Source organism: Halichoerus grypus, chromosome 12 (genome assembly GCF_964656455.1).
Source record: "Halichoerus grypus chromosome 12, mHalGry1.hap1.1, whole genome shotgun sequence".
Taxonomy (NCBI): Eukaryota; Metazoa; Chordata; class Mammalia; order Carnivora; family Phocidae; genus Halichoerus; species Halichoerus grypus.
Window position 1 is genome coordinate 656,555 of NC_135723.1, and position 276,451 is coordinate 933,005.

Genomic DNA, 276,451 nt, shown 5'->3' on the forward strand with positions numbered 1-276,451 from the left:
GAGGCCGTGTGAAAACACCAGACCCCCCCAGCATCCCGCAATCTGGGCGATCTGGGCTCCACTCAGCAGACGCCCCGTCCCCACCTGCGCCCCCAAATGCGGATGTCTGGAGGCTGAGGCAGCCGCTGGAGGTCCTCCCCCAGCCCGCGCGGGGTGGGGTCCTCCCTGTGCCGCTTTCCCGGCTCAGAACGCCCAGTCCCTTGTCTGCTGCCAGTCCATCTCCCCGAAGCACCCCTCTCGCCTTCCTTGTCACCAGCGGAATGCGGGGGGCTCGGTGGCGGTGCGCCCACACCCAAATATCCAGTTTCCTGGATTCTTGCACCGAGGACGGCAGCCGCTGGGCGGCTCCGGGGGAGCTGAGAACAGCACTGACAGGCGGCGTCACTCCCAGCCTGCGGTCCTCTTCCTTCTCTCCCCTTCCCTGGTCTTCCGGCAGCCGGATGAACTCGAACCTGAACTTGGGGGATACGGAGTGTGGGAGAGGCGCCATCTGGAGCCCCCAGCTGACCAGCCTGGGGACGGAGGAGCCAAGTCCCCGGGGGCCCCTGTCATGGCCGTGTGGGCCCTGTGGCTTCTCATGTAGGAAAGCTACTCGCATTACTTCATTTTTAACAGCTGATATTGAATTTATTAAAGTTATCTTTTTAAAAACACAATTCTTTAGCTTACAAACCATCCTCGTCTCTGTGAGTATGGCAGATTTGAACTTGTCCAAATACACCTTCAAATATTTCAACTGCCTTCCTAAATGTAATCTATCTGGTTTCCTTTTAAAGTCCTTATTTGGCCAAAAATAACAAAGAAAACCTCCCTGAGCATTAAATAGCTCTGATGAACTTCTAAATATGTTGAACCTAAAGTTGTCTTAAATGTTAAAACACAATACATAAACTTCGCAAGATTTCAACGGGCAAGTCTAAACTGTAAATCTCAATCAAGTTTAAAATGCAGTTTGGGGGCGGGAGACAGGGAATTCCTAAAAACGGGCACAAGGTCCTTTTTGGGGTGAGGAAGCTGTTCTAAAATTAGATTGTGGTGTGTTCAGCACAGCTCTGATTTCTAGAAATCACTGGACTGTGTGTTTTAAAATGAGTGAATTTCATGGTAGGTAAAACAAGATCTCCGTGAGGCTATCCGAAAGGGAAATGCATACATACGTCAGAGCGAGGCAAGCAGCTGCATATTTTACCTGACTGAGGTCAGCACGGGCGGGACAGCCATTCGGCCACCCCTGTGTGCCTGGCCCAGGGACCCGTCCTTGCCCGCACCCTTGCGCTCATGGGCAGGGGGACATGGAGTATGTATTCTCACTATTCTCTTCCTCTAAACATCCTTAACCATGGGGGCGCCTGGTCGCTCAGTGGGTGAAGCGTCTGCCTTCGGCTCAGGTCGTGAATCAGGGTCCTGGGATCGAGCCCCGCATCGGGCTCCCTGCTCAGCGGGGAGCCTGCTTCTCCCTCGCTCTCTGCAGCTCCCCCTGCTTGTGCTCGCTGTCAATTAAATAAATAAAATTTTTTTTTTAAATAAATAAAATCTTTAAAAAATAAAAATAAAATAAACATCCTTAATCGTGACACCGTCCTCACGTTCATAAATATCTCCTCGGTACCTGGTGGCGTCCGCGCCCGCCGGGCAGCTGGAGAACCTCCGCATCCTTCCCGGGCCCACCAGCCCGGCGTGGGGGGAGGAGGGGGACAGGGTACCTGCTGGGACGGCGTTCCCCACACAGCCCCCCTGACCCGGGACTTCCCGGTCAGCTCGCTCCCCTGAGAGCACACGGGAGCTGGGCTCTGCCCTAGACCCTCAGTGCCTAGACAACTTCCCGTCGGAGCCGGTGTTGTGGGCTTCCCCTGCTTGCTGCTGGCCTGCTCTGAACGGCACGGTGGGCTGGTGGGCTGGTCCCTGCGGCTCAGAGCGGACGACCCTGCCTCATCCATGGGGCCCAATGCCAGCCACCACAAGGCACGTGAGTCCGGGGGCCTGGGAAGGAGCAGCTTGGAGGGGAGAGCGAGGCGGAAGTCTGGGAGTCCAGAGCGAGGAGAAGGGGAGCAGTGGGTTGGGAGGAGGCAGGCCACACATGCAGGACGGGCCTGGACAGACAGCGGCCAGGAGAGGACAGACGGGTCAGGGAAGGAAGCAGGGTGCTGGCAGCTCTCAGCAGCCCGTCGAGGAGGGTGGGAGCGGAAGCGAGCCGCCCATCACCGGGCCACGTCCACGGGCGGGCTGACTGTCCCGAGCTGGGAGAGGCCGCTGACGCCCGAGCGGGGTGCAGGCCCAGGCCGGGGCGGTGTGGGGACACTGACAAGCCCACCGAGGAGACACACCCAGAACCAGCTTTTGGGGGCCTTTCATTCAGCACACGGAGCTGCAGCAGGCCTCATTTAGGCAGTAATTCAACACACCTTCACCGAGCTTTGATTCTGGGCGGTGTTCTCAGGCACCCAAGTCCGGGAGAGCGCAGGAAGGCGTCCCAGAAAGGACCAAGCACAGGGGTGAGCTCTGCAGGTGGAGAGCAGGGAGCCACTGTGTAGGCAGAGGGTGAGTCCTGCAAAGGCAGGGGCGGTGCAGAGCGGCTCAGCGTGGCAAGAGGACCTTCCGCCTACAGAACTAGAACGCAAGCCGGCTGAGATGGGGCCGTGAAGGGGCTGCTTCCGTCTGTCCTGTGGGCAACCAAGAACCTGGAGAAGTAGTTTAGCACAGGAGTTAAAATTTCAGATGATTTTGAGAAGGATCATTCTGGAAGTCCCCGGAAAAACTGGGGCCCAGTAATTAGGCAGGAGGCTGTTGCAGAAGGCCAAGCCGGAGCTGGAGCTGTGGGAAGGCCTGCGGAGGGAGGAGGAGGCTTAGGAAGGGAGGAGGAGGAAGAGGTTTGGGGAGGGAGGGAGGGAGGAGGAGGTTTGGGGAGGGAGGTGGCAGAGCTGTCTGACTGGTTCATCCATGAGGAGGAGCGGGTGAGCAGGGAGGATCCATGGCAGCTCTGGAGGGAGCTGTGGGCTCTGGGGCTGGCCTAGAAGTCTCCCGAAGATCTGAGCCTCGGGAATGGGTGAGGCTGACCGGGGTGGGTGTGTAGGGAGCACCACCGGGTGTAACGTGTAACTGTGACTCAGGAGCAATTTGCAGGAGTTCAGGGGGGAAGGCAGAGCTGGAGACACGGGGGGAGAAGAGCCAAGGCCTCAGGGAGGCAGTAGGGGCTTCGGGGACATGGTTGATGAAGGGGCAGTGTCACGGAAGGCCGGCCCGGGACTGTGGACTCTGAAGTCACCGCTGGTCCCAGCAGCAGCAAGAAGATGGGACGGTCCACGCCAGTCCCCGGGCAAGAGGCGCACAGGAGACGAGTTACCCTCTTCCAAAGTGGTCTGTTTTCTTAATGTTTTCAATAACCTCGTTTTTCCTCTTATTACGTTCTCTGTGGCTCAGAGACATTCTGAGAGAAGCATTTGTGCAGAACGCTCTATAGGACCGAGGTTACAGAGCCGTGCTGGCGGGTTCAGAACACCCCCAGCTAGCCCTATCAGGGCGCCGCTGATGCAGTTGGGTCTGCTTTGAGTGTGATTCATCCAAACAAGGCAGGACAGCCCCACATTCCTGAGGTTCTGGGCCTGCTGATATTCTACTCAGGAAGTCAGGTTCAACTGATAAAGCTAATTCAGGATTCCCTACCACACTGGCTGCCCCAGCGTGCTCACTTTCTTGCGGGCACACACTGCGCGCTGCTGCGGATGCAGGGAGCAGCCCCAGGGCCTTGCTGACCCCGTGATGTTACAAGGCAGGACTTTATGCGGCACGAGTGCCAGTGAAGTCACTTCTGCATTCACGCAGTCCTTCTTTCTTAGGACGGGTCCCTAAGTGCTGCAGGGCTCAGCGTGGAGAACAGAGAGCAGTGCAGGGAGCTTGCGGCTGAGGGCCCGGGGCACTTTGCTTGGATCAGAAGGGAACACGTAGCTTCCTCAAGGTCACCAAGCACCAGGTGATGTGGGAGAGGAAAAAAAAAAAAAAGCAGTTTCCAGGTCCGGCTTTGGGAACTCGCAGGCTGGTGACTGAGCAGCTACTCACGGGGAGGAGCCTCAGTTTCCAGCGGTGACAGCGGGGCCGTGCGGCGGCCGGGGCTGGGAAGCGGGGTCTGGAAGCCCAGCACACGTGGGCTCCGGATGCGGGGCGCATCCTACGGCGGGGAAGCCGCGCAGGTGGACGCACCGGCTTTGACATACGAACCTGACCCCGGGAACGCTGCAACTGAGTGGCCGACGAGGACCTGACGACCCCGCTCCCAGACTGCACGGGGGTCGGGGTCACCGCCCGCGTCCGAGCCCGGGGCTGGGGGCGCGGCTCCCGCTCCTGCTCCCCAAGTCGAAAGAGGGCACGAGAGCGCGCCGCGACTCCGCAGGTACGAGCCTGCCAGGCTCTCGTGTCAACGTCCTCCTCCTGGAGAAAAGTCAAGCAGACTGTGCGAGATATTTTCGGAAAGTAGGGCATTTTGGAAGCATTTCGTAACCTCCGAGACGGGGGCGGCGGCGCCTCCCGTGCGCTGATGCCCGGGGCCACCCGGCGCCCCCAGCCGCGCGCGGAGTCGCGGAGTCGCGGGCCTAGTGGAGCGCGGGCGACCTTGGCGGGCCGCGCGACCTTGAGGCCTCCGTTCGCCTCAGTTGCCCCCTCTGTGCAATGGGGACACGCCCTGGCCGCCGGGCTGCGTAAGCCCGCCAGCGCCGGAGCCTCCGTCCCCCTCCCGCCCGGCGCCCCCTCGGGCTCCGCCGCCCCGCCGGGCCTGGGTCCCAACGCCCGCACCCCGTCCCAGACCCGGTCCCCACGCCGCAGCGCCGCGACGGAGCCCGCGGGCGGGAACCTGCCTGCGCCGCTAGCGCGCACGCGCGCCCCCGTCCCGCCCCTCCGGCGCCGTCTCCTCTCATAAGCCAGCCGCGCCGTCACTCCGAAGGGCCCGCGCTCGCGATTGGCCAGGGTCCGGGCGCGCGACCGGCCGTGGGCGGGGCCCGGCTGGCTATAAAAGGGGCCGCGGCGGAGCTCGTGCCGCCTTGCAGACGCCACCGCCTGGGAGCCGCCCTCGCCGCTCAGCCATGGTCAACCCCACCGTGTTCTTCGACATCGCCGTGGACGGCGAGCCCTTGGGCCGCGTCTCCTTCGAGGTGGGTGGGCGGGCGGGCGGGGCGCGCCGGCCGGGCGCGGGCGGTCGGGCGCGGGCGGCCGGGGGGTGGCGGCGAGCGGGGGCGCGGGCGGCCGGGCGGCCCCGGCCCGAGGAGCGCGGGCGGCGCGGCGCCATTTCCTGACGAGGGGCCATTTTGGGCGGCCGGGGGCGGCGGGGGAGGGGCGGCGGCGGACAAAGGCGGGGCGGCGGGGGAGGGGCGGCGCGCACGTGCTCGGGCCGCGCGCCCGTGGTGGGCAACGCCCGCGGGCGGGGCGGCGGGGGCCTGGGGGCCGGCGGGGGGGGGTGCTGCGGAAGCGGCCCGGCCCCGCCCGGCGGAAGCGTGCGGCGCCCCCGCCTTGCGCCGACGACGCCGGCCCCGCCCGCCCAACGGTCCCCCGGCGGCTCTGCGGGCCGAGCGGGCGGCGCACGCGGACAAGCCCGGCCGCCTCCCGCACGTGGCGCGGCCTCGGCCCCTCCCGGGCTCAGCTGCCGGGGGAGCTGGGGGATCCCGCGTGGGGGCCTCCGGGGGCGGCTCCCGCCCCCCGCCCTCCCCGCCCCCGCCCCGCGGGCACGCGGCGTTGGTTCCGTGCGCAGTGGGCTCCGCGTCCGGGCGCCCCGCGCGTGCTGGGGGCTGGGGGCGGCGGCTGCAGGCGGGGCGGGGGGCCTGCGGGGAGGCCTGGCGTCTGGGTCCCGTGCTGCCTGCCCGGCCCCGCAGGGTGTGTGGGATGCGCGATCATTACTGAAGAAGCGTTTTCGTCCCGTGAGGAAAGGGACTTAGGCTTCGGGAGCCTGAGGCCGTGGCTGCCGGGCGGCTGGATCCGCCCGCAGGCGGTCATGACGCTCGTTCTCTCTCGCAGCTGTTCGCGGACAAGGTCCCGAAGACAGCAGGTTAGTTCCCTGTTCGTTTTTCTAACTTCCTGAGCGGCACCGACTTAAATCTCGGGGGTGCGCGTGCGTATGTACACGGGTCTGGGTTTGCTTTTCTCTTTCGGACAGAGAACTTCCGTGCCCTGAGCACTGGGGAGAAAGGATTTGGTTACAAAGGTTCCTGCTTCCACAGGATCATTCCGGGATTTATGTGCCAGGTAGGAGGTTGGTCCTGAGGCGGCTGGCTCGCCCAGTTGAGGGGGAGCTAGAGTGTTTCAGCGCGGGTGTGCGTGAGTGTTCTCTCCCATTCGGGCCTCCCTTAAGCTCCATACTCAGAGTACACTTGTGTTTTAAGGTTGGCCCATTGCCCGTGGTGTGTTTTCGGGTCACACTGCCAGGAGTGACAGCCTTTGCTCTTGCTCGCAGGGGGGGGACTTCACACGCCATAACGGCACTGGAGGCAAGTCCATCTACGGGGAGAAGTTTGATGATGAGAATTTCATCCTGAAGCACACGGGTCCTGGCATCCTGTCCATGGCCAACGCCGGACCCAACACGAATGGCTCCCAGTTCTTCATCTGCACTGCCAAGACCGAGTGGTAAGGGCAGGCACGGCACAGGCGGCCCGGGAGCCCTGAGTCCGCGCTTCTCCCCTTCCCTGTGTTCCATCTACAGTAGCGGGAGGACACGAGAAAGCCTCAAATTTAGGTCCTGTGGGACAGAAAGCAAGATCCTGGACTAGCACGGGCGCTTAGCTGAGTAGTTCAGTGGGGTGCTACTTTTGGGGCACCTGGATGGCTCAGTTTCAGGAGCGTGGAACGCTTGGTCTCAGGGTCGTAAGTTCAAGCCCCATGTTGGGTGTAGAGGTTACTCACAAAAACTTGAAAAAGTAAACGCAAACAAGAGTGGTAACTTTTATTTGATTATCATGTGGTTATTTATGAGAGAGCACACGTGCGGGGGTGGGTGTGTGGAGCTGCTGAGGGAGAAGCAGACTCCCCCCGCCGAGCAGGGAGCCTGACGCAGGACTCGATCCCAGGACCCTGAGAGCATGACCTGAGCTGAAGGCAGACACTTAACCTGCTGAGCCGCCCAGGCGCCCCTAGGGCTCCATTCTAAGTGTAGGCTTTTTGACAGCAGTTGGAGAATATTACATCACCTTTTGAGACTGATTCCTAGTCGTCCGAGGTGTTGCCGTTGGTTTAGCTAGAAGCATGAAATGTTTAATGTTGAGTCAACATGAGCTGGTACTAAAGGCCGAGTACAACCCCCTTTTGATGTTCTCTGGGGTGTGCTGTGTTGGGGTGTGGGGCCCCGGTCCCCTTCCTGCACAGTGTGAGCGGCTTCTCGGTCCCTGGCCCCAGCGGTGATGCTGGCTTTCGCGTTTGCAGGTTGGATGGCAAGCACGTGGTGTTCGGCAGGGTCAAAGAAGGCATGAACATCGTGGAGGCCATGGAGCGCTTTGGGTCCAGGAACGGCAAGACCAGCAAGAAGATCACCATTGCTGACTGTGGACAGATCTAATAAATCTGACTTGTGTTTTATCTTAACTACCAGACCATTCCTTCTGTAGCTCAGGAGAGCATCCCTCCGCCCCCACCTGCTCGAAATACCCCAGAATCTCTGTGCTCTCGCTGCAGTTCTGCGGGCTCCATGGTTCCTTATCCCCAGGTCTAGCTGGATTGCAGAGTTCAGTTTATGATGATGAAATAAAACCTAAACCACAGTTGTCTGTCCTTGTTTTGGGAGGGCGTGTCTGTACAGCTTGGATTCGCAGCAGCAGGTTTGCTCCCCTGACCCAAGAAATAACCGGTGCAGGGTGTCCCTAAAAGTGTGTGGGTGAGGGGTACGTGGGCCGGGACTTGCACAGGTGGTGACCAGGCTGGGCCAGAGCTCTGTGGAGGGGGACGGTGACTGCTGTAGGAAGCGGAGTCCTCACTCCTGTAACCCTTCATTTGGACATAAGTCTGGCACTCCTAACTGGGGTGCTGGGTTTCCTCCATTCCCGCATCAACTCCCGATTTTCTTTAAGATTTTGAGAAAACAAGCAGCGGGAGAGGGAGAAGCAGGCTCCCTGAGTAGGGAGCTGGATGCCCAGGAAAGGCATGCAGGGAGCCCAGTACCGTGCCTGCCCCATGACAGGAGTCCCTGTCTGTCCGGAGCCTGCACTGTCCTGGTCCTGCAGTCCTGCCATCGTGGGAACTTGATCATCCTGAGGCACGAGGTCCAGTTGAGGCGCGCCCTCCCCCCGGGGAGCTGGGCTGGAGACCAAGTGTGCAAGTGTGCAAATGAGCAGCGAGCAGCTTGTGCGGGGTGTAGGGTCTAGAAGTAGGAGCTAGGTACACTCTGCTCCCCGCAGCACCCCTGCCTGCTGGCGGTCTTGACCCAGGAGCCATTTCTGTCCCATTGCGGTCCGAATGTTTGCAGTAGGGCTGCTGGCAGGTTCGCTCTGCACGAAGTGCTGGTGCGTCTGCCGCTGTGTCATTTTCTCCTGTCCTCTGCGGGGACGGGCTGTACGTGCGCGGCTCGTGTCCAGGTGGGGATAGACCACCTTTCCTCGTCCCGGCCTGCCTTGTTCCTGTAGCTGAGAGGTTAGTCCTCAGTCATCCACACCCGCTCAGCTGTTGTGTCCACTCAGCTAATCAATCCTGGACAGTGATGCCAACGGGCGGTGCCAGGTGCCAGAGATGCGGGGACCTAAGTAGCTTCCTGTGTTAGCTGGTACGGTCCTGTTCGCGCCTGGACTGAGATCCCGCCTGGTCCCCACTGGCTTTCCCGGAGAGCTGACCAGGTGACGGGAGAACTCATCCTCTCCGTTCCTGTGCGTCAGGAGTCTGAGCACCGCGCAGCTGGGGCCTCTCCGGGCCCGGGGTGGGGGTTCCCGAGGCCGGCGGCGTCCAGGGGTGGAAGTCAGTCGTCACAGGACATCCCGTCACGGTTGCTGTGTTCCGTTGGGTCCGGCGCACACTCAGGAGGGGACCACCCAAGGGCACGTAGAACCGGCGTAGAACCGGGGAGTGGGGATCGCCGGGGGCCACCTTCAGAAGTTCCCCACCATCAGTGCCTCAAGCAGGCCGGAAAGGAGAGCAGCAGCCCGTCTGGCTTGCCCGTGCTCCGCCGCCTGCTCCTGGTTCCCTCGCCGCAGGCAGCCATGGTTCTGGTCTTCGTGCCGGGCCATGTCCTGCACCCATGTGTCTCCCCGAAAACATACTGAGCTTAGTTCTCAAAAAGAGAGAAGCAAGCTCAGACCTATGCAAAGTAAGGGTAAATCGGCACTCAGTGAGGAAGGCCCCCAGGAGAAGGCCCGTCGGGCAGGGTCTGGATTACAGTGTGGCCTCAGCGTCCCCACGCCCAGGGGAGTTGGCCAGCCGTGCTCCCTGGAAGGCAGGGCTCACCCGATGCCTTTCGCACCTCTGAAAAAGGGGCAGAATCCATAGAATCTGCGGTATCTGGTCCATATTCAGGTTTTCCCCATTGGCCTTGGAACGGGTTTGTCACGGTGTGATTCCCCTACAATTGGAATGCCTTCCATAACGCCCTTCTCCGCCCAGCCGGGACCCAGCCCAGGCCTCACATCTGGTTCTTCTGTGTCTGGTCTTAAATCCACAACTGTCCTTCCACCTTTTTTGCATACTGTAATTTCTATTAACTTAAGAACTTTATTGAGATTATAATTGTACACCATAAAATTCACCCTTTTTTTTTTTTTTAAGATTTTATTTACTTATTCATGAGAGACAGAGGCAGAGGGAGAAGCAGGCTCCCCGTGGAGCAGAGAGCCCGATGCGGAACTCGATCCCAGGACCCTGGGACCATGACCTGAGCCGAAGGCAGACACTTAACCGACTGAGCCACCCAGGCGTCCCAAAATTCACCCTTCTTAATAATTGTCAGTGAACTTACTGAGTTGGGCAATCGTCACCCTAATCCATCACCCCAGGAAGACCCCATCCTTGGGCCCATGTGCTGTCACGCCCACTTCCATGGGGGGAGAGCGGGGCAATCCCAGGACCCCGGGATCATGACCTGAGTCAAAGGCAGATGCTTAACCAACTGAGCCACCCAGGTGCCCCCGCCTGCACTTTTCTTCATGTCATTGGCTCCTTAAGTCGCTTGAGACGTTGACTTAGTGGAACGTTCTCAATTCTGGAGCTTCCCGATGTCACTTGTCCGTGTTACTTACTTGCTTGTTCCTCTGGCTCTTGGATTTTCTGTAAACTGTAAGTGAAGCTGAGAATGTTAGTCTCAAGCTGACCTTTTTTTTTTTTTTTTTAAAGATTTTATTTATTTGACAGAGAGAGACACAGCGAGAGCAGGAACACAAGCAGGGGGAGTGGGAGAGGGAGAAGCAGGCTTCCCGCGGAGCAGGGAGCCCGATGCGGGGCTCGATCCCAGGACGCTGGGACCATGACCTGAGCGAAGGCAGACGCTTAACCAACTGAGCCCCCCAGGCGCCCCTCAAACTGACCATTTTTAGCAGGAAGACTTTGTGGGTGATGCTCTGTGCCCTCGATCCTGCCTCTTGTGGGGTGCGTGTGACCTCAGGCCGACTCCGCAGTGAGGTGGCGCTGCCCGCCGGTCGGCCCCACTGGAAGGGACTCTGCCCTCTTCCCACCGAGCAGGTGATGCGTGGGCGACACTTTGCTTCGGTGTGAAGACCCTGTTCCCAGACCTTCTGCCTGATTGCTCTGCTTTACCATCAGTTAATGACCTTGGCCTGAATCAATTACTCTGTAGCTGTAAAAATAGAGTAAATTTCGAATCTCTCCCTCTTCTGCTTACTAAGGACTCACGGATTTTTACTCAACCTGCTACAAACAATACCATTTTTGACGCTCACACCATCCCCAGTGTGACAGCACGAGCCCTCTCAGCTGACGTCTGTGTGGCTTTGACCTGGTGCCTGTCGTCACTGAGCCCTCCCTGGCCTGCTCCCACTGCCGCAGGTACAACAGGGTCTGTGGAGAGAAGAAGTAGACACATGCATCCAAAAGTCACCATCTAGGGGCGCCTGGGGGCTCAGCCGGTGAAGCGTCTGCCTTCGGCTCAGGTCATGGTCCTGGCGTCCTGGGATCGAGTCCTGCGTCGGGCTCCCTGCTCACGGGAAGTCTGCTTCTCCCTCTGCCCCTGCCCCTCCCCCTGCTCATGCGCTCTCTGTCTCTCTCTTTCAAATAAATAAAATTAAAAAAACAAAAGTCACAACCTAACCTCGGGTGGATATATTCCTCTTTTCCACACCCGCACAGTTGGTCTGTGCTCCCACTCTGGGCTCACTCAACAGTGAGTGCTCACCGAGGCGCATGCGCCGCGCGGGCCCTGGAGGACCCAGTGTGCACGTGTGTGTTTGCTCTCCTCCCTCCTCCTCCCCGTCCTCCAACTGGACTGTTTCGAAGCAAGTTCCAGACACGTGCACGAACGTCTTAGTACATACTGTGTCTCCAAAAGATGTGAATTTCCATTTTTAACATAACCAAGAATACTGCTATTTGCACCTAAAATAATGATTCCTTAATATCATCAACTATCCAATCACTTTCCTGTGTTTTCAACTGTCTCCTAAGTGTTTTTTATTCCCGGTTGGAATAGTTTATCCCTCTTTATTAGAATGTGGATCCAAATAAGATCCATGGAGCTTGCATTTTGAAAGGATCGCTTTGTGCACTGAGTGTAGACTGTGGGAGGTGGCTGGGCTCCAGGGGCCACTGAGTCATCCGGGCGAGTGGTGTGCTGGGACCAGTGCGAGGTGGTCACCGGTGAAAATTAAGTACACTTACTTTCATGGCAGGCATGCCTTTTATTGATTGATTTTATCAACAAAAGCTGAGTTTATTCAGGAATAAAAGAGATTTGCAGGGGCACCTGGGTGGCTCAGTCGGTTGAGCGTCTGACTCTTGATTTTGGCTCAGGTCTTGATCTCGGGGTGATGGGATGGAGTCCTGCATCGGGCTTCAGGCTCAGTGGGGAGTCTGCTTGAGACGTCTCTCTCCCTCTGCTCCTCCCCCACTTGCGCGCACACACTCTCTCAAATAAATCTTCTTTTAAAGATATTATTTATTTATTTATTTACTTGAGAGAGCAAGTGAGCACAAGTGGGGGTGGAGAGGGGCAGAGGGAGAAGCAGGCTCCCCACGGAGCTGGGAGCCTGACTTGGAACTCGAACCCAGGACCCTGGGATCACGACCTGAGCTGAAGGCAGACGCTTCACCACCTGAGCCACCCAGTAGCCCCATAAATAAATATTTTTTAAAAAATAATTTGCAATCTGGGAAAAACAAGCTGTGGCCAAACCCAAGGCAAGTCCTGCCAAGATTACTTTTTTTTTTTAAATGGGCTCCACACCCAGCATGGGGCTTGAACTCACAACCCGAGATCAAAAGCTGGAAACTGTGTAAATATCCATCACAGGGGACTAGTTACATGAATGACAGTAATTGGTTAATTTATAGTAGCCTTTCTGATCATATTCCTTTGTTATCCTGAACTCATAATTTTCTTACCTACACAATTTTGCAAAATCACGCGTCCTGAGTGAGCACGACGGGACAAGGGAGGGAAGTCACTGATGGGGATGTCATGCATTGAGTCCAGGCAGCGGTCACTCCCAGGTGCAGTGGGAGGTTTGGGTGCACCCCATTCATGCGCACAAGCACAGGGGTGCACGCTGGGTGTCCCCAGTCCCGTGGGCGACATCACACGGCTGGCGGCAACGGTGATCGCGCTTCCTTCTGGGGGCCCTGTGGTGGTCAGCCTGGGAAACGCCAGGATGCTAGCATTTTCAACCACCAAGAGTGTGCGCAATGTTCACATGTAAAAGGGATTTTTAGACTCGGGTTATCATATATGAGTTTCTCATGTGCACGGACATCTGGTGGATGGTTGAGCGCCAGTGGGGTGGTCTCATGCATTTCGAGGGGTCCAGCCCTGCCCCGTCCACCTTTGGGGGCACACGTTTCCCAGGAGCCCCCTCACTAAACGTCACTGACAGTCATAGGATGTAGCTGTTAAAAAAAAAAAAAAACAAGGTAAGGGGCGCCTGGGTGGCTCAGTCGTTAAGCGTCTGCCTTCGGCTCAGGTCATGGTCCCAGGGTCCTGGGATCGAGCCCCGCATCGGGCTCCCTGCTCAGCGGGAAGCCTGCTTCTCCCTCTCCCACTCCCCCTGCTTGTGTTCCCTCTCTCGCTGTCTCTCTCTGTCAAATAAATAAAAAATAAAAAAAAACACAAAAAAACAAAAAAACAACAAAAAAAACAAGGTAGAACATCTCCAAAATAGCCTCCAGTAGACTTTAGATGAAGAAAATCAAAGTAAAGAGCAGGAAGATGCCATATAACATATGGTACAGTTTCTGCAAAAACCAGAGTGGGATGTATTTTGGGTGGTCTGTGCCTAGAATACCCTTGGGAGCGTCCAGAAGAGCAGGGTCCCCGTAGGCGCCGCCGTGCACCCATTTTACCTGTGTTCACTGTGAGAGTCTCAAACACACACGTTCTAAGATGAATCCGCAGCATTTGGCTCACTTCAAAATGCTTCATGTAGCCAAAGCTATTGCTTAAAAAATTCCATTTTGTTCATTATCCCTTAATTAGGCAGTTTTCAAAAATGAAACCTAGAAATCACCTAGACTGTGCACTGACAGCGAGACACACGTCTTCGTGAGCGTCCCCAGGCCTGCAGGCGGCATCTTGCTCAGTCCGCGGAGGGACCGGCCTCGGCCACGTGGCTGACTCTCCCACCGTCGGGCTCCAAGGGTGAACTGGAAAGTGTTGGTTAGAAACTCCCAACTCGTAGAAACGCCTTAAACATGGGATTTTTAAAAAAAGATTTTTATTTATTTATTTGAGAGAGGGAGAGCACAAGCAGGGGGGAGCGGCAGGCCCAGGGAGAGGGAGAAGCTGACTCCCCGCCGAGCAGGGAGCCCGATGCGGGGCTCGATCCCAGGACCCTGAGATCATGACCTGAGCCGAAGTCAGACGCTTCACCGACTGAGCCACCCAGGCGCCCCGAACATAGGATTTTTACTCCAAACAGACTCGCAGGTGCGGGGCCCGCCACTGGGGTGCCTGCACCACCTTTCGTGAGGCGCGACCCTTGCAAACCCCGGATCTTTCCCAGCTGCCTCAGGCCACTCATTTCTCAAATAGGAGTTTGTGTTCATGGGTTCTTTCCAAACCTACTGGTCATAGAAGTTACGGCTTATTTCATAATGGATTTACGTAATTGTTAACTCAGTTGCATACTTAAAATAGTTACGACTCACTCGCATAAGCAGATCTGGGAAAAAATCGAATGGATTCTTGGTAAACCCAGAGAGGAGACAATAGCTTTTGACCCGTGAGCCCGTTGTATACGCGGCCAGGTGCACCTGTCACGCCGCTGACAACAGACAACGAGGCGATGCCCGCGCTGCGATCTGCCCGTTCTGCCTCTTACCAAAAGTGCTGGTAGCGCCCGGGACCCCGTTCCTCTCCCGCCGCGGGCACCATGCTCCGGTGCATGGCGCTTCCCCCCGATGAGACATTCTGGCCAGGGTTCTGCGCCCCTGAAATCACGCGCAGGCCAGGATGACGACGCGGGTGGGGGACGTCGTTAAACTCAGCTTACATCCAGGTTTGCCACCCATTTCCCCTTAAGATCTGTCACGTCCTTGGCCTGATCTGGTGTTCAGAGTTCCCCCTTCCAGGGAGCGGGAAGAGTTCTTGAGGACCCAGACCTTTTCTGAAGCCCCCTCCCCGTCCCTGAGGACTCGCTGGGGGGTGCGGGGCTGCTGAGAGGGGCCAGGAGGGCCGTCAGGACCCCGTGCTGAGGGCCCTGGGGTGCGGGCTCACCCCCAGCGCCCTCTCCTAGGCCGCGGAGTGGAAGCCAGCCCCAGGGCCGGGCCCAGATGCCCAGCGGCGGGGCGCCCGCCTCAGCGGCTGGGGTCCCTTGGCTTCAGTGCGCGGGTCCAGAGTGCGTGGGGTCCTGTTCACCGGTCACACGGCCAAGCCCCGTATCTGCACGTGCATTCCCCAAATCCATCCCTTTACGTTCCAGATCGGAGCTTTTCAAAGGAAGGGCCACTGCTCCCCACCCCTGCGGAGGGCTGGCCGGGTCTGCCCTCTCGGTGCGCTGGTTCAAGACGATCCGTATGGGGACATGGGCCGGCAGCAAAGGCCGCAGCAGAGTGCGGGGAGCAGGGCTGCGGGGCGCGGCGAGCCGGGAGCTGCCCGGGTCGGACTGAGGCGGAAGGCTTGCGTGAAGGACCCAGCGAGTCATCTCTCAACACTTGCGCACCTGAATTTTTATTTGTTAAAAATAAAAAAACGAGCGGGAACGTCGGCTGGGCTCTCTGATCCACGTCGTGCGGACGGGACGAAGGTAGAAGCCTGGACGGGACTAGGGCTTCTCTCAAGACGCCGAGTGAATTTGAAACCGCTCCCTTTGCCCTCGGGCAGCAGGGGCCTGGGCCGCGGGCTCGTGCGAAGCGCAGCCTGGTTCGGGAAAAGCCCTAACGCCCCTGCCTGCGAGGGGCTCTTCCGCCGCCCTTTGCCCCCGGCTGCGCTGGGCGGGCCTCGCGCTTCCCTGCGTAGAATACGCGGCGTCTACGCGGACACACCCACAGCGCCTCAACCCCCGGCTATTCGCTATCCGCACGTTCAGATGGCCTGTCTTAAGCCCTCCCCGCTTCACCTCGTCCTCTCCGAGCGCAGCAGCCTCGTCCTTGGGCTCTCAGACCGCAGCCTCCCCGTCGGGGTCACTGTGTGGACGCGGGAGCAGCACGGAGGCGGAAAGCCGAGGAGCAGCGCTCACACAGCACCATCCCCTTCGGAGACATTCCCACCTCCCCTTCCTGCGGACCGTGCCCTGCGGGCATCCTCCCGGGGCCCCTGGTCCTGTCCCCGCTGCTGGCAAGGCCCTGTCACTGGCCCAAACTTTCTGGGGTCTCCAACCCCTCAGCTGAGCTCTCTTCATCTGAGCTCGCAGGTGTTCCTATTTGGACCCTTTTGAACATTTCAGAACATTTTTTAAAAATTTTAAACACTTTGAACACATCTAGAAGGTTAAGTTACCTGATAAAGCAGTCCGTGGACAGGGAGGGACCGCACCAGTGCGGGGGCCTGTCGGAGGCAGCAGGTGGCCTGGCGCGCCCGTCCTCGAGTGCGGCCACCAGGGAGCCACGGGCGGCCTCCACACGGAGCGCGGCTGCCTCGCAGGGCAGCGCCGAGCCAGGCGGAAGGAGCGGAAGCCGCAGCGGAGGCCCGGCCGGGGAAGGGCTTCCCCGTGTGCGCTGACCCGGCCCGGGAGCTGGCTGTCATACCCTCAAGGGACGCATCTGGGGGCCGTGAATCTGGCAGTGATGCGTCGCACGGGTTGAGACAGGGAGGCTGGGCAGGAGGCGAGCGCGGCGGCCCGGGTGGTGAGCGGGGAAGGGTCCACCTTGGGGCATGAGCGGGAAGAACCGTAAGCATCCGAGATCAGGATGCACGCTCTAGAAAGTATGACTTCAAACCGGACCCCGTGAAACGTGTGGAAGCATGGAGGCTGTGCTCACCGGCGGGCAGAGGACAGGGGGGCAGGGGAGGAGGACATGGGATGGGAATCGAGCGAGAACTGAGGCCCCTGATGGAACCGGGAGATAAAGGGCAGCTTGTCTGGGGGCTGGGAGGGACTCGCGGGGCCGGCGAGGCTGTGTGCAGGGAGGGTCCTCTGAGTCCTGCCCCCCGGCCTCGCCGTCCGGAGGCGCTGCTTCTGTGCGCGGAGGCTCCCGAGCATCCCACAGGTGCACGTTCCAGACGCCTCGGAACCCCCCAGACAAACAGGCACAAGTCATCTTGGGCTCTCCGTGCCAGGTGTTAGACTGAGCTATTTCACGTGATGTCCAGACCTGTGTCAATCGCCCCTCGCGTGCCGTCGTGCCCTTCGCGCCACCAGGGCCTGGAACCCGCAGCCAGACTGGCCTGAGTTCAAACTCCAGCTCTGCGGCCGGCCGGAGCCAGCGAGCGGAAGTCCGTGGATCCGGATTTCCTCGCTTTCTCGGACTGATTTAGGGGGTTAGAGACAAATCCACGGAAGGCGTGTGGGGAGTTTTCGAAGAAAACGTGTAGTGACCTTCCCTATCTACAGAAAAGAATTCTAAGCTCGGAGTCTCACCCGATCACAAATTAACTCCCTATTTGTACGTTAAGAAAAGCTGGCCGACTAACTGGTCAATTGTGGCAAAGCCTGTTTTTGCCGGGATGGGGGTGGTCTTCAACTTTGACACATTTCAGGCTGACTCCTTCCCTTGGGACTCCTCTATGAACCCCAAATGGAGAAATGGATGCCAATGATACCACTTCCACCCCCAGGGCCTCCCCCTTCCCAGCGCCCGCAGGCCCTCAAACTCCGACCTCCGCTGGGATGGCCGCATGGACGGAGAGTGGGCCAATGCGCATTACCTGGAGGCCAGACAGAACATGCACAAAAAAGTGCTTTGAAATTACTTTCAGTTGAAGCTCCTCATAAGCGGATAACAAATCTTGCTCAGAATCTGATTCATGTATCTGAGAAGCAAATGTCCTTAAACTCATTCAGCCCTTGGCTGAACTTGGCACATATCCCAGGAGAATCTTGTTTCCCCAGATCCTCAAAACCTGTCAGTCATCTGATATAACAACATGATCCAGTCGAAGAACACCTTCCCTTCTCTAACAAGAAAGACCAGGACAAATAAAGCATAAAAACATCAGGCAAATGAGGGCCATCCCATAGATGAATAATTACGTGATAAAATAGAGTAAAATATTAATTGTAGACTCTAAGAGGTAGGTATAAGATTTATTGACTGCAGGGACGCCTGGGTGGTTCAGTCGGTGAAGCGTCTGCCTTCGGCTCAGGTCATGATCCCGGGGTCCTGGGATCGAGCCCCGCATCGGGCTCCCTGCTCAGTGGGGAGTCTGCTTCTCCCTCTGCCCCTCACCCCACTCATGCCCTCTCTCACGCACACGCTCGCTCTAATAAATAAAATCTTTTTTTTTTCCTTCTTAAGATTTATTCACCTGACAGAGAGCACAAGCGGGGGAGAGGAGTGGGAGAGGGAGAAGCAGGCTTCCCGCGGAGCAGGGAGCCCCATGCGGGGCTCGATCCCAGGACCCTGGGATCATGACCCGAGCTGAAGGCAGACGCTTAACCATCTGAGCCACCCAGGCGCCCCTAAATAAAATCTTAAGAAAAAAAAAATTCTAGGAAAAGACACTATTCTCTGTTGATGACTTTTGCGTTCTTTTCTGTTGCTACTTTGGCTTCTGAAAAGGACTAAGACTTCACACAGGCGTAACTGTGGGCCCTCTCAATATACAAACTTCTTCAAAATACGTGCTGAGATGATCTAATCAGAATTTGATGTTTTCTTAGCCCGCCTTGTAAATCAAAGAGCAAAAGCTCTGGGCAGAATTCCGGACGCAGAAGGAACGCGCGAGGACCCCCCACCCCAGCGGAAGCCCGCGTCTGGCCCGGGACGGTTCACGGGCGCCAGGACTGCCCGGCAGGGCCGCGCACGAGACACACAGGCAGGGGTTAGGTGCCCCCTGACGTGGTCCAACAGGAAGTTCACAGTGTTACCTCGGAATTATTTTTGTAAAAAAGCAAAACGGAACACAAACCGACCCGTCTGGATCTGTCAGTGCACAGGAAATCCAGGGGACAGAAAAACATCTTAAATACCATTAGGATGCAGTCAGGAAAATCCACAGAGACAATTCTGTAGAGAAAACACAGTTTCTTCAAAAAATAAATTGTAAGAAAAACGAAGAGGGAAGAGAAACCTATAGATTGAAAAAGAACAAGGGGCATCAGGGAAACGTTAGGATACGGAATGTGCGGGGGTGCCCGGCTGGCTGTCGCAGGAGCGGGGGACTCGGTCTCGGGGCTGTTCGAGCGCCACAGCGGGCGCAGAGGTGACTCAAGATACAGAACGTCTGCACCCTGATTCAGATAAACCAACCGTAAAGCGCTGAGAGGAAAATCTGGACACTGAAGAGATCTGATACCGTAAAATGCTGTCTTAAGATTGTGATTATGGTCCCCAAAGTGCCCCACCTCTAGAGACTCAGTGGGTGCGCAGACACGAAAACGGGAGTCAAACCAACCCAGGGGGAGGAGGGCTCCGGGGGGCGCACAGGTAAAACAGAGCTGACCACGGGGCGGCAGCTAGGAGCTGGAGGAGGAGTACACCGGGGTTCATTATACTATTCTCTTTATTTTTCGGTATTTTTGAAAATTTCCATAATAAAATAAGTATTTTAAAACGAGTTTTGTTTTGATAGTGCTACATTAGCAAACATTTAAAAATTTTCTTTTTGAATGAAGACTTCCCAGAAGAAAAATAGAACTTTCTGATGGACCATTAATTGGTACATTAATTAAATCTTCCAAGTTACCTAGAAACTGACAAAGTAAGATATTTTCTAAAAATATGGCACAAATTGCTGAATGTTATACTTTATCCATGAAAGACCACTAAAAGCTGGAAGTTTAAGTAAAAACAGAGAACTCTGACAAATTTTAACTCTAATTCCAGGTAAGAGTGTGGGCTCTGGAGTCAGCCAAATCGAGGCTTGTATTCCAGTTCGGCCGTTTTCTGTCTACAAGATAAATGTCTTCTGGCTAATGGGAACTTCTGTGAGCCTCGGTTTCCAGATCTTTAAAAGTGGGTGTAACAGAATTTCTTGATCACTAAAGCACTTAGTTCAGGGCCTGCCACATAGTAAGTGCTCAGTAAATAAATCAGAACAATTCCACTATCCTATTTCATCAATTCTGAATGTACGTTTTCATCCTCGAGTCCCTCTGGGAATCAGGATGCCTCTCCTAACTGCCGGCATGCCAGGGTTTAACTGGCAGTTTTTCTTTCCTTCATCGGGTGTAAAATAATGGTGTGTAGTGCAAACGGAGAGCACCTAAGATTCGATATAAGGATATGGTATTAATCCTGGGAAATCCGTATTCCCAACTTCTGTTTAAAAATTATTACGAACATAGGATGACCAATTTGAAATTTAAAAAATTTCAAAGTAGGAGCAAAATAGTTCCAACACATCATGAACAGAACAGTTTTGAGACAAATTATTTTTGTAAAAAATGGTTTATCAATTCCATTTTTGTATAAAACACACGGGAGGACCCTAGCCAATCAACACACAAGTGCTGCCACATGGAAAGGTACTTTATCAAACTTTGAGCCTAAGAACGTACAAATGTCTCTTAGCGTGTCTACAGTAATTGTCTATGCTTTTCCATCCGCCTCTTTTAAAAATTCCACATATCCCCATTATTTCTTCTGTCCCAGTTACAGTACAATGACGGGGAGGAAGGGGGTTGGTTAAAACGATGCTCTAAGCGGTTTTCTGCTGTCCCTTCTTTCCAATCAGAGACTTGTGGATGTGCGGGATCACACCTGGAAGGAAACGCACAGACAGAGATGAACACCTCAGGGCCTCGACGAAGAGCGACCACACAGAAACGCCAGTCACTGAGGCCTTTCCCACGCTGACCCTGTGACAGTACCCACGGCAAGGGCTCCCACTCTCGGGGTCCAGGAACCCCACTAAAACTATGCAAAACAAAGAGCACCCACAGCCTTCAGGAGCTTCTCTGAAGGTGATCCCGCGAGGACTGAGAACCACGGCTCACATCTCACCCGCACTCACCCCGACGCATGCCCCGATCTCAGCCCTGACTTCCAAGGGCAGTACCCTGAGCAGTTTCTCAAGATCATCTCTAAGACACAGTTACAGGGTATGGGAAATATTTTAAACACTAGTTTCAAATATCATGTATGAGCTTTAGACAGGGAGCTAGCTATAATAAAAGCAGCACTGTATTTGGCTACAAGAAGAAATATGTATTCAGATCAGGATGAACAGAAGCAGCCTTCATTGTAATGGACCCAACACTGAGGGACTTCGTGTGTGTGTGTGTGTGTGTGTGTGTGTGTGTGTGTTTTCTAGCTGACTTCACAAGCACTGGCGACCGCTGATCTCACATATGTCACCTTACAAAGGCCGGTGACGGGCGAGGCTGAAGAGGTAATCCTACGTACCACCCCCAGCGATGGTCGCCTTGATGAGAGAATCCAACTCCTCATCACCACGGATCGCAAGCTGCAAGTGGCGCGGGGTGATCCGCTTTACCTTGAGGTCCTTGGAGGCGTTGCCCGCCAGCTCCAGCACCTGCGAAGCACCGAGAGCGCCGGTCAGAGGGGGAGGGTCTGAGATCGGCGGAGACGCGCAGTTAGAGCGACAAGGCCCCTGCAGCATCTACGCGACAGGTACATGAACCCACCACACGGGTCTTCCATGCTTCGGATGCTTTTAGAGGATCTCCTTACTTCACTGGGCCCTGTTATATCCACCTGCTGGAGGAACGCTCGACACTTGAGCAAGAAACCTGCTGCTGCAGAAAGAAGGGCGAGGGAGAACACTATCCGTTCGCCAAGATTCTCAATGTGAACATCTAGGAAGATCATTCTTTCCCTATGTCCCTGTAGTCTAGTTTCGCCCAGCCCTTAACGGCTGGGATGTATTTCTTAGTACTCGTAGAAGTTTAAAAACATAATGAAAGTAATTTCTCACTCAGAGTTTTTAACATCTCTGGGCCCTATAATCTGCAGGCAGCATGCTTTCTTCTAGAATGGGAATTTTCAACTAAAAGAATTTCCAAGTCCCAGCTGGCTGTAAAACTGCATCTGTAATTTTTTTTTTGCCTCCCCAGACTACACCGGCGTTATACAAGTCCTGACGGAAGTCCGACAGAAGTAACTCCCCGGGGCCATGTGGAGACGGAGCGGCGGGAGCCCTGGCGCGCACCGGAAGCCACAGGCGCACTTTACAAGCCGCCGGGACCCTACTCCGTTATCCCCTGAGACTCCGGCTGGTCTGGGGGGCAGCCTGGTACCAGCATCTTTCGAAAGCTCCCCAAGTGATCCTAGTGCAAAGCCAAGGCTGAAAAGTGACTATCCCTGACCTTAGATTCCAGTATATTCTTTACTTCTACTAATAACTAAACCCCCAAACTTAAGTATCTGGAACATTCTGAGCCAGAAGACTATGCCTCCACACGAGTGAAAGAAGTGTGCCCCTCTTCAAAGTCTGCCGCGAAGCACACGCACACTGGTGTGAGCTGCAGGAGAAAGCGGGGCAGAGGCTCCCCGCTGCCAACACTAAATCCCTGGCTCAGGACCTTACAGAGACGAGACTGTCTGTAGGTCAAGGACTCAGGGAGGTTAACGGAATGGCAGCGGTGACAATACACACATCAAACTTCCATCTTTCAGCCTCGGTGCCAACCACAGCCCTCCTGAGGAAGAACCTTCCTGTTTCCACCAGGCTGGCTATCACCACCACCTGACTTGCCTGCTACTCTAGTTACTTCCCTGGCTTGGGATGTGACTGAAGGAGTTTCGGAGCCTGAGAAGGGGCCGGAATGGAGGCACTGCTGATCCATCACCCAACTATTAAGGATTAATTAACTTATCTTCTGAAATGTCAAACTGACCGGATACAGCATTTTATGCATACGACCCCACAGAGAACCAAGAGGATCCATTAGGTCTTTTACCAAATTCCTTATCACCATCACGTATCTGTGATTTTAAAAAATGTATCATCACACTGGCAAACCTTTACCCCACCCCAAATCTTCACGCACAAGGAGTTTCCGGTCTAACCTCACAAGATCACAGAGCAGTGATACGTACAGTCATGGCTCCCTGTGTTACTAGTATGGTATTGAAAGTATGTGATGCTCCTTTGTCACATCGCTTAACAATATGGATTGCTGACCCTCGTCTGAACAAGAGTACATCAAAGTGCCTTCTGACCCTGGTACTGGGTAACAAGCCAGTAAGATGCATCCAAAAGTGCGTATGTCTTTTTGTTTCGAGCCTGACTCCATCGGTTCCGGCCCTTCAGAGTGCAGGCCCTGACCCCACACACAACACACCCCCCAGCAGACCTCCGCAGTGAGGTACTCCAGGATCGCAGCACTGTAGACAGCAGCCGTGGCACCGACCCTTCCGTGGCTCGTGGTGCGAGTCTTCAAATGTCTGTGGATGCGGCCCACGGGAAACTGAAAGACAGACCATCAGGATGGGAAGCACCTGAGAGTCTTATCCTCATACCACCGCGTGTGACCGAAGGCTGAGTAACGGGGGTAACGCAGGAGAGAAGGTCAATTTGGTTGTGCCTATCAGAAGTCAGACCTATCTAGCAACGAACAGTTCCTAGGACCTGTGCATGTCCTAGTAAGGAGCCCCAAACCTTCATGCCACTTACCCTCTGGAGGAGAGAAGAAAAGGTGGAACACCACGAACCAGGAATTCAACCCCAATATGGAGCGTCCTAGCCACGGGCAGAGAAACCACGCGGTGCAGCGCCCACTGCACGTCCCACGGGGCCTCGTGTCGTGTCAGGATCATTAATCCCTTCACGGAACAGCCTCATGGGACTTCCTCTCCCACCACCTTCCTCGGGCCCCAGCGCCACCCTTCCTTGCTGTTTCAAGAGGTGATCTGACAGCTAAGAAAACTAACACCATTTTCTCACCGGGACTCTGAGAGGAGGAACTTTCTCAGCTCATAGGGGTCCTTGTGCCGCACCCCTGCGCCCCTGACCGCCCCCACCCCACCCCCACACTGCTCCCCAGCACCGCGGCAGCTCTACCACCTTCCCACTCGCTCCTTTCATCTGCACCTCACTCAAAACAACTCCACGTCTGTGGCAACGGCTCCAGTCTGTCTACATATCTCCTTTCCAAAGGCAAGACTGACTGATTTATGTTTAAGTAGGCGTCACGCCCAGCATGGAGCCCGACTCGGGGCTTGAACTCACCACCTCGAGCTCAAGAGTCGGACACCTAACCAACTGAGCCACCCAGGCGCCTCTCCAAAGGCAAAATTTAAAAGGAAATCCTGAAACCCTAACTTTCCTGTCACCTGTTTTATTCCAATCCAAACCTGGCTTTTGCCAAACATCATTCTTTTTTTTCCCCCGCTTCATTCTTCCCCTCCTGCTATCTTTTTTTTTTTTAACATATATTGCATTATGTTTCAGAGGTACAGATCTGAGATTCAACAGTCTTGCACAATTCACAGCGCTTACCAGAATACATACCCTCCCCAGTGTCCATCACCGAGTCACCCCATCCCTCCCACCCCACCCCCCACTCCAGCAAACCTCAGTTTGTTTCCTGAGATTAAGAATTCCTCATATCAGTGAGGTCATATGATACATGTCTTTCTCTGATTGACTTATTTCGCTCAGCATAATACCCTCCAGTTCCATCCACGTGGTTGCAAATGGCAAGATCTCATTCCTTTTGATGGCTGCATAATATTCCATTGTATAGATATACTACATCTTCTTTATCCATTCATCTGTTGATGGACATCTTGGCTCTTTCCACAGGCCAAACATCATTCTTGAAGGTCAGTGGTAACACTTGAACTGCCAAATCTAGTGGCCATTTCTAAATCAAATTCTTAAGGAGGAAAGGCATGGTATTCTGTTTGTTTACACTCCTTCACTAAGTAATCCTGAGCTCCCCCAGAGCAGGCATATTAGGACCTGCAACCCCATTTCTTCGTCAGCTGCAGAGATTACAGAGTTCTAATGGTCTTCCAGTTCAGGCTGGTCTTCAGGCCTTTCTTTCTCTGACTCAAATACCATGTGTTTCTGAGGGTCCTACCCGGGTCCTCGTGTTCCTTTCTCATGCTCTACATAGCAAACATCCATAGCATCAACTACCAACTTTACATACGTGATCTTAAACTTGTCATTCTTTCGATCACTCCCTCTTGGAAAGGGGGCTCAGATCTATGACTTTTCGATGTCTTTGTGTGTGTTTTGCTGGAACTTCAAATTACTCACCTGAAATTATGTCATAACCTGTTTCTGCTACAAGACAAACTCCTCTGACCCTCAGATTCCGAGCCTTAGGGAAACCTTTCTCCCCTTGCCTCTCAACCCTACGCCTCCCCTTCCCCTCGTGGAGGACACACACATGCCTCCCATTCCTTCCGCCCCGCTCTGGCTCAGGTCTGTGTAACCTGACGCCTAAAAGCCCCGAAACAGCCTCCGCTGTCTTCCTGCTGTCACCTGACATTTTCAGGTTTACACGATGCTCTAAAATACAGAATTTACCATCAAGAGTAACTTCACCCCCCTTCCTTCAGTACCCCTGGATCATGTCATCCTCTTGCTCCAAAACTTTCAGTGGCTCACCACAGCCAAGAGGATAAAAGCCCCAACCTTACAGTCTGGCCTTCACACTTTCCTTTTAAAAGGGTCTCCTATATGCAGGGAGTAATTCTCACTCATCCAGAAAATTTTGAGTTTGGGGATTAAAGTTGCAACAACTGAAATATAAGAAGTTTGAAAATATTTAGTGTTTTGAGTACATCACTCCAGTCTACAACTGAAGCTACTGGGGAAATATTCAAAGGACAAATGAATAGCCCATTATTCTACCCAAAAGTCTATCTCATCCTCAGAGTTACCTCTATCCATCCTCAGAGTTACCAAACCACTGCAGATACCTTCTCCAAAAGAAAAATCGAAGCAGACCTACTTTAATGTGATACAATTTATAAAAGAGCCAGGAACATACTTACAATCTAGAAGTAACAGATTTTAAGAGCGCTAAATCACAGAGTTCATTTAAGGTCATTTCACGACTTGTTTTCATTTAGAAGAATACAAAGTAAAAGACTGTTGTTTTAGGATTTAGACCAAATAATCTCATTAAAAGGCCAGCAATACAAGTACATTTTCATAGTTAATGAAACATCTATGGGTCCTGAATCACAACAGTAAAACTAATGTAACAGTGAATTACGAGAGCATCATTTACCTGCAGCCCGGCTCTCTGGGAGCGAGACACTGCCTTAGCCTTGGCCTTCCCACTGTCCTTTCCGGCTTTGCCTCCAGCCTAAGTGAAGAAAAGCTCCAGATGAAGAGTTGGAAATGCTATTTCAAAAATATTTGGTAAACAATTTCTTCCAGTTTTACCTCAGGTAGTTTAAAAAACTCTCGGTGATCTCCTTCCTCAATTTCAGATATACATGTGTTATATCACCATTTATTAATTCATATAATCATGACGTCAAACCTCAAATATTTATTTAAAATGAGGTTCCTAAAAGTTAATTTAGGTTAAATTTAACCCTGAAGAATCTTCATCAAGTCAATATAACTTTTACGCTGCAAATATTTCATAATGAAATATTTTAAAGACATTAAAAAAAGTTAACATGTATCATTTCCACAGCAATAGTCAGAAGTTAGCTATTTGGGGAGAGAGGGAAAAAAGCACCTTAAAAAAACCAAACCCTCAAAAACTTACCCTTGGAAACAGCACGTGACCCAGCAATCCCAGCCCGGGTCTCCACCCCCAGGACCACCCCCAGGACCGACAGCAGGGGCTCCGACGCGCACGCCCAGGCAGAAAGGGCCGTGTCCCGGAGGTAGGGAGTGCTCAGCGGTAACGAGGCCGTTCTGGCACCTGCTCGGACACGGACCGACCCTGAAGACACGGCCCTAAGGGACAAACACTGTTGATGCACCTTACAGGAGGCCCCTGGTCCCAACGCAGAGGCTGGAGAGGAGCGGGAGCAGAGGGTTGGTGCGTAGCGGGTGCGGAGGTCCACGGGGGGAGAAGGCAGAGCTCTGGCGGGGACCGGCGGTGCCCGCTGCCTAACGACCTGAATGGACTTCATGCCCCTGACTGCACACTAAAGAGTGGCTAAAATGGCAACTTCTGTTACGTATGTTTGCTTCCAGCTTACACGAAAAGGGTTAAACAAACCCTGCTATCCACAGATAGCAAAAGAAATATTCAAAACATCCTCCCGCTCACACACGCCGTGTACGGAGACGCAAGGGGAACGTATGCAGCCGTTGCAACAAGCGAGGTGCGGTGTGTGCGGTGCGGAACCCGCACACGTGTTTCTTCGAGAAAAAGGCCGAGCGTGTCCCGGGCAGCGGGCCGCGTGCACGTGCACTTCCGGAGCAGCACGTCGGACGGGCCGGGGCCCTGGGGCGGGAACCGCCAGAGCCTGAGCTCACGGGGAAAGCCAGGCTCTCTGGACTCTCACCGGCCCGAGCCGATACGGCTTCGGTTTAAAAAAAAAGCTGGTTAAAATGTAAAATCCGCCTACAAGATCGGCGGCTGTTTCGGGGAGCGGAGGCGACGCTGTGGCCCCGCAGATCCTTCGCACTGCGCACTTCCTAGAAGAATCCGGGAGCTACGAAATCAACTGCACACGCTCCGCCCCGGCGCCCATCTCAGCGGCTGGGTGGTTTGTTTTCCTCCCAGTTGGTTTAATGTTTAGCTCCCGAAACGCTGTTGGGTCCTAGTCCACAAACGGGCTCCTTCCTTGCGGCCGGGCCGCAGCGAGGGAGGAGGCTGCAGCGCCCCCGCACCGCGGTCCCTCCGACCCACGGCCACACGGCAGGAGCCTGCGGAAGTTCCGGCTGCGGCCGACAGTCCTCACTCGCTCGCCCGACACAGAGCGTCTCAGCCCCGGAGTCAGAAGTCCCCGGCCGAGTCAGGAAGTGGGAGCGAGCTCCCCACCCCGAGCCGCCACCTGCCAGAGCCCGAAGGGACGCCCGTCGCGCGGTGCCAGCCTCGGACCCGCGGTGCGCGCCGTCCCACTCGCTCGGACAGGCAGCGGGCACCAAGCCGCGGGCTTCCCGAGCCTGAGACGCAGCGGCCCGCGGAGGTCCGCGCCGGGGTCGGAGGGGCTCCGCCGGCCCGACACCTGCCCGCCGGGCCCCGGGGACCGCGGCTCAGCAGCAAGCCGACAACTCGCGGCCGCCGGTATTTTTAGCTCCCGAGACCGGCCCGTGCGTTTAGCCGCTGGCGGAGGGACGCAGGTGTGCGGCGCTGCCCGGGGGACACCGCGGAGAGGCTGCCGCCCGCCCGGGACACAGGCCGGCCTCACGGCCCGCTCCCCTCTCTGCGCGCCGGCGCCACGGCGGGCGGGGCGGCGACGCCTCAACAGGTAGCGGCGCCGCCCGCCGCCGCCGCACGGCCGCCACCCTCACCATGGTCTCGGCCGCTCCCGCCCTCGCTCCCGCCGAGCCGCCGCCGAGCCGCCGCCCCGGAGCACCGACCGCCGCCGCCGCCGCTGCCGCCGCCGGAGCCCGGACAATAACCGGGGCCCGCTTCGCACCGCCCCGGCCAATCCCCGCTCGCCTTGCTGGTTTGAACCCCGGCGGCCGCCCAATCGTGCGACCTCTTCTAACCAGGCCCCGCCCCCGGCACCTCCTCCCTAACGGCTGTTTGTTTTTGCACACGGCACACGGGGGCGGGGCCTCCAGCCCCAACACCGACGCGCCTGTGTGCGAGCGGGGGCGGGGCCACGCGCGGCTCTCGGCCTGTCTCCACGGCTCCAGCCCGACGAACGGAGGGGCGGGCCAATGAGGGCGGACGGCTGTCGGTAATCAGCCAATGAGAACATCGCCCGCGAGCAGGGAGGCGGGCCGCCGTGAAGGACGGCGGGGTTAGCCAATGGGTGGGGCGAGCGGAGGTGGCGGTGGCTTTCCCGCGCGTTCTCTGCGCCCGCTCTGCCGCCGATGAGGAGCTCTTGGGACGCCAGCGACGGGGGCCCTAGCTTGGGCGTGCTGCTTCCCGCAGGCCGAGGCCCTCGGTGGCGGGCGTTCGGCTCCCGGCGGCGCCCGAGCGCGGACAGAACGCGGACACCGGAGTGCGGCCGGCCTCCCCAGGACCGGCCCCGCCGTTGTCTCCTCGCGCGCGGCGCCCCGCGTCGGCCTTTGTCCCTGCTACCGCCTGCCGCGCTCCTCCGGCGTCCGCGCGGGGGTTGGCTCCTGCGCCTGCGGGCCGGGCACGGAGGGGGGCGTCCGCGCCGCCGGCGGGACCCCGGGGGTTTCGGTGGGGGCGGGGTGGGGGCGCAGCATCCCCGAGGCCGGCCCCGGGGCAGGTGCCCTCGGTGTCCCCGGCCCGGCTCCCCGCCCCCCGCGCACCTGCAGACTCCGCCCCCGGACGCCTGGCCTGTCGCCGTCGCTCCCTGGGTGTGCGCTCCGCACGGGCACCTCGTTCTCCCACGGCCGCCCCACGGCGCGGGGTTTGGGTGAGGCCAAGTGCGCAGCCCGGGCCGCACGGACCTCTGCCCGCCGCCTGCTTCGCTGCCGGGTTGTGCCGACGGGGGGCCCCGCGGGGACACCCGGACCGGCGGGGAGAGGGACGCGTCCGTCCGCTCGGAGCGTCACCCGAGCAACGCTCTGCTCCTTCCACGGCCGCAGCCGAATCTGCTCTCCCAACACCCGCACAACCGCACTGGCGCGCCCTCCCGCGCAGCAGCCCCGCCAGCCCTGCGCTCAGGCGCGAGCTCCCGCCCGCGGGTCCTTGCCCGGGGCTCTGAGGGCCTCCTTTTCGTTCTTCAGGGTCCCTAGCTGCAGTTGTCGACGGCTGAGTTCACCCAGCACCAGGTAGCAGCTCTGTGCCGCGTTAGCAGTCCTTCACATCCTCCCTGTTCAGACAGCGTGCTGTTTTCTGGGAACCGACGGACCCTGACTGATAGGCACAGGATAGGCATGTTTGTAATACTTCATTCCGAAAAGTTGTAAATGGGGACACCTGGGTGGCTCGGCAACTGAGCGTCTGCCTTCGGCTCAGGTCATGGTCCCGGGGTCCTGGGATCCAGCCCCGCATCGGGCTCCCTGCTCCGCGGGAAGTCTGCTTCTCCCTCTGTGTGCTGCTCCTCCTGCTTGTGTTCCCTCTCTGACAAATAAAATCCTTAAAAAAATAAGTTTGTTTAAAAAGAAAAAAAAGTTTTAAACGTATGCAAAGGTCAAGTGAATAGTACAATGATGTTGAAGTACTGGTCACACAACTAGTGACCATGGACTCCTGGCCACTTTATTTTAGATTCACATTTACATCTGCCCCACCTCTAGCTGGGTTACCTTGAAGCAAATCCAAAAGGAAAGCAAAGGAGCAACAAATGTTTCTGCAGGAAAATAGTTTCCTTACAAAAACCCCCAGTCACCTTGAATTTGTGCAATGCGCATGCATTGTTTCCTTGCACAATAAAACACAAAAGAAGAGCTAACTAAAAGCAAGCAGAAGGAAGAACATGATACAGATTTGAGAGGAAGTGGAGAATAAGAAAAACAACAGAACGAGATCAATGACGCTAAAAGTTGGTTCTTGGTAAAGATCAACAAAATTGATAAACGTTCGGCTAGACTAAACAAGAAAAAGAAAAGAGGATCCAGATTAGTGATATCAGAAGTGAGAGAGGGAAGATCACTACCAACCTTACAGAAACAAGAAGGACTATCGGGAATGTTTTTTGGACAACTGTGTGCCCTTAACCTACATGAAATGGGCAGAGTCCTGGGAAGATGTAAACTCCCAAACCAGACTCTAGAAAACTGTTTTCTACCGTAAAACAGTAGAGAAATTGAATTAGTAATTTAAGATCTTCCTACAAAGAAAAACCTAGTCTTCACTGTTGAATTCCATCAGAAGAATTAATACCAATCCACCACAAACTCCTCCAAAAAATAGGAGGGGACACTTTCCAATTCATTATTGGAAAGTCCCAGTATTACCCTGGGACTAAAGTAGGACAGAGACCCTATGAGAAAAAAAAAAAATCTCACACACCAATCTCCCTTACAAATATAGAGACAAATTCCTCAACTTGTGAAAACAGACTCAGCCACATGTAAAAAGGCTTATATCCCGGGAATGCAAGGTTGGTTTGACATAGGAAAATCAATGCAATATGCCATATTAGTAGAATTAAGGACAAAAACCACATGATCATCTCAATAGAGGCAGAAAAAGCATTTGACAAAATCCAACACCTTTCATCATAAAAACACCCAGCAACGAAGATTAGAGGGGAACTTCTTCAACCTGACAGAGGCCATCTATGGAAAAACCATTGCTAGTACCATACTTAGTGGGAGTGACTGATGCAAAACCCACACTTCTTGATTTTAAAACTTACCATGGGGCGCCTGGGTGGCTCCGTTAAGCGTTCGGCTCAGGTCATGATTCAAGGGTCCTGGGATCAAGTCCTAAGTTGGGCTCCCTCCTCGGTGGGGAGTCGCTTCTCCCTCTGCCCCTCCCCCACTTGTGCTCTCGCTCACTCTCTCTCAAGTGAATAAATAAAAATATTTTAAAATAAATAAAAAATAAAACTTACCACAAAGGTGCAGTGATCGAGATGGTTCAGTGCCGACACAGGGTAAACAGATCAGTGGTATCGACCAGAGTCCGTCTCTGGTCACTTGGTATTTGACAAGGGCTTCGAGATGATTCAATGTGCAAAGCACAGTTTTTCAAGAAACGTTATTGGAAGCTGCCTGAAGAGAATTTGTTTTCTTTTTCTCATTCAGTCATTCACATAGAAATGCATTGCCAGGAAATGAATGAACATTCAACAATGAATTATTTAGGGTGAGCTGTGGGTTGGCTTTTTGAATATTTTTGAATATTCTTTGGTATTTTCTAAATTGTGTTCCTTGGCTATGTGTCAGCTTTATAAGTGCCTTTATAAAAAATGCATTTAAAAATCCTTCAATTTTACATGGGGGAGAAGTAAAATAAAAAATTAATGTGATAATAGAACAAACGACTACATTTTTCAAGAGTTAAAACTCACGCAGCCTTAAAATTTCAGGGCCTGCTCTGTGCTAGACACCATCCTAAGTGGTAAGTACCTTCTATACATGCTTTTTAATCCTTATAATAAAAAGCAAAGTACAATCTGGGATCCTCATTTTATATGCGAGAAAGATCCAGAAAGGCCATGTGAGTTGTGTCAAGTCATCTGTAAGTGGTCTCTGATTCTTTTGACTGTTTACCAAATTTTGATGCTACAACACGGGAGACCCTCTCGATTTCAGTCTGTTGCAGGACAGAATATACATTTAAATTTAAACTAGGAATTCCACTAATGAGTCTGTCCACCAGCTGAGATATTCTAGAATGCTCTGCCAATATTTAATTTGTTCACCACATTCACTGTTTTCCTGTTTCCCAGTGTGACTTCCCAATAATTGCAACTAAGAGTTTCAAAAGCTGAAGTTTCTTTCCTTTTTTTTTTTTTTACCAGCTAAAATGGATTTCTTTGGAAATAGCGGAGAATGACGATTCAGGACATAACAAAAGCTGAAGTTTATTACCAATTCATGCATCAAATGCTTGAATGAATGGTTTCCAACTGATTTTGGACAAAATACCACCAAAATTTAGAGGTCTCGTTTACAAGAAAAAAATGTCAATTCAGTATACATTGATTTTCAACGGCTCAAGGCTCAAACTTTTTTTTTTAAGATTTTATTTATTTACTTGTCACAGAGAGAGAGACAGCTAGAGAGGGAACAGGAGCAGGGGGAGTGGGAGAGGGAGAAGCAGGATTCCCGCTGAGCAGGGAGCCTGATGCGGGGCTCGATCCCAGGACCCTGAGATCATGACCTGAGCCGAAGGCAGACGCTTCACCGACTGAGCCTCCCAGGTGCCCCTCAAACATTTCTAAAATAGGATGTTGAACAACAAAGAGAGAACACCCACACTGCTGTGCTCAAGGGCTTGTTAGGTTCAACATTCACTGTTTCACAACAATTTTGTAGTTTAGCTGCTCTGAAACCTGTTAAAAGTTGGAGACTATTCTGTACTTTTTTTTTTTGTAAGACTTTATTTATTTATTTGTCAGAGAGAGTGAGCAGCACAAGCAGGGGGAGCAGCAGAGAGAGAGGGAGAAGCAGGCTCCCCACTGAACAGGGAGCCCGATGTGGGGCTCAATCCCAGGACCCTGGGATCAGGACCTGAAGGCAGACGCTTAACTGACTGAGCCACGCAGGTGTTCCTATGGCGTAGGTTTGAGTCAGGAGGCTATCACAGCTCGCTTAGACACCTTATGAGTTATGTGCGTGCCACGTCCAATTCCGAGTGCACTTATGCTCCATAGGTTTCTTCATTTTGCAAGCACATTTTTGCACCCCTAGGCTCCAGCCAGCTGTGCATTCCTATTACCACAAGAACAATTTCATCTTAGTTGTTGGACTCTTTTCTTTTTTTTTAATTTTTTTTTTAATTTTTAAGATTTTATTTATTTATTTGACACAGAGAGAGATAGCTAGAGCAGGAACACAAGCAGGGGGAGTGGGAGAGGGAGAGGCAGGCTTCCCGCCGATCAGGGAGCCCGATGTGGGACTCGATCCCAGGACCCCGGGATCATGACCTGAGCCGAAGGCAGACGCTTAACGACTGAGCCACCCAGGCGCCCTCTTTTTTTTTTTTAAAGCTAAGCTTTTTGCCCAGTGTGGGGCTCGAACTCATGACCCTGAGATCAAGAGTCCCATGGTCTGCCCAGGAGCCAGGCAGACGCCCCAGTTGTTGAACTTTTAAACTGATTTCACAGTAACATTCAAACGATATCAGATGATTTCACCGTCAGCATTGATCATAAGGACTGAGTGAAAATTTGAACCTTAGGAGAACTGATAAAGTTGCTGATTCTATTTGAGCCAGGTCAAGACACTGGTTGACCGGGCATCACGTGGCTGGATATGGTTCTGCTGAAGTCGTCTACGTATTAACAGCTATCCTTGTCGCTGGGCAAAGTTTATTTAAAGCAACCGCTAATTTTTGAAGTTGAGGCTGCAGATTCATGTCTCCTGGTTTTCCAGCCATTGAACTTGCTAGGACGCTAAGGTCAACAAAACTTCTCTACAAGTTACATGTGGAAATGGACACTCAGTATTCACTCAGTTTTCGTTAGATACACACTTTTTTTTTAAAGTTTACTTAAGCCATTTCTACGCCCAGTGTGGGGCTTGAACTCATGACCCTGAGATCAAGAGCCACATGCTCTACCGAATGAGCCAGCTGGGTGCACCATTAGATACATACTTTTTATTTTTTTTATAGAATTTATTTATTTATCAGAGACAGAGAGAGAGAGAGAGAGAGAAAGCACAAGCAAGGGGAGGGGCAGAAGGAGAGGGAGAAGCAGATTCCCGCGGAGCAGGGAGCCCGATGCAGGACTTGATCCCAGGACCCCGGGATCAGGATCATGAGCTGAGCCAAAGGCAGACGCTTAACCGACTGAGCCACCCAGGCGCTCCAGATACATACTTTTTAAAGCTCACTCTTGCTGAAAGTTTATCGTGAAATAGAAAAGTATTATAAAAAATGGTTAGTTACAGATTTCCACCACACCCTAACTGATAAAGCCACCGTAGCAAGAGCATTTGGGGTTCCCTCTGTTCGCAGCTCAAACACCCACCACCTAGGATTTCCTGCTGACCCCAGACGGCAGGCTCCGCACCGCCTCCCGCCACCGGACAGAGCAGCACCTGTTCGCTACCACCCAGGGCGAACGCCCTCCCCACGGCTTGACGGGGACGTGCTCTGTTGGGTTTGGAAAGGGTCAGGCACAGAGAAGGTCACTGCTGGTCTCTTCTCAACTTTAACACTGTGGTCAAGCGCGCACTGTGTCCGATGCACTCAGTACCAAATCGGGACAAGCTAGGGGTCCCCTGAGCTCATGTCTTCTCACTCTAATAAAAGTGGAAATAGTATCCCGTAACACATGACAACTGCTGGGCAACGTGGGGGGGGCGCTGAGGTGACAGGCAGGACGGGACGGTCCAGTCCAGGGCAAGTGTCACCACGGGAGGATGGGGACGGATGGGGACAGAAGGGAGCAAGACTTCAATCTGCTTTTTGTATTATTTTGAAACGTGTTATCTATTTGAAAAGGTAGACTCAAAAAAGGAAAAAGCAAGACATTAGGGGCGCCTGGGTGGCTCAGTCGTTAAGCGTCTGCCTTCAGCTCAGGTCATGATCCCGGGATCCTGGGATCGAGCCCCGCATCGGGCTCCCTGCTCGACGGGAAGCCTGCTTCTCCCTCTGCCTGGCCCTCCCCCAGCTTGTGCTCTCTCTCTCTCTCTCTGACAAAGAAATAAAATCTTAAAAAAAAAAAAAAAAGCCAGACGTTAAACTGAATCAAATGCCAAACATCTGTTCATGTAAAAAGAAAACCCGCTGGCCTATAATTTCTTTTTAAAACAATCAAAAATCTGAGGCTCCTCAAATTTGACTTGTAGTCAGTGAAAAGACCAAAAAAAAAAAAAAAAAAAAAGGAAATTGTTTTATTATTCCAAATAAAATCTTTTCCACCTTGCCGTAAAGGAAAAGGTTAGGAATACGGTTCAACAGAGACATTTGGCCACAAATGAGCGGTGAACGTAAATGTTAGGACCATAAATTCACCTGTCAGACCTCCCTGTGGAGAGCACAGTGACCAAGGGGCCCAGTGGCCGTGCAGTTACCACAACTGTGGCCAGGATGCCTTTGGGGTAGAGTCCTAGAATCGGGATTGCTGGGCCAAAGGCCAAGTTCACAGGTGATGGGGCTCGATCTCGCCAGACCCTTCCCGGGGGGTCGTGCGCTCCCACAGTGATACCCACAGAATCACCAGTGCAGTTTGTTGTCAGACCGTCGCTGAGAAACAGCATCTCAGTTAGTTTTACTTTGCATTTCTCTTATTAGGAGGGAGATTACTTTCATAGAATTATGGACCCCTGGTGGCACTTTTTTCTCTGAATTGTCTGTACCTATTTCTTATTTGTGTGTGATTTGCTTTTACCTTTATGCATCCAGAATCCCCAGGCCCCAAATAGAGTCCGGAAAACGGCCGTGGCAGAACAGTGCTGTTCTTAACCGTGGCTGCCCTTGGGCCATACCCAAGTCTAGAAGGCCCCGAAACGGTCCTAGCTCAGGGCGCTGAAGCACGACTCGTTCGGAGAGCCGCTCAGCTCTTCTTCTGGGAGCCTGGCTCAGTCTGGCGGGCTGTAACCGGAACGTGTCCTTTGGCAATCATCTTTCATATGCATTGAGATTTAACAGTGGGGGAGTACCTTCTTCTGCGCGAAGGGGAAACGTGCTCCTTGCTGCAAAGTGAAAACATGTCAAGTCCTGCTCGCTGAGTCCTGGGAGGACCCGGTTTGTGGGCTTGGCAGGTGCTCGGCCAGGCCGACTGTGGGCTTAATGCCCCTGCCTGTGTCCCCAGCCCTGCTCTAGAATGTGCCCTTGTCACCAGCTCAGGCCTGGCCCTTGGAGGGTGGGTGAGAGCAGCTTCTCGGGGAAACCGAAGGGCTGGCTCCCTCCAAGTGTGGGCTTTGAAGGCGAATGGCAGGGACAGCGTAGAAACCCGCAGTGAAAAGCCCTGGCGTCCCCCCAGACTTGTTTTATCCCAAGTCCCGTCCACAGAACAGAAAACCGTCAGCTGGGGCGCCTGGGTGGCTCAGCCGTTAAGCATCTGCCTTCGGCTCAGGTCATGATCCCAGGGTCCTGGGATAGAGCCCTGCATTGGGCTCCCTGCTCAGCGGGAAGCCTGCTTCTCCCTCTCCCACTACCCCTGCTTGTGTTCCTGCTCTCGCTAACTCTCCCTCTATCAAATAAATAAATAAAATCTTTAAAAAAAAAAAAAGAAAAGAAAACCGTCAGCTGCCAGGGTCTGGAAGAGGTCAGCAGGTGTATCCAAAGCAAGCTTGCAGCCTCCCCAGGAAAGGCGTGGTGTCAGCTGAGCCGACAAATGAGACCCCCCTGTCTCGATGAGTCACTTGCCTGAGTGACATCCCCAGCTGGGTTTTCACAGCCAGGAAACAGCAGCTGCTGCCCTAGAACATTCCACACTGCTAACAGCAGGTCTCCTGCTCCCCACACACTGTTTTCTGCCATTCTTCCTGAGAACCGAACATGCTTTCTCTTTTTGCATTATTTACACTTGAGGCCGCCTTCATGTTCTGAACTAGGCATTACTGGGGACACGATGTGCATACTCATAAAGGCTCTCTCTGAATTCTAAGCCAAAGCTTCAAGGTCAGAAGCAGCTAGACGTAAGTACGGTCGGGAAACACTCACTGTAGGTCACAGAATAAAGAAAAAGAAAAAGAAAAGAAGGAACAAATCTTCTTGTTCCTAAACTGCACAGTAGTCTCATGACACGAAGCGCAGGGCCGCCGGATGCCTGCATGCAGGTGAGCATCGCTCCATTTCACAACTTTCTCGTGAATGCCAGTTGTTCGCCTGAAATACACACAAAGTCGATCGGAAACGCAACCAGCAAACAATTGCTCCATTCCTCAGGGCTCACGAAATAAAGACACTTTTCTCTCAACTCCAGGGGCTCAAAAGTTTTTGTTTTGCCACTAGGGAAGACAGACGTGCCCACGCCTGACTCAACGGAACCTAAAATCATGAGAAAATAGGTTGCTTTTCAATTCAATTTCTGCATCAGAGGTCGCTTTGTGACCCAGAGTAACACACAAGGGATGGCCATTAATGTACCTACTGAGGTTCTGCGTCGTTTCACCTGGTGAACTAATACCACATGTTTTCAATATGCGCCTGGGTGGCTCAGTCGGTGAAGCGTCTGCCTTCGGCTCAGGTCATGATCTCAGGGTCCTGGGATCGAGCCCCACATCGAGCTCCCTGCTCTGTGGGAGGCCTGCTTCTCCGTCTCCCACTCCCCCTGCTTGTGCGCTCTCTCTCCAATAAATAAATAAATAGTCTAAAAAAAAAAAACCATACATAAATGTGATGGGCACTTACCACTGCCGAGATTTTAAGAAATTATCAACATTTTTCAAAAGGACACATGCTGAATTGTTTACCAATAGTTACCTTTAAGGAGTGGGTTTGGAGAAAGAGAGAACATTCATTTTTGTTTCTTTATTTTATTTATTTATTTATTTATTTATTTATTTATTTATTTATTTATTATTTTTTAAGAGCACAAGCAGGGGGAGAGGCAGAGGGAGAAGGAGAAGCAGACTCCCCACTGAGCAGGGAGCCCGATGCAGGACTCTATCCCAGGACCCCGGGATCATGACCTGAGCCGAAGGCAGACGCTTCACCGACTGAGCCACCCAGGCGCCCCTGGAGATTTTAATTGCCAAAAAGATGCCCACCGGTTATGAGGGTGCTGAATAAATGAGCAAAGGACAGGACGATTTTGCGGGTGGGCCAGTCTAGGAGGGCTTCCCGGCAGAGCCTGGGGAGGGAGAAGTCGGGGAAGCCCGAGCAAGGCTGTGTCTGAGCCAGGCCCCCCTGCGGCTTCAGCCCGCACCCCCAGCTTCTGGCCTGGGTCCGGCCCTGGGAAGCCTGCCGTGCCCTCGAGTAAGGGATCACTGCCTGTTCTTATCTGTTCACTTGGCTGTTTCCTGGTTTGACACCCAGGATGGGAAAAAAGATAAAATAGCATAAAAGGGGCCATTTTCAGGTCCACTTGCTCTTCCCACTGGCTTCCTATGAAGGCTCCAATCCACTCCTGCAATGTGACTTTGGAACCATTTGTGTTCTGGGAGGGAAACCATGACTTTAAGGTCTAGAGCGAGCTGGTGGTGCCCACAGTTGAGTTGGGCTCCCCCTGATAAAGACTGTAGCATTTTCTTTCTGGGTCACTGAAACGGATGAACCCAATCAGCACAGTTTTCTTTTTAACTTTGGGGACCTGTTTTAATTTTGTTCTCACACACCATACCCTGAGGACGTTGATGAGTGCGACCCACAGTTTCTGGTCGGCTGCTTCCCTGTAGGAACCCTAGGAGGTCCTGCAGACCTTTGTGGGGCCCTCAGGGCTCCCAGCATGGGAATGGGGCAGCAGCGCAGGGAACTGGCTTAGATGTGTGCTCACTCCCCGCCACTAATGAGCTGGGAGGCCTGAACCGGGGCCCGGAGTCTGCACCGAGCGCCGCGGTGGCGGGCGCGAAGTCACCTGCGGCGTGGGGATTACCTTCTAGCTTCAGTGCTGCTGTCTCCTGCAGGGAGTGAAGGCCCGGGCCCATCTCGATGGCTGGCTGATGTCTGCTTCCCAGCTGCGGGGACTGGATCGGTCGGGCCCCAGGGGAGCCCGTCCGTCGCCTCTCTCCGTGGCGGGCAGAGCGCGGGGCGGAGAGCAGAGGCACCTGGCGCATCACGTGGAGTCCCACCCCCCACCCCCCGCAGGTGCGCTGCAGCACCTCCCAGGGCCCAGGGAGCGGCTCCCCCTGCTTCCCGCCTCTGCCGCCCATGCTGGGCCCCCGGCCCCCACCGGGGTCTGCCGAGGGGCGTCCGGGAATCTGAGACCGCGCACAGGCTGTCCCTAAGGAGGGAGATGCGCTGGCTGCAGCCGGTCCTGCCCTCCAGGGACCCGGGAGCGGGACTGGGCTTCCCTCCCCCCCTCGTTCTCCCCAAAAGCTCCCCACTGTTCTCACTGCGCCCCGGACCTCGTCTTCTGCAGCCGGGGCCGCGCCTGCACGTGGGGGCTCGCGACCACCAGTGAGTGGCCACAGTCCGCTGCAGATTCCAGGAGCGGCCACCAGGTGGCTGCTCTGGACACCAGGCCGGCGGGGACCCCGAGGTTTTTTGTGTCGGATACTCGCCCAGAGCCACACTGCTGGCTGTGAGGAGCCAGGGACAGAAGCGAGCTCATGGCACCCGAAGGCCCACTGTTCTCCCTGCTGGTCACAGCGCGGTCCCGTCCCTGCACCTGCCGCTGCCCTTGGGAGCTCGCCAGGGGTGCAGCGCCCCAGGCCCCAGGCGGGAGCGAGCAGGAGCCCCGGCCTCCCCGGGGAGGGCTGCCCCCTGCAAACCCTCCCGAGGAGCTGTCGTTCCCGGGTGGGTGGACGTGCGGGCAGTTGAGGCAGAGCGGTCACGGGGTACAGCCGGTCCGGGGGCTGCTGTGCCACCCCGAGTTTCTTTAGTTTTCCTGCAGCAGAGATTCCTAGCCCTCTTTCTCTTGGTTCCCTGAGATCCCGCAGGCCGCCGGTTCGCATCCCCGACTCAGGAGGACCACCGGGGAGCTGAAAAAGGTAGAGAACAAAGCGCACAGGACACCCTATGTCTGTGTCCCAAAGACTCGGGTGCGGGAGGCCTGGGGCTCCCCAAGGGGGTCTGCAGTGAGGGCCAGCGCCAGGAACACGAGTCCCAGGGACACCATAGGGTGGGCGCGGAGGGGGTATTCCATAGCAAGAGCCTCTAACTCCGCCGGAGAACGCCAGGGCGCCGGGGGGGGACAGCGGCGCTAGTCTCCACCCCATCCCCCACCTCCAGCAAGAGGGCCACGGGGGTCCCTGAGTCAGGACCACTCCCAGGCCACAGCCGTGCTTGCCCCTCACCTCCTTCTCACCAGCTCGCCTTCTCCAGAGGCTCCATGGCTGGTAGCCCACAGGGTGCGTACTTTTGTCTTAAAATTAAATGTCTAATATGCTAGGTATCAGTTGGTACTGGCCTGGGCGGGGCTGACTTAGGTAGGTGTAAAGGGGTTTCTGAGGCCAAAGGGTTTGGGAACCCCGACTGGGATCTAGGATGTAAGTTTTTCCTTCAAGGCCGGGGAGCACTGGCCTAACCCACTCCCCGGGCGGTCAGCTGTGACAGTCGAGGGGGGACCCGGGGAAGCAGGTTCTCACCACCACTGGGAAGGTCGGGGCCTAACAGCCAGAAGGCCAGGAACAGAAGTGACAAGCGGCCTGTCTGGGACATGGACCGAAGCAGCAAACTAACGTGCAACCCCGACTTCCTCCAGGTGCTTACGAACCGCGAAGGGTCTTGCACCCCCAAGGGCTCTGGGACTCGCAGGCTATCGTCCCCGTCTTCCCCATGAGAGCCAAGGTGGCTTCCCGGTCCTTCCAGGAGGGAACTCGCCCCGTTCCAGACCCACCCGTGAGCCCAGCGTGCTGAGTGGTCCTTCCCTCCCCGCCACCACCTGGTTCCTGAAATCAGAGACGCCAGCACACGGTTGTCATTCACTTTTCCGCATACTTTATTTGTTACAAACGTACAATTTTTAAATATAGACTGTAAAACTCCATTTGCAAAATCTGCTATTGTAAGGAGTGCACACCGGCAGTAAGGATTCTTCAACTTTTGTCTCTGTGTTTCTGTCAGTTTTGCTAGTTAGTGGTCAACACGGGACGCGCCTGTCACAGGCCTGTCGGAAGCTTCGGGCGGTGCCCGCGTGGCAGCCTTGCTCGAGTCCACGCCGACTGGCGCCCGAGCTCCCACCTCCAGGCCGTGAGCACAACAGCCCGTCTACACTCTGCTTCTGAACGGTTTCCAGGAAGTGTGATTTCTGAACGGCACTGCACCTCACGGGCTCGTTTGAATCGCCCATGCAGCTGTTAAAGTGCATTCTTCTTTTAAAAAATAAGAGGAATAATCTTTACTCTTTAACCAAGGTACTTAAAAAAATGAACTTTTTGGTCTCTCAGCAGATATTCCCAAGTTGATCCTATCGCTACAAATTTTAGTGTTCTATTTACAAATATTTATAGGGTTACAGGTGGAGGGGACCTTATAAAATTAAAGGTGCAGCTTCTCTTGAAGCAGAAACCAGTTCTACAAATTCATACACAGGAATACACACTTGGTTTACAATGCACAAGCATGTGGGTATTTACACAGAGACTGAAGACACCCCCAAACCCCTTAAGTACCTAGTTGTCCCTCTAGATCAGGAAGCTCGGTCTCCTGCCATCAAGATTTGGTTTAAAATCATTTTAAACGACTTCTGCCGAGTCTCCACGGGCAGGACATCAGTCCCAGCTTTGGAGTGAACTGTCTAGTCTAAGGAAGCCCCTGCTGATTATGACCAGCAGCGAGGGTTCCCACAGGATGGAAGGTGTGCTGTCTGGAAACGTATCAGAAGACAAATGGACTCTGAGAAACGATCCCGGGAAAACATCTGCGTGAAGGAGCAAAAGGAAGAATAAATCCCCACTAATTGTTCCAATACACCGATAATCTTAGTTATCATTCAAATATTGATGGTCATGGAGAAAGACCCCCCATACACTCTCCTGCTACCACAACAGGTGAAACTAGGCTCTAGAAGTATGCCCTGTGCTTGGAGTTCTGCTCCATCTGTGAACTTCTAGGAATCCAGAGAGCTTTCGTGTGCGGAGGGGGCCTGCAGGTCTAGGCCTCGCATCGGAGCAATGAGCAATGGAAGCCCCCAGTCCCTACAATACAAACGTGCTCTGTGAGAGGATCCTGTCCTGAGATGTTCTTGGGCCTCCCCCTGCAGTTTATCTCCCTGAGAAGGGGATTTAAAAAGGGAAGGACTATCCTCCTGGCCATTCTGTTTCCAACCAGGTTTTTCTGAACAAGCCTGGACCGCGGGTAAGACCCGGGATGAAAAGTCTGCTGCTGGACTTACTGGCAGCGTGACGGGATCTACTGCTATCCCTCAGCAGGACGGCCCCACAGGTCACCGCCCTACAGACACAACCGACCCTCTCTTATCTGGTTGGGGGACATCTCACACACAGGGCACTCGCGACTTGCTCCTAGACACACGACCCCACGCCAGTCAGAAGTATGGTCACGCTCCTTCATCAGAGCGTCTGTTAGAATCACGTGTGGGGGAAACCAACCTCTTGGCTTCAAACAAAGCTGTGCCCTCCTGTGATGAGGGGCCCCCTCGGAGCAGGGAAACTACCCACACGGTGTCTGCGCTGCTTTCCCGGGACCGGGCCGCACGTCTAACTCGAGAGGCAGGAGTCAGATTTGCAAACGAAATGGAGAAGATGGAGAACAAGGGTGATCACACTGGTGGCGTATTCCCTGTTTCCTTGGGGAATACAGAATACATTCATCAAAGTCTCACTTGGATCAAGGGGAACAGGTATCACCTGGAACTTGCCAGAGTAGTAAGTCTTCATGATATACCTTTATAATTTTTTCATTTTCCAAATCGGATTTTCATCCTGACACAACTGGACCATTTATTGAAAGAAGGGTCTATTGAATCCATCAGTAATGAAACTACGGTTTAGGACCAAGAGCTGGGAATAGTGACTTTAACTCGGGAACTGGGATAAACGAACTCACCGTCCCTGAGTGTGAGCTCTTGAAACTTTGGTGGGGGGGGGGGGATTTGAAAATCAAGGACTTTGCTGTCCTAGATTTAGAAACTGGGCAAACGACGTTCTAGTTTGCCATTTCCGCCCTATCTGCAATTTCAAAAACGGGGCGCCGACATGCACTTTTTAATTTTGTGTCTGTATTTTTCTTAAGGTAAATGTGGTTTTCTTTCTTTTCTCTTTCCTACAAGCTATCCCCCCAGCCCACCCACGCGCCCACTATCCAGTTAATTCAAGGGGGATAGTAACTGTTTAGGAAGACAGCTCATGGATTTACAGTACTCTAAAACCAACCCTGAAAACTGATAATCTCATTCACTTACTCTAACTTCAGTGCTGTTGTTGACAGGAAAAAAAAAAAGTTACCTTAAGGCTTAAGGGAAAGTAACTTATTAAATTGTGAATGCAGCATTGTTTACTCTCCCATCGATTGGAAGCTAGCAAAATGCATTCTGGATCAATAATACAAACTTCCTAACATTAGCAAAGATTTTCACTCTTCTTACACAGAACAGTATTTGTAAGCAGATTATCTAAGGGTGCCTGAGAAACCATGATCCACATCACACGAAGATCCCATGAATTTCATTATCAAAAAGTGCTTTATCTTTGAGAAATATGTCGGGGTTCAAATGGAAATATACAATGTAAGATCACTCGACACTTTCTCAAGTGAAGTACAAAGTGGAAAAGGAGCAAAACGATGGGAGGCTCTGCTCTCTGAACAGGCCTCGTGCATGTGACTTTTAGGGTGTATTACATTAAAATTGTTTTAAGAGTTAACAGTGGGATTTTACACCACTCTCTCTATTCTAAAACCTGAGATTGGACACCAAAGCAGTCAACTTTGTTACTTATCAGAGCAATTCTGATCCTTCCTAAAAACAGAAGACAACTCAATTGAATTGGTAACTCCAGGGTCAAAACCATGAACTTTCCCCAGGCGGAAAGGAGCGAGGCCACACGCGCACTGGACACAAAGAGTGGCGCGCGCAAGGCCTCTCGGTGAGTCACCTTCGCACCCGCGAGGTCACTTCCCTCCTTCCCTCTCACTGATCAAGGCCACGCTATTTGCAAATGAATATCTACTGAGAGATCAGTTGTGCATTGGACAAAGTACCGTAACTGGGTTAAAAATGAAAACAAAATTTACAGTGAAGAATACTTATGTGCATGGCTTACACACTCAAGCTTCTCCCTAAGGCCATCCGCCTCCAGAGCAAGGCGGACGCCAAGCAATAGTTACGTCTCGATACCTTGTGCAGGACGCTCTACCCTCCAGTAGAGCCGGTCAAGGTCACACGGAACAAAGCATCCTCAGCAACTACGCGCCTGAAGTGTGCAGCCGTTTTCAGACCACTCAATATGAGGGCATTATTATAACCAGCCTCTTCTGCCCACAACCCTGCATTTTTCAGATAAGACAGGATAACTGTTTTGTTTTGAGAAAATTGAAGCTTGCGTCTCTTGAAAAGACCTGCAATTTACTGCCAGGCGAGGGAGGGGCCGGAGGGAGCAGGAGGGGCCGGGCTGCCCGCCCCCCCCCACACAGCCCCCTCAGCCTCCCCACCGGCCGGCAGCAAACCGTTGTGGAAAGTGACCTGACAAGTGACCGTGTGTGCGCCACGGCCACAGCCCTTCTGACCGACTCCACGCCTCCCACGGCAGCTCAGGGTGTCTGCGTTTCCCATTGGGTTTCCACTTTGAGTTTTGGGCGCCATATCGACTCACGTGGCGCTGTGTGCAGCATCTGCACTGAAGCCTTTCTCCGCGGCCTCGAACTGCCCCGCGACTCGAACCACAGCGGGGACAACAGAAACCACGAGGCAACGGCGGGATCTCGCCACAGAGTTTCGCTCTTTTGATTCCGTTCCTGCGACCGGACTTCTCGTGTCCAGAACGGCACTGGCTTGAGAAACACTCTAGCAATGGTCGCAACAGGAATTTGCGTTCCCCACTTCTTAGAAATTGGACTGTTCTGAACATGTGATTAGCTGGGATGTCTGCCAAGGTGAAAGGACAAGCCCTGAATCACTGTTCGTAGTAGAGGATGAAAACCAGAACAGAAAAAATCTGGTTGTTTCCCAGAGTCTGTAATGCCATTTTCTGACTGGAATTAACAGATTTTCTTTGCTAAGCGCGGTTTCTGAACGAGTTCTGAAATCCGGCCTCGGTAACAGGCCACACATCAAAAGAGCAGTCTCTGTGCTCCGCGGATTTCTACTGCCCCCGAACAGTGAGTGGAATGAGGGTCAGTGAAATGCTACAACTAATCCACACCCTTCTGTAATCTTCCTGCAGTGAGAAGAGAGACTGTGAACCACCCCCTGCAGGAGAAACAAACCTTTGAGATTGGTTAAGACTTAAAAACCCACCACTATGACGTTTACCACTTAATCTTACATAGGCAGGTCAAAATTTTAATATAAATTACTTTTTCCAACACATAGCTTATGCATTCTTTGCTCCTTTTTTTGGAGGATTCTCAAATTGATATCTAAAGATTTACATATGATATATTACTGTTATATGGTCTAATGACTAAGAAAATTTCTCTGGTAACCAAAGCTGATGCCATATATGGTAGTGTTCTTGGCATATACTCCACATGCCTCCGACCACTTCCACATTCTTTCTATTCAGCTAATTATAGCTTAGTAGCCACTGGTGAAGGATTGTGAAGACCCTGTCATTTCTACAGAATAGAAAGGCAAGGCTAGTTACTGCAATTTAGCCAAACAAAAAGAAAAGAAAAAATACACCAGCCCCTTCCAAAGGGGAGGTACTGCACCTCTGCGAAGTCGAACTGGTTCACTGCAGCTGAGCAACAGAACGGTTCCACCGCTGAAGCAAGAAAACAAGTTGGTCTAAACAGGAATTGTACACGGTACGAAAATGAACAAGTCACAGCAGTTAACTGAGAGCTGCAACCTGAATTTTCATTGCTGCCTCAAAGTTGGAAACTGAAAGTTTCTGCAAACCTAACACTAGCTTCACGGCGCCCTTACTAAAACGGTGTAGGGATTTGTTCTCCGCAGCAAAGAAATCAACACTCAAAACACATAGATCAATACAGCAGGACATTATTGAAAACAGCTGCCTTGTGGTACAAAATACAGTACGAGTATATACGGATGTCATTAAAACATCAAAAATACTATTGCTCCCATACAATTTAGGAAACATTCTTTGCGACGGAGAAAGTTTTTTAAAAAAAGGAAAAGCTTTAAAAAAAATCTGTTTAAAAAGTCTACTGTGGAGGATGAGAGTAGAGAAATAGTCTGAAAAGGGCACCAGTTTGTGGCTCTTCCACTTTTTTTTTTTTTAAAAAAAACTTAAGATCAACAGTATTCTGAATCATAGTCTAATTTTTTTAAAAAAGCCTAATTTTATGTACAGTTCTTTCCCTCCCTCTCGGCCACGATGCATGAAGATGACCTTTTTGTAGATTACTTATTTCCCAATAAATACAAAAAGATTGTATAGATTGAATAATACCAAACTCAGATAATAAAAGGGTATGCAATAAATTAAATGGCAGCTCAGATAAAGGGCAGGCATGCAGTTAAAAAAAAAAAAAAACAAAAACACAAAACTAAGATTGTGGAGGTGGGGTTACTTGCCTCCTGGTTGAGAAGGTGTCGCACAAAGAATACCTACAAACTTTGGAAAGAACGTTAGCTCCCGTTCAATTCAAAGTCACCTAGGTCTGTGACACTTCTAGGAATACCTTGGTGATGGGGTGGGATTAACTTGATTAGTAAAAATCATTTCTACTGAAAATCCATTTAAAATATAGAAGAGGCGATCCTTGAAAACCCCAACTTTTATTCTTGAAAAACAGCTGGATAAACTGGCGAAAGCCAGTTTGTTGAAATTTCAAGATGGTATAAAAATGCTTCCAGGACATAGTCAGCATTTGTACGTTCCCTTCATCTCCATCCCGATGGATTTCACCTTCTAAAGGGCGTGCTGCTCCAATCACTCAACCATCATTTGCCAACTTTGATCGGGAGGTACTGAAACAATGGATCGAGTTCTTAAAAATTTACTTTAAAAGAATAGATGATGCTGGAATTCTGGACCTGAGGATCTTTAGTATGTGAACAAATCCACAGACGGAACTGAAGGTAGGTGAAGACTTCAGTTTTGGTTATTTCCAACTTTTCTGTGAGGACGTATATTCCATTAAAGCTCAGGCTTGTAGCCACAGTTCCTTTTGTAGGTATCTTCAAGTTTAACGGTTGAAAATCCAGCCAACCAGTGGCCCAAAGAGCCGAATTAGCCAGCTCAGGCGGAACAGCCACAGGGACCTGGCTCTCATTCACCCCTAAGCCATCTCTTGGTAATGACCTCTGTGTCTAGAGACCGGGGGAAGGACTTTAGTGAGCAGCAACTAATCCACTCAAACAGTCCTCCTTGTGCTTGATGCCGGATTTCTTCCCGTGCCTACCTCAGCAACCCCCAATGTAAAACGGCTCTTAGCTCTGAAAAAAACTTGGCCAACTTCCAAAATCCTTTACTAACAGCTTCTAGTTGAAGGATTGACATCTGAATCCGTTTGCATCCAGGAAAACAATGCCACAAAGAGACACGGACACTGGTCCAAGTTCCACGCAAAACCATTTTAGACAAAATGGACCCAATTTGTTTCTATATTCCCCGGTGGCTTCCTGAATTCTTACTCTGCCCTGTCCATGATTATGTTAAAGTCGCACTCCTTTTCAGGAAACCTGTACCCTCAGAACAGGGCAAAGGCCAAGGCCTCTCTCTTGTCAAGAATTCCACCAAGACCTAGATCCCAATATGCTGATTTCAATGGAGGCGAAGAGATCGACCCCACAACGGTGAGGTCGGGAGAGATCGTCAGGCCAGGACACCCAGGTAGAACACAAATGCAGCTGTCATGGATGCGTCTGGGGGACTCGAGTGTTCCCCGGCCCCCGGGCACGCAAGCATCTGCCCCCCTGCAGGGCTACCCCGGAGGGGTCACAAACCCCAGCTGGGAACTATGGAAACAGACGATTTTGCTCAGGTCGTCTCCTCTTTGCAGGCTGCTGTCAGTTCCTTGGAACTCTGCTGCTTTTCTCGAATTGTCTGCGACTGTTCTTTTGTGGTTACTTCTCTTAATGGACTGTATTATCTTTTAACGGTGCGTTCTCCCGCCGGGGCCTCCATGCTCCGCCTCCACTAGCTCCCTGGGGACGAGCAGGAAGGGGCTCTCCAGCCCAGGGGGCGGTGGCGGGGCGGGGGGGCCATCGGGGAACCGGCGCGCTTCAATCCTCGTCCACCTCCTCGCCCTCCGACTCGTCCCCGCCGCGCCGCTCGTACAGCTTGTCCCTCTGCCGCTCCTGAATCTCTTTCATCTCGTCCGCGTACCGGCAAAAGGCGCCCCCGAACTTGCCCCAGGCTTTGAAGGGGACGGTGATGGCGTTGCGGTAGGACGGCTTCACCTCACTGACGCGCAGAAACACGCCGTACTTGTTGCAGCCCACGTCGAAGAAGAAGCGCTTGGAGTCCACGGTGATGGAGGTGCCTTCCGGGAGCTCGCCGTACAGGCCGCCGCCCGCGCCCCCCGCGCCGCCGCCCGGGCCGCCCGCCAGCTCGTCGTCGTCGCCGCCGTAGTCGTCGATGAGCTTGGCCAGCGCGTCCCGGAACTCGATGAGGCCCTGCGCGGGCAGCGCGATGGTCTGGCCGCTCTGCAGGCCGCCGGGCCCGGGGCCGCCCCCGCCGCGGTTGACCGTCTGGCGGATGCGCAGGAAGCGGCCGCGCTGGTTCTCCTTGAGGTCCAGGTAGTACTTGCGGTTCTCGCGCACCAGGAACTCGCTCTTGAGCGCGCGCCGCGGCCCGCCGCCGTCCTCGGCGCCCGCCGCCGCCGCCACCTGCTCGGGGCTGCTGGGGCCCAGCTGCGCGTAGTGCTCGATGAAGTCGCCCAGGTAGTCGCGGAACTCGGCGGCCACCGCCATGGACAGCGTCAGGCGGCTCTTGGAGCCCCCCGCGCCCACCTCGGCGATCTTCAGGAAGCGGCCCTTGGCGTTCTGCTTCACGTCCAGGTAGAAGCGCTTGTTCTGGATGTCCAGCCGCTTCGAGGCCAGCTCCTGCGTCTCCTGCTCGCCGCCGCGGACCGCGGGCTGGAAGCCGCCGGGCCCGCCGCCGCCGCGCTCGCTGCCGCTGTCGCCGTCCGCCATCTTCTCGGCCGCCGCCGCCGCCGCCGCCGCGCTTCGGCCGCCGCCGCCGCCGCCCGCCGCGCTCGCGCCCGCCCTCCGCCCTGCGGCTCGCTCTCCGGGGCCCCCAGCCTCGCCCGCCGGCCGCTCACGCGCTCCCGCCGCTCATCGCCGGCCTCCGCCGCCGCCGCCCCCCATCGCCCCGCGCTCCGCCCCGCCACTTCCGCCCGGCTCCCGCCAGCTTCCGGCGCGCGCCCCCTGACGCCACCCGCTCCGCCCACACGTCCTGGCGGCCGGAAGCGCCGCGCGCCGCGGCGGCGACCGCGCGTAGGACAGTGACGTCGCGGCGCGCGGCGCTCTGGGAAGGGGAGAGCGTCTCGGGACGGGAAGGGCGCGGGGGGGCCAGGGGCGGAGACGGTGCGTCCCGTTCGCGGTCGCGTGTCTCCTGGGTGTCACACTCGTCGAGATAAGTGCACTTCCTTGTAGGAACAGCGGTTACGACCGTGGTTACTTCTAAATGGAGAGGCATTAAAGGAGGGAGGATGCCGGGGTAATCCGCGCTCAGAACAGAGCCGATCCGGTAGCGTTGCTGGGCAACGGCCCGCGAGAGGCGGGCGCGCCGCGTCACGTGGGTGCGGTGACGTCATCACCGCGGGCCGGAGGGGAGGAGGAGTGCGGGGTGCGGGATGGGAACGGGGGCGGCGCGGCTTCCGTCCGCCAATCTCGGAGCGCGGGCCGGTGCGGCCCGGCGGAAAGCATCGGCCCGGGCAGGACGTGGGCCTCTCCGGGCGCCGCACCCCGTTTGGCCTTCGTGAAAGGTGCCCCCGCGGCTCCTCCCTGAGGTCCCGCCGGCCGCCCCGCCCCGCGGCCCGGCTCAGCTCGGGAAGAGCTCGCCGTCCCTCTGCTCCTTGCTCCTCAGCCTGGTTCTGACCAGCCCGGTTCTGCCTGATGAGTCGGATCTCGGGCTTTGGTTTTGAGCCTAGGGTCTTCTCCCCTTTCATATATTTGATGATCACATATTTTTCAGACTTTTTAGTTTGTTTTCTTAAACATATGTGATTACATGATGTTTTACGTTTAATTCTCGTTTGTAAGATATTTTGGTGCATACTGTGAAGCAGAGAATCTAAAAAATTTCCTTCAAATGGCCAATTGTGCCGGTACTATTTTTGAACAAACACAGATCTTGACAGGTGGAGATGGATGTAGATTATTTTGGGCAGAGGGAACATATGTTCCCAGATGGCAAGAAGTCTGGTTTGGCTGGAGCCCAGGGTCTGCGAGGAGAGGGTGATGAACATCACAGCGAGAGGGCCCTGACCTCTAGGCAGGGGCTCGGACTTGGGGGTGGGCAGAGCTGTGTGAGCAGGAGTGTGACATGTCTGCTCTGTAGTTGGAGGAGGTGACTCATGGCCCAGGACAGCCTGGCGGGCTCCATTCGGGGGCAACAGCTGTGTTGCAGACCCAAGCAAGCAGGGACTGGATGTGGCTGGTGGAGAGGGAGGGAGCTGTGGGGCCTTTGGGGCAAGAGAAGCATCAAGATTTAAAAACCGGATGTTGGGGCGCCTGGGTGGCTCAGTCATTAAACGTCTGCCTTCGGCTCAGGTCATGATCCCAGGGTCCTGGGATCGAGCCCCGCATCGGGCTCCCTGCTCGGCGGGAAGCCTGCTTCTCCGTCTCCCACTCCCCCTGCTTGTGTTCCCTCTCTCGCTGTGTCTCTCTCTGTCAAATAAATAAAATCTTAAAAAAAAAAAAAAAAAAAAAACGGATGTGGGGGCAGGCAGGAGAAGTCCACGTTAATGTTAGAGTGCCCAAGGCTGCTGGGGAGGACCAGCTCTGGAGATGACAGGGAGCACTGAGCAGAGACTTCCCAGGTCCCAGTCTGCCGATGTTCGGTGCTCCTCCCCCATGCAACTCACAGAGAATGGTGCACAATGGGTCGAGCTTTGGTGCATTTTTGGAATATCACATTCTTTTCCCAGAAGTTTATTTCTTCTCAGCGGCCTTAAGCACCTGCTGTGACTGCCTTTTAGCAAATCCAGCACAGATGAGAGCGGGTCCAAGTGGGGCGGTGTGTTAAATTTGAGGAGCTGGCTGGCTGCCCAAGGGGAGACATGTAGGCAGCTGTGGGACCCAGACAAGCTAAGTCGAGGAGAGGGGCAGCAGGGTTGGGAACCACAGGCAGACAGGGTGGATCTGACCTTAGTTCCCAGGAGGCAGTGTAGAGAGATGAGGGACAGGCAGACAAGATGGGGGGACAAAGACTGAGGAGTTGGTGTTACAGTTCATACTGAGCCTGCATGTCCACTGCCCGCAAGTCCTGAGCATGGGCAAAAATCACACAGCTCTAAGAGGTTGAGCAGAGATCCCTGCTCACTCGCGGATCTAAATTCTCTCTTTTACGCTGCCATTTGGGGGGAGTGTGGAAGCCAGATGTCCCAGTGCTACGGAGTGAATGTGGGTGGGGAAGGACGGCACCCGGCAAAGGGAGGTGTCTGCCTGCCTTCCAGAGGCCTGAGCCAGCTCCGAGGCTGGGGAGCAGGGAGGGGAGTGGTCATTCAGTGAGGGCCTGCAGTGGCCAGGAGATGGGCAAAGAAGGAAGGGCACGGCCCTGGCAGGTGAGCAGGGAGAGTGGATGAGAGACGGGAGCTTCTGGTGGGGAGGAGAGAAGATGGGGCTTTCCACCAAAGGCTGCATCTGCTCCAGGGCCCGAGTGAGGCCGCCTGTTGCGGAGGAGGCTTGGGCGCGACTAGAATCCCCCTGAGCAGCTGGTCCGGCCGAGGCTGGGGCAGAAGCACGCTGCTTCCTGCAGCCACTGACCAGCTGGTGCTGGGCAGGAGGCGCAGATGGCGGCGGGCCTTGCCAGGGCTGGGAAGCACGTGAGGGCCTGGGGTCCGTGGCCTCAGATGACCAGCCCTTCTCCCAGCTCCTGGACCGGCCCCCGCCCGATATTGTTCCTATTAAGCTTGAAATTGAAACAGAACTGTTCAAGAGTAGCACTCTTGACCCACATCCCCCAAATGTCAATATTTTAGCACATTTCTTCTCTCTCTCTCCTTTTTCTTCCCGCAGAACCATTTGAGAATGGGCTGCAGACATGATGCCCTGGTGTTGAGGGGTGCCCCCATTGCGGGCGCTGGCGCCCAGACTCCCGGCCGGCACCCCGTGTGCAGATGCATCTCAGCGTGACGCTCTGGTCACGATTTCCAGCTGGCGTGCGTCGGAACCTCCAGTGACATCTTCTTGGTTTGTTGTTGGTGCACAAGCTACGGAGATGGCCTCGTCCGGGCCTGGCGGAAGGCCCACACCTGCTGTCATTCCGGGGAGTTTTGTCTCCTGTGAGGTGGAAGATCAGTCCTCGCTCGGGGGTTGAGTTCCAGGCACAGTGTCTAGTGTTGGGGCTTATCAATCAATGCACTAGCTCTCCAGGACTTGTAGCTGCTCTTGGCCTTAAAATGCAGCTCTGGGGCACCCCCAGGGGCTGGGACGCCGCTGTATGCACACTCGTCAGGCCCCACGGATCCTGTGCTCACCAGCGCTGCCTCGCGGCCTCGGGAGCCCAGGGGGGGTGTGTGTCCCTCCCGGGAACACTCCAGCCTCACTGCCCAGCACTTGGTGACGGTGAGCGGCTTCACTCCAGCTTCGCGGCCGCCAGTGTGCAGACCGCGAGCTCCAGAGCGGCCTTCCCTCCCTTGCCGGTGTTAGTCCTGGTTGTGTGCGGATGTTTCCCGCAGGCTCCCTGTTGTGTAAAGACGCGGTGTTGAATTGAGAGCACACGCGCATCAAACCCAGAAATACTTTTGTCTTTGGGGGAAATTATGTTTGTTGGACGAGAGAGATGAAACCCTCAACAGAGCAACCTTAAGAGGAACAGGATCCCAGGGCACCTGGCTGTCTTGGTCAAGCATGTGACTCTAGGTCTCAGAGTTGTGAGTTCAAGCCCCACACACGTTGGCCCTGGAGCCTACTTAAAAAAATAAAATAAGAATTGGGGCGCCTGGTGGCTCAGTGGGTTAAGCATCCGACTCTTGATTTCAGCTCAGGTCTTGATCTCAGGGTCGTGAGTTCAAGCCCTGCATTGGGCTCCACGCTGGTCGTAGAGCCTACTTAAAAAATTAAATGATGGGGCACCTGAGTGGCTCAGACAGTTAAGCGTCTGCCTTCGGCTCGGGTCGTGATCCCAGGGGCATGGGATCAAGTCCCACATCGGGCTCCTGGCTCAGCGGGGAGCCTGCTTCTCCCTCTCCCTCTGCCTCTCTCCCTGCTCATGCTCTCTCTCTCTCTCTCTCTCTCTCTCTCTGTATCTCTGTGTCTCAAATGAATAAATAAAAAATCTTTTAAAAAAATTAAATGAAATTAAAAATAAGTCCTTAAAAAAAAAGGGAACAGGATCCCTAGAAATAGAACAGTCAGAATTGTATTAGCTGGTTATTCATAAGCAGGTCTGAGGAGGCCATAACTAGGGTCGCTCGTGCCTTGAACGGAGGGCGGCCTCTCCTGGGGGACAGCACGGTGTGAGGAGCCCCCTCCCAGCTGCTTGGGGACACGTTTGCCCTTTCCCAGCGACCCTGCGTCACTTGAGGTCTTTCCACAGAGCCGGACAGCAGCCCTCTTCCTGGCTGCTCATTCCATCCAGGCAATCTTAGGGTTTTGCTCTCACCCCAGAGCTTCCTGGGGATTTTGCCTCTGCCTCCCTTGCACCTTCCAGAAGACCTTCTGGCTCAGCACGGGGCCCCTGCCTGGTGAGTCCGTCTGCCCTTCGCTCAGCCAGACGAGGGCCCCCCTCAGGCTGCTGATGTCCAAGCCTCTGCTGCACACAGGGCCAGGCCGCGTGATCGAGGGACAACGGGGTGGGGACTGAGACAAGCCCTGTGACCCTGGCTTACAGGCCGAGATACCCGTTCGAGCTCAGGGCTTCATTGCACAAGTGAGCCCGTGCACTCGCACGCTCATGCAGACAGATGCAGAAGCACGCGCACGCGGACACGCAGATGTGAGCGTGTGTGTCACGCGGGTTTCCTAGAAGCAGCAGCGGGCACACTCAGCACCACATCTTGGTTTCTCAGTTCCGTCCTCTGTTGCTCCGAGAAACGCCTGGCTCCAGGACGGGGGAGAGTGGGCGAGTGTCTGTATCGGCAAGTGCTCAGAACGCGAGGGGGACACGGCAAACGGTCACTCGTGCTGGCTGGGCCTGGGACAACGTAAGCACCAGATAATGGCAGCAACAGAGCGTGAGCCATTCACTAGGGTCAGAATCCCGCATGTACCTCCCGAGGCGAATAAACGAATGGGAGAAAGGAAAGCCTCCCGTGCAGTAGGAAGGCCAGTAATAAGGAAGAAAAGACGAAACGTGAGAAACATTTAGTGGCCGGCATAGTGACGATGGAGTAAAAAAATCCCCGGTGGATGTCGACACCAGCGGGTGAGAGTTTGCTGAGCGAAGCGAATGTTTGCCTCGTCCCAGCGCAGGTCCCCGCGGGACACCCCTCGCAGCCCTGCCGCGGCCCCGGCGCCGCCCGCCCTGGTGCCCTTGCAGGATCCCCCCCAAGAATGCCCATCAGATAACTGAACTGTGTAAGTTTCTTGACTTTGGCCGTTGAACTGTGGCTGTAGCAGAGACCGTCCTTGTTTTGAGGAAATTGACACTGGAAGGTACAAAGAGTGTCGCGGCTGCAGTTTGGGCTCCGACCCTGATGCGGAAACACGTGCCCGTGGGCAGAGTGACGAGCAGCGGGGACAATGTCAGCGCGGGACAGTGGGCCGGGCACATGTAGGGCCCCTTTGCTAGAGCTCTGCAGTTCTATCCGAATAAAGAGTAAAAAAAAGTTCAAGTTGTCAACATGTTTTAAGATTTTTTTTATTTGAGAGAGAGCACAAGCAGGGGAAGCAACAGAGGGAGAGGGAGAAGCAGACTCCCTGTGGAGCAGGGAGCCCTACTCGGGGTTCGATCCCAGGACCCTGGGATCATGACCTGAGCTAAAGGCAGACGCTTCACCCACTGAGCCACCCAGGTGCCCCGGGTTTTATTACAATAGTATTAACGAACAAACGAATGATTAAAAGAGCCTGGTGCATGAACTAATGTTAAGAATACGCGATAAACCAAAGATCTTGATCAATCTAATTCTGTGCATAAAACAAAAGTGCTACACATCAGTAGGTAGAGAATAATCTTCGTTTACAACAGGAATCTATGTGCACACACACAGAGGTGTGTGAATTTGCATGTTAAAATTTGTGTAGGTGGGACACCCGGGCAGCTCAGTTGGTTAAGCATCTGACTTCGGCTCAGGTCATGATCCCAGGGTCCTGGGATTGAGCCCCGCATCGGGCTCCCTGCTCTGCGGGAAGCCTGCTTCTCCCTCTCCCACTCCCCCTGCTTGTGTTCCCTCTCTCACTGTGTCTCTGTCAAATAAATAAAATCTTTAAAAAATAAATAAAACATCCTTTGTTGCTGAAGTAAGCTAATTATCATCTGAGCTTTCAGTGAATCCTCATCACTGACCAGAGATCACCATAATGGATAAAATAGTAATGACAGCATGAAATCTTAGGCGAATCACCAAAATGGGATGCAGACATGAAATGAGCAAATGCTGCTGGAAAAAATGATGCCCATAGACGTGCTCGACCCAGGTTTGCCATAAATCTAAAATTTGTTAAAAAAAAAAAGACAACATCTGTGAAATGCAATAAAATCGTGCCTATGCGTGTGTGTATATATATATATATATATATATATATATATATATATATATACAGAACATGAGAGAGCAAGGGAGACAGATTTATTTTAAGGAGTTTCTCATACTGTTGTGGGCACGGGCGGCAGCTGGAGACCCAGGGAGGAGCTGATGTTGCGTCTGGAGTCTGACAGCCGCCTGGAGGCAGAATCCCCCCTCCCCTGGGAGGACCTCAGTCTTTTTCTCTTAAGGCCTTCAACTGATTGGACGAGGCCCACCCACATTATCGAGGGCGATCTGCTTTAATCACAGCCCACTGCTATAAATGTTGATCTCACCTAAACCAGACCCTCACCCTGACATCTGGATTGGTGTGTGGCCAAATATCTGGGTGCCGGGGCCCAGCCAAGCTTTCGACTCCCCATCACGGTGTGAAGACACACACCCTTTGTCTAGCCAGAGTGAATTGTGTTCACTGCTGTATGATACACTGGGGGGAAATGCCACCAGCCCGCGGTGTCAGGGTCATGGTTGCTGTCACCAACAGGCCAGGGGACTCTGGAACTTGTTTCGCGGGGCACATGCGTGGGGCTTGGCTTAGGTGAACACCCAGGAGCCGTTTCCCGAGCTGTTGGGCCCGTGAGTGACCCTGTTCATGCTTGCTGTTGGGGAACAGCCTGTTGGCGGCTCTCACCCGCGTTTCGGGGAGACGGGGAGCTCTGTGCGTGTCCTCAATGAAACCACACTGGTGGCACCCGTCCGCGTCTGCAGCTCGTCGTTCCCTTTCTTCAGGGCGTTCTTGTGTGCTGATTCACCAGCCTGCAGTGTGCCCCCGGCTGTCAGCCCGACCCCACGCCCCAGGCCAGCAGCCGTCGTGTTCTGACGGCATCGGTCCAGGGTGAGGGCCCCCCATGGATTCTAACCGAGGGGGCCACTCGCGGGTGTCTGGAGGCTGCTGGGTTTGAGTGGGGAGTAAGGAAAGCACGAGTTTATCAGACAGCAGGAGGTAGTCCTAGCAGGGCGGACAGGGCAGGAGCAGAGGATGGGCCGGGGAAGCTTCCAGCCTTCCAAACACACTGCGCTGGGAGCTGAGGGCCGCCCCGCGCGGGAAAGTGGGCCCGGGGCCCCCTCTGTGTGCGCAGCGCCTCGGCGTCTGGCCACCCTTGCCGTGGCCCCCTGGACAGCTCGCGGGCCGGTGGCTGCCTCGGTTCCAACTGCGCCGTCCCCACAGCCCAGCCTGTGCTGTCACCTCCCCGGCCGCCCCCGGGGGTCCCGGTGGCCCCTCACACCAGCCCGCGGGCATTGACGGCTCTCTGAGCTCAAACCGCTTTGCCCCGGGCTGGTCCTTCTGTCACATTCGGATGCCCTCACGTGCTCTGTGGCTCTAGCTGGCCATCCTGCCTCCGTCTCAGACTCCATGTGGCTGAGACCAGCCCCCAGCTCCCCCCAGGCCCAGCCCTGCTGTCCCCACTGTCGGAGGCTGGGCCACGCCATCTGCTCCCGAGGCACCTGCCATGGCTGAATTTACCCCAAAATGGAAGCCGACACCGAGGGTCAGAGCCGTGTTCCAGAGCCTTGGATGTGGCCTCATTGCCAAAGCCTGGCCCTCTTCTGTCTTCAGCACAAAAAGGTAAACTCCCCCGGGGCCAGGGACCGTACTTTCTCTCTCGCTCTTTCCAATCAATTCGTATTTTCTCTCCTGCCTGCTGGGGGAAGCAGCTAGATGCCACCCTCGTGCCCCCCCCCGCCCCCCCAGGGGAGCTGCTTCTTTGTTTGAGCCACAAGTTTCAATTCAGGAGAGAAAGACAGTCTTTTTCAAGCATCATTGATTAAAACCCCACTAAAATATTGAAGGAAATTTAAAAATGAACAAATTTTGCACATAACCCTACTGCCCCTGTGCACTGATTTTCAGCATTTTCCTTTTTCAGATTCCCTTCTAGTCCTGGCAAATCTTTCGTTTGGTTGTAATTAGCGTGTGGTTATATATAGCACACGGAGAACAAAACCGTTTCCTCCTGTCCCCCTGCTTCACCCTATTGCTGAACACGTCACCGTATTCTTATACCGTCCTCGTGATTAGGGACTTCAGCGAGCTCATGTAGCGCTCGTGTCCTGCGGTTGGAGATTTGGGTTGTTTGCGGTTGTGGGTTTCGTACTCGGGACATCCGCGGGGCTGGGTCACCGGGGTCAAAGACAGCAGGCGGACATCCCCCTTCCCAAACTAACCCCCACGTGTGCGGTTTGTCTCTGAACCGGCTTCCCCGAAACTTGAGATCTTCGTTTTCCTCTAAATATGGATTTTGAGAGGTTGGAAACTATAACGTTAAGGGGGGAACACCGGATGGAGGCTCTCCAGTGCCCGTGTCCCTGCCCCGCATCCTCCCAGATGGGGCTCCAGGCCCCTCCTCCTGCGTCTTGGGGGTCCACACGCTGGGCTCAGTCCCGCCCGTGTCTGGAGGTTTAGCACCAGCCAGGGCCCCCAGGAGCTCCTGGGGAAGAGCCAGTGGCTCTGGGGCGTGGGGACAGTGGCTGGGGCTGCCCAGAGCCAGAGGGAGGGCCGGCCTCCCACACGGTGCTGGAAGTGACCTTGGTCCGAAGGGCAGGATGCGTGGCCTCCCTCATCCTCTGGGAGTGAGGCCGAGGAAGAGGCGCGTCCACGAATACATCCTGGGGAGGGCGGAGGCTGCAGAGACAGAGGGGAGGCTGTGCATCAGTCCGCGCAGGCCGCCGACAAGAACACCCCAGACCAGGGCGGGGGCGGGGGCAGGGCTTAAACAATGGGAATTTACTCCTCATATCCTGGAGGCTGGAGGTGTGGCAGGGCCGGTCCCTCCCGAGGCCTCTCCTGGGCGTGCAGACGGCCCTCTCCTCCCTGGGTCTTCACGTGGTCATCCCTCCATGCCTCCCTCCGTGTCTCTGTCCTGATGTCCTCTTCTGATAAGGATGCCAGTCCTATGGGATTAGGGCCACCCTAGTGACCTCATTTTACCTCAATCACCTCCTTAAAGACCCCATCTCCAAACACAGTCCTATTCTGGGGTCCTGGGGGTAAGGGCTTCAACGTGTGGATTTAGGGGACACGGCTCATCACTGGCTGTAACTCTGGGAACTCGGTGCAGTTCTGAGCCCACATCTGCTGGGGCAGGAGCTCCACTGTGTGCAGAACCCACTCAGCAGCCTCCCACTGGTCTGGAGCCACGGTCCCCACAGTGCAGAGCGTCAGAGCAGACTGAGGAAGACAAGACCCTGCACACAAAACAGAAAATAGATCAGTTGCACGTCTTTAAAATTAACAACTTTTATGCACCAAAGGGCACTGTCCAGGGAAGGAAAAGACAGCTCACAGAATGAGAGAAAATATTTGCAAATCATGTGTCAGATATGGTATTAATATCCAGAGCATGTAAACAACTAAAATTCAACACCAGAGAAACAGCCAACCCGATTCAAAAATGGGCAGAGGACTGGAACAGACATTTCTCCAAAGAAGACTGCAAATGGCCAATGAGCGCATGAAAAGATGCTCGACATCACTGCTCATCAGGGAAAGCAGATCAAAACCTCACGGAGATGCCCCTTCACACCCGTCAGGATGGTCATTATAACAGGAAAACAGGTGTCGGCGAGGACGCGGGGAAACTGGAACCATCCCGCACTGCTGGTGGGCACGCGCACTGGTGCGGCCGCCGTGGACAAGTGGCTGGGTCCACAAAGAGTGACCATGTGACCCAGCAATTCCACTCCGAGGTGCGTACTCCAAAACACTGAGGTATTTGCACACCCACCTTCATATCATCATTAGGCACAACAGCCCAAGGGCGGAAGCAGCCCAGTGTCCATTGATGGATGAGTGGCTAAGTGCCAGTGGTCCATCCACTCTGTGGCCCCACTGCAGGGCCCACCCCACCGGAGAAAAGCCTCTGCCCACCACCGGCCCCTTCCCCTGGATGAGAGGGCCCGTGGCCCCTTCCGGCGCTGACATCAGCTGCGCTGGATTCCCTCGGTGACCGCAGGGCCTTGGCACCTCCCAGCAGGGGGCTCCAAGTCTGAGGGTGGCCTCAGGGAAGAGTCTCATCTCCTTTCCTGTCTCCCTAGGGTCTCAGGCAGAAAGAGGCTGTTTCCCCCAGTTGAAAAATGAGGGTCACCTTGACGCTAGTTTTGAGGAGCCGGTGAGCTGTGTTGAACACAGCAAGCTCCCCATGGAGCCCCCCGGGCTGAGCCCCAGGCCAGCACTCCGGGACCCACTACCAGCCCTAACCTCAGTTTCGCCCCCTGAAATGGACTCTGCCCTGGGCCTGCCTCGTCAGCGCTAGGTGCTCGTCTGCGGGTAGACCCCTTCCATTCCCCGGAAGGAGCGCCACCTGGCCGGAAGCGATGTGCTCCTTGCTAACAATTTCCTTCTTTCTGCCCCCGCTCAGCCCCTGAATGCCTTCCCTTTCGTACAGCTGCTTGGAGCTCCTCCATAGTTGCAGGGCGGGAAGCTGCCTGGTTCACGAATCATTAAACGACGTCGATTACATCTTCAAGCCCCCTTGACTGAGTTTTTGTTAATTAACAGGAGTGCCTCAAACAGCTCTGAAAATATCCGGGATAATTTCTCAGTCTGCACTTGGGGTCCAGTCCTCCGACAGGGCCCAGGGTGGCGGGCGTGGGAGGAGCGGCACAGGCTCACTTCTTCCCTCCCGCGGTGCCTTCAGCGAGGCCGCATTAGGCCATCAACGTGTACCAACAACCTGCTAAGTGTGGTTCGGGAAAGGTCCATGCATTTAGCAGGGGAGCTCGGGGCGGGAGTGGGGGGCTGCCGCCAGGAGTCTGGGCTGGACCGCCGGCCCCCCCAGGGCTGGGCTGTCGGGAGGTGCGGCCAGCAGCGTGTGCGGGTTGAGGAGGAAACCGGGAAGCTTGAGGGGGGAGCAGTCAGCAGGGCATCCCGCCCGCCCCCTGGTGGCCTCGCGCGGCGCCGGTCCTCCCAGACGGGATCCGAGGCCAGGCCCCGGGGGGCTCCGGGTTCATGCACGCGTCCCTCCCGAGTTCTGTGCTGGGTGCCCGCGGCCTCCCCGACCAGCCACACGGCGCTGGGCGTCCAGACTGAGATGTGTGCTAAGTGGAAAACACACGGTGGGTGTCAAAGACAGCACCCAAACCAGTAAAGTGGGGTGTTAACCGTGTTCACGCTGGTCACCTGTTGAAATGATAGTATTTTGGATAAATTGTGTTGAATAAAACATGATTAGAATCCACTCCACCTGTTTCTCTTCACCCCCTCTTTTTTTTTGAAGACGCGGGGCTCCATCTCACGACCCTGAGATCACGACCTGAGCCGAAATCAAGAGTCGGACGCTGAGCCGACTGCGCCCCCCCAGGCGCCCCTCTCTTCACCCTTCTAACGTGGCTGCTGGAAGGCTTAAAATGCCCCCCGTGGGTGGAATCCTGTCGCTGTCGGTCGCCGCTGTCCTGGACCATCGGCTCCAGGCTTTGGGGTTCCCAGGACAAGCAGGGTCCCCCAAATCTGACTACCAGCCCTCCGCTTTGCTGAGTGAGCACCATTCCACTGAGGATGGGTGTAACTCCAGAGAGACGGAGGCCATCGCCAGAACAGAGAGCCGAGAACCACTCCCGGCTGCCTGTGGATTCACTTCCTCGCTGACCCGTGGGCGCTGACCGGGCCCAGGGCAGGGCGGGCTCTCGGAGGAGCCTCTCTTGTGAATGCCCCCACGTCTGGCCTCTCTTCCCGCTGCCCCCTTGCCCTTATGCCCTGCAGCCGTACTTGCAGGCGCCCTGCCAGGAGCCATGGTCCCCGGGCAGGTGCAGAGCAGAGCGGACACCCACGCGGCTTGAATCCATGCCTGGCACAAAGGACAGGCTCAGTCCCCAGGCCTGGGCCAGGGAGTCCGGTCACTGACCCCGGACCCCTGCAGCACAGGTGTTTCCAGACCCACAGCCAGAGGCTCCCTCACCAAGTTCCAGTCAAGGGTATGGTGCGGGCACACGAGGACTTTTCCTTGTGGCAACACAAACCCCACTCAGAGCACCCACCTGACACGGGACAGAGGTGAGTAAAAGCAGCCAAACACCAGCCGTCATGTCATCCAAAAGGCAGCTCCGTGGGGAGTCTGGGGCCTCAGTCAGCTAAGGGGTGAAGCGTCTGCCTTTGGCTCAGGTCATGATGTCAGGGTCCTGGGATTGAGCCCCGCATCGGGCTCCCTGCTCAGTGGGGAGCCTACTTCTCCCTCTGCCCTCCCCCTGCTCATGCTCTCTCTCTCTCTCACTCTCTCCCTCTCAAATATATAAATAAAATCTTAAAAAAACACCAAAACTCGAAAGGCGGTCTCTCTCCCCCGTTTCCCTCCTCGCACGTCTATGTGCTTTCCAAAACTGTACTGAAACTCTAATAGTTCTAGAACTACTTATTTCGTGTTGCTCAGGGGAGCATCTTCCAGCATCATTACATTGATTTGAACGGTGGTAAAGGCGGCTTCGTGTCCCTTGTCTGATCGCCTGTGGTATCCTGAACTCATGTTGGAACATTCTGAAGTTTTCCAAGGTTTTTTTTTTTTTTTTAGATATTATTTATTTATTTGAGAGAGAGAGAGATTGAGAGAGAGAGAGTGCACGAGAGGGGGGAGGGTCAGAGGGAGAAGCAGACTCCCCACTGAGCCAGGAGCCTGATGCGGGACTTGCTCCGGGATCATGACCTGAGGCTAAGGCAGATGTTTAACCGACTGAGCCACCCAGGCGCCCCCGTAATGCTTTTAGAAGTTGACATAGGACAGTGCTTTTTATGAGTTGAGGGCAGGAAGATTTTCTTAGGTCACAGAAACAACCATAAAAGAAAAACCGATATGTCAGAGTCCACCCAAATTTAACATGTCTCCTCATCGAACCACAGTCTGGGAGAAAACACTTGCAGAACACACGTCTGGCAGAGGCCTGGGACCCGGGACCTCTAAAGAGTCCTACCTCTTAATAATAAAAAGGCTAGCAGGCCAGCTGAAAAATGGACAAAAGATGTGATGGAATGCATCAGAAAAAGCCAAACAACACATGAATAAGAGAGATTAGGGTGGCCAGCTCATGCATGTGCGACCACTGGAGACCACTTTGGGGAAGAGTCTGTCTTTTTTATTTTTTAATTTTATTTACTTATTTGAGAGAGAGCGCACAAGCAGGGGGAGCGGCAGGCAGAGGGAGAAGCAGGCTCCCTGCTAAGCAAGGAGCCCGACGCAGGACTCGATCCCGGGACCCTGAGATCACAACCTAAGTCGAAGGGAGACACGTAACCGACTGAGCCACCCTGGTGCACCTTTTCTGCTGCTTCTTATCAAAGGACATGAACCTGCCGCTCTTCTCCTAGACACTCACCTGAGAAAAGCAAAGACCCATTGACACAAATACTTGACCATGGCAGCTTTATTCACAGTAGCCAAAACAGCCCAAATGTGGGTGGACAGGTGAACCTTGGTCCGTGCACACGGGGATGGCTTTGGGCACGCGGGGAGCAAACACAGATTTGCAACAACAGGGCCGAGTCTGCTGTGTGAGCCTGCTTACCTGGTGTTCCCGAGCCAGCCAGACTCAGCTATGGTGGGAGAGTGGGTGCCCGGCTGCAGGTGCACGTGGCAGGAGCTTGAGGGATCGTCCAGATGAATGGTGAATGGATGGTGACGGTGACGTCCACGATCTCGGTAGGATGGAGGGTTGGAGGATGTTATCTCCATAAAGAAGAAAGTCTGAAACCATAAGAGACTCTTAACTCCAGGGAACAAACTGAGGGTTGCTGGAGGGGAGGGGGTGGAGGGATGGGGTAACTGGGTGGTGGGCATGAAGGAGGGCTCGTGCTGTAATGAGCACCGGGTGTTCTATGCAACTGATGAATCACTGAACTCTACCTCTGAAACTAGTAATACACTCTATGTTAATTAATTGAATTTAAATTAAATTAAATTAAATTAAAGGGACACCTGGGTGGCTCAGTTGTTAAGCGTTTGCCTTCGGCTCTGGTCATGATCCCGGGGTCCTGGGATCGAGCCCCGCATCGGGCTCCCTGCTCCGCGGGAAGCCTGCTTCTCCCTCTCCCACTCCCCCTGCTTGTGTTCTTGCTCTCGCTATCTCTCTCTCTGTCAAATAAATAAAATCTTTAAATATATATATATATATAAATTAAATTAAATTTCAAAAAAAAAAGAGGAAGAAAGTCTGTGAACGGATCCCAAGCTCAGTCAACGATGTGGGCGTGCGGCTACTGGGGAAAGTGCCCCTAGAGCAGTAAGTGAGGCGGGCTTTCCGCTGGGGGGATCCAGCAGGGCTGGTGCCCTCCAGGCGCGATTCAAAGGCGTCCACGTGAAATCCTGTGGGCTTTGCTGTAGGGTTGAGCATTTTCCCAGGGTGAGGGGCAGTGGGAGACCCACTGGGTTCTAATGACAAACAAGTGAACATGACGGGATCCTGAGCCGCCCATGGCAGGAGGCCAGGACCTCACTGCCCGTTGGAAGGGGGACGCCCCCAGGGGGTTGGTCACCAGTATGAGCAGGTGAGTGCCTCCCCGGCTCCCTCCGGGCCTGTGCCCACCCAGTAAGTGTGCCCAGTAATCTGCTCATTCCTGCTCAGGGCATCCTGCGTGTGCTACACGCAGGGATGCAGGTGAGTTATGGAAATGTGACATCCTCCCCGAGGGGAGTCTTTAGAAGTGGATGCTTCCAGTGGGCTGGCTTCCCTATGTCCTTGGAAGTCTAGCTGTGGGCTCCGTGCTAGGCAGGTTTGATGTTGCTGTGGGAGCCCCTGCAGGGACAGCCCGGGGCCCTCAGCCTCCACGCTCAGGGCTGGGGGTCTGCTGATGCCCTTGCACCCTTGCAGACTGGGCGTCGTGGCCGGACCAGGGCCTGGCGGTGACTGGGGTGAGGGGACTGTGGGGAACCACGAGGAGATGCAAGCAGCCTCTGGTTTCAACTCAGCTCAGTGCTGGGCAGAAGCGGGCAGCGGCCGCTTAGGAGCCCCGAGGCCACCTGCTGCCCCCCACCCCACCCCTCATCGGAGAGAGGGTCTAACACGGGGGTTCTACTGCAAATTATTACTATCATCATTATTACTATTACTATTTGCAGGTTCCCAGAGGTGGAACCGGCCCGAGGTTGTTCGGGGATTGGATATTTGTTGTGTCTCTCGGCTGGGCGCTGCACTGCGAATTATAGTTTAATGTTTTATTACAGCGAAGCACTCATTGATTTTACTGAAATCTGTCATAGTTTAAAAGTTTTACAAGCATCATGTCTTGGCAGGCAACTGCCCTTGCAGTTGAAAATAGATTACTGTAAAAAATAAATTCCTGGATTGAGTCTAGGAATAACCAAGAAAACTTCATGATCTTGCTATAAAATATGCGACAGAATGGCTGGGATTCTGAATGCGGATGCCCTGCGGCAGCCTCCCCAGGAGCTCGGTGTGGCCCGGTCCACGGAGGCCACGGTGACGGCCCAGGGCAGCAAGCATCCGTGTGCTGATGGAGCTTTTCAGTACCCCGGTGACGGATGCGTGGACTTACGCGGAAGACAAATTGTCAAGAGCCACACACAGACACGTACATACATGTGCACGTACACACACACAAACACACGTGTGCACACGTCCACACTCTGCCACCAGGCATCTGTGTCTCTGAGCTGTCTCTCGGTGCCCCAGGGGTGTCTCTGTGAGATGTCTCTCCTCCTTGGCTGACGTTCTGCGCCGTCCCCCCCGCAGCTGGCCTGGGGTCACGGTCAGGGTGGGCGTGCGGATCAGCCCTGCTTTGGGGAGGAACAGAGCCTGGCTGACAGGGGAGGACGGGCGGGGAGCTGTATGGTTTCTGTCCTCCCTTGTTCGCTTGGACATGTGCTGACTGCTTGGCGGCCCGTCTCTCCTTCTGGGGACAGAGGAAAGGATGGTGCGTGGGAGCTGCTGCTGTGGCCACTGAGCCGGCCGCTCTGTGCCCGGGACCCTGAACTTCCTGCCGATTCTCCGACCCAATGACTGTTCTCCAGTTGCTCAGCTCAGGGAAGATGTAAACAGAACGGATGGTCATGCTCACTCAGATGTGGTTTCTGGATTATTCTGCCCTTTTGTAGCCTATGAAGGTGTTTTCCTGGGCGAGAGTAAAAGCCCGGCCTGCTGTCCATGCTCGCCAAGGCCAGAGCTGACCTGTGAGATGCTGGGCACCTGCTAGGCCCTCTGTCCCCACCCCCGAGCCCCTGGGGGCATCCCTGCTGAGGACAGTGGTGACGATGTTGGCCCCGTGGTCTCACGGCAGCTCGCTCAGAGCCCTGCACTGGCCCTGCTCCATCTTACATGCCCAAGGCCTTGTCTGGGCTCCTGGGAGGGAAGGGGAGGCATGGCGCCCGGTGGCTCAAGGGCCCCGTAGGGGTGGGATGCAGGGCGCCTCCCCTGTGACCAAGACAGAGCTTCTAGAAGGTACCCCTGCGTTCTCCAGGAGGGGCAGGGAGTGCTTCCTGGTGTCGGTCCCTGCAGGGGCCCGGGATCCGTGACATCTGTGCCCACCTCCAGGGCCCAAGACCCGTTGTCTGGCCGGAGCACTGGCCGTCCCCCCCACGCTGCTGGGGAACGTTCTCCGTGAACAGGAGCTGGACCCCGCTGCTCTGGCTGGCAGGAGCACCTCGGTGACCGCCTGAGAAGGGCCCACGGCCCGCATACACTGTGGATACCTCTTGAGAAAAATGGTGCTCACACACGTCCACCTCCCCTCCTAGCAGACTCACGGGGCTGAACACCAGTTCACAGGCCACGGGGGAGCCCCAGGTCAGGCTCTCTCACCTAGAATCGGGTGCCAACTTTGGGCTGACAAGTGATGTCACCTAGTGTTTCAGACACACATTGAGGAGCCGCCCCCGATATTCAGTACAACTCTGGTTTTTAGCCTGTGCACAAGATAAAAAAAATAAACCTTTGGGACGCCTGGGTGGCTCAGTCATTAAGCATCTGCTTTCAGCTCAGGTCATGATCCCAGGGTCCTGGGATCAAGTCCGGAGTAGGGCTCCCTGCTCAGCGGGAAGCCTGCTTTTCCTTCTCTCTCTGCTGCGCCCCCCCGCCCCCCCTCCACTCGTGTTCTCTCTCAAACAAACAAGCAAATAAATAAATAAAGCTTTATTTTTTTACTTATAAAAAAGTGGCAGAGCATCCAGAATATATAAAGAACTCCTACAACTCAATAACAAAAAGAACCAATTTAAAAGTGGGCAAAAACCTGGAGTCAACCTTTCTCCAAAGAGGATGTACATGTGGTCAATAAGCTCATGAAAAGTTGCCCAACATAGGTCATCAGGGAAACGAAAATCAGAACCTCAGCGAGCTATCACTGCACACTTTTTTTTTTTTAAGATTTTTATTTATTTATTTGAGGGCGAGAGAGCTGAGCTTGCACAGCAGAGGGAAAAGCAGACTCCCTGCTGAGCGGGGAACCTGATCCGGACTCGATCCCAGGACTCCTTCCCCAGGACCCCGGGATCATGACCTGAGACTAGGGCAGGCGCCCACCACCGCACACTTTCTAGCATGGCTATTAAGACAAAGTGGACAGTGGCACACCTGAGTGGCTCAGGCAGTTGAGCATCTGACTCTTGGTTTCGGCTCAGGTCCTGATCTCAGGGGTATGAGATCGAGCCCCACCTCAGGCTCTGTGCTCCGCGTGAAGTCTGCTTAAGATTCTCTCTCCCTCTTCTCCTCCCTCCACTTGCATGCAAGCTCTCTCTCTCTCTCTGAAATGAATAAATAAATCCTTAAAAAAAAAAAAAAAGAATGAAGTCGCGACACGTGCTCTGATATGGTTGAAGTCTGAGTGAAGGAAGGCAGACAAAGGAGCTCATGGTTCCCTTTACGTGAAATGTCCAGAACAGGCCAAGCTACGGAGACAGAAAGTAGACTAGTGGTTGCCAGGGACTGGGGAAGGGGAGTGGGGGTGCTGCTAATGGGGACAAGCTTCTTTTGGGGCCATGGAAAGTTCTAATATTAGATGACGCTGTTGGCCAATAGACGCAAACCACCGAATATACTAATGATACTAAAAAACACTGGATTGCAAGTTAAAATGGTGAATTTTGTGGTGTGTGGATTATACTGCAAGAAGAAACAGAAAACAGGCCAGCCGTGCGGTTCTGTTTCCTCATCTGCTCCGTGGACACAGCCTTGCCCGTGCCGGAGTTGCGGTGGCAGGGACAGCGAGGGGAGCCACCACCCGGGCCGCGTGTGGGGAGGTCTCCTCTCCCCGCGTCCAGGATGAGGGCCACCCCTGTGTGCTGGACACCTCCCTTTAGCCCCTGTGGTCCCCGAGCTTCTGGAGGCTCATTCTGGGTTTTTTTAAAAGATTTTATTTGTTTGACAGAGAGAGACACAGTGAGAGGGAACACAAGCAGGGGGAGTGGGAGAGGGAGAAGCAGGTTTCCCGTGGAGCAGAGAGCCTGATGTGGGGCTCGATCCCAGGACCCTGGAATCATGACCTGAGCCGAAGGCAGATGCTTAACGACTGAGCCACCCAGGCGCCCCTCGTTCTGTTGATAGGAAGCAGAGAGGAGGCTGGTGTCTGGGCTCATGGTTCTAGTGGGGAGAGCTGGGCTCTGAGTCCCGGCCGTGGAGGTGGGGGTGGCTGCCTCGGGCCCTTGCCTCACCTCCTGGCAGGGAATGGCCACGTCAGACCTGCCTGGAACTGGCAGGTTTGTTTTGTGGGTGCATTTTGTGGCCTTTCTGTGGGGAGTGTATGCTGTAGGTATGGAAACTTCACCTGAACACTTCCCACCCTCAGGAGGTCAGGACACAGGACCGCGAAGCTGGCCCCTTTCTGAGCAGAGGAGGGGTCTTCACCCAGCTCCTGGGCTCCTGGGCACTGGGCCCCTCCTGCCAACCCCTCTCCATGGGCCAAACCCCTCCTTTGTACACTTGGCATCTGTGATTATTCTGAGCTTGTTCTGAGAACTTCGCAGGACGCGGAGACGTCAGAACCCATGCAGGACCCTCGGTTGGACACAGATTGAGACAGAGATGTGGATTTTGTTTGGATAATGATTCCTACAAACCAACTGTAAAAGGGCATTTGGGGAAAACTGAGTATTGGCCACGTGTTAGGTGACATAAGGGAATTATTATGCGTTTTGTTTGATCATGACATTCAGCCCGGTAAGAAACGTTTCATTTTTCAGCGTATGTATTGATATGTTTAGGGATGAAATGGCATGGTATGTATAATTAACCTTCAAAAATTTTAGGAAAAATTGAACCAAATGTGCCAAAATGTTCATCGTTCATAGTTTTGGATATACGGTTACTGTATTATTCTTAATAAATAAATACATAATAACTTTTTTTTTAAAGTTATCATTTGGGGGGCGCCTGGATGGCTCAGTCGTTAAGCGTCTGCCTTCAGCTTGGGTCATGATCCCAGAGTCCTGGGATCGAGCCCCGCATCGGGCTCCCTGCTCAGTGGGAGCCTGCTTCTCCCTCTGCTTCTCCCCCTCCTTGTGCGCTCTCGCTCGCTCGCTCTCTCTAGCTTGCTCTCTCCCAAATAAATAAAATCTTAAAAAAAAAAGTTATCACTTACAAGAGCACCAAAACCTGATGGTCCTCGGAATTAAACTGATAAAGACGTGCAGGACTATTATAGAGAAGATCATGAAACTTATGACAGCTCATTGGTTAGGCTTTGGGACACGGAGAGACGCACAGACATGGGTCAGAATGCTTAATCTTTGCTTTAATTATCTGTCTTTGTGTAAAAAAAATCACGACTAAACCTAGTGGCTTAAAACAACCACCATTTTTTCTTTTTATTCGAGATTCTACTCAAAACCTGCTGGTCCGGCTGGTGGGCTCCCCCCCATCCCCTCCAACTCTCCATCTCTCTGTGTGTCTGTGTCTCCCCCTCTCCCCCGCGTGGCCTTCTTCCCACGACTCTCCCCCACTCTGCCTTCTTAAGGCTTGGGCCCAGAAGTGCCTCACCCCTTCTGATCAAAGCCACTCCCAGGGCCAGCCCAGACTCCGGGGAAGCCTGCCCGGGGCAAAGGCATCCGCCAGAGGCCAGAGGGGGCTCATGAGCAGAGCTGGACCCGGACTGAGGCAGCAAGCGTTGAGGACATGGTCCCCTTCTAAAAGCCGGTGCCTCTGTTGGTGTGGGGCCTGCGAGCCTGAATCTGCCCACCCAGCACACGAATGGCCCCAGGCAACTGACACAGCCTGTCTCCCCACCTGTCACAGTGCGGGATAAAGCTAACACTGACCCGGCAGGAAGGGGGCTGAGGTGTAATTTGCAAAGCGATTAATATATGACAAATACAAGGATTTGTAGAGTGATGTATAATGTTTGTGAAGAGACTGATGTGAGGTGAGGGTTGAATAAGAGGGTTCTAGCTCCTTCCTCTTCCTGGCCTCTCACTCAACCCCTCTGACGGGATCTCAGGATCCTACAGCCCCAGGAACCTGCCTGGCAGCCATGACAGTTCTCTCTGGACGTTGGAGAAACCCTGCTTGGCTCTGGGCCTTCAGCATGGAGTGTCCCCCAGCAGGGCAGGACCCCCAGATGTTGCCCGGTGAGGCTCCTCCCTCTGGGCTCCACGAAGCCCTGCCCTCAGCCAGGCAGCCAGGCAGCCGTGGAGAATCTGGAAGGGAGGCAGGCCATGTGACAGCCTCTGGCAAGCCACCTACCGCAGAGGGAACTGACAGTGGGCCAGGGGCACCTGCTGTCTAGGGCAGCTTAGCATCCCCGGATCCGAGCGGACCTGAGCACCCTCTTCAAGAGAATGGCTGGCTTGTCCTGAGGCCCCCAGTGCCGGAGACAGACACTGGAGCGGGCTATGTGGGGGCATCCAGGGGCCTCCAGGCTGGGCTCTGCGCAGGAGGACGTGACTCCACCAAACCCCCTGGAGAGGGAAGTTGACAGTGACCAGGGGAAGCCTCGGGAGCTGTGAGCCCTTCAAGGGGTGGACACCTGCCAAGCTCCCTCCACATCAACAGGGCACAACCAGGCAAGGATGCCACCCAAATTTAGTGTGCCCCAGGAGGGAGGGCGCAGCTTTGAAAGCCAAGGGCCACCTATGGAGTGAGGAGAGTGAGTGGGGGTGCTAGGATGGGGCAGCGGGCAGGGCTGGGGCATTGCGAGGCAGAGGGTCTGGGGAGGGACGCTGCTGGTGAGAGGGAGTGGAGCTGTGTCCACTCTGGCCTTCCTTTGGTTGGCTTCTGAGACCCCCCAGACACAAGGTCCTGTCCCAGACTGTGGGAGGTCCTGGCTCAGGAGTCCCAGAAGTAGGGTTCCTGGGGCCTGGGATGCCCACCCCCAGCAAGGACATAGCCAGCAGCTGGGACAGCGTCTGCCTCAGTGTGTGCTCAGCCAGAGCCCTGCCCGAGGGTGGCCCTGGGACCCCCAAGCTTCCCCAGTGGCCATTCCCCTCCCCTAAGGCAAGGCAAGGAGCCTTAGGGGAGGGAAATGGGCGGTGGGGGGAGACCTCAGCGTGGGAGGAACAGCCTGGGACATAAAGGGCACCGTTTCCTCTCGGGCCGTGGACTCCACAGCCAGCTGGGCCATAGACTGGGGCCCCGGGGGAATGCGGTCTTGCTGCCCCACCAGACTGGGCCCCCAGGCCTCCTCCTCGTCCGGTTCGGGTGACCCCACAGGGGTCAGCGGAGGACGCGGGGGTGACACTTGCCAGGTTGCTGGCCGCTGTGCGGATGTCCACCCACAGACACAAGTCTCGCAGGACACAGACACAACGTTTTATTGCACAGCGCACCGCTGTCCGGCGCGGGGCTGGCGTGGAGGGAGGCCCGGGCGCGGCGGGACAGGTCAGCGGCTCGGCCAGAGGAGCGTGAAGGCACGGCGGCTGCAGCGGAAGTCCGGCTCTGGCTGCTCGGGCTTGGGCTCCACGGAGACGAGGCGCCGGGCCCCGCGCTGGCTCAGGGGGATGCAGTCCGAGACGCGGACCTCCAGGGCCCTTCCCTGCCTGAAGCGGGGGCGGGAGGGCGGTCAGGGGGCGGGGCCGGGGCCGGCAGGGAGGCAGGGCGGGGGGCGGGGCGGGGCGTCGGGGGCGGGGCAGAAGGACGGTCAGGGGGCGGGGCCGGGAGGGAGGCAGGTCAGGGGGCGGGGCCGGGGCCGGGAGGGAGGCAGGTCGGGGGCGGGGCAGGAGGGTCAGGGGGCGGGGCGGGGCGTCGGGGGCGGGGCAGAAGGACGGTCAGGGGGCGGGGCCGGGAGGGAGGCAGGTCGGGGGCGGGGCAGGAGGGTCAGGGGGCGGGGTGGGGCGTCGGGGGCGGGGCAGAAGGACGGTCAGGGGGCGGGGCGAGGCGGGGCCGGTGAGGCAGCGAGGGCGGGCGGGCGGGGACAGCCGGCGGCCCTCTGCGCGCCCCGACTCACCCCTGGCAGTACGCGGCCAGCACGCCCACCAGCTCCCCCACGCGGTTGTCCAGAGGCGGCCGGGAGCGGTGCAGACACACCACCAGGTCGTCCTGGCCCCGCGCGTGCAGCACCACCAGCTGGTCCCGCCCGCTGGTCACACTCAGCCCGGTCACCTGCGCGGCCGGGGCCGGGGTCAGGGGAGCGGCAGGCCCTCCTCCCCGCCCCCAAGATCCCCGGGCCGCGGCCCGCCCCCAACAGCCTCCCGGAGCCCCCAGCCCGCCCCCTCCGGGTCCCCTTTCCCCCTCTCTAGCTCCGCCCGCAAAAGGGAGGGTTGGCCGATACGCCGCTTGGGAGAACTTGCTCCAGGACGGGACGGAATGTTCTCGATCGACGCCTCTAATCCGGCGCCACCCTCCCCTGTGGCTCTCGAGTTCCTCTTGAGTGTGCTGGTGCGGCCGGGGCGCTGAGCCGTCTGGTTTCCCTCCGTTACATCTAAGCGGCCACCCGGCGTGGCCGGCGCACCAGATGGGCCCCCCACTCGGTTACAGGGACCCCAGGACGAGGGCGCTGCGCACTGCAACCGGTCCCGCGGTCGGGCCGGACACCCCCAGGCCGCCATGTATGTGGGGAAGAGGGGCCCGGGGCTCGGCCCCCTGCCCCCCCTGAGCAACAGAAAGGCCCCACCATCCTGAGCTGATGCTGAGTTCTGGAAAGCTCGGGCCTTCCCAGGTAGGCGCGAGTGCAGGGGCCCTGCAGACGTCCCCACCTCCCCCGCCCCCCCGGGGCTCACCGCTTCCAGGGGCAGGGCCCGCATCACCCGGTACTGCCGGCCGGGGTCCAGCTTGTAGACATGCCGGTCAGTGAGCAGGAGCGCCCGGTCCCGGCTCTTGTTGAAGCGATTCACCTGCGGGACAGGCGATTTCGGGGTCACCTGTCTGGCCCCAGGGCCTCCTCTCCCTGGACCCCTTTTCTCACGGACTGAGTTGGATCTGACCACTTCTGAAACCTCTGCCCCAGGCTGTCGATTCTCCCCTGGTCCCACACCTCACCTTCCGGACGTGACTGGAGAACAGCACGGTCCCAAAGCTGTCCTTCTCCCGGAGTGCCTTCAGGCGCTCAGCAAACAGGCCCGAGGCTGTGGGGTTGTCCATGGCCTGAGGACAGATGGAGGCTGCTTGACCACGCTGGACCAACAGCGAGTCTGGTGAATGGGCACCCCGTCCCTCACCTCGCGAGCCAAGCCGACTCAGGCCTTGAGCCAGCCTCCCCTGGGTTGTCTGAGGGCCCCGCGCCCAGACCCCTGCAGCCCTGGGTTCTGGTCATCCCTGAGCCCTCCATAGCTGCCCACTGTCCCAGAAGCTGAGAAGGCAGGGTCCCGGGGGCCAGGGAAAACCTTGAGCCCCTGAACCTTCGTCCACTGTAGAATGGGGCCAGGGGCATAGCTCACCGTGCCCGTGCGAGGGCCAGGGTGCAGGTGGGGAGGGGGGCAGAAGAGAAGGTGCTCAGTAAAGCCCAGAGGCCAGGGGCAAGGGCAGAGGGGCATGGCCCACAGGCCGGACAGACAGCAGGCCCTGGGAGAGGACATGTGGGGTGGACACCGGCAAGCTCTCAGCTCTGAGCCCCTCCTTGGTGCCCAGTTTTCATGGCCCCGACACTCACAGAGGACAAGTAGTCCCTGACCCAGGCCCGCCGGCAGCCCCAGTCCTGCCGTAGCTCCTGCAGGACCCCCATGGCCGCCACTTTGGCCTTGATCTGGGCCATGTCTGAAGGTGGGATGTTCTTCACCAGCTGCCGGGCCCGCCACCTAGAGGGAACCGGGTGGTCAGATGGACCCCATGCAGCCCTCACCTTCCCCACCCCGGTCCTACCCCCTCACATCCATGCCCTCTTCTCGCTCCCTTTTCCCCACGGGAGAAGGCCAAGCCTCTCAGCCTGGCACCGGCCATCCTGATTTCGGCCTCCCTGGTCTCTGCAGTGGCCCCTCCCACTCTGAGGACAGTGCGGCCTCCTGGAGAACTCCTACTCAGCCTTCAAAGCTCTGCCCAAACGCATCGTTCCCCCCTATTCCCTGTCGCAGCCAGCCACGCTCCCCTCCAGGCCTCCAGCAAGGAGATATCAGGGCTCTCCAATGACGGCGGGGTGTGGGGACCCAGTTACTAGGCACAGCCTCTTGTTTTCCTGCTTATGAAATGGGGCTTGTGGGGTGCAGATGGCTGGTGCAGGTGTTCAGTGGGCGCTAGCCGAACGGGGAAAGTCGAAGGGGCGGTGGCCGCGGGCTCGCACCTGCAGAACAGCGCCTGGCAGGTGTCCTGGAACGGCTGCAGCACCGCAGGGGGCGGCGGCCAGACGAGGTCTCGGCCGTAGTGGGGGGGCTGCCTCGCCGCCTGGAACCGCCGCTGCAGCTCCGCCAGGTGAGCGCGCACCTTGTGCCTCCGGAACCAGCGCATGATGGTGTAGACGGCCCGCAGCCGCCGGCAGCGCCGCCTGGCCAGTGTGCCGCGCCAGGCCTGGGGGGCAGCCGGGCTTCCGTCAGTCCGGCCAGGCCCCGCCTCCCTGCTTGTCTCCCTCCCCGCCCCCGCGGCCCGCCCGCCTCCTCCACCCTCAGCCCGGCGCTGCGCCGGGGACCTGCCCACGACTCCTGGGGGCCGCCTCCGCCTGGCTGCAGGTTGCTTCCCAGGTGGGCACAGGGCCCCGCTGCAGCCTCTGCCTGACTCGGGAGAGCTGCCCTCCCCACTCCATGTCCTTCCACCTGGCACCTGCAGGTGGGGGTGCTTTCCCCTCCGCCAGGGGTGGCTGCCAACTGTCACCTGGAACCCGAGCTGGCCCAGGTCTGACCTCCAACTCGTAGACGCCCTGACATGGAAGAGTACCCCAAGAATGCAACCATTGAAACCCAGACCGGGAGCCCTGCACGGCAGGCAGCCCAGGGGACCCGCAGATGAAAGTACACTTAAGGAACCTGACTCAGACCAAGGAGAGGACAGCAGTGTGGACAGTCCTGGAGATGGTGGGGCCGCGAGGACCCAGTGTGAGCGTCCCAAGTCCCATCTCTGTGACCACGGCATGGTGTCACGTTCCTAAAACCAACCCCTCCATGTTAGGGGAGTAGCAAAGCTCACAGCTAAATGCAGCGTGTCGCCATGGGTAATAGTGGGATACTTGTGGGAATTCGAATACAGGCGGCATATTATTCAGATACGTAGATTATGTCTTGTCGGTGTTAGGTTTCTCGTCTGCTGACCTCAGCGTGTTCAGAAAAGGGAACGTACTTGTCCTTGAGACATGTGTGCTGAAATATTGAGGGGGGCCGTTACTTTAGAAAATCATATAAACATAGGTGTATGTGGGTGTGGGGACAGACACACACACAGAGATGGGGTGGGGAGAGCACACGATTGTAGCAATTCAGGTGGATGGTAAATCATCATAGGCATCTTTTGACTTTTCAGTAGGTTTGAAACGTTAAAAATAAAAAGTTAGGGGGAGAGATGGAGGAATTCCGGTCCTTTGGGAATACTTACTAAAATGACTCTAAACAAAATGATTTGATCGGGTGCCCGCAGGGCTCAGTCAGTTAAGTGTCCGACTCTTGATTTCGGCTCAGGTCATGATCTCAGGGCCATGAGAGTGAGCCCAAGTCAGTGCTCAGCGGAGAGTCCGCTTGGTATTCTCTCTCCCTCCCCCTCAGCCCATCCCCAGCTCACATGCTCACGGTCTCTCTCCAAAATGAATAAATCTTTTAAAAAATGATTTGCTTAAAAATAACTGGGATGGGCTGCAGGTGTCTGCACAAAACCACACACTGGTCACGGGGTGGCACAGCTGATGCTGGGGAGTAGGAGGGGGAATTTTCTCTAGGTCTGATATCTTTCAGAGTCAAGAGAAGAAAAGAAGGGAAAAGATAAGGAAGGGGGATGCCTGGGGGGCTCAGTTGGTTAAGCGTCTGCCTTTGGCTAAGGTTATGATCTCGGGGTCCTGGGATAGAGCCGCAAATCAGGCTCCCTGCTCAGCGGGGAGCCTGCTTCTCCCTCTCCCTCTGCCACTCCCCCCGCGTGTGTTCTCTCAAATAAACAAAAAAGAAAGAAAGAAAGAAAGAAAGAAAAAAAGAAAGAAAAAGAAAGAAAAGAAAGAAAGAAAGAAAGAAAGAAAAGGAAAAAGAAGAAAGAAAAGAAGGAAAAGGAAGGAAGCCAGATTCCTGAAATTCATATTTTGAGCACCTGGATCCACCTGGGCCTGAAGCTGATGACCACGGACTGAGGTAAACTAACCACACCCACACCTTTTGCTTAAGTCAATTTCAGTCCTGGTCCGTCTCCTGTCAGAGGAGATTCCTGTGGTGTCTGGAGGGGTGCCTGCGGGCCCGTTGGTGCATGCACAGCCCCCACTCCAGGGGGTGCACGCCCCTCCCCCCTCCCCCCATGGGTGCACCCCTCCCCCTCCCCCTCCGCGGTAGGTAGGCACCCAGCCAGGCCCCACCTTCTGCAGCAGCAGCACGATGATGGGGATGAGGCGTGCGCGGCTCTGCTCCAGCGTGACCAGAGTCTGGGGCGAGCGGATGAAGAGCTTGGTGTGGCCGAAGGCCACGTCCCCTTGCAGCCCATGCTGCTCCAGGAGGGCACTCACGGCTGCCCTGTCAGAGCCCAGCAGGTGATTGGGCCACGTGTACTCACAGGTCATCTTGTACCTGTCACCGCAGGACAGGGCGGTGGGCGCTGAGCTCTGGATTCCACACGCCCAGCACCTGCCCACCCCGTCCCCTGGGTCACACAGCGTCCTCGCTGTCCGTGCTGCGCGTGTCTGCATCCGAGAAGCACTGGCCGGGTTTGGGACCCTCTGCCCACCCGTCCGACTCCTCACAGGATCCTGGGCCATGGGGGACAGACAGGCGGGGAGATGGAGCTCTGGGGTGGCAGGGCGCAGTACCTGAGCAGGAATCGAGGGTAGGGCTGGCGGGAAGCGAAGCCAGCCCTCCGGACCCGCACATTCTCCAGCAGCCCCAGGTACACGACCTGGTGGCGACAGTGGTCCTCGTCCAGCCTGGCAGCCACCTTGTCCTCATTGGGCTTGATGCAGCGGACATAGAAGGGCTCCTACCACAACAGAGGACACGCAGGGACACCACCATAAGCCTCTGTGGCCGCAGGGCAGGTGTGGAGCTGTCCCTCCCTGCCGGCTGCCCAGGGAAGAGGCTCTTGCAGGGGGGAGGGGAGGCCGAGCGGCTGGGTCAGGAGGTGGTAGGGCAGCCGGGAGCCCTGCCGGCCTGCAGAGGCCAGGCTGAGTCTCCAGGTGCTCTGTGCTTAAGCGGGCTCTGGTGTCCCCCTGCTGCCCCCCCCCCGCCTTTGGGCCCCAAGCTCCGCAAGCAGCTAGCGCCGCCTTCCTGCCCTGTGAGCCCCGCCCAGCCCCTTCCTGCCCAAGAGGCCGGGAGGACAGGGGAAGGCTGTTCAAATCTCACATTTACTCAAGCCTCAGCCTGACCCAGGACCTCTTAACTTGCACGGCGGTGGGTTCCTCCTGGCTGGGGTGGGGGTGGGGATGCAGCTCACAGCAGGCGGGAAATGAACACCACCTTGCCCGTGATGTGCAGAGGCGGTGGGGGCCCAGTTTGCCGGCCAGGCACAGACAGGAGGACCTGGAAAGATCCAGGGCGGGGGCGGGGGCGGGGGGAGTACCTTGGAGGCCAGGTTTTCTACCAGAGCCACCATGGAGTTCTTGAAGAGCGTGCCAGCCGTCAGGGGGCGCTTGGTCACTTCCGTGATGTCCTGCTGCCCGTCCGGCCACATAGCCCGCAGGGTGGGGTCCGAGCTGTAGACACAGACCACATAGCTAGCCGCCCTGGAGGGCAGCCCTCGCCCCAGCTCTGCCACTGGAAAGCTCTGTGGCCTTGGTGTCAAACCTCAGGCTGTCAGCCCATCAGACAGGTGTCAGACCCGAGTGTACGAAGGCCCCCCCGGCCTCGGGCCCCCACGCACCTGTTGTACATCAGCCGCTTGAAGTCCTGGAAGAGGTGGTCTCTGTTCTTGTCGATGAAGCCCTCCACTGAGTACCTGTGGGGCCAGGGCTGGTGAGGGGCAAGGGGCCTCTGACAGGCCCAGGAAGCCCCTCACCCCCCTCTCCTGCCTCTGTTCTCTTAGGCTAGCCTCCCTGCCTCCGCTCCCACACCCGCTCTCTTTCGCAGCACGTAAGACTCCTTCCCTCACAGGTGTCTCTCCAGGAGGATGGGTCGGTGCTCATGCCCACCGCACTGGCCCCTGGCTCTAGCGCACTCGTGCTGGGTGGCCTGGGACCAGGGACTTCACCTGTCTGTGCCCCAGTATACATGCCAGGCCCAGCTCAGTGCCTACTGCTTCCGTCAGTGTCGGCGGTGGTAGTTATACCCAGGAGCTCCCGAGGCAGTGCTCTGCTCTGATTCTGTAGCACTGACAACCTCGGATTCCTCGTCTGGCCCTTCGATGACAAAAGGCTAGGAGGCCCAGTTCCAAAATCTCCCTGCACCTGCCGCTCCCGTGCAGACTCAGGGCAAGGGGTCTGACCTCTGGCGGCACTGTCCTCCCCACGTGTCCTTGTGAAGGACACATTAGACACGTGTGCCTCCGTGAGTCACCTCAAGTCCCACTCAGGACGAAGGGAGCACAGGTAAGTTAATAGTAACGTCACGGAGATTTCTGAAGGATTCCTGAGGTTGGTCCTGAGGGTGCGCCCCCAGGATGGGCACCGTGCGCCTGGGGCTTGCTGGAAATGTGGACTGTGGCCTGTCTGCCCCTCAGCTAACCGCACCTCCATCATAGCGTGCCCCTCCCCCAGGCACTGCCCAAAGTGGAGCCTGGATACGGGCATTTTTTAAAGCTTCCAGAGGCTTCTACAGCAGCCAGGGCCGAGGGCTCTGATCTTAAAAGCCCCGTTTCATGCTTTCCACTCCTGAATCTGGTGCCAGGCGCGTCTTCCGCGTGCTAAGAAGGGGAGGGGTCCTTACGTGACGTCCCCCGCATAGTGCTTGATCCGGAAGTCTCGGCCAAACTCCATGGTCTTGTCTGTAGGGCAGAGCTGGGGAATGGGGTGGCGCGCCAGGGTCACGGCACAGGGCGGAGGTCTGTGCAGGGGACAGTGCTGCAGAGGCCGCGCCGAGAGCGGCAGCACCGTGCCTGGCAGGGGTGGGGGTGCCGCCCCGGGACCAGCTGGGGGCGGGGCTTGGGGCGCCGGGGGCAGCGGAGCACCTGGCGGCTGGTGTAGTGGGGGTGGTGGCGGTGGTGCGTGTCCAGGCTCTGCAGGAAGATGCGGTCGGTGATGGTGCCCGCGGCGCTGCAGGCCTCGTCCAGCACGGCCAGCACGCCGCGGTGGGGCCGCTCCACCAGCTCCACGATGGTGGCGTTGTTGAAGTAGTCCACCTGGGCGGGGCGTGCGGGGCGGCTCCCAGTCTGCCCGCCGGCCACCCCGCTTGCCCCCCGCTTGCCCCCCGCGGCCCTCGCAGCCCCGCCCGCGAGGCCCAGGCCGGCACTCACGCTCTGCCAGGCGATGCCCTCCCGCTCGTACTCCTCCTGCTCCTGCTTCAGGATGAGCTGGATGAAGAGCTGCTGCAGCTTCTCGTTGCAGTAGTTAATGCAGAACTGCTCGAAGCTGCGGCGGGCGCAGGGGCCGCACGGTCACGCCCTGCCTGCCGGCCTGGGGGCTCAGGCTCCGTGCGGAGCGCGGGCGTCGGGGGCAGCCCCCTCCCCCCGGAGCCCGACGGCAGGGGCGGTTCTCCCCCTCCAGTCCCACCGCGGGCACGCATGCTCCCCAGGGGATTTGGGGGTCGTGGCCATGGGACGCGAGCCCCCAGTTTTGCCTTCGTGGGCACCGCTGGACGGGTGGCACAGCTGAGGCAGGCTCGGGGGCCTGAGCCCGGGGCCAGGGACTGGCCGGGACAGACGCCGGACATCCGGCTCCCCAGGCCAGCGGAGCTCCGCGGGACCAAGGAGGCCCTGGGGGCTGGGGTCAGAGCCGGGGACGTGGTGGTCGGGCTCCCCACCTGTTGACAGGGAACACCTCAAAGCCATAGATGTCCAGCACACCGATGACCGTGTCCTTGCCGTCTCGCCGGGGGTCCCGGCCCCGGGTTTCCATGACACCGTTGATCCGGTTCACCACCCACTCAAACAGCCGCTGGTACACTGCCTGGGGAGAGGCCAGGATCCAGCTACTTCCGGCTGCCTCCATCGTCGCCTCCTCCAGGAAGGCCCCCTGGGTGTCCCCGCCTCGCTCCCCACGGCCTGCCCCCAGAGGACCTTGGCACAGGCGTCCCGGGCATAGCTGGCCTCCGCCGCAGTGTGGCCCTTCTCAATGAGTTCCCTGCCTCCCGAGGCCACCGTACGAGACAGCAGGCAGCGCAGCACCGAGTCCCGGGGCGTGGCCGTCAGCTCGGCCACATGGTCCACCAGCAGCTCCTCAGCCACGGCCAGGTGCCCCTGCTCCCGCCCGGCCGCCTCCGTCTCCACAAACTCGATGTTTCCCTGGGGACGGGGAGCCAGGACAGTCAGGCTCCGCGTCCCAGTGGGGCTTGCCTGCACACCTCTGCCCAGGGAGAAGGAAGGAAAGACCGGGCTGGGGGTGTGGCAGGGCCTGGCTCCGGCCACCGACGCAGCCCTGGATGCGGGAACGGCCCCTGGAGCGCAGCAGAGCCTTCTCCAAGGCTTCCTGCCCAGAACATCAGGTCCGTGGTCCCCCGCCGTCGCCTGCGGCTGCGATGCACCCCCTGCTCCTCAGGCCGCCTCGCAGGGAATGGAGGCCCGGACGTGCTGTGTCCAAAGCCAGCCAGACCGCATCTGCACAATGTCAGCGCTACCGAGCCTGCACTTCGGGCCTGCTCAGGGCGGGCTCATCCGCTAGACAGACCCGGCGTGTTGCAGGCCTGACCCGCCCGTCTGGGCGCACAGAGCCCCCAGCTCCGGGCCCGGCCTCCGGGAGCCGTGCACTGAGCCCCATGGAGGGCAGGATGGGCCCGCTACGTGGCTGGGCCGTCCGAGGTCAGTCTCCTTCTCCAGGGGCGGTGGCCCCGCAGCCCCCGGCCAGGCTCACCAGGTGCAGTATGGCCGCCAGGATCCGGTGCACACAGCCCAGCTCCTCAGCACGGAAGCCGATCACCCGCATGGCTTCCATCACTGCCAGGTAGTGGTCCCTCTCGTCGCTCTCCAAGGCCTGCAGGACGAGGGGCTCAGCACCCCGGGGCCACGCAGAGCCCCCGGGGTCCTCCCAGGGAGTGCCTGTTACATTGGGGCGCCAGCAGTCCTGCTGAGCGCCCGCACCCAGGACCCCGGAAGGCGGAGCCCTGCCCCCACTCACACTGAGCCCTGCGCCCTGCCGGGTGAAGTTGTACATGGCCGGGTTCCTCTGCAGGTGCAGGTTCCGCAGCTCTGCGTCCTCACAGCCCCGCAGCACCTGGGGGCCCGCAGATCCCTGGCTCAGGCCCTCAGAACTGCAAAGACCCCCCAAAACATGCCGGAGGACCGACACAGGGGAGCTCAGTGCTGGTGTGGACACCGCCTGAGTCCAGGCAGACGCCATCTCACCCAGTGTAGACACCACCCTGCTGGTGTCCCGGGAGATCCCCCTCCAGTGAGGGCGGGGGACTGGGGGGGTCACGGCAGGGAGGGGGGAAAGGGACTGAGGGCGGGGCCATCGGAAGGGCTTCCTGGGCGCCCCCACACTCCTGCTTTGGTTCACCTGGTAGAAGGCATGGAAGTTCCGTTCGCCCACGTGCTGCTTGAGGACTCGAGACTGTGGAGGGAGGGGCAGATGGGCCCTTGCCTGGGTTGCAGCACCACCCAGGGGACCCCACCCAGGGGACCCACCCAGAGCCCCTTGGGCGGTGCAGGCAGAGCCTGGGACCTCAGAGGAAGTGTGTCCCCGCCCCCTCCCCGGGGCCCCAGGCCTGGGAGGGTCAGCAGGAGGCCTGTGGCCTCAGGACCCACCTTCTCCAGCAGGTAGCTGTGAATGTGACCCCCGATGGGGTCCCCTTTAAAGTCGAAGTTGATGTCCATGTACTTGCCGAAGCGGCTGGAGTTGTGGTTGCGGTTGGTGCGCGCGTTCCCGAAGGCCTCCAGCACGCACGTGGACTTGAGCAACACGTCCTTGACCCTGTGCGGGGCAGAGGGGCCGGGCTGTAGGGCACAGACCTCGTCCAGGGACTGTGCCTGCCCAGCACCCCTGCCCGAGGCCTCCCATGGCGCAGGCTGGGGACCGGCTGGGAAGGCCCCCTGCCCGGTGCTGTGCCCGGTGTGGCGAGAAGGGCAGCTCCTCACCTGGGCGTGCTGCCGCCTGCCGAGAGGAGCTGGAGCTGCACACTGCTCTCCACCTCCCGTGGCAGGGTGGGCAGCGGCCAGCCGCCGGTGCCCCCCGCCCCTGGAACCCCACCTTGCCCCTCCCGACAGGAAGAGCTGGGGCGCTCACACAGGAAGCTGCTCCACGAGGCCCCACTGGTAACAGCCGGTGAGCAGCTGGTGAGGAGGCGGACAGGCGGGCCCTGATCCAGGTCCAGGCCCTTCCTGACCATCTGCCCAGCTTCTCCCTTCCGTGGGGTCTCCTGTGAGGGGCCCAGCCCCCGTCTGTTGGCTCCGTGCACCTTGCCTCTTCCCTCTTCCTAGTGGCGCCCCCTCCCCCCCCCCCTGCCCCGTGGCACGGGGCCCTCCCTCTGCTGGGTGGACGGGTTCTGGGCGGGTCACCTGGAGCCCTCCTGCAGAGGAACCCTCTGAACTTGGCCTGAGCCAGGCTGACTTCCCTCTTTCCCTCCAGGCCTGAGGCCCAGGGCCGCCCCTGCGCCAGTCCGGCCTGCTCTCACCTGTCCACCTCGGCCCTCTGGCTGGGGTTGGTGACGGCGGCGATGTACTGCATGATGTGCTTGCTGGCTTCCGTCTTCCCTGCCCCACTCTCCCCTGCCAGGCACACGGTGCTCAAACAGAAAGAGTGGCCACTCCCCTTGACCAGCCCCCCGGGCGCCCCCTCCAGTGGGGTCTGTGGAGGCTGCCCGGGCCCCAGCAGGCAGGAGGAGCAGAAGACACCCAGGCCATGTCGGGCAGGTACCTGAGATGACAATGCAGGTGTCCCTGGAGCGGCGCTTCATTGCCCCGTAGGCGGCATTGGCCACAGCGTAGAGGTGTGGTGGCCGCTCATAGAGCTCGCGGCCCTGGTACTTGGCGATGGCCTCAGGCCCATACAGGGGCAGCTCCTGGTAGGGGTTCACGGACACCAGCACCTCGCCGATGTAGGTGTAGATGCGGCCCTTCTCGAACCTGGCACAGGCGGGGCCAGGCCTCAGTGCTCAGGGCTGTGGGGACGCACACCCAGGTGCTGGGGCATTGGGCCCACGTGGGGAGCCTCGGGGGCCCTGGCCCACCCCAGGGCTGAGAGTAGGAAGGAGTGCGGGTTGACCTGACCCTTCCCAGTGCCATCTTGCTGGAATCCCACCCCCACTGCAGGGTAGTGCTGGGGCCGATGCTGTTCCCTGGGGGGGCCGGGGGGGGGATCCTGACAGCACAGAAATCTCCACCACCAGATTTATGAAGGGATAGGTAGAGCCAAGGGGTGGAGGTGGAGAGGAGAAAGGGGCTGGAGGCTGAGGGAGGGGCCTCGGGCTGTTTCCTGTCTTGAGGCCTGGGTGGGGACCCAGAGGCAGCAGGGGACCCCGCCCAGCCCCACCCAGATGGCTGGGACTAGGAGGGGCTCAGTGAGGGGGCCTGGGGATGCAGGGGCCGTCCTCCCCCCGCACATCCTCCTACTTCTCAACCCTTCCTTTTGGGAACTCAGGCTCCTGGACCTCTGTCTGCCCCTCTCTTGAGCTTTCGGCCAGCCAGCTCAGCTCCCGCTTTGTCTGGGACCCGCCCTTCCCTGGCAGCTTGTGGTCTGTCCCCCGTCAGTCAGGGGTTCCTCTTCCTCTGCTGCCACTTCAGACGAGGGAGTTCCCCCGGCGTGCTCCCTCCACACCCTCTCTCATCTGCCCCCCGCCTGCCCCCCTGCACCCTGTGTGGCCTGGGCTCAGGGCTTCACTGTTAAAACGGACACGGTCATGCCTGTCTCACAGGCTAGTGTAGAAGAACGACATGAAATTATGCTTAGCTTTGTGCCCCATACAAAATAGCCCATTTCCTGTCCTCTAATCTCAACAGTGTGCTCAGGGGGCCCCATCCCCTAACTCTGCACAGCAGCCGCCCTGTCCTCCCGCTGGCTGTCCAGGATGAAGCCATCCAGCTGTCCAGCTCCTGGGGGCCACCCCATCTCACCATTCCCTGGCTCCTCCAGGGCAATCAGACCCCATGTCACTTCTACCGGCCACGCCCTGTGGCACCCATGCACCTCCCCCCCCAGTGTCATTTCAGCTTGTCCACCTGCACCCCGGGACAGCGCTTGCCCCCTTCTCTGAGAGCCCCAGGGCCCAGCATGACCCCCAGCGGCAGAGGGACAGTGCACCCAGTCAGGGGGACGGGAACCTGCCTGTCCCTGCTGGGCAGGAGGAGCAGAAGACACCCAGGCCATGTGGGAGGCAGGGGTCTGGGAAGCCCTGTCCAGCACTGGCTGGCCGCCCTGGCCTTGGGAGGACTGTCCTCTCGGCCCCCCGCCAGGACCCCCTGCCGTCACCCATACAGTGGTGCGGTGGTCCAGGTGGGTGTGTGTGCAACCCCACTCCCGCCCCTACCCTGGGCTGATGGAGACCAGTGAGCCTGGGGGCCCGGGAGAGGACGTCAGAGCCCTGTGTCTACCTGAGCTTGAGGTTCTCCATGAAGTCCTCCATGGTCACTTGGTCCAAAAGCACAAAGTCGGGTTTGCCGCACTCCGGCCCTTCCTCGTCCATCCTGCTATCGGGAGGCACCCAGGCCAGGTTACCCCGGCCTTCCTGTGCAGAAGGGTGGAGGGGAGGGTGCTCCGAGCAGGCTCAGCCCTCCGGGCCGCCTCCGAGCGGTGCGGTGAAGTAGGAAGTGGGTTCTGGTCCCAGGGAGGGGCTGCCCTCCCCACTTGCTGCTCCCTCCCGAGGGGCTCTGACCCCGGCTTCCTGGTTCCCGCACCCAGAGGGCGGGCACGCCTGACAGTGAGCCGGGTGCTCCGGAGGGTTCCTGCTGGCTTCCTCAGTAAGCTCTGACGCTCTGTGGTCTCCGCACCTACCCCTCACCCCAAGCAGGGGCGTCACCTGTGTGGCTTGAGGCCGTCACGGCTATCAAACCTCTGTTAACAGCCAGAGCTCCACACTAGGTGCATCTTCCACTAGGTACGCTGTATCTTGATTAAAAAGTGGGAAATGCTGGTGCCCAGGCCTTTGGGGCGGGGCCTCGGGTAACAGTCTTCAAAATGTGCAAGACCACAGCAGGATGTAAATGACAAAACCAGCTTCACGTCACACTGCACTGCAGGGCTGGCGGTCTGGTTCCTCAGACTGGGATTCGGAGTCGGGCGGCAGGCTCAGACCTCTGCATGTTACCCAGAAGGCTGTCCCTGAGGTCCCCGCCTGTCCCACCTGCTTCCTCACAGCACCGTTAGAAGCCGCAGACTGGCTGGCTCAGGTTTGTCTCCAGACAGCCTCCTGGACCCCATGGCACCCTCCAGGCGGGCAGTTCTCTCTCAACTCCCCCCCTCCCCGCCCCCCAGCCGGGGAGGCCAGAGTATTTGCCAAAAGTGAGTCATCCACACGCTGCCTGGGGGATTCTGTACTCGAGAGGCTCTTGTAGTAATTGCCTTTCAACAAGCTCACTTTTTAAACTGAAAAAATTGACACGCAAGTTAAGGTTTTTTTTTTACCCTTTCAAATTCATTAGGATGAATACACACCCAGTAAGATTGGGAAGTGCTTATTCAAAAGCCTCATAATCCAGACCTGCGCCCTTGTGCACCATCCCAAGGGGCTGTTGGCCTGACCGTTCCCTCAGGATTCATTCATCCTCCCGGCTCTGGGGATCCCCTCTGCAACCCCCTCTGGGGCTGGTGCTTTTGAAGGGCTTTTCCACACCAACGCTCCGGAGAATCTGGTCCCGGGGTTTTACTTCCTCAACCTCTCAACCCATGGGTTCCTCTAGCCCAGGGTTTAAATTGAAAGGAACAACTCAGCCCGTGCTCTGAAACCGCAACTTGATATGATTCTCACGTCACTGGATAGTTTTGGGTTTTTCCTGGTAGAAATGTCAAGACCGTTCTGAGGTTGGGGATTTGGCCCCTGGGCGGACCTTGCTGTTGGGCTTTAGACCCTGCCACCGTGACCTTGAGCCTAACTGCGGGGTCTGCACCTAGGACTTACGGCCCATGCCTCCTTTGTCCCAAGGCTGGGAGAACATGGCATGTCTTTTCCCTGCCTGGTCTGTCTCCCCTCCTCTTGGGTGGGACAAACCCCTTGGAGGATTTCAGTTGGGGCACCAAGCAGGAGGGCAGGGGGCTGCTGGGGACCCCACCCTGGCCCCTGCTGATGCCAAGCCCCCTCCAGTTCCCCTGCTCACTGAAGACTCAGGTCCAGCTCATCTCAGGACATGCAGAACTGCGGGTTGCTGCAGGGAAGGGCCCCACCAGGGCACCTCGGAGGCCACCTCCCGCTCTTCCCATCAGGGTGTGTGTATGTGTGTTGGGGGTGCAGCTGCCATGACATCAGGAACAAACCGAATGTGAAAGTGTCCGGCTGTGCCTGGATGTGTTACTTTTCAAATGAAGCCAACTGGGCATGTGCATCACTCCTACATGGACACACTTCTGTGTGCCCACGTGTGAAGGTGAGCCTCGCTCCCAAGTCTGACCTGCACTAGGGAGGAGGACAAGAGGCAGACGAGCCTGTCAGGCAGCAGAACCCATCCAGGATCCCCAGGGCAAGCTCCCGATGGCAGGTGTTGGTAGCCCATCACCTACTCGGCACTCTGCAAACACCCGGGCGTCAAGCAAGGAGACACCTCGGGGCTGAAGGACTTTGGCCGCCACTCCCTTCACGGCCAGGGATCCCGCTCCTTGTATCTAGCACACGGAAAGGAGACACAAGCCGATCGCAGCACACGCTGAAAAGACTGTTTATTAACCACCCCTCGTTTCCCGCACAGAAGGTCAGAGGGGCCTGGGCCCCGACGCACAGCAAGAATCCTCGTTTCCGGAGCAGTGTGGCACCCAAACCTGGGGGCAGAGAAACGTCAGTCAGATGTGCACACCAGGCCCTGAGCTGCCCACTCCCCAGCCTGGGCCCGCACCGGAAACCCCCTCTCCTCCCTGAACGGGAGCCGGCGAGGACGCACACCTGCTTAGACAGAAGGGGGCACGAGAGCCGCTCAAACCCAGCTGCACCCTCACGGGGCATGTCCGGGTGCAGGCCACACCCCAGGGCCCGCTTCCTCAGGCAGGAGGAGGCACGTGGAACAGCTCGGAGGCTGGCTGTGAAATCAAGTGACGTGAGCACACAGCCAGGGACTAAACGCTGCTTGCCACAGAGAGACAGAAAGGAACTAAAAGGAACTGAACCCGGATGCCCCTCCTGACCCCACGGTGGGCTGAGGTCTCTGTGACGGGACGTGGCAGCAGCCTGACTTCCCAGGCCAACACACCACTGACCCAGCAGGGTCCTGGGGAAAAGGCTGCAGGTGAAATCCAAAACCACAGAGTCCACCAACGCTGGGCCACAGAATCGGGGCCCCAGGAGTCCAGGTACTAGACCACTGCTGTGCAAAAACAGTCTCATGAGCTTGAAGGCAATGAGCCTCCGGGACTCAATCGCCTGACTTGAGATGGAAAGGCCAGAGCAAGTCGAGGGTTTTGAAATTCTTCTGGGGGCGGGGGCTCACGGAAATGAACAGGAGACAGGCCTCTGCAGCATACTTACCGCTGCAGACCCCAGATCAGCCCCGCAGACACGGACCAGGCCACCTCTCGGCGCTCTCCAGGCTCTGGCCCCTGGGGACTCCTGCTGCTGGAACAGCGGGGGAGGGCAGACACCACGTGTCCTGTGCTGGGGCAGGGACCCAGAGCAGAGCCTGCTGGGGTGGGGCGTGCCGGTCAGAAACGGACAAGGGTCTGATGTATACCCTGCCCCCCCGACAAGGTAGCCCCCCAGTTTCAGGGATGCTGGTAGGACATGTGAGGCTCTCCGATTAGAGACAAAGACAGTTGATTCTTCCCACAGGGTGACACAGGGGAGCCAGGGGGCACCCAGCACATGCGGTGGCCGCGCGGTCCAGGAAAGCCAGACCTCTCCCAGCAGAGAGCAGGCCTGCTCTGGAGGGAGGCACTACCTCGTCCATCCGCGGCTGTCTGCTACTCCAACATCCTTGAAAAGATGGGCCGAAGTTCAGCCAACGCCTTGCTCCCAGGACTGCAGACACGGGAGCCTCAGGGAGCGTCTCCCGCGCGCAGCTCACAGGCCGGTGTGTTCAGCGTCTGCACCTGGACTGAAGAGGCAGACCCCAAGTTTGCCAGAAGCCTCGAGCGCGACGGAGATGTGGCGTGACCGGCCACCCAGAGGAGCCAAGAGCTACGCGGCCCTGCCATGAGCATCCTGGCCCACCCCTGACCACACCCAGCGGCGCGCAAACCCAGGCAGGGACCCAGGGGCACCCCCTCCCACCTACGCTTCCCACCCGCTTCCAGATTCCACTGCTCCGTGCAGGTCAGGAATCCGGAAAGGAGCACACGGTGGGCCTGCAGGGGCCTGGCATTCCATCGCGACCTGCGATTTTCTGGCTGGGCGACCCTGGGCCCCTGTTCTGTACTGGACCGAGACCACCTCACGGTGGTGCTCAAAGACTGAGCTGGGCGAAGAATTAAGGTTTAGGAGGTGGGACACAAGCAGGAGTGTCTTCCCCTGCCGAGCCCTCCCCCCGCGGCAGCCCTGCTTAGAACCTCCCAGCACCTGCCATGCGGGTACTGAGAGTAAGAAACCGAACTCCAACGCCTATGAGCTTCATCCAACAGCAGTGGCACGTGGCCACCGAACCAGACACGGACACCTGTCTGAAATTTCTATAACCTTGCTCTGGACGGAGCAGGGCAAGGCCTCAAACCGTTTCAGGATGCTCTCGCAAGCACTGCAGGAATGCACAGGGTCACCCCAGACCCGAGCACGCTGGAGGCTTGCAGCCCACATGCCCCGGGCACACAGCGGACACTCGGTACCGGGGGCAGATCGGGGCTCCAGGTCGGGCAGCCCTAGCGAGCGCGCCGGACGGCAGCAGCGCCCTGCGCGGTGCCCCCCGCGGCCCCGACACCCCGGAGCAGAAGCCGAGTCGCAAGCCCACGGGGTACCCGTACGCCCAGCCATTACCCAGAGCGGCCTCTCCCTGCAGTCTTCCTGGCACGGAGGCCGCCGCTCCGCTCATACTCCGCAGCCGCGGGCCGGGCGGGTTCCGCGGGGGCTTCCCGCGACAGCCGGGGGCCGGGCACCGCCGCGAGCGGGGACAGGCGGTCAGCGCACGCCGCGGTCGGCCGACCCCGGGTCCCCGCCCCGGCGGCAGCCGCGACCCCATCCCTCGGAAGCTCGGCCGGCGCCCCGCACCCCGGCCGGAGCTCACCCGGCGGTAGACGCCGCCTGGAACCCCGACGACCTCGGATGGCATCGGATGCCCGCGCCGCCCCGAAGCTGCCTGCGGCCGGAGACACATGGAGCCCCACGCACAGCCGCGCGCTGCGTCATCACGCAGCCCCCCGGAAGCCGGCCGCAGTGACGTCACGCGGGCGCCGGGCGCGCATGCGACCGCAGGGAGGACGCGGGCGGAAGTCCCCTAACGGCAGAGGGGGGCGGTCGGAGAGCCGGCTGCCGCGTTCACATCGGGGCGCACGCCGCCGGGGCCGCCGCTGCACTGCCGTCTGCGGACTGGTGCGCGTCCCTGGCGGCCCCCTGGCGCCCCGTGTCCCGGCTGGTTAGGGGCCCCCGCCCTCCGCGGGGCTGGGTTCGTCGAGCGCGGTCGGACAGCGAGGTTGCGCTCTGCCCTCGCATCCCTTTAGCGGGTTGCCCGGGATGCGCATCACTCTCTGGTTTAATAAAAGTATCTTCTTTTCTGCCTTTGTGGAGAGGTCGTCTGGGCCGGGAGGAGATTTGGGTTTTAATTCGATCCCCCCACCCCCACCGGCGGAGGAACCCACAAGGGAAGGTATTGAAGCTGGAAAGGTGCAGCGTGTTGGAGATACAGTGAAGCGTTGTAGGGTGGCAGGGTGTTCTCCGACAGGAGAGGTGGGCAAGGACTGCACGCTCAAGGGTCTTGAGTATCAGGCTAGGAAGGCGAGAACGTGTTCTGTAGGTAAAGAAGCCGAGCAGTACTTGAAACTCATTTTGCACCTGCTAAATTCATTCAAGCATTTTAGAGTATACAGATCCAATTACATATTTTATTAAATCTCTTGAGACCGGGCAGGAATATTACTTCCAGATTGATGACATGGAGAATAACATTCAGCCAAAGAGGTTAACAAGGCTAGGGCTCGGTGCACGTTGTTCCAGCTGACTTCAGTGCTGTTTGTCGCCCGACACTCTGCCATGAGATAAAGAGAACCAGGAAGGCACATGGTTATGGATTATGGAGGGCCAGGGTATGGCTGGGAGGGTGTATATTTGTGACCCAAAAAGTTGGGCTCCCCCAGGACTGAAAGAGAAGAGCTTTTTTCTTTTTCAAAGATATTCATTTATTTGACAAAGAGAGACATAGTGAGAGAGGGAACACAAGCAGGGGGAGTGGGAGAGGGAGAAGCAGGCTTCCCGCTGAGCAGGGAGCCCGATGCGGGGCTCGATCCCAGGACCCTGGGACCATGACCTGAGCCGAAGGCAGACGCTTCACGACTGAGCCACCCAGGCGCCCCTCTGAGTTGTTTTTTGACACACGCCATGCAGCACTTCATACCATGCTGGGTCCGTGATAAATCCAACGGGTTGACTTGCTTAATGAAGAAAAGAGTTTCTTCAAACACTTCGAGTGAATTCTCAATGAATTTGTAACTTCTAGTTTCCAGGCCTGTACACGATGAAGGACCAAACCAGCTCTAGATTATAACGCCTCCTCAGAAGCACGGCCATGCTGTGTGGCCTCCCGTGGGAGACCCTGCGGGCTGTACTTTGGTGTTTCCTTGGCTGTAACTATGTATTCTTCCAGAGCCAAATTGCTAATATTCTTTTCAGGCATATATCCCAGTTGGCTTGGAAGAATAATGGAGTTATTCTTTTGAGATGTGGATTTGGAGAAAGTTCTTTCCGATAGTCTGATAGTTAAGAACTGCTGAGAGGTCTGTCTCTGTGTCCGTCTCATGCAGCCTCCCTGACAATGCAACTGAGCTTTGATTATGTGGTTTTTAATATTTTGGCACCCTTTCTTATTACTTGGAAAAAAACTTCCATGGAGCATCTTCCCATCTCTAATGAATTTTATTATCATTTTAGAAAAAAGCTCTTCTGGGGCGCCTGGGTGGCTCAGTCATTAAGCATCTGCCTTCCGCTTGGTCATGATCTCAGGGTCCTGGGATCGAGTCCCACATCTGGCTCCCTGCTTGGTGGGAAGCCTGCTTCTTCCTCTCCTCCCTGCTTATGCTCTCTCTTGCTCTCTCTCTCGCTACCTCGGTCACTATCTGTCTCTCTCTCTCAAATAAATAAATAAAATCTTAAAAAAAAACAACAACTCAGAGACATCTAGTTAGTTATTTGCTAGCTATTTTGTTCTCATGAGGGAGATAGTGGATGGGCGAGAGGGACAAGAAAGAAAACACTAAAGACTTCCCAGCCTTGGAAACAGGGAAAAGATTCACTAAAAACAAACAAACAACAACAACAACAAACCCCACACCAATTAGTTGGAATCTAGTCAAGATGTGAGTTGGGGAAAACTATCTTTGAGCAGGCCAATTGAGGATAAATCTTCAGTTGTTCAGGGCTTTCTTGAAAACTCGAGTCTAGTGGGAAGGCATCTGTGTGAGACCCCGTCTAGGTAACCTCAGTGCCCTCCCATCTTAGTCTGGTCAGGTGTGGGTCATTTGTCTCACTAGGACTTCTTGGATACAAAGAGGAATCCCACACAGTCTCTAAAGGACCTTACAGTCTAGTAGAGAAAATGTCCTGACATGGTTAACTCTAGCATCAGGACATGCAAAGAAAGTGCTCTGGGGCTGGAGGAGGGAAAAATTGCATCCAAAGATTTAGTGGAAGAGGTGATACTTGAGCTGGGTGAAAAAAACCAACAGCTAGGTCCACCAGGGACAAACCAGGCATCCAACAAAGTTTGGTTTATTAATCTGCTGCAAAGAGGGAACCCTAGAGAAATCTGGGGTGTGTCTCATCACGAGAGTAGATAGGGAATTTTGTAAGACTTGGGATTGCACTGAATAATTCTTTTTTTTTTTTAAAGATTATTTTTAAAAAAGATTTTATTTATTTGTCAGAGAGAGAGAGAGCGCGCACACAAGCGGGGCGGAGCAGCAGGCAGAGGGAAAAGCAGGCTCCCCACTGAGCAGGGAGCCCAATGCGGACTTGATCCCAGGACCCTGAGATCATGACCTGAACCGAAGGCAGACACTTAACGACTGAGCCACCCAGGCGCCCCTGCACTGAATAATTCTGAGGAGGAGAAGTGAGGGTCAGCTTTAGATCCTTGCTGTCATGAAGTGCAGACAACTTAGTAATTGGGTCTCAGTCTTTCTTGGGGGGAGGGGCAGAGGGAGAGACACTCTCAGGCAGACTCCCCGCTGAGCTTGGAGCCTGTTGCAGGGCTCGATCTCATGACCCTGAGATCATGATGCGAGCTGAAACCAAGAGTCAGATGATCAGCCGACTGAGCCACCGAGGCACCCCGGGCCCAGTCACTTTTGTTCATGAGCTGGGGCCACAGAGGGGGCTCTGGCAAGAAGAAGGAGGCCCTCAGGACACAGCTGAGGTGCGACCTTGGGAGAAATGCTGTTTTCCGTTAACCCTGCAGCTGCCTCATCAGTGTTGATTCTGAGAAACTGAATATACACCTAGACAGTGGCCAGACCGTTTATAGAAATAGGCCCATGACCTGCTGTGGCTTGCCCAGAAACCAAACCCACCTCCACAGAAGCCTGCCCAGGAAGCCGACTGCTGGAATTCAGACTGCTGTGTCTAGTGACGACCAGGAAGCCACACAACGCCCCATCACAATCCACATAAGCCAGATGTACCAGCACTCGGTCAACAATTGACATCTTACCTACTTTTGTTCCCTGTTCCAACTCAGAGAACAATAAACACATGGGATGCCCCACGTCTACTTAGCTTACCTCTAGCTCCCTCAGGCCCACAGCCCCCATCAGGGCACCCCTGAGTCCCCCTTTTTCTGCCATGAATCTCTCCCCATCCCTGCCTGCCTTTCGGCCTCTGCCAAACCAAGGGAGGCAGGGACTCCCTCATTATAGCAGGCTCTGGACAAATAGCCTTTGCTTGTTTTCATTGGTTGGTGCTCGTTATTTCCCCAATAGTATGGGGGTGCAAAGAGCTCCTGGGTTGGTGAGCACGTGGAGGTACTGGTAGAATAGCGTACCCCGAGGGGCATGGAAGCTCCATGTGCCCTTCCCTACACTTTGCCCTCGGTATCTCTTCCATCAGGATGTTTCCCTGTACCCTTTATCATGTCCTTTTATAATAAATCGATAAACAATAAACTCTTCTCCCGAGTTCTGTGAGCCGCTCTAGCAGGTTCATTGACCCAAGGGAGGATCATGGGAACCCCGATTCATAGCCAATTAGTCCGAAGCACAGGTAACAACTTGGACTTGCTGTAGGCATCTGAAGTGTGTGTGGGGGGGTTCTTGTGGGACTGAGCCCTCAACCTGTGGGATCCAATGCCATCTCTGGGTAGATGGTGCCAGAGTGAGTTAAAGTGTGGGACACCCAGCTGATGTCACAGAATTGCTTGGTGTGGGGAAAACCCTCACACATCTGGTGTCGGAAGTGTTGAGGGAGTGCTAGCCATGTAAGAGGAAAGGAGATGCAGGAGGAGAGTGGGTTTTTCCTAAAACACAGGCTAAGAGGAGTTAGTAGTGTTCTTGGCTGCGTTGCCGAGTGAGAAGTATGTACATGAGTGGGAGACCCGGACTATCAGGGCTTCGTGCTGTGGTGGGAGACTAAAGACCAGATGCGCCGCCTCGTCTGTGTGCGGGGATGTTGCTGCTAAATGAGTGCAGACCGTAGAGTGAAAGATAATTTCCCCCACCTCTGCTTGATGTGCCGAAGGGGCTGGAATACCTTTGGGGGTGCTTGAGACTATCAAATAGGGTCCAATCAGAAGACAGAAACAGGGCACAGGAAAGGCTGACTATAAAGAATTGTTAAGTATAATAGGGGGGTGGGGTAACAAGGGATTGGCTAGTAAAAGGAAAGAAAACTCTGAAGAATACAGATTCTGCAGGTGCCTGCCAAGGGAACTCCCTGGAGCCAGGCAGCAAAGCCCTCTCCTCCTGCACCGCCTCCCAGCGGTTCCTTTTGCACAGCTCTGGGACCCCGGGCCACCTGGCGAGGGAGGGATGCTCAGAGGGCCTGGCTCCATCCGGCCGCGCAGGAAATGAGTACGCACGGGAGCTGGAGATAATACACTCACCACCGGCACAGGAGCCAACACTCTAAAACCTAAGTCGAGACGAGCACCCGTTCACATGCCAGCTACGCTGCAAGGTTCTTACTGGCAGCTTGGCTTGGTGGCAAAACCGTGCCCGGCTGCTGCTGACTCCAACCCGCCGGACTGTCTGGCCTCGGCTGTGAAAGGCGGGGCCGCTATCCCGGTCACTGTGAAGGTGCTACTTTTGTTCAGACAGAGCCCAGGCGTTGCTTGTCACGGCCTTTCCGCCTTCCTCAGAGTTTGAGTAACACAGGCGTTGGAGAGGAGGAAGTCTCAGAAAGGGGCTTCATTGAGACCCCGGGAATGAAGGGGCAAATTGAGAAAGAGAAAGGGAAGTGGCTTCGCCCCGCAGGCCCCGCCCCACCCACTGGCCACGCCCCAGAGCCCCTCTTCCATCGGCCCTGCCCACCAGTATGCAGGCCCCGCCCCCACCTTCCTGCCGGCCCCGCCCCCATCCTCATCCGGTCCTCACCTTCCCGGGGTCCCGTTCCACCCGGTCGGGCCCTCTTCTCCTCACTGGCCCCTCCCCATCTCACAGGCCCCGCCCTCACCTTCCTGCCGGCCCCGCCCTCACCTTCCTGCCGGCCCCGTCCCACCCCGCCGGGCCCTCCTCTCCTCACTGGCCCCGCCCCATAACACAGGCCCCGCCCCCACATTCCTGCCGGCCCCGCCCTCACCTTCCTGCCGGCCCCGTCCCACCCCGCCGGGCCCTCTTCTCCTCACTGGCCCCGCCCCATCTCAAAGGCTCCGCCCTCCCCTTCCTGCCAGCCCTGCCCCCTTCCCTTTCCCGTCCCCCACTTTCCTCCCGTCCCCACTTTCCTGCCCTTCCCCACAGACCCGCCCTCACCTTCCTGCCTGCCCGCCCTCCCCTACCCACCGGCCCCGCCCCTTCCCGATAGTCCCGTTCCTCCCACCAGCCCGGCCTCTTCTCCCTTCCTGTCCTCTACCTTGCTGCCGGCCCCGCCCTTCCCCCCTGCTAGTCCCGCCCCTTCCCGCAGGCCCCGCCTTCCAGCCCTCCCCTCCCCACCAGCCACGCCCTCACCATACCCACAGCCCTTCCCGCGAGTCCCGCCCCTCCCACTGGCCCCCTCCCCTCCTACGGGCCACGCCCCTCACCTTCTGGCTGGCCCCTCCCCCCGTTTCCTACCGCCCTGAGCGTGGCCCTCCCGAGCGCGAGGAGGCCGGGAAGTTGGCTGCCCTAAAGATGGCGGCAGAATTGAAAAGTTGGAGCCGCTCCTGTGGCCCTGAGGGGCAGGGGACGGCACGGGGGCGGGGCAGGCGCGCTCTCGCCGTCCCTGAAGGGCGTGGGGCGGGATTGGGGCGCAACAGGCGCGCTCCCGCGGCCGTGAGGGGGCGGGGCAGAGCGGGCGCGTTCCCGGCGGCCCTGAGGGGTGGGGGCGGGGCGCAGGGCGGGGCGCGGGGCGGGGCCGCGCCTCGGCCCGGAAGTGCGGGGTGCGGGGTGCGGGGCGCGGACGTCCCCTGGCGGCCGCGGACGGAGAGTGCGGCCGCGCGGGCGGGAGGCGCAGGAGCGGCGGCGGCGGCGGTGGCGGCCGCGGGGCCGGGCGAGCATGTAGCGGCCACGGGCGGCGCGGGGCTCCCGGGGCGGGCCGGGCCGCGGGGGCCGCTCGCGGCGACATGGAGGAGGAGGGCAAGAAGGGCAAGAAGGTGAGCGTGCGCGGGCGCGTGCTCCCGAGGGCCGGGCGGGGGCCGGGCGGGGGGCGGGCTGGACCCCGGAGCGGGGCGGAGGGGCGGGCGCCGGGGGTGGACTGGGAGGGTCCCTCGGGGCCGCCCTCGGCCAGCCGGCGTGGGGCGCGGGGCGGTCGCACGGACGGAGGTCTGATTTGAGGTCAGGCGTGGAGAGGTCGGGGGGCGCACACTGTTGGGGGAGAGCGTGGCCGGCAGGCCGGGGCTCCCCGGTGCACGGCGCGCGGTCGGGCCCGGCACTGGGCCGCGGGCGTCCGTCTCCGCGGGTGGGGTGGGAGACCAGCCCCTGGACAATGGGGTTAGGTGGTCCTCCGCCGGCCCGCGCGGCGGGGGAGGAAGGGCCACGCCTTTCCGCCCCTTCCGGCCAGTGAGTCCCCCAAACCCCGGCTTTGCACATGGCCGTGCCCGCGGGTCGGGGAGCAGGGCTGCAGAGGCGCCGGCCCGCCGAGGGGCCAGAAAGTTTTCCAGGGCCGGCGTCCTGGAGACAATGGGGAGGCAGCTCCCCGCAGGAACACTGGCTGCTGAGTTGACTTCGGTTTCGTGACACCGAGTGAAAACAAGAGCGTGCCTCGCGGGGCAGCCCGTTCGCGGGCGCAGGTCCGCGCTACCTCGTTCTCGCTGAGCGGATTCAGTGACGCTACGTTTGGCAGTTGGATTTCGGACAGAGTTCGAGAGGCTCCTTAGTTCATGTAGTTCTAAGAATGTGGCTTTAATTATGGGCTAGAGCAGTTGGTAAAGAAGCTCATTTTCAGGAGACTCTAATAGCTAAGCTGCCATTGAAATGGAAACGGGTTTCAATGAAATTTCTCTTTTTCGGGTAGAGGACTTTTAATGTGCTGGATTTCGTTAGTGTGCACTTTTGTGTGCAAGTTTCAGACAGACTTCGGTCCTCTGATCGTAGAGCCTGTGCCGGCTGAGCCAGCGGTGCCCTTCACTTGACTCATCCCCTTGTTTCACAAGGTGCCCCATTTTTGAGAGGTTGTATTTGAAATCCGGTGTGGCCCGGTGGTCCTCAGGGGATCGTGTGGTGCTTTTTCTCTCGCTTTCTTTCCTCCTTGTTGTGTTATGTCGGGAACGTGCGTCTAATTAAAGTGGTACCAGTTGCAGTTACCTAAGTCTGGAAAACAGCCCGAGAAAGTGATTCAGCCTGCAAGCGCTAGACTGCAGAGGGATGCTGCCCACCCTAAAGGGGGAGAGCTGAGTTTAATGTTTCTGCCACAGCCGGTGGAAGGCTCCGGAAGAAAGTCAGTCCACTGCATCCTTCCCTGTTACAGGCAGGCAGGCAGGGGGGCCAGGACCCGCACAGGAGCGTCTGTCCCAGCGCTCTTGGCTGCCAGTGTTAGTCCTGGCCCAGCAGATCACCAGTCTTGGCCTCGAAGCATCTTCCACACTCAGGCCAGATGGTGCTGGCTGAGGAGGGTCACTCCCTTTGAATGGACGCTAACCTGTCTGTGATGGGGAAGCATGGGATAGACTGACTTCTTTCAGAGCCCTTTACGAGGTTTGGTAGAAACATCAGAATATTCAGCAGTGCTGGGAGAGACAAAGAATCAGTGAGACATTCCTGAAATAGAAGTGAGAAGCTAGTAAAACTCAAGAATTTTTTTGTTGGGGGCAGTGTTAAGACTTAGGCCTAGAGGGGCGCCTGGGGGGCTCAGTCGTTAAGCGTCTGCCTTCGGCTCAGGTCATGGTCCCAGGGTCCTGGGATCGAGCCCCGCATCAGGCTCCCTGCTCGGCGGGAAGCCTGCTTCTCCCTCTCCCACTCCCCCTGCTTGTGTTCCCTCTCTTGCTGTGTCTCTCTCTGTCAAATAAATAAATAAATAAATAATCTTAAAAAAAAAAAAAAAGATTTAGGCCTAGAGAAGGTTAATGATGAATTTCATTGTGTCTGTTAGAGAAGATAATCACTTGTTACATAGTAGCCTAAGCCAGGAGCTCTGTGTTTTCTCTGTATTCTGCCCCTGCCCTAGCTCATTTTCCCACAGGCAGGCCAGCCGACAGCTCTGGAGTGTGAATTCCTATCCAGGCCACAACTTAGCACACTTTCCCTCTTGCTCTCTGCCAATCTCAAGCAGGCAGAGCCTGTCTGCTCTGCTTCTCCATTCCATGTGAGGTCACCTCCAACTCATGAAATTTGGTGCTTACATTGTTCTCTTTATGGTCAATTAACCAGATTAATCTATTTTAAAAGTTATATCCAAATTCAAGCTAAAATAGCAGAAGTAATGACCTAATAGTTTTATGAAAGTACAGTTTGGGGGCACCTGGGTGACTCAGTTGGTTAAGCGACTGTCTTTGGCTGAGGTCATGATCCCGGGGTCCTGGGATCCAGCCCCGCATCTTGCTCCCTGCTCAGCGAGGAGCCTGCTTCTCCCTCTGTGTGCTGTTCCCCCTGCTTGTGCTCTTTCTCTGTCAAATAAATAAAATCTTTTTTTTTTTTTTTAAGATTTTATTTATTTATTTGACTGAGAGAGACATAGCGAGAGAGGGCGCACAAGCAGGGTGAGTGGGAGAGGGAGAAGCAGGCTTCCCGCAGAGCAGGGAGCCCGATGCAGGGCTCGATCCCAGGACCCTGGGACCATGACCTGAGCCGAAGGCAGACGCTTAATGACTGAGCCACCCAGGCGCCCCTCAAATAAATAAAATCTTAAAAAAAAGAAAGAAAGTACAGTTTGGACATTTAAATTATCTCTTCAAGTTAGCTCTCTCAAAATTGCAGATTTAACCTTTATTTTTAATTTTAATTTTAATTTTTTTTTTAAGTAAGCTCTAGGCCCATCATGCGGCTTGAACTCATGACCCTGAGATCAAGAGTCGCATGCTGTACCGACCGAGCCAGCCAGGTGCCCCCAGATTTAACCTTTAAAAATGTGGATTGGGAGGCTTTTTCAGGTCTTCAGACACTTGTCCTGGTGTTTTGTCAAGCAGTTATTCAGGTTTGTTCTAATGTGGCCTATTTATTTCCTTAGCATAGGAGTCAGTGAGCTGCCAGAGAATAAGTAGAACAGAGTGGGTTTCATATAAAGTGGCCCCAGGTACAGCGCTGCCTTTTCTCTTTCTTTCTTTCTTTCTTTCTTTCTTTCTTTCTTTCTTTCTTTCTTTCTTCCTTCCTTCCTTCCTTCCTTCCTTCCTTTCCTTTCCTTTCCTTTCCTTTCCTTTCCTTTCCTTTCCTTTCCTTTCTCCTTTCTTTCTTTCTTTTTTGGGTGGGGTGGGGTGGGGAGAAGAGAAGAGAGGGAGAGAGAATCTTAAGCAGACTCCATGCCCAGCTCAGAGCCCGATACGGGGCTCGATCTCATCACCCTGAGATCATGACCTGAGCTGAAATCAGGAGTCGGATGCTTAGCCGACTGAGCCACCCAGGCGCCCTCAGCCCTGTCCTTTCCTAGGCTACCCTAGCACATAGGATGAGGGTGACCTGAGCCCTTCTAATGTCCCTTGGAAAGTCCTGGCTGATGGGGATGTGGGAGGAGCCGGTCAGGAAATGAACAGGTCCTGGTACATCTGGGGGATTCGTGTGTGGACCAAGAAGTCCATAGGCTGCTAGGGGCATGGGGCCTGGGGAGTAGGAATGACCACTGGGGGTCACTCTCCCACCCACATGTCCCCAGAGTGACTGATATCTTTCAGACCACAAGTCCTGATTTGGGGTTTGGAGAATAAGGCTGCCTCCTTATAAAATGGACCCGAGTTGCATGAGTTCTGACACTGTTCCGTCAGGATGTAATTTTTTTTTGTGAGAAACTTAGGTGTATGCATGAGTTGGATTGTATGCTTGATCGGACGAGGACCCCAGCCTGTGGGAGGTCACCACCAGGCCTCTATGCTGTTCGGGTCCCGGCTTCTGCTGCTGGTCGCACCTCTGGCTGCCACGCTTTCAACCTGAATGGCTAGATATTTTTACGTTAGGTTACTTTATTGTGCATTCCGTAAATGGAAAAAAAGAAAGGTTATAAGGTACCCTGGAAATGTAGGCCTGGATGTTAAGTAATAGCAGGGAGTTATTATTAATTTTGTTAGGTACAATGTCTGTATTCCGTTTGGTCGAGTTCTGAGCTGATCGACGTACACGCTGAGCTATTTATAGGTAAAATCGTGGGATTCCTGAGATTGGCTTTACTCAGACTGGAAACACAACAGAGAGGAGATAGCTGAATGCTGTGGTCATGAGTGTTCCCCATCCATTATTCTGTTTACTTGTGTGAATTTTTGAGTTTTCATATAAAAAGTGGGGAGAAAGCGGTCCACCAGGTTATGGGCCCTGAATCATCAGCTCCTGTAGCTGCTGGACCATCCTCCCGGCAGTGTCCGTGAGGAACTGGGGGCTTGGCTGGACCCGTGTCTTTATACCCTTGTGTCTCCAGCTGTCAGCCAGCGCGTGTGTGTGTGTGTGTGTGTGTGTGTGTGTGTGTGTAGCTGAAATGGGAATTTAAAGAAATGGTACTTCATATAAGCAGTGCACTATGAGTTTTTTACTCTGTTCTTTTCTGGTTTTCCCATTAAACAAGTGCCAGTCACGATGTGTCGCAGCCGTAACATGGGTTAACACAGGGACTTTGGGGTCTGTGCCTTGTTTTATCTTTCCTCTTGGGGAGGTTTCACAGTGACTCTTGGGTGACCATGTGGTGGCCCCGAGCTGGGAGGCGGGCAGACGGGGACAAGAGGTGCCTGGCAGAGACCATAGGGCCGGTGGAGGCCAGCAAGGCTCGTTTCGCTCTGATTTGGGGAGTCACCACTTATATAGTACCTGGTATTTATCCATTTTCAACGTAAGGAACCGTAGGGTTGCTGCCGCCTTCAGACCCCATGACCCACTGGCCGTGGTAGTGGCTCGAACCTCACGGGGCTTCTCTGTTCCTGCTCAGAGCATCGTTTGGGAGGAGCACCCTGGAGAGGAACGCATTTCTTGCAGCGATGGTGCCGCCGAGGGGGCCGCTCTGAAGCGAGAGGGGCTGTCAGCAGTGTGCCCGTGAGGTCGGGGACAAGCGCCTTCCATGGCGATGGGCTCGGTGACTGTGGTCACTGTGGGTCTTCCGTGTCTTCCTTTCTGTCAGCAGCAGCAGTAGCGCGGCTCATCCCCGCTCTCTGGTGAGAGTCAACAGCCAAGTCCTGCGGATCTGACAGCACGACATCCTCCTGTGCCTTTATCCGAGCTCCTGGGACATGCTTTGCGCCTTTCAGAGCAGGGCTGAGGCCGCTGCGTCCTGTTTGGAGAGCAAGTGCCCACACAGCGTGGGAGAAGGGGACGCGGTGGGCGTCAGCGCATCCTGCACAGGGCCCGTGTGCATGACGTTCAGAAGTGGGAGAGGTGCTGGGGGGGCCCTGGGCCCGGTGGGGGTGGGGGTTGGTCCTGGGTGCCGCGGAAGCTGCTGGGGATGTTTGTCTCTCCTTCTGACAGCGCCAGGACCAGATGCCGGGGACACAGACGAGCTCTGTGGTCACAGAGCTGGAAGTGGGCCTCAGAGGACCCGTGAGAGTGGACCTTTAGAGAAAGCGCGCTTTGATGAGAGCGAATCAGAAACCCTTTTTGTTAGGAAGGCATGAAGTACAAGCGTAGAGAAGGCCCTGTAATAAAGCTCCTGTGCTCCCACCTCAGACATCATCAGTGCGCCAACAGCTTGGTTCTCATCCACCCCTGCTCCCCAGGTGCTCTGGGCTGAACCATTTTCCCCTCAAATCCACGGGGTGGAGTCCTGACCTCAGGACGGGACTGTATTTGGAGAGAGGTCTTCAAGAGGTGATTGAGGTAAAACAAGGTCACCAGGGTGGGCTCTACTCCAGTGTGACTGGGGTCCTCATCAGAAGAGGACATCAGGACGCAGACGCACGGAGGGACGACCACGAGAGGACCCGGGGAGGAGACGCCCAGGAGAGGCCTCGGGAGGGACCGGCCCTGCCACGCCTGGATCTGGGGCGTCCAGGACTGAGAGAGAGTAGATGTGTGAGCCACCCAGTCCGTGCTTTGTTAAAGCAGACTAAGGCAGGTTATTTGGAAGCAAACCCTGGAGATCAGGCAGATGTGGCAGGAGTCCGGTGCGAGGACCATGTTGGGGAGCATTGGTCTCAGTCTAACCCAGAGGTTCTGAGCACCCGGTCTCTACGGTCACCTGACACACAGACAGGCTACTCAGTTGCAGGATGACCTGTGCGGTGCTCTGTGTCCTGACCCGTGGTCCATGCGGGCCCCTCCCGCTGCCGAGCTCTCTCGCTCTCCTCCCGCAGCCCAAGAAGAGCAGCTGCTTTTCATGGTTATGCAGGGAGTTTAGGTTTGGATTTGTCAAGTTAGAAATAGGAAGGAAATTTTCCCCTTAGCTCTGGCCCAGTGCCAGAAATGTTACTCTTTTTCCTCGGAAGTGTGCCTGAATGAATAGTAGCCGTGTTTTTGCCGAGCTTGTGCCAAGAATTAGGGCATTTGATTGTGGGCATTGGATGCGTGCAGTGGAAATAATCCCCTTCACTAAGTGCAGCAGGATGTTGGGATTTAGGCTTTTGTCCGAGGCTTAGGATGGTGGGTATCTTGTAACCTGGGAGGTGGGAAGGATCGTTGAACTCTGAAAGCGAGCATGGTCAGCGTGGCCGTGCCGAGCTCTGTCCTTACAGTGCAGCAGCCCCCTCATGCGGGACCCGCTGATTCACCTGCTGCCTCTCGTGACTCGGGGAAGAAAGACACACACTTCTTTGACTCGTCACAGTTCCCCACACTGTTGGACCCACAACCCACTATGTCTCCTGCGCGTCCTCACCACTAACTCTGCAGTCCTGTGTGCTCTAGAACATTCCACGTTCTCTTGCTGTCCACCTGGCGCCGACGCAGCTTATGGGTCTAATGCTTGGACAGACCTGCGTGTCAGGTCTGTCATCCAGCGGGTCCCATGTCAGCGAATGTCCCAGGTCTAATTGCCAGGAGACATGTCCCTGTCAGTGGCTGTCACCGGTGTACATTCTGCGGTGTAACAGTAGCCGAAGCCGATGTGCCCTTCATACGTGGAGGTCAGACCCACGTCAGGCCCTGTTAGGCCTCCTCTCAGGGACGCCTGGGGGGCTCAGTCAGCGAAGCGTCTGACTTCCGCTCAGGTCATGATCCCAGGGTCCTGGGATCGAGCCCCGCATCGGGCTCCCTGCTCAGTGGGGAGCCTGCTTCTCCCTCTGCCTCTGCCTCTCCCCCTGCTTGTGCTCTCTCTCTGTCAAATAAAGAAATAAAATCTATATATAAAAAAAGAAGGCTCCTCTCCCCCCAGGATTGAATCTTCTGCCCCCTCCTTGGAAGAAGAGTGTGCAGTCCACCCCCCAGCATTTGATTATGAACGTCCTTGGATCCAGCAGAGTTGAAAGGATTTTACAGCAAATCCCTGTCCACCCACCACCTAGATTCTACCATAAACGTTCGCTGTGCACACCTACCCGTCTATCTCTGAACGCACCCGAAAACTCGCCCTGCCTCTCTGATGCATTTCAGGGTAAATTATAGACACCATTCCACTGCAATCTGGATATTTCAGCATGCCTATCCGTAGCTGGAGTGCAATATCGTTCACAGTTTCTTTTGCTGTAAAATTTATATACACTGAAACATATGCATCTTAAAAGTACATTAGCTAAACTCTGACAGATGCGTACGCCTGTGCAACCGAAAGCCCTGCCAAGAACTAGACCATTGTCATGATCCCAGGGTCCCGGGATCGAGCCCCACGTCGGGCTCCCTGCTCGGCGGAGAGCCTGCTTCTCCCTCTCCCTCTCCCTGCTGTTCTGCCTACTTGTGCTCTCTCTCTCTCTGTCAAATAAATAAATAAAATATTAGGAAAAAAAAAAGCACTAGACCATTGCCTCACTCAGAAAGTCCCTCATGCCTCCTAGGACGCCTCTCCCTCCCCTGAGGCAGCCGCTGCTTCGATGGTGGGCACTCTAGACGGGCCTGTCGGGATTGGTTTCTGCTCGAGAACATCACACACGTGGAATGAGGCAGTACATATTCTTTTCTTTTTTTAAGATCTTATTTATTTATTTGAGAGAGTGAGCACGAGCAGGGCAGAGGGAGAGGGAGAAGCAGACTCCCTTGCTGAGCAGGGAGCCCAGTGCGGGGCTCGATCCCAGGACCCCGAGATCATCACCTGAGCCGAAACCAAGTGTGGGACGCTCAGTTGACTGAGCCACCCAGGTGCCCCTTGTTCTACCTTTTTATTTTTATTTATTTTATTTATTTTTTAAAGATTTTATTTATTTATTTGAGAGAGAGCACATGAGAGGGGGGAGGGTCAGAGGGAGAAGCAGACTCCCTGCCGAGCAGGGAGCCTGATGCGGGACTCCATCCAGGGACTCCAGGATCATGACCTGAGCCGAAGGCAGTCGCTTAACCAACTGAGCCACCCAGGCGCCCCTTGTTCTACCTTTTTAATCTAGTCTGGCACCTGGTACCTTCTGCCTTCACATTTAATGTAATTATTGATAGGCTTGTGTTTGCCACTTCCCTGTTTGTTTTCTGCTTCTCTTTTGTGCTTTGTTCGTCCCTCATCTGTGTTCTTTTGGGTCGAGTGCTTGTAGGGGTCTGTCGTGTTGCTCACCACTGTGTGGGTTGCAGGACGCACCCGTAACTTGTCCCAGACTGCCATGAGTCACTGTCATGCTCTTTCTCGTCTGCTGCGAGAGCCCGTCAGCAGTAGTGGTCCACGGACGCTGCCTCCTGTCTTTGCAGAACTTTTGACATTTTATTCCTGTACATGTAATAAAGCCAACATTAGTATTTTTGCTGTAGACTATTGAATTTTTACCTTTTTATATTGAAATAATTTTAAGTTTACAAAGAAGTTGGATAAATAGTACACAGAGTACCCAGTTACCTTTCACCCAGATCCCCCGATTGTTAACATTTCTAAGCTATTTAAGAAGCAATTGCATGGGGCGCCTGGGTGGCTCAGTCGGTGAAGCGTCTGCCTTCAGCTCAGGTCATGATCCCGGGGTCCTAGGATCGAGCCCCGAGTCAGGCTCTCTGCTCAGCGGGGAGTCTGCTTCTCCCTCTCCCTCCCCCTGCTAGTGCTCTCTCTCTCTCTCTCTTTCAAATAAATAAAAATCTTAAAAAAAAAAAGAAAAGAAGCAATGCAGACATGATGCCCCATGACCCTTCATCCTTCAGTGTGTGTTTTCTCGGTACAAGGACCATCCCACCTCGGTCTAGAAACCATCCCCATCCAATCAGGAAAATCACATCAATCCTTTATTGCCATCTGATTCACGGACCCCATGCAGACTTGCTGACTGATGTCGATTTGCTCCATTTCTGGTGATGCTGACTCATCACTTACCAGGTTTCTGCATTTTTAAAAAAAGATTTATTATTTATTTGAGAGAGAGAACACACACAGAGACAGAGAGAACGAGCATGCAGGGTGGAGGGGCAGAGGGAGAGAGTCTCAAGCCGACTCCATGCTGGGCACAGAGCCCGACCTGGGGCTTGATCCCATGACCCCGAGATCATGACCTGAGCCGAAATCAAGAGTCAGATGCTCAACCAGCTGTGCCACCCAGGTGCCCCAACCAGGTTTCTGCATTATTTCTTTTATTTAATTAATTTATTTATTTGAGAGAGAGAGAGAGAAAGAGAGAGAGAGAATGAGTGGGGGAAGGGGCAGAGGGAGAGGGAGAAACAGACTCCCCGCTGAGCAGAGATCCCAATGCGGGGCTCGATCCCAGGACCCTGAGATCATGACCTGAGTTGAAGGCAGATGCTTAACCATCTGAGCCACCCAGGCACCACTAGGTTTTTGCATTTTAAAGTTCTTTGACTATAATTTTTTACTATTATTATTAACTTTGAAGCTCAAATTGTCCCAAACTCAACCAATAGGAGCCACTGTAGGCTGGCTCTGATGTCTTTTTATTTTTAATTCTGGTCAAAAACCCATAACCTACCATTTACCATCTTAACCACTTTTAAGTGTGCAGTTCAGCCATGTTAAGTGTATTCACGTTGGTGTGTGGCCGGTGACTTTTGACTAGTCCCTGGTATTCTTTGAGCTCTTGCTTACGTTTGCTACAAGATGTTCTAGGCTATTCTGCTACTTTCCTGCCCCAGCCCACTGGAACCAGACATTTATCTGAGGATCCTGGTTGCTTTCAGTGGAAATGGTATCTAGAAACCAAGATCTGACTGTAGATGTGCTCATTGCTGTGGGGGTGTTACTTCTATTAGGGGACTAGGGACCTCTTTGGGGTTGTTTCTTCTTGATGTTTTTTTTTTGAGATCTTGCACTATACATATGTAGTTTCTTTATTCCTCATTGGGGCTCAGTGGCATTTTCCCTTATGGATTAATGCAATTCATTTCAACAATAGTCTGTTTATAGAATTTTACGTTGCCATTTTGCTCTAACACAAAATGCAGACATGAGCCATCTACTAACCTTTCACATGTGTGTACGTGTATCTGTAGGATTAAGTCCTGAAAATGCAATTGTTAGGAAGCTTTATGTACATTTGTAATTTTAGTACATACTGATAAATTGTTCCCCATAGTAGTACCAGTTTTTATTCTTAACATCAACCTTTCAGAATGCGTGTTTTCAAATATCCTTGCTCACATAACACATCACCAGACTGTTGAATACTTGCCAAGCCGATAGATGAAAATAGTATTTGCTAATAATTTTGGGTTTTACTTTCCAAAATGAACTTAAAATTTTTTCTTACTAAAAAATACATTTACAGCTCAGAAAAATAGCAAAATATATTCAAGAAAAAAGGAAAAAAAAAATCCTGTCCGCTAGGAACAACTATTAGAGCTTTTCAGATCCCTTTCCTAGGTGTGTCTACTTTTCTGTGCACGTACACAGTTTTACTTCCTTGGCTTCATTTATTTGACACTTGTTTAATGCCCAGTGGGTACAGTGCTTTCTGGGGAGTTGTTGCTGCCTTCCTGAAACTCCTTCACCATCTCTGGGGGGGCTCTTAGTGCCACAAGGTAAGAAAGACCTGAGTGCTGTAAGAAGGAGCACAGGGTGGTGGGTCAGGATGTGCACTGTGCAGAGTGAGTGGATTCTCTGAAGGGCCCACCCCCTTGTCGCTGGAACTCTGTCCTGTGGTTCTGTTGCTGGAGAAGTAGGCCCTCCCTGGCTCCCCCTGCTGGGCTGCTCCTGTTGGCACAGATTTCTGTAGCTGCCTCTGGCACGTGGAGAGACAAAGTGAGCACACCTTTGAGGTAAGTATCAGGAACAGAGTTATTTATCCTGGAAGGAGGTCGAAGAGTCAGGGTAACTGGTATGGACATCCCTTAAGAAGATTCTGCTGGGTTTCAGTGCCTGTTACATAGAGACGTCTGTGGCCCCTATTTCTGGGGTGACCCTGGTGTGTCTACATAGAGTGCTCTTGTGAGTTTATTCCTCGAGCTGGAACTCTGCTGTAATTCCCAGGGGCAGAGAGCCCTGTCACTGGTACCTTACCACCTGGTATGCGCAGAGAAGACATGCCACATCCACGCATCTCCCAGCGTTCCCTGCTTGGGAACCCTCATTTCCAGAGCTCTTTGCACATGTTGGGGTCCTGCCTGCCATAAGAAACGTGTGCTTGGCTCCCAGTGCCACAGCATTTCGGGAGAGGCACGACGTGACCTTTTTTCGGGGTCCTGGACGACCGGCCTGCCTTGTCTCCCCGGTCAGTGGTGGCACATCGTGGCCTCCCCTCCCTCTCCCTCCGTGGCTGGGTCTTGGCCACAGGAGGAGGGCACCTCTGATTGGTCTTCTGTGTGTTTTTTTCCCATCTACTTCACTGCTCCTTTCCTCTGATCCCCAGGCCCCAGTTCTTGCACACCTGGCCTTCACTGGCACACGTCCTAACCTGTATAATGCGGGTCCTTCTGTTTGTGGTCTTGTAAAACGTGTGTTGTTTTCATGCCTCCCTTTTTTTTTTTTACACTAAAGTTTGCAAGAGTAGCAGAAGGAGCTCCCGTGTACCCCCGGCGGAATTAATGCGGGCGGCATGCGCTGCAGAGGCAGGGTGCCGTGTGGGCCGCCCGCCCCTTGCCCGTGGCAGCTGCTCGGGCGTCTGTGCGAGGCTCCCGTGTGGCTTCTGTCACACTCCTCACTGCCCGCTCACCGGCGTGCGGCAGGTTTTCAGAGGCTTTCCTGTTGGGCTCCCCCTGGTCGCCCGTCACCGCGGGGTCATCCTGACCCCGGTGCTGATGCTCTTGGCCTCGCCAGCGGGCGCTTCCTGTGTGGGCGCGGGTGCGGGCTGCGTGGACGCGGTCGGGTCCTGCGGGGAGGAGCCTGCGTGGCCTCCAGGGATGGCGCGGACGCGGACAGGATCGCGGTGGTCAGGGGGCGTGGTGTGGGGACGGGGGTAGAGGGGCCGTCCGCTGTGTCCAGCCCTGCCCGGCTCCTGCTTCGGGAAGCCCTGGCCTTGTCCGTCGGTGAAGGGGCCCCTTCCCTCCCCTGCTGGGCGTGGCTGCGGTGGGTTTCACCTACAGGCATGAGGTTGGGGGCCTCGTCAGAACTGGGGTAAAGCGGGCCCTGCTTTTTATTCTGTGCACGCTCCTCTCGCTCACCCCGTTCCCTCTGTGGGCTCTCTGCTCACTGCATTCCCTGCGTATGCACGCCTCCCCCTCATCCCGTTCCCTCTGTGGGTGCTCCTTCCCCTCAGCTTGCTCCCCCTGTTGGTTTCTGCGTGTTTGGCTCGAAGCGGCGGGGGACGCTAGTGGGGCAAGCTCTGGGGTCAGAAGGTTGGAAGGGGGTAGGTGCTGGGCAGGCCTGGGCTGCAGGGCTGGCGTTAGAGCTCCTGGCAGCTGTGAGGCTGGTCACAGGCACCCGGCGTAGCGGGGGCTCGGCCTCACTGCTGCCCGACGTGCTTCTGTAGAGGTGTCTGCAGGCGTCTGGCCGCCCTGGGAGGAGGTAGCCGAACGCCCAGCCGTGGACACAGCGTACCCCGAGAGGTTGTGAGGTGTGGGCGTCCTCTCCTGTCGGTGGCTGTGGGGCGTGCATGTGCTGGGCTCTCCGTGGTGCTGTCCCGATGGCTCCCAGCGGGCTTTAGACTCTGCCCTGTCCCACTTGCCCTGCGCAGGTGTGCAGAAAGGACAGGTGACCCTTGCAGGTGCTTCTCTGGGAGCCATCAGTCTGCCACGACTCCCACCAGCAGGGAGGCCACCATGGCTCGGCACGTGCTGGCTTTGTGTGGCCGATGGAGTTCAGACGGGGCACCGTGGCTGGGTGCAGGCCAGCTGATTTCCGGCTTCTCCTCCAAGGGCACAGCTTCCTTCAGGAGGCCTGGCGGTGTCCGAGGCGGCGGACCGTGCCAGGCGCCGTGGGGCCAGCAGCCCTCCTGTTCCAGACTCCGTGCACCAGTGGCCTCTGGCCGGGTGGGACCTCGGGCCCAGACCTGGGCTCAGTCGTGCATCTGGGCCCCTTTAGGGTGCCAGCCACTCTCAGCCGTGCACTCGATGCCCTGGCGCTTCTCTTCCCGTTACTTGTGCTGATGGAAACAGCAAGTCCAGACGCACCACAGCCTGCGTTCTTGTCTGGATAGGAACACGCAGGGTGGGGGTAGCATGGGGGCCGCCCCCACCCCTCAGTTCCTGCACCCCAGGCTGGGCTCTGGCTCGGCTGCCATGTCCCCTGCCCACCTGTCAGCAGCCCCTCCAGCCAGCTTTGCTTGTCCCTCTGTCCCGTGGAGCTCTGGCCTATCACAGAAGAGAAGGTCCTGGTCCCAAGGGTAAGTGCATGCTCTAGGGCTAGAGTTAGCAGAAACGCCTGAAACGTCTGTGAGACAAACTCCTGAAACACAGAAACACGGGCTAGAAGAGGTGGAGAGACATCTTGTGTTTGGATGGGATTGGTGGCCTCATGACTGTGTCCGTCCCCGCCCCCCCCCGAGTTAATTTATGATCCCAAGGAAAAGGTCACCGGGCTCTTCTCTGGAGCCAGACTACTTGAGTGGAAGCTCACCTGAGTTATGAGCAAGCAAGAATGGCCAGAAAACTTCTGTGAAAAAGAAGAGCGACGCGAGAAGCAGCCTAGAATGGGTGGGGGGGGCCGCGCCCCTGTTGTCCTGTGATGAGCTGCGGGAACAGAGGGGAAAAGTCAGAAATAGGCCCTGCTCTGCAAGGAGCTGAGTGTGCAGGAGAGCGGAGAGATCTGATTCTTAGCGAGTGGCGTGGAGTAACAGGGTCACCATACAAAAAAGGATAAAATAGGTACCCCAGGATGAGCAACAAATGGGCTCCGAAATTTAAATAAAATAATTAAGCCATAAAAGAAAAGACCAAAAGACCTGACCACATAAACATAAGCAAAGTAAAAAGACAAATCAAGAAAACATTATTTGCACCTTAAAAAACAGAAGGTAAATGTCTCCTAAATAAGGTGCTTCTAAAAAAAATGGAAAACAACAGCCAGGGGCTGAGGGGAAAAACAGGCGAGTGATGGGAACACAGGGTTTGCAGAAAGAGAAACACAAATGGCTTTTAAAAACATGTGAAAAGGCAAGTCAGACTCTTGAATAAAAGAGAAATGCAAATTCAGATCACTTGGGGCCACCTGTTCACCCCCCCACTTCCCCCAGGCCAGCAGAAACCCCAGAGTTGGTCAGGCGTGAGGGAAGGGGCCTGCACAACCCCGGACAGGGCATAAGGGCAATGCCTGACTTGCCTGGTGTGTTGACTGACCCAGCATCCCGCTTCTCGCCTGGTGTGTTGACTGACCCAGCATCCCGCTTCTCGCCTGGTGCGTTGACTGACCCAGCATCCCACTTCCAAAGACCTACCCCAAGGACACACTGGCAAGAACAAGACATGGTTTGTGCATTGTGGCCCTACTTCGTGTACAGGCGGCAGGTTCTCCAAGCCGTGCCGCACCCACACGGTGGGTTTTGGGCAGCGCAGCTGGAGAGAGGGGTCCCCGAGCCCTTTGAGTGGGCTCCAGGACATGCATGTGCAGGTACTCACTCTGATAGTTTTTAAACGGTTACCTGGCGGCCAGGAGGGTGTGACCTCTGAGCATAGGCCTCATGGCTGTGCAACCATCTCATGTTCTATAATATTACAAGTTGAATTAAAGCTTTTTTTTTCTTTGTAATTTTTATTTATTTGACACAGAGAGAGACAGCAAGAGAGGGAGCACAAGCAGGGGGAGTGGGAGAGGGAGAAGCAGGCTTCCCGCCGAGCAGGGAGCCCAATGCGGGGCTCGATCCCAGGACCCTGGGATCATGACCTGAGCCGAAGGCAGACGCTTAACGACTGAGCCACCCAGGCGCCCCTGAATAAAAGCTTCTTAAAACGTCACTTAAAAATATGTATTAAAAATGGTATAAAGCCACAAAAAGGCATAACCCCTTAGAGGAGAGTTATTTCAAGTTATGAAATCATAGACATGTGACAGCACACCCCCTGTGGGATACTGGGGGAGGACAAGAGGTACAAAAAGCCCCAAATTGTTTTCAGTAACCATATTGGTACTAAGACTGGTATTGTCATTCTGCGACTGTCCCGTATGTTGTAGGATGCAGGGGCAGTGAGTTAGGTTAGCATCCTTACACACGGACTCCCAGCATGGGACTCAGGGCAGAGCACACCGAAGGGGGTAATCCGTAACCTTGTAATCCCAAATTTGAATTGGAAATGTCACTCTGAGCTCCTAAGGTCTTTTCAACACAGAAAGCTTATGTCCTTACTCTCTGGTTGAAGAGAGTAAGTGATAGAAGCACCAGTGAGCACCCTCGGCGCCTGCAGGACTGGAAACAGCATTTTCCTCCAGAAGCAGCTCCTCCCCCGCCTGAGCTGTCCCCCCGCCCCCCAAGCTGTTCCCTGCCTGAGCTGTTCCTCATCTGAGCTGTCCCTGGTCTGAGCTGTCCCCTGCCTGAGCTGTCCCTGATCTGAGCTGTCCCCGGTCTGAGTTGTCCCCTGCCTAAGCTATCCCCATTCTGAGCTGTCCCTCACCTGAGCTGTCCCCGGTCTGAGCTGTTCCCGGTCTGAGCTGTCCCCGGTCTGAGCTGTCCCCTGCCTGAGCTATCCTTGGTCTGAGCTGTCCCCTGCCTGAGCTGTCTCTGGTGTGAGCTGTCCCCGGTCTGAGCTGTCCCCTGCCTGAGCTGTCCCCGGTCTGAGCTGTCCCCTGCCTGAGCTGTCCCCGGTCTGAGCTGTCCCCCACCTGAGCTGTCCCCGGTCTGAGCTGTCCCTGGTCTGAGCTGTCCCCTGCCTGAGCTATCCTTGGTCTGAGCTGTCCCCTGCCTGAGCTGTCTCTGGTGTGAGCTGTCCCCTGCCTGAGCTGTCCCCGGTCTGAGCTGTTCCCTTCCTGAGCTGTCCCTCACCTGAGCTGTCCCTGGTCTGAGCTGTCCCCGGTCTGAGCTGTTCCCTCCCTGAGCTGTCCCCCACTGCTGGCCAGAGGAGGGGCCTTCTGAGCATCCACAAGGCGATGGCTGTGGTTCGTTCCTGTTCACCTTCGGCGACTGTTAAGGCACAGCGTTACTTTGACAGCTGTGACCAGAGAGAAAGGAGGCAGCATTTAACTTGGCTATTCTGACTGAACTGAGGATGTGTGGTGGGTGAGGGATGACACAGGGGTTCCAAGTGAAACACTCAACCTGTTTCTTGTAGGTTTGCGCTGAGCTTATTTTATTTGGGGAGTTGGGGTGCTGGGTCTTTGGCAATGTCGTGAGCTGTGGAGAACTAAGACTGCTGGTCAGAACTCATGTCCACCTTCATCCTCCCACTTGCTCTTCATTTTCTTCTTTTTCTTTTTAATCTTTTGTCAGTTTTGTTAGTTAATTTTCTTTTTTTTTTTTAAGATTTTATTTATTTATTTGACAGAGAGAGAGCGCAGAAGCAGGGGGAGCAGCAGAGGGAGAGGGAGAAGCAGACTCCCCGCAGAGCAGGGAGCCCGATGCGGGGCTCGATCCCAGGACCCCGAGATCATGACCTGAGCCGAAGGCAGACGCTTAACGACTGAGCCACCCAGGCGCCCCTGCTGTTCTATTTTAATTTGGACCCATTGCTGTGTTGGCTCAGTGCGTGACTCACCCTGTGATTAGGTCATCGTGTGTCTGGGTCACTTGCACCGTCCCCTGGAGTCCACATCTTTTTCTCTCCTGGACACTTTTGCTGGTAGTACATCCTCTAGTATGTTTTTCAAAACGAGGTTTTAGGTGTAAACATTCCAAGGCACTTCAAATATGAACGTAACATTATTTTGCTTGAACTTGATGGACAGTTTGACTTCATATTAACTTCTAGGTTCAAAATAATTTCCCCTCAGAGCTTTACAGGGATGCTGCTCTGATCTTGTTCCGGTTCCCTCTTGGAGCCCTGCAGTCTTAGGAGGCTGGGTCTGTGTGTCTGGAGTCCATCTGTCCCCGTTGGCCTTGGTACGAGGGCTTTTCCGTCTGTAGAGCCCGTCCTTCATCGCTGTCTTCAGGGCTTGTGTCCCTTCTGGTCCCCTCCCAGGTCACCAACAGACTTTATGGGTCCAGCCTCTGTGACCTGTAGTATTTGTCATATCTTCCTATTTTCCATGTTTTGCTTTGTGTTCTAGGATGGGATGAGCCAACTTTTCACGTGAAAAGGGCCACGTGGTGACTGTGTTAGGTCTCCTGGGCCCAGAGGTGAAATCAGGGATGTTGGTAGGTATTCTTCAAGCAGAGAGGAAACACATTTCCACAACAATTTTTTTTTTAAAGATTTTATTTATTTATTTATTTGAGAGAGAGCGCAAGTGAGCGAGAGAGAGCACGAGAGCAGGGTGAGGGGCAGAGAGAGAAGCAGACTCCCCGCAGAGCAGGGAGCCCGATGCGGGACTCGATCCCAGGACCCCGGGAGCTTGACCTGAGCGGAAGGCAGACCTTTCACCGACTGAGCCACCCGGGCGCCCTCCACAACGTTTTCACTGGCGAAGAGCACAGTGTGATCACCGTCGAGGACAGTTTGCTTGTGATATGGCCCTACCGAGACTGGGGGATGGAATTGTCTTGGGGGCTGGTGCGTTGTTTGAGTGGGGTTCAGAGTGAGCGCTGTTGGCACACTGGCTGGAATGTCCGTTTGTAGGGGGTCTCGGCTGTGGGCTGCATCCCGGTCACTGGTTTCAGCCGTGGTCGCGGCTGCTCTCTGCTGGCCTCTGCATCTCGACACCCTTGCTTGCTGGGTGTCACCGCTGCGTTTGGGGGCAGCCCTCCCGAGACGCCTGCAAGGGGCCGTGCGTCCGTCCCTGTGTCTGGTCTGCGGTGTCTGCCTGTGCGCTCGCTGGCCTTGCTCTTTCTCGCCCAGCGGGCAGCCGTGGCATCTGTGAAAGCAGGCCACCTGGCTGGGGCGCCACCGGGGTGTCTGGTAGTTGTGCCCATCCTGGCGGCCGCTCTGCACCGGCCCTCACCGGTCCTGCTGCACCGGGGTATCTTGGAGAAAGAAGGAGATGTTCGCACCCAGGGCACGTGCCGCCCCAAGTCCCTCAGGAGATAAAGGGACAGTCTGGTCGATGCCGGGCTTTATTTGAGCACATCTGGTTGGGGCCACCTCCCCGTCCTGCGGTGCCTTCTGTGTCTGTGACGCGCGTGCTCGTCCTTGGGGCGATTGGGGTGATTGCTTCGGAGCCCTCGGTCTTCTCAGTCCAGAAGTACTGAACTTCAGTACAGTTTAAGTGGAACCATGTGAAAAGGCCATTTTTATGGGCAAAAATCTGTTGAAATGCCAGCACTTTGGTTTGGTTCATCCTAATAACAGGCTTGTGTTGTGCTTGTTAAGTCTGTTGATCTGTGAGCACACATGGTCACTCTGATGAACCAGACGCTCACTTACGTAGCCTTTCCTGTTGACAGGCTGTTCTGGAATATTCCACGTCAGGCCTCCCCATCAGCACACCAGCTTCTGCTTTCTAGATGGGGAGGTTTGACCCTACAGACGTTGAAAGGAACTTGCTCGGAAACATGCTCTTCTGTGTCACGTGGGGAACTCAAACTCGGGAGTCCCGGGGGGCACAGAGGCTGTTGCAGGCTGAGGGCTCCGCGGGCGCGCTCTGCCCCAGCCCTGAGCTGGGCGCGTGGGGCAGAGGTGACCACACACGGGTGGGGTCCGGGTTTGCCTGGTCACTCCTGTTAGCAGTGGAGTTGCAGAGTGGTTGGACTTCCAGAATAACGTCCTTCAGCGGACCACACAGCGCTGGCTAGAAATGCGGGGAGGCCGCCGTGGGCACGAGAGCTCCTGACCACCTCCAGCACACGGCGCTTTACTCGGATCTTTTTGTGCTCGCGGCCGTTGGATTTGGCCAGCAGTGGGAGGTGCGGCCTGTTTTTTACCCTTTTTAACAAACGGTAAACAGCTTCAGTGGGGTTTGCAGAAGGAAGCTGTGGTTTCTGGTCTTCCTGTTCATTCACATATTTTTTTCAGAGGGAGGGCTAACATCTGACCATATTTTTCAACAAGATCAGAAGTGAACAGAGGAGAATGCACAGTAACTTTCGGCAGAGGGGGAGGAACCAGAGCTCCTCCTCAGACTTTCCAGCGGGTGCCCCATGGAGAACGAGGTAGGTGCAAGTCCAGCGGGGAAGGAGCCGGCCAGAACGAGCGTGTGGGCCCGTCGGGGGTGTGTTCATGAGCCAGGGTAGCCCAGGCCCACGATCCCCGCTTTGGGAAGAGGGGAGGAGGGTTCCCTCTGGCTTCCGGGTCTGAGAAGCGGTGGCTGGTGGCGGTCGGTGAACAGATGAGGAGGGCCCACCCGTCTTAACCCAAGGAGTAGGAGGCCTAGGTGTCCCATCTGCGGGGGAAGAGCAGGTTTCACGTGGATTTGTGGTTAGGACGCAGGATCTGAGTAGGAATGTGATTTAGGGAAAGGGTGAAGACAAAGAGCCCACCGCACTGGTAGACACACACCCAGGATGTTGTCTGTGCCAGGACCCCACAGAAGGCGCCGTGCGCGTGCCCCCCACACAAGCCGTCGGGGGCCCTGAGGTGGGGGCCTTGCAATCTGTGGAAGGCTGGAGGGCGCGGGCTGTGTCCTGCTCCTCCTGGGCATCTAGCCCCTCAAACAGGTTCTTTTCCCGTTGGTGGCACTTCGTACCGAAGATTTCTTTAAAAGCGCATCTGTTGACCCGCGTAGCCGAGAATGCTGGTAGTTAGTTGATATTAAGATGAGCCCTGGGGGTGAGTCTGGGGGCGCCTGGCTGCTCCGTTGGAGGAGCCTGCGACTCGTGATGTCGGGGTTGTGAGTTCGAGCCCCGCACGGGGTGTAGCGAACACTTAAAAGTCTTAAAAACAAGAAAAGGTCGGCAGTGTTGCCGCACGGGCGTGACACGAAGGTGCTCTGTGGCTAGAAGCTCGAGGGAGAGGATGTGCCACGGTGCCGAGTGCGCCCGCTGGCTGCCCGGCCTCGGGTTTCTGCCGCAACGGGCCTGCGAGCTGTTTGCCCGACCGCCGCTCTGGCCTCGGTGCCTCCCCCGGGCTTGACCGCAGCCCTGCGCGGCCCTGACCGCTGCGTGCAGCTGCCCGTCCGCCGGGCCCCGGGGAGGGACGGAGGCTCCCTCACGTTGCAGCCTCAGGGTCGGGCATCTGCCACGCACTTGTTAGACATTTGCTGAATGCTGGACTTAAGGACACCCGCGGCCTTGCACTTGGAAAGTGTTTGTTTGGGGGCAGTTTTGTATTAACTAAAGGATCGGTAAGATAGTCCTCGAGGACGTGTGGACCTGCACCAAGGCGCTCAGGGTGCTCTGCGCAGTCCCTCGCCTCCTGGCTGCTGGGGACTCGTGCAGGGCCCGCCGAGCCTAGCGCTGTGCACATGCAGCCAGCTGGTGTGTCCCCTCATGATTAACTCTGGTCTCAGGTGGAGACCACAGCCCCATGAGTGGTTGTGCTGGTTCTTTCAGAGATGCATTGCTCGTTGTCAGTTAGATGCTCCGGCAGAGACGTTAGCCTCCGAGAATTTACGTAGGAGACACACTTGCTCAGAGCCCAGACGCCCCAGGTGAGCAGAGAAGCCGAGCTTCAGCCCTGCAAAGTCAGGGCCTCCTCTGGGAAATGCTCAGCAGCCAGAACTGAGTGTTTAAGAGCGACCTTCTAGGTCCCCAACTTCAAAGGTGGTTTCAGCACGGAATGGAAGATATTGTAAGACTAGGTAAGGATCTAGGGCTCGTTTCCAAGCCAGTCCAGAAAGTTCCCCTCGGTTACAGAAACGGCAGGTGTTCTGTATGCCACACAAGCCTCGCATCCCTGCCCCCGCCCCGGACCTGGACCCTCAGGGTCCCTTCTCTTCACAGCAGATTTAGGCTTAGGTGGACCCCAGGCCACACCCAGTGCCGGGCTCCATTCTTGAAGGGAAATTGTACTCAGCATCGTGCTCCTTCTGGGGGCTGAGTTCATCCTTTGCCTTCTGGGGTCAGGGATCATGAGATCCTTTTGGTGATAACGATGAACATCAGCGCTCAGTAAAAATTCCTGTTGAGCGAAGAAGGGGCGCTGGCACTACTAGAAACGCTTTTAAAACTCGACGTCTTGAACTGCAGAATATTCCAGAAATTAAAGGATCTGTGATCGTGTTCGGGAACTGCTTCTGGGTCAGAATATTCTGAATTGTCTCTCCATGTGTTTTCTTAGCCAGAACCTCACTTTACATTTTCACGTTGAAGAGCGACGTCCGTTCCCAAAGCCGGGTGCCCTCTTGGTCGCGGCGTGTCTGGAGAGGCGGAGGGCCCCGCGTCCTGCGGCCGGCAGGGAACTCGCCGCTGACCCGAGCTCGGGTGGCAGTGGGAAGGGGCAGCTTTGCCGCGATCCGTTCCTCTACCAGTGGTTTCAGTGTTCCACTTTCTGGGAAAGCTCGTGCACCACTCAGGTAAAAGCCGGTGGCGTGGGCATTCAGGGCTCCGCACGGAGGCTGTCCCCACCGGGCCGTGTACGGAAGGCGGGGGTCAGGAATGGGCCTGCTGACCGGGGTGCGGGCCAGAGAGGCAGCCCCAGTCCCGCGTGGCCTGCCTGCCTGGGGTAGGGCTGGTGAAACGTGGTGTTCGCTTTACCACATTTCCAGGGTCATTTTCAACTTAAAATGTCCTGTAGGTGTTTGGCCGATTGCAGGTGACCGTTTCCCACCATTCCCCACATGTGCCGCACATAGCGCCCACCTGCTCTGAGGCCCCAGGCTTTCACGCAGAGCACCCCCCACTCTTGGCCACGCCCCTAAATTGTGCAGGCCTGAAACTCCCAGGGGTTGAAGAGAACGGAGCCTGGACAGACCCCAGGGGCGGGCAGGCTCCCCGGAGACGCTCCCTTCCTTCTGCAGTGCGTCCGTGTGCCTCTGAGGCCCTGGGCATCTTGTCTCAGCTGAAGCGTGAGCACCTGTAGGCAGGAGGGGCTCTCATCCTTACGTAAAGAACTTGCTGAGGTGGAAACTGGAAATATAAAGAGTAGAGAGATAAGTAAATGAAGCTCCGTGGAGACATCATCCAGCTTCGGTGGCAGCCTTAGCCCACTCACCCTGGAGGGGCTCCATGGAGGGGTGTGGGAGTGGGAACCAGGAGGTGCTCCGGGGTGTGTGGGTGGGGTGCTGCTCCAGGGAGGGGAGGGGTGCTCTAAGTCAGGGAGGGGTGCTCCCAGGCGGGGGAGCTGCTTAAGGGCAGAGTGTGCTGGTGGGTGCAGGTGGGAGAGACCCCGAGGCCTTGGCTGCCTTTGTGGGGGGTCAGTGCACCTGTTTACCCACCGCCTGCGAGGCTGATGGGTTGGTGAGGAGCCTCACGGCTTCAAAGGTCACGGCACTGGTTTGTGCGGGACTCGGCCTACGGCTGAACTCCCCCCATGCGCAGGAGAAACTCGTAAGGACCGTTCGGTGACAGAGGTACGTAGCTCGTCTCTGTTGTTCCTGTGAGCGTGGGTCCGAGCCGAGCCTGTGGGTCCTGGCTACGGTCGGGCGCCGGGCCGTCGGGGCAGGTGGGCTGCCTCCTTGGTCTGAGGGGGACTTTGGGTCCCTGTGTGGTAGTTCCCTGCCCAGGCCGTGCGTTGGCATCTCGTTTTCTCTGGTTTGGATTCCTTTGGGGTGGCTGGAAGCAGTGAGCCTGCACCTGTCCGCGAGCAGGTGTGCGGTGACCACGGCGGGTGAGGGGCTCCCTGGCAGGGTCCCAGGGAAGGGGCACCAGGCCCGCTCCTGGGCCCCCTGGCTCACGCTCTGTAGGTTTGCTTTGCTGGGAGGATTAGCCTCCCTCGTGCGCGTCGCCCAGTGTGGTCAGCCCCCGGGGCAGGGAGGCCCTGGCGGCGGGAAGGGCACGCGGCGCGCAGGCGTGGACACAGGGAGCAGCTGGGCTCTCGGCTGCTGAGCTGCATCCTCTGTTGGGGCCGCGGTGCCTGCCCCGGGCTCCTGGAGCGAGGGGACCTGCTGGAGCCAGGGGCTGGGCTGGCGCTACGTTGCTGTCTTCTGGGGGGATTCTCCCCCGTCCTGCCCTCCCCTGAGCCGCGAGATTACTCGCCCGGAGAGCGCGCCCTTGCCCTTCGGAGCGGCCCCCCACTCCACGGCCCCGAGGCGGCACCGGCCCCTCCCCCAGCCCCAGCGGCATTCTCGGTACCGTCCTCCCCGGGCCGCACGCGCAGCCCCTTTGCATGGGGACCGTGGTGGTGGCTCGGCCACTTTGGCTTGTGCGCCGTGGGGGCCCCCGGAGCCTTCGTGAATAACGACCTCCAACCCTTGCCGTTTCTGCCTGCAGCCTGGAATTGTGTCGCCGTTTAAACGAGTATTCCTAAAAGGTGAAAAGAGTAGAGATAAGAAAGCGCATGAGAAGGTGACAGAGCGGCGCCCTCTGCACACTGTGGCGCTGTCCCTGCCCGAGCGCGTGGAGCCCGACAGACTGCTGAGCGACTACATCGAGAAGGAGGTGAAGGTAAGTCCGGCCGCTCGATGCGCCGCCCGCCCACATGCCGGCGCTGCTGGGGCGGGTGACCGCTCACGCTCCGCGCTCCTGTCTGCTGGCCCCATTTCCAGCTCTTTCTATGGGAGCAGCCGCCTCCTTTCTCTCGAGGGCGGGCGTGTGTTTGTGTTCCGCGTTTGTGGTCACGGCCGAGGGCGCGGGTCTCCCAAACCCTGTCCAGTCCTGTGCGCAGGCACCTGCGGGTAAGCGTGGCGCACGCGGCCCCCAAACACGCTGGGTGAAAATGAGCCAGGGCGAGGGGCTGCGGCCTCGAGGTCGGGGGGGGTCCGTCAGGAGCGTGGTGCCTGCACTTGGAGGGGGCGCCGGGGAAGGTGGGGGAGCGGAGTTCACGGAGCCAGCCGGGACCGAGGGCTCTCAGAGGATGCAGTGGTCCAGCCCGACCCCCGGCCGGGGAGGGTGTGGGGTGGTTGGTGTCCTTGGAGGGGTTTCTGCTCTCGCCTGGCCATCAGGTGACAGGGGAGGTGGGTGGTGTCCCTGGCAGAGACGGGGGACTGGGGAGGCTCAGGCGTGGGGACACTTGGCACAGAGGAGGGTTGGAGCGACCCCAAGTGAAGACCACATGAAGCCCGTGTACGGAGTGGAGAGTCCCCCGCCCCTCTCCCTGCCGAGCTTCCAGAACGCCTGCCCGCACGCGGGTCCCCAGGGTGCCTTCAGGGGGAAGCCGGGGTTACTGCCCACCAGCCTGAGCGCAGCTGCGGCCGGTGACCCTGCCCGTGCGCGTGGCTTCTGTCAGGGGCAGCGCGGATTCATACACGTCCAAGGACATAGAGCCCACGGCAAACACGAGAGGCAAGTGTGAATGTGGCCGCAGCCACGCAGGAAACGGGGGGTGTGTGAATGTAACGTCCTTGGAGAGGTAAGAGCAAACACCGTGAACTCTGAGGTGACAGGCTCCACTTCTAAATAAAGAGCTGCAGACGGGGCTTTTGGAACGAGAGGTACGTCCGTGTGTGTCTTAAAGCGTTCGTTACAGGGGTTGAACAAAAGTCAGGAAAGGCACCCAGAAAGAATGACCGGAAGGTGAAGAGAGAGGGAATTAGCGGGAGACAGAAAGAGCAAAAGGAGATTGTAGGGTCGACCCCGGAGGCCCCGCAGGGGTGGAGGAGGAGAGGCGGCCTCCGGGCGGTGATGCGGGACCTGTTGCAGAGCGTGACCTCGCAGGATGAAGGGGTCCCGCCACGGTGACCAGGCCGACCCTGTTCTGAGGGAGCCACCGGAGGACATGCTGCCTCACAGCATGGGACACACCACGAAGGCGGACACGTGGGTCCAGGGCCAGGGTTCCACCCAGAAAGGAGCCAGGAGGATTCCGGGCACGGCGGAAGAGCCCAGGCCCTGGCGAGACTCAGGACTGGGCCCGAGTGCCTGTGGGAGAGGGGACAGGATGTTTTTTATGTGTTTGGGTAGGGGCTGGGGAAGAACCGGGGAGAGTCAGAGCCGTGCCTGAGGACAGGGCAGGTGCGGGAGAAGGTGGCCCCTATTAAGCCCCGAAAGGTAAAAGTTGGGGATTTCTGCTTCCAGAAGGTGGGGTGCACGTACGTGCCTCTCCCTGGGCCTCTTTCTTGGCACAGCTGCAATCCTGGATGTTGCGCATGCAGCGACCTCGAGCTCCTCTGCAATGCAGACCCACAGGGACCTGGGGGCCCAGGTGAGGCCCCAGCTGAGGCCCCCAGCTTCCCTTTGTCCTCATGTATCCCAGGCGTGGAGTCGAAGAGGCCGGCAACACAGAAGCACAGACAGGCGTGGACAGACCCCAGTGAAAGCCACTCCGTCTGGACGAAAGACCAGCAAAGGGGTGCCAGCCAAGGCCGAGCGGCGGCCAGCGCCCACCCCGGAGGAGGCCAGGCCGGGAGCAGGGACTTTCTCCCCTGATGAACCCGGGTGGGACTGGGGTGTCCGTGGGGTCCCAGGGGAGCCAGAATGCCTGCCATGACCCGCGGGACAGAGGAGCCCCCTTGGCGGCAGCCATGGGACCAGAGAGCGCTTTCCAGCGCTTGCGTCGTCGGAGTCCTGGCCGGAGGGGCCGAGAAACTGTTCCAGGGAGTCGTGTCCGAGATGTCACTCATTTGGCAAAAGACAAACGTAGCGATTTAAGAAGTGGAGTGTACCGCAAGCAGGGCGAACCCGGAGCAGTCCACACCGATGTGTCACCGTGAAACTTGTCAAGAACAGGGCCGGAAGGTCTGGAGAACGGTGAGGAGAGCGCTTCATCCACAGGCAGAAGGGGGTGCCGGCCTCCGTAGGGCCAGCTAGCACGCGCACCAGCTCCCCCGGAGTCCCCCCCGCCCCATCATGTCCGGAGGGCTGGCACGGCTGGCTTGGATCGCTCTGTGACTACTGAGGACACTCCGGCTCTCGTCTGGATCTCCAGGCCCGCCTGCTCTCCCTGGAGGATTCCCTCCCGTGTCCAGGGAATGGATGCCAGGGCTACAGTCTCTCCTGGAAAGAGAAGGGGCGACTTACTCTGAAGGGGCGTGGGGCTGGCTCGGGATCCCAAGAGGGAGCCATCGCATCGACAGGCCGAGGTAGAAATCTCAAGGGGTCCTATCAGTTGATGCAGAAAAAACAAACAACACCCATTCATGATGGAAAAACTCAGGAAGACAGGATGTGTGTATGAGCCACGATACGCGTCCAAAGTGGGCACCAAAATTAAAAATGAAATACCATTTACAGTTACTTCAGAAACAGAAAGACAGGTACAAATGGAACCAGACGTGTATGGGATTTCCCGAGCACATAGTAGGGGCGCAGGGAAGCACAGATCTGCATGTTGGGGACCTGCCGCATTGGCGGGTGGGGGACTCAACCAGGTCAGTGTGTCACGTATCCCCAGGCCCACGCGCCGCTCGATGCAATCCTTATCAAAATCCCAGCGAGTTTCTTGTAGATCCGAAGATGACTCTAAAATGTATATGGAAAGGGAGAAGAAGCAGAATCGCCGAAGAGGAAACGAGAGGAGCCAGGCCGTCTGCTCCCACGCGGTATCGGCAGACGACCCACACTGACATGCCCCGCTGGATTCTGACGAAGGTGCAGACGCAGCGTTGACGGGAAGGACGGTCTCAGCACGGTGCCGGAGCTGCTGGGCACCGCAGAGGAAACGTGACCCTCAGCCCACGCTCCACACCCGTATGTGCAAAGATTCACTTGGGATGGACTGGAGCTGGCCGAGACGCTGCGGGCGGGACAGGCGAACCCCTTCCTGGAGTATGCATCCGTCCTCACCAGGAAAGAGCGGGGCTGACCGGCCACCCAGAGCCTGGTTGGCCCCCTCGAGGGACGGCGCCTTTTGGGGACCGCAGAGTCTGCCCCTGGGACAGGGACTGTGTGCATTGGCCTGTTCCCAGCTAGGTGAGCCCAGCTTGGCCTCCGCCTTCCATCAGCTGCGCATAGGCTGAGCCAACGGGGGGGTCCCGCGGCTCTGGGGTAGGACCGTGACTGTGCTTTGCTCCATCCCGGATGGTGGATGGGAGTGGCTCCTGGCGGCTTTGGAGAGGAATGTGTTTGTCCCATGAGCTCACCTTCTCTCACAAAGAATCTGTCTAGCTCCCTCACGCAGGCCACGGCCCCGGCCCACCAGTTCTGCAGAGCCAGGCTGGGCATGAGGTGGAGCCCGCTGTCCCCGCGCCACATGAGTGTTGGAGGGCAGCTCGCATCTCTGCTGTGGCCACTGGCAGTGACGCTGTTCCTGCTTCGGAACCGTGGCCAGGGGCAGCAGCGGGATGAGTTTCAGGGGCTGCCACGTGGCCTTGCGTACGGCAGTAGGTCCCGCATTCTGGAGGCTGCTAAGCACGCCTGCTCCTGTTACATGGGGGACGTGGGTCTGGCTGCCGAGGACGCGCCGTGCGCACATCTGGGCCTGGCCCCTACGCCCCCGCCCCGGCAGGACCTCGTGGGCCGTCCAGGTCCCAGGGTGCTGGCACCGTCTCCAAGCCTCCCTCCAGGGGCCCTGGGGGCATCTCTGCAGCGTGTCTGCCCGGGGAACTGCAGGTGCCTTCTCCTGGGGCTCCGTCTCTCCTTCAGCCACATTTCTGCGGCTGGGACCCGTGTCAGGGATCGATCCTTTATGCCCGAGCCGTGCGCTGGGCGGCGTCCTCGTGTGTGCAGTAGGTGGCTCCCGTGGGCTCCGTGGCCCCCGCAGGCCACACCCCACTGCCCCTCCGCGGCCACTCCTGCGGCTCCTGCCAACTGCCTGGCGCTGCTCCCCGGGTCCTGTTGTCCGCTCGCTCCCAGTTCTGTGAGCGTCTCCTGCCGTCAGCTGCACCTTCTCGGAGCTGCTTGTCCTCCAGAGCAGGGTGTCTTCCCGGCCCTCCCAGGGAGCAGGGGGAGCCGCGGCGTGGGGTTCCCCGTCTTACACGGGTGGGCCCACCTCTGAGCCTTTCCAAGCCTTCTCCCACAGTTTGCCACGGTGTGTGTGTGTGTGTGTGTGTGTGTGTGTGTGTGTGGTCTGTCGCCCAGCAAGTGGGGCTGGGCCACTTGGGCAGGCCTGGCGTGTTGAGAAGTCGTGCACCCGCCCTGGTGTCCCCGACCCCGTGTGAAAATCCTGCCCTTCCTTCCGTCAGGCCCCGCTCTGCTGCGGGGATCTTGCCGACCGAGGCCAGTGTGGGTGGACGTTGTCGGGGGGCCACCTTGGGCTCAGTATAAAAACGGACTTCCGTTGTGTCCCGTCAGCAGTGGTTTTTGGAAGCACTTCCTGTGTCCGGAGCTGGAGCGTGAGCTCGCCAGCGGCCTGGGCGCCGGCTGTGGTCCCCGGAGGGCGGCGGGAGGGCAGCGGGGTGGGTGGTGCCTGAGACGGTCTGGCGGCCTCATCTCCCACCTCGCCGATGCCGGGGCGTTGACAGGTGTGACTGCTGGTCACGCGCCCCTCGGGGCCTCTCACGCTCCGTCACGTTCTCCCCTGTAGCCGTGCCCTTGACGGGCTGGGATCCGCTGCTCGGCCCGGCGCCCCGCGCCTTGTCCCCCGCGCTGGGTGTGGGCCAGCCGCTGACCTCGAAGGGGACCTTGCAGGACGATGGGACAGGAATGGTAAGCCCTGTCCAGCAGGCACACCTTGTCCCATCTGGATTTGGAACGAGGATGACAGCTGCAGTGAAAATGTTGTTTTACCGAGAATTATGTTACTGTGAAGCAAATCTCAAATGAATGGCGGCTCGCCTTCCTATGAAGGAAGTAGGATCCTCTCCGGAGATGTGCCAGCTGGGTTTGCAGCCCGGTGGCGCTAAGAGATAAGGAGGAGACGGGTGACGGGTGACATCACCCCCCCAGGCCACGCGGCGGGGGCAGTCCCCGGGCAGTCCTGCGCATGCGCACCGGGGCAGTCCTGCGCATGCGCACCGGGGCACTGTCGTTGCCGCCAAGCACCGTTCACAGACAGGAGCGTGCTGCCTAGGATTCAAAAAGTTGTGAGCAAATGAAATTATTGAGGAAAGCTAATAAGATACTTTTTTATTGCGGCAAAATATACACGACAGGGGCGCCTCGGTGGCTTCAGCTCAGGTCATGACCTGCATCGGGCTCCCTGGCCGGCGGGGAGTCTGCTTCTCCCTCTGCCTCTGCCGCTCCCCCTGCTCGTCTGCTGTCACTCTGTCAAATGAATAAATAAAATATTAAAAAAAAAAAAAAAATATATATATATACACATGACAAAATTTGTCATTTTAACCCATTTTGACCACGTTTAAGTGTGCGGTTCCGTGGCATTAAGCACACTCACGTTGTTGTGCGGCCTCCACCGTCCGTGTCTAGGACGTTCTCATCTCCCCGAACGGAAGCTCTGTCCCCTTGAAACCCCAGCCCCCGCCGTCCCCCGCCGCCCACTCTGGTCTCTCTGTGGATCTGACCGCTCTGGGGACCTCGTGCACGCGGAGTCACGCGGAGTGTCCCTCTGTGACCGGCTCCTTGCACTCAGCTTCGCGTCCCCCTGGTGTGGCCGTGTTGCAGCAGGTGCTGGAACTTTCTTTTTAACACTGAGCACGACTCTGGTGTATACACACCCCCGTTTCACTGACCCGTTCGTCCATCACTGACGTGGCGCTGGTTCCGTAGTTTTTGACTGTTGTGAACACGCTCCTGTGACTGTGGGGGCACGAGTGTCCGTTCAGTCTCTGCTTTAGCTTTACTGTCGTCGTCAGGTAGGTCCACGCCCAGCGTGGAGCCCAGCCTGGGGCTTGAACTCGTGACCCTGAGATCAAGACCTGAGCTGAGATCGAGTCGGAGGCTCAGCCACCTGAGCCAGCCAGGCGCCCCTCGCTTCCTTGTGACAATACATGGAACAAGGTTTCCCATCTTCACCGTCTTGAAGTGCACAGTCTGGAGCATTAAGTACATTCGTGCTGTTGGGTAGGCGTCACCACCATCCGCCTGCGTCTCTAAGTCTCTTCCCCTCGTAAACCCAAAGCTCTCCCAACGCAAAAACTCCCCCTCCCACAGCCCCTGCCAGCCGCCGCTCTAGCAGGAGTCTGAGCACTCTGAAATTACATAGGAAAAAGACAAAATATTTTTGTCAAGGGATAAGATAGCCCGCTGAAAACTTATTCACAATGCCACTGTAAACATTAGTAAACATTAAAATATTCGCATAATTATGTGCTCAAAAATCCTATAAAAAGTGGAAGACTTATTACAGCTGTAGTTTTCAGTCAACTACACTTCCTTTCACAATTTATTTTGTCCCATTTACACCTTTAAACCTGGGCACGCTGCTGAACATATACTTTGGCAGTTCTAAAAAGCAAGTGCTTCCACAAAAATAAAACAACAACAACAATAAAAAAAAACAACAACATAAACCCCCGACTCACCTCGTATAAGTGGAACCACACAGTATTTGTCTTTTTGCGACAGGCTCATTTCACTTGTGTAATGTCCTCAAGGTCCATCCGTGCCGTGGCACACTGCAGGGTTCCCTTCCCGTTTGAAGGCTGAGTCACGTTCCACTGTGTGGATGGACCACAGTTGGTGTTGCCCCTCATCCGTCGATGGACACCGGGTTGCTTCCGTGTTCTGGTTATTAGGAATGACACTGCTGTGAGTGTGGGTGATTTCTTTGAGATGCTGCTTTCAGTTTTTTTAGATGTCTACCCGGAAGTGGAATTGCTGGGTCATACAGTGATTCTATTTTTCAGTTGTTGTTTTTTTTTTTTAAGATTATTTATTTATTTATTTGGGAGAGAGAGATACAGTGAGAGAGGGAACACAAGCAGGGGGAGTGGGAGAGGGAGAAGCAGGCTTCCTGTGGAGCAGGGAGCTCGATGCGGGGCTCGATCCCAGGACCCTGGGACCATGACCTGAGCCGAAGGCAGACGCCCAACGACTGAGCCACCCAGGCGCCCCTATTTTTCAGTTTTTGAGGAATTAACACACTGTTTTCCCAGCAGCCACACCATTTCACGCTCCCACCAGCAGTGCGCCAGGCTTCCCTTTCTTCCATGTCCTCGCCAGCACATTATTATTATTATTATTATTATTTTTTAAAGATTTATTTATTTATTTGACAGAGAGACACAGCGAGAGAGGGAACACAAGCAGGGAGAGTGGGAGAGGGAGAAGCAGGCTTCCCGCTGAGCAGGGAGCCCGATGCGGGGCTCGATCCCAGGACCCCGGGATCATGACCTGAGCCGAAGGCAGACGCTTAACGACTGAGCCACCCAGGCGCCCCTTATTTTCTGTTTTGATGGGAGCCATCGGAATGGGTGTGTGAAGTAGTCTCTCATTGTGGCTTTGATTTGCATCTCCCTAATGACTAGTGATGTTGAGCATCTTTTCATGTGCTTATTGGCCATCTATATATTTTCTTCAGAAAAATGTCTGTTTTAAGTCCTTTGCCTATTTTTTAAACAGGTTGTGTAGTTTTTTGGTTATTGAGTTATAGGAGTTCTTTATATATTCTGGATATTAACTGCTTATCAGACGTAAGGTTGCAAATACCGGCTCCCATTGGTTGGTTGTCATCCCACTTTATTGATTATGGTCTTTGATGCACAAATGTTTTTAATTTTGGTGAGGTCCAATTTATCTGTTTTCTTTTATTGCCTGTGCTTTTGGTGTCATAACCAAGAAATCATTGCCAAATCCACTGTCATGAAGTTGTTTCTCTGTTTTCTTCTAAGACTCTTAGAGCTTTAGGTCTTACATTTAGGTGTTTGATCCATTTGAATTAATTTTTGTATGTGGTGTGAGGTAAGAGACCAACTTCATTCTTCTCTGTGTGGAACTCTAGTTTTCCCAGCACCATTTGTTGAAAAGACTGTCCTTTCCCTATTGATGGTCTTTGCTGCCTTGTCAAAAATCAACTGACCATGTATGTGAGGGTTTCTTTCTGGACTGTGTTCTATTCCATCAGTCTGTATGTTTTTCCTTATACCAGTACCATATTGTTTGGTTATTATGGCTTTGTAGTAAGTTTTGAAATCAGGAAATGTGAGAATAGATGAAATTTAATATTGATCAATGTAAAGAGGCATTTGCATTTGGTTTACACATGCGCATAGGAAGCAGATGGAAAGGCACTGGCCAGCTGCCACTCTGTGGAAACGTTCTGGAATGTTTATTGGTGAGAAGCTAAGTATGAGCCAGTGCTTACGTGTGCTGCTTATTTATTCTCAAACTGCTCTTTCAGAGGGAGATTCCCAGCCCTAGAGAGGGTGGGGAAACCAATGCACAGTTTAGCTTTATTCCTTCTGCCCAGCCCCCAACTTAGAGAAGATGAAATAGAAAACTTTTCAGAATGAGTGTATGTCTCCTGCAGGGCTGCCCAGCCCACACGGACAGTTGCTGAAAGCAGCTTTCCTGAAGTTTCAGCTGCTTGACTTGTACCTGCCGCCGTGTTCTGGATGCACGTCCGCCGGCTCCTCTTCTGTGTGAGCGGGCGATTGATTGCCTGGCACGGCCCTGGGCGGACCAACTTGGGCCACTGTGTGTACCTTCCCTGCACCTGGTAATCCCCAGAGTGACCTGCCTGTTTGGTTTCTCAGTCGGAGAGAGCGTCTGCAAACAAACACGGCTTGATTTCTTCCTTTCCAATCCGTACCTTTTTTTTTCTTGTCTCATTGCATTAGCTCGGACTTCCGATACAGTGTTGAAAAGCAGTGGTGAGAGAGGACATCCTTGTATTACTCCTGATCTTAAGCAATCTTCAGGCATCTCACTTGTTAATTAGGATGTTAGCTGTAGGTATTTTTACATGTTCTGTATCAATTTGAGGAAGTTTCTTTCTATTCCTCGTTTGATGAGAGTTTTTGTCATGAATGGGTGTTGGATGTTGTCAGATGCTTTTTCTGCGTCTGTTGATCTGATCATATGATTTTTCTTCTTTAGAGTGTTGATGTGTGATGGATTACATTAGTTTATTTCTGAATTTTGAATCAGCCTTGCCTACCTGGGATAAATGCAACTTGGCCATCATGTATATTTATTATCTTTATATAATTTATATAAATATCTTTATGCCTTGTTGGATTTGATTTGCTAATATTTTGTTGAGGATTTTTACATTTATGTTTATGAGAAATATTGATCTGTAGTTTTTCCTTTCTTGTAGTATCTTTGATTTTGATACTAGGGTCATGCTACCTCATAGAATGGGTTAGGATATTTTCTCTGTTTTTATTTTCTGGAAGAGATTATAGACACTTGGTATCATTTCTTCCTTTAGTGTGTGGTAGAATTTACCTGTGAACCTGTCTAGGCCTGGTGCTTTCTGTTTTAGAAGGTTATCAATTCAATTTCTTTAATAGATCATATACCTACTCAGATTATCCATTTTTTTATGTGTGTTTTGATAGTTGTATCTTTCTTTTTCTTTCTTTCTTTCTTTCTTTCTTTCTTTCTTTCTTTCTTTCTTTCTTTCTTTCTTTCTTTTTCTTTCTTTCTTTCTTTCTTTCTTTCTTTCTTTCTTTCTTTCTTTCTTCTTTCTTTCTTTCTTTTTCTTTCTTTTTCTTTCTGACTTTATACTCATGAAAGCAATCTTCTGATAATGGATTTTTAAAAAAATTTTATTTATCTTTTCAGGCTCCCCGTTGAGCAGGGAGCCCAACATGGGGCTCGATCCCAGGACCCTGGGATCATGACCCAAGCTGAAGGCAGATGTCCAAGTGACTGAGCCACCCAGGCGCCCCTAAAGGTTTTATTTATTTATTTGGCAGAGAGAGCAAGAGAGCACAAACAGGAGGAACAGTAGAGGGAGAGGGAGAAGCAGGCTCCCCGCCGAGCAGGGAGTCCGATGAGGGGCTCTACCCCAAGACCCTGGGATCACGACCTGAGCCGAAGGCAGACGCTCAACCATCTGAGCCACCCAGGCGCCCCTATTCTTGTGTCTTTCAAAGAATCCACTGTGATTTGAGAACACACTGTGTATGGTTTCTAGTCTTTTAAATCTGTTAAGGTGTGTTTTATGGCCCAGAATGTGCAGTTTCTTGGTGAATGTTCATGTGAGCTTAAGAAGAATGTCTATTCTGCAGCTATTGGATGAAGTAGTCTATAGATATCAATTATATCCTGTTGGTTGAGGGTGTTGAGTTCACCTGTGTCCTCACTGATTTTCTGCCGGCTGGGTTTGTCCATTTCTGATAGAGAGGGGTGTCTTGAAGTCTCCAGTTGCAATTGTGGATTCATTTATTTCTCCTTGCAGTTTTATCAGTCTTTGCCTTGTGTATTTTGATGCTCTGTTGTTCGGTACATACATGTGAAGGATTGTCACATCTTCTCAGAGAACTCTTTTCATGAAGTAAGGTCCTTCTTTAAAGTGGGTTTCCTGTGGGCAACATGTAGTTGGGTCTTGAATTAAAAAAAAAATTTTTTTAGGGGCACCTAGCTGGCTCAGTTGGTAGAATGTATGACTCTTGATCTCAGGGTCATGAGTTTGAGCCCCACGTGGGGTGTAGAGGTGACTTAAATAAAACTTAAAAAAATGTTTTTAAATTAAAAAAATTAAAAAACATTTTTGGTAAGCTCTGTGCCCAACATGGGGCTCGAACTCACAACCCTGAGATCAAGAGTGTGTGTGCATGCTCTCTCGCTCTCAAATAAATAAATATAAATAAATCTTAAAATCCCTCAAATTTTGTTTGCGGGAGAAAGTTTTTATTTCTCCTTTGCTTGAAGGACTGGTTCACTGGATACAGAATTGCAGGTTGGTGGGTTTCTCTCAATGCTTGAGTGTTTCATTCCTCTCATGCTTACATAACTTCTGAAGAAAAGTCCAATATCATTCTTTTTCTTTTTAAAGTATTTTTATTTATTTTTGTGAGAGAGAAAGAGAATGAGGGGGGGTGGGGAGGGGCAGAGAGAGAAGCAGACTCCCCGCTGAGCAGGGAGCCCGATGCAGGACTCCATCCCAGGACCCTGGGATCATGATCTGAGCTGAAGGCAGACACTTAACTGACTGAGCCACCAGGCATCCTCATTCTTTCTTTTTTTTTTTTTTTTTAAGATTTATTTATTTACTTTTAGAGAGAGAGCGAGAGAGTGAGCTTGGGAGAGCTGGCTGGGGGGGGGGAGGGCAGAGGGAGAGGGAAAGAGAATCTTAAGCAGGCTCCACACTGCATGTGGAGCCTGATGTGGGACTCGATCGTACGACCCTCAGATCATGACCTGAGCCGAAACCAAGAGCCGGCCGCTCAACTGCCTGAGCCTCCCAGGAGCCCCAGTCTGATTATCATTCTTATCCTTGTTCTTCTGTGGGTATGGTGCTTTTGTCTTGTGGCTTACCTGAAGGTTTTCTCTGTGATTGTTTACAGTTTGACTATGAAATGCTAGGTGTCGGGCTTCTGTCTTTATTCCGTTTTCTCTTTTCTCCCTGTGTGTCCTGCCTGGTGCTCTCTCAGTCCCGGATCTGTGGTCTGGAGCCTGTCGTTAGTGCTTCTCCTGGTCATCCCACCACATGCCTGGCACAACTTTTGGAATTTCCTGGTCGTTTTTGGATATCCTGTTCCATCTTTTTCATGCTTTTCCCTCTTTGCTTTCCAGTTTGGGAAGTTTCTGTTGATGCATCTTGACGTATTTGCACGCCTGCTGACCCTTCCCTTGGCTGTGTCCAGCCTACAGGTGCATCCAGCAGCCGCATCCGTCCCTCTTTGTTTCTGTTATGGGGTTTTGATCGTTGGCATTTCCCGTCGATCTGTGTTTAGCATTTCTATCTCTGTGCATACATTACCCATGAAGCACAATGTCCACTTTTTCTTTTGGAGCCTGTAACACATTAATCCCACTGCTTTATTTATAAACTTTATTTTATTTTTTGAAGATTTTATGCATTTATTTGACAGAGAAAGAGAGCAAGAGCACAAGCAGGGGAGATGGGCAGAGGCAGAGGGAGAAGCAGACCCCCGCTGAGCAGGGCACCTGATGGGGGACTCGATCCCAGGACCCCGAGATCATGACCTGAGCCGAAGGCAGACGCCTAACCGACTGAGCTCTCCAGGCGTCCCCAATCGCACTGCTTTAAACTTTGGGTCCGGTGGCCCCTGAGAACAGCCCTGCCATGTCTGTGTCTGGTTCTGGTGCTTGCCCTGCCTGTTCAGACGGCGTTTTCAGCTTTCGGCATGCCTTGTCGTCAGCTGGACGTGACGTATGGGGTAACAGGAATGGCGGTGGATGGGCCTTCCGCGTGAGGCCGTGTGCTTACCTGGCTGGAGGATGACTGTGGGGAGGGGTGTGCTCGGCCGTCCTGTGGTCAGTGTGTCTCGGTCCTCCAGGGAGCCGGTGCCCCTGGACTGTGACGGCCACACGTGCTTCTCGCTGTTTCCCCCTTTAGGCAGGAGCTGGGTATTTCTGTCCCTGGCAGAACTAGTTCGCTTGAGGAAGGGCCCCTGTTACGGGTAACAGTCCTCACAGTGCGGTACATTGGCAGGTGTGGGAGCGTCTCCTGAGCCGGGAGAGACTGCTCTAAGAATTCAGAGCACACTTCCTAGCGGAGGGCCCCCCCGCACCCCCCGCCCCCCACCCCGAGCCAGGCCAGCAGGCCTGGTGGTGGAAGGCAGAAGCCAAGCCGTGTTCTCTGTGTGTCCACGATGGTCTGGGCTGATCTTCCCTTTCTCATGGCAGCTTCTCTCCTCACTTTCTTGCAGTACTTAGGTCAGTTAACGTCCATACCAGGATACCTGAATCCCTCCAGTAGGACCGAAATCCTGCATTTCATAGACAATGCAAAGGTAACCCCATCCTTCTGACCCTGACCTGTGACCCCTGGCCTGTGAACCTCCTAACCCCAACCTCTGACCCTCAGTCTGCTCCAGCTCCTAACTCTGACCTCTGACCCTCGTACTCTGACGCCGGCTCTTGGTCCTCTGCCACTGGACCTTCACGGCTGGGAGGGAGGACCTCATATTGTAGGTGTGCTTGGCTCTCGGGCCATAAAGACTGAACCTGTCTGAACGTGAACTTTATTCTCCAGGCTTTGCTCCTTGTGGTTTTGGGCTGTTTTCAGAATTCACATTTTCCAGACATGTAAAGCACACACCACAGGTCTGAATCAGAGCAGCTCTAGAAGCAACAGAGCTCCCGGAGCAGGCGTGGCGGGGCGTAGGGAGAGTTCTGGCCTGTGCGTGGTGCAGGGCTCCCGGGGGCCGTGGCAGGCCTGCACTTCTGATGCGCTGCGTCCCTTCCAGAGAGCCCACCAGCTCCCCGGACACTTGACCCAGGAGCACGACGCTGTGATCAGCCTGTCTGCCTACAACGTCAAGCTGGCCTGGCGGGACGGGGAGGACACCATCCTCAGGGTCCCCATCCACGACATCGCTGCTGTGTCCTACGTGCGGGATGACGCCTCGCACCTGGTGGTCCTGAAGACAGGTATGCACCCGGGGGGTCGGGGTCGGGGTCCTTGGCAGGAACAGCCCACATCTTTGTTCTCAGGAGTGAGTCTGGGAATTTAGTGGAGCTCTGGACACAGTTTCTCCAGCATTGGGTCAGCTGCCACCTGAGAGGGGGCCTTCGCTCAGCCCCGCCAACATGTGGGCCCTGCCTTTGGCCACAGGCTTCCCAAAGCTGGGTACAGAGGAGACCAGACCATCGTGGAGCTCCCGGTCCGAGACGTCCTGAGCATGTCCTTGTAAGAGAGTCAGGAGGAACCTTAAACCAGGCCCTGGCCCCCAGCCCCCTGCCTCCGGTCCCCCCCCCGGGGTTGGGAGCCCAGTGTCACCTCCCGGGCTCTCCACATGAGCTGCCCCCCCACCAGCGCCACAGCCCCTGCCTGGTACCAAGTCCCTGAGACACGAGGAGCGACGTCACGCCCCTCGGGTGGGGTTCGGAGGTCGGCGCTGCAGTACCGAGCTCGTCGCGGCTCCTTTGGGTGTTCTGGAGCCGGACAGGGTCCCAAAGCCATTTCCAAAGGGCCCGTGGCGGGGGCCGAGGCGGCTCAGGCAGTGCAGAGGGAACTGTTTTTCCGCCTGAGGTTGGCAGTTCATGGCAGATCCGAGAGATTTGCTTAAGAGCCAGGCCCTGGTGAGCCTGCTCGCATGACCCCTGGAGCGTGGGGGCCTCTCACGGCACAGAGCCGGTAGGGGTGCTGCGGGCCCACCACACCCCTCTGCGCTCTGCTTACCCCTCATTTCCCTTCGGTACATCTACTGTTGAATGATGGGCGTTACTTTAGTTTGAACAACACGAAGCTGCCCATATGCAACAGTTTTAATGTAAAAACACGGCTCAAACTAGCAGAAAGCCTGGGACACGGATTACCTGGTGTAACCTCCCGCTCAGCGGTGAGGAGGACCGTGTTCTCCCACTTCACAAACGGAGTAGCGGAGCACAGAGGTTGAGTGACCGGCGGGGGCCCAGCGGGGTGTGGCGGGGCCGGCCGGCCTGCGAAGTGGCTTCATCGGGGCTCCTGCCGCTGCCTACCTGGGCGCGGACGGTCCCGCCGGAGGCCCGAGGTCTGGGGCATCCTGAGGGACAAAAAGCAACAGGAAGACTGACCTCTGACCGGCGCCTGCAGGCGTGGAAGCTGGTGGGTGGGGAGCTGGGCCCCCTGGTGGGTTGTGTGGGGGGACACGTGTCAGCGTTAATCATTAGAGCAGATTGCTAAGAAAGGGCGAACAGATTTTTCGCGAGGGAGAGAATGAGCTCTGTAGGAGATGCTTTGCAAAATGAGACGAAACCGGGACCCAGAGCTTTGAGAGCTTTTGAGTTAAAGGAAGAGAAGGAATCCCCGTGTCCTGGGCATCTTCCTCATTTTAGCAGACGGTCCTGAGACCATGAGCCTGCGCGTCCCAGTGGCCCCAGCGTGCTGGGCATGGGACCCCGCACGTAGGGTCCTCCGTGTGCTGGCCGTGTTTAGTAAGTGCCACCGGCGCAGCCCACGTGTGCACGTCTGCGGGCCGGGCCACGCCGGGGCCTGGGGCAGCGTGGGGGGCACGTGGGGGTGTGGGGTCTGGGATGGCTGCAGGGGCTCCGTGCGGCGGGCGCTGCTTGGAGGGCAGGTGACCCGATGTCCGGGCGCAGCGGGGCGGGGCAGACCGTGCAGACGCGGACGGCAGATGGGGGATGTGAAGCCGGAGCTGTGAGGACGGCCTGCGGGGCTACGACCCGGAGTGCTCACGTCAGGCGACGCTGGGGGCCACAGAGCTGCTTAAAACGTTCTAGTAGCCACAGTAAAGGAAGTAAAGGGAAGCAGGTGAAACCAGAGTTAATAATGTATTTTATTCAGCCCTTCGTATCCGTGCACACCAGTTGGCGCCCATGCATAACCAGTATGACCATTATTAACAAGATGTCCCCGTCTTCTTTGTACTTCCCCTGAGACCCTGTGTGTAGTCTGCACTCCGCACACGGCACCGTGTGCACTTGCCACCTTGCACGTGCTCAGGGCCTGTGGCCCGTGGCCGCCGTGGGGCGGAGCGGTCCTGGGGTCTGACGGCGGCGTTCGTGGGGCTCACGGGGTGCCAGGCCCCGGGCTCTGCGGGCACACCCGCCCCGAGTGTGGCTTCTGCCTGGTTCCCGGCTCCCAGCCACGTCTGAGCTTCGGGTGTCCTCCGTGCTGGGGTGGGCCTGTCCGGAGACACCCCAGCATCGGGGGGAACGTGAGCTTCACTTCCAGCTCCTGCTCCCCGGTCCGATGTGCTCGTATTTCCCGGGGCGGGGGCCTCCCTCCCTGCTGTGGGCAGGCCGGGAGCTGCCCCGTGCGTCCGTGCCCCGGGACCTTTGTCTGACGAGGTGGTGGCGGAGTGTTAGAAACGTGGGCCGGGGTCCGCATCCCCTCCTGGACTCTGCCCCTCTCACGCCCTTGGGCCCCACACCTCAGTGTCCCCATCTGTCAGGATCGTGTTCATGCCCATGGTTCCTGTGAGCGGAACCCTGGGAATACCATCTTGTGTGTAGACTAAAAGCAGCTAAATATTGGCCATTTCACGTCTCAGCCCAAGATACTAGCATCATCCGTGGCAGGGATGCTAGAGGGCCCTGTAGGATGGCAGCTCTCAGTGAGCAGTGGCCAGAGCAGCCGCCGCGGAGTGAGGATGGGGGCAGCCTAGCTGAGAAGGTGGGGCAGGGGGCACGCCTGTCCCTTACCTGAGCCAGGTGGGGCCTGCCTAGAGCCTGCTGTTAAGCTCCCAACCCGCTCTAACCTGCTGCGCTGTTGACTTCTCAGCCCAGGACCCTGGCATCTCCCCCAGCCAGAGTCTGTGTGCAGAAAGTTCCAGAGGCCTCACCGCAGTCTCCCTGTCAGAGAGCGGAGTGGGGCCTGTGGAGGCCTGCTGCCTGGTAATCCTAGCCACAGAGAGCAAGGTGAGTAGAGGGTGGGACCTGGGACTCAGGCCCGCCGATACCCGGCGCCTGTCCTGCCCACAACCTGTCCAGGCCCCGCCCACCTCCCCGACGCAGGCCCCGCCCACCTCCCCGACCCAGGCCCCGCCCACCTCCCCGACCCAGGCCCCTCCCACACCCCCGACCCAGGCTCTTCCCACAACCTGACCCAGGCTCCTCCCACAACCTGATCCAGGCTCCTCCTATCCCGACCTAGGCCCCTCCCACCCCAGGCCCCTCCCCCACCCCACCCAGGCTCCTCCCACACCCTCACCCAGGCTCCTCTCATATCCCTACCTAGGCCCCTCCCACCCAGGTCCCTTCCACCCCCTGACACAGGCCCCTCCCACACCCTGACCCAGGCTCCTCCCACACCCTCACCCAGGCTCCTCTCATATCCCTACCTAGGCCCCTCCCACCCAGGTCCCTTCCACCCCCTGACACAGGCCCCTCCCACACCCTGACCCAGGCTCCTCCCACACCCTGACCCAGGCTCCTCTCATATCCCTACCTAGGCCCCTCCCACCTAGGTCCCTTCCACCCCCTGACACAGGCCCCTCCCACACCCTGACCCGGGCTCCTCCCACAACCTGACCCAGGCTCCTCTCATATCCCTACCTAGGCCCCTCCCACCCAGGTCCCTCCCACACCGTGACTCAGGCCCCTCCCATAGCCCCCCAACCCTGGCCCCTCCCACCTCCCCCCAGACCCCGCCCACAACATGCTCAGGCCCTGCTTAGGCCCCTGTCCTGCTCACTGAGTCTGGTGCCTTCAGGCTGTGTTCCTTCTCTTCCAGGGGCCTCACCCTTTCCCCAGCGCTGATGGGGGTGGTGGTCTCTGCACCCCAAGCTGTGCCCTGGGAGTGGCAAGTTAGGGCTTGGGGCCCCCTCAGCTACCCAAGGGCTGCCAGCCTCCAGGAGCTCCTTGGTCGCCTTGTTTCTAGTTTCTGTGTCTGTAAGACTGCAGTGGGGACCCCCTGCCTTGGGGACCCTTTGATCAGTGCCCTCCTTGGCTCTGCCCACCTTCTAGCCAGTTCTTCCTCATGGGGCTGCCTCCCTGGCCTGTCCCCACTGCAGGCCCCTCTGGTCACTCCCCGTGTCCAGGGGCAGAACCGCCCCGGAGGGGACCCTGCCCTAACAGCACGCGTGTGAAGCCGTGTCCCGTGCTGGGAGTGCTGTCCCCGAGCCTGGGGCAGCAGCCTGGGCAGGGTGTTGGTGGGCCAGGTGGGGGGAGCAGGGGGGCTGGCAGCTGACTGGCACAGCTGGCCCCCTCGGGTCCGGAGAGCTGCCTGGACGGGAGCTGGTCCCCATGTGGCCCCGTCGGGCAGTGGGAGGCCAAGGGCCCTTGGTCCTGGTGCTGGCTGGGCATCTGAGGACCAAGGTGGCCGGCCCGCTGCCCAGGAAGGTCCGGCTCTGTCCCCACGGCAGGTCGCCGCGGAGGAGCTGTGCTCTCTGCTGGGGCAGGTGTTCCAGATTGTGTACACGGAGTCCACGATCGACTTTCTGGACAGAGCCATATTCGACGGGGCCTCGACACCCACCCACCACCTGTCCCTTCACAGCGGTACGTGGGCGTGGGCGGGCAGTGGCGCTGCTGTCCCCGTCCCTGTGGCTCTGGGCCAGTGCGTCGTGCCCAGACTCCACTGCCCATGTGCACCTGCAGGCAGACACGGCCCCGCCCCGGGAGCCTGGCGGCTTCCTGCGCCACGTCGGGGGGCAGGGAACGCCTTCTCAGCTGAAGTCCCTTCGGCTGCCTCAGAACAGAGGGCCGGGGGCTGGGGGCGGTGTGTGTGGGGACGAACCCCAGACCGCACAGCTCTGGGGCTGGGGCGGGGGCAGCACGTGGAGGCCCCCCCCCGTCTGCGGAGCGTCTTCGGCAGGCGGCTCACTCAGCCCGGCGTTCAGGCGCCAGGAGCGCCCCCTGCTCCTCGCAGCGCCCCCCGACTCCATTCTCAGCCGCCTCTCCGGGCTCAGCATGGTGCAGAACGGTGTCCGTGTCCCTCGCGGCCTGGGTCACGCGGACCTTAGGTCACCCGCCCAGTGTTTCCTGAGTAGCTGCGGTGCCCCGGGGGCTCAGGCATGCCGGGGGTGGCGCCTCCGGGTCCAGGCTGGGGGCCAGCCCTGCCTCCGACCGCGGCTCCTGCCCTCGGCCAGCCCCGTGCGGTGGGGCAGGTTGTCCGGCCTCTGGGGTCCCAGTCCTCGTCTAAAGCGGCGGAGGAGACAAAGTAACCCGGGCCCCCGAGTCCCGCCTGCGCTGTCCTCGGCCCTCGGGGAGCGCTCTTCAGCCCCCCGTTTGGGGCGTCCTGCGAACGCGGAGCATCGCGCTCAGGCCCACACCTGCGACGGGTGGTGCGGGTCGGGACGCCCCCAGGAGGAGCCGGTGTGGGTGCTCGCCCCCGGGGCCTGTGGCTCTGCGCGGGAAGGCGTGCAGGGGCCCCCGCCAGGGCCCACGTGTCGCGGGGTGCTGGGCGCCGGGACCCGGAGCCCCCGCCCACGTGACCGGAAGCCCTGTGTCCGCACCCCGCACAGACGACTCTTCCGCCAAGGTGGACGTGAAGGAGCCGTACGAGCCGGAGGCCGGCACCTTGTGAGTACCCCGCCCCCGCAGCCCCTGGCCGCCCCTGGCCGGGAGTGCGCGTGCGCAGGGGGGCGGGGGCGGGGCCCGGGAGCCGCGTGCCCACGGCCGCTGTCCTTGCAGTCCCTTCCCCGAGTGTGCGCGCGCGGGCGGCGTGTCGCCCTTGTCCTTCTGTGCGCACACGGCGCCCCACGCCAAGACGGTCAGCGAGAGCGAGCTGAGCGCCACGGCCACCGAGCTGCTGCAGGACTACATGCTGACGGTGCGCCCCGGGCGGCCGGGCTGCGGCGGCTCCTGGGGGGGACCGGGGGGGCGGGCTGCCCAGGGGACCGTCACGGGGTCCCGTCCGCGCGCGTGCCCCCGGGCTCCTTGCGGGCGCGCTCCCTGGGGGCGCTGCGGGTGAGGTGAGGGGCGGCGGCGCCGCTCACCGCCGCACCCCTGCCCCGCCGTGGGCAGCTGCGCACCAAGCTGTCGTCCCAGGAGATCCAGCAGTTCGCCGCGCTGCTGCACGACTACCGCGACGGGGCGTCCGTGCACGAGTTCTGCATCAACCTGCGGCAGCTGTACGGGGACAGCCGCAAGTTCCTGCTGCTCGGTGAGCCCCGCCGCCCAGGGCCCTTGCCAGCGACCGGCGGGACCTGCCCGTGGCAGCCAGACAGGGGAGGCCGGGAGCTGCTCGCCGGGAGCGGGGCAGGGTGGGGCTCCTCAGGGGCTTGGCGCTCGGGTGGGTTTCGGTGGGTGACGAGGAGTTTGCGCTCGGGGGAGTGGACCCCGTTTCCGGGTAGGAGGACCGGCCTTGGCCCTGAGAGCTGGGTGGGCAGGGTGGTCGCGCCCTCAGGGAGGACGGTGCTGACCCTAGAGACCCCGGCTGGTTGATGGGGCCGGTGGAGCTCCCGGGCTCTGCCCCCACCATCCAGGGGGCCTGGGTTGTACCCTTGTCAGCAGCCACTGAGGGGCTCTCCGCTCACGGGGGATGTAGGGCCGGAGGCCTGGCCTGCTGCGTGCGGTCGGAGCTCTTGCCGACCCTGTGGCCTCCCCGCCGGGGTCAGCCATGCAGCCAGGGCTCGGGTCCGAGGCCCCAGCCCCCAGCTCCGTGTTCCTTTCCGGCTGGTTCTTACAGAAGTGGGTGGTACCCCTCAGAGGTCAGCCTGCCTCCCCCCCCCCCCCGCCCCGTTCTGCACCCGGAGGCCCGTGGGTGCGGTTCCACCAGGCCCGAGGGAGGGAGATGGGGCCAGCCCCGCGCTGCAGACGCGGGACCTGCGCGGGCGTGTGGTGCCCGTCGGACGGGGCTGGCCGCGGGGCGGGCGGGGCGGGCAGGCTCGTTCTCCCCGCAGGAGGCCTGCGTCAGGCGCACCGTGTGTCCACAGGTCTGCGGCCCTTCATCCCGGAGAAGGACAGCCAGCACTTCGAGAACTTCCTGGAGACCATCGGGGTGAAGGACGGCCGAGGTATCATCACCGACAGTTTCGGCAGGTACCGGCGGGCCCTGAGCTCCGCGTCCACCTCCACCTGCGCCGGGAACAGGGCCACGGGCAGCTCCGACGACCAGTCCGCGCCCTCGGAAGGGGACGAGTGGGACCGCATGATTTCGGACATCAGCAACGACATCGAGGCTCTGGGCTGCAGCATGGACCGGGACTCGGCCTGACGGCGCCGGGAGGGGCCCACCGGTGCGCCCTCTACTGTGAAGGACCGGCCTCGGGGCGCCGGTGCCCAGGAGGGGTCCTGGGGGTCCTTTCAGTTTTGCACACGACATTCTTGTCGAAACTCTCAGAGACCTTCAAAGAAGTTTACTGCGATGTGAATAATTCATTTCTGGTCCCAGCGTGCTTCTGGTCTCGCGGGGTGGGAGCCGGGCCTGCACGACGGGCTGGGCGCTGTGGCGTGGGGGCCGGCTGCCCGTCGGTGCTCGTCGCAGCAAACCGGGAGCACGGGATTGGGGCTTTCGCTTCATGGACGTGGGGTTGGGGCAGCAGGGGGCCTGGGCGCTGGTGCGAGTGCAGGTCCTCGCTGTTGGGAGCGGGCTCCGGGTTCCCAAGTGTGGCGCCTGCCCTCCTTCCCCTCACCCCCCCACCCCGAGAGCCCGTCATCTTGGAGCCCAGGGTCCCGGTCTCCAGGGGGCTTACGGGGGGCACTGTGTTCTAGGTCTTCCCTGGGCTGGGCCCCTCCCCTGCCCTTGGCACATGGGGAGGCAGTGGGGGTGGCCCTGGCGACGCCCTCCTCACCTAGAAGGTGCCTCTGCCCTGGGAGACCCCCGACAACACGTGTGGGAAGCCCCAGGCCGAGCAGGGTGGGTGCTGGGGTCCCGGAGAGGGAGCACAGAGCCCTGGGCCCACAGTGAGGCCGTGTGGGGGCCAGGCGGGGGTCTGCGTCCTGGCCAGCGGCAGGTCGGGATGGGAGGAGGGCTCTCAGACTTGGTCCTGGCCTGCGCTGTCCGGGAGCTGGTAGTCGGCCCAGACCCGCAGAGCTAAGGGGATATGGGGTAGGTCTCCAGACAGGAGTGCAAATCAACCTGCTCTGGAAGCATCTGGAACAGCTGAAGTCATCCAGGCAGGGCCAGCCCATCCTGGGTGTGAGTGGCCCCAGCGAGCGGTCGGGGGTGGGGTGGCCACACTGTGGAACCAGGTCTAAGTGTCCTGTGTGGACGGCAGGAGCCGCTCCCTCCTCTCCAGGGGCTCCTCTCACATGCAGCCCCCCTCCGCGGGTCCCTGGGCTTTGGAGAAGAGGGAACATGGAGGGGATGGGCGGCCCCTCCAGAGCTGGGCACCAGGAGGGGCTAGGAACTTTGGGGGCCAGTCGCTGCCCCCCCCCCCCAGCAAACACCTTTTCAACGGCTAAACCTCCAGAGCCCCCGAGTCTGGGGAGTTCCTTCCCAAAACCAGTCCCCAGGCCCACGCCTTGGGCCACAGCCAGGTGACTGCCTACTGTCTGGGCAGGTTGGGTACTGTGGACACGGGCTGGGGGGAAGATGGACCCCCACCTGCTGGAGTCACGGGACGGATCCCACCCTCTGGGGACAAGTGGGGACAGAACCCCACCCTCGGGACAGAGAGGACTCCCACTCTGAGGATATGGGACAGACCCCGTCCTCTGGGACACGGAGAGATCACCTGCCCTCTAGGGCCATGGGAACGCCACCACCTCTGGGGCATGAGCGGGTAGGACCACCAGCCTTTGAGAACATGGGGGACAGATCCCCACCCTCTGGGACACAGGAGGGAGGACCCCCCTCCTCCTGGGGCTCCGCACGGACCCAGGAAGTGTCTCCACCCATTCACAAACCCCGTTGGGCCGCAGCGCGCCCGGGCAGGTAGGAGCCAGAGCAGAGGCCGTGAGGAGACACCCGTTTATTGAGCAGCAGAGCCGGGGGCAGGGGCGGAGCTGTGCGGTCAGGTGGCGGTCCGCGGCTACATGGTGAGCTCCTGCGGGAAACGCAGAGAGAGAGGGCAGGCTGGGGAGGGGCGCAGCAGGGCCAGCAGCAGGGGGCCCAGAAGGGGCCAGCCACTCACCATGATGGCGTTGACGATGTCGCTCTGGTTGTCCCTCAGGGCCCGCACCGCCCGGGCCCGCGACACGTTGGCCTGCGCCATCACCAGCTCGATGTCCCGGAGCTCCAGCCCTGCCTCATCCACCTGGGGGGGGGCAAGCAGGCAGGTCTGGGGCTGCCCCGCCCCCAGGAAAAGCCATTGAGGACCCCCCAACCCCCGTGTCCCTGCGCCTCACCTCCTCCTCCTCCTCTTCCTCCTCCTCCTCGCACTCGGGCCTCACCAGCGGCCCGGGCGCGGACTCGGGGACCAGGGCGGAAGGCTCCGTGGGCACTTTGAACTTCTCGGCAGCAGCTCTGTGCACTTGCTGGGACAGGTCCTCGATCTGCAGGGGCGCAGCGGTCAGCCCAGCCCGCACCCCGGGCCCCCGCCCCCGCCCGCGGCCTGCCAGACCTTGGCCTCGCCGAAGACCACGTAGGTGTCTGAGGCTGGGCTCTTGAAGACGTCGGGCTTGGCGATGACAAACAGGATGTTCTTGGACTTCTGGATGGTGATCCGGGTGACCCCTTGGATTTGCCGCAGGCCCAGCTTGGACATAGCCTGGGGGCACAGGGCGGGGGGCTCAGACCTGGGCATCAACCCCAGGGGTCCCAGGCTGGGGTGGGGAGGAGCGGGTGGGCCCAGGGGGAGAGAGCACACTGATGGGGGGAACGAGGGTTCTGCCGCCAACCCTGGGGGACCCTCTGTGGTCTCTGGGCAGAGCCTGTGGGAACACCAGCCCCCCGGGCGTTCAGTGGGTGCCAGACCCCAGCTGGGGGCACATTCTCGATGGACGCTCTGGCCCCAGCAGTTTCACGACCCGACGGCCACTGGGTGTGAAGGGTCCCCTTATGCAGCAGGCCCCGCCCTCGCGGAGTGGCCCCGGCGGGACCCCCACCCACCTTTCGGGCTTTCTTCTCACTACGACTCTGCTTGGCTTTGGCCACGGTCTCCTCGCTGCTGCCACCTGCCGGGGCCTGGGGAGGATGGGGTTTGAGCATCTGAGGGGAGGGTGGGGTGGAGCCCTCCCAGGGGTGCAGCCTCCCCCCTCCCGGGCCGGGCACCTGGGCCGGACACTGTGCCGTCTGCGCTCCTGAGAGGTCCTGCTCCTCCAGCTCTGCAGACGACTCGCCGTGGCTGTCCGAGTGCTGGCCGGATCCTGGAGCCCTCGGCGGCGAGTCTGGGCATGGGGTAGGGGTGTGTGTGCGTTGAGGATGGCTTCCCACCCACCTGCCACCTCTGGTCCCCGGCTCAGGACAGCACTCCAGCCCCGGCCCCTCTCACCTTCCTCCAGGCTGTCCTGGTCATCTTGCTGCTCGACGGCCGGGAGCCCTCGAGGGCCAGGAGGCACTTGGCAGGGGGGCGAGATCTGCCAGGCCTGGTCTTTGGCATGGGTGTCCCCCGTGGGGGCCATCTTGGGGCTGAGGATCGGGGAGTGGGGTGGGAGGCCGACCCGATGCCCGGCCCCAGGAGGTTTCGTGGTTCCTGAGAAGGCAGCCACTGCCCGTTGGGCTCCTGCCTGTGGCGGCTGGAGGCCCAGAGGGCCCGGGGACTCCTTGCCCTCATCTGAGTCTTCCCTGGGGCCCTGGCAAGGGCAGGGGGCGAGGGGTGCCATGGGGCATGGGGCTGCCTCTGTGGGAGCAGAGGGCTCTGGGACGAGGAGCCTGTCTTGGGGCACACTGGGCAGGCCCCTGGCAGGGCTTTTGGGGCCTTGTGCTGGGGACGAGCTGGGGCTTCCGGGTGCTACTTGTGCCCACTCTCCACTGCCTGGGCCCAGCACGGGCTCCGGCTGCCGAGAGGGTGCTGGAGAGGTGGGGGCAGGCTCTTTGGGGCAGCCCCTGCCAGGCCTGGGCAGGAACCTCGGTGGAAACTCGGAGCAGGAGCCCAGCCCAGCTTCTGAGGCCACAGCAACGGGGGACCTGGGCTCAGGGTTGGCTCTTCCCTCCTCCACTGGGCTCTGGGGCCATGTGTGGCCAAACTCGGGGCGAGCAGCAGGATGTACCTCTGGGCCACTATCCCCAGGAGCCTTCCTAGCACCCTGGGGTGCTGACTCGAGGCCTCCAGCCCCTTGATTCTCACCCCCTGGGGCCTCCTTCAGGGGCAAGTGGGGCTCGGCTCCATCACCAGCACGCACACAGGCACTGGGACCGGTTCCCTGCTCAGGCGCCAACAGGCCCTCAGCTACTTCCTCTCCAATGGAGGCAGGCTTGGGTGGGTCTATGGCCTCCATGGCAGGCCTAGGGGGGCCTGTGGCAGGCTCTGGGCATTCTGGAGCTTTTGTGGCAGGCTTGGGGCATTTCGGGGCCTCCGTGGCAGGCTCTGGGCATTCCGGGGCCTTTGTGGCAGGCTCAGAATGTTCTGGGGCCCCCGTGGCAGGCTCTGGGCATTCTGCGACCCCCGTGGCAGGCTCTGGGCATTCCGGAGCCTCCGTGGCAGGCTCTGGGTGTTCCGGGGCCCCCGTGGCAGGTTCTGGGCATTCCGGGGCCCCCGTGGCAGGCTCTGGGCGTTCCGGGGCCCCCGTGGCAGGCTCTGGGCGTTCCGGGGCCTCCGTGGCAGGCTCTGGGCATTCTGGGGCTCCTGTGGCAGGCTCAGAATGTTCTGAGGCCCCCATGGCAGGCTCTGGGTATTCTGGGGCCTCCGTGGCAGGCTCTGGGCGTTCCGGAGCCTCCGTGGCAGGCTCTGGGCATTCTGGGGCTCCTGTGGCAGGCTCAGAATGTTCTGAGGCCCCCGTGGCAGACCCTGGGCATTCTGGGGCCTCCGTGGCAGGCTCTGGGCATTCTGGGGCCTCTGTGGCAGGCTCAGAATGTTCTGGGCCCCCCGTGGCAGGCTCTGGGCATTCTGGGGCCTCCGTGGCAGATTCTGGGTGTTCTGGGGCCCCCATGGCAGGCTCTGGGCATTCTGGGGCCTCTGTGGCAGGTTCTGGGCATTCTGGGGCCTCCGTGGCAGGCTCTGGGTATTCTGGGGCCTCCGTGGCAGGCTCTGGGCATTCCGGGGCTTCTGTGGCAGGCTCTGGGTGTTCTGGGGCCTCCGTGGCAGGCTCTGGGCATTCCGGGGCCTCTGTGACAGGCTCAGAATATTCTGGGGCTTCTGTGGCAGGCTCTGGGCATTCCAGAGCCTCCGTGGCAGGCTCAGAATACTCCGGGACCCCTGTGGCAGGCTCTGGGCATTCCAGGGCCTTTGTGGTAGGCTCTGGGCATTCTGGGACCCCCATGGCAGGCTCTGGGCATTCCGGGGCCTTTGTGGCAGGCTCTGGGTGTTCAGGGGCCTCCGTGACAGGCTCTGGGCATTCCGGGGCTTCCGTGGCAGGCTCTGGGCATTCCAGGGCCTCTGTGGCAGGTTCAGAATGTTCCGGGGCCTCCGTGGTAGGCTCTGGGCATTCCGGGGCCTCTGTGACAGGCTCAGAATATTCTGGGGCTTCTGTGGCAGGCTCTGGGTGTTCTGGGGCCTCCGTGGCAGGCTCTGGGCATTCCGGGGCCTCTGTGACAGGCTCAGAATATTCTGGGGCTTCTGTGGCAGGCTCTGGGCATTCCAGGGCCTTTGTGGTAGGCTCTGGGCATTCTGGGACCCCTGTGGCAGGCTCTGGGCATTCCGGGGCTTCCGTGGCAGGCTCTGGGCATTCCAGGGCCTCTGTGGCAGGTTCAGAATGTTCCGGGGCCTCCGTGGTAGGCTCTGGGCATTCCGGGGCCTCCGTGGCAGGCTCACAATGTTCCGGGGCCTCTGTGGCAGGCTCAGAATGTTCCGGGCCCTCCGTGGCAGGCTCACAATGTTCCGGGGCCTCTGTGGCAGGCTCAGAATGTTCCGGGCCCTCCGTGGCAGGCTCTGGGCATTCTGGGGCCTCCGTGGCAGGCTCACAATATTCTGGGGCCTCTGTGGCAGGCTCTGGGCATTCCGGGGCCTCCGTGGCAGGCTCACAATATTCCGGGGCCTCTGTGGCAGGCTCTGGGCATTCCGGGGCCTCTGTGGCAGCCTCACAATGTTCCGGGGCCTCCGTGGCAGGTTCTGGATGTTCTGGGGCCTCCGTGGCAGGCTCTGGGCATTTCAGGGCCTCTGTGGCAGGCTCAGAATGTTCCGGGGCCTCCATGGCAGGCTCTGGGCATTCTGGGGCCTCCGTGGCAGGCTCACAATGTTCCGGGGCCTCCGTGGCAGGCTCTGGGCATTTCAGGGCCTCTGTGGCAGGCTCAGGATGTTCCGGGGCCTCCGTGGCAGGCTCTGGGTGTTCCGGGGCCTCTGTGGCAGACTCAGGGTATTCCAGGACCTCTGCGGCAGACTCCAGGCATTCTACAGCCTCCGTGGCAGGTTCTGGGTGTTCTGGGGCTTCCATGACAGGCTTGGGGCAATTTGTGGCCCCTGTGTCAGGTCCAGGGCGTTCCACAGCCTCTGTGGCAGGCTTGGGGGAATCTAGGGCCTCCATGTCAGGCTTGGAGGCGCCTGCAGTTCCCCACGAGGCCCAGGGTGTCCCAGCATCTGCAGCTGGCTCCGGGCCATCCAGCTGGGCCTGCTCCCAGGCTGGAGGCTCCGGGCCTCCAGTGCAGCTCGTGTCCCTCGCCTCAGGGGCTGGCCCCAGTTCCAAGGTCACTCGTCCTTCGTGCTGGGCTGCAGTGACCACAGGCTCGATCCCTGGCAGGCAGCCTGCATCCTTCTGCAGGGTCTCAAGTCTGGCTCCAGCGGGGGTCCCCTGGTCTGAGGGGAGGCCCGCGTCCTGCAGGGACAGAGGTGTGGCCACAGAGTCAGGGTCCTGGGGTAAGGTCCTGTCTGTTTCTCCCAGCTGGGGCACGGGGCTGACCACAGAAGCGGGCGCCTGGCCTGAGGGGAGGCCTGCGTCCTGCAGGGGCAGGGGTGTGGCCACAGAGTCAGGGTCCTGGCCTGCTTCTTTCTCCAGCTTCTGCAGAGAATCTGGGCTTGGCATGAGGGCTCCCTCTTCCGGGGCGGTCCAAGGCCCCGGGCCCAAGACCGCGCTGTCATCCTCCCGTAAGGGCTGAGCTCTGCCCGCGGCAGCAGGTGCTGGACCCGACAGGGAGCCTGCCTCCTCCCCCCAGGCCTGGGGGCTCCCCCCGGGGAGGCCTGGGGCTTCCCGCGGGGTGTGAGGGGCTGCGGCGGCGGCGGCGGCAGCGGAGGCCTGGCCCGCCCCGGGGACCTGGGCGCCCGGCTCCTGGGGCTCGGTGGCTCGGCCGGCCCCCCGCTCGGGGGCGGCGGGAGCGGGCTCGCCAGGGCTGTCCTGGCGCAGGGCAGCGGGCCGCGCGTGGGGCTCCTCGCTGTACAGCCTCTCGTCGTCTGCCCCCGCGTAGGAGGCCGAGTCGGGGTCGGAAGAGGCTGCCGAGGTGTCGTCCCGGAAGGCGAAGGCCTCGTCCATGCCCTCGGTGATGGAGAGGTCGGACAGGGACTGCAGGGAGGACGCGAACGTGCTGTCGTCCTCGCCCTCCCCGGCTGGGTCCCCTCCAGGGACAGGGACCTCCTCCTCCTGCTCTTCCTCGTCCTCGGGGGCCCTCGGCGTCACCTCCATGGCCTCCACCTGGACGATGAGGCTGCCTCGGAAGGGCAGGAGGGCGGCGGGGATCATGGGGTCATTAGCCAGGAAGTCCAGCTCGAAGAAGTGGCCCTCCTGGCCCCAGGAGGAGCTGCTGTCGGCCGAGACGCTGGACTCTGGGGACGGGGGGCCGGGGGGCCCCGTGGGAGACAACTCCTGCTCGTCGGCCACAGAGCCCGCTGGGGAGAAGCCCCAGCCTGAGGGGACGTCCAGCCCTTCGGCCGGGGCCAGCAGGCTCAGGGAACAGGACGGGGACGAGGCCCAGCTGTCCCCATCTGCCGTGATGTAGGAGCCCGAGGGTGAGGCGGGCGGCGAGTCCCCTGGCTCGGCCGGGGCGTCCCGGGCCTCCCTGCGGGGCCCGGGGCCAAGGAGCAGGGCAGAGGCGCTCTCGGTGGGGGTGGAGGGCGGTGTGAAGTAGGAGTCAGGGTCTGGGGCAGGGCAAGGCACAGGAGGGTCACCCTGAGAACACAACTCGGGGGGTGGGTCCAGGCTGGGGTGCCCACCCTCCCGGTCCCTGAGCTCTGGCAGGGTTGCCCTGGATGGCGGGGGCGCCCGGCGGGTCTCCTCACCCATCACGATCCGGGGCTCCAGGGTGGCTGGGGGAGGACCCCCGGCGGGCTGGGCCTCGGGGGAGCCCGGGCTGGGGCTGCCTTCTGCGGGCACCGCCCATGCCGAGGGGGTGCCGCCCGGCCCTGCATCCCAGCTGGCTCCCTCCGGCGGGGGCCGGGCGCCCGGCTTGCTGGGCAGAAACTCCAGGGCCAGGGCGCTGGGTCCGGGGGTCAGGGCACAGTGCTCCAGCCGGTCCCCTCTCGGGGTGGTGGCCGCGGCCACATCACAGGACGACTCTGTGGAAAGAGGGGGGGCATGAGGAGGGCAGACACCCTCTGGGAGCTGGAGCTGCTGCGTCTGGGGGAGAATTTCAGCGAGTTCCGACCCCGGGGGCACAGCCTGGGGCCAGGGGGTGGGGGGTGGGCGGCGTGGCTCCCGTCTGAGGCTCGGCGAGGCTGGACTAGCACCTGTGTCCGCGGACGCTGGCTGGCTGGGCCCCTGCCCTCAATCTGTGCTGGGCCTGGTGGGCGACCTCTCCTGACCTCTTGCGTCAGAGGCCCCCAGGGGCAGGGGACCTGCACCCCGCTGGCCCTGGGACGCTCTAGGTCTCCCACCTCCTGTGCGTGGGGGTCTCGCCTCTCTGCCTCGTCTCTCTCCTTGCTGCCCACACCTGAGGCCAGCCTCTGGAGGTGCCCTCCGGCTCTGCCCTCGCTCTTGCTCCCAGAGCTGGTGCACGGAGGAGGGAAGCGGGGCCGCTGTGTGTGCGTCCTCAGGTTGCGCGTCCCACGGACGCCGAGCTGGAGCATGGGGGTGAGAAGGGTTCCCTCCGCCAGGAATATGCCAGCCGGCCCCAGGGCAGTATTACGGGGGCTGCTTGGGCCCCGACCACGTTCTCAGGGGGGGTTCCTGCTCTATCACCCATGATCACCCCACAAGTACCTCCGTGCCTCAGCTGTCTGCAAAGTCGAGTATCTCCCAGGATTAGAGGTGAAGCTTTTACGAAGGGGTAGTGCCCTCCCCAGCCTGTCCATCGGCCTGCAGCAATGGGGGGCAGTCCCTCGGGGCCCTTGGGCCGCACTACTGGGATTCTGAGGTGGCCAGGGGATCCCAAGAAGGGGGTCCTTTGGGTCCACTGCCGTGTGACAGACACCCAACGCCTGGAGGTGGGTGTGGTGGGTGGGGACGGGTGGAGACCGGCTCCTGGCACCAAGCCTGGGGTGCCCTTGCCCACCTGCCCTGGGGCAGGGAGAGGGCAGAGGTGGGCCAAGGAGGGGGGATGAGGAAGGGAGGCCAAAGGCCAAAGGTTTTTGTAAGCATTCAAGGTCATCAAGCAGCCTGAGACCCTGGGTCTGGGGAGTCCTAGCCTCCACCTGCTTTACTGGACCCCAGAGGGAGGCCAGGCCCCTGGACCCAGCCCTGGTGACATTCCCAGGTGACTTATCCACAGCAAGGTGCCCTTGGCCCTCCAGGGGTCACTCATGGCTGACCTCCTGCTGGGCCACCCTGGCTGGTCCGTCCAGACCCAGGCAGACCCCCTCAGCCTCCACCCACACTTGCTGACCTAGCCTCTCCAAGGATGTAGGCCTGCACCCCGGGGCACTGCCCCCCAGACCTTGCTCCCCCAGGGCATCCGACCTCCCACCCTCACAGCCTGACCCCCTGGCTTCCCCAGGCTCCAGCTCCGTCCGGCTCCACCTGGCCAGGCCAGACCAGTCACCGGCCCTGAGGCGGCTTCAGGCATCTAGGGGGCGAGTGCCCCTGGTGGTGGGGGTGCAGTTGAGAACCCCCCACCTCTGGTCCAGAGCCTGGGGCCAGGGCCCGCAGCTCCTCACAGACAATGGGGCAGCGGTGGCCCAGAGGGCGGGACGCGGGCCGGGAGCCACGGAGCCCTGGGATGCTCACAGGCCCTCGCGTCGCTTCTGGCTCCTGGAGGCCATCCCGTTTCCGCCCGCCCGCCCTTCCCCGCAGTCCTGAGCTGGGACGTGCGGGGCTGGGGGGGTGGGGGGCGGTCAGGATTCAGGTGCCCGAAAGGGCAGGGCGCCAAAAAGACCGGAGAGGGGACGGGGGGGGGTGGTGATTGGAGAAGGGAGAAGGACAGAGGGGACAGGCAGGGAGAGGGACCGGAGAGGGGACGGGCAGGGACCGGGCGGCCGAGACGCGCGAGGCCTCACCTGTGCGGGGCCCGGGCCCGCCCGCCTCCGGCAGCAGCGGCTCGGCACGGGCAGCCTCCCCGGGCATGGCCTGACCGTGCGCCCTTCCCTCGGTGCCCGGTCTGTCCGCGCGTCCGTCCGGCGGAGCCTGCGCGGCCACCGCCCCTCGGCCAGGGGGTAGGGGGTGGGTGGGTCATCGGATGACGTCAGCACCGCCCCGCCCGCCCGGCGCCCCGAGTGAGCGTGCGCGTGCGCCCCAAGCACTGCGGAGCGCCGTGGCGGGGGGCGGCCTCCCTCCTTCCCCCGACCGGGGCTGCGCCCTCCTTCCGCGCTGCGCGGCCCCGCCTTTCCCGCAGCATTCCCCCCTGAATGCGAGGGGGCTCGGGGACCAGTCGGAAGCTGGCCGGACCCCAGGGAACATCACCCCTAAGCCGGGCCTGGAAGAGGCGGGGCTGGGGAGGGTCGCCGGCACGCGGGGCACGGGGGCCTCGGCGCCCTGGGGGAGGTGGCGGCGCCGTCCTGGTGCCCGGCCTCCTGCGTCCCCCTTGCCTCCATCCAGGAGGCGAGCTGGAGCCGCAGCTCCACGCTGATTGGCTGGCCGTCGCACGTTGGTCTCCGTGGCAACCGCCTCCCGGCTCCATGGAAACCGGAGACCGGAGCCGGCGCGGCGGGAACGGCAGCCCCGGGGGAGCTGGGCGGACCGGTCCCGTGCGCCCCGCAGCTCGGCTCCCGGACACCGGGGCGGGAGGAGGAGGAGAACCACGCTTTCCTCCGCCTGGGCGGCCGCCCCCGCCACACCTCAGGGCTGCAAGCCCTCCCGAGCCGCCTTGAGCCGTGCCCTTGCTTCCACCCGGGCCCTCCCGCGCTCGCACCCGCCCAGTGCCAGGCTCCGGCTCCGGGAGACAGATGGCCATTGTCGCCATCCCAGAGCTGGGCGGGGGCAGGGAATCAGAGCGGTCATTGTCGTTGGGGGGGGGCGGGGAGTCTCCCCAACCCTGTCTCCTGCGGGCGCTGCTCCGGACGCACCGCAGAGCTGGCTCCCTGCCTGCGCTGGGCACCAGCCCCGCCACGCCCAGCCTGAGCCCTGCATCCTGCACCCCTCTCAGTCGCTGGAAATGCTGGAGATCCGTCCATCTATCCCTCTGTTGGGGACCCTCCTCTTCCTCCCCTTCCCCCACGCCTTCATCCTCACCTCCCAGGCTCTTCTAAGTTGCCTCCTCCCATGGCCCTTCGCCCGTGGCCGTAGCAGAGTCCTTCATGGTTCCCACTGCTCTGCCGACCCCCTACCATCTGGCCTGCACACACTTTCCAGAAACCAAAAGCCCTTCAGCATGCCCTGAGGGGCTTCTAGTCTGGACGAGGTGGCTGGCCTAGGCTTGTCTCTTTGCTTTTCCCGACTACCAATAAACGCAGGAAATCAGAGACAACCAAAACAGAACTCTCACACATGAAAAGAGTGAGGTGACGTGGTGAGGGTCCCCAGGCTGGAGGAACAGAGCACACCGACATAAGGGGGTCCGAGACCACGTTTCCTGACCCCCAGCCTGCTACCAGGAAGAGGACCAGGTAGACGTATTCATCCTCATGTGGGGCTGGAGCTAGCGTTGGTGGTATAGTGGTGAGCATAGCTGCCTTCCATGTGGGGCTGGAGTCCCACTGACGACTCTGGGTGGGGGGGTCTGCTAGAACTGGCAGGAGGATCAAGGAGAGGCCCACTCCTTCCCCACCCGGCTCACCGGCCCCCCTGCCCCACCGAGAGGCCCCAAGGGTGTGGGGGGGAAGTACTCCTCCTAGGGGCCAGATACCCCACCCCCACCCAGAGGCCCAGGATGGCCCAGCAGGGACCTCTGCACGGTCCACTGTCACTGAAACCACAGGCCACTAGAGTAGCCCAGGACCTGCCTGCTGAGTCCAAACAGGATGACCACCTGCTAAAATACAAAATGTGAACATAATAGCCTGACTGTTCAGGAGACAATAAAAAAATCACCTGTCATACCAGGAAACTCAAGGAAGAACCCAAGACTCAGGAAAGTCACAACTAGAATAAGAAAGAGTAATCAACTGATGCCCAAACTGAGGTGGAGATGCTGGAATTATCTGACAAGGATTTTAAATCAGTCATAATTGAAGAGGTTCCATAAGGAATAACAGTTTATCTTGTAGCAAATGGAAAATGTCAGCAAAGAAACAGACATAATACAGAAGCAAACCAAAATCACAATATGATACAGAATCACTGAAAGGAAACACTTGCTGAGCGGCTTATCCGTGGCCAGAAATGACAGAGGATGTCCCAGTGAGGCTGAAGATGGGTCCACAGAAAGTACTCAACTTATTAACAACAACGAGAACAAAAACATTGGGGAAAAACATTGAACAGAGGCTCAGGAACCTGTGGGATAACAACACAAGATCCACTGTTCACATAACCAGAGTCCCAGAAGAAGAGTGGCAGGGGCGAGCAGTTGAAAAGAGTATTCAAAGAAATGATGGCTGAAACTCCCCAAATTAGGCAAAAGAGAGAGACTTAGATTCAAGGACCTGAGCAAACCTCAAATACAATACATCCAAGGAAATCCACGTCCGGCCACTTGAGCTGTAACTTCTGAGCACCAAGGACGCAATCAAGGAAGCAGCCAGAGAGACGAGCACGAGACCCACAGGGAACGCTGAGGACAACCACAGTGCACTTGCGATCCAGAGCCAGCGGCCGGAAGGAAGCGGCGCCATGTTTTCCAAGTGTTGAAAGCGAGCATCATTCGAGAAGGAAGACACTCGCTTCAGCCAAGCGCCCGTGCACACACACAAGAACGAAGGAGAAATGCACTCTGAGCCAGGGGACACTGAAGGCTCCAGCCCCGGCAGACCGCCCCGCAAGCCCAGGTATAGCGCGTCTCTCCACAAGGACGGACATGATAAGGACGGCCTCTTGGGCATTGGGAGGGAACAAGGAGCGTGGGAAGGGCAGAGAGACAGGTGCAACAGTGGGCACTCTTTCTCCTGAGTGCCTGGTGGCACGTGTGATGAGAGAAACAAATGTTAACACCAGCTGACACTCGAGAGGATACTTAAAAGCACGGATGGCAAAGCAACCAACATGGAAGCAGTGTGCACACGTAACCTGAAGTGCACACACTGCTGGCAGCTGACTGTGAGGACCTGCACGTGAGTGTGTTTCCATACCCAGAACAAACTCTAAGAAGACCATTCAAGGGGCGCCTGGGTGGCTCAGTTGGTTGGGTGGCTGCCTCTGGCTCAGGTCATGGTCCCAGAGTCCTGGGATTGAGTCCTGCATCAGGCTCCCTGCTCAGGGGGAAGCCTGCTTCTCCCTCTTCCTCTGCAGCTCCCCCTGCTTGTGCTTGCTCTCTCCCTCTCTTTCTCTCTGGGTCAAATAAATAAATAAAACCTAAAAAAAAAAAAAAAAAAGACTATACAAGATGACACACCCCAAACCACTCTATATAAGTCAAGATAGAGTCCTTTAAAATGTTCAGAGTCCACAGGTGGGGTGTCTGGATGGCTCAGTCGGTTAAGCATCTGCCTTCAGCTCAGGTCATGATCTCAGGGTCCTGGGACTGAGTCCCATGTCGGCCTGCTCTGCGGGGAGCCTGCTCATGTTCTCTCTCAAATAAATAAATAAAATTTTGTAAAAAAATGTTCAGAGTCCACAGGAAAGCAAGATGAGAGAAACAAAAGAACAAGAAACAGAGGCAAACGAGAAGACAAATAACAAAATGGCAGACTTTTGGCCTTAACACACATAAACGTAAATAGGCTAAATACAAATTACATTAAATACGTTAAAACGTATACTCACAGATTAGGAGGCAAAGACTGGCAGAGTGGACAAAAAAGGCAGACTGAACTATATGCTGTTTATAAGAAAGTCACTTCAAATTCAGTGACGTAGGTGCACTGGGAGAAAGTAAGAGAAGAAGATACACAATATGAATAGTAATCAAACACAAAACAACAACAAAATGAAGAAGCAGGAGTGGCCGGGTTAATATCTGAGAAAGTAGACTTTTGAGCAAAGGAATTAAGTGGCGACAGACTGACATTCTGTGATGACACATTAGAGGTAATGATCGGTCCACCAGGAAGACATAACAATCCTAAATGTGCACACACCAACTATTAGAGCCTCAAAATACACGAGGCTGAAGCTGGCAGAGCTGAGGAGAGACTGGCATACCTGCAAGTATGGTTGAGGACTTCACTTTGTCCCCTCGACAACCCACAGGACCACTAGACAGAAAACCAGCCCAGACCCATGCCATCCGCCCGCCCACAGCATCCCGCAGGGTAGTCCACCCAGCAATAAAGAGTGCTCCTATGTTCAAAGTGGGGAACCTTCCCAAGAGAGATCAAACCTCGGGCCATAAAACAAACGTCAACACATCTAAAATAACTGAAATCACAGTGTTTGTATTCAGACCACAATGGACTCCAACAAAATCAATCACAGCAAGACAACAGGAAAATCTCCAAACACTGGGAAGAAAACCACACTCTTGTAAATGATCCATGGGTCAAAGGGGAAGTACCTCGGGGCGTTTTTTTAAAAACACAGAACTGAACCAAATAAAAATAATACAAAACATCAAAGTATGTGGTCTACAGCTAAAGCAGTGGTGAGAGGGATATTTATAGCACATCAGAAAGAGGCAAGACCTCAAAATCATTGAAATTCCTTGTTTTTCTGACAGGAAAAGAAGAGCAAAATAAAATCAAAACAAGCAGAAAGAAGGAAATAATAAAGTCAAGAGCAGAAATCAATGAAATTGAAAATAGGAAATCAATGAAACAAACAAAATGGTTCTGAGAAGAATTAATAAGATTGACAAACCCCTAGCAAGACTGACAACCTTAAGAGGAGAGAAGACACAAATGCCCAGTATCAGAAGTGCCCTGGCGGCTGGATGCTTAATTCTGTGTCAGCCTGACTGGGCCACAGGATGCCCGGACGGCTGGTAAGATTCTGTTTCTGGGAGTGCCAGAGTGATGTTTGAAATCCCTGGAGGCAAGAAGAAAATTAAAATCTACCAAATTCGAGCAAGCAAAATGAAGTAGATAATCTGAACAGTCCTGGAACCATGAAAGAAATTGAATTTTTCATTTAAAAACTTCCCCAAAGAAATGTTCAGGCCCAGATGATTTCACTGAAGAATTCTACCAAGCATGTAAAGTAGAATTAACATCAATTTTAAGCAATTTCTTCTAGAAAACAGAATATGAAGGAACACATCCTAACTCATTTCCTGAGACAAATTTAAATACTACCCAAACCAAAGATAGAACCAGAAACAAACAAAAAACAAGAAACTACAGACAATATCTCCCATGAACTTAGGCACAAAAAATCTCAATAAAATATTGGCATATCAAATCTGACATTGTATAAAAAGAATTATACAACCATGACCAGATGGAATTTATTCCAGGTGTGCATGGACGGTTCAACATTTGAAAAGCATTTGGTATAATCCACCATACCAACAAGCTAAAGAAGAAAAATTATGTGATCGTATTGAGTGACACATAACCCATCTGACATAATCCAACAGCCATTCAGATTGCTAAAAACTTCTCAGCAAGTTGAAATGAACTTGATTAAGATCATATGCAAAAGCCTTACAGCCAACACCGTGCTTGATGGTGAAAGACTGAATGCTCTCTAGGGCTGAGGCAAGAAAAGGGCATCGGCTCCTGCCCCTGTTTTCAACACAGGGCTGCGGGTTTTAACCCCACAGTGAGGCAAGAAAAGAATTAAGGGCAGCCAGACTTCTAGAATGAAAGCACGAGGCGCTCCACTGGCCAGCTTCCCAGCGAAACTGGTAGAAATAATACAACAAACAGTTAAAGCTCTTGGAAATGGTCTGATGGGCAAACAAATGAAGAAAGAGCTATTGAAGAAAATGGGTGCCAAGTTATTTATTTTTTTAAAGATTTATTTATTTGAGAGAGAGAGGGAGAGAGAGCACATGTGTATGGGAGGAGGGGCAGAGGGAGAGAACCTCAAGCAGACTCTGCACAGAGTGCAGAGCCTGATGTGGGGCTTGATCTCATGACCTGAGCTGAAACCAAGAGTTGGATGCGACTGAGCCACCCAGGTGCCCTGTTCAAAGTTCAAAAAAAAGCAGAGTCAGTGATTTATGAGCCAAGCTGCTCCTTCCCTCCCCTCTCCCCGCTCACCAAGCTAGAGAACCTACCCAACTGCTGGGGCCAAGAACATAGGCCCCCAGTCACTTAGCATTTCCTATCCTGTCCTGACACCTGCTGCTGAGGCTGAGTCCCAGGCAAGTGTGACCGACGTGGGGCTCCCTTTCTCTGTTTAGCCCCCGCTTGTGGTAGGGAGACTCTACCTTGGGCCTGACATGCTGAATATGCCGATCCAGTGGCCCCTCTCCCAGCTCAAGGCCGTGGTTCCAATCCAGAAGAGGCTGCTGTCCCCCCTCCACTGAGTGCTCAGCGCCCAGATTGGGGGTGTCTCTCACAAGCTTGCTTTGAGCCCTGGCTGAGATTTTGCCAGGCTATGAAGTGGATAGCTCCCAATCTCTTCCCATAGGAGCTGACTTCCCTTGCAATAGAGCATGGGGAAGTTTCAACCCAAGGGTGCCCTCGGGACAGTGGAGGTTGTGGTCAAAGGCATCTGGGAGGAGATTCACAGAGCCAATGAAGCCACAGCCTAGAGAGCAGGCCAGGGTGACTGTGGACATACCTATGTACCTCCCAGAGGAAAAGCACCAGAGGCTGAGCACTGCAGGGGAAAAGGAGCAGACTTCACCAAAATAGTCTAGCCAGTCCCCAGGCAAACAAGCAAATAACAGTAAGAAGCCCCGGAGGAGAGGGGATGTTGGCCTTGGATCCAGAATTGTTACAGTATTTTATTAAAAATGCCCAATTTCCAACAAAAAATAACGAGGCACACAAAGAGAGGAAAGTATGACCCAGATACTGGGAAGAAAGCAGGCAACAGGAACTGCCTATGAGAGTGACTAGATGACATATCTCACAAGGACTTCAAGGTAGCCATTATAAATATGTTCACGACTAAAGGAAAGCATGACTAAAGAAGTAAAGGAAGGCTTAATGATAAGGCCACATCAAGTAGAGAACATCCATAAAGCACAGAAATGAGGAAATTCACTTCAGGGGCTGACCAGAAGATTTGAACTGGCAGGAGAATTGGTGAACTTGAAGACAGATCACAGGATATTATGCTAGCTGAAGAATAGAGGGGAAAAAAAAAAAAAAAAAAGAACAGAGCCTCCAAGAAATATGGAACACATTAACTGCCCCCAACATACACATAATGGGAATACCAGGAGGAGAGAGAACTTTCAAAAAAAAGGCATGGCTGCAAACTTCCTAGGTTGAAAACAAAAACCTCCTACACATTCAGGAAGCTCGATGGACTCCAACTAGGATATATACAGACAGAGCCGCAAACAGACATATACAAAAATGCTAAAAGTCAAAGACAGAATCCTAAAGGCAGCAAAAATAATTAGGACTGGTACATTAGTTCATCAAGGTTGGAGGACTCAAGATCAGTATATAAAAATCAATTGTTGATCCCAAATAGCCAAAGCAATCTTGAGAAAGAACAAAACTTAGAGGTATCACACTCCCACATTTTAAACTATACTACAAAGCAAGTAAGGAATCAAAGTAATCAACACGGTATGGTACTGGCAGGAAATAGACACACAGATCGATGGAACTGAATAGAGAGACCAGAAATAAACCCACATTTATGGGGTCAATGAATCTATAACATAGAAGGCAAGAATATCCAATGGGGGAAAAGACAGTCTCTTCAACAGATGGTGTTGGGAAAATTGGACAGCCACATGCAGGAGAATGAGACTGGACCACTTTCTTACACCATCCACAAAAATAAATGCAAAATGGATGAAAGACCTAAATGTTGAGACCCGAAGCCATAAAACTCCCAGAGGAGAGCACAGGCAGTAAGTTCTCTGACCTAGGTCTCAGCAGTATTTTTTGGACCAGTCTCCTCAGGCAAGGGCAACACAAGCTAGAATGAGGCTGCATCAAGCTAAAAGCTTGTGCACAGGGAGGAACTATCAACAAAACATGAAGGCAGCAGCCTACTGAAAGGGAGAAGATATCTGCGAATCACACAACCAAATAAGGGGTTAATATCCAACATATATAAAGAACATGTACAATAAAAAAAAAACCCAAAAACCCAAGAGGGCGCCTGTGTGGCTCAGTCGTTAAGCGTCTGCCTTCGGCTCAGGTCATGATCCCAGGGTCCTGGGATCGAGCCCCATATCAGGCTCCCTGCTTCTCTCTCTCCCACTCCCCCTGCTTGTGTTCTTGTTATCTGTCAAATAAATAAGTAAAATCTTAAAAAAAAAAAACCCAACAACAAATACCGTGATTTAAAAATTGGCAGAGGATTTGAATAGATATTTCTCCAAAGATGTCCAGATGGCCAACAGACACATGAAAAGATGCTCCACATCACTCATCATCAGGGAAATACAAATCAAAACCACAATGAGATACCATGTCACACCTGTCAGAACTGCTAATATCAAAAAGAAAAAAATATTATGACAAGTGTTGGCAAGGACGTGGAGAAATTGGGACACTTGTGCAATGTTGGTGGGAACACAAATTGGTGCAGCCACTCCACGGAGTGGAGGTTCCTTGAGAAACTACAAAACAAATTGTAAAAAATCTAAAACCCAAAACACAAAATGGAAACAGCTTCAAAGATAAACTGTTGGTTACCAGAGGAGGGAGGGATGGGGGGGGGGGAGGTTAAATAGATGAAGGGGATTAAAGGCATAAACTTCCAGTTAGAAAATAAGTAAGTCACAAGTATGTAATGTACAGCATAGAGAATACAGTCAATAATATTCTAATAACTTTGGTGAGAGATGGTAAGTAGACTCATGGGGACCATTTCATAATGTATACAGAGTCACCATGATGTCACCTGAAACTAACAGGATATTGTACGTGAATTATACTTTGGGTAAAGATTCAATTGTATCTCTATAAATCTGTAATAATCCAAAATTGAAATAAAGAAAATGCCATTCATAATGACACCAAAAAAAATAAAGTCCTTAGGAATCAGTTTAGCAAAGGACGCTCAAAATTTATACTCTGAAAATTACAAAACACTGTTGAAATTAAGGAATGTCTAAAAAAATGGGCAAACATCCCATATTCATGGATCAGAAGGCCTAAAGTGGTTCAGAAAGCACTCCCCAAACTGATCTAAGGCTTCCTTGCTATTCCTATCAGAATCCTGACTACTTCTTCGTAAGAATTGATAGGCTACTTCTAAAATTCATATGCAATTACAAGGGACCCAGAATAGTCAAAGCAACCTTGAAAATGTAGAATCCATTAGGACTCACACTTAACAAATTCCAGTGTAGTTAAAAGTGTTGTATTTTCAGGCATACAGTGTGAGTCAGTCAACGCTTCCAAATTGCTCAGTGCTCCTCAAGAAAAGGGTACTTGGCCCTTCACCTACTTCCCCCATCCCCTGGCCACCTCCCCTCAGGTATATATTTGTTCTCTATAGTTAGGAGGTGTCTGTTTTTTGGTTTGTCTCTTTTCCTTTTTTAAATTCCCCATAGGAGTGAAATCCTATGGTGTCTTTCTTAGTTCAGTTAGCGTATCCTCTAGCTCCATCCACATCATTGCAAATGGCAAGATTTCTTTTTTTTATGGCTGAATAATATCCCATTGAATATATATACACCATTTTCTTTATCCATTCATCAGGCAATGGACACTTGGGCTGCTTTCATAGTTTGGCTATTGTAAATAATGCTGCTATAAACATAGGGGTGCATGTATCCCTTTGAATTCGTGCTTTTGTCTTAATTTTGAGTAAATACCTAGTAGTGTAATTGCTGGGTTGTAGGATGGCTCTATCTTTAACTTTCTGAGGAAACTCCACACTGTTTCCCAGAGTGGCTGCACCAGCTTGCATTTCCACCAACAGTGCATGAGGGTTCCTTTCTCCACATCCTCCCAACAGCTGTTGTTCCCCGTTTTGTTAATTTTAGCCATTCCGACAGGTGTGAGGTGGTACCTCATTGTGGTTTTGATTTGCATTTCCCTGATGATGAGTGCTATTGAGTATCTTTTCATGTGTCTGTTGGCCATCTGGTCTTCTTAGGAGAAATGTCTGTTCATGTCTTCTGCCCATTTTTAAACTGTAAGGTTTTTTTTTTTTTTTGGTGTTGAGTAAGTTCTTTATATACTTTAGACACTAATCCTTTATTGGATGTATCATCTGCAAGTATCTCCTCCCATTCTGCAGGCTTTTAGTTTTGTTGGCTGTTTCCCTCACCGTGCAGCAGCTTTTTATTTTGATATAGTCTAGGACTCACACTTTCTAACTTCAAATGTCCTACAAAGCAACAATCAAGAGACAGAGGGATACTGAGCCCAGAAATAACCCCAGACATCTGTGGCCAACTGAGTTTCAACCAAGGTGCCAAGACCATACAACGAGAAAAGAACTATCTTCTCAATAATGGTGTTGGGATAACTGGAGAGTTACATGCAAAAGGATGAAGTTGACACTAAGCACGTAACAAATACACAAATTAACTCAAAATAGGTAATAACCTAAGGTCAAAATTATAAAATTCTTGGAAGAAAACGGGCATTTTTCAGGACCTAGATTCACCAAAGGATTTTTGGATATGACCCTCCAAAGCACAAGCAAAAGACAAAAGAGCGGACCTCCCAGAAACTTAAATCTTTTGTTGCTGCAAGGACGCCATCCGGAAAGTGAAAATACAACCCACAAAATGGGAATAAGCATTTGCAAAGCCTTTCTCCAACGAGGGACTGGTTTCTACAACATACTCTTACAACTCAGACGACCTAAGTGAAACCGAGACACAGAATCGGAATAGGCATTCCTCCAAAGATGACGCCAATGGACAGTAAGCACGGGTGAGGATGAAGAGATCACTGGTTGTCGTGGAAACGCACATCAAGCCAGCTAGAATGAAGACGTGCTCCCCAGCACTAGCCATGGGGAGACGCACCAACTTCTGGAATCCTAGCCACATCTGTGAGGACACCACATGGTGAGCACGCGGGGGACCTCAGGGCTCCTCACTCTGCTGGTGGGAATGGTGGACGACAGAGTGACAGCTGAGCTCCCGGGTGTTTATCTGAGGACTGGGGTCCCACCATCCTTGTGGGTGGAGCTGAGCCATCTAACTGCAGGGGCAGGGCAGGACCCACACAGGGAACGCTCACGCGAGCCCCAAGGAGGGAGCTAGTGCAGATCCAGCCAGAGGGCCACGCAGTCAGATTCCTCTATAGGAAGCTCTTGAAGCCAGGGTAGGAATGGAGAACGGGGGTGGCAGCCAGCGAGGGGGAGGTGTGGGTATAGAGAGCACAGGGGTCCTGTCTGGGGACTCCCATCCCCGTCAGTGTCCTGGGGTGACACCCGCCAGTGCTACGAGAGGTCACCAATGAGGAAACTGGGAGGACACAGATACCATGTCCCTTCTCACGGGTGCAAAGGGACTGGAGCGTCTCCCGTGGAGGCCAGTGGTCCTGGGCAGTGCACAGGACGAGCTCGTGTGTCCTCAGCGGGCCCTCTGAGAGGCCCTAGCACCTGCCCACGGCAGTCCTTCACCGTGGCACGTCCTCCTGGCTCCTGTCCACCCCCACACCCGGGTGAGCTGCGAGTTTCGGGAAGAGACCCCTCTGGAGGTGTGGGGAATGGCTGGCCTGGGGACCCAAGGTGGAGGTGGCGCTTCTCCCCAGCTCCCTCCCCCACCCTGAGCTGGGGGGGGGGGCAAACAGCAGTGGTCACCCTCTTGTCTGCTCCACCTACGAAGTCTCCAGCGAGGGACTGGGAGGGAGACTGACTGTCCTTCCAGCGTCTGGTGGCGTGGTGGTGGCAAAGGAGGCTCAGGGTGCTCGGGCACACGACACCAGGCCCCCTGGCCTGGCTGGGACGGCGGGGAGGGGTCGTGAGCCCCGCTCTGTCAGCTGAGCGCACTTTCTTCTGCTCTGCACCTAGTGCCTCCTGTCAGCTCGGCTCCTCGGGGCCCCCCGCTCCCGAGACCATGGGCAGAAGAACCTCCCAGGACGACTGTGCTCAGTACCCACACCGCCACGAGAACCCCAAGCCACATGCTCAAAACCCAGGGGCCTGCCCAGGAAGGTCCTCGTGGCCCCAAGGCTGGAAGCGTGGGGCTCGATCCGTGCTGTGTGTGCGCGGCCGGGCCGAAGGCCCAGGGAAGGCAGAAGCGGGGACGGGCCAGCCACGTGGACAGCAGAGCGGAGGGCGGTGATGGGGACAAAGGCCGGACGCCTCCTGGTGTTGAAAACCGAAATCACAGGTTTATTGCCCACGGGAGGCAGGAGCTGCCGGCAAGCTCGCACACGTCCGAGTGGCCCTGGTCAGGCCTTGGGGGAGCCCGGCCCCCCACGAACGTGGTCCACGGCTCGGGACGGTCACTTGGCCAGCTCCTCTGCCACAGCTTTCCGCATCTTGTCCTTCAGGTAGGCACCTTTCTGCCACTCAGACCTGAGTTCCTGCCACTCGTAGTACGGGACCTGCGGGGAGGGCGTGGGGGCCCCGGCTCTGCCCACGGTTCCGCACCCGCACCCCTGGCTCCCAAGCCCACGGAGCTGCGGGACTGTGCCCAGGGAAGATGCCCCACTTTCCTCAGCGCTCAGAGCTACAGGGCCCTCACCCCTGCGGCCAGGGATCCCAGAGTCCGTGGCACCCCAGAACAACTTTTTAATTTTTAAAGATTGTTAAAGACAGAAACCACCCCCCCCCCAGACGTAAATGTGACCAAACCGTCATGCGGTAAGGACCACTCCCGTGTCCTCTGGCCTGTACGGGACAGCGCGCTCTGGGGCTGGTGTGCAGACCTGGTCTGCAAGGCCCTGAGCGGATCCCAGAAGCTGCGGCCTGAAATACCACCTTCCGAGCTTCCCTTTCTCCCGTGGGAAGGGGGGACCCCGGCGTGGCCAGCCTCCAGGGCTGGGCCCCAATGGTACTCACGTCCACCACCAGGAAGCCAGCGGCCCGCACGTGGCGCCGGGCCAGCGCAAAGCGCCCCAGCAAGTCTCGGCTCCGGCTGCCATAGTTGGGGAACTCCCAGCGCAGGAAGGCCAGCCTGGTGGGGAAGGGGCACGGAGCTCGAGCGGAGCGTGGTCCCTGGGGCCCTCGGGGGGGGGGGGGGGCCCTGGAGAAGCTGCGCGACTGCCTACCTCTTGGCCCCAGGGGGCAGCGGCTGACTCCCGGAGGATGAGGTGAGATGAGGGGCCACAAAGTCCCTGGGGGGCAGGAACTGGCTTTCGGGGTCCAGCAGCACCTCGGCGTCTAGGGAGGGGTGTGGGTGCACATGTTGGGGATCGTCTCTGGGGGTGCGAGGCCCTCCTCACAGCAGAGGGGCCGAACAAGCAGCAGCCCCGTGGCCGCCAGCAGGGGGAGTGTGGGGAGGGCCTCACCCAGGACCCAGCCGTACTGCGTGGGCACCATGAAGCTGCCCCTGCTGCTGTCCCCCAGCAGCCCCTTCAGCGTGTCCTGCAGCTCCTTCTGCAAGGGGGTCACCTTCCCGTCGAGGGCTGAGAGTCTGGGGACCAGGGCTGAGGCCGGCAGATGGGGGCCGGTGTACTCCGGGTGCTCCAGCTGGGCGCTGGCATTGATGTGGAGCAGCTTCTGGAAGGTGCTCTGATCCTTCGGGGACCTGCCCTCTGAGGGAGAGGACAGCGCGAGAAGAGCGGGTGAGCTGAGGGCGGCACCGGGGCGGAGGGACACGCGGGCCAGGTGGGGGACAATGGCACCCCGCCCCGCGCTGCCCCCCGAACTACATGCGTCAGCAGGAGGGGGTCTGTGGGCCACCCCCAGGAAGGGGGCGGAGCAGCAGCCAATGCCCGGGGAGCTCGGGGGGCTGCGCGGGCTCAGCGTCACACAGGAGAGGAGAGGAGGGGACAGCCCGCCGCTCACCTAGGAACTGGGCGTGCAGGTCAGGGCGCAGCACGGCCCGCAGTTCCGTCTCCCGCGCCCGCTGCAGCACGCACAGGGCCCACACCACGTCCACCTGCAGGGCTGGCGGCAGGCCCGTCAGCGCGGGGCCCAGCTTCTCGTGAACCTGGGCGACGACAGGGCGGGCGAAGGGGGCTTCCCTCAGCGGCCGCCAACATCCCCGGGCCGGCAGCGCTCAGGGCTCCCGAACGACTTGGCCACACCGAGGCCTGAGGCAGCTACGGGGGATCCCTGCTGACGCCCTCGGTCAGGCTTGGGGCAGCCCTTTGTAGAGAGTACCAGAAACCCTCCTCGGCACCCAGGGCCAACCCGGACAGCACGACCTTCAGCCGGACGTTCTGAGACCCCTCCCAGCAGCAGGTCTGTGCCCCGAAATCACGTCTCTCTTAACACGGCGAGCGGGCCCGAGGCCGGGGACATGTTTCTGGCCTCGAGGGGAGTTGGAGACTACGAAAGGGGCCGCAGCTGGCCCGCTGGGGTGGTGCCACATGGAGGCCCAGGGTCAAAGCCGGTGCACCCGCGGGACGCCTCACCCCTGCGTGGATGCACTCTGCACGGTGGGCCTGCACGGCACACAGCCCCGCCGGCAGGTCACAGCGTCAGCGGGGTGTTCAGGAAGCCCCAGGAACGGAGACCAGGGGTCCCCCACCCCTGACTGTGCGGCGAGTGAGCCGGCCGACACGTCCTGACCAGCAGCTGTTCTGGGCCACACAGCAGGCGTGGGGGATGGCACGTCTTTGGTCCCCAGACACCGTGTGCCGTGTGGCCCTAGCCGGCCCCCATGCAGAAGTCCGGCCTGAAGCTGTGCCCAGGGGCCCTGCGGCAGCCGGCAGGCCGAGGGAAGAGGAGCGGGGAGCAGGGGCGCAGAGAGCGTACCAGGCGGAAGAACTGGTCCTCCCGTTCCGGACGGAAGTTCAGATGCGCGAAGGCCAGGAGCACGTTGCACAGGTACGGCACTGGGACGGTCTGGGCTCTGTCCAGGACGTGCTGGGCCGGCCACGTGCGGTGGAGAACAGCGTGAGACGGACCCGTCCCTCCCACAGGGCCCGGGACCCCCTAGACCTTCCCTGGCGGCAGCTGCCGTCCCCCAGAGGCTGGGACCCCGGAGAGCCGCCCGGCACAGCCTCAAGCAGCTGCGCGCAAACGTAAGCATCTTTCCTCGCTGCCGTTCTGGGAGCCGTGAGCAGCTGCTGAGCCCGGCCGTCCCTACCGCTCCCTGCGACAGCCACCCAAAGACACAGGTTCCTCCGAAGGTCAGTGAGAGGACAGAGGACGCCGTCCTCACCCATACCGTCTGCAGCACCCCGTGACCCGAGGAGGAACCCCCGATCCGCAACCAGGCAGTGTGTCTGGCCGGCCGGGCCTCCCTGATGGAAGGGGCAGAGAACCCACTCCTTGAGGGGGTCAGGCCCACAGGGCCGTTCCATGCCAGGCTGCAGGGCTCTGCCCGCTCACCTGGACGAAGGCCTCAAACAGGGGCACGCTGAGCCACTTGAGGAGGGCGAAGGACTTGGCGCAGCGGGCCACCTCGCCGGACGTCAGGCTGGGCGTGTGGGGTAGCAGGTCGGCAGCCAAGCGCTGGAACACCTGGGGCTGCTGGAAGCCAAGTTTGCCTTCGGGACAGAGCGAGCCCAGGATTCACCCGGTGAGGGTCGGCAGGCTGCCCTGGGAGCCACCCAGCCACCCCAGCCTGGCCTCGAGGTCTGGGGGTGAGGTGTCCGTGACCAAATTTATCCCTGAGGCCCAGTACGGGGGATCAGGGCCCATGGGTCACAGCGTTTCTGTGGCAGCCTTTCGGGCCGGTGCGAGCCACGGGGTGGGCGGGCACCGAATTTGACATAGCTGCGGCCAGAGCGCCCTCTCTCCCCACTGCTCCCAGTGGCAGGGGCTCACCGTAGGCGTACGCCAGGTCCAAGAGGATGCATTTCGTCAGGGGGAAGGGCTTCTGGACCAGGTGGTAAGAGATGGCTCGCAGCAAGGGCACGGAGCGCCGGTTCTGAGTGGCCAGCGTCACCAGCACCTTCCGCAGCTCGTCGGGGCCGAACTGTTCCACCAGCTCCAGGCACTGTGAATCACAGCCGGCAGGGGTCAGCGGGACGGCCGGGGCTCCCAGGCAGCACTGCGGCCCCTGTGGGACAGCGACTGGACCTGAGCTCACTAACCCCAGGCCCCGGCCGCGTGGGGCCTGCCTCAGCTCCCAGCTGGGGAACCCCCGGGCCCGGGGCGCCCTGTCTGCAGCCAGACTGATCCCCGGGTCCCATGAGCCACAGGGCTTGCTGCGGCAGCCATCTGGGCCAGCGCCCGCTACGACGGGAACAGGGGCTGACTTTGACTTGACTGTGGGGCGGGGGTGGGGGCATGACATCACCAGGAAATGCCAGCCTGGAGCCGGGCCACCAGCCGGCCCAGCTTCTGCGCAGAAGGTGGTTTTCGAGAAGACGAGGCATGCCAGGCTCATGAGCGTGGCCACAGAGCGTGCCTGCGGCTGCCCAGGCCTCCCGCCCCCATACCTTGTCCTCCAGGCGGTTCATCAGCGGCTCCGAGAGGGGCCCCGCCTTCGCCATCAAGGCCACCACCGTGCGGCCGTCTTCGATTTCCGCCCAGCGCCGCTCCAGGTGCAGGAGCAGCTCGGCCAGCAGCTCCTGGGAGCCCCGCTCCCGCATGTAGGTGGCGCTGGACTCCGCCAGGAAGGCCAGGTGCTTGTACGTGAGTCTGCGCAGGCGCCAGCGCACCTCCTGCTCCACCGACCGCAGCTCCTTGCAGGCCGCCGGGAGCGCCAGCGCGTACAGGCTCCGCAGCAGCCTCACGAGGGGCCCGTGCCAGACGGAGGCTATCTGGGCGGGGAGGACACAGAAGTCACAGCTGACGCCCGACCTGCCCGCGCCAGGGCTCTGGGCTGGAAGCTGCCTGCCCAGCACGGCCCCCCGCCCCACTGCACTGGCTGTCGGGCCACCTGCACCCAAGAGCTCCGCCCGAGAGGGGCAATTCCCCCCGCTTTCCCCAAGGCAGGTTCCACGGACGTGGCCGGTTACACAGAGACCTGGCCACGGGTCTGCGCGGTGGGCACGCCTGACGAGTGCCCGTCTCGCACGCGCAGACCCGAACCCAAGCAAGCCGTCGAGTCCAGAAGTCAGGGGAAAGCCTGCAGGGCCGACTCAGGGTCACGTTCTGTCAAGCCGCTGGTTCCTTTGCTGGCAGTGACGGGACGATCGCTAGCCGTCAGACACGCTGACTTTTCTTGGGCAAACAGCTGCTCCACCGAGTGTGAGAAGCCCCGAACCCTAAACCCCTCTCCTCCAAGGAGCAGTCCTACAGCGCCTGAGAACGCCGAGAGCAAAGCTGACACCCCGCAGAGCAGGTCCAGGTGCCGGCGCCCCGCTGCCCCCCCTCCCACCCAGCCCCTGCTCCCCAAGGCGTGAAGCCGCGCAAAGAAGCCCTGGGATATGTGGGCAAGAGGAGGCCTGGCCACCCTACACCCCCAGGCGTCAGGGAAGAGAGGCCGCCACCATCGTCCCATCAGGCACCCACAGCCCCACACACAGTGTCCCCAAAGCCCCATGCCGGCGGCGCCACCATCTCCCTCCTCCTCGGGGGCTGCTTCTGACAAGGGGGACCCCGCTGTTCCCAGCAGGGCGTGTTTCCAGCCTCAGACATGCACGGGGGCCCCTCCAGCCCAGCCCACAGCCTCACAGAGGCCCCACAGGGGAGCCAGGACCCGGGCGTTCAGGGCGGGCTCTGTGGGCGGCACTGAGCCTCTAACTGTGCCCCTTCCGGTGGGGCCGCTCCCTGCATCTGTGAAACGGGACCGCAGAGAGGGAGCGGAGCGCAAACGGGAGGCAGTGAGGGGCTGGGAGGCCAGCCAGGGCAGAATGTGCGTCCGTGTCAGGAAACCTGGTGCCTGCACCCGCGCGTCTCCTGGACGGCACGGTGACTTTTAAAAGGAGGCTTGGCCATCGTTCGCACTGTACTTTGTTCCCGGGTCGTTCTGGCTTATAGACTCGTGACAACATTCCCTCTCATCTCCTGAAACGTGCTTCAGTTATCTGCCTGTGCCAAATACTCAATAAGTAACAATCAAGATCACAGTCTCAGAACAAGGGGCTCGATAAGGGATTAGGTCGACGGCGTCAGAGAGAAGTGACCTTCTGTCGTGACCCCAGTGCACGCACACGTTTCACCAAGACAGAAAGCTCCGTGACACGATACTTCCCTTACCGCGCGCGCATTCCGGCGTTTGCTGTCAGCCTATCTTGTTAAAAAACCGCCAGCCACGCCCACTGCTTTCCCGGCCTGCAGTCCAGAAACCCCACCCTTGAACTGTGAACCTCCTCCTCGTCACCTCTCACGACGATACAAGGCTCCGGTGCTCAGTGACAGCAGCACGGCTTCTTCCCCCCAGCACGCAGCAGGGGAGGGAACGTGGGCTGACGAGGCCAGAGCCAACAGCTGCTGTGCCCCCCCCAGTGCCACACAGACAGGTCCCCCCTTCTCTCTGCGCTCGTGGTAAGGATCTGACCGGCTGGATGATGGCTGCGCTCAGCCCAGCTGTCTGGCACCCTCCATCAGCCCCTCGGCATCTCCTCCAGCATCGGGGCATGCCCACTGTGAGCCAGACACTGGAGGGGAGCCACCCAGGTCAGAGCGGCCTGGCCAGGGAAAAAGCACCCCGGAAACGGAGAAGGATCAGCTCGCTTCCCGTGCGTCCATTTTCGCGTCCCATTTGCTGCTTGGAAGAGAAGGACAGCAATACTCACCTACCGGGGCTGTGAGCAGGATTAATGAGAATAAAGACTGCACAAAATGAAAAACCACAGAATGTGGAGAACTAAGCAGGCGGCAGGGTTCCTGCCTACAGAAAGCGACTGGCTGCTCTGGACTCCAATGCCACTGTTTTCTGCCCACTGCACCCTCAGAGAACATTCTAGAAACCCACCTGGCTGTCGACAAGCTGGAGAAGCTGCTGAAAGCGGGCATCCCGCATGAGCGAGGCCTTGTACTCCGGCTTGTCAGAGAGCAGGCGAGAAAGCTGGACGAGCACGAGGGCCGCGTGGTTCTCGTGCAGGCGGCGACCGCCTCCGAGCAGCCCCAGCAGCTCCTCTGGCCGCGCGGCCTTCCTAATGAGCTGGTCCACCTCCTGCTGCTCCGGCCTGGCGGCGAACACCTGCTCCTTCTCTAAGAGCGCCGACACGGAGCCCGGGAAGTGGGAACTGGGCGAGGGAGCTGAGGAAGTCAGAGTCCTGGGGGCGACCTGGGTCAGTCTCAGTCGGCCAACTGGAGCCACGGCAGGGGCCACACGGGTGGCGTCCGTCAGGAGGCACGCGCACCGTTTCACCAGGCGAGCGGCCATGACGGGGCGGAGGCGGGGGCGGGTACGACGCTAACAAGCGGTCCCACGGCCCTGAAGACACAAAGGACAGAACGGGCCGATGCCGGCGGCGCTCCTGACTGCCAGCAGGGGAGCCGGGCAGATGAGACCGCGGCCACTCTGCACTCCGGCAGGAACCGCTCCTTTCTGCCTGTCCCCGGGCTCGCCAGTGCGCGCTGAGGCAAAAGCTCACAGGCCTTTCGTTTCAGCGCAGAATGCGACCAAACAGGCCAACGCAGCAGCGTTACAGCTCGGGCTGCGCGGTGTCCGTCCTGGCTGGGCTCGGAACCACCCCGTCCAACAGCGCAGACCCCGGGCCCAGCCCAGAGGCCTCCCGGGGGGGCTCTGCGCGCATCCACTCTCCCACTTCACAAGCGCCCAGGATTAAGAACCGCCGACTCGCAGACACGCGGGACGAGACGCTCTACGCCAGACGGCTCCTGGAAAGCCAGGACGGGTAACCCACATCCCACGGCTTCAAGCGGAACGACGCCCCTGCGGCACACTCCCACCTCCCGCAGGCCCGGCAGGCCCTGCTGCTCCCCCTCTTGCCCCGACACCACGGGACCCAGGACACCACCCTTCATGCCTCCACACCCAGGCGAGACCTTACCTCCAAGGACCCGTCACGCATCCTGCTGCTGTGGCCTCTAACCGCTCGGACCGTCTCGCTGAGCAGGGCGATCCAACGGCCGGCGCACGGCAAGTGCCCGGGCCTCCCCTCCTGCAAAGCAGAGAGCGCGTTCAACCGTCGATTTCCCGGAACTTGGCAACCGGAACTCACTCGCTCACCAGCGCATCGCAGCTCTAAGACCCTCGGTCTGATCACCGAAAAGCGGAGGCTCCGGAGGGACGCGGGCCCAAAGGCAACGTCCCCCACCCACGGCGCCCCGGCAGCGGGGCCGCCGGGGCCGCTCCCCACGGAAGACAGCCCTGCGGGCCACGGAGGGAGCGGAGGTCCGGAGGCCCCACTGGGGTTAGGCGAACACCGGCCCAAAGCCCGGCCCTCGGGGGCAGACAGAACACCCGCACCCGGGCCCGCCGGCCACCACGCGGGACGGCGGCGGAGGAGCGCGTGCGCACGGTCGGGCCGGTTCCCCGCCTCCAGCCCCAGGACCCCGACCCCCCGCAACCCGGCGCGCCCTCCAGCCCTCAGGACCCACGCCCAGAATCCCCCTCCGCACCGGCACCGGACATACGCAGCTGCCGCGAGGGCTACCGCTGACCTCCATGCGTCCCCGCACCGTCCCCAGCTCACGCCGCGCGGCGCGCTCGCTACGTCACTCGGAGCGCCGCCGGAAGCAAGCCTAGCCGCTGTCCGCCCGACCGGAAGTCATGCCCGCTACCCTTTCCGGCCGGGTGCCATCTTTGCTGAGGGCAGGCAGCCGGAAGCCACGCTGGCTGCTCCTTTCTGGCCGGGTGCCATCTTTGCTGAGGGCACAAACTAGAAGATGGGAAGTAGGGGAGTGAGAGACGGGTGCCGGGCAGTTCAGGAAACGTGGGAAGGGGGAAGAATGAGGCGCCCGGGAGCCGGGGCTGAAGGCTGGGCGCTCTGCCACCCCGCCCTGCAGCCCGCCCCGGGTCCCCGTGAGGAGCGGCTGCCGGTGGAGACGGTGCCCGGCCGAGGGCGTGCAGAAATGCAGGCGCGGTGTGCCTGCGTCCTGCCAGGGCTTCTGTTTTCTGTAGAATTGTGGAATTTGTGCGCAGTCCCTGGCTGGTAGGTGTGACCGTGTAGTTGGGGAAAGACTGGAGTGCGGGGGCGCGGAGCCCCGCGCGCCTGAGGTCCGTGCGCGGTTGCTGTCCCTTTGCGCCGCGCTCTCCCGGCTCCGTGCAGGTCGCCCCGGCCTGTGGTCGTCGGATTGCGGCTCCCGGCGTCCGTCAGAGTCCAGCGCCTCTCCCCGGAGCGCGCCCCGCCTGCCTCGGTCTCTCTAGCCGCTCCTACACATCGGGTGGGTCCCGGCGTCGGCGGGGTCTCCCCTTTCCGGGGACAGTCGGCGGGGTCTCCCCGGGGGCCATCGGCGTGCTCCCTTCCATCCCGGGGGCCGTCGGAGGGGTCCCCCCTTCCCGGGGCCGTCGGCGGGGTCTCCCCTTCCCGGGGACAGTCGGCGGGGTCTCCCCTTCCCGGGGCCGTCTGCGGGGTCCCCCCTTCCCGGGGACAGTCGGCGGGGTCTCCCCTTCCCGGGGCCGTCTGCGGGGTCCCGCCTTTCCGGGGACAGTCGGCGGGGTCTCCCCGGGGGCCATCGGCGTGCTCCCTTCCATCCCGGGGGCCGTCTGCGGTGTGCCCCCTTCCCGGGGCCGTCTGCGGGGTCCCCCCTTCCCGGGGACAGTCGGCGGGGTCCCCCCTTCCCGGGGCCGTCTGCGGGGTCCCGCCTTTCCGGGGACAGTCGGCGGGGTCTCCCCGGGGGCCATCGGCGTGGTCCCTTCCATCCCGGGGACAGTCGGAGGGGTCCCCCCTTTCCGGGGACAGTCGGCGGGGTCCCCTCCTGCCCAGGGGCTCCTCGGCGGGGTCCCTTCCATCCCGGGGGCCGTCGGAGGGATCCCCCCCTTTCCGGGGACAGTCGGCGGGGTCTCCCCTTCCCGGGGCCGTCGGCGGGGTCCCCTCCTGCCCAGGGGCTCCTCGGCGGGGTCCCTTCCATCCCGGGGGCCGTCGGAGGGGTCCCCCCCTTTCCGGGGACAGTCGGCGGGGTCTCCCCTTCCCGGGGCCGTCGGCGGGGTCCCCTCCTGCCCGGGGGCTCCTCGGCGGGGTCCCCCTCGCGCAGTCCTGTCGCTGCTCCTCCGGCGGACTGCGCCCTGGCTGGTCCTGGAGAGCTGGTGGGGCGGAGGCCGATTCGGACCTTGTGGGTCTGAGGGGACTGCTTGCTGTGTCCTCCCACTTGCTGGCTCGTCGGGCCGCTGGCTGTGGTTGGAGGCCGTGTCCTGCCTTTGAAGCCTCGCTGCGCGACCCTCTGGCCTCCTGGCTCCCACGTTCCTGAGGAGTCCACAAGTTCGTCTGTGGTGGCAGTCCTCCCTCTCTTCCTTTCTTCCTTCTGTTCTTTCCTTCTCCCCCCCCCCCCGTCTTTCCTTTTTTTGTTTTAATTTTTAATTTTTTTAAAAAAGTTATTTATTTATTTGAGAGCGTGAGCATGAGAGGGTAGAGGGTCAGAGGGAGAAGCAGGCTCCCCGCTGAGCATGGAGCCCGATGCGGGACTGGATCCTGGGACCCCGGGACCATGACCTGAGCCGAAGGCAGACGCTTAACGACTGAGCCACTCAGGCGCCCTTAATTAAAAAAAATATATATATTTTTTATTTATTTTGAGAGAGCTAGCACACAAGTGAGAGAGCACAAGCAGAGGGAAGGGCAGAGGGAGAAGCAGGCTCCCCGCTGAGCAGGGAGCCCGGTGTGGGGCTCGATCCAGGGACTCCAGGATCATGACCTGAGCCGAAGGCAGCTGCTCAACCAACTGAACCACCCAGGTGCCCTGTTTTAATTTCTAAAAGCTGACTTTTCATTGTGCCTGGGGTTCTGATATTTCAGTGATGCGAGTCTCCCTCTGCCTGAGCCCGTGATGAGCCCTTAACCTAAAAACCCATGTCCTCAGGCTGAGAGTTTGTAGTTTATTTGGTTGGATATTTCCTTTCCTTCATCTAATCTCTCTTCCCAAAATGGCCAGGTTTGAATATTGGCTCTTCTGGACCGATTTCTGATTTTCCCTGGTTTTCCCATCTTGTCTCATCTCTGCCTCTCTTCATCTCATTATTATTATTATTATTATTATTATTATTATTATTATTATTATTTGCTCTGCTTTCTGCGACATTTCCTCAGCTTTAGCTTCTAACTCTCCTGAGGCCTGATTTCTGCTGTCACACTTTGTTTACCAAGAGCTCCTTTTTGGCTTTTGAATGCTCCTTTTTATACTATTTTTTAAAAATACACTTTATTTATTTTTAAAGATTTTATTTGTTCATTTGACAGAGAGAGAGAGGGAACACAAGCAGGGGGAGTGGGAGAGGGAGAAGCAGGCTTCCCGCGGAGCAGGGAGCTGGATGCGGGGCTCGATCCCAGGACCCTGGGACCATGACCTGAGCTGAAGGCAGATGCCCAACTGACTGAGCCACCCAGGCACCCTATATAATTTTTTTTTCATGATTGTGATATTTTCTCTTATCTCTGTAAGGATTTTGGTGATAGGGATTTTTTTTTCTAAGTTTTTCTTTTTCTTGTATAGTTGCTGTTCTTTTTCCTCTTGCTGTTATTATTCATCCTGGTTTGGTTTCTATCCTCAGATGTCTGCTCATCCTTTGCTGGTGGGACTGTAAAATGGTACAGCTGCTTTTGAAGTTTCCTATTTTATTACAAAACTAAACATACTCTTACCATATACAATGGGCCAAATACTGTGTCTCCTCAATTCATATGTCGAGACCTAATGTTCAAGGTGATGGTGTTAGGAGGTGGGGCCTTTGGGACGTGATTGGGTCATAAGAGTGGAGGCTTCATGGTGGGATTAGTGTCTTTAAAACAGAGACCCCTGGGCACCTGGGTGATCAGTTGGTTGAGTGTCTGACTCTTGGTTTTGGCTCAGGTCATGATGGCAGGGTCGTGGGATCGAGCCTTGTGTAGTGGGGTCCACGCTCAGTACAGAGTCTGCCTCCTGCCTCCTCTGGCATGCGTGGTCTCTCTCCCTCTCTCAAAAAAAAAAAGACAGAGACCCCACAGAGCCTCTGAGGTTCCACCACAGGAGAGCCCAGCAAAGTCTGCAGTAGAGAACAGACAGCCCTCCTGCGACCATCCTGGTGCCCCGATCTCGCTCCTTTAGCCTCCACCCAGAACTGTGAGAGACAGATTTCTGTTGTTCGAAAGGCACAGAGTTGATGGTATTTTTGTGACAGCAGCCGGAACACACTCAGATGCCACGCAGGCCTGCAGTCGTCCTGTTTGGTATTCCCCCCGAGGAGCCGAAAACTTAACATCCACATGGAAACCTGCACACAGATGTTTCTAGCAGCTTCAGTCCTAATTACCAAGACTTGGAAGCAACCAGGGCGCCCTTCAGGAGTGGGGTGGCTAAGCAAGCTGTGGTCCCTGGTGGGATATTACATAGCACTAAAAAATAAAGTGAGCTGTCAAACCACGAGAGGACATGGAAGAACCTCGAATGCATGTTCCTAAGGGAAAGAAGCCTATTTGCGAAGGCCGAGTACTGTGTTAATCCACATGTATGACGTTCTGGAAAAGGCAAAACTGTGGGCACTGTGGAGACGTCAGTGGTTGCCAGGCCTGGGGCTGGCAAGGGTGAATAGGCAGACTGTAGGACGTTTAGGGCAGTGAAGCTATTCTATGTGATACTCTGATGGGTGGGTATCACACCTTTGTCCAAACCCATCTGATAAACGCACCAAGAGGGAGCTGTCACATCAGCTGGGGACTTTGGGTGTTCATGATGAGTCCTTGTGGGTTCATTGATCATAACGAATGTGCCCTTTAGTGGGGGATGCTGATAGTGGGGGGAGGGCGTGTGTGTGTGTTGTGGGGACAAGAGGTAGATTTCATGGTACTTTTCACCCGGTTTTGCTGTGAACCTAAAATCGCTCTAGAAAATGAAGAATATTAAGAAAAAGCAATTAACGGGGCACCTGGGGGGGCTCAGATGGTTAAGCATCTGCCTTCGGCTCAGGTCATGATCTCAGGGTCCTGGGATCGAGCCCTGAATCAGGCTCCTGGCTCAGCAGGGAGCCTGCTTCTCCCTCTCCCTTTGCCTCTCCCCCTGCTCATGCTCTCTCTCTCTCTCTGTGTCTCTCCCTGTGTCTCAAATGAATAAATAAAATCTTTAAAAAAAAGAAAAAGCAATGAGCAGCAATGCACGCAGTGACCTGGCTGAATCTCAAAGACGCAAAGTCAAAGAGCTCTTACACCTCCACGGTAAACGGCATTTGCCCAGTTGAAAACCGGTCAAAGAATTGGAGTAGACGTCTCTCCAAAGACCCACACGTGTCCGACGAGCACAGGAAAGGACGCTCAGCGTCACCAGTCCTCAGGAAAATGCCGCTCACAGCCACAGTGAGGTGCCCCTTTGCACCCACTTACATGGCTGATGTGAAAACAACCTCTACAGAGCCCCGAAGATGACAGGTGTTGGCGAGGGCCTGGGGAGTTTGGCGCACTGAGCATTGCCGGTGGGCGTGTAGCATGGTGTGGCTGTTTTGGAAAACCGGGCAGTTTCTCGAAATTGTGTGACTCTTAGGTGCGCACCCCGGGAAAACGGAAGACACGTCAGCACCAACGCTTGTGGGATGGTCGCCAGCCAGAATCACTCTAGATGAGCATTGGGAACGTGCTCGGCGACAGAGTCCTGACACGAGACGACTCACCGCGTGACTTCGTCCGTGCACCTCGTCCTGAAGACGCAGGTCCGTAGGCGCAGAAGTAGACGGGTGGGTGCTTGCCAGGGCCACAGTTCCTGTCGCCATTGGTCCTGGAGGTTGCGAGGCTGGCTCGCCTGGGGCCTGATGTCTGGGGGCTCACCGGCCACGGCAAGGAGCCGCAGACAGCCCACCCAGAGCCCCGTGCGTCCCCTCAAAGCCTCTCCTACTTCCCCGGAGCCAGGAGTCAGCGCTCCAGCAAACCCCGCCCGCGGGCCGCACCTCCAACCTGGTGATCGAGGGGTCCCCTGACCTCACTCTCGGGGGAGCGGTGTCCGGGCCTGGGGGCTACATCCAGAGCCCCCACGGTCACTCAGATTTTCACAGGGGGCCCCACGCTCCGAGCTGGCTGAGGCAATGCAGTGCAGAGGCCCTCGGCCACGCTCCCCAGAGAGAGGCTCCGTGTTCGTGGGCAGGGCTGGGAAACACGGTGGCTCCGTTTTGTGGGTGATCTGACTTTGCAGGAGGTGTTCAAGTTGTTCTGAGCACAGAGCTTGGAACCCCCACGGCAGTCAGAGGCAGTGGATCCAGCTGGATGCGGGGAGGATGCGGGTGGCCTCGTTCTTGTCGCCCTCCTGGGTCTGCTCTGTTAGCGCCCCTCCGCGTTCCTCCTTACCCCAGTACCACCCTGTGTCCTGTGCCCCTCCCAGTGAGGCCAGCCCGGCTTGCTCCCTTACCCCCCAGCCTGTTGGTGACCTGGGGGCAGAGTGGCCTTGGCCGGGGGTCCCAGCGCAGCGCCCTCAGCAAGGTGCTGGGGCAGGATGGTGCCCTCCGCGCCTGCTGCTGACCTGGGGGCCAAGAGCACCAGGCTGACAAGAAGGCTGGATGTGATGGGTTCGTCTCCCTTCGAAGGGGACGGGGGAAGGATTGCTGGGGAGACCTCAGCCCATCCCGTCCAGCGTGCTTGCTGGCAGGTGGAGTGGCAGACCCAGAGCAGCGTGTTGCCGGGGAATCCAGCGGCTCCTCGGGCTCCTCCGTGGCTAGTCGGGGACAGGGCTGGAAGCTCCCGCCCGGCCTCCTCCAGAGTTCACCCCCGTGCCTCTTCTGTGTGCAGGTTTTGCAGTCTCCTTCTGCCATAATACATCTTAGCCGTGGCCAAGGCGCTGTGCTGAGTCCTTGTAGAATCACAGAGCCTGGGGGTGGGCCTGGGGACTCCCGACAGTCCTGGTCACAGGCTTTCCCCTCTCAGGGAAGGACCCTCCCTTGGGACCTCCGCAGACCCCCGCCCCCAGGAGATGGAGGGGGAGGGGAACGAGGAACCAGGTCGGCAGGCCTGTTCCCTCAGCCTGGCCCCAGCTCTGCCAGGCACGTGAACCCGTCCCACACGCCCTCACCCGAGGGAAACTGAGGCCGGAGGGGGCATGGGACTGCCCAAGGGCGCATGGAGAGTTCCTCCAGACCTGAACCCCCAGCACCTCTCCATCCTGGCCAGAGGCTCCCTCCCAGCTGGGGAAGGGTGGTGAGCCCTCTGCCCTCCTGAACCCTGAATCCTGCCAGAAGTCAGGTCCCCCAAACCCATAGACCGACACATCCAACCTCTCCTCCATCCCACCTCCTCCCTCTGCCTCCTCCATTCTCCCTCCTCCATCCCTCCTCCATCCCTCCTTCCTCCTCCAGCCCTCCTCCTCCTCCTCTCCCCCTGTTATTCTACAACACTGAGAAGCATGGCCCTTGTCCATTCCTCCCCCGGGTCCACCCTTCTGCCTTGCCCATCCTCCCCCCGTGTCCACCAGCGAGTCCTGCAGAACCCCCTGGTGCAGCGTGGCGAGTGCTCAGCACAGCGTATGGGTGGGGCCCGGCCCTGAGCTGTACTGACCGCCCTCTGGCCTCTCCTGGCTCCAGCCCACCTGGGCTCCGGCGTGGGGGCCCTCAGCACGGAGGAGCGGTGCTTCAGGGGGATAGAGCTGGGTGGCCTGGGCAGGAGGCCAGTGGGCAGGGCCTGGGAGCTCTGGGGTGGGCTGCCATGAGCACGCGGTGGGCAGTGGTGGAGCGGGGGAGCCGGGAGAGGACCCCCCACCCCGCCATGCTCCTCTCTCTGATGGACATCCAGCCCCTGAAAGCGACTGCTTTAAGATGCCCTGTAACAGGAAATCCAAGCTTCGATCAGAAGGTGAGTGCCGTTGAAGACAGGGTGTCACAGTCATCAGAAAGAGGGGCACTCCGTGCACGCAGGGAAGCCCCTGGTCAGGAAGCAGGGGGAGGGTCACCGTGGGCACCAGCCTCTCTGTGGTTTCTGTGGGGAGGACCAGACCCGGGCCGGCTCTGCTGTGTGGGGGCTGCTCCTGGTCGTCTGGTCCCTGGGGGTGAGGACCGCAGGGTGGGGGGAGTGGCCTGGAGTTTAAGACCCCCGTGGAGGAGGGGGTTGGGGCGTGGGCTCATCATTGATTAGCATTTGAAAGTACCCCCCCTTACCCTGGGGATGGAGGACTGCTCCTGAGGAGGGGTGTGGAGGAAGGGGTGGGGGCGGGTCAGTGTCCAGTGTATGCATGTAGGGCAGGTGTTAGGGCATCAGGCTGACAAGTTGGATGCATGGCTAATGCAGGGATGGAGGCGATGGGCGTTCTCTGCAGGGGAGGGGTCCCCCAGCATGGCAGTGGGGGGCTGGGGTGTCTCCCTCCTGCCTGGTTCACTCTGGTTGAGGCAGGGCGGGCTGGGGAGTTCGTCTGTCCGGGCTGGGCTCAGGCCCACCTCCCCTCTCCCTTCGCCCATCCCCCTCCCCTCCCTCTCTCCCTCCCCTTCCCTCTCCTTCTCTCCCCCATCCCCTCCCCTTCCCTCCCCCTTCTTCCTCCTCCCACCCCATCTCCCCCTCCCTCTCCCCTCCTCCCCCTCCTCTCCCCCTGTTCTTCTACAACACTGAGTGGAAACTGCACTCACCTGATGGCACCTCTCTGGCAAGGCCACCACCTGTGAGTGCTGCGGTCCCCCTGGGTCGCACTGGGACGCACAGAGCCCCCGTGAGTCCTAGAATGCGTAGTTGGGGACCCGCTCTCCGCTGTGGAAGAAGCGCCCCCTGGTGGATGATGAGCGAGTATGGGGGATGCTTGAGACTGTGCCCTTCCTCCCAGAGGTTCCCCGGCGTCTGATGACACTGCCTGGAGTAATGAGGACTGTAGAGTTGTGGACGGTGGGCTTCAGTCTTGCTGTCCCCCCCCCCACCCCCGTGTTGACTCGCACTTTCCGCGAGGAAGAGCTTCCTGCCCTCCACTGTAGCTGCTGGAGTCCAGTTGCCTTGGTGGCTGCGGGCTGGCGCTGTTTTCTGACACGCAGGGTCCCACGCGGCCTCGTCCCGTGTTCACTCAACAATGTCTCCAAGGAATCCTGGTTCCTTTTGCTGGAGAATGGGCCAGAAACAAAATTCAGCCACCGGTCGGAGCCCTTTTCATTTGGGACGACCCATCCTGTCTCCCCAGCTCCCGATGTGTCGGCGGGCACGTGGCAGGTGGCTGAGTGTGCACGAGCTGGGGCCAGGCCGGCCGAAAGCACCCACGCGGGCCGGCCGTCAAGAGCTCTGGTCTTTGGGGCGGGCGCCTGGGGGCTCAGTGGGTGAAGCATCTGCCTTCGGCTCAGGTCATGATCCCGGGGTCCTGGGATTGAGCCCCGCATCGGGCTCCCTGCTCAGCGGGAGCCTGCTTCTCCCTCTGACCCTCACCCTGCTCCTGCTCTCTCTCTCTCTCTCTCTCTCTAATAAATAAATAAATAAAAAATCTTAAAAAAAAAAAAAGAACTCTGGTCTTTGTCCCCTCCTTGGAACAGCACTTCAAAACCTTGCAGTTTCCTGGGTGATACGGGTGTCCTGTGATATTTGCAAGGACTCTTTTCTCATACCTGTCAGTGCTGGTGAGGTGGCTCTGGGGTGGGGGTCCTCGATGGCACAGGACAGGGGCCGGCGGCCCGAGGAGCCAGCCATGAGGTTAGAGGGCTGGGGCTGGGTTGGTCAACAATGGCCAATGGCTTCATCCTAACGCCTGTCAATGAAGCTTCGAGAAGACCTCAGGACACTGAAGCTCAGGGGGCTTCTGGGCTGGTGACACCTGGGTGTGCTGGGAGGTGGTGCGCCCCCACCCAGCGGAGACAGAGGCCCCACGTCCCCGCCCCCACCTCCGAGGTGGGGTGTTTATTTGGCTGTTGCTGGTCTGTGTCCTTTATAACAGACTGTGCTTTCGGGGTTCCGTGGGTCGTCCTTACAACTTCACGAATCTGTGGAGTTCGTGGGAACCCCTGAGTCTGGAGCTAAGTGAGTCAGGGTGCGGGTGGCCTCCAGAAATTCTGGGGGGTGTTTGCAGTCGGGGCAGCCTGGTGGGAGCCCTGGGGGTAAGCTGTGGGGTGCCCACCGCGTGTCTGGTGGGCGTGCACACTCCACTGCAGGTCCCAACAAGGCTGCCCGAGGTGCTGTCGGCATTGAGGCTCCCTGTGACCACACCTGCCCACTGCACCCGCCACCCCACGTGGGGTCACAGGCGCCGTGGAGCGAGGCTACAGCGACCTCGTGGCCCCAGCCCTCCCTGCAGGCTCTACTCTGCCCCTGTCCCCAAGCCAGCAACGCCTCTCAGCAGGGCTGGACCCCGAGGGCCAGAGCCCCGAGGGCCGGGTGGACAGCGCGGGAGCTCCCAGAGGCCTGTGTGCTTTGTCCCCCCCGCAGGTGCCCTGGACAGACAGACAGACAGACGGAGAGACGTGAAGCTAAGTGGGTTTTTATTAGCAGCGGATAGGGAGCATCTTGCACTCTCTGGATCTGAGAGAGAAAGTTCTTGCCAAGCAGGCTCAGCTGGTCCCTCCTGGCAGCCAGGGGCTCCTGGGGAAGCCCCTCACTGACGGGGTTGCTCTGCAGGGGACACGGAGGCCTCCCCTGCTCCACACCCATCCCTCCCGGCCCTCCCCGTGGCCCATAGGCAGGCGTAGTCACTGGGGGCCAGCAGCCACGTTTCCCAGCTCCCGCCCCAGACCTCCTCCCCCGTTGGGAGCCCAGACGCCTCCCAAGGTTATGTGGCAAGGACACAGGCCCTGCTACGGCTGGGCCGGACCGCGTCCTGCTGTCCTGCTCGGGCAAGTCTCTGAGCCTCCGCCTCCTTTGCCTGCCCGACACCCACTCTCAGCCCAGACCTTCTGCTGCATCCGTGGCCGTGGCCGTGGCCGGGGCGCTGTCCAGGGAGGCTGTGGGGTGCTCACCTGCCTTGGGCTCCAGACATCGCAAGGCGCAGATGCTGAGTCAGCACTTCCTGTTGTCTGCACACTGGTCGTTCCTGGAACACTCGCTGCTCTCCAAGCAGGGCTGGGGGATCAGCGGGGCCTGCACCAGGGGGCAGCGGCCGGCCCTCTGCACAGGCATTGGGGAGAGACGGCTGGCCCGTCAGGCCCTGGGACCGCCCTGCGGCTGGTCTCCCCTGCGGCTGGTGTCCTGGCTCCCAGCCCCACTGCACCCCCTACCCCTAGGGAGGGGACTGCGGCCGCTGCCTTGGGGAGCTGGGCCTGGGCAATGCTGGGAGGAGGCGGCCGAGCCTCAGCGGCCAGGCCGGCAGGGGAATGGGCTCACTGCCGGGTGGAGTTTGGGGGGCTGGGGGGCGGGTCACCAAGAGGGGTGTGGGGTGCCCACTCAGGGTGGGCCCTGGACAGAGCTGGCTCCTCCCTCCCCCAGACAGGTCTCGGCGTGGGGCATAGGGGCCGTGGTGTTACCGATGAGGGGGACCACGCAGGAGCGGCTGCAGGGGCTCCTGGGGCAGCATTTGGTGCCTTGGGGGCAGTTCTCGTCTGAGTTGCAGGAGACCACGCAGACATCCTCCTCTGAGGAGCTGAGCTCTGGGCACACGGCCTGCCCTGCACACAGGACAGGCAGGTGGGTGGGTGGGTGGGGGGGCTGGTGGACCGCCTCCCCCGGGGCTGCTCGGTGGGGGGGAAGCAAGGTGGGGAGACAGCAGGAACCATGGGGAGTCTAGTTCCCAGCACCCTAACTCGCACCCTTTCTTGAAAGGAAAAGAATATGCGGAGCGTGACCTGGGGACAAAAGGGTGCCCAGGCCCACAGCAGCAGGTGGGGTTAAGACCCAGGGGGCCAAGGACAGGCCCACCACGCTCCGGGAGCTGTCCTGAGATCAGGGACAGTGGCCCAGGCCCTGCGGCACCTGGGGGTCTCTAGGCAGTACCCCACTCTTTCGCTGTGGGGTACCCCCAGGGGCCAGCCTCCTCTGCTCTGCGCCTCCCGTCCTGTCACCAACACATCGGGGCCAGCAGTGTGTCAGGGACGCACCTGGAGCAGAGGGAGGTTGGGAGGACCCTCCTGGGTGCCCCCCAAGGGGCAGCAGCCCAGGCCTACCTGGCAAGGTGAGGGCTGGGGCTGGGGCTGGGGCCAGGGCCAGGGCAGCTTCCAGGGCCAGCAGGGCCAGAGCTAGGCTGGCAAGGCAGTGCATGGTGGTGGGTGGCAGGCAAGTGGCAGATGGTGGCCTGTGGGCCCCAGGTGCCTTTAAAGGCGGCGGTGGGAGGAGAAATGTGGGGGAGGGGCTGGCACTGGCCCAGCTGGCCCAGGGGCTTCTGCCTTGGACAGGCCAGCTGCATCGGGGACACGTTTTAAAACTTAAAAAAGTCCCTGATAAGGTGCGCCATTTCTCTCCCTTGTGCCGGTATCGCCTGAAGGGCAGTGGGGGTGGGATGGGAGACCTGGCCGTTGTCCTTGACAAAACCAGGCTGCATTTGTGAAGGTCACCGAGACGGTAGATCGTAAAAGTTGTCATCACAAGAAAAGGAAATCTGTCACGGAGCGTGCTGACGGGTGTTAAGGAGACATCGTGCTGATCGCATCCCATGGTTTACAAACATCCAGTCACCTTACTGTACACCTGAAACCAAGATCGTGTCCATGTCAATGATACCACTTTAAAAAAAAGAGGGTAAAACAAAACAAAACAAAAACGAAGGGCAGAGAAAGGAAAAATGGGACCCACGACAGCAAGTCCTGGGTCCCTGTGCTGGGGCCCCCCGGAATGGCATGCCCCCATCCTGCACTCGGATCCCCGGTGTGGGTCCCTGTGCTGGGGCCCCCCCGGAATGGCATGCCCCCATCCTGCACTCGGATCCTGGGTGTGGGGGGCAGGCGATCCAGGAGGACCGGCCATGTCGCTTGTGGTGCCTTGTGTCCTCTCTGGAACTTTCTACAAGAACGGCTGCCTGTGTTAGAGCAGCAGAATCGGGCCAGGGAATGTCTCAGCTATTTCTGCGCAGGGCCTGGAGGCCACCGGGAAGTCCTCTTCCCAGAAGGGCCCGCCTGTGGCAGGCCAGCCGGGCCACGTGGTGGGGGTGGCACTCCTGGGGTCGGGAGGGAGCTTCCTCCATCCTTCTTCCCTGAGGGCCTGGGCAGGGAAGGGGCCCCGGGGTGACTGAGGGCCAGTGCCACAGGGCCTAGGCTGCCCTCCTCTGCCAGCTCGGGACCTCGGCCTCGGACAGCAGTCCCCTGTGGCCCTCAGCCTGTGCTCCATGCATTTCCAGATGTTTCGGCCCAGATGCTCTTCCCCTGGGGCTCAGGTGCCCCTAGCTCTTCCCACCGGCCCCAAGGCTTTCAGGCCACACCCATGTTTGGACTCCAGCCCCCAGGTCACAGGGTCACGCTAAGACGTGAGAGGTCACTGACCAGTGACCAAAGTCCTGATGCAGTCCCCTCTGTGCACCGTGCATAAGTGCGCAGACGCGGGGACGACGCCGACCTGCGTGATGGACAAGGGTCCTGACCCAGCAGGTTACATTCTGGAGGAGCAGACAATAAACGTCCCAAAGGGGAGCTTCCCTAGGCCTGTGCTGGGAGGGGAGAGGCCAGGGCAGCAGAGCTGAGGAGACAGACGGGAGAACCCCGAGTGGGGGAGCACTGAGGGAGCAGCCTCCCGGGAGGGTGCAAGGTGGGGCTGGGGGGAGGAACCCTGACAGTTGCATGGCCTCTAGCAGCTCCCCGGAGGGCTGCCTGGAGTTGGGGGCTGGGCTAGGCCCTGGGAACCCGTGCTGGGGGGAGCCTGTCCGGGAGTTGGAGGCCCTCAGACAGGACCTGGCCTTCCCCTGCTCCCCCCAGGCTCTCCTGTTGGGGCCGTGCAAGGACCACAGGTGCCACCGGATCTGTGAAGCTTTCTGTGATGCAGGTCAGATTATTTAGAAGACAACCTCTAGTTCTGATCAGAGGAATAACACACGCATTATAGGAAGTCCGGACAAATCAGAAAAGCGTGGAGAAGAAAACGAAACTCACGCCTCATCACGTCCTGGAGCGGTATCGTCACCAGCTCGCTCGGACTTGATCTGGTTTTCCCTCAGCTGTCCATCTATCATCCATCCATCCACCTCATGCCCCCCCTACAGACGCAGACGGCCCCCCGGCCCCCGCGATGATCTCGGTCACTGGGGCCATGCTAGCAGTGTGGTGCAGACCAGCACGACGAGCCCTCCCCAGGCCCTCCAGACTTCCAGAAAGCACCGTGCTCAGTGGTGGTGGACTCCGTGGTGGTGGAGCGTGGCCTTCACCTGCAGGCTAGCACCATTTTAAACACTTCTCCACTTGCAAAGGGAGCCTTTTGTGTGACTGGGCCACACTTCTCCCTGAGCTGGGGGTCTTGTTGTGGGGGGGGGAGTGGAGGTCGGCTCTAACTGCCTGGGGTCACGAGCTGTGGCCAGGAGGGGACACATAGCCCAGAGGGCTGGTGTGGGGGGGACAGAGCAAGAGGTGTTGTTGGGAGAAGCGGAGAAGCTTGGGGGGCAGGGCCTTCTGCCTTCACAGTCCTGAGGGCAGGTGGAGAAAGCAGAGGCTTCCAGGAACGATGTTGCCTTGAGCTCTCCAGCCCCGGGGCAGAGGACATGCGCTGCTCCTTGGCCTGGGGATGCTTGCTGGCCCTGCCGGCCTAGCCTTAGCCCATCTTCTTCCAAGAGAGATAGGCCTTCCTGCTTCCCAGCAGCCCCCGAAAGCCAGGACAGGTGGGGAAACTGATCACCTGGAGCATCATGGCCTTTGTGGGCTAAGCACGCAGCGTCCCCACCAGTCCTATGGGGTCAGCTGGGTTGGGGTTTCCTCCAGCTCTCAAGGTGGAGACAGGGTCAGGGGGCCATTCTATACACTTGCCCCTCTTTGTGGGGAGCATCATGGCCCCTTAGTGGGGGGTCTTGAGGTCAGTCCACATCATCAGGTGTCACGACCCCTGGGTGGGGGTCCTTGTCCCCATCACTGGCGTCACGACCCCGGGGGGGGGTTCAGTCCTCAGCCCTCCTCACCGGGGCTCTCAGGCCCGAGGACCCTTCCACACCCCAGTCTCACTGAGTCACGCCCCTGCACACAGCGCCTGCTCCTCCGGCCTCTTGGTCCTCTCTGGAAAGTTCTCTCCTACCCACAGTCTCTCAAGGCATCCCTGTGCAGGGCTGCTTGGTCTGTTGGACATCCAGGGTGAGGGGTGGGTGGCGGGGGCTCCTGGGTGGTCCGGTGGTCCTCGGGGAGGAAGGCAAGTGTAGGGCTGGCTGTGTGGCCGGGGCCACCGCCGGATGAGGTGTGGCCCTCCGGCCCCAGGGGACACACAGATGCAGGCGCCTCCCCCCTGGGGGCCTGCAGGGGAGGGCAGGCGGCGTCCACAGTCCAGGGGCCACGACCAGCGGTGTTGCCAGGCACAGAGGAACCGGGTCTTCTGGGGGTAGCCGATGTCTGAGTCACTCAGGTGGGAGGAGCAGGGAGGCTGCAGGGTCAGGACCACAGGGCGCCATGGGGCCGGGACCGGGTCGGGTGGGGGGGCCCGACCAGTGGATTTCACAAAGGCCTTCCAATGGCTGACCAGGGGGAGCCCAGGACAGCCCACTGCCCGTCCTAGTGAGACAGGACCAGGGTGGCGGAGGTCCTGGACAGCCTCCTAATCAGGGGCCCAGCCAGGCTGTGGCGGGAGGGCAGGGTGGAGGGGACCTGCTGTCTGGTGTCTACCCTTGCCCTCAGACGCCCTGCCCTGGTGGCATGTCCTGCTTCAGAGCCAGCCTGGCGCAAAGAGCTGCCACAGAGTGGGCCCGCCACGGGAGGAGTCCTCCCACGAGCCCGGGGAGCCAGAGCGGCTGAGGCCTGGATCTGGACCCCAGGGCCAGGCTGACGGCCACACCGTTACTGGCCACCTGAGATGGAGAGAGTGTGGTGGCCCCACAGTGGCTCAGAGGCTCCTAGGGCCCCGGGTGGAGGTGAGGGTTGGAGAAGCCCTCGGACTCCCTCTCCAGCCGATGCTGAGCTGGGGGGAGGGGGGCTCCAGCAGAAGACATTGTCCCTTCCCTCGACAATCTTGCAGCCTCGTCCCCTCCCCTGGCATTTAAAAATCTCATTTTCCTTGCCAACATTCAGAGAACGGGAGACGTTCTGTTAAAATCTAGCTTTCTGGTGGGGAAACACGGGAAGACCCACCTGGTGAGGGGCACAGGTGCGTGCCCACGGCCAGGGCGTCCCCGTTGCTTGGGTGGGCAGAGGCCCAGAGGCAGGCAGGGGAGGGGAGGGCTTCCCGGTGGAGGGGCGCAGGGCTGGTGGGGGCTGAGGGCCTGGGGGGCTGGAGGGGGCTAAGGAGGGGCGGGGCGTCCTGTGTGATCTATATGGGTGTATCTGTATGTTGATGGGCACGGAGTACATTTATACGTACACATGGATGCATGTGCATGCATGTGTGTGTGTGCTTACGTGTAGACTGTTTAGATCAGTACACACGGATCTACATCTGCGCGCAGCCCCTTTGTGTCCGGTGCACTTTCCAGAATGACCGGTGAGTTCTCTTCCTCTGCAGCGGCCTCCCAGGAAGGATCTGGACTCTGTCTCGGGCCTGGCCGGACCAGACCACAGACTCTGGCGGTCCCTGAGAGGCACGGCTGGCAGCGGACCCTCGGCCTGTCCTCTAGAAGGTGCTGTTATAGCTTTTACAGTGCATAAAAGCGGGTCCTGGAGTCTACACCAGCGTGCCCGGAGCCGACCAGCCCCCGACCTGGGGTCGAGGGACCGTGATGGGAAAGTGACGTGAGGCCTGGCAGCCCAGGGCCGCGGTGGGGTCCCCCCACCCCCCACCTGCAGACCACGGCTTGGAGGCCAGCAGGGTACAGCCAGGTTCACCTGGGACCCCAGGCCCGCAGAGTGTCTGCAAACGGAGATTTATGATTGTATTCGTGTAATGCAGGAATCCGTGAAGGGCTGCAGGAGCTAGTGTTCAGTCTTGGGGAGAAGGGCTGAGCCCTCGTCCAGACCCCCCGAGCAGTCAGGGTGAGGCTGCCGTTCTGACTCCTCCAAGCCTGGCCCCCAGCCCCAACCCCGCTCCTCTGTCTGTACTTGGAATGAGACCCCTGGTGTGGATAGGGAAGGGCATTCACAATATACTGATGAGGTAGGAAGCAGAGATGAGAGAGCAGTTGCATGGTGAGACTGACATGATGTTCGGTGTGGACAGTACGCGCTGGTCCCCGTACCGGCCATGTCCAAACACGGGGCCACCTGCGGGAACGCCACGATGCGGGTCACGGCCGGTCCCCGTGACTGTCCCGTAGGACATCAGGGTCGGGAATTCTACCCTCAGAAACTATCCTGCAGAGTCAGGTTTAGGAACCCCCAGAACTTGCCGTGGGCAGAGGTACTCCTGCAGGTGTTTGCCATCGAGAAATATTTATTTCCTAAACACGAATCCACAGTGGGCTGTCCCTGCTTGTTACTACGGAGCTAGGAGCGATTTCTCCTACGACAAGTGTGACCTCGGGGCATGGAGCTTCTCAACAGCACAGACTCTTCCATGGACGGTCCATCCAAGTCCCCGGGGCCTCGGGAACGGGTGGCAGGCAGAACGCAGGGCTCCGCCAGCTGTGCCCGGGGCCGCACGTTCCCGTGTGTCACCCTCAAGGGGCAGGTGGGGAGCTGACGTGGACAGAGGGGGTCGGCCAGGCTGTGGCGGGAGGGCAGGGTGGAGGGGACCTGCTGTCTGGTGTCTACCCTCGCCCTCAGACGATGGTAGGGCCTGGCCCTCTTTCTCGGTGCAGGCCTGGGACCCGCAGAAGGGCCCCCGGGGCTCCTTCCTGGTTGGAGGGAATGGAAAAGCTGACCTCAGGCCAAGGCCCATGAGGCGGGAGGTGGGCAGCGGGGACAGTGGGCTCGGCGTGCAGGGCTTCCCGGGGCTGCCAGAGCCCGCCAGGGGCCCGTGCGGACGTGGCCACTTCTCCCTGCAGGTCTGAGAGACGTGGACCAGTCCTCGTGAAAGCAGAAGCCGTCAGTAGTACCCCTCTCCCGACAACTGGCGGAATGACTTCATGGAAAGTTAGCAGGAACGTGGAAAAACTCGGCGCCCGCGTCACCCGCCGGACCCCTCTGACGTCGACAGGACTCCCCGTCCACCAACAGCAGGGTACACGTTCTCTTCAAGCGCCCGCAGACCAAGAGGCGCTCACCCTGGCCCACAAAGCAAGTGAAGCATCGGAGTGTTTTCCGGGAGCCCAGTGGAATTAAAGTAGAAATTAGTAACAAAAAAGTAACAGGAAAAGTCCCCAAACTCTTGGTAACTAAACAGCTGGCTTCTAGATAATCCACGGGTCAAAGGGAAGGCCCCAGGGACGTGGAAGGACCACCTGAACTGCATGACAAGGAAGATCCAGCATGTTCCAACCTGTGGGCAAGGCCAAGGCGGTGTTGGCGCCGGAAACGGGGAAAGTCTCACGCCCATCATCTGAGCGCTCCCCTGAAGGAGCCAAGCAGGGAAGAGCAAGCAAAAGGAAGGGAATAATAAAGACAAAGGTAGAAATCAATAAATCTGGCACAGAAACGCTGAGAAAAATGTTCCCCCGCAGACTCTGGGTCTTTGGGAACATCAGTAACATTGATAAACTGCTAGCGAGACTGACAAAGGAAAAGGGGGGAGACAGAGGGGCAGCGTCTGTGCTGGAAGCGGGTGTGGCTGGGGAGGGGGGTGGGGGAATCCTGCGGACGGACGGCTCCCCCTTTTACAGTCCCTGTGACAACACGGACAGAAGGGACCAGCTTCCCAACCGCACGGGCTGAGCTCACCCAGGACCAAGCAAGTAAGGAACTGAGCTTGTAGATGAAAATTCCTGAAAGAGAAACCTCCAGGCCCAGAGGGTTTCACTCGTGACGTGTACCAGACATTTAACGAAGACTTAAGACCCAATCTCCACAATCAGTTCTAGAAAATGGAACAGGAGGAAACCCTTCCCAACTCCTGTTACACCAGCAGTATTCCATTGAGTCCACCCAAATCTGACAGATGGTAGAGCATGCACACAGACAGACAGACACACAGACACAGAAGTCCTCGACGAGCTATGGGCAGTGGACCTCAGTCCTATGTACAAAGAATTACACGCCATGAACAAGTGGGGCGTATTCCAGGCGTCCAAGGCTGGTTCAATATGTGAAAACCAATCAGCGAAATCTGTGTAACAGAGTGTAAAGAAGAAAAATCAAGATAAAACCTCTCAGAAAGTTAAGAACAGAAGGGAATTTCCTTGGCTTGATAACCTCTACAGCGTAATTCCTGTGAAAATCCCAGAGAGATTCTGGGTAGTCATCGAGAAGGTCATTGTCAAATTTTACATTGGAAGGCAAAGGGACCTGAGTAGGCTCAAAGAACTTGGGGGAAGAATAAGGAGGGAGGAAGCCGCCTGCCTGGTGAAGGACGTCCACGGCTGTAACAGTCAGGATGGTGTGGGATGGGCAAAGGGATGGGCAAAGGGACAGACACTGGGGACGGTGGGACGGAACTCAGCGTCCACCCATAGCCCCACAAAGACACAGCCAACCGATGGTTGGACACATTGCGAAACCAATTCAGTGGCAAGGAAGGGTCATCTTTCTGGCCCATGGTGCCGAAACAGGCGGGCGTCCACAGGCCAGAGAATGAACTTTGACCTAAACCTCACACCTTATAGAAAAATTCACCGCAAATGGATCATAGGGTGCAGCCTGATGAAGGGCCCAGGGGATCTCTCTGGATTGAAAATAAAAAGTTGAAAATGTAATTTAAAAAAACCCAACAAAAATGAAACTTGAAGGAAAGACATTCAAGACCTAACACATGGAAATATACCTTATGTTCATGGATCTAAAGATTCAATCATGGTGGATGTTCCTTGTTCCCAAATTGCTTTCCAGAGTCCGCACACTCCTGGTGAAAATCCTGAGGTTCATCTTGAGCCCTTGGGGGGAGGAGAGTCCTGACATTCTTGAAGGAGCCCAGCCCATGGGTGCCCCGCACCAGGACTAAATCATGGTGTCTGATTCCTTTGTTGTGGGGCTGAATTTGGTGTACAAATAATTAGTTGAGAAATTTTGTTGGCGTTTCTGTGCCGAATTTATTGATTTCTACCTTTATCTTTATCATTCCCTTCCTTTTGCTTGCTCTTCCCTGCTTGGCTCCTTCAGTGCAGGATGAATATTCCTGCCTCCTGTTTCGAGGGCTCAACGAGCTCTCAGAAGGGGGCATGCTCCCCAGACATGGCTCTCAGCCTCACCCCTCATCCTGGACATCGCATGGGTCTGCCCTCCTGTGGCTGTCTGCGTGCCTCAGGTCCCAGGAGAAGACCCTTGTAAGTCCCTTGGGAGCCTGGGAGGCCGACCTCAGCAGGTCATGCTGTTGGCAGGATGTCCTTCCTACGCACTTTCGGGGTTGGAGGCTTGAAGCTGACTTGGTTTTTTTTTGGCAACGTGCAATATTTATCGGCATTCGGCCCGGAGCCCAATCCCCCACCAGTGAGGGGGGCGTCTCCGTGTGGTGGCCGCTCACCTTGCTTCTCTCTCTCCTCCCTCCCCGGTGGTCAGCTCCGCCCTGCCGATGTCTGACCCAGCAGCGGCCCCTCGAGGAGCATCAGCTGCAGCAAGGGGACCGGCGTGGAGAGGAAGACCCAGGAGTCAGGGTCCGAAACAAGGTGTCCAACCTCAAATACGGTAACTACCTTCTTAAAACTTTTCGTGTTGATTGCTTGTTGAAAGCGTCCTGCTCTGCCTTAGGTTACGGTTTAGGGTGAGGCTCACGGGGGTAATGAGGAGACCACCTGTGGGCGCTAGCATGCCCGACAAACGTTGGGCCCCGTGGTGGCCCGAAGTCCCTGCAGAAGCTTTGAGCAAGAAGGAAGGAGGCCACGAAGGTGGGTGCGCCAGAAGGTCGAGTGTGTCCTCCGGGAGGTGTCGTAGCTGGGGTACCCGAGAGAACTTCGGATCCCACAGTGTCAGGTTCCTTCTCCTGGCCAAGAAATGTTATTTTGTGAGCATGTAACGGTGACGTCATTCCTCGGGGAAGGACGCTTATTGGCCAAGATGCGTACTAAACTCCTGCAGCAGCGGATCAATGTCCCATCAGAATAACCATCACCAGGATAGTATGCAATCCAACACCAGAATGGTTAGCGTGGTTTCCTGGGACATGGGGCCACGTGGGAAACCAAATGGCAACCGGAACTGTGGCTGCGTGGAGGGTAGGGTGGTGTTTAGTCAGAGATGTGATGGCCACAGGCTGGCACCTGGGCATCCTGGCCCTCGTGGGACTGTGAGCTCTGGGTCCCTGTGTCAGCAGACTTGGACAGATACCCCAGTGCCCACGCTCCTGGGCACACGTCTTCTCCTCCTCCCCTCCCCCTCCTCCTCTCCCTCCCCCTCCTCCCTCCCCTCCTCCCTTCCTCTCCTCCCCTCCCCTCCTCCTCCCCCTACTCTCCCTCCTCCCTTCCCCTTTCCTCCTCCCCCTACTCTCCCTCCTCCCTTCCCCTCTCCTCCTCCCCCTACTCTCCCTCCTCCCTTCCCCTCTCCTCCTCCCCCTACTTTCCCTCCCCCTCCTGTACCTCCCCTCCTCCCCTCCTCTCCCTCTCTCTCCTTCTCCTCCCCTCCTCCTCCTCCCTCCTTCTTCCCCTCCTCCCCTCCCCTTCTTCCCCTCCCCCTCCTCCCCTTCTCTCCCTCCTCCTTTCCCTTCCTCCCCTCCCCCTCCTCTCCCTCCTCTCTTGCCCTCCCCTCCCCCTTCCCCTCCTCCACTTTATGCTTTGTTGCTCTGTGGAGGGTTTCCACCCTGTGAATCTCTTTATTCTGTGTTGCAATCATCAAGTATTAACTTTAAAAAAAGGGTTTTACAATTACCGAGTGGTAAAATGATCATAACAAATCAAGTAAAAAAAATTTTGGCATCTTCCGTGTTATTTAATTTTGCATGAATCTCGTTTAAAACATTAAAAAGCAGTTTGCACAGCCAAATGAGATTCTTTCTAAAATAAGTTTGCAAGAGATGGTGCCTATTTCCTTTGGATTCACTTCCTTTCTGCTTTTCCCTGAAATGATGTGTATTACTTCTATGAATGGGGGAAACACAAACACAAGTCAGGAATGTCACCTGTACTCCCCCAAGGGGGGCCTGAGGACTGGCCAGGGACACTCTGTCTTCTGGCCTTCAGCCTTCGCCCCCAGCATGTGCTCGCCCAGCTATGTTACCGCCTGACTTCCCAGCCGCTCCACAGACCGCTGAGGCCAAGGGCTTGCTTCCTCCAGGCATCTAGGAGTGTTTCTCGGGGTGTCTCTGTGTTATCTCTGGCTATCTCTGGCTGTCTCTGGCTGTCTCTGGGTTCTCTCTGCGCTATCTCTGGCTATCTCTGGCTGTCTCTGTGCTATCTCTGGGTTCTCTCTGGCTATCTCTGGCTTCTCTGGCTGTCTCTGGGTTCTCTCTGCTCTATGTCTGGCTATCTCTGGCTGTCTCTGGGTTCTCTCTGTGCTGTCTCTGGCTATCTCTGGCTGTCTCTGGCTGTCTCTGGGTTCTCTCTGCGCTATCTCTGGCTGTCTCTGGGTTCTCTCTGTGCTATCTCTGGTTGTCTCTGGCTGTCTCTGGGTTCTTTCTGCACCGTCTCTGGCTATCTCTGGCTGTCTCTAGCTGTCTCTGGGTTCTCTCTGTGCTGTCTCTGGCTATCTCTGGCTGTCTCTGGCTGTCTCTAGGTTCTCTCTGCGCTATCTCTGGCTATCTCTGGCTGTCTCTGGCTGTCTCTGGGTTCTCTCTGCACTATCTCTGGCTATCTCTGGCTGTCTCTGTGCTGTCTCTGGGTTCTCTCTGTGCTATCTCTGGCTATCTCTGGCTGTCTCTGTGCTGTCTCTGGGTTCTCTCTGTGCTATCTCTGGCTATCTCTGGCTGTCTCTGGCTGTCTCTGGGTTCTTTCTGCACTGTCTCTGGCTATCTCTGGCTGTCTCTGGCTGTCTCTGGGTTCTCTCTGGCTATTTCTGGCTGTCTCTGGCTGTCTCTGTGCTATCTCTGGGTTCTCTCTGGCTATGTCTGGCTGTCTCTGGCTGTCTCTGGGTTCTCTCTGTGCTATCTCTGGCTATCTCTGGCTGTCTCTGGCTGTCTCTGGGTTCTCTCTGCGCTATCTCTGGCTATCTCTAACTGTCTTTGTGCTATCTCTGGGTTCTCTCTGGCTATCTCTGGCTGTCTCTGGCTGTCTCTGGGTTCTCTCTGTGCTATCTCTGGCTGTCTCTGGCTGTCTCTGGCTGTCTCTGGGTTCTCTCTGCGCTATCTCTGGCTATCTCTGGCTGTCTCTGTGCTATCTCTGGGTTCTCTCTGTGCTATCTCTGGCTGTCTCTGGCTGTCTCTGGGTTCTCTCTGTGCTGTCTCTGGCTGACTCTGGCTGTCTTTGGGTTCTCTCTGCGCTATCTCCAGCTATCTCTGGCTGTCTCTGGGTTCTCTCTGTGCTGTCTCTGGCTATCTTTGGCTGTCTCTGGCTGTCTCTGGGTTCTCTCTGCGCTATCTCTGGCTATCTCTGGCTATCTCTGGCTGTCCCTCGGTTCTCTCTGCGCTATCTCTGGTTATCTCTGGCTGTCTCTGGGTTCTCTCTGCGCTATCTCTGGCTGTCTCTGGCTGTCTCTGGGTTCTTTCTGCACTGTCTCTGGCTGTCTCTGGCTGTCTCTGGGTTCTCTCTGCGCTATCTCTGGCTGTCTCTGGGTTCTCTCTGTGCTATCTCTGGCTGTCTCTGGCTGTCTCTGGGTTCTCTCTGCGCTATCTCTGGCTATCTCTGGCTGTCTCTGTGCTATCTCTGGGTTCTCTCTGTGCTGTCTCTGGCTGTCTCTGGCTGTCTCTGGGTTCTCTCTGCGCTATCTCTGGCTATCTCTGGCTGTCTCTGTGCTATCTCTGGGCTGTCCCAGCTTGCTTGCACCAGCCCAGCTGGGCCACAGCTCCTCTGCACCGATTGTGGGGTGCGCCCTGGTGATCTGGGCATGGCATCCCCAAACCTCTGGGGGCAGGTGTGCAAACGAGGAGCTGGGTTCTACGTTTGCTGAGCTGCAGTTATTCAGATCAACAGCGGCCTGCAGCGAGGGGTCCTTAGGGCTGCAGCAGGGGCACCAGAGGGGGACCCGTGGGGAAGGAGAGCCGTTCTTGCCTCCCTGCTGCTCTCGCTCGCTTGGGGCGGGGTCATTCCTTCCTCGAGGCCTGAGCTCCTGCCCAGGGTTGCTGTGCTTGCCTGCAAGGCGTCAGGGCGGCCAGTGGGTCACTGCTGCGGTGGGGGCGGGTCCTCGTGACCTGCTGTTGCCCCCATTTCCTCCGCACCTGGTACTGCACCCCAACCCCAAGAGAGTGGGAAATGAAGCTCACAGTGAGGTCCCCCGAGTGACTGCTGGAGCCAGAGTTGGACCCCGCGGCTGCCGGCCCCTTCCCCAGAGCCACCTTCCCCCTGGATCTGGGCCCTGGGTTTTTGACGGGGATCTGGGTCGTCGGGTCTGTGCACCTGAGCATGCACCTGAGCGTCTACCTGTGCCCTGACCTTGCAGGTCCTGCGGTGCTCCAAGTGGCTGCAGGGACAGAGGTGCTGTGCAGGGGGAATCGCAGCCCAGACCCCCCCAGTTCTGGAGCACACTCTTGTTCTCTCCTCTGGTCCTGTTCTTGTGAGCAATGTGGTCTACCTGCTCCCGGCACCTGGTAGAGACCGCCGCCTGGTCAGGGCACAGGAAGTGACCAGGTGGCCCCCTTTTCTCATCCTGATGCGCACTTATGTATTCACCTAGCCGGTGAGGTTGGTGTGTGCCGGAGGAGTGCACACATGCACGCACACACACACACACATACACGTCCATGCACACATGAGACACACACACGTATGCACACACACACACATGCATGCATGCACACGCAAATTCACAACACACACACGACATAAAATCCACCACGGGCCACTTGCGGCGCTGCGGGAGAATAAGAAAACAGGAAGGAACATAAATTAGTTATCCCTCCAAATCCCTCCAGATCCAGGAATGACCAGGGATAACATGGTGGCATATTCTCCTCAAAACATTTTCTGATTGATTTTTACAAAACTGAAATCAAATGAAGGTGAGCTTGCTTGGCTCACTTAAAAGGGAAGTGGATGACGATGACCGAGTAGACAGAACGTGACCCATCCACACCGTGGCCCATCCACACCGTGGCCCATCCTCAGCCTGGAAGAGGAAAGACACTCTGACACCTACTCCAGCGTGGATGAACCCGGAGGACGCGGTGCTGAGTGGAATGAGCCACACACACAGGACACACGGTAGGGTTCCCGCTCTGGGAGGTGCTGAGAGGCGTCCAATCCACAGGGACGGAGAGGAGACGGTGGGCAGCAGCGTGGGGGCGGGGGATGGGGGCTAGCGTCTCACGGGGACAGAGCTTCAGTGCAGAGGAGAAAGTTCTAGGCACGGCCTGTGGTGGTGGCCGCCCCCCAAGTGGATGTGCTCAATGCCACTGAAGCATGCACTTTGAGCTGGGGAGGACGGAAGTGCTATGCCGTGTGCATTTTATAATAGTAACAATAATGATAATAATAATGATAAGACATGGAGAGTTGAGTCTGGGGTCCTGGGGCAGCCGGGAAGTGGCTGCAGGTCCCCTTCTCCAACCCCCGACCTGGGGGACCTCCCCCTAGCCCCCTTGCATGGTCCCACACAGCACTGAGGATGAAGATGCAGTGGCTCGGGGTCTGTCAGCAGGGGGAGCCAAGCGTCCATGCACCTGCCCTCTGCGGCGGCCTCTCAGGCCACGGCTTTGCGGGGAACCTCCCAGAACTAGCAGGCCTGCCCATGCTGAGGCACACACAGCGGGACGGTTCTCTGATTGGGCTGCCAGGCTACTCACAGGGGAGCAAGACCACTCGGGGTTACCCTTGAGGCCTGGCTGACTCCGCAGGGCCTGTGCCCACCGGGAGACTTGGGGGAGGCGCCTGTCTTACCCAGGGGACTCATACTCACCTGTGCCTGTCCCCTTCCCCAGAGGACCTACCATGGGGTCCGGGAGCCTGGAGAGACCCCTTCTCAATGAGAACACATGCTCAGTCTTCCATCTGGGGAGAGTAAGGGCGTGGGGACGGGACTCCCAGGGAGCTGTGTGCAGGCCTGCTGGAGAAGGTGGGACCTGATGGCCTCGCTTTCCTGATGTAGAGGGCACCAGCTTAGGGCCACAGGGCTGCAGGGGGAGACACACGGGGCTGCCAGGAATGACAGCTTCTCTTGGCCCCAGCTGTCCCTGTCCTCCCCCCCCCCAATTCCCTCTCCTGTGCCCATGTATCTCAGCATGGACTGGCCCCCTTGGCCTTGGTGCTCACTCCTAATTTGGGAATGAGGCAGGGCAGTGACTTTCTCCAGCTTCAAAATTTTATTTATTTATTTGTCAGAGAGAGAGCGAGAGCGAGTGAGCATGAGCAGGGGGAGGAACAGAGGGAGAGGGAGGAGCAGACTCCCCGCTGAGCAGGGAGCCCGACTCGGGGCTCGATCCCAGCACCCTGAGATCATGACCTGAGCCATGCCATGTGGGGAGGCGGCGAGGCCTGGGAGAGTCTAATGGAGAAGCAGACACCAGGACGTGGGTGAGATCTGCTTGAGCCTCTTGAAGGAGGGGTGAGCATGTCGTTTCCAGAGGAAGTTTTGGAAGCTTGGGGTAGATTCCTATAAAAGCTGATTGGGCCTGTTCTCAAGGGTGTCTGGGTTGGGCTGAGGGCAGTTGGGGAGGTGAGAAACTCAACTGACCATGACATTCTCCTCCTTGGGGGCTGGGCTACATGCCGGGGTTGGACTCCTGGGTACCAGGGGACCGGGGAGGGCTGACTGGGTGCAGGGACACCACGTTCTGGAGCCGAGACAGCCAAGAGTTAGAGCAAAGCCCCCCCTCAAATGCCCACTGACTGCCTGGGCTGAGCCCTGTACCGGATGGGGCCAGGGTGCCGGCCCGAGGGACAGGACAGGAGAAGAGAGGCAACAGGATGATCCACGGGGGCAAGTGGGCCGGAGGGGACTCAGAAGGATATGGCAGCTCAGCAGAAGCAACTCTGCATGCCTCTGTGAAGGGGCAGGAGAAGAGAAGCGGAGAGCCAGGCGGAGGAGGAGGCCTGGGCGACTAGCTGGCCCGTGGGCAGGTGTGGGTCCTCTCCAAGGGGAGCAGACAGCCCTGGGGAAGAGTGGTCGGCTCTTCTGGGGTGGCAGCTTGTGAGCTCAGGGAAGGAACCAGACATCAGGGCAGCCCCTGCCTTGGACCTGATCTGTCCTCTCCGCCCTGAGGCTGCAGCTGGCCTCCGAGGCCTCCCTGGGATCCCACATCAGCTTGGCTCGAGGAGCTGGGGGCTTCTGCCGCTGGAGGGAAGGATCCAGGCTACGGTCTCTGATCGCCTGTGGATTCACCATGCGTCATCCTCAGGCAGCCCCCCAGTCAGCCAGCAGCCCCTGTCATGAGCCCTGACCCTAACCCACCTGTCCGGGTGTCCCCTCACCTCCCCTTCCCCTCTTGAGCTCACCCCTCCACCAGGACAGCCCCTCTGTCTGCCCCGGGGAACGCCACCCTGTGCACCCACAAATAACTCAGCAAACGTGCATCAATTCTCACTAGCCTGGGTGACTGGCTCCACCGGGAGGCTGTCGTGCTCAGGGGGGGGGTGAGATTGCCCAGGTACCGACCCAGCCCGGACGTCCGAGTGGCTGGAACGTGGTGGGTGCTCATCCCAGGGCTGCCCACAGGGCTGCTCCTTGTCCGGGATGAAGCCGCTCTGCGCAGCGTGGAGCGAGAGGGGCCGATCTCTTCTGTCCCAGCCTTGGAGTTCCCCGAACGTCCCTTCTGCCATGACCCAGGGGTCACCGCAAACGCTAATGCCAGCCTGGGTCTGGGCAGGGTGGTGGCCATCTCCGAAGACTGTTGACCTGCCCCTCTGGAGAGGAGAGGAGCAGCGAGCTTGCGGCAGGGGAGGTGCACGGGGCGGGGTGTGTGTGTTTGTGTGTGTGTGTGTGTCCATGTGCCCGGCGGTGCCAGGACAGGAAGGAGTCAGGATGAGGGGGAAGGGCAGGGGCCTCTCCTAACCCCCTCTCGCTAGCTGCGTGACCCCCCTGCACCAGCAGACTCTTGCTCAGTGCTCCCCCCCCCCCCCCCCCCCGCCAGCACAGAGCACAGGAGGAGTGCACAGGGACGCCCTCTAGCGGGGACAAAGCGCGGTCGTGAAAGCACGGAGGAGCTCCTGAGCCTGGGGGGTGGACGGGACCTCAGAATGGGGGAGGGGAGGGCATCCCTGATGGGGGAGCAGCTTCAGCCAGGTCCAAGGTGGAGCGTGCGAGGCCCTCGGGCTTTCATGCTGTCATCGCTGCAGCCCTGCCTGGCCCCGCGGCTCATTCCCGAGGACTGGTCCCACGGAGCCACAGCCCCCAGGCTAGCACAGGCTTCTGGCTGCCATCTGGCCTGTCCCCCTTCTGTCACCCACCCCGCTGTCGCAGCCTGCCAGGTGTGCGGAAGCATGGGGGGAGGGAGGGCTTGGGGGTCTGGCCGAGCCTCTCGGCCCTGGTGAGTCTGCAGGCTCCTGGGACGGTGGTGGGCACTCGCACTGTGTTCTTGCGTTGGCTGGGTTGGCGCAGGGCATTTGAGAGGGGGTGGCTGGCCCGGAGCCGAGCTGAGCCCGCGGCCCCTCTGCGTGAGCCCAAGGCTTGGCTTGCTCCTGTGCCCGCCCTCCCCACCACCTCCGCTGGAAGGCAGGCAGGAAGGCTGATCAATTTTATTTTATTTTTTTATGTTTTAAGATTTTATTTATTTATTTGAGAGAGAGAGAATGAGAGAGAGCACATGAGAGGGGGGAGGGTCAGAGGGAGAAGCAGACTCTCTGCTAAGCAGGGAGCCCGATGCGGGACTCGATCCAGGGACTCCAGGATCATGACCTGAGCCGAAGGCAGTCGCTTAACCAGCTGAGCCACCCAGGCGCCCAAGGCTGATCAATTTTAAATAGCTTTAAGTTTCCGTTGAAATAATCGTGGCTTCTGCCCTAGAAGGCACAGAAAGCTTCCATCCCTTAACTAATGCGGGAAGGGTCAGATGGGCTCATGCAGCCCACAGAGGTCTGTGACTGCCACCAGCACCTGGATTTCGGGGTGACCCCATGAGCTGTTATTACCCCGTACCTCTGCCACTCAGAGAGGCGGAAGGCTTGTCCAGGTGGGGAGCCCACTTGCTGGGCGCAGGCAGAGAGCAATCCCCCGAGGGAGCCTCGCCCTCCTGGCTCTGCTCTGTGAGCCCTCAGACCAGTATGCGCTCCCAGGGTTGGACTGTGGGCACAGGGGTCCCTCCCACCAAGGGGCTCAGGAGTGACAATGTGACTAGGTGTCCGCTGGGACCAGGATCCGTGCTAGGGCCTGAAAGGTGACAGAGGTGGCCACCCCCCCATAAGTGAACTATCCGAGTCTCTCCCTCCCCCACTCCGGGCCCGCGACACTCCTTGCGGTCAGGTCTTCCCGGTTACCAGTCACTCTCCTGGCCCTGATTTTGTCCTTTGCGGTTTCCCAGAGGTCACAGGGCAGGGCCTGAGGACTGGAGCTTCCAGCCACGGGTAGTGGTGTGTGTGTACGCGCGCGCGTACCTGCCCAGGCCCGCATCCCTTTCTGGTGCAGAGGGACGCAGAGGCGCAGGGAAGCCCCCAGAAAAGTATCCTGGGGGGCCTGGGGCCAATAAGGACTCGGGGATCAGCCGCTTCACTCCGGTGGCCCCTCCCCGCTCCAGCACACAGGGCACCCCTCCGCGGCCCCACCTGTCCTCCGGCTGGTGCCACCCCCGCACACCCTCCCCTCCAGTCTCTCTTGGGCTCGGATCTGGCAGCACTCCTGCCCCAGGCACCTTCCCGGCCCTCGGCCGCCCGCTCCCCGCCTCCCGGCGCACCCCCGGACGCGCACCCACTCCTTCCAGCTCCCTAGGCCGCCCCTCCCCCCAGCCCGCCCCCGTCCTGCCAACCGCGCGCTCGCGGCCGGCAGCACCCCGGAACGGGAGGGCCGGGGCTCGCACCGGGGGTGGGGGGCGTGTCTTGAGGGTGTGCGCTCCGGCTAGGGGGCGAGTCCAGGGGGGGGAGGTGGGGCGCGTCCCGGGAGGGCGCGTCCCGGACAAGCGCGCGCTCTGGAAGCAGGAGTGTCCCCTGTGGGTGGGCGCGTCCCCGAGGGGGAGGGCGCAGTCTAGGGGCGGGCTCTCCGCGGCCCCACCCTCGACCGCGTCCCCCCCGGCGCCCCCCGCGCACCCAGCCGGGACCGAGCCTACCGCGCGCCATGGAGACGCGAGAGCGGCGGCGCCCGCAGGCTCGGCTGCTGCTGCTGTTGCTGCTTTGCGGTAAGGGGGGCCGCGGGGGCCCGCGCCAGGGCGCCCCGACCTCCTCCGGGGCCGCGGGGACCCGCGCCCGCACCCGGCCGCGCCTCCCGCCCGGCACGGATCCCGGCCTGCCCGGCGCGCCCGGCTCCGGAGCGGCGAGCCCTGAGCCCGGGCGCCGTCCCCAGCCGCCGCGGGAGGGTCCTGCCCACGGTCCCCGGAGGAGCCGGAGGCGACGGCCCGGGGCTGGGAGGGGAGGCGCGGGGTCTCGAGCGGGATATGCCCGGCCAGCGGGCTGGGGCCGCGCCTGCTCCTCGCAGCCGCGATGTCGCCGGTCTCGCTGCCGGCGGGCTGGGGATGGCCTGCCAGGGCGACACCCCGAGCGAGCTGAGGCGGCGCAGGTCCGGCTCCCACTTCGCTGGTAGGTAGTGAGCTCCCCGTCCTGGAGCTCTTGCGTGCACCCCCCTCCCAGGGCTTGGGTGAGAGGAATCCAGACCCCGCAGGGCTGGTCCTTTCCACTTGTACTTGTCCTCGGAGGAAAGCCCTTTGGTGTGTGTGCGCGTGTGCGCGGGGCCGCAGGGCCGGGAAGGGGGCAGCTCCCTGAGGCTTCGCTCCCAGATCCCTCTTCTAGCAAGGGAAACGGGGCTCCGGGGAGGATACATTGCGATTTGGGAATGGATCGAATGAAAAGCTTGTTTTAAAAAATTTTACTAAAGAGAGGATCCAAGATCAAGTAAGAGGGTGTGTGTGTGTGTTTGGGGTGGGCTTCTCTGGGAGAGGCTTGCTGAGCAGGCTGCTCAGTTGAGGTGGGGAGCCCTGGCCTGGGGGTCAGGGGGCTCAGGGCCTCTCCGAGGGGCCACTGTCCCCTGGGTCCTGTGGGAGGCCAGCCTTGCCCTCGCTGGCCCACCCACGTCCCTGGCTGTAAGATGCAAAGTTGACCTTGTTTGAAATCGTTGTCGGCTTTGCTGATCTGGAACCGGTTAGGAGGTGGGAAAGGGCTGGATTGGCCCCTTGGCTTCCCGATCTCTGGGCCGCCTTTCCGGTGGAGGTGTCTGGGTGGGGAAAGTGGCGCTTCGTCTCACCTTCCAGGGTCAGAGTCTAGGGTTAGGTGGATCTTTGTGTTGAAGGAAAGGGTGCGTGGTGGCTTCCGGACATCGGGAGCACCCTGACGTGGCATTTCAGTAAACCTCACATGCGAGACCCCTGGAATGGAGATTTTGGTTCCTCAAGGGAAGGGAGCCCTTAGCTTCATTCCGAGGACGGTTGAGGCTCCCCTGACCTGCCTCCAGCATTGGATTGTGAAGGACCAGAGGCAGACCCTGCACAAACATCTTCCGCGTTTAACAACACTGGGTTCGGGTCTGGAGGGCCATCTGGTCCTCCCTTGGTGGCTCCTTGGTCTCCCCTGCATGGAGCTTGGGTGGCTCCAGGGACCGACAGCACCCCCAGACAGCGCTGGTGCTGTGTGCGAGCATGGCACCGTCCTCTCTTTGTCAGTGGTGAGTAATGATGTCCTGATGCCGAGTCACCCCCTGTCACCCAGACTCGCATGCGCTCCACCGGGCCCAGTGACCCAGGGGCTGCGCAGAGGTGGTTGGCCGATAGGGGCCTCGACGGTCTTCTGACCCCACTCCTCGTTTTATAGATAAGAAATTGAAGTCCAGGGTGGGGAGGACATTGCCCAGACTCAGGGGCAGGGGCAGAACCTTCCAGACACTATGGCCAGCCAGGCCATGCCTGCCACTCAGAGCCTGGTGACTGGTGTGGTTGCTCCTCGTTTCCATCCGAGCCGGATGAGAGGCTCCTGTATTTCGTTTCCAAATGCCCCGCTGTAAAAGGCCTTTCTCTGGGAAATGCATCTGTTTTTGGCTGTTTATCACCTCCTGGAGTCTGGAAGTTCCTGAGACAAAAGGAACCCAGTACTACGTTTTCTTTGTTTCCCTGATGGAACCAACTGAGTTTTGTATTTCAGTTTAATTCCCGAGACCTTTACTGACGCAGCTGGCAGCTTGTGGCAGCCGCCCACTTTCTCGGTGTTGTCAGGAATCTTCGTCTTTACCTGCTGTTCTAACGCTGGCCGGGGTGTTGGGTTTTGCGGGGAGTGTTTGAACAGGGTGTGCATCAGAGATGGTGCTAGAATGCCCCAGGACACTTCTGGTTTGCCCCACGGTGCCTGCCTTGTGCAGACCCAGCGGTGACACTGTCCTGGTATCCTCATAGCACCCCCCATGGTCCTTAAGGGCCAGCGCTGGCCAAGTTCCTGCCGCACTGCGGTGGAGACTCTGGTCCAGGAGGAGGAGGAGGGGCCAGAAGAGAGAGGGTCCCAGGGCAGAGGGAGGAGAACAAGAGGAAGGAAGCGCTGCGCTGGGTCTTAGTGGGTTGACAGCAGGTGGTTAGGGTACGCTGCGGGGCTCTTGGGGGTCCAGGTCCAGGGGTTGCCAGTCCAGGGGTCCAGGGCCATGGGGTCCAGGTCCAGGGGATGCAGGTCCAGGGGTCCAGGGGGTCCAGAGGTGCAGGTCCAGGTGTCGGGGTCCAGCCCAGGTGTTGGATCAGGTAGACGGTCTAGGGAAAGGTGGGTTTTCGCTGGAAGGTGAGGCAGCAGCAAGGAGGAGGTGACAGTGTGGGACTTGTGTGGCTTATGCCTGTGTGGGAGGTGGGTGGAGCTCAGGAGACTCAGATGGGATGCTGTGATGACTCCATCAGGGAAAGGCCAGGCCCAGGAATGGGTCCAGGGGCTAGGTGTGGAGAATGCTGGTGGACTTCCAGCACCTATGATGGGGAACCCACTGGGGAGCTGGAGAGAGAGGTGCCTTGGGAATAGGGCAGTGATGGGAGAAGGGAACGTGGTCTGGCTTCATCATCATTCCCCCCGCCATGGGCCCCCAAGGGCCTGCACTCCCCAGAGTCACTAGCACCATGCCCATGTGGCCCTGGACCCAGGGCTGCCTTCCTGCCGCAGATGGGCAGGTGCATCTGGGCAGGGTGGTGGATCGAGGCCAGCACATGGCACACCCTGGCTCACACTGACTCTGCGTTTGGCTGTGGGAAAGTCGATTTTCCTCTGGGCATTTAAACTGGGGGGATGGGGGGGCAGGAGACATGATGCTGTTCCTCAGGCAAACCACGGATGGGATTGGCATGAGGGTGTCGGCTCAGGCCAGTATGACAGGCCACTGGGGGGCAGCTCTGCAGGAAGGTGGTTTGGGCTTGACCCCCTACTGTGTTACTGAGCAGGTGGATGACCTTCCCTTTGTGGTGACCCTGTCTTTTTAAGTGCCTCTGCGAGTGGGACCTTACTTAGGACAGGGCACTCTGTGGACATTGGTCAGGCATTGCGGAGGAGATGGCATGGCTCCTCTTGAAGGGACATCAGCTTGAGTCTTGGCTGCTGCTGGACTCTATGAGTGAAGGTTCCAATACTGGGTTCAGCGGGAGAGTGCTGGGGTTGAAAACTGCCCTGGGAGGCCTGCCTCAGTGTGGCTCAGGGTCCACCTTTCCAACCTCACTGCCACCCCTTCACCCCTAACAACTGTGGGTGCCCCCCCCAAGCTAAGTGCAGTCTGGCTCCATGGCCTGCTGTCTGTACCTGGCACTCCCTCATTGTTCGTTTTCTGTAATCTCACTGATTTTTTGGCTATTCATTTGTTCTGTAAATTAGTGAGAGAAGAGTATTTAATTCTCAACTGTTACTGTGGATTTGTCATTTTGTTCCTTGCAGTTCTATCCGTTTTTGCCTCCTGTGTTTTGATGCTCTGTTATTAGGGGCATACATGTTTAGCATTGCTATGTCTCCTTGGTGAATTGAATCGTTTATCATTGTGAAAGACCCTCCTTATCTCTGGTAATATTCTTTGCTCTGAAATATACTTCATTCAGAACTCATATAGCCACTCCACCTTTCTTTGGATTAGTATGGTATGTCTTTTTCCACCCTTTCACTTTGAATGTATTTGAGTTTTTTTGTTTAAAGTAGGATTCTTATGAACAGCCTATGGTTGGGGCTTGTTTTTGGATCTCATCTAACAACTTTGCTTCTTAATTGGGGTGTTTAGGCCATTGACTCTCAATCAAATTTTTTTTTTTTAAGATTTATTTATTTATTTATTTGACAGAGAGAGACACAGCGAGAGAGGGAACACAAGCAGGGGGAGTGGGAGAGGGAGAAGCAGGCTTCCCGCCGAGCAGGGAGCCCGATGTGGGGCTCGATCCCAGGACCCTGGGATCATGACCTGAGCCGAAGGCAGACGCTTAACGGCTGAGCCACCCAGGCGCCCCAATCAATTTTTTTTTTAAGATTTTATTTTTGAGTAATCTCTACACCCAAGGCTTGAACTCACAACCCTGAGATCACGAGTCACATGTTCTACCGACCGGGCCAGCCAGGTGTCCCTCAATCTGACTGTTGACATGGTTTGGTTTATATCTACCATTGTGTCATCAGTACTTTTTCTCTTCTCTTTTTTTATGTTTTCTTTTGGACTTAATTTTTTTTAAAACTCCTCACTGCCTTGCCCTCTTCATTCTCACCTCCCTTCTGTTCCCAGAAGCGCCCTTATGGTCATGGGGCCACCTTCTTTGTGGCGCAAGCCCCTCCCTGAGCCAGGCACCCTGTGGTCTCCCCTGGGGACGATGTGGCCTGCAGTGTGGGATCTCAGTGGGTCAGAACCTGCCATTTCTTCTGCACTTGCTTGTGCTCAGACTGTGAAATTTGTGCTGTTGCCCTCAGGAACTGATCATTCATTCATTCATTCTCTTGAAAAGTCTTTTCGGAATACCAACGAGGTGCTGATGGTTAGGGGAGTGAGGGAGCAGCAGGGTTTTACCAAATACCTACAGTAACAACAAACACCGTAAAGATGGGAACCTCCTTGGGCACATGGCTAATGCCTGTCCATATGGCCCCCTGTGAGGCCAGGACCTGTTTCCCTTAGTTTACAGATGGGGAAACTGAGGTCAGCTGGTGACCAGTGATGCTGGGTGTGAGCCCAGGTCTGCCCAGTTCTGGGTGTGGGCCTCTCTCCTGTTTCCTTCCCTACGATTTCTCCTGCAACACAATACTCTCTGCCAGGACACACACAGATGTATACACACATGTATACACACACAAACATGCATGCACACACACACACAGACATACACACGTACACACACGTATACAAACACACACACAGACGTACCCACACATGCACACCCACAGCAGGGCTGTATGCACACACGAACACACACATATGCACACACATACACACAAACACACACATAGACATATGCACACACACACACACATGCACACACATACCAGGACACACACCACGGGGCTTTCTCTTGATTGTGTGGTGGGAGCCAAAGCAGGGTCCATGCGAAGGAAACTTCTGAGAGGTGTCTGGGGAGGAAGGGTGGTCCGGTCCTGGGGGTGAGTGCTCCTCGGTGGGGAGATGATCTGGGTGAAGGTGGAGGTGGAGGGATGGGGGTGCTGGGGGCAGAGGTGGAGCAGGGAGGGGGGTGCCGGGAATCCTGGGGGGGGACCCCTGCCGGACCTGGGGGGGGACCTGGCCTCCGCTTCTGGAACATGAGTCCCTATGTCCCGTCAGCCCCAGGCCTCCTGGAATTGAGGGGCAGCTCTGACAGGGCCGGTGGCGTTCACCCCATGGGGGCCTCTGCGGGTGCCCTCGTGGTCCTAGGAGGTCAGCAGACTCTCAGGATCTTTCTGGGGACATGCTCTGGGCACCCTCCACCCTGGCGCTGCAGTGGGGCTGCTTTGCCACCCCTGATGGGGGGGACCCGCTCCCCACCCCCACCGCACCGAGGAGCCCACCTGTTCTCGGCTTCCCCAGCCCCCAGGACACGCATCCCCTGCCCACTGCCCTTCCTCGCCTTCTTTCTCCCACACCCCGTTGGGTGGCCATGGCTCTCTGGGTCCCATCTAGGTGACACCCACCCACGTGGGTCCCCTTTCGGCAGTGGCTTCACTTCTCTGGGCCACACGGTGGGGGGGCCAGCGTGAGGGACCCCAGCTGCCTGAGGGGGCGTGGGGGGTGTCAGCAGGAGGCTCGAGGGTCACATCGCAAACCACATTCCCAGCAGTGTCATGCCCGTGGCTGTCCCCTCTGCAGGTGGGTGTCCCCGAGTGGGTGGCTGCAACGAGACTCGCATGCTGGAGAAGCTGCCCCTCTGCGGGAAGGCCTTCGCCGACATGATGCACAAGGTGGACGTCTGGAAGTGGTGCAACCTGTCCGAGTTCATCGTGTGAGTGCCGCTGCTCCGCACGGGCTGCCCCTGCCGCCGCCGCCTGCCCTCCCTGCTCACCCCTGCCCTCCCCGGCCACACCTGCCCCCTGCCCTCCCCTGCCGCCGCCTGCCCACCCCTCTCACCCCTGCCACCCCTGCCACCCCTGCCCTCCCCTGCCGCCGCCTGCCCTCCCTGCTCACCCCTGCCCTCCCTGCCCTCCCCTGCCGCTGCATGCCCTCCCTGCTCACCCCTGCCACACCTGCCCCCTGCCCTCCCCTGCCGCCGCCTGCCCTCCCTGCTCACCCCTGCCCTCCCCTGCTGCTGCCTGCCCTCCCTGCCCTCCCCTGCCCATTCCCAGCAGATGCAGAAATTTCAGTCTGTTTCGTTCAGGAACAGTTCCCCCACACCAGCTGTGCCAGGTCCACCAGGGACCTCACCCCCAGAGCCACTGTCTGCTGGGGCACTGGGCACGGAAGCCCCTAGAACAGCCGTTGGGGATGGAGAGCAGGGGGCCTGGGTTTGGAGGAGTAAGGGCTGAAGCAGCTGAGCAGACCTGGGGCTCCTGGGGAGGACGGGGGCTCCGGGCAGGTAGCCCGGCCTGTGGGGGCCACTAGCACAGCACCAGCCACGATGGGGAGACGCGGGGAGGGTGGGCAGGCCCGTCGCTGATGATTTGCAAGGAGGTAAAAGCCGGTGTGTCTTGAGGTTTCATGCTAAGTGTGATCCCGGGCACCTTCTTGTCCTCGGAGCCGTGAGGAAGCTTCTGGACGCCAGGCTTGGAGTGGACATGGGAGGAGGGCCAGGGCGGATGAGGTGGGAGATTCCCACCCTGGGCCTCTGTCACCACTAAAGCCTCGGTGAGGAGGTCAAGCTGACATCCAGCCCTGGGGCCAGAGGACAGGAGCAGGCTGCCGGAGGGGCATCTGGGGTCAGAGCACCAGCGGGAGCTGACTTCCCACCCCAGCTGAGCCAGACCCCACGCCGGAGAGGGGGGCTGGCCTCCAAGACCTGGGAGGTCTGCAAGGCAGCTGGGGGCCATCCGAGGGGCAGCTGGGGTCCAGAGCCCCGCCCCGAGGCTTGTTCTCTGGGCCGTTGGGACTGAGGCGCCTCTTCACACCCGTGACCATGGCCCAGGCCCGGGCCCCAGAGCCGGGAGCCTGGGGACAGTGGCTGGTGCCCAGCCGCCCCTTCCCCTGCACCCAGGAGGGGACCCCTCCGGTGAGCTGTCTTTCCTGAGGCGGGGGGGCTGCTGGGGCTCCCTCGGAGGGCCCAGCAGAGCCTGGGATGTTCCAGGTAACCCTGTCCCCCAGGCCCGAACCCCTGCCAGCCCAGAGCCCCCTGGTCGTGAGCATCCAGGTGGGACTGGGACATGGGATAAAGGGCTCTGGCAGCAACAGCGGGGCGGGGACCCACATCTTGAGATCCCCGTGCAACCGGGGGGAGACCGCGGTGCCATGTCCGTGCCTCGAGGCACCCTGAGGGCCAGAGAGGAAGCGGCAGACGCAGAAAGTGCTCCTGGAGGTGGAACACCGAGCAGAAGATGACAGAGCTGGGCGCACGAGGCCGTCGGGGTCCTGGGGGCAGGAGTTCTAGAAGACGGGCAGGGGGACGCAGGGAGAAACTCAGGGCCATTTCCAGGTGGGGGCTCAGGTTCAGACCCCGAGGGCTCGCCCCGCGCCTGGCACCAAGACTGCGGACTGAGGCGCGGGCCACGAAGGGGCAGAGACGCGTGGGTAGAGAGACAACAGCGGGCTGGACACACGTGAGGACTGGGGGCCTCAGGCTCCCTTCGCAGCCCTGGAAACCGGGGGGTGGGGGGTGGGGCCGGGGCCTCGGATTTCTAGACCGCTTTTCCCCGCCAATCCGTCATCATGGAGACAGCCCCAGACACGCAGAGCTCCCACCTCATGTTTCCCGGGCGCCCTTTCTCAGGGTGCAGGGGTGGTGCCCTCCCCCCGCCCCCCAGAGAGTGAGCAAACCACAAAAGAGGACAAAGTCAGAGACGGAGGGCAGAGGCAGAGCGGGAGGGTGGGAGTGGCAGTCCCGGGCTGGCGCAGGGGTCCCAGTGGCAGCGAGCACCTGGGGAGGCCTGTCCCCACGGTGATCCATGTCTGAGGTCACTGCCCTTGTCCTCGCCCCACAGCCAGCTTGCTGAGGATGGAGACCCCGTCCATCCCACTAAGGGGAGGCTGCTGGTGAGGTTTCCAAGTGCCGTGCCATATCGCCTACGAGCAATAATGCAGGCAGCAAATCTTGAAGGAAAGCAAGGAGCTGAGTCGGGAGCCGAGTTGGGAAAGCGTCTGCCTGGTGGGAGAGGGCATCTGACTGGGGGGCTTCCGGGCTGTGTACCCCGCCCCCCGCCGTCGGGGCTATAACTGCATCTTCTTTAACTGTGTGTGCAGCGCCCCAGGAGCTGGAGGGAGGGTGTTCCGGGGGCCACACCCAAGGGGGACATGGGGAGGCCCCGGGTGACCAGGGGATGCCAGGGAAGAACGAGCTGTGTTGTGACCCTGCTTCCCTGATGTCATGCATATAGTGCCTTCCTTGTGAAGACCCCTCAGTTGTGTCTCCAGCCTGAGCCGAGGCCGGCGAGTTAGCAGGGCGTGGGGCTGGGTGCGGACGGCAGGATGCCAGGGAGTTGTGCCCTCTGCAGGCCTTGTTGGCCCAGCTAGCCCCCAGCATTCTCGAGAAGCACCGGGCGTGGGTATTCGGCATGCGTCTCCGTGAGCCGATCCATAGACATGGGTGCTCTGCTCAGCGCTGTGTGTGTATGCTCGTGGGTGCACTCACCTGACCCTCTCCGTTATCCTGCTGGATAGGTACTATGAACCCCACTTACAGGTGGAGAAACTGAGGCTCAGGGACACAAGAAACGTGGCCGAAATCTGGAAGGTGGTCAGTGCTGGGGCGGGAGGCAGCCTGTCAGCCCACGCTGCTCCGCACTGCCTTCTGGGGGCGTGGGCCCCGGCTCCAAAGCCTGGCTTTGCACACTTGTGTGCAGGTTCATCTGGCCTCATCTTGGCCCTGGGGAGTGGTGGTGGCCTTCCCACAGGCAAGGGAGTCAGAGCATAGGGTTCTCGTCAGAGTCTGGGGACGGCGGCTGCCCCAAGCAAAGGCCAGGTTGGATCTCTCCTGGACAACAGGCCACTGAGCCCGTGTGTGCAGGGGTGGGTCTGGGGATGACGGGCTTCCTGTGGACCAGACCTGGGCATGTCCCAGGCTCTGGACATGACTCAGGCCGTCCCTTCTGCTCCCAGCTCTCTTCCGTCTGTGTGGGGTCCTCCTCGTAGGCATTACCTGGGGGGCCCAGGTGTGGGACCTGCATTCCAGCCTCTGGGCTAGGACCCTGCCAGGAGGGCTGGGCACCCGGAGGGCCTGGCCACGTGAATCCACTGCTCCTCCTTTCCTACCCCTTGTTGGGCAGAGAGAGCCTCTGTGTAGGAAGCAGCTCCTTCCTGTTGATGGCTCAGGCCAGGCCATGTTCCCCAGGACAATGCAGGAAGGAGGACACGGGGCACAGAGCCTCAGGCCTGCCTCACCCCAGCCTTCGTACCCGTGGGGAGCCGAGGTCGGAACCCCTGGCCCTCCTGCCCCTGATCTGCATGCGGCACTCAGCCAGGTGTGGGAAGGCCCAGGCCGTGGACAGGGCTGGTGCACCCTGGCACGTGTCCGTCTAGCCCTCTCTCTGGAGCATCTTGGGGGCTGGTCGCCAGTCTCGGCTCCCACCTCCAGAGGCCGCTGGTTGTGTTCAGGGCGAGGTTGCCATTTGGCTGACTCTGGGTCCCCGTAGCTGCACCGTGGTCGGCTGTTTGAACTGTCCAGAGCCCACCTGCTGGACAGACGTGGCACCTCATGGGTGGCTTGCTGAGTGCCCTTCGGAGGTCTGATGACATGGACAGGGAGGCCCTTGGGGGAGGGGGCTCGAGCCTGTCCTGTCCAATGGGGGCCGCCCCCTCCTGACCTGGCAAATGAGGCAGCTGGCCCTTGGCCTTAGAGGTCCCTCTCCTGGGGCCCACAGAGTGTCTTAGATGATGAGGGCCTTGTGGGTCGTGCATCCCTCTGCCTTGAAGAAAGGGGTCAGGCCTGATGTGTCCTCTGGGCAGACTGGGAAGTCCTGGGAGCCCTGGGGGCTGGGCCCAGACTGGGGGCTCTGGGAGCTCACAGCCTCCCAGGGAGTTGGTCACCCACATTGGGTGTAGATAGAACTCAGCCGCAGAGCTTCCTTGCTCTGTTTAGTCTTGGTTGAGATGGGAGGTCTGGGGTCTGGGCCAAATGAGCTCAGGGTGTGTGCGGAGGTCACCTCACTGGCGGGGGGTGGGGAGTGGGGGGGTGGTCAGGCCTGGGGGGATTCGTGGCAGGCATCTGGCCAAGCGGAGTGGAGCGTGGTTGTGCGCGTGGGGGGAGGCGGCTGAGGCTCAGGGGAGGAAAGGCTTGGGGGGGGGCGGGGCGGGGAGGGGGCAGGATCACCTTGCCCCAGGAGCCTCTGGGCAAGGAGGCAGCATGTCGGGTAGGCACATGGTATGAGGGTCCCGGGGGCGCTCCTGTCCCCGCTGTCCAGCGCCGCCCAGGGCTGGGCCCCACCCCCTGCTCTCCCGGGTCACGGCCCGCATGATGGGGGCGCAGGGAGCCGGTTGTCACACCCTCTGCCTTTGCAGGTACTATGAGACCTTCACCAACTGCACCGAGGTGGAGACCAACGTGGTGGGCTGCTACTGGCCCAACCCCCTGGCGCAGGGGTTCATCAGCGGCGTCCACAGGCAGTTCTTCGCCAACTGCACCGTGGACAGGACGCACTGGGAGGACCCCCCGGACGAGGTTCTCATCCCGCTCATCGCTGTGCCGGTCCTGCTGACCGTGGCCATGGCCGGCCTGGTGGTGTGGCGCAGCAAGCGCCCTGACCAGCTGCTGTGAGGCTCGGCGGTCAGAGGGGCCGCGCCTGGAGAGAGGGAAGGCCGGGCCGGGGGCTGGGGAGCCGCCCAGGACCCAGACCCGGACCCGGCGGTCGTGGGCAGGCGTCACCCGGCCCCGCAGCTCGCTGCAGTCATGCTGCTCACCCAGGCTCTTCCTCTTTCTTGGGCTGGGGAAGAAAACGCACCAAGCCCGGAGCCCGAATCGCTGCTGCTGTGCCCGCTGCCCAGGCTAGGTGTCCAGGCCATTCCTTTGCAGAGCCCTGCCTGGCCCTGGCCGGGCCTCCTGCCCTCACCCTGCCCCCTCCCTGGCTCTGACTCCACCTCCCAACCCGACCCCACCCCTTGCCCTGACCCGACCCCTATCGCGAGCCCGCCCCCTGCCCTGACTCCACCCCCTGCCTGGTTCTGACTCCACCTCCCAACCTGACCCCACACCCTGCCTGGCTCTGACTCCACCTCCCAACCCGACCCCACCCCCTGCCCTGACTCTACCCCCTGCCTGGTTCTGACTCCACCTCCCAACCCAACCCCACCCCCTGCCCTGACCCCACCCCTATCCCGACCCCACCCCCTGCCCTGACCCCACCCACTGCCTGGCTCTGACTCCACCTCCCAGCCCGACCCCACCCCCTGCCCTGACCCCACCCCTATCCCGACTCCGCCCCCTGTCCTGACTCCACTCCCTGCCCTGACTCCACCTCCTGCCCTGACCCCACCCCTGGCCTGACTGACTCCACCTCCCAACCCGACTCCTCCCCCTCCCCGACCACACCCCCTGCCCTGACCGCACCCCCTGCCTGGCTCTGACTCCACCTCCCAACCCGCCCCCACCCCCTGCCCTGACCCCGCCTCTATCCCGACCCACCCCGTCCTGACTCCACCCCTGCCCTGACTCCACCTCCTGCCCTGACCCCACGCCTGGCCTGGCTCTGACTGGTCCCAACTCGACCCCACCCCCTCCCCTGACCACACCCCCTGTCCTGACCCCACCCCCCTGTCCTGACCCCACCTTCCAACCCGGCCTACCCTCTGTACTGGCCACACCCCCTGCCCTGACTCCACCTCCTGCGCTGGCCCTGACTCCACCCCCGGGTTGGCTCCACCCCCTCTGGCACCGCCCTGGGCCTCCCCCGCCTGGCCGGCCCACTCACACCTGGGCTGGGGATGCATAGAGTGTGTGCGCCGTGTTTGTAGGCTCTTGCTGCGTTGTGTGAGCCCTCCTGGCGGGGAGCCCATGCACGGCCTGAGGACGGAAAACCCCGACAGACTGAGAGTCAGGCCGGGGTCCCCTGGCGGCCAGGCACCGCCTGAGACCTCCTGTCTGTGCCCCCAGCGCAGGCCTCCTTCCCAGGCCCCAGTGAGTCAGGCTCCTCTGGGCTGGGGTCCCGTGAACTGCGTGCTGGCTGAGCTCTGTACTGTGTGTGCTTTCTCTGAGTAAAGAGTCATCCGCTTCTGGCTTTCCTGTTTTATTTCAGGGTATACGGAGAGAGGCCTGTCTCTTGGGGCTGACAAGTCCTCACGCCCGTTTTCCAGATAGGGAGTGACTGAGGGACGCCCCAGAACCCCAAAATGTCAGAGTTGCGAGGGCTTCAAGCCAGGGGATGTGGGCGGATGGAGGGCGGCCAGGCAGGTGCTGGGGGCCTGTTCTGTGCGCGTTTCGGGACCGCCTGCTGGGTTTTCCCGGGAGGGGGCCGGTGCTGGTCCTGGAGGCATCCCATGGAACATCGGATGGAGGCCTCTTGCTGGCTGCTGGCCCTGCTCCAGTTCCAGGGCCGTCTTTGGAGGTGGGCTGTTTCCAGCACGCCCTTGCTGGAACCAGCGGTGGGGCTGGGCTCTGGGGGAGGCCAGAGAGAGCAAGCAGGCAGGTCCCGTGCCCTTCAGAGGCCCTGTTCCTCTCGCCACCCCAGCTCTCGATGACTTTCCCCCCCAAGGGGTCTGAGCAGAATGGAACCAGCAACTGCAGGTTCTCTGCAACCCTGTCCCAGGATGCGGTGGTCACACCCAAGGATCTCCACCGATCGTCACCTGGCCAGCCAGAGCCTACCTGCTCCCGCCCCACTTTGGGGCTGAGTCTCCATGGCTGGGGCCCTCCCTTGGGGAGCCATCATCTGTCTGCCATCGCTCTGAAAATCATCTCTGGCTGGAGGTGGGGTATGAGTGTCCTCTGCTCAGCTTTGTGGGGGTGACAGGTCACAGCGCAGCCGGGGGATCCTCACTGTCCCATGTTCACGGAGGGTGACCGCAGGAGAGAACATGGCATGCCTGCTGTGGGTGGACAGGGCCGAGGCGCAAGGACGAGGTGGTCCTGGGTGGAGCCAACCCGGGCAGCCCAGGATGTTCCTCGGGGTCTCCCAGGCCTGTTGCATTTGTAAACTTATATCCATGTGAAGCTTCGTGCGGTCGGGGACTGTGCTGGCCTGGGCTCTGCGTCCATTCCCACACTCAGCCTGGCTCAGCCGTCTGCCCCCTGACCCTTCCCTCCCCGGGGCTGCCTCGGGTCACTCATCCCTACATGGTGAACGGATGTAACCGCAGGCGAAGGTAGACCAGGGCCGCAGAAGCTGCTTCCTTTGGCTCCCGCTTCTATGCTCCATATGTTTTGTTTCTAAGCATTTTGGTTGCTTAGAAGGATATTGTTTTAGTCCGTTTGGGCGGCTACAGCAACATACCACAGACTGGGTGGCTTGTAAACAACAGAAATTGACTTCTCACAGTTCCAAGGGCTGGAAAGTCCAAGATCCTGGCTGGCAGATTTGTGAGGTGTCTGCTGAGGGCCCACTTCTGGCTCCCAGATGTCCTCGCTCTGTCCCTTCTTGGGGGGAAGGGGTAGGGAGCTCTTTTATGAGGGTGCTGATCCCATTCATGAGGGCTCCACCCATGAATGCCGTCCCATCAGGCAGTAGGAATTCCACACGTGAGTTTGGGGAGGACACGAACATTCTGACCTCAGCAGATGTGAAAGGGACCCTGTCCCTCAGTGGCCCCAATTTGTGCTGGGGGACAGTCAGGGAGAGATAAAACAATGACATCATTGCTTTTGCAGGTGCTCTCGGTGGCTGTGCTCCCAGTACACAGCATTCATGGGCGTCTCTTCGTCTCATGGATTTGCTCTCTGTAGGAACATGGTGTTAATCACACCGTTGGAGGACTGCGCTCTCAATCAGGGGATCAACACCACATAGATAGTAGTGATGATCAAGAAGGTATCTGGGAAGCACACATGCTTTCTCGGTTATCCAGCCCTAGTTAACTAGGTGGTGGGCGCTGTGAGGGCTGGGGTCCATGCAGACACCCTTTGCCCTTGGAGGGCTCCCTGTCTGTGAGTCTGGGAGATGCGAGGTGGCTGCAGAGAGCTCTGTATTGGGCGTGTGTGGCCAGCCCGGCAGTGAGTGGGGGGAGGGCACATGGGGGGCATCTGGGGCAGGTGGGTTGGGGTCAGCCCCCTGGGGTCCAGGAGCCTCACCCACCCACAAAGGCTTTCAGAAATCAGGAGATCAAGTAAACACACACATCAAAAGTGGGGATGTATAACAACGAACCAGCCTGATATAATATATATCTACTGTTGACCATCTATCGATCATCCACCTGTCTGTCCTTCCCAAATGGAAATATTCATTCTTTTCAAACACCCATGGGGAACTGATAAAAGTTGATATGAGGGGCGCCTGGGTGGCTCAGTTGGCTAAGCAGCTGCCCTCGGCTCAGGTCATGATCCCAGGGTCCTGGGATCGAGCCCCGCATCGGGCTCTCTGCTCCGCGGGAAGCCTGCTTCTCCCTCTCCCTCTGCCTGCTGCTCTGCCTACTTGTGCTCTCTCTCTGTCAAATAAATAAATAAAATCTTTAAAAAAAAAGTTGAAATGATTCTGGCCACATTCCTGGGTTGAAAGGACTTGAGAGGCAAAAGAAAGAATCTTCACTTGGAAATTGCAAAAAAACCTTTCTGTATAATTTTGGATTCAAGAGGCAAGAAAAATGGAAATCACAATCGCTTTAAAGTCAATAAGGATAAAAGCACTGTCAGCACACCAGGACACATGAGATGCATTTATGCTCGGCAGTGGGGGGCTGTGCAAGGCGCCTGGCACCCAGCGTGACTGACCGCAACAGGGACGGGCATCCCTCCCGCCGCCGGCCAACTGCCCAGCCTGGGGAGTTAGTGCTGGGGGTGTTGATGGGCCCCAAATCCCTGCACGGCCACAGCGGTGTATAACCTTAGATGCACGTTCCAGAAAATATGAAAGATTGAAACAAAATCTACTAAGCGTTCAACTCAATATGCTAGTTACAAACAGCAAAGAAAACACGTATAGAAGGAAGAAATAGATAATGATGGGAATAGAGCTGATGAAATAGAAAAGTTAGAGAAGATTTGATCAATAAAATGGCACATTTGTTCTGAAGACAACAGGTGAGGTAGGAACCCCAAATAGAATAATCACCACAGAAGAAGCTACTCAGATATTAATTTACAAGTTAGGACAACGGGCCCTGCATGCGTGTTTCCATCATCTGTTCCTATGTGATGTATAAACTGTCCCGGATCATAGACAAAGACAGGAAGTTCCCTAAGTAATGGTACACGGCCCGGGTCACCTTGACCCGCTAGGACGTGTCCTGCCGAAGGTAACAAACAGCCTGAGCATGACCAACAAGTGGCTTAAACAAGCTTGTGGTCGTATTGTATGTATTTTTTATTTTCTGTGTATTATGATCTTTCGACATTTTAAAAAAGATTTTATTTCTTTAGTAGCGAGAGAGAGAGAGAGAGAGAGAGAGAGGGCGAGCGCACAGAGGGAGAGGGAGAAGCAGATCCGCTGAGCAGGGAGCCCCATGCAGGACTCGATCCCAGGACACGAGGATCATGACTTGAGCTGAAGGCAGATGCTTAACTGGCTGAACCACCCAGGCGCCGGATGTTTCAACATTTTAAAAAACTCTTTCTGGCTGGGGAGAGACTGACCCTTCTGGATTAGCTGGTTCTTGGAGATGGAAGGGCCCAGTGGAAGCATGCTTTTGATATGCAAACTGGCCAATCCAGAGCCAGACTCTCTACTTGGACCAAGGAGGTAGGACCTCTGCCTTCATCATCCCAGGCAAGGTACCAGGCAGTGAAGGGACACCCCTGTAGTTTAGAACCTGCTAGAATTATTCAAAGTAGCCAATTTTAAGCTGTGCACCCTGTCCTGCCCTGCCTTTCCCGTGGAAACCCCAGTAGAGACTCTGGCTGGGGCTCTCCCTTCTTCCTGCTTCTGCCATGTGACCACGCTGTGCCTCCCCGTGTGGCTTGTTGTGCCCCCTGTCTTTGGGCCCTAAAGGTACAATAGGCTTTGTTTTCTGAGCCTCTCCTGTGTGTCCTCCTCGGGGCACCCGACTGACCGGCCCGTGGCTGGGGCCGCGATCCGGGGATGTCGTGAAGGCACCAGCCTCCTTCCCTCCTTCCTGGAGCTTGCCCAGCTGCCACAGCTCAAAGCATCCCTCTTGCATCCGGGAGTGAAGCAGGGGGTAAGGTGAAAGGCAAAGGCATTTTCTTCTTGAGATTCTACCTTTTATCCAGGAAATCTAGCTCTTCTAGGGCTTCTCCCTGTGACTCTTGGCCAGGCTTGCCTCACAGGACCCCCTCTAGCTGCAGGAGAGCCTGGGAATAAAGCATATCACTTCTCAGCCTCCAGAGGAGAAGCATGGGACAGAGGGGAGGGAATGAGCAGCCCACCCTGTGCCACCTAAGCAGAGCAGGAGGGGGGCTCAGGGTGAGCACAGACAGGCGGCCCCCAGGTACCTGCTGCTTGTCTGTCCTAGCTGCGAAGCATCAGACGCATCCCTTCAACGTCAGGAAGGAAACAGAGATGCTCACATTGGAGGCTGGTACTCAGTCTTATGGAGGGGACCCTCGTCGGTGTAGTAAGACTATGAAATAAAAGGGACATTGATTGAAAAGGAAAGGTCAAAATTGTCATTTCTTGCAAATGTATGATAGTCTATCTAGAAAATCCATGAAAATCAATAAAAGTAATCAAAACCAGTGAGATTTCATGGTGGTATGAAACAGAATCTGCATACAAAATCAATAATCTACTTATAAAACAGCAATTTCAACTATAAATTAAAGTAAGGAACCCTACACACAACAGCCACAAACTATAAAATATCCAGGAATAAACCAAATAGCACAACTACTAAGATCTAGTATATATACATATATAAAGAGCATTTACAAATCAATTGAAAAAAGACAACCCGATTTTTAAATGGGCAATTGATAGTAAAGGAACCACAAACAGGTATATAAACAGCCCGTAAAGATATGAGAGAGAGTTAAGTCTCAGAGAAATTGAATTGAAACAATGAGATATTAATATTTATTGTGAAAATGACAAAGATGGGTAACATCAAATGTTGGTAGGCTGTGTTGATAGGGTCCTGGTTTGACAATAAACAAATGTATCATTTTTGGTGGGTGACTTGGTCGTCTCCGTGGAAAGAGGGGGCATTCCTTCCCCATGAGCGGCAGTCCTGGACAAATACTTGTGTACTCAAACATAAGAGACACGGGGAGGATGTCCTGTAGCTTTTTTCGGCAGCGACAGATTGGGACAATATAAATATCCTTCAGCTAGGAATGGCGGGACAGCGGACCGGGTACATGCTGTGGAATTTGGACTGGATAGGACAGAAGCTGAGTGAGCCCACCAGGCTGATGTCTCTCGCTGAGGACAGCAACAGACCCTGCACGGATCCACAAAGTAGTGCCCCGAGGGCTCTGAGGAGTGAATTCTGGCCAACAGAGGAAGTCTGTGGTTCCTTCTTTCTCCTCTGCCTCTGGCTTTGGATGGAAGCTGAGCTGATCCTAGGGACTCTGCCAAGTGGATTGTTGCCCTCCAGGAGAGACTCCTCCTTTGGAGACAGAGCATCAGTGGTAGGGGCCCCCACACGCGGGAGGGGAGGCATCCCTAGTCTTTCTTTCTCTTCTTTTGCTTCCAGCCCTGCCCTGGGCCCAGCCTCATTTGCAGAGCTGAGCTGCTGGGCAGGTCTCAACCCTGAAGAAGGCAGATCTGCATTAGTCACCCATTGCTGGGTAGCAGCTGAGCAGAATGAAGCAAATGCCGGTTATCTTGTAGGGTTTCTGAGTCAGGGACCTGGGAGTGGCTCAGCTGGGTGGTCCTCCATCTTCTGAAGCCTGAACTGGGGAGCCGTTCATGGGACACTCATCAGGAGACTCTGGCTCCTCACCACAAGCACCTCTTCAGGGCAGCCGGCTTCCTCTGGAGCTAGTGATGCAAGAGCAAGAGAGCATGACAGCACACCCAGCATGCAAACTGCGGTGACTTTTTTTTAAAAAAGATTTTATTTATTTATCCGAATGAGAGAGAGCATGCTCAGGAGCAGGGGGGGGGCAGAGGGCAGAGGGAGAAGCAGACTCGCCTCTGAGCAGGGAGCCCGATTCGGGACTCGACCCCAGGACCCCAGGATCATGACCTGAGCCGAAGGCAGACGCTTAACTGACTGAGCCGCCAGGCGCCCCACACTGTGGTGTCTTTAGTAATGGATCCTGGCATGTTCTGCTGGTTACACAGGCCAATCTGGGTACAAGGCAAGGTAGGGGATGACACGGCGGGTGTGATGCGGGTTGTAGGGTAATTAGGAGCCATCCTGGAAGCTGGCTTCCACGCTGTGTCTCTGACCAGAGGAAGAGGGGAAGGGGCCCTTTTTGCTGAAAAGGGTGAGGATCGCTGGTATCTTTTCCTTATTTCTCTTGCCACTTTGCTCTCAGGCCGTTTCAGGCATGTGGGTCTGTAAAACAGCATGATTTCCATGACAGTGCTGGGAAAACCGAGCACCCACAGTGCTGGGAAAGCCGAGCATCCACAGTGCTGGGAAAACCGAGCATCCACAGTGCTGGGAAAACCGAGCATCCACAGTGCTGGGAAAACCGAGCATCCACAGTGCTGGGAAAACCGAGCATCCACAGTGCTGGGAAAACCGAGCATCCACAGGCAAAGAATGAAGTTGGCCCCTACCTCACACCATATACACAAATTGGTTCAAAGTGGATCAAAGTCCTAAAGGTAAGAGCTAAAGGTGGAGCTCTTAGAGGAAAAGATGCAGAAAAAGCTTCATGACGTGTGGGTTGAGATGACTCCTTGGATATGACACCAGAAGCACAGGCAACAAAAGGAAAAAGTCAGAGACAAACTGGACTGCATTAACGTTTGAAACTTGTACGCATCCAGGGACACAATCACCAGACTGAATCAACCCATGGAGTGGGAGACTCTGAGAGGGCTCAAGCCAATGGGGCTGGATGGGTGCTGAAAACAGAGATGAGTCCTCGAGGGGGCAGCTTCACAGGATGGGTGCTGATCTGGTCTTGAGGCCTGGTGAGGAGTTTGTCAGGCAGAGACATGAGAAGTGGGCTGGGGAGGGCACAGCCGGCCCCATGTTTGGGGAAGATTGGTGACTGGCTGACAGGGACTTCTTGGATGGATTTCTAGGCTGCTTGGCAGAAGCCCCCAAGCCCACCAGCATGCTTCCTGGCAAAGCTCCACTTCATCATCAGTCAGACAGGGACACAGGCACCAAAGTACCCAAGTCTAGCTGTGGGCATCAGGGAGCACATGAGACAGTGGACCCATGGGCCAGGGCCCAGGAGACCCCTGCAAGCAGAGGGACCCCCCTGGGCATCCTTGTCTAGATGGGCCTGACCAGAGCCTTGGGATCCATGGCTCTAGGAAGGAGCTTGCTTTCAGAGGAGGTAGAGGCCGTCAGTGAACAGTGCTGAGTATGTGTATGCGGGGGGGCCATGGGGGCAGGAAGGGGGCTCCACCCCAGTTTGTACTTGGTTCCACACTGCTCTCAGCATGGGATCCTGGCCTCCAGTCTCAGCTGAATATGATGGGGCCCAAAGGAGGATGAGATCTGGTGGGGACATGAGTGTTGAGGCCATGGAGGCCAAAACGAGCCAAATCTTCCTCCTTTATGGTGAGAAGTCCACGCATCCTGAAAAAACATGGTATTTAGAGAGATGGAGGAGATCCAACTATAGAAAGGACATCCTGCCATGTGCAAGAATGTGGCTGGAGCTTGAGGGCATCGTGCTCAGTGAAATAAGTCAGACAGAGAAAGACTTATACCATATGATCTGACTTATCTGTGGAATCTAAGAGAACCTGAATTCAGAGAGAGAGAGTAGATTGGTGGTTCCCAGGGGCTTAGGGGGAGGGAAGTGGGGAGATGTTGGTCAAAGGGAAGGAGTTTCCAGTTATGAGATGAATAAGTTCTGGGGCTCTAATGTACAGCTCGGTGAGCATAGTTAATAATTCTGTATTAAATATTTGAAAGTTGCTAAGAGAGTAGATTTAAAATTTTACACCATAAAAAATTCTAACTATGTGAGGTGATGGGTCACTTCACAAGGTATAGTATACATATATCATAAAGTGGACATAGAAAGTATACTTGATACATATATACATACATAAAGTATGCCACATATCAGAATTGTTACATTGTATACCTTTAACTTGCACATTGTTACATGTCAATTGTATCAGTAAAGCTGGGAAAATACCAGAATAATTGGTTGCAAGAAGTCAAAGGAAGAGGGAGGAGATGGGGGAGGGCAGAGCTGGTGATTTAATGCATGGACCTCTTTAAACTGTTTCAGTGGGGTATGAACACCTCTGACACAACAGAACAGGGGAAAGGCTGTGTGTGCGTGCTGCAGATTCTGTGATGGTGAGTGCATGAAGCTTGTGGGGTGCGTGGCCTGAGACCCCCGCCCTGGACGGCCGGCCGGAAGACGACAGTCAGGATTATCCTGGGGTCCATGGGCTTGTTCCACCTGTTGAATAGGGACCTGCCCGGGGCTGCGTCGTTGGTGAAACCCTGAGGACACCAGGCCAGGCCTGCACAGCTATTGTGGACGAAAGGCTGGGCACCTGCCCTCTCTGCCTTCTACCTGGGCACACCCTGTTCCAGAACGCCTGGGCCAGGACTACAGGGATGGACTTTGTTTTGGTGTCAAAGCTATAAAAAGATTTCTGGGAAAAAACCAGAACATTTATTGGCAAGTTCCCATCATTCGGGGAAGACCTGACTGCAGAGGTAGCAAATGACACGGCTTTAAAATGACACATTTATAAAATGTCTCCAATACAAGACCCTACTGTCCAGAAGAGCTGGGCCAATGCAGCCAAATGCCGTTCTTCTCTGCCCTTTGTCACATCCAGATGTCTTGTGTGGGTTGACCAGCTGGCCTGGACAGGTGTCCCCAGTGACAGTGAGCAGGAAGCCAGGTGGACCCGTGAGCATTAGGCATCCCTCCCCCAGTGCGGGGGTCTGCTCAGGGTCTGAGTTCCTGAGTCATCTCTGTGGCTCCTCGGGACCAGCCCCCTCCCTGTACCGCAGCCCCGGCCCACGTGTAGGTGCCAGCTGGAGAGCTCCATGCTGGGGGGCAGGAGCCTTTCTCAGGTACTGAGGCTTGTCAGCATCCCGGGTACCATCTTGGAGCAGGAGTCTGAGCTGCATCTTTGTGGACTGGGGTGGGAAGCCTGAGGTCAGAGAGGTCAGTGGGCTCTCTGCTGGGGATGGCAGGAAGGCTCAGGGCCCCGGGGAGGGAGGCACAGGGAGCATGGAGCACCTCCAGGGGGCCCCAGAATGCACACAGCAACCCAGCTCCCCTGTGAGCCCTGTCTGCACCAGAGCATCCGAAAAAGGCCCTTAGGGCTTATTATGTGACATGAAGGTACAGAGCACATAAATGCGTGTTCCAAACACAAAACTACCTACACCAGGTCTAGAAATCAGATTTCTAGTTCCTTGGAACCTGTGTGCTTCCCATCGCTTCCCCAGAATCAAGCACAGAGAGGGAAGACCACAGGAGGATCTGGGGACAGGATGGCCGTCTACTCACCCAGGGGAGGGGTCCTGGAAGGAACCAGCCCTGCCACGCCTGGATCTCAGGCTTTAGCCTCCGGGACCATGAGGAAGAAATTCATGTTGCTCGAGCCGCCTGCTTTGTGGTGTTTTGTTTTGGGAGCCCCTCTGCAGACTGGCTTAAGGCGGAGCAGACCCCACCTCACCCTTAACTTGCAGGGTTCCTTGGGACAAGCTGCCACCTCTCTGGTTGTCCTTCTTCAGCGACATGATGGGACAGATGTGCCCTAGGGAAGAACCACAGCAATTCTGTACAAGAGCAGCGGGGTCTGGTCAGCGGTTCTGAGACCCTGTCACCGGTTGGCCCCTCCCCCTCCGTGGCCCGTAACTTCATGAGACATGGAAGGAATCACATGTGTGACAGGTGAAGATTAATGCAGAAGCTTCAGCAAGGAAAAGTGCTCAATAACATTTTTTTGAAAGGGTAAATAACTAACACAGCGGGTATAATTGCAGACCAACGGGGCAGAGACGCCTTCTTCCTGAGAGCCGAACTCCTGGGACAGAATAAGAGCCCGGGTCCTTGTCACTCACGGGCAGGACAGCCTCAGGATGGGGCTCAGGCACGAAGGTGGAAGGACCTAGGAGATTCCAGGCTCCCAGTTCCTCCTTTTCCTCCTCTCTTTGCCTGTTTTCTGATAGTGAGTTTTTCAATTCACAGGACGTGATTGGGGGACACCAGGATTGGGGGCTGGGGGGATGGCTTTCTGTCCCCAAGAGAGGGCTCCCGGGAGAAAATGGGGTGAGCCAGGGGACGGGAGCAGTCAGGAAGGGAGGGAGAGGGATGTAGGGAGGGGGCAGAGGAGGGCAGGGATCTTGGCAGCTCCTTTAGCCGGAAATTAAAAGGTTTCCAACGACAAAGCTGCCAGAGGAGAAATGTGGGACCTGGGCTTCCTGGAACAATAATAGCATATCCTTCCCGCGTGTTTCCTGCGTTCCGGGAATGGTGCCCAAGTGCCCGGCATCCTGTGGTCCACCCGTGACCCTCGGGGTAGATTCTGTTTTTATTGCTATTTTACAGATAAGGAAACTCAGAGCCCAGCGTGGTTAGGTAGCGTTCCTGAGGCCACACAGCCCGTTAGAGGTGGAGACGAGCTTCAACCCTGGTTTCTGTGATTCCAAATGCTTAGACAACCCCTGGATTGACTTGGGTACAAGAGAGGCATCAATGTCTCTTCGTGGAGAAAGGCTCCCCCTCCCCTCGACGGGGTCTCAGGCACGAGGACCTCTGCCTGCCCAGCTGGCTGGACGCGGGCGAGGGCGGTTCAGAGCTCGGCCGTCTCTAACTACGGGGTGACCTGCGCTTGCCGAGGCTCCTGGGAGCGTAGGCTTGTCTGCTCACTCTAACCTGGTTCTAGACAGCTAACCGGGAGTCTCAGGGGGACAGTGGTCTCTGGCCTGCCCCCCAACCCTGGGCGGTCACCTCCCCCACTCTGTGACTCATGCTGTCTTAGTTATGACAGCTCCCCTGTCCTCATCCTACCGGCGCACTGGGTAGGCTCCTGGGCACCAATCTGTCTGTGGGAGTCTCTGTGTAAAGGGGGGACCAGTGCCCTCGCAGAGGGGGCACCACCCCGCCCCAAGCTTGGCCAGCTGCGAGGGACGGCACCCCCGTTCACCAGCAAACATGCACCAACTCTGGCTCTAAATTTGTCCACTTGTGGCCCAGAGATAATCTTTATGGAGGAGGTCTGTGCCTTGGTACCCTGAATCCCACAGTGTCTCAGCTGCCGGCGAGCCTGCACCCCAATACCCATGTGAGCTCAGCTGCCGGCGGGCCTGCAGGTGACCGGCGTGCTCTGGGCTGACTGGGGCTTGGTGGGAAGACGTTAGCTTCTTTCTCGACCCCCTGAGAAAGGGCTCTTGTTTGCCGTCATGTGGGCCTGGGGCGTGCGCAATGTGGAGACTCGCAAAGACCTTCCATCGGACGTGTGTACATAGAGACTGAAGAGCCAATTTCCAGACCCTTCACCTCCGCACAAACTCTTTCCTGAAGCTGATCTGCCTGCGAAGATTGGCTAAAGGGATAAAGGGTTTCTGTATTTCTCTTTGACAGACACCATTCTCCCATTTCACTCTTAACCTCCATCCATCCCACATGTGGGTACGACCGGGGGTCTCCAGGACATGGGAGGGTCAACTCCTGATCTTGCGTCCAGTTGGGAAGGCGAGTGGTGCTAACGGCGGGGAAGCACGCTCTTTTGTGGGTCAGGGATTTTAAGGTTTTGCTTCCAACTCAGGAGAAAGAGGGACTAGCTGGGTTTAATCTAATTCTTTGCCTTTTAACTTATTTTTTCTTTATGCTGGAGGCCTTGAAGATTGTCTTCCTCTTTGATAACTCAGAATTTTACTAATGTATGCCTGGAAAGTGGTTGTTCTGGCTTACTTTTCTCAGGCTCCCTGTGGGCCCTTTGCGAGGCACACACTCAATTCACGTGTTTCTAGAATGTTCTCTTGGATTCTGCTTTGGAATGTTGGTTCTGTGGCGCTCCTTTCCCCTGAGGAACGCTGTGTGTGTTCTTTGCCTCTCCTTTCCATCCTAGGCCTTGTTTCGCTCACTTTCTTTCTTTCTTTTTTTTTTTTTTTAAGATTTTATTCATTTATTTGTCAGAGAGAGAGACAGAGAGCACAAGCAGGGGGAGCAGCAGGCAGAGGGAGAGGGAGAAGTGGGCTCCTCGCCGAGCAAGGAGCCCGATGCGGGACTCGATCCCAGGACCCCAGGATCAGGACCCTAGCAGAAGGCAGCCGCCCAACCCAATGAGCCACCCAGGTGTCCCTCGCCAACTTTCTTTGGCCAAATGTCTTTGTATTAAATTTGCCGTGAGTCTCTACTCCCTTGGGCCCCTCACACTCTTTTCTTCAGTTCCGGAATAATTCTGTCTCGTTCTTCCTTTTCTTTTCTGACTTCGATCAACACTTTCCCCTCTTCTCCCTGTTTTCATACATTTCCGTCCTGGAGATGTGGATTTCTGATTCAAGGTAGGTTTAGGTGGGTTTTCACGTCCTCAGACGCTTGTTGGGCTGTAGTTGGTTCTGTTTGGGGTGTAGACGCGGGGTTTCCTTCTTGCGTTCTGGAGGAGGAGCGGACTTCTCTCTGTTCCTTTCCTGATGCTCTGGAGCGTTGTCTGCGGGTTTCAGCCCTCTTGTCTATTTTCTGCATGAGGTTCGCAGTGAGACCTCAGCCTTCCTGTCAGCCTGGGGACTGTGGTCCTTCGGGGGAAGGTTTGCTTTGGGAGTGGGTGCTCTGGACCCTCTGTGTGACCTACGCCCACTCCACTCCTTTCCTCACCCAAATCCCAGGGGACCTTCTTCCTTCCCATTAGGCTTTTGGGAGAACAGTTCCTCCCAATCCTGCTTTCCCTGATGCACTGCTGGCCCTAGAGGATGGGTTTTCAGGGGTCCCCATGGCCACGCCTCCCGGGTCGCAGTCTGGCTGGGGGCTGTGGGCAGGGCCTGGAGCTGAGGCTTGCTGCTTTTCCTCTTCTTTCTGACAGATATTTTTCAGTCCTTCTTATTTATTTTTTATTTTTAAATTTATTTTTATTTTAATTCCAGTAGAGTTAGCATTTTGCAGTCTTGGCCTGCTTTCTTCCCAAGTAACACCAAGGGTATGGTTTTGCATAGAAATTTCATAGTTACTTCAGATTATTTGGAGAGGAGTGTTTGGAGCCCTGCGGTTGGAGATACTTAACATCCTTCTTTCCTTCTTGGACAAACCACTCAGGCTGACAAATCAGTAAAACTATAGAAGGTTTGAACAGCACCATCAGTCAACGTGACCTAACTGACAGACACTTGGAAGGGCATATGGCTTCCTCATGAAGACAGACCACCTACCCGAGCGTGAAAACGAGCCTCAGTAAAATTAAAAAATTCACAGTCATACATAGTGTATTTTCTTCCTGCAATGAAATTAAATTAGAAACCAGTCAGCTACCTAGAAAATCCCCAAGATATCTGGAAATTAAGCAAAACTCTTTTAAAGAATCCATGGGTCAGAGAAAAAAAATTCCAGGGCAATTCTTAGGAAATGTCTCATCCTAATCTAAACATATCAGTTTGTGAGATGTGCCAAAGCAGTGTTGAGTGGAAATTCATAGCCTTGAGTGCTTATGTCAGAAAAGCATAATTCTGGGCGCCTGGGTGGCTCAGTCGGTGAAGCACCTGCCTTCGGCTCAGGTTATGATCCCAGGGTCCTGGGATCGAGTCTGAGTCGGGCTCCCTGCTCAGCAGGGAGTCTGCTTCTCCCTCTGCGCCTCCCCCTGGCTCATGTTCTCTCTCTCTCGCTCACTCTCTCTCTCAAATAAATGAATAAAATCTTAAAAAAGAAAAGAAAAGAAAGAAGCACAATTCTAAATTAATGATATGATTTCATCCGAAGAAGCTAGGGAAAAAAAGGCAAATTAAACTCCAAATAAGTCGAAGGCAGGAAATTCTAAAGACAAAAATAGGAATCAGCAATGGAAGGCAGTTGACCAATAGAGGAATCGGAAAAACCGAAAGTTGACTCTCCGAAGAGATTAACATTGGCAAAATCCTAACAAGACTGACAAAAAAGGAAAGAAGGAATCTAAAAATTATTGGTATCAAGGGGAGAGGGGCCATCATAACAGATCCTGCAGACATTGGAAGGATAATAAGGAAATAGTTCAAGCAAATTGATGCCAGTAAGTTTGACAAGTTAGGTCCAAGAACAAATTCCTTGAAAAAAATAGTTTATGAAAACAGGCGCAATCTGAATAGCCCATAGCTGTTCAAGAAATGGGATTCTTTTTTTTTTTTTAAAGTTTATTTATTTATTTAGTCATCTCTACGCCCAACATGGGGCTTGAACTCATGAACCCGAGATCAAGAGCCATAGGCTCTTCCCACTGAGCCAGCCGGGTGCCCCGAAATGGAATTCTTAATAAAAAACCTTCCTAGAAAGAAAAACTCTAAAGCCAGATGGTTTCATTGGTAAATCCTGTCAAATACTTAAGGGAGAAATAACAGCAGTCTTAAACTAATAAAATACAGGTGTAAGGAATGCTTTCTAACTCATTTTACGGAGGACTGATACATAGCAAGCAAATTATATGAAAGTTATAGACCAATATCCCTCATAAACATAGATGCAAAAGTTGTTAAGGAAATACCAGCAGATCGAGTCCAACTGTATAGAGCAAGGGTAACACGTCATAACCAGGTGGGTTTGACCCCAGGAAGGCAAGGTTGGTTTTACATTAAAAAATGAGGGGCACCTGGGTGGCTCAGTTGTTGGGCGTCTGCCTTCGGCTCAGGTCATGATCCCAGGGTCCTGGGATCCAGCCCCGCATCAGGCTCCCTGCTCCGCAGAAAGCCTGCTTCTCCCTCTCCCACTCCCCCTGCTTGTGTTCCCTCTCTCGCTGTCTCTCTCTCTCTGTCAAATAAATAAATAAAATCTTAAAAAAAAATGAATGGCAATCACCACATTTGCAGAATAAAGCAGAGAATTCACATGGGGTGGAAAACAAAATTCAACAGCAATTCGTGATAAGGAGTCTCAGCAAGCTAGGAATAGGGCAGAACCTCCTTGCGGTGGGAGCACAAAGAGCCGTTTCCCGGGGGTGGGGGGCGAGAGGTCCTGCAAACACGCCCGCCCTGCGGGCCTGTCCCTGGGGACAGCTGCTCCTGGACACCGGCCGGGGGGCTGCGGCCCACCCTTCCCTGGACTTGGCCTCTCGCTTTCCCTCACCCTTGCAGAGCACAGCGTCCACTTCCCGGCTGAACCTTCCCCTCGGGATGGGCGTGCCGGCCTTCGGGTTGGGGAACCGCATTAACAGGCCCATGTCTCGTTGCCGAGAAACCTGCACGTCTGCGCTTGGCTCAGCACCTGTCAAGGGCAAAGCCAGGACACACCAGGTTATGAGCTCCGGGAGGAAGAGAAAGCACAGACACTTTTTGTGTTTCCGGGAACCAGTGGATGATGCAAAGGGGTTGCTCCACGCATGTTTGTTGGCAGAGTGCTGGATCTCTTGCTCCCAGACAGGGCTCTCTCTCTGCTTCGGAGCTGGGAAGACTGCGGCCCAGGCAGACTGGGCCTTAGCTCCTGGTACCCTACCGTTCAGGGCAGGACTCTCTCCAGAAATAGGCTGATCATCTCATTTAGAGTCTTCCAGGATGGCTATTTTCAACATCCGCATTTCTCGTATTTAGCTCAGGGCAGAATATTCATGGCTGTTGCCGGTTACAGGGTGGACACCTGTGCTTCCGACTGGGGGCCCTCTGTCTTCAGGGAGGCTGGGACCACGCTGTCAGGACAGAGCCCGGGCGTGGTGGGCTGCCCTCCGTCCCCCAGCCCATCCTGCGGCTTCTCACTCCAAGCGGACCTCCTAGGTTGTCCAACATCAGCCCACCTGGGATCCACCGGGAAGGTGACCTGCTGCTTTTCCACAGCTGGGTGGGCGTTTTGGTGAACGCTGGCTGGTTCAACCCCGCCCCAGAAGCCATAGATGGGGAGATGGAAACTGAGTCTGGGAAAGGCCAGGGCTTTGCCAAACGTCACATCTCCAAGTCCGTTGCCTTTAGGAAGTCCTGCCTGTGGGATGGGAAAAGCATGGTCTGAATTAGCTCTCAAGGGAAAGGCGTTTTATGACACTGCGCTTCTCAGGACACGGGCTCCCCGATGGCTCGGGGGATCTGGGAGGGTGGGCTCCGGGCTCCGTGGCATGAGCTGGAGGCTGTGCTTGCTCCCCTGTGGAAGGTAAGACCGTCCCCGGCTCAGGGGCGTTGGAACCCCGCAGGTGCTGTGGGCGCAGGGTGTCATGGGGGTGCGGGCGGCTCGGGCCGTGGTCGCCGAGTGGGCACCTGAGGCTCTTCCTCCTGGACCAGACTGGTGATGCATGTTTCTATGGGACAGGCTGTTTTGTTTGTTGCTTTGCTTTTCTATGAACAGAGGAAGGTTGGAGGTGGGTGACAGCAATGTGTAAGGGGTCCCCACAGGGCGGGGGTGGGGCTCCTGCCTAGAGCCTTGTCTGCCCCCAGCTCACCTACCATGACATGTTGCCCAGTGAGCCCAGAAGGGCACACCTTCCCTTCCCGCCCAGGGTCACACCCACATACCTGGGTCACCCCAGTTCCTCGCCTGGCTCACTTTGGTGTCTCCTGGGTTGGGGTCATCGATGTGGCCTCTGCGTGGCTGCAGGAGGGAAGGTGGCTTCGGGGGCCGCCTGTGTGCTCTCAGGAAATGTGTTCGTTCCGGGGAAAGTCCCTGTGTTCTCAGGCGCCCCGCCTCTCTTGAGCTCGGGAAGTCCCTGGGCTGCAGGATGGGTGCGCACGGAGTCAGCCTGGACACGGCGTCCTCCCTCTTGACCTCTCCCAGCCCTACTGTCATCCTCCTAGAGCAGGTGGGCTCCAGCTGGGCAGGGTGTCCTGGTGGGGCCTCAGGGAGGGACAGGGAAGGGGCGTGGCCGGCGACGCGCCAGGACTGGCCTTTGTCCAGTGCCCTCTGAGCGTGCGGTGATACCCGGGCCCCCTAGCGGCCCCTCCAAGTGCTCTGTGGATGGGAGCAGACCCAGACTTCCTGGGTCCCTCTGGGCACCTCCCCCAGAGGCTCTGGCGTGACCTCCACCCAGACCGCGGACGGGGCCCGACGTGGTGGCCCCAGAGGGGGGCGGGAGCGTGCGCCCGGACGCGCTTTGTGCAAAGTGCCCATGACAACCCTTAGCCAGGTGACGTGGCCAAACACATTCCACAGAAGGTAAGTGGTGCTGTCAGTTCTGATTCTGCCAAACAGACCCCAAGACCTGCCCTTAAGGCTGGAAATGAGTGGGTGTTCTCTCTGCTGGGCAGGTGGGCCTCCAGCCAGCCCGTGACCCCTCCTTCCCCTGGGGGCGAGGCTGGGTGCACAAGTCCAGGGGTTGGTGGGGGTTGACGCCTTTTCCAGGGACTGAGACAAAATCCCGGCTGCGGAATCCTCAGCTCGGAGGCCTGGACAGTCACGCAGCGTGCAGAAATCTCCCACCCCTCAGATCAGTGCCCCGGAGACAGCCAGCCCCCCGGCACGTGCACCTCAAGGCCCCTGCGGTTAAGTTTTGGGGAGTGGTGGCAGCTGAGCCGTCCTTCCCAGGAGCTCCGTGCCTGCTCTTCGGGCAATGTGTCCCGGAGACCGGGAGCCGTCTGCTTGGTGGACGGAGGGTGAGGACACAGAGCCTGGGCTCCAAGTCAGGTGCACACAGGATAGGGGGTAGCCTTCCGTGTGAAAGTCTGGGACAGCTCATTCATTCATTCACTCAGCCAACACTTCTCAGGCCTGCTGGGAGGTGGGTCCAGCTGTGCTGAGAGAGCGACGTGGGGTCTTTATCCTGGGCTCCCAGGGAAACCCACATGTAGGCTGAGCCTGTTCTGTGGACGACCGGGAAGGTCTCCGTCAGGACAGAAGGGACCGTGTTCCCCCAGCTGGCATCTTGGGGGCTCACGCCCCACCCCTCGTCACCCTGGTCTCTGAGCTGCAGACCAGCATGGGCTGTAGGTAGTCGCAGTGGGCTGGATCATCAAGAACTCTCCAAGTCCCACCCTGGGGGAGCCCACCCCTGGGGTCTGGGGACAGGGTTCCAGCTCAGATGAGGAAATCTGATCTGTATCTCTTTGCATCAGCAAACAGAAGGTGGTAATTGGCCAAATTGTTCACATAATGAGAGCAAAAGCATCCTTATTCCCCAAGCTTTAAAGATATCCTGGAACATGAGGCTTTGGATGTCAGTAAACAGAAAGCTGTATGTTTAGCGCTGGCCTGGGGGCAGGTGGCAATGGTCAGGGCCACACAGCGCAGGGAGGGGTCAGAGACCAGTGCAGGGGTACACAGCATGGGGGAGGGCTCAGGAGCGGGTCCAGGGGTCACAGAGTATGGGGAAGGGGTCAGGAATTGGTCCAGGGGGCACACAGTATGGGGGGAGGGGTCAGGAGCCCTTGCAGGGGTCACACAGTGCAGTGTTGGGGTTGGGAGCTGGTTTAGGGGGCACATAGCTGAGTGGGGAGCCTCTCTCCAGCCCAGAGCACCGCTGGCCCTATTTGCCTGCTGCCCGGGACCCCTCAGGTGGGCTTTGGTTCCAGGCTCCTCTCCGTCCTGGCTCTGTGCTGAGTGTCATGAAATAAGACATGACAAAGTCAGTTCAGACAGCGTCTCTGGGTCTGCAAAACCAAAGTAATCCGTGGACTGATGGGGTCACTGTGCGAGGAAGCGGGTCAGACTTGAACCGTGACCGTCCCCATGGGTGAAGACTGAAGCCGCTGTGGGCTTTCTCCTCCGACCTTACAAGTCGGGTTTGCATTTTGGGGTAAGTAGACCCCCACGGTGGCTTACCTTCTCTTCCTCCATCTCCCCCCACCCCTGACTGGGAGACACCCCCACTCGTCCATCCCACAGCAAATACCCGCACCCACCACCCACCGGCGGTGACACCAGTCCCGTGGGGCGTGGGCATTCCCGGGCCTCGGGCAGCCGTCGGAAGTCTGGGAGAGGCAGCCGGGAGGGCTCGAAGCTCCTGGCCCTGCTGCTGGCGTCCGGGCCATCCTCGGCACGAGATCCCGGCTCCTGGGGCACGGTGGGGCGTCCACACCAGCAACATCCCAAGAGGGGGGTCGGTTGTGCACACACCTGGACCTGCCTCTTTTCTCGGGAGATCCGGCCCAGCAGACATTCACCGGCGTCTCAGTGTCCGGGCTCTGTTCACGGCCACTCCCAGCTGCAGGGAGTCTGGGGCGTGGGCATTTGCATCTGGGCCCACGGGTACCCCAAGTACAGTTGGGTTTCCTTTGACAAAGGAAGGGGGGTTCAGTGTGTGCATGAGCGGAAAGCGGGCGAGTCAGGACCCGGGGCTGGGTGGCAGGAGGGACACCTGCAGGGCAGGAGGGGGTCGTCCTCCCAGGGCTGGAGGGTGTGCTCAGGGCAGAGGAGCCGCAAAAGACCCCCAAGAGAGCCCTCAGGGGCCGGTCTGGAAGGTCGCTCTGTCCCGAGGACTCGCCTTCGTGCCTCACGGGTTGTCCGTCTGTTCTCTGCAGAAGCTCCTGCCCCAGCCGGGGCCTCACCCCTCCTGCTCTGGAGCTGGTCACCGCGGATGGCGTCCCGTGGGCTGTCACTGTGCTCTCAGCACCCGGCCCCCTCCTCCGGGAGGCCCCTCCTCAGCTAGACCCCTGAGCGGGGCCACCTGGGGCCGCGTCCTTGAAGAAAGTCTCCTTCCTCTTGGTGGGGTTCTGTTGGATCTGATCCAGTCTCGGGGTTAAAGAGAATTGTTCACAACAACGTTCGCGGCCAAACAGACGAGCTCAGGAAAGTCTAACTTTCCAGGAAACCTGCTGAGGACTCGGAGGGCTCGTTTCCAAGTTCGGAGAAAGTTTTCCTTAAAGACTCCTGAACATGGGCGTGTCTGGAGGTCTGACCCCGACCGAGGCCCTGGCCTCCCTGTGCTCGTGGGCCGCGCCCGTGAATGAGCGTGTGACCCAGTCCCTTCCTGTCAAGGAAACCAGACCTGGGTGTCATTGTTGCCCCACATTCTTGGTCACCATTGCCGGCTGCTTCCCGACCCTGAGGAGGAACTTCCAAGGCTCTCGCTCCGGGCATTTCATGCACCTGCCCAGCGATGTGGTGCCCGCGGCGCACCGAGGCGGAAGGTGTAGGCCCTCACCGCCCTGCCCCCCGAAGTCAGACACGTTTCCATGTGGACTTGTTTTCAGCTGAACGGATTACCTCCCCCCCCCCAAGCCCACACCGTTTGTGGCCGCTAGGTTCTACGGGGGGACCGGGCCCCGTGTCCGACGGCCCTGCCTGCGAGAGGGACCTTCCTCATCCCCCGTGATGCCGGCCCGGAAAGCCTGGGAGCAGGGCCGCTGGCCTCCCAGGGACATGGTGGGCCCAGACACTCACTTGCTCCCACTTCCACGTGCTGGGCGCTACTTGCTGACGTGTGTTTCCCCCAGACCCAGGATGGGGCCCGATGCAGAGACGAGGTTGCTGCAGATGTGGTTTGTCAGGACGAGGTGATCCTGGAGAAGGTGGCCCCTAATCCAGTGACGTGTCCTCACGAGAGGAGGGGAATCTGGACGCAGTTCCAGCTGCTCCGTCCGCGGTGCTCGTTCACGCAGCCTGGCAGACGGGCACCGAGTCCCGCTGCAGGCCTTACCCCCCTTGGCACACCACACAGGGCCATGCATGAGTTCCCAGCCCAACGCAGACTTGAGAAACAGCAGATCTATTTTCAGGACACGTGTGCGTGCGTGGTAGCTTTTTTCCCATTAGCTGTTCCTCTGTACGTATTTTTCCTGTCTCTGAAAATTCCCAGGAAATCAAAGACCACGCACTAATCAGGGACTGGGGGCCAGCCGGGCACCTTGGAAGTTATACGTCAGCCGACCTTGGTCACAGGCTTGCCGCTCGTGGGAGAAGTGACCCGGACCCCCGCATGTGCACAGCCCTATTGGACACGTATGAGAACTGACTTTAGTTATTACAATCCCAATGAGCTGAATGCATGATTACACGATCGTGGCCTTGAACCTTTAGTGGAAATGCTAGTGACTCATAAAACCAGAAGAGGAAACTCAAGACGTTCAGATTAGCTCGATTTCTTGAGAGAATGAACGCGAGCTTGCTTACCTTCCACACTGAGGTGGCGACGCGGGGACGTGGGGCAGCAAGACTTCGGCAACGTGGTCAGAACGGGTTAATTGTCTACAGATGGATTGTGATGTGGACTCTGAAATGAAGCCCTTCCTTGGGGATCCTTCCATAATTCTGTTTTCAGAGCACACCAACATTCTTCGCATCTTGTGTGAACGTTTTACCATCTCAGGCTTTCAGGAGCCTCTTTCTTCTTAGAAATCCAATTTCTCCCGGCCCTGCAGCTCGGGACCAGCTTCCAAAGGTGGGCAGTGGCTCCAAGTCCTGCTTGCCAGTTTCTGAGGTGGAGCCTGCCCTCCACAGCACTGGGAATTTTTCGTAATGAGTTGGTGTATTTAAATTCAAAGCACGAGTGGGAGTTTATTGCCTTCTTGGAAACCCTATGAGTGCCTACTAGCGTCTCTTCACTGAGACTGCAGATGGATGCACCTTATAATGCGACGCTGTGGATTCCCTGGGGCAGGGGCTCTGTCCTGCTGAGCCGGACCATCCCCTGTTCCCGGGATGGCTAACAGCCCAGGGCGCGGATCCGGGTGCCCCCGCAGCCGTGTCCTTGTCCCCTTCCACACACACACCTGCCAGAGGCAGCAGGACACGGAGACGCCTGCAAACAGTGCCTGGATGTCTGCCCCTGGAAGGCCCTGTGGACGTGAGCCGGGTGTGGACCACCGCAGCCTGATTGGCTCTCGTGGGGCCCTCATCCTCCTCGTGGGAGGCCCACACTGTGATCTCCACGGATCACACGGTGAGCGGCGTCGATGTCGAATCAACTCGCCAGCCAAGTCCCCCAGTCGTCTGTGTGCATCTGAGGGCAACACCGCGCCTTCGGGGGACCGGGCCTCCCGGGCCGTAGCAGCTACCCCGCCCGTCCACACGTGGGTGACCTCAGTTTGCCTTTCCCGACAGCAGCAGGTACATCAGGCACGCGGCCCCACCCCAGCGGGACCCCGCACGCTGCTTGCTCCCACCTCACAGCCACCGGCCAGGACCCACATCCTGGGCTCCCTGCCCTGCCCCGCTGGCACCCCAGCCCGCTCAGGCGAGGCGGCAAGGACTCCCCCGGTGGCTCTGGCACCAACTCTGGATCATCTGTGTTTCTTCCTTCTCCCCCACACCCCACATTTTTCAGCAATGGCTCCATCTTTGAAGCATTGAGATCTAGCCACAGTCCCCACCTCTGGCCGCCGCCCAGGTCCCAGCTGCCTTCCCTTGCCCTGGGAATGGCAGTCTCCTGCGGGGTATCCCTGCTTCTGCCACCCGACTTAGGTCGGAATGACCACCATCTGGCTCCGCGTCCTTCCTCACTTCACCCACTCTCTCCTGGCTCCCTTCATTCGTGCCACGCAGGCATCCTGTGATCCTCGGATGGGCCATGCTGGCTCCAACCCCAGGGCCTTTGCACTTGCTCTCATTCCAGATAGCTGGGCTTTTCTGGGTTACTGAAGGTGGAAATCCTTAGTAGCTCTTTGGGAGGACAAGCCATGGGGTAACAGGAAAGACCAGAAATAAAAATACACTAATTAATATAAGAAAAACTGGATTGTATATATGCATTTATAAGCAGACCAGATTCTGACTTATTTCAGGATGTTAAGGTTTATGGAAAATACCACAAATAATGTTCCTGCTATTTGCCACTAACGTAGATTGCAGAATTTAAAAGTGTAAATACTGGTGTAATAAGAACTGCTCCAGGTTAGGAGAACTTTCCACTGATTTTGGTTGTCACAGCATGGATCGTCCGGCCTTGGTGGAGGGGGTGGGCATGGAGAGGAGGCGTGGGCGCCGGCGAGCCTGGCCCGAGGTGGGGTCCCTTACAGCTTGCCCCGCAGCAAAAGCCGGCCGAGGCTCGGAGGCTCGGTGCTGGCTTTCCTGGGGGACGAGTCAGGGCGCTGATTTATATTCCAGGCAGGGGACTTCCAAATCCTTTCCAGCCTATTGGACGTGCCCCCCAGTGAAGGCTTCTCCGTCCTTCCTGAAACGAGCCTCAGAGCGCTCCTGGGGCTTCACCCCAGACATTTCCGCCCAGACCTGTGGGCCTGTTTACGTGAGCTCGACGAACATGACCCAGCCCTTCTTGCGAGACGTGGATATAGCACGTTCTCTGTCTGCTACGAGGGCCTGGAAGACAGTCCCATGATGTGTAATTCTCTGGGCTCGGGAGCCGATTTCTTGTCTAAGGGGTCCTGTCTTTGAAGATCTGGCTGCGATGTGGTGTTTTGCTTGGAGTTTCCTCTTTAAGGTTGGATGAATAACAGGCAAAATTTCTGTGACTTGACCATTTTTTTCCAATCTGAATTGTTTTGGGGCAGGGGCGAGGCTGGGGAGGGTTGGCCAGACCCAGCTGCCTTCTGGGGACAGTCCTGATCTGCCCGGGGACGAGGCTGCCCCAGGTGACTGTGGGGCTGGAGACACCCCGTTATGTCCGGCGTGCAGCCCCTGTGGCCTGGTTGTGGGGACCAGCCTTTCCATCCCCTCCGAACGTGGCCTGCTTGGGTGGGTCCTGGTGCCCTTCGGCCCTTTCTAGCCCTTTCCCCCCGGGGACTCGGTGACCTGCCCTAGTGTCACCGTGCCCAGAGCCAACTTAGCTTCACCCTCCATCCTCTTCTGTCTCCAACCACCCTGGTGCTCTCCAGTGAGCTCGACCACCTGCCCTGAGCGAGAACGGCCACGTCCCGAGTCAGCCGGGCCCCTTGACCTTCTGAAACACCTCTCAAATCTGCCTGAAAGAGGAGGAAAGACGCGCTCAGGCAGAGCTGGGGTTGGACGAGGATTCTGCAGAGCTGGGGTGTCTGCAGAACACGGAATCAGGAGGCCCAGCAAATGCCAAGCAGGACTGGAAACGCAGCACAGCTCGTGGCCCCGTGGCCAGAAGGTGGGGTCCGGCCCACCCACCGCATGGTGGGCAAGCCGAGCCTCCCAGGCTGTGGCGGGGGGTGCCGCTAGGAGGCCGACCCACGGGGAGAGGCGGCAAAGAGCAGCCAGGCGGGCAGGGCTGCATCTCAGGGACAGGGAGAACAGGGTCAGCTGCAGCCCTGCAGGCAGAGGAGGCCCAGGAGAGCCGGTGCCCTGGGATCCGGGCCACGGCGGCCCTGCCGGGGAGCTCTGGACTTCAGCAACACCAAGGTCACCTCCAACAGCACCATTCCTTAGACATATAATAACTCTAAATGACCACTTTCTTTGGGAGATTTATTGCAGCCTCTTAATATTTTATCATCAGTGTTTGCAATTTTCTCTTGTAGCTCTCCTGGGGGCACTTACTTTAAAGTGCAGTCCATCAGACGAGGCTGGATTCGGCGGACACTGTCATTTCTACGCGTGGCCGTCCCAGAGTCTCTGACCTGCACCTCACGGCTTCCCCGGGGACGCGGGGCCGTTCTGACCCAGCTGCTCCTTCCTCCGCACAGTGAGGCCCCGGGGGTGCACACGCATGAGGCATTGGGGGGGTGCCCGGTGTGGGTCGGTGGCCTTGGGGGGGGTGACGAGCCTGCCTGACTGGGCGGTTGCTGCTGGCCGGCGTCTGGCCCCTCGGCAGGTTTCCTAGGGCGCGTCCCATACAGGAAACCTCCGTGCTCCTCAGGCTGGAATTAGGGAGACAGCCTCTCGCGGGGCTTCTCTGTGCTCACACGATTGTCTTGGAGGAAAGGGTGATAGGGTGACATGCTCTGCGTGTGTTGGATCCGGGGACACAACGCCATCTACTCCCGCCGCCGCGCACACAGCCCGGCTCCTGCCCCGTGGCCTCTCGGATCAGGTGTCGCCTGCCCCGAGACTCGGGAGGTCGTTCTCTCCCAGCCCGGGCGCTGCATGGCTCCGCGTGGTCCCCAACCCCAAGAGCTGCACGTGTGGGTGGCGGACGTCGGGCCGGACCGTGGCAGCCGTGACCAGAGCCTTCTGGTGGACGCTGCCTCAGTGGACCTGGCTGGTAACGCCTAGCATTGCTTTCCGGTCGTTTTCCCTTGGATGGCACGAGAATGCAAACCCCAGCCCCCCGTGGGCAGCGGCGTGGCGGCAGCTTTGAGTCCTCTTGTTCCCTGAACGTCCACGGTCGCCGGAGCTTTCCTTATGATGCGTGGACAACACGAGGCTGTTCGTCGTCTGCATTAGCATGAGGATCCCTGTTCACGAAAACACTTGTTGGCTTTAATGATGTCGCTCAGTGGTTTCCCAGGGACCTCGACCACACAGTTCACGTGGGAACGGGTTTCTGTGTGTTGGGCTACATCCTGAGGGGATCACCTCCCTCTTGTTCTTTGGGGACCGACGGAGGAGAGGAGAGCCCCTGGGTGCTTCTCTGGAGGGCCGGGGCACAGAGACGCGTCAATGCCATCCGCAGAGAGGACAGGCTGCAGGCTCGACTGAGTGGGACGCGCTGCCGTCTCGTGTGGGCAGGGAGAAGTCGCGTTATTACTAAAGACCGTGAGATCCAGGCCCTCCTGAGTCTTAAATCTGCTCTTCGCAGCCCCAGGATGGGTGCCCTCGGGATACTACAGATGGTGAGGGTGTTGGTGACAGTGTTGACGTATGAGGGCCGTGGGGACACGGGAGGGCCCACGGGGGGGGTACCCCGTCGCTTGGGTGGGCAGAGGCCCAGAGGCAGGCAGGGGAGGGGAGGGCTTCCAGTGGGGGGGCGCAGGGCTGGAGGGGGCTGCGGGCCTGGAGGGCTGAAGGGGGCTAAGGGGAGGCGGGGTGACCCCGGTGATAGGGGAGGGGAGCGAGTTTGGATTTCTCTGGGGGATCGGGGGTCGGAGGCGGGGGCAGAAACTTGGGGGGCTGCCCGTTGTTGACCGAGCCCTGGACGCTTGGGGCGACCGATCCACTGTTACGGGGTCACCGTGTGGCCTCCTGGGTGTCACCAGAAGCAGCAGGTGGCCTCCCCGAGGCTGACGTGTAGACAGGCCAGCTCGTGGGCGCAAGCAGGAGGGCTCCGGGCGCCTGCCGCGGGCTGAGGGTCAGAGGCCCCTTTGTGAACGGGGCCCGGGACTGTCCGTGCCTGTGGTCTCACGGGCTTCTCTTGATCAGACAGAAGCCAGGTTTTTGCTCCAGCAGTTCAGACGGACTCCCCTCGAGGATGAGTCGGGAAGCTGAGCAGGGAAGCGAACAACACCTCCCAAAAGCATCCAATGCACAGGATCTGGAAGACGATAGCCCTTAGGGAAGCCTGGGTGTGCTGAGCGACCTCTGCCCACGCGCATTCCCGCCCCGGGGAGCTGGCCGTGCACATGAGTTTGCTTCTGTGTCCCGACTCTGAATGGACAGAGGACCGGCCGTCGGGGTCCAGGCGTGGGGCTGGAGACCCCGGGTCTGGGGGGGGGTGGCACAGCCCCAGGGGCTTGGCAGGTGTGTGTGTGTGTGTGTGTGTGTGTGTGTGAAGGGGGCTGCCTTGGGGACGGGAGGGACTGCAAGCCCGAGGGACGGGCCGAGCAGGAGGATCCATGGCCGGGCTCAGCGTGGACATGACCGTCTTGAGGGACACAGCTTGACAAGTTGTGTCAGAGGCACATACGGGGGGACCCCGACCTCACTCGTTCAGGGAAACACATCAACCGCACAGTGACACGTCACTGTGCACCTGGCGGATTGGCTGGAATGAACAGGATGAGCGACAACATGGGGTGAGGACACAGGGACACGCAACCCTTGTCTCTGCTCTGAACCTTTGCCTCATGGGGCCCTGTCGGGATTCACTAGGTTCAGCTGGCGTTCACCAAGCCCCTGAGGCATGAAAATTAAAAAAACGTGAAAATGGACATCATCCTGGGGAATGAAGCCCATCGTTTGCTCGAAGGAAAACCACAATGTCATCTCTGTAATGCTTGTGATTACTCTGTTTTTCATCCTGACTGGATGTTTATTCTGTTTTCTTCCCTGTAAGGAAAGCAGAGACACACACATGCAGACAGACAGAGACACAGAGACACAAAGACAGAGACAGAGAGAGACCCACAGACCCACAAAGAGCTTGAGGCAGACTGAGCTGTCCCGGGGCTGCGCACCCTCGATGTCCCTCCTTGGTCCCAGCTGGGGGTGGGGGGTTTCAGGGCCCCCACAGCCATCACCTGTCCACCCAGTGTGCTGGGGCAGGACTGCGGCCGGAGCTCAGCCCCTGAGATGCCTGGGCTGCCTTTTCCTAAGACCTGGAGAGGAGAAAGCCCAGCGTCTTGGGGAGCCCACACTCTGGAAGCAGCCCTTGGCCGGGAGAAAGTGTTGGCTTCCCGTCAGGGGATGCTGGAAGCTGTGCCCAGGAGCTGAAGCTCTGTTCTCTCTTGGGGTGTCTGTCGTGTCGTGTTCTGAGCCGTGGCCTTCCTTAGAATGGGGGCTCTTGCTTCTTAGGGGTTTAGATGTCGGGGTGCTGCTGTGGGCCATGCGGGGGCGCAACCACCCTGAGGCTTGTCCCTCTAAACTACCTCTCTCTTGCAGTCGCCGGGAAACCTCTAACCTCCAGGCAAAGAACTCCCGCAACCTCCTCGTCCAGCTCCTGGCCTGGCGGGCTCTGCCGGGTTCCAGTGCACAGGGGGCGTGCGCATCTCAACAGGGCATCTGGAAATGGTTTGTGCAGGAGATGGGTCAGGGCACGAGGGAGAGTTGGAGGGGGCCAGGGCGTCTGTGCGGGGAGAGCGCGTCCTGTGGGTCTGGGACCAGGGCCATTCAGCCCAGCACACCGGGGACCCTCCGCGAGGCTGGTCTTCCCCGATTCCTGATGAGATGAGTAAACAGAAAAAATTAGCCAAAAAGGTTCCCTGTCGCAGAAAGAGGTTCAGATTCCTGGCATGGCTTCGGAGAATGTCAGCCAGGACAGCAACGGAGGGTCTTGCGTGGTACCAACAGCTTCCCGACTCCCCTGACAGTTCCCAGGTAAATTCCCTGGTCCCGGGAGACGTGGACAGAAGGTGGTGGTGGGGGGTACAGCCTGGAGAGAAGTTTCCAGAAATTCTCAAGATTGGGAGTTCTTACCAACCACGGTGGCATTGCAAGATCTCAGAAGAGGCAAGAGAATGACCAGGTTGGCATTTTTGAGGACTGCCCGCTGGGTTAAAGGAGATGCTCAAACAGGGATCCTGACAGAGCAGGCGGGAAAGCCGGCAAAGCCTGGGAAATCCCATAACGCCTCGAAAAGCAAACAAAAGGGACATTTTAGAGCAGTCACGATATCAAGTGAGTAGGAGAAAACACCTTTATAGAACCAAAAAAACAAGTTCGGAACAGAATATACTCAACTGAAATTGCATCACCTCTTCCAGAGAAGAGGCTCGAAAAGCTCCCTGTGATCCCCACACAGGAGCTGCACACAGATATCCGAGCGATTGGGGAAAACAGAACAGATTCGATGGGTGGATTTAGATGACTCTGTATAAATAAAATTTATGATCCTTAATTAGAAACCCAGTCAATGAACAGAAAGTGATGTAAAAAATGTAACAGGACAAATCCCCAACGTTAAGGAAATCTGAGTTTATAGACTGGAAATACGAAATGAGGAAATCGTCTAAAAATCATTATTAAATGGACCTATTAAATGGGAATATTTTGGTTAAATTACTGGACTTCAAGAGAAAAGAAAAATTATTTAAGTTTTGAGGAAGAAAATTCAAATCACGTGCAAGGAGAAGAAAAATCAGGCTGACCACATACTTCTCAGCGATATTCAGTGTGAAAAGACAATTGAGCAATTATCTCGGACAATTAAACTCTTGCCCTAAAGTGTCAAACTCAGTGAAGTTGTTATTATGTAGGAAGGTGATAGGAGACACTGTTAAATATCTCAGAGAATATAGAGCGGCAAGTACTGTCCTGAGGAAGAGAAAGTGGAGTGGAGCAACTCGGTAGACCCGTAGGTGAATGAGGAGACAACATCAGGGTTGGAGGTTGCTGATCACCAGGGCAGCATCCAGAACATTCTTTGAGAAGGAAAGTGTGCCCCGGGATTTATACCATCCAACCTACTCTCAAACTCTCAGGCCACAGACAGACATTCTCAAGCGAGCACATGGCAGAGAAGACATCGCCTGCGAAACTCTCCTGAAAGCAGGTGCCCGAGGAATCCCGCCAACCAGAGGAAGAGTCAGTTCAGACTGTAGAAACCTCTTCCGGTAAGAACCGGAAGAGTCAACATGGTTCTGTATGTGGGGATGTGGATGATGGAATTGAACATAAATGCCACAAGCCAGGACAAAACGTAACATTTTCAAAAATGTATAAAGCAGTTGGGGGAGAGGGTGCTGGTATAAAAGGCAGAGGAAGTGTTAACTTTCCCATGGCCTCCTGGTAGGAATCTAAATGATCTTTTTTGGTGGGTAAACATTTATCTGAGGTTCAGCATTTAATTGTTTCATCATAGTGTCTTTTTAAAAATATATTTCCAGTAAGTTAAATTTAGAAAATTGAATTAAAATAGTATATTTAGGACAACTTCATCTGAATAAAATTCGATTTCTTTCTCTATCACCCATCTGTCTATGCATCTATCCATCCATCCATCCATCCACCCACCCATCTATCTGTCTGTCCGTCTGTCCATCCATCCATCCATCTACTATCCATCCATCATCTATCATCCATCTGTCTATCTATCTATCTATCTATCTATCTATCTATCTATCTATCTATCCATTCATCCATCCATCCATCTTTCTGTCTGTCTGTCTGTACATCTATCCATCTGTCATCTGTTATCCATCCATCCATCCACCCATCTATCTGTCTGTCCATCCATCCATCCATCCATCCTCTAGCTGATATATATCTACCATCTATCATCGGTGTGTCTCCTAGCTTCCAGCTACAGTATGCAGTGTTTCCATCTTGGTGACACTGTATCCGACCAGCCTTCCTCTGTGCCTATGTATGTAGATGCTGGAGACATGGTGACTAGGGTGTGCGGGGCTGACATAACAAAATACCATAGACTACATACTTTAACAACAGAACCGCTTGCAGTGGCAAGGAGGGAGGCTGGGAAGTCCAAGATCAAGGGGCTGGCTGATTTGGTTCCTGCTGAGGACCCTCTTCCTAGCCGCAGATGGCTATTTTCTCTCTGCATCCTCACAAGGTAGAGAGAGACACACACACACACACTCAAAAACACTAGTTCTAGGGTCCCAGGGTGGCTCAGTTGGCTAAGTGTCCGACTCCTGATTTTGGCTCAGGTTGTGATCTTAGGGTTGTGAGATCAACACATTAGGCTCTGTGCTCAACTCAGAGTCTGCTTCTCTCCCTCTGCCCCTCTCCTCTGCTCGCACTCTTTCTTTCTCTCAAATAAATAAATAAATCTTAAAAAAAACCAACACTAGTCCTATTGGATCAGGGCCCCACCCACCTCAATGACTTCATTCAACCTCAATCATTTCCATAAAGACCCCATCTCCAAACCTGACGATGAGTTTTGTGGGGACAAAAACATTAAGTCCATAACACATTGGATAGAAAAATTGTTCTTTCTCTTTGTGCTTTCCCACATTTTTTGAATATTTTATAATAAATATAATATATACATCATATACAATTTTATAAACACAAGTCAGTATTCTGAAGAATCACAGCTGATTCTACCAGGAGTGAGAATAACCCACATCATGTCCATACTTTCTCACCTTCATGTCTTCCTGTGACCTCCAGCTCCCCAGGGTGCAGGGAACCTGAGCTCTGAGGGGCCCTGGCATCAGGGCGGCGAGCACCTGAGCCAAATCCAGGCTCTATTTCCCATCACTTCTATTTCCTTCCTTCCTTCCTTCCTTCCTTCCTTCCTTCCTTTCCTTCTTTCTCTTTCTTTCTCTCTCTCTTTCTTTCTTTTCTTTCCTTCCTTCCTTTTTTAAAGATTTATTTATTTGAGAGAGAGAGAGAGTGAGCGCGTGATGGGGAGGGGAAGAGTGATGGGGAGGGGAAGAGTGGTGGGGAGGGGAAGAGGGAGAGGGAGAGAATCTCAAGCAGACTCCACACTGAGCATGGAGCCTGATGCGGGGCTCCATCTCACGACCCCGAGATCATGATCCCAGGACCCCAGGATCATGACCTGAACCGAAGGCAGACACTTAACCGGCTGAGCCCCCCAGACACCCCGCCTGCTTCTGCAGGGGGGCATGCATGTGTGTGTGTGCACAGGCCGAGCCCCTGAGGGGCCAGCAGCGCAGGCAAGCTGTGACCCAGGGGCCCAAGATGCTGCTCCCATCACCCTTACTTTTCAAATCGTTTTGCTAAGGAGTTTGAGGCTTTCATTTTAATGAGGCCAGTTTAAGAAAGATTAGATGTGGATTTGTAAAAGACCTCGTACCGTCGTGATGTTAAACGTTGCTCTTTAGATCTTACCACATTAGAGTTCACGTTTCTCTCTCCCCTTTCCCTCCCTCCATCTTTGGGGGTCTTTGCAAAACTGACATGTGGCGTGTGGGACTGTAAACGGGACCTTGGCGGATTGGGGGCCAGTCCCCAGGGACTCTTCTGCTGTGTAAGACCTTGAGGCCCAGCAGCCCCCCAGGCCTGTTTTGGCTCCTGCGGCGGCGGGTTCTCCTGGAGGCAAGGCAGCCCCAGAACTCCAGGTTTATAGTCTATCCTTCCAGCAACTTCCACGGGTGGATTTTTCCTTTCCTGGGGGCTTTGGCAGAAGTCGTGCCATGGCTGAGCTGCAGGTGCGTCCTTGGGCCAGCCACGGCCATGAGGAGGGGGCTCAGGTGGGCCCCGCCCAGGGGACGGAGGTGGGCTTGCCAGACGTGGGCGCTGAGTGCCCCCTTAACTAATAATCTCGCCGTCGGTGCTTAAGAAGATACATGCTAAGCACAGCTGGAAAAATATTTAATTTCTTTTATCTTGACCAGAAAACGTCCTTCCCCTTTAGACAAGGACTCTGAAGTCAATAGTTCTTTTACTCATACTTTTTTAGAAGTCAAGATGTTTTCCTTATTTCTGTGCTTTAAGGAGTGAATTTCAAAATGTTGAGAAGTTATATTCTCATACATGCTTGTGAGCGGTCCATGAAAGGTAAGATTTTACGGAGGAGCAGGTCTGGCTGGGTGTTAGCGGGTGTCACTTCCACAGTGGGGGGGGCAGTGACCCTGGAGCCCGGGCACCCCCCCCCCCCCCCCCGCCCCGCGCTGTTGACTCCTGTCCGGGCCCTTACTCAACAGATCCAAATCTTATTTGCTCCATAGTCATATTTAATTAAAAATGAAATGTCCCCAGTTTCCTAATGCCTTGTCTTTAAAAAAAAAATTGCTAAAATACACAAAAAATTCCATGGAGCCATTTCTGAGTCTCGTGCTTGACTTGAGGGTGAGAGACGTTGCCAGGCCCCTCACTCAAAGTCCACTGATCCTCTGGTTATTTTGGGGCATTTTTCCAGGAATATGCAAACCGTTGGGTGGAGAGGATTAAGCCAGACTGTCCCTGCACCACCAGGGACACACAAAGGAGTGGTAGGCAGGGAGACACTTGTGTCAGCAGTGATGAGAGGAGAGGGGAGTGGGGAGGGGAACTGAGGGAGGAGCAGAGCCTGAGGGGAGTGAGTGCAGGGGGGAGGAGCACTGAGGGGGGAGGGAGGAGGGGGGAGCAGAGTGTGGGGGGTGAGTGCAGAGGGGAGGGAGCAGTGAGAGGGAAGGGAGGAGGGGGAGCAGAGCGTGGGGGGTGGGTGCAGGGGGGAGGAGCACTGAGAAGGGAGGGAGGAGGGGGAGCAGAACATGGGGGGTGGGTGCATGGGGGAGGAGCACTGAGAGGGGAGTGCTTGAGCTGAGGACCCAGCTGAGTGTGGTGGGACCAGAAGAGGGTTCTGGTGGAGGACTGGACCAGATCCTATGGGGGTCTGGGGCCGGGAGGGAGGATGCCTGCCAATAGGGGCCAAGAGAGTACAGCGCTGGGGAGCAGCTCAGAGGGAGTTTCTCCCGTGGTGAGTAGCGACCAGACTAGACCAAGGGACGAGACTTTGTGGGCAGGAAACAGGGGTGTCCCAGAGCCAGCTGGTGCCCAGGTGAAGGGCTGGGGCTCAGGGGAAGAGGGAGCGTGCGCAGGAGATGTTGCGTGGAGAGGTGAGTAGAGAGGTCACAGGGAGAGAGTGGGAAGGGCCGGCGGCCGGGGCAGACCCTGCGCACAGTTCACAGCTCCCAGCTCCGGGGGGTGGGGGTGGGGGATGGTCGGGGGGTGGTGGTGGGGGGTGGGGGTGGCCCAGAGCAGTGTGAGCCTGTGGCCTGAGGTCTGGGGGGAGCAGGTGGGGCAGGTGGGCCGGGGGGGGGTGTTGCAGGGCCGAGGGGGTGCTTGACGGGGAGGAGTGGGCCCAGGCCATCTGGAGCTAGGAGAGTCTAAGCGGGCTGCCTCAGAACCGTTCTGAAGAAACCAGTTCAAGGACTATGTCTGTCTGTCTGTCTGCCTATCATCTACCTGTCAAAGCTATACAAAACTATTGACTTCAGAGGTTTTGTCTAAAAAGGAAGGAGGTTTTCTGGTCAAGATAGAAGAAATGAAATCTATGTTTCAGTGTATAAAATCTCTCTCAAATATATATGTATAGTTTTAATTCTGGTAAGATATACAACACGTGTGAGCATCACCCCCTCCATCCCCACGATTCTTTTCTACCTGCAAGATGGAAACTCTGTCCCCATTAAACGAACTTCCCAGGTCCCCACTCTGCCCCCCGGCACCCACTGTCTCCTCTCTGTCTCTGTAAATCTGACGATGCTTAGGGACCTCCTGCGAGCAGAACCAGACGGTATTGGTCCTTCTGTGACGGGTTTGTCACTCAGCAAAGTTCATCCACGCTCTCGCGGGTGTCAGAGCCCCTTTCCTTGTTCAAGCCGAATGTTAGTCTACGGTGTGGATGGACCACGGTTTGCTTGTCCACTCCTCTGTCGATGGCCACTTGGCTTGCTTCCACCTTTTGACTATTGTGAACAAAGCTGCCCCAAACGTGGGTGCGTGATATATCTTCCAGACCGTTTCAGGTCTTTTGAGTGCATACCACATAGTGGGACAGCTGGGTCCCTTTCTGTGGGAGCTCCGTGCTGTTTCCCCTTGTGGCTGCACCAGTCCGCATTCCCACGTCCTTGTCAACACTTGCTGTTTTCCCTTCCTCTTTTTTTTTTTTTCCTCAAGATTTTATTTATTTATTTGACAGAGAGAGAGAGACACAGCGAGAGAGGGAACACAAGCAGGGGGAGCGGGAGAGGGAGAAGCAGGCTTCCCGCCGAGCAGGGAGCCCGATGTGGGGCTTGATCCCAGGACCCTGGGATCATGACCTGAGCCGAAGGCAGATGCTTAACGACTGAGCCACCCAGGCGCCCCTCTTCTTCTTTTTTGATACTAGGCATCCTAATGGGTGGAGGAGGTATCTCCCTGTGGTTTTGACTTGCATTTCCCCGGTGATTAGTGATGTCAAGGATCTTTTCATATGCTTGTTGGAAGGAAAAGGATATATTTTGGATGGAGCCTTTTGGAAAGACTTTTTGGGGTAGGGGCACTTGAACTGACGAAAAAAACAGACAGAAGACACAAACTGGCAAGCAGGCTACCCCTCAGACCCTCAGACACCGAAGGGGTAAGAAAAGATACGGTAAGCAGCTCGACCCACAGAAATTTCAAACTCAGATGATACTACTTCTTCGAAAAGCACGACTACTGCATCTCACCCAGTGTGAAGCAGACAGTTTGAATAGCCCTGTAACTATTAAGAAAATTAAATTTGTAATTAAATATAAAAACTCCCCAAATTGAAATATACAGGCCCAGATGATTTCGTTGAAAAATTCTACCAGGCATTTAAAGAGTTAACACCAATTTGACACAATCTTGTCCAGGAAATAGGAGGGAGGGACACTTCCTAATTCATTTATGGGCCAGTGTCACCGTAATACCCAAAGCTGACAAACATAGCCCAAGAAGAGAAAACTAAAGACCAACATTCCCTGTTATTTTAGACACAAAAATCATTTGTAAATAGAATTCAGCAATATGTACAAAAATTATACACCATGATTAAGTGAGGTTTATTCCAGGGGTTCAAGGCTGGTGTGTTACTCTGTGTGTGCATGTATGTATATGTCTGTGTGTGCATGTGTTCATGTGTGTGTGTGTGTGCGTGCATTCACCATGTTCATTTCTGTCTGGGTATCTGTGTGTCTACGTATGCACACACCTACGTGCATATGTGTTTGTGTGAATGTGCATGTCCATGTGCATCTGTGTGTTGGAATGTGCATGCACCTGTGTGCAAGTGAGTCTGTCTGTGGCTCGGTGCATGCGTATTCTCGTGTTTGTGTGTGTAAGTGTCTGTCTGCATACACAGGCGTGTCTGTGTGTGTGAGTGCCTCTATGTGTGTTTGTGTGTGTGCGCGTGCATGTGCCGGTGTGTATATGCCTGTGAATGTGTGTTTAGGGACTTGGATGTAGAACAGCAGATTATCAATGAATCCTCTCAGCTCACAAGCCCGTTACATTTACTCTGTGCTAAATGAATACACTATCCTCACAGTAAAACCCACCCGGTGTCCTAGAATGACCCTCCCATTCTCCCCCGGTCATGCACACGTACTGAGCTCTCTGGACAGGGTCTGGGTCTGGATGTCAGGGCTGAGCAGCAGTGGTGTGAAGGGATGTTGGCCGAGTAGAGTTTTCACCACTTGGGAATTGAGTCAAGGGAGAAACTGTACATGATTTTTGAATAAAACCCCAAATTCACATTTTCTGTAACAGCTGGTACATTGCCCTGGCCACGTTCTTGTTTTGTATCCTCAGGGCGTGGTATGCACAAGTGCGTGGTAAATGTTTGTATACATAGACACGTGAATGGGGATCTAGAAACAGAGATGACAGCTTTTAGGGCTCAGTGCCCTTTTCACGGCCAGTGAATACACATAGTTGGAAATGCCGAAGGTGTCAGCAGCGATGGTGTGAGGAGGCTGACAGGGGAGCCCATCCCCTAAACCTTGGAGTTAAGGAAGTTACCCAGATGCGAATATGTTTGATAAACATTGGTTGGGTAAGACTCTAATTTCCCATGGGCTGGATAAATTTTAGGTTTTGGTTCCTCTTTTATTTTTGGGGATAACTTACTGATTTTCTCTTTACGAGCAATATTGAGAGCCAATAACGCTTCAAATGATTTCTCTAAATGGCAACAGATGGATATTGTCCCAGAGATGCATGAGTTCCTTGACGTGGGCTGTCACCCTTATAAGTTCTGAAAAGCAGTAAGCAAGCTTTGTGAATACCACATGCATCCACCCTCTTAGAAGTATTCAGACTCACCACTTATAATGAGTGAAAGGCACAAGCAGCAGAAGCAGTGTATTGGCTATCTCCAGACTTCATTTCTCATCTTAATGGCCTTGAAGAGGAGAGGCAGGCTTTGTTCCACTAGCGCATTCGTTAGACTTCCTGGTAAGAGGGGCTTCCTAGACACAGATGTGCCAAGATTTTCATTCTGTTGCTTTAATCAGACATGATTTACCGGTGGTTTGCATCTGCTGCCTCATTGCTTGGCAGATTTCTTGTTATAAGCATCTGCTTTTGTCACACAGAGGAAATCTTAAGGTAATAGCCTCTTGAGGTTTTAAGAGGTCCTTTCGAGTCAGCTTGACAAGTTCACAAAAGTCTCTTACTTGTCTGGCAGTGCATTTTATCTTGAATGCCATATTAGGTTCTGTTGAAAAAACGAAAACCTCTTAAAATAGAATGGTTCGGGTTGAAGATACAGCTTGTAAAGGTCTACCCTTATTGCTTTGGAAATTCTGTCCAATATTCTGATAGTGCCTTATATTTTTAAAGGATGATTTTATAAAATCTTACAGGATGACTATTATAATCTTTTCATGCTTTATACCTGACTTGTTTCCTAAAGATTTTCAAGGCAGCTTACAAATAAAGACTTGAGAAGGATTGACTTTTGGAATTGTGGATTTTAGGAACCAACCTACTTTCCCACAAAAGCAACAAAAATAACGACAAACCCGTAACAATCAACCATTTTAGTACTTTGGAAATTAACCAAAGTCATACAAGGAAATAAAAAGCATCCAGTCAAGAAAACAACACTACTGAACTTTCACAAGAGCAGCAGGGTATGAGGTGATGCAGCCTGGGGCTGCCTGCTCTTCATTCCCAGCTCCTGGTGTGAAAACTGTGGGAAGCTGCAGCAGCATGGCCAACAGGGAGGGATGACTGTAGAGGGAGCTCCATGAAGAGTCCCACCCTCAGAGCAGAGTCAGTACTTTGACCAACTGGCAACAACCTGGAATATCCCCATTCCCATAGTATAGTCTCAGTTTTTTTTTTTTTTTAAAGATTTTATTTATTTATTTGACAGAGAGAGACTGCGAGAGAGGGAACACAAGCAGGGGGAGTGGGAGAGGGAGAAGCAGGCTCCCCGCTGAGCAGGGAGCCCAATGTGGGGCTCGATCCCAGGACCCTGGGATCATGACCTGAGCCAAAGGCAGCGGCTTAACCGACTGAGCCACCCAGGCGCCCCAGGATAGTCTCAGTTTGATTTGACTCAGTATCCCGCTGGGAAAAAAAAAAGCCCTAGCCCATTATAGGAAACAAGAGCAATCTACTGGTAATACTGTAGCTACATAAGTTTATAACTTCAGTTGGGTGGAAAAAGCCTGGGTAAAACTGAAAGGAAAAACCTAGAGAAGGAGGTGACAGTAGGGAACTTCAAGAAGCTTTGACATGTTCCCAGGCACATGCAGGGTGGTGTACATTCCCAGGAGGGACCTGGGAGCGAGAGGTCTGGCTGGCCCCAAGGCTCTATGGGCAAAGGAAATGAGAGCTACAGCTGTCTTGTGAACTGCCTGAAGCTTCAAGATGCACCTCTCCAAACAGATCCCTTTGGCAAAGGGTGGTTCAAGGCTCTGAAGAACTTCTTATGATTGATAATTGACTGATCACTAAATTATACTGATCCAGGGGTGACTCTTAGGAAGCCAGGCTTAAAAGTAAAAATAAGAACTAAAAAAAGCTTGCAGAGAACTCAACGTCCACACATTGCAGGGAATACAGAATCTACAGAATCAATCCAGGAAAGTCATGAAACAAACACTCAGCAATAAGAACAACAATGAAACAACAGCAACAAATTCTGTGTGTGTGTGTGTGTGTGTGTGTGTGTGTGTGTGTGAGAGAGAGAGAGAGAGAGAGAGAGAGAGAGAGAGAAGGAGGGAGATCTAACCAGAGTTATGACAATATATTTTCTAAAATGTCCAGTTTTCAACAATTAGTATCCTAATTGTTTTGGGGAAAAAAAAAAACCCTAAAACAGGAAAGTATGGACTATACACAGAAAAAAAAAGGCACCAATGACAATGATTCTGAGGTGCCTGGATGTTGGACTTTGTAAATAATAACTGAATCAGCTGTTATAAATATTTGCAAAGAACTAAAGGAAACTACGTTTTAAAGAATTAAAGGAAACTAGGACAACTATGACTCACCAAATAGAGAATATCAATAAATATAGAGAAATAAGAAAGAACTAAATAAAAACTTTGAAGATATAAAGTATAATAATTGAAATGAAAAATTTGCTAGTGGGATTAAAAAAATTGAGCTGGCAGAAGAAAGAATTAGTGAATTTGAAGATAGGTTAATAAAGAATATTCAGTCTGAGGAACAGAAAGAAAGAAGGAAGGGGGGAATGATGTCAGAAAGATGGTAGATTGGGAAGCCCTGAGAAATCTAACCCTTCCCCCAAACACACCGACTCAGCAACAATGCATAGAAAATTCCCTCTGTGAGAAATACCGAAACTAATGGAAAGGCTTCTGCATGCTGAGGTTACATGAAACCAGACTTGCTTTACCTAGAAGGGGGATTTGGGACACTCTCTCGTTGGAGCCCCTGTCCCCAGTGCATTGCCATACAATCATGAAGAGACCCTTTGGTTCCCAGCTTCACCCAGGGCATGAAAGGGATTGTTTCATGTGTCCAGCATCCCAACTTTTCTGAGGGGCTCCCCAGAGGAATGGCTTCTGTCTTGCTAGTCTGGGAGCTCTAGCAGATCTGGCACTGCCCAGCTGGCTGGAATGATCAGAGGCAAGATCTTGGGCTGCTGTACACCATACACCCTCTCCCCTGCTCAGCACAGAGTGAGCAGACAAAAAAAATCTCATCTCTCATCTTTCTTCCCTGGAAAGGGAGAGGATTGATCCATTCATCCAGTATCTTAACTTCTCTGGGGATGACCAAAGAACTAGCACCTGTCTCTTCAGTCTTGGAGCTCTGAAGTGTTGATCACAGTGTAGCTGCCTGGGGGAGAGCAGAGATAGTGGTATGGGTTGGTAGATGCCTAGCTCAGCAAAGAGTGAACATCCAAAAACCACAGCTGCTTAATTCTCCTTGGGTGGAAGAGTTGGTAGAGCCCCACCCCCCTAAGGCCTCTGGCTGGGATGATCGGCGAGGGTCTTCTGTATGAGCACAATCCATGACGACAGGGAAAGGTGCCTGCTTTGTCTAATGTGCAGATACCAACACAAAGAGTCAAGGAAAATGAACAATCAAGCAAAGTTGTCTAAACAAAGGAACAAGATAAATACCCGGAAACCAACCCTAGTGACATGGAGTTATATGATTTACCTGAAAGAGAATTCCAAATATCTGTCATGCTCTTTAAGGTCCAGAAAACAGTGCATCAACAAAGTAGAATTTCAATATGGAGAAAATGTGAAAAAGTACCAAACAGAAATCAGGGAGCTGAATAACAAAATAATTGAATTGAAAAATTCACTAGAGGGTTCAACAGTAGACAAGAATAAGCAGAAGAAAGAATCACTGAATTTGAAGACAGGTCATTGGAAATTATTCAGTCTAAAGATCAAAAAGAAAAAAAATGAAAAAAATGAAGCGCTCTTACAGGGCAACAGCAGGAAATCAATATGCCTATTGTGGGAGTCCCAGAAGGAGAAGAGAGAAAGAAACACTCAGAAAACTTATTCAAAGAAATAATGGTTGAAAAGTCCCTAAATCTGAGAAAGGAAATGAACGTCTAGATCCAAGAAACCCAAAGAATACCAGGTCAGAGGAATTCAAAGAAATCTATACTGAGACAATTTATAATAAAATTGTCAAAAGTCGAAGAGAGAATTTATCACATAAAAGGGACCTCCCCCCCAATAAGATTGTCAGTGGATTTTTCAGCAGAAACCTTGCTGGCCAGGAGGGAGTGGGATAATATATTCAAATTTCTGAAAGAGAGAGACTGCCAATCAAAAATACTATGCCTGGCAAAACTGTCCTTCAGAAATGAATGAAGGATAAAGACTTTCCCAGACAAACAAAAGTTGAAGGAATTCACCATTAGACTTGCCTCTCAGTAAATGATAAAGGGCGTTTTCCAAGTTGAAATGAAAGGATGCTAAACAGCAACAAAATAGTGTAAGAAAGTATGAAACACACCGGCAAAGGTAAGTATATAGACAAATACAGAACACTGTATTACTGTAATGGTGGTGGGTAAATCATTTTTAATTCTAGAATAAAAGTTAAAGGACAAAAGTATTAAAATAACCATAACTAAAAATATGTAAAAAGACACACAATATGAATAGACGTAAATTATGTCAACAGTCACAATGTGTTTGGCAGAAGGAGCAGTTAAAGTGTGGAGTTTTTGTATGTGATTCAATTAAGTTGCTCTTAGCTTAAACTGTCATAACTATGAGATATATTATGTAAGTCCCAAGGTAACAAAAGAAACTATAGAAGTTACATAAAAGAAAAAGAAAGGAATCAAAGCCTATCAATACAAAAAGAAAATCAACAAAACACAAAGGAATATAGCAAGAGAGGAAAAGACAGACCAAAAAAACCACTACAAGGCTAACAGACAACAATTAATAAAATGGCAAAAGCAAATCCTTCTTAATCAATAATTAATTTTTAAAAAATATTTTATTTATTTACTTGACAGAGAGACAGAGAGGGAGAGAGAGAACACAAACAGGGGGAGCAGCAGAGAGAGAGGAGAAGTGCATGACTCTGCCGGCCTTTGGGGTGAGGTGGTTGCCCTGAACAGTGGGACAGTGGTGCGGGGCCTGGCCACCCAGGAGCTGTTCTGCAGGTCTGGCCTGAGGGCCCTTTGAGCGACCAGGGACACAGAGGCATGGCTTGGCTCTCATGGACTGACTACCTTGCTCCTTCCTGTTCTCTGCATTTTGCTTCCCTGACCTCCAGGAAGGACTGTGCTGTCCGCCTTTTCTCTCCCCCTTTCTGTAGCTCCCCATCTCTGTCTTTGTCTTTCCATCTCTCTGACACTCTATGTGTGTGTGTCTGTATGTATCACCTGTCTATCGATCCATCCATCCATCTGTCCACCCATGCATCCATCCATCCATGCATCCATCCATCCATGCATCCATCCTTCCATCCATCCATCCATCCATCCATCCATCCATCCATCCATCCATTCCATCCATCCATCCATCCACCCATGCATCCGTCCATCCACTCCATCCATCCATCCATCCATCCATCCATGCATCCATCCATCCATGCATCCATCCTTCCATCCATCCATGCATCCATCCATCCATCCATCCATCCATCCATCCATCCATCCACCCATGTATCCGTCCATCCATTCCATCCATCCATCCATCCCTCCATGCATCCATCCAGGCATCCATCTATCTGGGAGCTGCGCCCCCAATCATGGGGCTGCTAGGTCCAGTCTGCAGGGCAGGCACAGCTGGAGATGCAGGGAGGAGCTGATGTTGCATCTGGAGTCTGAAGGCTGCCTGGAGGCAGAATCCCCTCCTCCCCGGGGGGACCTCAGTCTTTTTCTCTTAAGACCTTCAACTGATTGGGTGCAGCCCACCCACATGATGGAGGATGATCCGTCATGCACACATGCACGCACATCATGCACACGTGCACACACGGACACGCACACATGAAACACACATGCGCACGCGTGCGCACACTCTTATTTTCTATCACTCTGGCTTCTGTGTTTCCAGCTGGTTCCAGATCAAGGTGGCAGAAAAGGTGTGACTATTGTCCTTAGCACCCAGCCGGGGCGGCTCCAGCGCTGTCAGCGGACCTGTGACTTTGTCACTTGCGGTTCCACATCTCACTGCAGCGGTGGCAGACAGCCTACATGCGGTTTATTGTCATCATTAACATTCATGAAAGTTGCAGTGCTTGTCGCCCTCGCTGTGGGCTCTTGCTTTATTTGATGCGCTAGTAAAGAAGCTCACATATCCCGTCATCCCACCCATACTGCCGCTGGAACTGTAAGGATTATATTTGTGCATTTAAAAATATGTCCCTTGCCGCATCCTAGGATGCTAGGCTCTCTTCCCGTGCGCCACGGGGTCCTGGTCACCGGTCCTGGACACCGGGTACGTGCACTCACGGAGATCCAGCCAGCTGCGCACTCGTGAGCTGTGCGTTGCCCCCTATGTGTGGTGTTCCCGTGAGGACTGGTGAATGAAACCCACCAGGACTCTGGGGTTGTGTCTGCAAGCTTCACCTGTGGCCCCTGGAGCATCAGCTTGGTGAGGAGTCACGCCCGGGCAGGAAGAGCCGGCGCCTCCTGGCATTCACGGAGTGAACTCCATCACCCAGCCCATCCTCCCTCAGGCTGGCTGTGGCTGGGGGCTGCCGAGCCCTCTGTCCCCAGGGCCTGTCCCTTTGCTCTGCAGCAAGACCCAGCTGCTCGGGGCTCAGCGCCCAGAGGACGTGCCCTCGGGCTCCTGGCCGGAGCAGGGGTGGGGGGGGCAGCTCTGGCCTCTCCTGGTCATGCAGGTTAGTGACCAGGGTGAATTCCCAGCCTCAGGGAGACGGTGGGCAGCCTGCGGAGGACCCTGTCTTTGCTGACCTGCTGTCCTCATCTGCGGTGAGGGGCCACTTGCACCATGGAGCTGCGACATGCTGTCGACGACCTGCCTGCTCCTCGGGGCCCGGGGGGCTGTGGGAGGTGTGTGGGCTCAGGGGATTGTTCTGGTGGATCTGACAGTGAAGGAGCCTGCTTGCAGACACTAACCCTAGAATCTCTCCAAGCAGCGGCTCACTTACATGTTTGGGGGCAACGTGTGAAGGTTCTGTGGAGCCAGGGGTTCTTTTTTTTTTTTTTTTTAAAGATTTTATTTATTTATTTGACAGAGAGAGACAGCGAGAGAGGGAACACAAGCAGGGGGAGCGGGAGAGGGAGAAGCAGGCTTCCCGCTGAGCAGGGAGCCCGATGTGGGGCTTGATCCCAGGACCCTGGGATCATGACCTGAGCCGAAGGCAGACGCTCAACAACTGAGCCACCCAGGTGCCCCTGAGCCAGGGGTTCTTAGCGAAGGTCACGGGGTCATTGTCTACTGATGAAAACAGTCACAACGTGGACTTTTACTGGAGGAGCTGAGATCATCAGGTCACCCAGCCAGGCCCCCAGGGTCTGCCCTGGACACCGACACACAGGGTGACCTTTCTGGCCCAGGACACTGCATCGAGCGACAGGGAGCTTGCGGTCCCGTTCCCGAAGGCTCTTCTCCAGCTCTTTCCCAGATGTGTGCTTAGTGCCCACGAGGATGCGGAGGCGAGTGAGCTACAGCCGATGGGGACGGACTCCCAGATGCCCAGCCACAGACCAACGGCTGGGCCCCCGGGGAGGAGGGCCCACAGACGGGCTACGGTGGACAGAACCAGAGCCGGCCACGGAGAGAGAGCCCGGCGTGTGATCTGGATGCGGAGGGGCAGGGAGGGGTGTCTGGGGAGACGAGACCGGCAGGGACGCCCGGGGTCAGGAGGCCTGTGTGGGGTAGCGATGGTCTTCAACAGTTAGGACGTCCACTCCGGCCAGGGGAGGTGTGGCTGTCGATGGGTGTGAAGTGGTGCAGGGACCCTGAGCCCCGCATCCCCCAAATCCTGGGGCTCTGCTCTCTGGGCTGGGGGGCAGGAGACACAGCTGGGAGCCCCGACACCTGCAGCTTTCTCCGGGGTGGGGGGCCCTGAGCCTTGGAGATGCTCACGGTGACTCCGTGTCTTGGAGCTCCGTTCCACACACCACACTTTTAACGAAAACCCACACACGTCTCTCGGCATTAATGAGATCATTGAATCGTTCATAATGGTTTGGTTTTGTCTTTCTTTCATGGTATTATTTCATGCGGGCAAATTAAAATTCAGGAGAGCATTGATGAGTGCTTACTGAACTTTATATATTGAATATCGTGTGTTGGGAATTTCAGAAAAGCATAAAAAAGAAAATAAAAATTGCCTATGTATTAACATCCACAGACAGTCATTTTGTTTGTTGTGTTTTCCTGAAGTTTTTGTAGACTATATTTTATGCATTGTTTATTTGTGAAAGGCTAAATATTACATAGGAAATGATAAACAGGATATATTATATATTGTTTCATATTTGTTTGTGGATTTGTGTTCTGTATACATTTGGAGTCCAAATTTAACCCAGTGCATGGAATGCTGGATGAAGTTAACAGGAGCCAAGGTTGTTATTTTTAGATTATTTATTTATTTATTTGGGGTGGGTGGGGAGGGACAGAGGGAGAGAGAATCTCCCGCAGACTCCCCACTGAGCGCAGAGCCTGACGTGGGGCTCGATCTCACAGCCCCGAGATCATAACCTGAGCCAAAATCAAGAGTTAGAAGCTCAACCGACTGAGCCCCCCAGGTGCCCCCAGCATTTTTTTAAACAACAGAGCTGCTGTAAACACAATACTGATTAAGGTACACAAAACCCCTGGAACTCTGCGTTTGATTTAGAAATATCAGTAGGAGCTCACAGTGCACGTTGCCTCTGTCAGGTGTATATTAAAATGTTTTTTTTTTTTCCTGTATATTATGGTGTTGTGGCATCTTAAAACCCCTTTCTGCCTGGGGAGAGGTTGCCCCGCGTGGGGTTAGCCAATCCTTGAAGATAGAAAAGGACGCAGTGGGAAGCATGCCTTCCATATGGAAACCAAGCAGCCCAGAGCCATACCTCCTCCATCTGGACTGAGCAGCCCAGGGGACAATACTCCTCTGGCTTTGTCACCCTGGGGCCAGGTGCCAGGCTAGTAGGGACACCCTACAGCTTAGACCCTGCTGGAATTATTCAAGGTAGCCAATGCTAAGCTGCTCACATTGCCCGGCTCTGCTTTTTCCCATGGAAACCCCAGTAAGGGCTGTGGCCGGGGCTCTCCCCCCACCCCCTGCTTCTGCCTCCTGACCACCCTGGTGCTTCCCGGTGGCCCTGTGTGGGGTGACCTGCCTCCTGTCTGCAGGACCCGGAAGCACAATAACCTGTTTCCTGAGCCTCTCTCTGTCTCTTGTGATGCACCCAACCGCCCATTTCTTAAAAGAACGTGGGCGGCCTTTAAAAATACACTCTGTCCAACACGAAGGCCTAGAAGCCAAATCCTGACCCATCAACTGCCTTCCTGCCCAGCCTGCGGTCTCTCGAAACCACCTCCCATCACTCGGAGCAGGGACTCCAGGGAGAGCCGGAGCAGCGCAGGATGAGCCAGGGACATCCCATCTCAGCAAAAAGCTTTGGGCCACTGACAACTAACAGAGGCAGGACAAGGGCTTAAGTGCAAAATTTCTTCTAATGGAAATTTCCAGCTGATCAGCGAGACAGGATACACGAGGGTAATGTCATCAGCTGGCTTCCACGTCCCTGAGAGGTCCCCGGGTGTGACTGGCCCCTGGATCCGGCCATCAGGAGGGCTCGGGGAGTGAGGATCTTTGCCAGACCAACGCTCCCGTTTCCCCGGTGATGTTGGGTTCATACCATGTGTGCACCCTTCAACAGACTGTCTCGTGGCACAGTGCTCTGGACACTAGGCTGCAAGCCCTGTGCTTGCTCACAAGGTTGCAGGCTGGGCTGTGACAGAGGTGAGGACTCGGGGCGTGGCCCCCAGGCATTTAGTGGAGGGAAGACACACTCGGAACAGATGGAGTGACATGAAGTAGCCTTACAGGACTGTCCTCTGAACTGCAAGCATCATTCTGAGGTGAGCAGGGGGAAACCCTCAACCCCAACCCCTTCGAACAGCGAACTGTTTTTACACCAAACTGTGTCCTGATCTCCACCCATGTATCTGTGTGTCTGGCCGTGCATTCAACAAATGAGGCTCAGTGCCCCTGCTTGTGGCTGTGCAGGCGTGGAGAGCACGGGCTGCTGGTGCAAGGTACACACTTGTGCAACCGGACCAGCTGGAGCGAGGGTTCTGCAGGATGCGCAGCCTTGCTGCAAGCATCCCCCACCCAGCATCCCTGCCCCCTCATCCTTGTCTCAGCATCCCAGCCCCAACACCTACAGTGAGCATCCTGGACCAGAATCCTGGACCCAACACCCTACAGTGAGCATCCTGGACCAGAATCCTGGACCCAACACCCTACAGGGAGCATCCTGGACCAGCATTCTGGACCCAACACCCTACAGGGAGCATCCTGGACCAGAATCCTGGACCCAACACCCTACAGGGAGCATCCTGGACCAGCATTCTGGACCCAACACCCTACAGTGAGCATCCTGGACCAGAATCCTGGACCCAACACCCTACAGGGAGCATCCTGGACCAGCATTCTGGACCCAACACCTACAGTGAGCATCTTGGACCAGCATTCTGGACCCAACACCCTACAGGGAGCATCCTGGACCAGCATTCTGGACCCAGCATCCCTGTCCCTACTTCCTTGTCCCAGCATCCCTGCCCAGGCATCCCCGCCCTCACATCCTTGTCCCAGCATCCCGGCCCCAACACCCTAGAGTGAGCCTCCTGGACCAGCATTGTGGACCCAGCGTCCCCGTCCCAGGATAGGCGCCCTAACATTCCAAAGGCAGCATCCCGGAGAGAGCCGCCTGGGACTCAGGGCCCTGCGCCGTGGCCTGGCCTCTGCTGCCCCCTGCTGGTCGCCCACCGCAGGTTGGCACTGAGATCCTTTCTCAGGGTTGACTGAGGATGCCAACCCGCCCCCCGGCTCTTCATACCTCAAGGTGCAGTGACAAACAGCCTGCTTTCTTTAACCCTGGAGAAAAGAAGGGGGTCTTGCCCATCAGAGGGAGCCGGACTTCTGTCAGGTCTCTTGAAGTTTGTTTTCATGGGCACCAAGCAGTGACCGGAGCAGGAGGGGCCTCAGGGATGGGTGGGCCCAGCGCCCTCCCGACAGTCCCTGCAGACAGGAGGGCGAGGCGGGAGGGGGAGGCGCACCAGGACAGGGGCCAGGCCAGGCAGGGACCTGCCCTCCTGACTTTCAGCCCAGGGCCCCCCAGCACCCCATGTGTCCTCAGAAACCCCGGGAGGGTCTGATTCGGTAGCTGGGAGGCCTGGCAGGGCCCAGCACAGGATAGCATGGGTCTGCGTGGCTCTGCACCTTTGTGGCCCGTGAGTGTGGCCATGTCCCGGAGCTCGATTTCCTGCTTTGCTGGGTTTGGGTCCTGGCTCTGCTGCCACCGTGCCCGGGCCCGGAAGCCCTCACTCCACGGGGGGAAAGTGACCATACCGGGCTTGCTGTGGTTCTCGGGGCCAAGGGCAGTGCCCTTATTAAAATGCAGATGATGCCCCAGGAAGGCAAGACTCGAAATTAGTAACGGTGAGTAGTAGAAACTTTTATTTTATTTTTTAAATAAATAATTTTTATTTTATTTTTTAAAAAAGATTTTGTTTATTTATTTGAGACAGCAAGGGAGAGAGAGCACAAGCAGGGGGAGGGGGAGAGGGAGAAGCAGGCTCCCCGCTGAGCAGGGAGCCCGATGCGGGGCTCGATCCCAGGACCCTGGGACCATGACCTGAGCTGAAGGCAGACGCTTAACCGGCTGAGCCACCCAGGAGCCCCAGTAATAGAAGCTTCTAAATGCATTTCATTGAGAATGATGTGCTCACTGTTCTGAGGACTCAGGAGGGTTTGCTGGTAATGACTACTGTTCTGGGACCCAACACCCTACAGGGAGCATCCTGGACCAGAATCCTGGACCCAACACCCTACAGGGAGCATCCTGGACCAGCATTCTGGACCCAACACCCTACAGGGAGCATCCTGGACCAGAATCCTGGACCCAACACCCTACAGGGAGCATCCTGGACCAGCATTCTGGACCCAACACCCTACAGGGAGCATCCTGGACCAGCATTCTGGACCCAACACCCTACAGGGAGCATCCTGGACCAGAATCCTGGACCCAACACCCTACAGGGAGCATCCTGGACCAGCATTCTGGACCCAACACCCTACAGGGAGCATCCTGGACCAGAATCCTGGACCCAACACCCTACAGAGAGCATCCTGGACCAGCATTCTGGACCCAACACCCTACAGGGAGCATCCTGGACGTGAATCCTGGACCAGCATTCTGGACCCAACACCCTACAGGGAGCATCCTGGATCAGCATTCTGGTCCCACGTCCCGAGCAGAGCGGACGAGGTGGGCCCCTGGGGACCGGAGTCTCCCTGCTTGGGTGGGCAGCCCCGGGAGAGGCCCAGGCCCGGAGGAAGGATCTGGTGTCTGGGTGCGGGGTCGGCAGGAGGGTCTGCTGGTGGGGACTGTGATGGGGCCGGCGCCCCAACAGCGGTGGTAGCTCAGGGAGCTGGGCGGACCCTCCATGTGCTACCACCTGTGGCCCCCAGCACTCCGGCTCAGAACAGAACTGCCGCGAATCCCTGTCTTCCCGGCGGGGACAGGGAGGCACAAACACCAGGGCTGGGGGGCCACAAGGGCCGGCTTTGCTAGGCCAGACGGTCACAGAAGTTCCCTCAGGGAAGGAACTGCGTGTGTCCAGGATGCAACTAAAGAGCAGCGGGCACAGGCTGGGGGGAGGGAACGGGAAGGCAGGCCCACCCGCGGGGGGACAGAAGGGAGCCCAGGACAGAGGTGGACACACGGGCCAGCTCACGCACCCTGGGTCAGGACGAGAAGCCGGGGACTTTGGCGCATTCAAGTTCTACAATAATTTTTTTTAAAAGATTTTATTTATTTATTTGAGAGAGAGAATGAGAGCGAGAGAGCGCATGAGAGGGGGGAGGGTCAGAGGGAGAAGCAGACTCCCCGCCGAGCAGGGAGCCCGATGCGGGACTCGATCCAGGGACTCCAGGATCATGACCTGAGCCGAAGGCAGTCGCTTAACCAACTGAGCCACCCAGGCTCATACCATAATTTTTATTTTCATTTATGAGTGCACACACTGCTTGGATACATCCTCTCGCTTAAATGTGTACAGGTGGTCATACAGACATTTTTGGAGATAATCATTTCTCTTTTCTTTGCCTAGCTTTGCTCCCCCCCCGTCCTGTTTCCTGAGTTTTCCCACTCGGCACAAAGCCCCCGACTCCATGCAGGCTGCTGCAGGGGCCAAGAGTTCATTGTTTTTTTTTTTTAAGACATCTTTTTAGAGCCGTTTTATATTCCCAGCAAATTTGAGAGGAAGGATTTCCCATTGACTCCCTGCTCCACGTGCAGTCTCCCTGCTATCAACGTCCCCCACCAGAGGGTACACTCGCCATAGTCCATGAACCTACACGGACACATCATCGTCATCACGCCAGAGTCCACAGTTCCCACGGGCTGGCTCACGTATGCACCATCACAGCATCATACGGAGTGTTTTCCCTGCCCTAAATTCACCTGTGCCCCGTGTAACCATCCCTTTCCCCGGCTCCCCAGCCCTGGGCTACCACCCATCTCACTCCTGTCCCCAGGGTTGTTCCTTTTCCAGAACGTCATAGGCTTGGGGTCCAGCAGGATGCAGCCCTTCTCAGACAGGTTGCTGTGGCTGAGAGCTGTGATTTCGATTTCCTTCATGTGTTCTGGCATGACAGCTCACTGCTGTTTAGAGCTGAATAATATTCCCCTGTCTGGATGGACCACGGCTTATGTATGCATTCCCCCACGGAAGCACATCTTGGTTGCTTGCAAAGTTTGACAATGATGCCATAGACATCGTGTGCAGGTTTTCGTGGGGACGTAAGTTGTCCGTTCCTTTGGGTAAACACCAAGGAGCGTGACGGCTGGATCGTAGGGTAAGAGTATGGTTCGTTTTGTAAGGAATGGCCAGCCTGTCCTCCTAAGCGGCTGCACCACTCTGCATCCCCACGCTCCGCATCCTCGCCAGCGCTGGGCGTCCTCCGGGTTCTGGATGTTGGCCATTCTGATCAGTGTGTAGTGGTGTCCTTATCATTTTAACTTGCATTTCCCCAATAACATGCGAGTGGGGGAATCTTTTCATACGCTTGCTTGTCACCTGTATACCTTCTCCGGTGGGGTGTCTGTTAAGGTCTTTGGCCCATTTTAAAATCAGTTTATTTGTTTTCTTATTGTTGGGTTTTAAGAGTTCTTTGCATATTCTGGAGACCAGTCCTTTACGAGATGAGTCTTTCCGAAATAGTTTCTCCCAGTCTATGGCTTGTCTGTTTATTCGCTTGAGTATCTTTTGTGGCGCAGAATTAAGAAAGAATCACGATGGAGCATTTAATTCATTTATGCTAAATGCCTGGAGGACGTGGGAATGTGAGTCCACCTTGCCTCACGAATGTAAAAAATATCTAAGCCGCTCTGATCACCAAGTGGCTGGTGAGTGTTTCTGTTTTGGGTTGTTTCTATGAGTCACTTACTTATCCTCCCAAAGTTTTCATATTCCTTTACGTTTTGGCTAATAATTTATGATCTAAACAGCGAAGGTTAGTTTTTTTTTATGTTTACATGAATGAAGAATGCATAACTGGATACTATCTGTTCTTCCGAAGGCACCACAAACTTAAGAAATGCATTTAGGTTTTACTAAAAACAAAAGCAAAATAGCCTAAGCGTAGAAAACATTTTCTTTTTCTCTTTAAAAAAAAAACCGAAAACCAAAACTTGCCTTCTTGGTTGTTCTGCATTAGAAAAACAAGACATGCTTCCTTTTCTATTTTAGTCTTCAGTTTTATTTACGGTTACCCTAGAAACTCAACATAAACTAGAAAGTAGTTTCATAAAATTCTGTCCTTCATTGATCTCCGATCACACTCTCGCTCTCTCTCAGCTGTTGGGACTACGCCAGAATAAAGAGCTTGTGCACAACCAAGGAAATCATCAACAAAATAAAGAGGCAAGTACAGTTTTTAGTTTTCATGACGTCCAGATGATCAATTCTTTCTTTCATGGATCATGCCTTTGGTGTCGTATCTGAAAAGTCATCCCCAGGCCCCGGTGAACTAGGTCTCTGCTGTATTTTCCAGGGGTTTGTGGTTCTGCGTCACGTGCAGGTGCGTGGTCCGCTCGGAGTCAGGGTTTGGGAAGCGTGTGAGGTCTGTGTTACGGTCTCCGTTTTGCACGTGGGCGTCCAGCTGTCCCAGCCCCCTCTGTGGAAGACGTGATCTCCTCTCCATTGTGTTGTCTTCGCTCCTCTGTCAAGGATCAGACTTGATTTACGTGGGTCTCTTTCTGGGCTCCCTGTTCTGTTCCATTGATCTGCCTGTCTGTGCTTTGCCTAATACATATGGTATTGATCCCTGCAGCTTCTCAGAAGTCTCTAGGTCAGGCAGCGTCAGTCCTGCCCCTGGTCCAGCGGGGCCTTGACCCACGCGGACAGCTGGAGGCCCTGCTCTCAGTTCTTCTTCTATTTCTTTAAATGACATATATTGGGGGGGGCGCCTGGGTGGCTCAGTCCATCAAGCATCTGCCTTTGGCTCGGGTCATGATCCCAGGGTCCTGGGATCGAGCCCCACGTCAGGCTCCCTGCTCAGCAGGGAGCCTGCTTCTCCCTCTCCCTCTGCTCCTCCCCCCACCACCCCTTGTTCTCTCTCTCAAATAAATAAATAAAATCTTAAAAAAAATGACATATATTGGGTTTCATCAAAGTGGTATGTACATGATTTAAAAGGACAAAAACTCCAAACTTACTACTCAATCCCTGTCCACCTCAAACTCTTATTCCCCCAAATGCAACCACTCTCAACCCTGTGAGGTACTTGTCTGTTCTTTATGTCCTTGTATCTGAAGAACACATTTCCACTGTCATTTCTTGGTTTCCAGGCTTGAATGCCATCCACCGTTCCCACCGTGGAAGGGACAGACCCAGCTCTCCCTAGCATCCCCCCCCCCGCTACTTGTGTCTCCTCCATCCCCATGGTGCTGATACGGTTCTGCCACGGAATTCAGATCCATAGCCAGCGATTATGTTTTCTAACAGGTAAGCACAGCGTGCAGCTCCAGAACATGGAATGCTGGGGGGCGGAGCAAGCTGGCGGAGGAGTAGGAGACCTGGATTTCGTCTCCTCTCAGGAATTCAGCTGGATAGGGATCAAACCATTCTGAACACCTACAAACTCAACAGGAGATCGAAGAAAAGAAGAGCAACAACTCTCTGAACAGAAAAGCGACCACTTTCTGGAAGGTAGGACGTGCGGAGAAGTGAATCCGAGGCGATATTCGGGAGGATAGACGGCGGGGGAGGGGCCTCCGTCGGCCGCTTCTGGCAAGTGATAGAGCCGCGGAGCACAAAATCGGAACTTTTAGAGTCTGCTCCGCTGAGGGACGTCACTCTGGTGGCGAAGTGGGGGGTGGAACCCTCGCGGGACAGTGTGGTCTCAGGACCCTCGGGGTCACAGAAAGACCGGGGGTGCCTGAGTGCGGCAGAGCTCCCAGGGATCGGAGCGGGGAAGCCGGCTGCAGAGACGGAGCCCAGGCGCGGGCTCTCAGCTCGGGGTTGTCATAGACCGTGATCCGCGGCACAGTCGGGCCACTGCTCCTCCAGCAGGGACCCAACAAGCGGCAGATCCGGGGAGACTCACCTTCTCCCCCCGGGAGGAGAGGTGCGGGAGCGCACCGCGGGGATCTGCTGGGTTTGGAGACTCCACCCGGGGTCGGGTGCCAGATAGAAAGGCGCGGTCACAGGCCGGGTGAGCGCGGAGTGTGGCCGGAGACCGGGGAGACGGGCGTGACTGACTGCTTTTCTCTGGGGGCTCGCTGAGGAGCGGGACCCCGAGTTCTCGGCTCCGCCGGGGCGGAGACTGGGAGGCCGCCATTTTCACTCTCCGCCTCCAAAGCTGTACGGAGAGCTTGCAGGGAACAAAAGCTCCCCAGAGCAAACCCGAGCAGGTTACTTAGCCCGGACCGGCAACGGCGGGGCAATTCCGCCTCCGGCAAAGACATTTGGGAACCACGGCAACAGGCCCCTCCCCCAGGAGATCAGCGAGAACAGCCAGCCAAGACCAAGTTTACCGATCAGTGAGAACGGCAGAACTCCAGCGCTAGGGGAACACTGCACATAGAATTCATGGCTTTTTTCCCATGATTCTGTAGTCTTTCAAAGTTAATTTTTTTTTTTAAACTGTCTTTTTTTTTTTTTAATTTTTCTTTTTCCCTTTTTCAACCAACATCTTATCAATCCCTTTTTTAAAAAAAACATTTTTAGGGCGCCTGGGTGGCTCAGTCGTTAAGCGTCTGCCTTCGGCTCAGGTCATGATCTCAGGGTCCTGGGATCGAGCCTCACATCGGGCTCCCTGCTCGGCGGGAGGCCTGCTTCTCCCTCTCCTACTCCCCCTGCTTGTGTTCCCTCTCTCGCTGTGTCTCTCTCTGTCAAGGAAATAAATAAAATCTTTAAAAAAAAAAAAATAAAAAAAAAAATAAAAAAAACATTTTTAGTTTTCATTTTTATTTTTCATTTTTAGAGTCATATTCTATCCCTTCATAGTAGTTACCCGTATTGTTGGCATATATATAAGTTCTCTCTTTAAAATTTTGAGATAGTTTCTTCTAACAGATCAAAATATACTCTGAATCTCTAGTGTATGGTTTTTTTCTACTCCCCTGCCTGATCACATTCTCTCCTTTTTTTTTTCTCTTTTTTTTAAATCCTCTTCTTTCTTTTTTCAAACAACTTCTTATCAATTCCTTTTATAAAATTGTTTATAATTTTCATCTTTACAGTCATATTCCATCCCTTCATCATATCAACCCTTATTTTTGTACATATATAAGTTTTTCTTTCTTTAAAATTTTGGGAGGCACTTTCTTCTAACAGACCAAATACACCCAAAATCTAGTGTGTGGCACTGATCTATATACCAGCCTGATCATATTTGATCACATTCTGTTTTTTTTGTGTGGTTTTTTTCTGTTTTTGTTTGTTTTTATCTTTATCTTTTCCTTTTTTTTTCTTTTTCTTTTTTCTCTCTTTCCCTTTCTTTTCCCACTGCTTCAGGTCTTTTCTGATTTGTTTAGAGTATATTTTCTGGGAACGTTGTCACCCTGTTAGCATTTTGTTCTCTCATTAATCTATTCTCCTCTGGACAAAATGACAAGATGGAAAAAATCACCTCAACAAAAAGAACAAGAGGTAGTACTGACTGCCAGGGACCTACTCAATACGGACATTAGTACGATGTCAGATCTAGAGTTCAGAATCATCACTTTAAAGATACTAGCTGGGCTTGAAAAAAACATGGAAGTTATGAGAGAAACCCTTTCTGGAGAAGTAAAAGAACTAAAATCTAACCAAGTAGAAATCAAAAAGGCTATTAATGAGGTGCAATCAAATATGGGGGCGCTAACTGCTAGGATAAATGAGGCAGAAGAAAGAATCAGTGATATAGAAGACCAAATGATGGAAAATAAAGAAGCTGAGAAAAAGAGATATAAACAACTACTGGATCACGAGGGCAGAATTTGAGAGATAAGCGATACCATAAGACGAAACAACATTAGAATAATTGGGATCCCAGAAGAAGAAGAAAGAGAGAGAGGGGCAGAAGGTATAATGGAGCAAATTATAGCAGAGAACTTCCCTAATTTGGGGAAGGAAACAGGCATCAAAATCCAGGAAGCACAGAGAACCCCTCTCAAAATCAATAAAAATAGGTCAACACCCCGACATCTAATAGTAAAACTTACGAGTCTCAGAGATAAAGAGAAAATCCTGAAAGCAGCTCGGGAGAAGAGATATGTAACCTACAATGGTAGAAACATTAGACTGGCAACAGACCTATCCACAGAGACCTGGCAGGCCAGAAAGGACTGGCAGGATATATTCAGAGCACTAAATGAGAAAAATATGCAGCCAAGAATACTATATCCAGCTAGGCTGTCACTGAAAATTGAAGGAGAGATAAAAAGCTTTCAGGACAAACAAAAACTAAAGGAATTTGCAAACACGAAACCAGCCCTACAAGAAATCTTGAAAGGGGTCCTCTAAGCAAAGAGAGAGCCTGAAAGCAACATAGACCAAAAAGGAACACAGACAAGATACAGTAACAGTCACCTTACAGGCAATACAATGGCACTAAATTCCTATCTTTCAATAGTTACCCTGAATGTAAATGGGCTAAATGCCCCAATCAAAAGACACAGGCTATCAGATTGGATTAAAAAACAAGACCCATCGATATGCTGTCTGCAAGAGACTCATTTTAGACCCAAAGACACCCCCAGATTGAAAGTGAGGGGGTGGAAAACCATTTACCATGCTAATGGACACCAAAAGAAAGCTGGGGTGGCAATCCTTATATCAGACAAATTAGATTTTAAACCAAAGACTGTAATAAGAGATGAGGAAGGACACTATAGCCTACTTAAAGGGTCCATCCAACAAGAAGATCTAACAATTGTAAATATCTATGCCCCTAACATGGGAGCAGCCAATTATATAAGGCAATTAATAACAAAAGCAAAGAAACACATCGACAACAATACAATAATAGTGGGGGACTTTAACACCCCCCTCACTGAAATGGACAGATCGTCTAAGCAAAAGATCAACAAGGAAATAAAGACTTTAAATGACACACTGGACCAAATGGACTTCACAGACATATTCAGAACATTCCATCCCAAAGCAACGGAATACACATTCTTCTCTAGTGCCCATGGAACATTCTCCAGAATCGATCACATCCTAGGTCATAAATCAGGTCTCAACCGGTACCAAAAGATTGGGATCATTCCCTGCCTATTTTCAGACCACAATGCTTTGAAACTAGAACTCAATCACAAGAGGAAAGTCGGAAAGAACTCAAATACATGGAGGCTAAAGAGCATCCTACTGAAGAATGAATGGGTCAACCAGGAAATTAAAGAAGAATTAAAAAAATTCATGGAAACCAATGAAAATGAAAACACAACTACTCAAAATCTTTGGGATGCAGCAAAGGCAGTCCTAAGAGGAAAGTATATAGCAATACAAGCCTTTCTCAAGAAACAAGAAAGGTCTCAAGTACACAACCTAACCCTCCACCTAAAGGAGCTGGAGAAAGAACAGCAAATAAAGCCTAAACCCAGCAGGAGAAGAGAAATAATAAAGATCAGAGCAGAAATCAATGAAATAGAAACCAAAAGAACAGTAGAACAGATCAACGAAACTAGGAGCTGGTTCTTTGAAAGAATTAACAAGATTGATAAACCCCTGGCCAGACTTATCAAAAAGAGAAGAGAAATGACCCAAATCAACAAAATCATGAATGAAAGAGGAGAGATCACAACCAACACCAAAGAAATACAAACAATTATAAGAACATATTATGAGCAACTCTATGCCAGCAAATTAGATAACCTGGAAGAAATGGATGCATCCCTAGAGATGTATCAACTACCAAAACTGAACCAGGAAGAAATAGAAAACCTGAACAGACATATAACCACTAAGGAAATTGAAGCAGTCATCAAAAATCTCCCAAAAAACAAAAGCCCAGGGCCAGATGGCTTCCCAGGGGAATTCTACCAAACATTTAAAGAAGAATTAATACCTATTCTTCTGAAACTGTTCCAAAAAATAGAAATGGAAGGAAAACTTCCAAACTCATTTTATGAGGCCACCATTACCTTGATCCCAAAACCAGACAAAGACCCCATCAAAAAGGAGAACTACAGACCAATATCCCTGATGAACATAGATGCAAAATTTCTCACCAAAATACTAGCCAATAGGATCCAACAGTACATTAAAAGGATTATTCACCACGACCAAGTGGGATTTATCCCTGGGCTGCAAGGTTGGTTCAACATCTGCAAATCAATCAACGTGATACAATACATTAACAAAAGAAAGAACAAGAATCATATGATCCTCTCAATAGATGCAGAAAAAGCATTTGACAAAGTACAGCATCCTTTCTTGATCAAAACTCTTCAGAGTATAGGGATAGAGGGTACATACCTCAATATCATAAAAGCCATCTATGAAAAACCTACAGCAAATATCATTCTAAATGGGGAAAAACTGAGAGCTTTCCCCCTAAGGTCAGGAACGTGGCAGGGATGTCCACTATCACCACTGCTATTCAACATAGTACTAGAAGTCCTAGCCACAGCAATCAGACAACAAAAAGAAATCAAAGGCATCCAAATCGGCAAGGAAGAAGTCAAACTCTCACTCTTTGCAGATGATGTGATACTTTATGTGGAAAACCCCAAAGACTCCACCCCAAAACTGCTAGAACTCATACAGGAATTCAGTCAAGTGGCAGGATATAAAATCAATGCACAGAAGTCAGTGGCATTCCTATACACCAACAACAAGACAGAAGAAAGAGAAATTAAGGAGTCGATCCCATTTACAATTGCACCCAAAACCATAAGATACCTAGGCATAAATCTAACCAAAGAGGCAAAGGATCTGTACTCAGAAAACTATAAAATACTCATGAAAGAAATTGAGGAAGACACAAAGAAATGGAAAAACGTTCCATGCTCATGGATTGGAAGAACAAATATTGTGAAGATGTCAATGCTACCTAGAGCAATCTACACATTCAATGCAATCCCCATCAAAATACCATCCACTTTTTTCAAAGAAATGGAACAAATAATCCTAAAATTTGTATGGAACCAGAAAAGACCCTGAATAGCCAGAGGAATGTTGAAAAAGAAAAGCAAAGCTGGTGGCATCACAATTCCGGACTTCCACCTCTATTACAAAGCTGTCATCATCCAGACAGTATGGTACTGGCACAAAAACAGACACATAGATCAATGGAACAGAATAGAGAGCCCAGAAATGGACCCTCAACTCCGTGGTCAACTAATCTTTGACAAAGCAGGAATGAATGTCCAATGGAAAAAAGACAATCTCTTCAACAAATGGTGTTGGGAAAATTGGATAGCCACATGCAGAAAAATGAAACTGGACCATTTCCTTACACCACACACAAAAATAGACTCCAAATGGTTGAAAGACCTCAATGTGAGACAGGAGTCCATCAAAATCCTAAAGGAGAACACAGGCAGCAACCTCTTCGACCTCAGCCGCAGCAACTTCTTCCTAGAAACATCGCCAAAGGCAAGGGAAGCAAGGGCAAAAATGAACTATTGGGACTTCATCAAGATAAAAAGCTTTTGCAAAGCAAAGGAAACAGTCAACAAAACCAAAAGACAACCGACAGAATGGGAGAAGATATTTGCAAATGACGTATCAGATAAAGGGCTAGTATCCAAAATCTATAAAGAACTCATCAAACTCAACACCCAAAGAACAAAGAATCCAATCAAGAAATGGGCAGAAGACATGAACAGACATTTTTCCAAAGAAGACATCCAAATGGCCAACAGACACATGAAAAAGAGCTCAATATCGCTCAGCATCAGGGAAATCCAAATCAAAACCTCAATGAGATACCACCTCACACCAGTCAGAATGGCTAAAATTAACAAGTCAGGAAATGACAGATGTTGGCAGGGATGCGGAGAAAGGGGAACCCTCCTACACTGTTGGTGGGAATGTAAGCTGGTGCAGCCACTCTGGAAAACAGTATGGAGGTTCCTCAAAAAGTTGAAAATAGAGCTACCATATGATCCAGCAATTGCACTACTGGGTATTTACCCCAAAGATACAAAAGTAGGGATCCGAAAGAGTATGTGAACCCCGGTGTTTATAGCAGCAATGTCCACAATAGCCAAACTGTGGAAAGAGCCAAGATGTCCATCGACAGATGAATGGATAAAGAAGATGTGGTATATATATATATATATATATATATATATATATATATATATACAATGGAATATTACGCAGCCATCAAAAGGAATGAGATCTTGCCATTTGCAGCGACGTGGATGGAACTGGAGGGTATTATGCTGAGCGAAATAAGTCAAAAAGAGAAAGACATGTATCATATGACCTCACTGATATGAGGAATTCTTAATCTCAGGAAACAAAGTGAGGGTTGCTGGAGTGGGGGGTGGGGTGGGAGGGATGGGGTGACTGGGTGATGGACACTGGGGAGGGTATGTGCTCTGGTAAGCGCTGTGAATTGTGCAAGACTGTTGAATCTCAGATCTGTACCTCTGAAACAAATAATGCAATATATGTTAAGAAAAAAAAAAAGAAGAAGAAGAAGATAGCAGGAGGGGAAGAATGAAGGGGGGGAAATCGGAGGGGTAGACGAACTATGAGAGATGATGGACTCTGAAAAACAAACTGAGGGTTCTAGAGGGGAGGGGGGTGGGAGGATGGGTTAGCCTGGTGATGGGTATTGAGGAGGGCACGTTCTGCATGGAGCACTGGGTGTTATGCACAAACAATGAATCACGGAACACTACATCTAAAACTAATGATGTAATGTATGGGGATTAACATAACAATAAAAAAAATCTTAAAAAAAAAAAAAAGAACATGGAATGCTATCACGCCATTTCCAGTCTCGTGCATGTTTTCATTTCTGGAGATGATTGTTCTCGAAGCAGGGTGGTGCTGTAAACAACGTGGTTCATGTATGACTCTGGCTTAGCAGCCTGGGCATTGGTGGTGAACAAACACATCACGGTCTAGAAAGCTGACTGTGTGAGTCAGTGTTCTGCAGAGAAATAGAACCAACAGGGTATGTGTGTGTGTGAATAGATTTACTTTAAGGGGTTGGCTTACATGACTGTGGAGACTTGGTGACTCCAAGATCCGCTGGGAAAGGTCAGCAGCTGGAGACCCAGGAAGAGCAGAATTCCCTCTCGCTCAGGGGAGTCAAGCTTTCTTTTATGCAGGCCTTCACCTGATGGGACAAGGCCCACCCACACCATGGAGGGTGACCTGCTTTCCTCAAAGTTGACTGACTTAAATGTTAATCTCACCCAAAACCACCCTCACAGAAACATCCAGAAAAGCGTTTGACCAGCTATCTGAGCACCATACCCCAGCCAACTGGACACATAAAAGTAACCATCACACCATCAGTAATTCATCCTGAATGGACAAATCTCTTTTCAATACACTCAAAACATAGCAGGTATGGTGGCAAATCCTGTTGGTCTGGAGGCATCTCTCCTGCTCAGCCCACAGACTAATCCCTCTAAGTGTCTCAGGATGCCACCTTGGGACTTCTTTTTTCAGCCTCTTGGAAAATTCCTTGGGACTCCTATCTTTCTCTTTCTTGGTTAGCCCCCTTAGTTTTGGTGGTTTGCTGAGACATATTTTGAAAATATTGTCTTCCCATCTGTGGCTTGTCTTTTTATTCTTTATAAGAGCAAAAGTTGTAAATTTTCATGAAGACTAATTTATCATTTTTTTGCGTGTATGGATCACACTTATGTTGTAAATCTGAGAAATCTTTGTCTAACATAAAATGAAAATACTTTTTCTTAGGGGTTCCTGGGTGGCTCAGTTTGATCTCAACTCAGGTCTTGATATCAGGGGTGTGAGTTCAAACCCTATGTTGGTCTCCACGCTGGGTGTGGAGTCTACTTAAAATAAATTTTTAAAAAATTTCTTTTATTTTCTTGTGGAAGTGTGACACTTTTAGGCTTTACATTTAGGACTGTGGTTAACTTTATTTTTGTATATGGTGCAATCTAAGAATTGAAATTACCTTCTTTCTTTCTCTCTCTCTCTTCCCTTCCTTCCTTCCTTCCTTCCTTCCTTCCTTCCTTCCTTCCTTCCTTCCTTCCTTCCTTCTTTCCTTTTTTTGGTATTTATCTATCTCCAGCTGTTACAGCACAGATTTGTTGAAAAGACTTTCCTTTCTCTGCTCCCTCTTATTTCTTTTTCATGTCTTATTGCACTGGCTAGGACCTCCTATGAATGTTGCATGGAACGGGGTGGGAAGGAGCCCTCGTCTTGTCAAGACCTCATCTCAGAGGGAAAACATCTGCTGCTTTCCATCAGCATGATGTTTGCTGTAGGGTTTTTGTACACATCCTTAATCAGGTTGAAGAAGTTCCCTTCTATTTTTAATTTGCTGGGAATGTTTGATCAGGAAAGATGCTGCTTTTCCTGCATGCATTGAGGTGACTGTGTGGATTTTTCTTTCTGCCTGTTGATATGGTGAATTACACTCATTGATATTCTAAATTTAAACCAACCTTGCATTGGTTGTGATTTATCTTTTTATATATTGTTCATTTCAATTTATTAACATTTTGTTGAGAATGTTTACACCCATGCACATGAAAGATATTATATATTATTATGTTTTATTTTGGGGGAATGTCTTTGTCTGGTTTTGGTAGTGAGCACTCTGGCCACTTGTGAGCATGCCCTCCTCCACTTTTCTGGCACCGTTTGTCTAGAATTGGTTTGATTTATTTCTTAAATATTTGGTAGAATCTCCCAGTGGAGCTGTCTGGGACTGGAGTTTTATCTGTGCCTTGGTTTTTACTACAAATTCAATTTCATCAACAGACATAAGGCTGCTTGTTTTGTTTTTTTTCTTGAGTGAGCTTTGGCAGTTTGTCATCCAAGGAACTTGCCCACTTTGTCTTCATTGTCAGAATTATTGGCATGTGACTGTCCACAATAGTTCCCTATTATACTCTTAATATCTATATTACCTGAAGTGATGCCCCCCTCTCACTCCATCAGTGACTTTTTGTTCTCTTTCTTTTCTTGCTCAATCTGGCCAAAGACTTATTCATTATATTGATTTTCTGAATGAACCAGCTTTCTGTTTCATTGATTTTCTCTGTTGTTTTACTTTCTTGTTCATGGATTTCCATTCTGATCTGTATGATTTTTTTTCCTTCTTGTACATATGTTTTTTTTAAAGATTTTATTTATTTATTTGAGAGAGAGAAAGCTTGAGCAGGGGGGTGGGGCAGAGGGAGAAGCAGACTCCCCACTGAGCAGGGAGCCCGATGTGGGACTCGATCCTAGGACCCTGGGATAATGACCTGAGCTAAAGGCAGATGCTTAACTGACTGAGCCAGGGGCCCTCATATGTTGGTTTTATTTGCTCTCCTCTCCCCCGCCCCGTTTCTTAAGATGGAAGTTGGAATTGATTTGAAACAAGTCTTGTCTAATGTAGGCGCTCAGTGCTATGCGTTTCCCTCTGGACACTGTTCTAGCAGGGGCCCACAAGTGTTGATACAGT

At 56.4% G+C, this 276,451-nt stretch overlaps 8 protein-coding genes, 7 long non-coding RNA genes and 3 other non-coding genes across 39 annotated transcripts; 5 read left to right on the forward strand and 13 right to left on the reverse strand.

The window, feature by feature from the left end:
• Positions 1-5,003: 5,003 nt before the first annotated feature.
• On the forward strand, positions 5,004-7,554 carry PPIA (peptidylprolyl isomerase A). Its single transcript, XM_036085218.2, has 5 exons — positions 5,004-5,138; positions 5,995-6,025; positions 6,134-6,222; positions 6,431-6,603; positions 7,396-7,554. Exons 1-5 carry the CDS (start codon positions 5,070-5,072, stop codon positions 7,526-7,528), a joined length of 495 nt encoding a protein of 164 aa, XP_035941111.1. The 5' UTR covers positions 5,004-5,069; the 3' UTR covers positions 7,529-7,554.
• Positions 7,555-20,081: 12,527 nt separating this feature from the next.
• H2AZ2 (H2A.Z variant histone 2) lies at positions 20,082-28,184 on the reverse strand. Of its 3 annotated transcripts, none has more exons than XM_036085219.2 (5): positions 28,061-28,184; positions 25,866-25,943; positions 22,971-23,084; positions 21,058-21,187; positions 20,082-20,412 (listed from the first exon to the last, which is right to left on the reverse strand). In XM_036085219.2, the coding sequence occupies exons 1-5, from the start codon at positions 28,061-28,063 to the stop codon at positions 20,351-20,353; spliced, it is 387 nt and encodes a 128-aa protein (XP_035941112.1). In that variant the 5' UTR covers positions 28,064-28,184; the 3' UTR covers positions 20,082-20,350. The 3 variants fall into 3 exon arrangements, with proteins under 3 accessions (XP_035941112.1, XP_077916019.1, XP_077916018.1); XM_078059893.1 differs by lacking the exon at positions 28,061-28,184 and adding an exon at positions 26,578-27,355 and having other exon boundaries at positions 21,010-21,187; XM_078059892.1 differs by lacking the exon at positions 28,061-28,184 and adding an exon at positions 26,578-27,059.
• A 12,601-nt stretch (positions 28,185-40,785) lies between these two features.
• On the reverse strand, positions 40,786-49,253 carry PURB (purine rich element binding protein B). Its single transcript, XM_036085216.2, has one exon. It carries the CDS (start codon positions 49,090-49,092, stop codon positions 48,181-48,183), a length of 912 nt encoding a protein of 303 aa, XP_035941109.1. The 5' UTR covers positions 49,093-49,253; the 3' UTR covers positions 40,786-48,180.
• A 142-nt stretch (positions 49,254-49,395) lies between these two features.
• Positions 49,396-54,899, forward strand: LOC144379705 (uncharacterized). The gene is made up of 2 exons (XR_013443041.1): positions 49,396-49,648; positions 52,141-54,899. It is a non-coding gene; the product is annotated as an uncharacterized LOC144379705 (long non-coding RNA).
• A 16,568-nt stretch (positions 54,900-71,467) lies between these two features.
• Positions 71,468-85,353, reverse strand: MYO1G (myosin IG). 2 transcript variants are annotated; one of them, XM_036085282.2, is made up of 22 exons: positions 84,828-85,353; positions 83,155-83,363; positions 82,913-83,006; positions 82,047-82,212; positions 81,799-81,852; positions 81,418-81,513; positions 81,154-81,273; positions 80,364-80,588; positions 80,108-80,253; positions 79,602-79,716; positions 79,317-79,364; positions 79,076-79,146; positions 78,075-78,149; positions 77,775-77,907; positions 77,029-77,195; positions 76,582-76,789; positions 74,389-74,612; positions 73,765-73,909; positions 73,155-73,259; positions 72,896-73,009; positions 72,124-72,278; positions 71,468-71,716 (listed from the first exon to the last, which is right to left on the reverse strand). In XM_036085282.2, the coding sequence occupies exons 1-22, from the start codon at positions 84,917-84,919 to the stop codon at positions 71,560-71,562; spliced, it is 2,919 nt and encodes a 972-aa protein (XP_035941175.2). In that variant the 5' UTR covers positions 84,920-85,353; the 3' UTR covers positions 71,468-71,559. The 2 variants fall into 2 exon arrangements, with proteins under 2 accessions (XP_035941175.2, XP_035941174.2); XM_036085281.2 differs by having other exon boundaries at positions 79,317-79,487.
• Positions 85,354-87,085: 1,732 nt separating this feature from the next.
• On the reverse strand, positions 87,086-89,721 carry LOC118531322 (uncharacterized). 3 transcript variants are annotated; one of them, XR_004915116.2, is made up of 5 exons: positions 89,586-89,721; positions 88,311-88,466; positions 87,902-88,055; positions 87,323-87,456; positions 87,086-87,201 (listed from the first exon to the last, which is right to left on the reverse strand). It is a non-coding gene; the product is annotated as an uncharacterized LOC118531322 (long non-coding RNA). The 3 variants fall into 3 exon arrangements; XR_013443043.1 differs by having other exon boundaries at positions 87,323-88,052; XR_013443042.1 differs by having other exon boundaries at positions 87,323-88,055.
• LOC118531327 (small nucleolar RNA SNORA9) lies at positions 89,023-89,154 on the reverse strand. The gene has a single exon (XR_004915121.1). It is a non-coding gene; the product is annotated as a small nucleolar RNA SNORA9 (small nucleolar RNA).
• A 658-nt stretch (positions 89,722-90,379) lies between the features above and the next one.
• On the reverse strand, positions 90,380-94,952 carry LOC118531323 (uncharacterized). The gene is made up of 2 exons (XR_004915118.2): positions 94,605-94,952; positions 90,380-90,542 (listed from the first exon to the last, which is right to left on the reverse strand). It is a non-coding gene; the product is annotated as an uncharacterized LOC118531323 (long non-coding RNA).
• Positions 94,953-96,095: 1,143 nt separating this feature from the next.
• Positions 96,096-141,302, forward strand: CCM2 (CCM2 scaffold protein). Of its 12 annotated transcripts, none has more exons than XM_036085240.2 (12): positions 96,148-96,287; positions 115,663-115,799; positions 117,865-118,099; positions 119,955-120,128; positions 133,244-133,327; positions 133,784-133,967; positions 136,762-136,898; positions 138,317-138,479; positions 139,445-139,502; positions 139,614-139,752; positions 139,947-140,085; positions 140,858-141,302. In XM_036085240.2, exons 2-12 carry the CDS (start codon positions 115,720-115,722, stop codon positions 141,136-141,138), a joined length of 1,674 nt encoding a protein of 557 aa, XP_035941133.1. In that variant the 5' UTR covers positions 96,148-96,287; positions 115,663-115,719; the 3' UTR covers positions 141,139-141,302. The 12 variants fall into 12 exon arrangements, with proteins under 12 accessions (XP_035941138.1, XP_035941140.1, XP_035941133.1 ...); XM_036085242.2 differs by lacking the exon at positions 96,148-96,287 and adding an exon at positions 115,220-115,553; XM_078059898.1 differs by lacking the exon at positions 117,865-118,099 and having other exon boundaries at positions 96,152-96,287.
• Positions 125,610-127,210, reverse strand: LOC144379707 (uncharacterized). The gene is made up of 2 exons (XR_013443045.1): positions 126,980-127,210; positions 125,610-125,762 (listed from the first exon to the last, which is right to left on the reverse strand). It is a non-coding gene; the product is annotated as an uncharacterized LOC144379707 (long non-coding RNA).
• LOC144379706 (uncharacterized) lies at positions 135,791-137,151 on the reverse strand. Its single transcript, XR_013443044.1, has 2 exons — positions 137,078-137,151; positions 135,791-136,981 (listed from the first exon to the last, which is right to left on the reverse strand). It is a non-coding gene; the product is annotated as an uncharacterized LOC144379706 (long non-coding RNA).
• A 1,520-nt stretch (positions 141,303-142,822) lies between the features above and the next one.
• On the reverse strand, positions 142,823-151,994 carry NACAD (NAC alpha domain containing). Of its 2 annotated transcripts, XM_078059903.1 has the most exons (9): positions 151,259-151,994; positions 146,490-149,383; positions 144,299-146,459; positions 144,079-144,194; positions 143,917-143,991; positions 143,429-143,575; positions 143,214-143,360; positions 143,000-143,122; positions 142,823-142,912 (listed from the first exon to the last, which is right to left on the reverse strand). In XM_078059903.1, the coding sequence occupies exons 1-9, from the start codon at positions 151,323-151,325 to the stop codon at positions 142,898-142,900; spliced, it is 5,745 nt and encodes a 1,914-aa protein (XP_077916029.1). In that variant the 5' UTR covers positions 151,326-151,994; the 3' UTR covers positions 142,823-142,897. The 2 variants fall into 2 exon arrangements, with proteins under 2 accessions (XP_077916029.1, XP_077916028.1); XM_078059902.1 differs by having other exon boundaries at positions 144,299-149,383; positions 151,259-151,993.
• Positions 151,995-163,593: 11,599 nt separating this feature from the next.
• Positions 163,594-171,976, reverse strand: TBRG4 (transforming growth factor beta regulator 4). Of its 4 annotated transcripts, XM_036085236.2 has the most exons (12): positions 171,843-171,861; positions 171,257-171,367; positions 170,212-170,676; positions 167,789-168,112; positions 167,172-167,343; positions 166,734-166,891; positions 166,155-166,265; positions 165,240-165,384; positions 164,741-164,986; positions 164,501-164,612; positions 164,292-164,406; positions 163,594-163,834 (listed from the first exon to the last, which is right to left on the reverse strand). In XM_036085236.2, the coding sequence occupies exons 3-12, from the start codon at positions 170,623-170,625 to the stop codon at positions 163,733-163,735; spliced, it is 1,899 nt and encodes a 632-aa protein (XP_035941129.1). In that variant the 5' UTR covers positions 170,626-170,676; positions 171,257-171,367; positions 171,843-171,861; the 3' UTR covers positions 163,594-163,732. The 4 variants fall into 4 exon arrangements, with proteins under 4 accessions (XP_035941129.1, XP_077916030.1, XP_077916031.1 ...); XM_078059904.1 differs by lacking the exon at positions 170,212-170,676 and having other exon boundaries at positions 171,828-171,976; XM_078059905.1 differs by lacking the exon at positions 170,212-170,676 and having other exon boundaries at positions 171,843-171,974.
• On the reverse strand, positions 166,991-167,125 carry LOC118531325 (small nucleolar RNA SNORA5). Its single transcript, XR_004915119.2, has one exon. It is a non-coding gene; the product is annotated as a small nucleolar RNA SNORA5 (small nucleolar RNA).
• On the reverse strand, positions 167,505-167,620 carry LOC118531326 (small nucleolar RNA SNORA5). Its single transcript, XR_004915120.1, has one exon. It is a non-coding gene; the product is annotated as a small nucleolar RNA SNORA5 (small nucleolar RNA).
• Positions 171,977-172,052: 76 nt separating the features above from the next.
• LOC144379708 (uncharacterized) lies at positions 172,053-180,723 on the forward strand. Of its 2 annotated transcripts, none has more exons than XR_013443046.1 (2): positions 172,053-172,592; positions 176,871-180,723. It is a non-coding gene; the product is annotated as an uncharacterized LOC144379708 (long non-coding RNA). The 2 variants fall into 2 exon arrangements; XR_013443047.1 differs by having other exon boundaries at positions 172,053-172,360.
• A 996-nt stretch (positions 180,724-181,719) lies between these two features.
• On the reverse strand, positions 181,720-182,483 carry LOC118531314 (uncharacterized). The gene is made up of 2 exons (XR_013442966.1): positions 182,215-182,483; positions 181,720-181,870 (listed from the first exon to the last, which is right to left on the reverse strand). It is a non-coding gene; the product is annotated as an uncharacterized LOC118531314 (long non-coding RNA).
• An 18,973-nt stretch (positions 182,484-201,456) lies between these two features.
• Positions 201,457-214,163, forward strand: RAMP3 (receptor activity modifying protein 3). Its single transcript, XM_036090918.2, has 3 exons — positions 201,457-201,601; positions 207,688-207,820; positions 212,458-214,163. The coding sequence occupies exons 1-3, from the start codon at positions 201,541-201,543 to the stop codon at positions 212,711-212,713; spliced, it is 450 nt and encodes a 149-aa protein (XP_035946811.1). The 5' UTR covers positions 201,457-201,540; the 3' UTR covers positions 212,714-214,163.
• The last annotated feature ends 62,288 nt before the right edge of the window (positions 214,164-276,451 follow it).

Excerpts from the sequence above, each read along its gene's own strand:
- PPIA (XM_036085218.2), top strand. The coding sequence starts at position 5,070 with ATGGTCAACCCCACCGTGTTCTTCGACATCGCCGTGGACGGCGAGCCC. Across the intron at positions 5,139-5,994 it reads TGGGCCGCGTCTCCTTCGAG|CTGTTCGCGGACAAGGTCCC; the intron begins GTGGGTGGGCGG and ends TCTCTCTCGCAG. Across the intron at positions 6,604-7,395 it reads TGCACTGCCAAGACCGAGTG|GTTGGATGGCAAGCACGTGG; the intron begins GTAAGGGCAGGC and ends TCGCGTTTGCAG.
- H2AZ2 (XM_078059892.1), bottom strand. The coding sequence starts at position 26,730 with ATGAAGTCCATTCAGGTCGTTAGGCAGCGGGCACCGCCGGTCCCCGCC. Across the intron at positions 23,085-25,865 it reads CCCAGAGAGCCGGGCTGCAG|TTTCCCGTGGGCCGCATCCA; the intron begins GTAAATGATGCT and ends TCTGTCTTTCAG. Across the intron at positions 21,188-22,970 it reads TGGAGTACCTCACTGCGGAG|GTGCTGGAGCTGGCGGGCAA; the intron begins GTCTGCTGGGGG and ends GGTGCTTCGCAG.
- PURB (XM_036085216.2), bottom strand. The coding sequence starts at position 49,092 with ATGGCGGACGGCGACAGCGGCAGCGAGCGCGGCGGCGGCGGGCCCGGC.
- MYO1G (XM_036085281.2), bottom strand. The coding sequence starts at position 84,919 with ATGGACGAGGAAGGGCCGGAGTGCGGCAAACCCGACTTTGTGCTTTTG. Across the intron at positions 79,717-80,107 it reads GAGGTGTTCCCTGTCAACAG|CTTCGAGCAGTTCTGCATTA; the intron begins GTGGGGAGCCCG and ends CGCCCGCCGCAG. Across the intron at positions 76,790-77,028 it reads TACCCTCGATTCCTGCTCAG|GTACAAGATGACCTGTGAGT; the intron begins GTACTGCGCCCT and ends CTGCGGTGACAG.
- CCM2 (XM_078059894.1), top strand. The coding sequence starts at position 117,075 with ATGATTAACTCTGGTCTCAGGTGGAGACCACAGCCCCATGAGTGGTTG. Across the intron at positions 118,100-119,954 it reads AAAGCTCGTGCACCACTCAG|CCTGGAATTGTGTCGCCGTT; the intron begins GTAAAAGCCGGT and ends TTCTGCCTGCAG. Across the intron at positions 139,503-139,613 it reads GAGCCGGAGGCCGGCACCTT|TCCCTTCCCCGAGTGTGCGC; the intron begins GTGAGTACCCCG and ends CTGTCCTTGCAG.
- NACAD (XM_078059902.1), bottom strand. The coding sequence starts at position 151,325 with ATGCCCGGGGAGGCTGCCCGTGCCGAGCCGCTGCTGCCGGAGGCGGGC. Across the intron at positions 143,992-144,078 it reads CGGCACAGTGTCCGGCCCAG|GCCCCGGCAGGTGGCAGCAG; the intron begins GTGCCCGGCCCG and ends CATCCTCCCCAG. Across the intron at positions 143,576-143,916 it reads GTGAGAAGAAAGCCCGAAAG|GCTATGTCCAAGCTGGGCCT; the intron begins GTGGGTGGGGGT and ends CTGTGCCCCCAG.
- TBRG4 (XM_036085236.2), bottom strand. The coding sequence starts at position 170,625 with ATGGCCGCTCGCCTGGTGAAACGGTGCGCGTGCCTCCTGACGGACGCC. Across the intron at positions 168,113-170,211 it reads TCCAGCTTGTCGACAGCCAG|ATAGCCTCCGTCTGGCACGG; the intron begins GTGGGTTTCTAG and ends CTCCCCGCCCAG. Across the intron at positions 166,266-166,733 it reads TGTTTGAGGCCTTCGTCCAG|CACGTCCTGGACAGAGCCCA; the intron begins GTGAGCGGGCAG and ends TGGCCGGCCCAG.
- RAMP3 (XM_036090918.2), top strand. The coding sequence starts at position 201,541 with ATGGAGACGCGAGAGCGGCGGCGCCCGCAGGCTCGGCTGCTGCTGCTG. Across the intron at positions 201,602-207,687 it reads GCTGCTGTTGCTGCTTTGCG|GTGGGTGTCCCCGAGTGGGT; the intron begins GTAAGGGGGGCC and ends TCCCCTCTGCAG. Across the intron at positions 207,821-212,457 it reads AACCTGTCCGAGTTCATCGT|GTACTATGAGACCTTCACCA; the intron begins GTGAGTGCCGCT and ends CTGCCTTTGCAG.